The sequence below is a fragment of the Atractosteus spatula genome, chromosome 2 (assembly GCF_055471065.1).
Source record: "Atractosteus spatula isolate fAtrSpa1 chromosome 2, fAtrSpa1.hap1, whole genome shotgun sequence".
NCBI classification, from domain to species: domain Eukaryota; kingdom Metazoa; phylum Chordata; class Actinopteri; order Semionotiformes; family Lepisosteidae; genus Atractosteus; species Atractosteus spatula.
Window position 1 is genome coordinate 31,459,151 of NC_142707.1, and position 259,102 is coordinate 31,718,252.

Here is a 259,102-nt window from a genome sequence, read left to right on the forward strand (position 1 = left end):
ACTGCTAATAATAATCACAGATCATAGTAATTAATGTCAGAATAATAACAGGGGTAGACATGGGGAAATGATAACCATATTGGTGGTATTAAAAATACTAAAAAGTGGAAAACATTCACATAAATGTGCATTTGCAAGCAAGAATGTTGTGCCAAGAAAATATTCATCACTATCTGATGTAGAAGCCAGGTGTGAAATCTTTATTGAAAGAACAATTTTTTAAGAACTTAATAAAGGTTACAAATGAGAGCAAGCCATTTTGCCCATCTAGCCTGTTAGATAGTTATGAGTTAATTGATCCAATGATCTGATCCAGCTTTTCCTTGAAGGAAGCCAGGGTATCAGATTTAACAGCATGGCTGGGCTGCTTGTTTGTACTTCTACAACCATTTAGGTACCTGTTTTCGGCCTTTCCACTTCCTTTTGGCCACTGAATAATTCCACTGGGTTGCCTTTGATGATTTGAGATACTTGTATCTGATCCCCTTATAGTGTTCAATCAAGTGTAAGCAAAAGACATGAAGCTGCTTGACCTACAGAGAAGAAGTGGTTGTGCAGCCTAGTCCTCAAGTAAATGAAAAAAAATTCGAGCATAAGGACACAATTAAATAACCACATCCATTTCAGGTTGATAAACTGTTTGTATGGCTTTTTGTGTTTTCATTTTCATAAAAAATCACAATTATATACAGAGATTTTTTTTATAAATCACCTATATTGTGATTTTTGTATGTTGTTTCTAGCTTTCTTATGCTTGACTGAATGCGACTCGACAGAAACTGTCAGATGCTTCACATTGGCTCTCTTTTTTGATGACAACATTGAAAGGTTCTAGAAAGCTTCAGACTGGTACAAGAAGAACTACTAATGCATAGAAATTTACTAGTAGAAGAAAGTAGAGTGTGTTCGGTTTTCTTCTGTGGCCAGTTATGTGTCTGCATTCTTTCGACAAGGAAGGGAGCCTCAGGTCACTGTCATCACAGCTGTAACTAGTCTGGACAGCATAACTTCTAGTAATTAGCAAACAGCTCATGAACAAGAAGCTCTGTGTTGACATTATTTGTTGGCCACATGTGGAGATGATAAACTTGACCAGTGAGGACGATTAGGTTTAACCCTTGCCCTGCCATTCTAATTGCTTGTCATTAAGGTTCTGAGCTCATTGAGAAGGAAATGAAAAAGAAGCTTGTGGAGCACTTGTACCCCAAAATGCTACCATCCACAAACATGTACAATGACTTCTGTGTGGTGTGCAAGCTTAAATATAAACGTACAGTCCAGGAGTTGATTTGCTTATGTTTTAATGATGTTCAAAGTTCAAAGTTCTTTACTTATTAAAATAATGCAGAATTTGGTTTAACTTTTAAGTGTGAAAACACTTAACATCTGGGTACTTAGTGGATGTACAATGCATTGAATGGACGTACTGTAGATAAGCATGAATAATAAGTTGTTCACATTGAAGATAAAGGACCAGACATATATATAAATGATTTCATTGCCATGGTGGTTTTTTAAACTTTTTAAAATTTTGATTTTAGATACCACATAAAATACTCAGAAGTGAGTACCTGACAGTAGACAATTGTGAAAAATGTGGCAACATTTCAGTTAAATCAAAGCAGTTAGCTATGCTTGCAGCACTCTTCAGTTTTTTCTTATGTTCAGTAAGTAGCAATTGTAAAAAATGCTGTTTTTGCAGAAGTGCCCTGTGTCATATTCTTCATGTTCTGGAATACTTCAGTCATGGTGTCTACCATCAGAAGTTTCAGTTTCTATGTCCTCTGTTGGATGACGTGTAAATGCAGGAAGTGGGAAACACACAAAATCAATGTCAAATTGGAATAAGCATTTTCCATTTTGACCTCTTACCCAGCAACTGTCAGACCCTATTACAGCTCTCATATCTGACAGTCCAAAGGTTAAAAGACACTTTGATGTTTGTCTTTGTACTACTGTTACTTTTCAGGGTTTGGGAAAAACTGACAAAATTATGCTGACTTTGATGAGGAATACTATTTAATCTTAGAGGAGGGAAATAATAAAATTGAAAACATACCAAGTTCTGTTAAAATGACTTGGTATTTTTGTATCCTTTTGCAATGTCAAAAGACTGCCTTACTCTCTATTTCAATGTTGAGATGTCTGTGGTTGACCGGCTTTCAGGAAGTTAGCATTTTAGTCATATACACCAGTGAGAAGAGGAATGTCAGTCATTAAATTCTGATCAAAACAAGTCTTTTCAAAGGATTCTGGAGCAAAAACAATCAATTCTTATCACTCTTCATGTCATATAAAATTATTAAAGACACAACTGAGAACTGTTTTAAAATAAAAGTATGTTTGTGAATGCTTATGACTGAAGTTTACACATTTTTATTTCAAACAAGGTTCAGCAAGAAAACAAGTTTTAGTTTCTCCCATAGTAGTATTTTGGTCTAAACCATTCATTAAGTGTACACAGGCAGCACGACTAATGATTCAATCAATAATTAAGTCTTATGATTAGATTTAGCCTGTCCATTCAAACACATTGTTTAGCTGATTCTTGATTCTTGAATTCTGCAAGACTAAAAGACTTGTAGTACAATCATTATCAGTTCATGGTTACTAATTATAAAAAATAAAGGTACAGAGGAGGAAAAACTGCTTGAACAAATAAACTCCATAAGTTCCTCATTATTTTATACTTTATACTGTATGTACTTAATCAATTAAATGATATTAAGTTTTTTCCTACATAACTGGGTCAAGTGAGAATTTCTAACTTAGTGCTTCATCCACTCTCCTTGTTAAAATGACAGTAACACAATCCAAAGGTCTGAGTATGGACAAAAAGGTGACCTACAATGACGTGGATAAGTGAGATTTCCTTTTATACATTTCATGTAAGATTGATATACACATCATCTTCGCCTTTGGCATTTAGTATTCTCAGACATGAATTACATGAATAGTTTTTAATTCAACTTTTATTACCAAGCTAAATTGAAAACTGTTGTTATTGGGGGTTGTATACATACTGGCTTATTAAACAAATCCTAATGAGGGAACATTAGTATTTTTCAAACTGTTAAAATACCCAGAGGACCGACAAAGCGGTCAATGGAAATGGCTAATGGAAATTTCACATCTGCATCTTAGATCAGAGGCAACAGCCAGACCTTATAAGATGCTCTAGGAGCACTGGGGGACATTTGCTGGACCCAGGGGACCATTAGGAACAGGAGTTGTGTACATTATCTACAGAACTGTGATATACAGCAAGCAGTGTTTTCCTACTAGAGGGAAAATCACACTCCAGGCTTCTCAAACCCCTCACAAATCCTATTAGACACAAGAAAGTTGTTTCAGTGAAAGTCACAAACGCTTTGACCTTTACTCTTCAGAGCACTGTTATCAAAGCATAAATGTTATTTTTTATGTTTCCAGTGGTGTGCCACACAAGTAGGCTGCTTTAGACCATCAGCTGGGTATAAGAAAGAAAAGTGGAAATTAACCTACAGTTAGTAATGTCGTCTAAGGGGGTCCGCATTTCGTAACTATATTAATTTTTTATGTGCTTTTCAAAACTCTATATTTATTCATTAATCAACCATTCAGGTGACTGGAACATAAGTATACATCAACATATACAGTATAAATTAATAATAATAACGATAACAATAAAAATAATTCATATTCATAAATACAAAATTTAATAATATATTATATAAAATTAATCATGTATAATGTTTATAAATAAGGAACAAGTAAAGGTTTATTCCATGCTGAAAAGAGAAGAAAATAAACACGTTTCGGCTGTGGAGCCTTCTTCAGGTGTGAATAAACCTTTACTTGTTCCCGTGCAGCCCACGCATGCTGACGCAGCTACCTACTTGATGTTTAGAAATGTATAATAATTTATACATTTACAATAAAATACACATATTTAGAAATTAAGAATATAATGCAGCAAAAATGACTAAATGACAAATGACACACATTTTTATTATAATTACTCAGTCTTAGAAATGTGTTTATATGTTTGCATTCAATTACACAGACTGTCAGCTTTTTAATTTAAAAAGAATAATTGATCATTTATAGTAACACCATAGATACAATAAGCTAAATCTTTCAGTGTATGGAACCTTCTGCAGTTTTAGATTCAATAGATTATATATTCAGCACTGGATCTGTATGATGTACTAAACCTGTGCTCCATTATGGAGAAAAGTCACACTGCTATAGGAACTGCGTTGTTAAGCCAGGGTTTGTAAGAATAGGGGTGTTAACCCTAATATCCTTGCTCAATTGCAATATAGTATGTGCTCACATAATATGGTCTCTCTTAATTTCCCCCTTAACTCAAATGGTGAAATTGTTTCTCACTTCTCCACCTAATGTGTACTGTAGGACTGCTGGTACAGAATGGCATAAAACATCTGTGCTGCACTTCAGTGGTGGATAAACTGGGCCGCCTCCTGTTTTGTAAAACACCACACAAATGCAAGCAATTTTATCTTCATTATTTATTTGTATATATTGGCAAAAGCAGACAAAATAAAAATGATGTCTTATTGAGGCTGATTGTGCTGTCTCAGTTGAGAGACTGGTGGAAACCAGCATGATAACTGTTTCATACATGGAACTTTGACATTCTTAACTGAGCTTTGAAATTAACACAACCTTTCTCTTTCACCTTCAATTTACTGAAAATTAGAAATTCTTTAAACTAGTGGTTATTAAGTCATTATACAACATAAAACTGAAATGTTGTGTAGGTCACATACCCTAGAATATATCTCTAGAAATGTACTTTGATAAAATGTAATATATAACTGGAAAAAGGTTTTTTTATGTTGTACATAAGGTTTAAATATATAAAATAATTTGTTTTAGGACATTTGAGACAAAAGCGCTTCAGCTGTTATGTGTATGTACTGTATATATATACTGTATGAAACCATAAAACATTCAAATACAATACAGTAAAATTTTGAACTTCAGTAGTTTCATGTGAGCTCTGTTATAATAGACATCTTTAACTAGTATTACTTCTAGGAAAGCAAAAAAAAGAACAAATGCCTGGTAAACCAATTTATTGGCAGAAGTTTAAAAGCCCTGCCATACAACTGTTTTTTTTCAATTTCATGAAAAGCATCTGCCTACAACATAATTTTTAAAGACATTGAACAGCATATCTTACATCATTTTCTAAGGGGACAAAAGGTTCAGAAATTCCTCTCTGAGCAAAACATCGCTAAGGGCTGGTAAAGTCATATAAATTTAGGGCCAGACATACAGTAACATTAAGCTGTACTTTGAGTGCTCCAGACTTCAAACGCCGCCTGCTTGGTCAAAGCCAGACAAGACAGGGCGCACACTAAGAAATGGATGCCTGTCCTGTATAATCGTTCCCTTTTCAGTAGAAAAAAACATGTAAAATGGGGCTTTGATATACACTTACAACATATAGCATTTACTGTATATATACAGATGTTATCAATATAACATATATTCCATACTATATATATCTTTCATATGCCAGTATTATACAACACATATATCATGTACTGTATACAGTACTGTACATATAGACCTACTACTGTATTTGTATAAAACTATAATGCAACTGTCTTTTTAATAAACCTTCACCCTGGAACATTCCAGATGATGCAGAGCCTCCTTCAAAAGGCAGTAGGGTGAGCACATAGACAGGTGTCTGCTACTGCTAATTGCTGGCAAGACTTTAAAATGACCTCAACTCTCCCACTAAACAGAAGCCCCAGGGACAGGACACCCCTTAACTGTGAAGGGGAGTGATTTTTAGAGGGTGTTATGAGCAGGAGGAATGTTTTGTGTGCTGTTTTATGGTCATATGATGAGTTGTTTTTTTCTTTTTGTGCTGGTTCTAGCTTCTGTATTTTTTAGTTACCATTCTTTGTGCAGATCTGCTGGAAAGAGACACCTTTATTTTTTCCTTCTGATTTTATTAACTGTTCACTGTTTGTACATATGCTATAAGTAAACTGTATTAGAGATCAGCTTGCTGATATGATTTACTCTGGTTCACTTTTGATTGATTTTTTACTTTCTTTGAGATATTTCTAAAAGACCTCTTGCAGCAGTGTTTCACAGCACTTATTTCAAACCCTTTCCTTTTTTCTCTTAGAAATTTTAGTGTTCTATTTATTTTCTGGCTAATATAAAAGCCTTTTATAATTCCCAAATTTCTGTTAAAATATTAGATTTTGTTCCACACTTGTTTTGCCTTTTGTTCAGTTTAATACCTTGTCAAAATTCCCTTTTGCATTTTCTTCATCGGTTGAGATGACATGAAAGTTATAAAATTATCTGCTTTCTAAATTGTTTGTCTAAATTAACTATCTTCCTTTAGCAATAATTTAGAATTCTATATCCCTGGATTACTTTTGTAGATGTTACTTTAAAACAAAAATCTAAATTATTTGAAATAACATGCCATTAATTATTAGAAACTTATGATGACTACAGCTAGAACACACAATAGCCAGTATCCACTCATGCCAAATACAATGAAAATCCATGTCTAAATAAACTAGCAAAATTCCAAATATCCACAACCTCTTTGGATATTCAAAAACACATCTACAGTACCAGGGTACTTCTCATGTATCTTTTGTTGGATGTTCCATCTATCCATTTTCATTAACCGCTTTGTCCTCAGAGGACCACAGGGAGCTTAACCTTGGACACAATTTTCACATGTCCATTACACATGCATAATAAAAAAACACACACCCACATATACTGTGTAATGAGGATAACATAGACTTTAGTTAAACAAAATAGAACATCTTTAGACTGAAAATGGAGTACCCAGAAAAAAAACTGAAAATACACTACACAGAAAAAAACAAGAAGTGAACCCAAGACCCATGAACTGTGAGGCAGGAACATACAGTAAAAACATATAACACATAATGGTTAAAACCAAAAGGAAGCCTTTTGGCCCACCTAGCCTGTTTGGTAGTTAATATTTAATTGGTCCAAGAATCTCATCCAGTTGTTTCTTGAAAGAAGCCAGAAACATGGATAGTTTGTTCCATACTCCTGCAGCTCTTTGAGTAAAGAAATGTATCGTGTTCTTGGTTTTAAATGCACTAAACACTAAATGCCATGCCACTGTGCCACCCAGTTATTGTGGGCAAAACAGCAGCAAGTACAAAAACTGTCCTGTTGTATTCATCTTGAGGTCCAGAGAATTCTGCATTCTGGTTTTACTCAATGTAATCTATTCCCACACTCTCCAAAGTGTAAAGACTGCTGTAAAAAATACCACAAACAGTGTGGCATATTGAAACAGTTTTCCCCTTTGAATCTCAGCAAAGAAAGTAGCACTAGCTAATTGGTTATTGGCTTGTGTGACACGTTTCTTCTGTCACTCAACAACCTTAGGCCATGCTTCCAATAGTTCATCTACCCCCTTACTTGTGAGCAAGAAATCACTCAAAAATACCAGTTAGAAAAGTGTAATGTGAACTCGAGCCACTCTGCAGGACATTAGAAGAATTTACGATGTGCTAAATATTTCCTTTGTTCCTCCCTGTGGTAGCCTGCTGTAGCAATTAGAAAGCCACTGGCTGCATGTGTTCATTACAACTTTCTTTCACAGGGCATTTTTTTTTCTGTTTTCAAGGGAATGGTGTTTCCTTTGCAATGTGCTGTTTCAAACTGAGAAGCAGAACCATAGAACTGTTTCTCTGTATTGATCTCAGCTGCTTTTTTCCAAGACGATTTCTGAGTTGATTCTCCTTCTTTCACTGAAGACCATGTGGTACAAAAACAATTTAAGTGTGGTACACAATGTTAGATTAGTCTGATATAACAAATGCATATACAGTATAACAAGACACCAGGTAATTACAGATTTCACGTTATTTTAAACATTGTTTAGTATAAATAATAGTTGAATAAGACATACAGTACACCATAACCAATCAAAATTAATGCTAATCTGGACTCTTTATGCCGTGTATGACATAAACCACACTTTTTATACCCCTTTTAAATTGTTTGTTTTGAACTAAAGGCAGACTTCATCTGAATTTAAAGTTAGTCTCTTCAGATCTCAAGTTGTAAGTTTCTGTCTTTTAAGGTAAAGGCCCAAAAGTATCTGAATGCAAGGTCTGTAAAAATGGGGGAATTTCTGAGCTAGACAGAGCTAGACGAAGACCTTTTTTTGGGGGTAAGAAATTGAATTGCCAGATAGATAGTTTTAGTCAATGATATACCTACAGTATCTCAAAAGGGCATAAAATTAAAATTGCATGTTAGGAATTTAATGTTAGGGTCTGTGTGTATAATCAAGACAGTTTGACCAACACTAATGACTAGTTTGCAGGTCAAAGTGTCACAAGCAGAGCAAAAAAAAAAGTCAGTTGTAGACAGATAAGGAGATTACATTTAGATAACTATACGGAAAGTGCTGTTCCTCGTCTTAAGAAAAAAACAACAATTATATGCACCAACATAGGACCAAATACTATCTAATACTGTTATAAGAATCGAATTGTCTTTAAGCCTTTGATCTGCAGTTTATGCAACACATGGAGCATCCTAGATGAACTCCAACAACCAAACTATATCTGTGATACCAGCCACAAACTAATGTGCCTGTTTGAAAAAACTAAGCGGCTGAAAGAACTCAAAGGGATACATGACACTGAAAAACTTGCCGAACCATTTGAAACCTCACTTAACAGACTGAAGAACAGGACCAAATCAGGGGTCTTCTCAGGAATCCTAATAGCCCCATGCAAAGCTGGATAAAGTGTTTATCCACATGGCTGCAGACATGGTGTGCTGAAGAAGGCTTCAGCTTTCTCTGGCACTGGAAAGCTTTCAAATGGAATAGATTACATAGGAAGGAGATGGGCATCCCTGACACAAAGATCCAGAGATATCTTCAACAACAATTAACCTACCCACCCATTTTTTTAACCACCTTATCCAATACAGTGATCCAGTTGAGCTGGTGCCTAACCTGGCAAGCAAAGTCCACAAGGCAGGATAGACCCTAGATGGAAAACCAGTCCATCACGGGGCAGACACAGACACGGACACAGACATACAATCAATCACACCAGGGTCAATTTTACTAAAGCCTACTAACCTACCAGTATGTTTGGACTGTGGGAGGAAACCCACACCAATACAGGGAGAACATACAAACTCCACACAGATATAGTAGCACACAAGGAATCGAACCAGCAACGAAAGATAATGCTAACCACTGCATCACCATGCTGCACAGCACTTAAGAAAACCCATACAAATATATATATATACAGTATATACAGTATATGCTTTATGGACAGATGTAGTTTAGATTAGGGTTTGACCACATCCTAAATGTTTGTTTAAATCTACATTTAAGTAGTTCAGGTAAACTCTCTGATATACTGAGCTGGTCTCCTAGCTTTCACTACTACAGTATATTAATTCATCATTTACCCAATTCCCCAAGAACTTGTCCCTCCCACTCAGAGAAGGGCTCTCCTTCAGTGTGTATGACTAACTGTTCCACCACTTCACGGCTCTCCTTTGCCTGTATTGAACTGAATGGTGACTAGAATACTCAGGATCTATACAATAAACTAATTAAGTGTCCTTAATACGGGTGGCTTAATAGTGCTACATAACAATACAACTACCCAAAGTATAGCTTTAAACCTCATTAATAGTATGAGCTGTCAAGGCATCAATGACTGCTCAGAATGAACAGCACTTGGTGGTAAGAGCTCGAGACAGCTGACCCACTTCAACCTACCCACTCCTTTGTCACACTGTTGCACAAAACCCCATGGAAACTCCCAAACAAGTGGAGCCTTTTAGCAAAATGTGTATTAATGTTTCTTAATTTTTGAGGCATGAAACCTGCGCAAACACATGGATTCTTTCACAGTTTTATTATTAAATACTGTATACTTTTATGATCATTTAACAAGCAAATGTTGGATGCAGGATATGCAGTAAACTACAACAGTCTTTTTGCTTTGATCCCATTTCAACACATTCCCGGACGAATACGCTTAGGTATAATTTTGAATCCAGCTGACAGCTTTTTTAAAAATAAGAACATAATCAAAGTATTAATAGTAACATGCCGCACTTCAGGTATGCCCTGAAAAGAAAAGAAAATGCAGTTTTCTGCTTCAGTTTTCACACATCATTAAAAATGTTGCATCAATTTAAAGAATGTGATGTAAAGAAATTAAATAGGTAAATCAGGGTGGCGTGGTGGTTAACACTACTGCTTCATTGCTTTGAGATCCAGGTTTCAGCGAGCTTAAGTGCTTTTTCTTTTGGTGTTTGTACTGTATGCTCTCTCTATGTTTGGGTGGATTTACTTTGTTACAGTTCTCTGTACAGCTCTACAGTCCCTCAAATATATAGTTAACATATCTTCCACTACTCTTCCCGTTTCTAGACATAAACCTATCCATTAACCATCCTCGACTCTCTACTTTAGTCTATTACAAACCCACGGATTCACACCACTATTTCCTGTATAGCTCCTGTACAACTCATTTCACCCCAAACACACTAAAAACTCTCTTTTCACAGTTCCTTCGGCTACGATGACTCGGCAGTGATGACATGGATTTCCAGAACCAAGCACTCAAAATGCACTCTTTTTTCATCAACAGAGGATACCCCACCCATGTTATTGACAGGGCCCTCATCCGAGCCAAAAACAGCCCCCGGACCAACAACTCGATCAGGAAACCCCGGCCTAACAACCGCATTCCTTTGGTGCTTCCCTTCCACCCTAACACACTTTCTAACCCCAGGACCATTAACGACAATTTTTCCATCCTACAGGCTGGTCCCTCCACTGGGGCCCTCTTTTCTGACCACCCCATAATCTCATATCTTTGACCACCTAATCTGCATAACCTTCTTGTTCACAGCTCCCTTGACCGCCCTCAACAATCATCCACACCAGACACTTTCCACTGCAACAGAGCTCACTTCATCTACGTTGGGGAAACTGGAAGGAGACTAGGAGACTGCTTCAGAGAACATGTTAGGGCTGTGAAGATTAAAGATTTCTCCAAGCCCATAGTTTCTCATTTCACCTCTGACAGCCATAATCACACTGATCTCTCTGTCTGCGTTCTCAAAGAAGGGTTTCTTAACTCCCATAGCAGAAAGACATCAGAAAGAAAAATTATCCTGAATTAACCTTCTCCCTTCTCTCAATGACAGACTTGTTTTTGTGTAATCTCTATTCACATGCAGGTTTCACCCCTCTCTTCACCTCTCCCCACTTTGCACCACCTGAGTGGCCTCTCTGCCTCTCCCCTGCTTCCACCTCCTCCACTCTCCCAGCTTTTGTTCTCCTAGGGTATATAATCTTTGCTGTCTGCCCTGTCTTTCTCACACCCGAAGAAGGCTTCACAGCCTAAACGTTGTGTTTTCTTTCTTCTCTTTTCAGCATGGAAAAAACCTACAGTATTAATTGTTCCTTTGCAGCCTATGCATGATGACGCAGCTACCCACCTGAACTACATGTGTAAATAGTGTTCTGTTCTTCATGTGGAATTTACAAAACAAATGTCATATACTGTACTCTCACACTAATCATTATTAGGAATTATCAATGACCCCACTTCAATCTGATAAAAAATATGAATTTCCTAATGAAAAAAAGAGATCATCAGAAAACTCAAAAAGAAGAGGAAGGTATTTAATCTAGTTAATTGTTGGTTTCTGGTAAGTAATTGATCCACCCATTTCTTTAAAGAAGCCTGGGTATCAGCTACATGATTGGAGAGCTCGTTCTGATCACCCACAACTCTTTGTGTAAAATCAGAACCTCTTGTTCTCTATTTTAAAAGCATTTCCCCAATATACAGTACAGTCCACTTGTGCCCTCAGACTGCCCTCTGTGTTAATTCTAAAGATGTTAATTGGACTGTCTTTGTAAGTACCTTTGAGGATTTTAAATATTCTTGTCTTTTGAAGACAAAACAAAGTTCAGTCCTTCAAGCTTGTCAGCGTAGGACATTCCTTTATAAACAGGCCAAATAATTCCTTTTGTATGCCTTTTGTAACATAATGTTCAATATACTAAATGAGGTCTTACTTGTGCAATGTATCATTGTAATATAGCATCCCTTAATTTACCTTCAGTGTCTCAAAAACTAAATACACATAAAAAATAGAATCACAACTTTAATTGAATGAAAAGAAGAAAGAAACCTACTGTATATGTAAAAGGATGAATATATTTTGGCCCAAACCACTGTTCCATTTGAGTTAGTTAAAAATGATTAAGCCCATAGCAACAACCTTAAATAAAAGCTATTGCGTTTCCATTTGGAAAAGAAATTGAACGGGACTGGAAAAGGAAAGCAGTAGTGACTTAGAGAGAAATTGTAGTAATAATAATAAATCACATCTTAAATTCCTTAATGTCACATGCCTACTGTGGTACAAATGACTTGGCCCATCTTACCCTGATTATTTTTATACTTTGTTTGACAGACACTTCTGGAAACGTCTTCTTGTTTTACGTCGTCAGCACAGCTCCCAGGCAAAAGTTCCTTACATATCTATAAATACTGCTAAGCTAAATGGCATTTACTCACCCCTCTATAAGAATCATGGGGTCTGACTTGGCAATATACTGTATTTTTCAAGCAACAGCTGTCTTAAAAAGTAGATCCACCTGGCCCTGCCTTCCAAAAATTTTTGAGAAAAAAAAAACTTTCTGATGAGTTCTCACTAATTAGACGAAAGAGAAATGTCAACAATTGAAAGATCCTTTCGTTCCTACAGACTGACATTTCCACCCCGAGTTTAATTGCTTGTGTAGGCCTTAAGGGTGAGGTTCTTTTTTTAAGTTCTCTGCACTCACTGCCAAATACTAGCATGGGCATGCTGTGAGAGATTGTTGGATCAACAGCAGCCCTAGCTATTTTGAGCTCTGTCACAGCTTGAAGTTTTAATATATTTGGGAGACCTGTCAGTCATCTCACGACAGTTTTTGTATCAGGACGAAAGATTCAAGATTGTCTTTTGTACCCGACACAGAAGTTATAGGCCCAAGGAGCAGAACTGTGGCATGCATTTCATAACTGGTGTCACTCATACTGCACATCTTCCACATCAGCTAGTGAACATACACTTACAAAGGGTTAAACTTGGACAACAGGAACTATACTTATGTGTGAATATGCGTAAATGTATTCATTTAAAAATTACAAGAAAGTTTTTGTGTTTTGCTGAAACATCCCTACATTGTTGACTTTATTATCATTGTTGTTGTTTATTCACCTGGCTTATGCCTTTCTCCAAGACAACTTTCAGCAATGCTATTAGTAATTGGCAACTGCATTTCAAATTAATCTTCCTCATCACCTTTTCGTTAAATGCAAAAGAACTTCTGAGTATTGTATTGAACTGCTCTGTTTCTAATATGAGATTGAGATAATTGCATTTCTGCTAGAAATGTGGTTCCATTCCTACAATTGTCATCATTTACATGTGACATAACCCCTCTTCCTTCCAACAACACCCCCTCATGCCTGACAATGTCATTTTAGGTAAAACCTACACGGGGAAATATAACACATTTTTGAAATACTGTATAAAGGGAACATAGAAAAAAACAGAGCATATACAGGACATCCTCCAAGGACCAGATGTGGCCACACTATGAAGATATTAGCCTATACTGACTGCTTTCCTTAGAGGACACTAATCCAGTCATTAATGTCCATAGAATGAATGTAGATTTGGGTAAAATACAAAGGAATCACATGATTTGTTGAGGTAATTCACCAAGATCACCAGCTGGATTTTGAATTGCTAATAATCTCTACATGTACTGTACCTGTTTCTGGATCAGTAACATTACCTTTCTTGATACTGTATTGCAGTGGCTGCTGTTATAATGCAGCACCTGTACTATCATGAAAGCTGCTATTGTTCATGTTTTTAGCTTTTGCATCATTTCTGGTACATTCCTCAACACTGCTTCATTGTCTTCTGTCTACATAGTAAATTTAGTCTGCATCTCTTGTCAATTGTTGATTGAATTCATAGCATTTTGTGGCCTTGCCAATCATGTGTGTTTTATGAACATTCTCTTTAAATTATTTTTTAATCACGGGAAAAAAAGGGTATATAGAATTTGATTAATTCTATTTGAATAGTGGCATGGTTGCACAGTATTAAGCATTGCTTCCTCACTATACAGGTGCCCTGGGTTCAGTTCCCTAACTGCTACTGTACCTGTATGGAGTTTGTATTTTCTCCCCATGTTCATGTGGGTTTTCTCCAAGTGGCCTGTTTTCCTCTCACTGTCCAAAGTAGGTTAATTAGCTTCTGGTAAAATTGGCCCTGGTGTGTGAATGTTTGTGCCTTGTCATTGACTGGCATTTTACCCAGGGTTTATCCTGCCTTGTGCCCGTGAATAGTCTCTGGCTCCCCTGAAATCCTGTATTGGATAAAGTGGTTAGAAAATGGATGAATACAAATATTTGGGTTTCCTGTTTATTAAGAGGCAATTCAACATTGGACATTGTTTATAGTTTTAGTCTGAAAAGAACACTTTGCAACTAGTACAGGTATATTCAGTTACACAGCAGCAATGTACAGAGCTCATATGGGTTTTTCCAGTTGTGTTATACTGTACTAAATGTATAATGGCACTTCAAACAATATGGTCACAAAACAAATTACGTTTACTGTGTTTGTCTTAAATAATAAATAATTATGATCCCTGTGTAAAATAGTTTAGGTTAGAAATGTAAACTACAAGCGTCATGGGATCATGATATTTGGCAAAACATACTCATGCTGAGTTACTTGGCGTGAATATCAGCAAAACCATATATAATGAAAGCCAGAGCAAGCTGAAGAGATAAAAATGAAAGGCAGAATAAAAAACAATATTTGACCAGCAATTGATTGGAAAATCCAGAGAACATTCAAGAAGTAAACATTCATGGAAGTTAATATGAACTGATATTCTGGGATGACGTGATTGAGCCCAATTTCTTGTCTCCTCTAAACAGACTGAAAAAATGATTATTGATTATACTGCATATTGCATATGAAAATTGGAAGATTAATTAAAGATGAATGTAAAACTATTTACTGTGTAATAACTTACAATAAATGCTTTCTAACTGCTTATGCATCATTTCCTTTTGTTTGCATCTCTGTGTTGTATGATGTGAGTCTGAAATGACTTAGGCAACAGGGGGATGTCTCTTCTAATGCCACACTTAATTTCCTCTCAATTTAATCAGGATTCATTACCTTCTTTATGCATTATTCTTACTGCATACAATTTCCCCTCTGTGGTGCTTTATTCATTGCTAGCCTACAAGATTGAGTGTGAATTCCCAATCAAGATAATCTGCTATACCACTATTTGCCTGATTTATACAAAAGGCAGAGAAGTCAATCATTTTAACATCTTTAGCTTAAAAAAAAAAGGGCAGTTAAGTGTCTGGGTAATTATGTGGTTTCAAGTGATGTAGAAAAGATTTCAAAACCTTGTTCAATACAGTGAGTTTGACACTGTGAACAAATGTCCTGTGAATACAATTATAAAAATGTTCAAATGTTATTAATTTAGCCACATTCACTCATGAAATTAAAGCAAAACATGATTTGGGGTATCTATAAATCACATACTGTATATACAATGTACAGTATATGATCAAACGCAGTCTTAAACATAACTGTACTGTATTATGATGGGGGGATAACAAGCTTAAAACCCTCATCTGGTCCAAAGTCTACTAGGCGACATCCATACCGCAAAATGGAGACATTTCAGATACATTTGGGTTTCACTGTTTTGAAAAGGAAAAATTTGGCTTATATTTGAGAACATTCCAATGAGCACACAAAGTGCCCAGGAGAACTTTAAACAAAGCCCATAAAAGCCAAAAACATCATGTGATTTGTAAACCAAGGTGAACAACTAGTGTCACAGCTTTTAATCAGTTATAAGATACAACAAAAAACTTCCCACAAAACTGCACTTATACATAACAACATCGGTTTAATATTTCAGTAAAAATTACAATAACAAAATAACAGTTTACTCAGTAAAAATGTTTTTTCCTTCAAAACTGCAGTGTCTATATTTGTCTACATAACACAGAACATGCCTACAGAGTAAATAAACTCAACTCTTTGGTTAGATTGGGTCACAAGGTGCATATTGTATATTTGTATGCACTACTTTTTATTTTAAGCATCTATATTATAAACTGCTTGTCTATTGATTAAAGGGGGACGTAGTATGATTTCACATTTTCTGTTATTTTACAGTATTGACATATTTATTTTCAAACTGAATGTGATCTTATATATTATAAACTATTATATTTCTCTCCCAGAAAAGTGAGCTACAATGCAGCAGAAAATGTTACAAAACAATAGAATTTCTAACCTTTTTCTAACTTTCTCTGTGTTTTTCTTTTAAAATACATAAGTGGATATAATAATATCTTAAAAGCCTGTTTGAATAACCTCCACTATGCTTTGTTTTAGTTAAGTGAAATGTTACAGTATGTGCAAGCTCTAAGCTGTTTCTAAAAAGTATGTGTGAATCTGTACTGTACAAGTCTTTCTCAACTGTTGGTTTAAATTGTTTTAAAGTTGACAGATTCTGCAGAATGTCTTCCCCTTTTAAAGACAATTAAGACATCCAAATGAATTTCCAAAATATATCTATCAATCATAGTTGCTTTTAAGGGAAATACTTCAGCATTCAGGCACATTTTAAAAGCCAGTCAGTTGGTTGTCAGTGCTTCAGTTTTATGCTGCCTTGTGTCTATTAGAATGTCATTTTACATTTCCAGTTATACTAACAAAAAGCTCGTAAGAAAGGAATTTTTATTCAATCATGGAGTCTTCTAAATTGTTTTTCGCAACTTAAAGATTTTCTTAGTTGTTTATTCGTTGCAAACATTTCATTGTTTGAGTTGTTCTTGCAGACAAAAATATGTACTATAAATGGGCAAACATCATGAATGTCTTGTTCTATGTCAGTGAAACTAGACATTGGAACCATTCATTACTGCACATTCATTTTGTACTTGTTTATTACAGTTAGAGGATGTACTTATTGGAAACAGACTAACAGGAAGATATGGGAAAGTTAAGGAGTAACTCCACTTTTCCCTATAACCATCGATAAGAAAATGTAAAAATAATGATCTAGTTACACAGTAAGGCTATACACATACTGTAGATATAAAAACATGGCGCTATTGAAAATATCATCTGTTGTGCATTTCCTAACAAATTAACAATGAACTTTAAATTAGCCTTGTCAAATTCAGTTAGGTCAGTAAGTTAAGGATTAGTGCTAATCAAGCTTTGTGAAACCCGTCCTTGAGTCCTCAAGACTTTTAGGTGTTTTTTCTTTTTTGCTGGAATAAATAGTTATAGTAGGAAATAATAATTTACACTAGGTAGAAAGAAATATAGATGCTTATAATGAATAGATTTTGGTTGACTTCTTTTATCAACTTGAATTAATTATCTTCAGCAGAATTTAATTATCTTTCCTGAAAGTGTTGTCTGCTAAAATAGTGGTTCCATTTTATTGATTTTTGTTAACCATGGAGTGGCTGTAATCATATTTTTTGTATATTAATATTTGATTTTTAAATAAATTAAAATCGCCCATATGTACTTTCTGGTTGTCATAAAAGACTACACTTTAGTGTTGAGCTCAGCCTCAAACAATAAAATAAAAAACATTACATTGACTCATTCCATATGCCTATTTGAATTATTATTCCAATAGCAATACACTTTTAGTGTTTATCTGTAAATATAGATGCTAAACGTTAACATATGCTCGTGTTTAACACATTAGAATGAGCTTATTTACAAGATGCCTTAAATGATGTCGCTTTGAGAGAAGTTTGGAAGAGTCTCTGCTGGGAATGTATACAGATCACTAAAAGTGTAAATATTTTCTCAAAGAAAGTGTGGAATGCCAAGACATTGTGCTTTTGAATACACTCATTTGGAGAAAAATATGCTTACAGTAAAACTTTGATCAAAGAAAGTCTTGAGAACTTTCAGGGCATTACAAAACAACTTTCATTGTCTTAATCAGAACAACAGGTTTGCAAGTAGATATAGTTGTTCCAATTGAAAAAAAAATGTTCAAACTTACAATCATGCTTATAACTTGCTCTAAATCAAATATAATGCCAACAATAATAATAAACAAGTGATAGTATCATCCTAATAAGGTATGAACTACAGTATATATCTTAAGGCATACTTTTTAATGGCAACATCTGGCTGCAGATTTACATTCAAAATACAAGATTCAAAACAACATGAAAGTATGACTTGGCCAGTTCATGGATTTATTTTCCAGGTTCAGCTTTGTATATGATTCAATTGCATTCACCACACGATGTATGCAATTTGTCACTGGAGTTCATTGAATGAAAGCACTAGGAGGTGGGAAGGAAAAGGACGTTTTCTGGATACAGCACAGATAGACACAGCCTGCAAGGTTTTCTCATAGGGGATGATAATGAACTTTAAGAGGAAATTTCATTACAGCTCAGGATCAGCCTTATTGAACATGACATTTGTCTCCCTATACAAACAAGTGTATACATTCATCCATTTTCTATAGCTGGTTAGTCCAATATAGGTTCACAGTCAAGGCGTACATACAGTTTAAAATATATTGGTTTGACCAACCCTGGTACTGGAGTGACACAATCCAGCAGGTTTTGTACAGTAGATCCCCGTTAAATATGCAATTTCTAAACCCAACCTTCCTTTGATCACAACAAGCAAGTTATTAGTTCAATTCAGTAGTTAAACTAATTTGAAATAAAAGCAAGAATCAATAACTATTAAGGACAATTGCTGGCCTTTCCTGACTTTATTGAACTAATTAGTTACTAAATTAATCAAAACACACACGTGTTCCAGGTTTGTACAAATGGATGATACTGTATAAGGGTGACCTGACAAATCTGCTGGATTTCAGCTCTGCAGGACCAAGATTGGCCACACCTGTTACATATGTTCAGGTTCTTTTAAGGTTTTTATAGTGACATGAAACCCATAGGAACCTGGACAGCATCAAATTCTTCCCTGGTAGGAAACTTCAAGTCTTTTGGCATACAAGAATTCACCGCTGACAGGAGTTGTGCTGTGTGGCTCTTGATTAGATGGAATACCCTCCAATACCTTGAACGTGTACACACCACATGGAAAAAATTCACGACTCAAAATCTGAACAATCTTGTCAAGAACAACCCCTGATCACTACTCAAGACAGCACACAAATCAGGGCCAGAGGGCATACTGTACTTGCAGATACAGTTTATTAAGGACAAGTGTAGGAGGAGGCCTGTTTTGTCCAGATAGAGGTGGTTGCATGGAGCAAATTATTAGACAATGATATACTGATTTTCTGGCATCATTAAAAACATAATGTAAGGCCTTCCTTGAAAGAATAATTTTGTTACTAGTCTGTCTTATTCAGAAATGTTCATAGTAAGTGCTGTCATAAACTCTGCTTATATTATATTTTTGGCATAGGGCTGCAAAAGGTTTAATGACTTACAAATATTGGTTTCAAGATTATGCATACAAATTTAATTTTAGGCTTATTTGCTGGAAATGTTTCTTTTAAATAATCCTACGTGTAAATTACAGGGTGGCAACATTGATGCCTTGCAATGCTGAGGCCTATCTGTGTGGAGTTTGCATGTTTTTGTTGTGTTCACATACAGAAGGATACCTCTGAGTGTACTGGCTTGCTCCCACAGTTCAAAGACATAGTGGTAGGCTCATTGGCTTTTGGGAAAATTAATCCTGATATGAGTGTGTGTGTGTGTTTGTGCCGGTGTGTGACCTCTGATGGACCGCTGTCCCATTCAGGGTGTGTCCTGTTTTGCAACTGTGGCCTGCTGGAATAGACTCTGGCATCCCCTGTGTAAAACAGTTAGTAAGTGGATAGATATGTAAACTATAAATTACAGTGTAAACCATAGGTATAAAACAAAGGTTATTGTGATTAATAATATTTTTTTCTAAAGCACATTTCTCTACAATGTGTGCAGCAGCAGTGGTGAAAGATGCAATGCATTCTCACTTGTCATTGTGTCACTTGAGGACGAAGTCCCAAAGCTTTCTGCTTGCCTAGCTCAGCCACCTTGCCTAAGCATGAGTGAAAGTTTGGATTAAAGCATGAAACAAAATCATCAGAACAAGCTCTGCAGTTCCTTTCGACCTAACTATTAATAAGAAATTAATTTTGGAATCCCGCTCCTCTCCCCTGCCGTATCCCACTTAACGTTTTGAGCTCCTGCCAAGTGGGCTCCACATGGCAGCTGCCGCGCATGCGCCTAGGTCTGTGGCTGAAGTTGGTCGCTCGCGCCAGCGCTTTAATAATGAAGTGAGGGGTGTTAATACTGTATTTTGTAAAGCCTCTAACTTTTAAGAAGGGGACGAAGTAGTTCAAAAATACGTAATAGCAGTTGTTTTGCTCCCTTTTTCCCCCCTACGCCATTATTTTTGTTGTTGTTTTTGTTCGGTATCTGTTGAGGTTAAGTAGCGGAGAACATCTGTTGTGAACTGACAGCGTAAGGAAAAATACAGCTGCTATAATTTAAGATCGCAAACCAATATGCATGTGTGTACATTTTTGATGGAGTAAATATATGAAGATAAGCAGAAACTAAGACGTTTCTCTGAAGATCTAAAGCATCCTTAACAGGGTACGTATATCTCAACGTATTGCCGTTGCATTAAAATATTATTACACGCTTTTGTTTTTGGCTGAATTCTGAAAATGCCTAAAAAAGATACAGCGGATGAAATGGGTGCAGTTCAGTTGAAGTGTAGATATCGGCTGGTGATAAAGCAAAATGATGACTGTGTGCGAGTCACTGTGCGTAGTTCATAATCGATTTAAAGGGAGAGCAAAGCTGCTGTCTCAAACGCTGGAAACCTGCGTGTAGCCCGAGGGCTTACGAGCTCGCTTTATTCAGGTACTCTTGTTCTTCGGTCCGGAATCGGGTCATTTTTTGTGTTTTTTTAAGTAGACTTTTAGTTGTTGGGGGAGGGGGTGATGTAGGTCAGGGTATTATCAACAGTTCCTCTTCTCCCACCATTATTATTATTTATAGGTGTATATTATAAATATAAATAACAGTATTTATTCAAAGCTTTTAAGTGTCGCTCATTGCAAGTAAAGTTAAATAGCTACGGGTAGTTATCTAAATTATGGACTCATTTAACATTTGCTTCTTAACGGTTTGTCTAACGTAGTTTACCGGCAACGGTATTGGGCAGTAATAATGGTCGTGGCCTCCGTGTTGATGTCTCGTCTGTATTTGATTGAATTCGTTTAAATATAGTTTTTTTTTCAGCTTTCATAAGTAGTTTTGCAGCGCACCGATAGCATAATTAGCTCATTTAATTCGCGTCTCTGCACTGGAAGTGTGGGAAGGCACCTAGTTTAAATTTGCTACATACACGAGAGCAAAAGTCCATATTTGTTTGTTTTCAGCAGGTACTTTTATTTTTCTTTTAAAATACGGTATCTTGTTCTCAGACTAAATCAGATCCACGTGGAGTCTGTGTTTATATTTGAGATGTTGGAGGAAATAGGATTCTCTTCCTGACACTAGGATCCCTCCGTTGAAGCCCAATGGGCTCTTGGCTATTAGCCTGTCTTTCCTGGTGACTTTACAGACACTTAGAAAATCTGATACCTAAGAAAACATAACGGTTGGATTTCACATTAAGGACTCATGCTTAACGGTTAATTTCTTCACAACATAAGTTTTAAGGGAAGTCGGGCAGCATGATTGTGCGAAGATGCGAGACTCAGTGGATATGCTTTTGCTAGGGGAAAGTGGCAACTGTCGCAGAAGTTGTCTTTTAAATACACCTAGGTAAACATTGCGTAAAAATGTATAATTGCTGTGGTCGTTAACTTTAAAGTTCTAGATATGTAGCTGTCATTGAATTAAGCGCTTAGTCCAGAGCGGCTTTGTCATCGTATATTATTTCCTAGGAGTAGCATGCAAAAGATGCTTGAATGATATTTGAATATAGTATCCTTATCTTGAAAATGTTCCTTGCGTCTGAGGAATTTATGGCACATTATGTGTCCGATGCCTTATGTAGGTGAAACTCCTTCGTTATGTTTTTAAATAGGAAATTTGATTATATTTTCCTGCTTTCCGTTATATGTTGCAGAAGTGCTTTTACCTAACATTCTTGATTTTCAAAACTTAATTACTGATTTTCTTAATTTACAAAGCTTGGACACTTTTTTATTTTCGAAAACGGGACTGTGAAACCGTGTCATTTTAACTTTGCAACATTTGTGTAACCACAGTTACGCTGAAATTACTAGTTTAGAAAAATAATTTCCGTCTTGAGTTCTTTAATTTGTTTTGTCTTGAATTTTAAGTGTTAAATATATGTAAAGTTTTTTAAATTGTCTTTGTTTTAAAGTATTAAACACTACTCATAATACATTTTGTATTGTATATAATGTAAATTTTTATTAAATTTATATGAAATCCTATGTTATAAAGCTAAACGACAGAATGTTAATAAGTCTTGTCTTAACGGTAAGTGCTTCATAATGAATAAATACATTGTACATTTAGAAGTGTTTGGTATTTTTTTCATAATCTTTGCATGTATATACTGTCGAATGACTTGTTTATTGAATATGAAAATAGAAATCATTCCATGTCATTCTAGATATATAAATACAATGCGCAGTTGTTCAATAGAAAATTCTACAATTAAGATTTTACTGACAAGGAAATTTTGTTATTACATATCTGTTTCATCGGTGCAATCAATATACATGTATTAGCAAAGAATTCGCTAGGAAATTTTATGAAAAGAGAAATATTAAAACAATTTTTTTACGGCAAATGCACCAGCAGTATTTAATAAAGTGCTGTTCTTAGTGTTTCAGGAATAGAATGTGTTTATTTTACATAGTTCTGACAGCTGTTCTCCTTTCGTAGGACTGCTAGAGTACTTAAAACCTAAGTTTAGGATTTGCCATGATAGTAAATGCTTGAAATGTCTTCAAGGCAATAGTAATAAAATATTGGAGCGCGGTTACGACGAAGACTTATTTTGAAATCTAATTTAATATGGTTAACATAATCGAAAGTGGAAAAAACAATATCGTTTAATGTTTATTTTCTTTTTTTTACCGGCAACATTTATTCAGATGTATTCAAATACGTATACTTTCGACTGCAGTGGGGTGTCTGCTTAGTGTTAAAAAAGACATTCAGGTTTTAACCTGACTTATGACACTATATCTATTTTTATATATGGTTGCTACCGGAGTTAGTGCCAATAGGACATTTATCTTAGAGTAACCACTCTTTGCTTCCACTAGCGGTTACTGAAAGGAGGGCGATAAAATTATTATTATGGATTATTGTTGACCTCAGTCTAGGATGTGTTATATTATTAAAAAGCAAACAAAAAAGTTATGTGAGATAACCATGAGCAATTCAGGGTTTCCGTCATGGATCATAAATTGGAAATATGTACAATGTATTGTGAAGTCTGGACAGAAGTGAAGAGTAAATGTCAATATTCAGGTGTCACTCTAGGTTCTGAAAATCACAAACTCCTTTTATTATTATTACTACGAGATAATACAGTGAATGTTCTGTCCTTTGGATAGGTTACAGACAACTCAAGAGAAAATCAATTAATCATGTCTGACTTTGAGGGTGTAGCATTTCCTTGTCTTCAGTTTCAGATAAAAATGAGCTGAAAACCTTATGAAATAAAAATAGATCTTCCCAAGGATACAGTTTGAAGACAAGTAGTTTTGAAGGCATACTGATTAAAAGAAATAGAAAACTATATACACTGTGTCATTAGTGCCTTTCATTATGGAAACATATTTGACACAATCTTTTTTTTCAAAATACCATGAATGACATGACATTGGTATGTAACTTGGTCTTGTTCATCATATATATATGATATTACATAAGGTTCAAATCTTAATACTTAAATTAAAGATTTAATATTAGCCTTTCTAAGCAGAAAAATGTTAACCTGTCACTGTACTGTACATCAACACGAGCAGGATCACACCTGTTATGAAACTGTGGCTGAAAATGAGTCTGGCTCTTTCTGTGTTGCAACCTATGTACAAAGGAAAGGCGCTTTAGAAACTGGGGCTATTTTTTTTTGTTCAGATGGCCAAGATCTATTGGCACAGGGATTCATTTCATATCTCATCCAATGCCGGCACAGTTGAGAGTAATTTGTGAAGCAGTGTGGAGAAACCTGTATGGTTTCAGTCAATGCTGTAGTTAAAATGAGAGAAGCAGATAACGTCAGTTTAGTGAAGTCTCTTGACTTTAAATATATTTCTTATCTACAGGGGCCATAATAGGAATAACCAATAGTTCTTTTGTGAGCGATTGTGCATATTTTGCTTTTTAAAAGGGAATTGTGAATGTCCATTTACAATTTTACTTTTCACGTAATCTCTCTGTCTGTTCCCCACTCATCAGTGAGAAAAACTAGTTGTACACGAGTTTCCCTCTTTGCCATCATCTTTGATCGTCTGTCTTTCTAATGCAATGAAGAACTTCAGTTTGAACCTTCCTTTAAGCTTCTGTTTTTATGATACACCAAATTGTTGTTCGAAATAAAAGTCAAGGCTTTGTTTCTGCTTACTGACAAATGCCAAGGCCTCTCGGTGATGCTGTTACAGTACTTTTGCCGTTGGGTGAAAACTCACAGCTAAAACACACATTCATTTCTCATCCCATTTTCTAAGGTGTACCAGACCGGTAAGAGCCTAATATCATCTGTATTTTTTAATTCATGGATTTCTCTTCCCATGTGTTCAGTCATTTCTGCAGTTATCTAACTTTCCATCTGACAAATAATATATTGTATGTCTGTGTAAGTTGTTTTTTTTTGCATGATGTTTAAACAAAGTGGCTCCATTTGTTGCTTATCCAAATGCAAACACAAATTTGTGGAACTCTCAAATGGACACGGCTGAGTTTTAGCTATCTCTACATTACATGCAGAAAGTAAAGTAATATGTTTTATAGGAGCAGGCATGATCTGTTGAAAGACCATCATACAGTATGTGCCCTTGGACCCACCTGTCTCACAACATTTTTGCAAGACTGCAATAAGACATAACTGTAATAAACATTTCACAACTATAACAACAGTATTGCACTTCCTCAAAGAAAGCTGTTTTAATTCAATATTTCACATCATTCTGAAGGCATGTACTGTACCTGACCTTAGAAAAAGACTGTGCTCAGGTAGCTGAATGTGTTTTATTTACTTGTAAACTTTAAATGACATATTAGTCATAAGCCATACTGAAAGTACTGTAGTCAGTTTTCTCATAAAAGCTGGTAAGTTACTTTTTTAAACACCCCTATTAAACTGTTGTGAACTTCCTGTACATACAGTAATGTAACTTATATTGTGATCAGTTTCTTTAAAGAAAGAATGAGGTTATATTAATCAGAGCAGTTAACTTGCATGTAATTCCAAGAACAAATGTTAATGCAGAGGGGAAACACCAGCCTTGTGTTTCCCAGCTGTTAATAGGAATTTTGTTTGCATTGTTGTAGATATTCAAGTGCATCACACTGGAAGAGTACAGTAGCAGAAGCCCCATGGAAAGCTCACAAGATCTCAATGAACAATCGGTGAGTATAAATTGTCTCTGTTTATCTCCATATGTGTATGTGGTGGTACCTAATGTGATAAATATGATATGATATTTAAAATGATTAGATGGCAGTGTTATTTATCAGACTGAGATGGGAACTGCAAAATATAAACAGTCTGAATCTGTTTGTTTTTTTAATTGAGGCATAATTATGGCAACATTGACAGCTACTGTAAGTGCATTTTACAACCACTATAAAATAAAAATATGATAAAAATCACAATTATTCATTCTCCACTTCATGAAATAAAATGATTAAGCATTAAAAAGGAGCAAACTGCAGTCTTGTAGCTTATATACAGAGGCTATGTATGCAGAGGTTATACATACTGGACAATACATTTTCTGTGTTTAAGAATTTTTGGATTCCTAGATTCTTGGTGTCATATTTAACAAAACAGATATTTGTATTTAATCAAATAATTATTTGGATTTGTACATCTTGATATATTTTATATTTAGATTTAAGATACCGGGTTTATTCAAAGTGAATCACAAAATGAGACAAAAATTAAATCAAACTGGATGTTTCCCCATTTCCAGTATATACAATAGGAATGGAGACACATTGTGCTAACATTTTAGACCCCACCTTTTTCTTTATGATTAATACAAACCCATGCATTTGATGAGTTTGTGATGCTTTTAATCACTAGTGTAAAAAACAAAGCGTTGCATACTCACTGAGATCTAGAGGAAAACTGTAGACAAAAGTATTAAGATTGGACCCCTGAACTGCACTGTGCTCATTGTTTTGGTCTGAAGGCCACCCAAGCTTCAAAGTGTTTGGTGAGCAAAGTCAGTATAGCAGTGGCCATAATAAGAAGCAGATGTGGTTTGAAAAGCTTCTGCACAGTAGCCGCATGGCAATTTCAGGACTAACAAGCTCTCTCCTGGAAACGTTAGTGAACCTTGAATATTTCAGTCATTTTGTGATGATTTTGTATCACATTAAAGTTGCAAAGATTTTTTTTAATTGGAATGCATAAAATCCATACATTTATAGATTGATCCGCACTGTGAGATGTGACATTGTCGCTACTTGTGATACAGTTCCAGAGATAGAGAACAAGGGAAGACAAGGGAAGCCAAAGAGCTCTAATTGACTGCTCATTTCAAATACAGTAGATTTGTACTTTCCTGTTTATTGCTTTGCAGCAGTACAAGTTTCCATTTAAAAATATTGGGCTTTTAAATACATCAGGTATGACTACTGTATAATTATGAATTCTGCAGTATAAAGGGGGGCATCTTAAAAATAAAAAAGAGATTTAGGATATTTAAGAGCTTATAAATGCGAACCTTTCTGCCATTATAATGTGATTGTTAATAAAGCCTATGATGCTTATTTTGAAAAGAATAAATCAATGGCCTGAATATTTGTTAGTTTATAGACACCCCGCTATTATAGACCCATTTTTGTTTGTTTAAAGATCAGCCTCTATTGTTAAGAAAATAATTTGGCTGCTAGCTCACTAGTTTCGTATTTCAAAGACATTCGTAAAGAACAGGTGTAATTTCATCCTAGAGCCCTGTTTTATATAACAGCAAAGATTTTTCGTCCTAGCTATGCCAACCCAGAAAGTAACAATGGTTTTAAGTAGGGCAAGGACTATTAAATATGTTGTTTTTAAAGTTACTAAGGTGTAATGGGATAGGAGTGCAAGCCGATTCTGGCCGGGCTTAATATTTTAATTCTTAGACTTGAACGTAAACATAGTAAGTCCTGTGGATGTGTTTTTGCACAATGTTTATGTTTTCAGTTAGTTGTTAGATTTAAATTCCCACACATCTTTCATTAATGACATGATAAACAAAGCGTGGTTAATTCTGTATACTGTACCAATAGGATATGGTTTAATTAACAGCCTATTTCTGTTTGTTCTATTTTAGCGCATTCTCAAAAGATAAGCAAATTAAGGAGCATGTTTCAGAAGCATTTGCCTGCTGATTTATTTAATTTTTCTTACTTTGTAATGTTCTAAATGGGGGAATAAAATCCCTAATAATCGACACACAACCCATTAGTTACAGTAAGGCTTTGCTTATAGTACAAGCTGTTTCACATGTTCATTTTCATTGGAAGTGACTGCGTGTTTTTTTCCTGTTTTACAGTATGTCTTTCTATTTGTTTGCTTTTCTTGTTTTCTTATCTCTACATGGCTTGTCCCAGCACAGCATAATTTGTATTTTTTATGCTTTTTATAGTATTTGGAAGGGGTGTAGCAGGTGGAAATGGCACTCTATTCCCATGGACTATTTTTACTTTTCATAGCGCATTTGAATTTCTCTTTTGTAAGGGATGTGTCTTATTGCAGTGCTCTGGATGCTCGAAGAAGCACAAAAGGTATCTTGCTGCTAACAGTTCTGTATATTGAGCTCCAAAGAAAATAATTAGAAAAGTGAAAGTTAAAAAAAGGTAGAAAATAAGTCTGCCATTGGCAAATTCAACTTTGATTTCAAATTCTTTAAATCAAGAGACAGTGGTTTGAAGATGAAAGACCACAGTCATTTAGAAGAATAAACATGTTTTTTCCAGGGCTGCATAGTAAAACATTTTACAATCCAGAAACCCTTAGAACAACCTTGTTGATAGTAATTTTATTTGGTTTTTGGCACATTTGGCTTGCACATGTTCTACCTGTGCTTACCATTTTGGAAATTTAGACCCACTCAGTATTTTCAGTAAATTGCACTTTTTAGTGAAACGATAAGGCACAGGCTTCTGTAGGCTGGAATGGTGCTGTTGCGTTGAGAACTACATGGTATAATGACAGAGAACTATATGATGGGAACTGCAGAATTCTGGTGATTTTTTCAGTAGGGTGCTTTTATGTTCCTTAATTTCAACCACAATTTCCAGCTTTAATTTAACTCTAACATATCGATTTTATCAAACAATGGCAAACATATAATAAATCCATAAAAACTAGAGTTAGATAGGTTATATCAAAGAATAATAAGAATAAATAAACAAATGTTCAGTAACACAAATAAATGTTAATACAGTGCATAGAAATTTCCATGCATCAAAGTTAACATCAACGGTCCAAGCCCAGAACCTAAACCCAGTCTATTACAAGATGATTCTACTGAAATTATTCAGTTTATTACGTTTGATTGGCAGTGCAATTCATTGTCGACCTGAATTGTGACCGGAGTATACTTTATGTAAAATATTCCAATTTCATTCATATAAAATATTTAGAAAATATTGCATAAAACAAATCTTAAGATATTTCTGTGAAGTTCTGTTGGAAAAATACAGAGGATTTTGGAGAATAGCTGTTTGGACATTCAGTTTTAAACTGAATAAAGACTTAGTAGTAAAATCAGTTAAAGACTAAAGGCAAGTAATTGTGTCGCACAATACTTTGTTTATTCAGTTTGAGGAGAAGACTGAGTTATTGCATGCGCATTTCTTTCTCTGAAATAAGAATTCTAGTATAAGTACAGTAATATTTAATTTCCTCATTTATTTATCTTTTTCATTATAATGAAAAAAGCTGCTTAGTGTGAACACATTAATCCGGGCACTTGACTTTCTCACACTTACTTTTTTTCAAACTCTAACTGTTCGTAGTAATTGCTTGTTTTGCAATGCATACCAGCTGTAGTGCAGCTGTAAATGGAATACCAGTTACTGGCTAGTGTAATTTGATCAAGAATTAAATATCCTCTGATTTGACTCATATTTTTTTTCAGTTTCTCACCCATGAATTTCAACTGTACTCAAACCTCGACACTTACTATTCTAGGAATAAAAGCAAAAACACACCAGCTTTGCAGCCATTATTGTGAAATGAGTTCTGGCTTGTAATCTTTTTTTAATGTCTTCCCTTCTCGTTTTATGTTAAAAGAATGGATAGTAATGACAAATGGTGACAAAAAAATGGATTCTGAAGTAAAACTACCCATTGAGGCTGACGAAACACTTGCACCGAGAATGCAATTCATAGGTCATAATACCAAGGATGCAAAACTCCATTTATCGATGTTAGCCTTAATATTGCCTTAATATTCCCTGCTGGGACATAAATGTTAAAGATAATCAGGGTCTGTCTTGTGAGAATGTATTCAGAATAAGTACAAGGACAATATCTGAACAAAGGAGACATTTTTGAAAGTCTTGGGTTCCATCGTACTGTACCTGCCAGTCCCAGAGAGTCATCTGGGATGAATGTTAATTGGTGTCTCAGTGATCCAATCAGATGGGTTGGCATGACATGGAGCCCAGTCTGCCTGTAAGAAGAACCCTTCACTTCATTAGTCTATAATGAGATTGACAGCCACTATTGTAGGGCTTTTGTTTTTTTTATTCCAGTGACCTGTATTTACTTAAATATATTGATTTCCCTATAAATCTGAGCAGATTTTTAAGGCACTGGGTGAATCTTGCCTCAAGTATTAATAAAAGTAGTCCATTTGCTTTTTTAGATGCCTAGTCAAACGTCTTTTATATAAAGCTTCTTTCTTTCATATCTAATATACTGTAGGTGACACTATAACATTATTATTGTACAAATATATAGTATATATAATGTATAATATAATATTATATAATATACTGTAATAGTATACAGTATAATACTATTACATATAATATTACATAAATAGTATATGTAATATATAGTATTATAGTACAAATCAGCAATCAGATGAGTATTTTATCATTAAAGTATCAATAAACCTAGCAACTTCTAGCATAAACTCTTTGTTTCTGAACAGCATTTGTACCAGTTTTTCAAGCTTCAAATCTAGTCTTTCTAGATTTGCAAAATGTTTTTTTTGAAGTTACAAACACTACAAATATGTGATAATTCATATGTAGGCAGATACGCATGACACACACCTTATCAATAATACAGCACATAACAAAAAATAGGTATAACATACTTAGCTCTAGAGTGCTTAAGTAAAAGTCTTTGAGCTGGAAGTGCTAGAAGTTGGAACAATTAGTATTTTTTGTTTTAATGGCCATAGTCTTACATAGCATATAATGTAGAGTATTTGAACAGAAAGCATTTCAAACCATAGTCTCAGTGATAAACCTCCACTATGAATTTGATTCTGACTGTAAAGATTGTGAATGCCGGTACTGTAATTTGGACGTTAAGCTTTCAGTTCTAATCCACGCGCTCTTAACAGCCAGGTTTGCTTAACAGAACATGGCTCTTTCATTCTCTGCTCAGATTGCCTACTTTTTTTTTGTTAGTGTTGAAAAAAAGAAGAATACTGGCGAATACACCAGCCCCTCTTGGGCAATGCAAGCTGCAGTGGTAGTGGAGCCAAGCAGGGCTCGCGTTTGAAGTTTGCAGTGTTTTGACTAAGCCGGGGAAGGTATACAGAGTGAAAGGAGGGAGGTGGGGGAGGTGATCTGTGACCTGGGAGGGCTGCACAGTGTTTTAATGTAATGCAAAAAAAATCTTTTAGCTTTTCCGTTGGTGCTGGAATGTACCCAGAGCACCAAATTGAGTGTTGCAGGTCTCTTTGCCAGGACCACAGACCGAGAGAGTCATGAAGGGTTTAGTGTAACAAACCTAAGTTAATTTAAAACTGCTTAGGAACTGTATGTATAGTTTATATAATATATAAGGAGACTCCGCTTGAGTACTGATTCCATTAAAACTAATGTTAGAAAATTGTTTAATAAAAATTGTAAAATTATTAGTAAGGGTGGCTAATTTATTATGATTTACATTTATATTTGTATCTTCCTTGCTCAAACTTTTACTTAATTTTTCAAAGTGAACTGGCATGGTGACAAGCATTTTGCATTTTTCTGATCCATGTATTCACGATTTATGTATCTAACAATAGCAACAGTTTCATTTTCGACTTGCAATACTTTAAATATTGGTTTACTGCAATTTCCTTTGCATATGTTTATAGAATTATTTTTCTTTACTGAATAATGATATTGTAAAATAGAAAATAGAAAATAGAAAACACCTATGTCACTGCGTCATAAAAGTGACTGGAAAAAACTGTTTTTATTGCTGTGAAATTGCACATTCATTGTGGATTTTGGTTTTTGCAGTGTTTAAAACATACAGTCTTAGTAAAATGTTTTAGTAACTGTGGTGGAGATTTCTACCACATCAACAGTGAGAACAGTGGAAATATCCATAGTACCTATAAGTCAAATGAGATGAGTCAAATGAAATGCACTGCTTTTATCTTGTTATCAGTATGTAGTGGGTCTCCCTGTTGTATAAGTAACCTAACTTTCGCTAAGCCGCTGCATGTACATATCTACTGGACCACTAATAGACTGAGCTGAGAGACCCTCCCTATTGTTCTAGAGATAGAGCAAATATGCATGCTCATCATCATTTTGATGGTTGGTGGACTTGTTGTACACCCAGTGACAGCTCTGTACTCGGATTCTGAAAGGTATCTTCAGTATGGGAGGTACTGATACTGCTAATTTCTTCTAGAGATCATTTTTTGTATGTGGCTGACTGGCAGCCCTTTCATACACAGTACCTTCCACTTATCCATATTTTATTAGTCATAGGCGAAAGATGTATTTCTCTATCTACAAGGTAAGAAATATGTGAATCCTGACTGTGATGAATATAGCATGGCCGAAGATTGCGACCTGTTTTGCTTTTGCTTATTGTGCAATTTTAGATAAAACGAAATCGCACCACTTCAAAATTTAATACCATTACATACCATATTGTGCCACACGTACTAGTGATTGAACATAAAATGTAGGCTTAATAATTTCACTGCTTTAGAATTTGCAATGCATGGTGTAGATGACCTGATTTATTGTATTATTTATTGGAGATTGCATTAGCTTTAAAATAATTCATACAGAGAAGTGGGAAAGGTGATTAAAAACCGATGCAGCGATACAACAAAATTAACCCATGAAATGTTCCCTTTGGAAGGATCTGTAGTAAAACAACGTAAGATTCTGACATGTGCTGTTTTCTTCTTCCACTGACTTTTTACCATTCTTTCTGTTGTGAAACTGCAGTTGATTTATTTTTACTTTAAGAAACCTATTCTGAGAACTGTTTTCTTCTCTTTGGCAACATGTTCTGCGAGAGCAGAATAATAATTCATAATAATCCTGATAATAAATAAATTAAAATCACTGCTGACAGAGGCCACACACGGAGCAGAACCTCAAAGTTAAATCGAACTGAGGAATTAAATAATTCCTCTGTATTAAGATCAGCTAAACTGTAGCAGCAGAAGTGCTATTAACAAAAACACTGTTAAAAACCTGCTGAAATAATTGCTAAATCACTTCAGAAATTGTGGAGATGTACAGTAAGTACACAGAAAATGCACTGTCATGTTTTTGTTCTGTTTTCAATAGGATGAACCACTTAAGGACATTCATTTTATTCTTAAACCACTCCAGTGTACTTCGATCTTTATCCTGCTAAAAAGATCTGGAAATATTTCACTACTTTTCTATCAATTTGACAAGCTTACCTGGTGACGAGAAGATGAACAATAAGATAATGGTGCCGCCATCATGCTTGACAGTGGGGATGGTGTTGTCATTTGCATACAGGCTCATTTAAATATTTTCTCCTGTCTTAGCCACTGAACTCTGTAACTTCTTCAACATTACCATTGGCCTCACAGTGGCATTCCCAAGCAGTTTCCTCCTTGCAGTTCCTGGTGCCTGCCACCTCTTAATGATCAGCCTCACCATGCGCAGAGAGATGTTAACTGTCTTTGAAATGTTTTATACTCTGACATGAGCCTTTATATGACTTTATGTTTTGAAAACATTTTGGCCTTCACAGTTGAATCTCTACTTGAAATTCACCCCCTGACTGAGAGGCCTAGGAGAGATTGGTGTATCTATTCTGAAACAATGGGAACCAATTTCATCGCACACAGACACAAACAGTAGCCACTCAACTAATTCTGTGGCTTGTTAAGGTGATTTTGTTTACCTAAATTAATTTTAGGGTAAGATTTGAATTTTTATGCAACCATTACATTTTTCTTTTATATAAACTATTTTCTTCTTGTTTTTTGCTTTGAATTGTGGGGAGTACTATACTAACAAAACATATGAATATACTGTAACAATTAGAAGAAAGTAATTCATGTCTTCTTCATAATGTTCATAAGCTTTAAAGCAACAACATCTGGAAACTGTGCAAGGGTCTGAATACTTTTGCAAGGCACTGTATATACATGTAGTATTATGCATTTGGTTCAATTATTGTATGTTCTGAATGAGCATTCCTTATGACAAAATCCAAGAATGAATAATCCATGTTTAGTTGTTGAAATACAAAGCTAATGTTTTCCACTAAATTACAGACATATAATCAAAACAATACACAGAACAGGGCATTCGTGATTTTCATGTTTATGAAGACCTGATTAAGACATTAATCAGACTTTAACAAACCAAAGACAAAAATTGGGAAAACATTATGTAAAGTTATTGAATTCAGCAAAGTTTTCACTTCACAAGAGGGTAAGTGGGAATTATATTCAATAAAAGCTGCATTTGTATTTTGCCAGGCCTGATTTATATATACATTTAATGGAGAGTTTATTTAATAAAGCAATTACTTTTATTCTCTGAAGGAATAGGTTCTGAGTATGATTCAGTTAATGGCAGGTTTTTAAAGTAATTTGTTGAAATGTATTCAATTTGTTTGTGAACCTTCTCTAGGTGTAAATTGCTTTTTGTTGTATTATATTTGATTACAGGACAGTATACTTTCAGAGAATAAGGCTAAATGTTTACCGTAACTAAGTTATTATGCAGCGATTACATTTGATGGAGGGCAAGTTCGTTTTTTTATGGAGTTCTAATTTGAAAAACTTCACTTTATTTTAGGAAATGGCTCTCTGTATTTCTTTAACCACCTATTGCTTACTTGGCAACAGGAAGGAGCCCAGTACTAATATGATTTTTAGTAATGGTGGTGCATATGAGTTGGCTCTGATTGATAAGAAAGTTAAGCAAACTTGACAGGTTTCTATGACACATGCAGTACTTGTGCCCCAATATTGCAGAGGCTGGAATCTTATTAACATTATGGAGTTCATCAATGAGCACATTTAACTTAAGGGGTTGATCCCCTAGTGACATTATGATTGCTGTAATTTGGAAATTTTACTTGTGGGAAGACCTATGTTGAAAACAAATTTAGACATGTAAATTGCCTTAATACAATTCTTATTTGCATGTCAGGATTTAAAATGAAGTATACAGAATGGGAAAGGTAACTTAGAAATGGCAGTTACCTAATAAATTAGGTAATACTTTAGACTGGGAGTTTCAAATGTAATTTGTAGTTTCTTATGGAAAGAAGAGACTTGCTACTAACTTAATGACAAGTCTGGTAGTACCTAGCCTCAACAAATGACAAATTGGTTGTGCACTGTCAGGTTATTTTAATTTGTGAACACTTTATTAATGCATATTTAAGTGATAGTTGCTTGTTTGTCATGCACTTATAAACACGTATATGTGTTTGCAGAATAGGTGTCATACAGGTGGCAGGGGGGTATCTGAATCTGCATGGATATGCATGTTGTTGACTTACAGTAAGTGTCCTGAAGCATTGAAAACAGTCAGGAACTTTACTGACATGCATATATGTATTTTTCTACTTAATGGTCTTACAGTATTTTACAGTGCTTTGAGATGATGCATCATGAAAAGTGCTATATACAATAAGGATTATTATTATAATGTCATCTTGCTGGGGCTACAGTTATGTAGGTGGCAAGGGCAGCACAGCTCGTCAGTTTTAATATGTGTTGATTTTCTGTCTCATTTCAGTAATTTAATTTCAATTAGGCCTTGCGTTTAAATTGATAATAAGATTGAAAAATAAAACCTTGCTCTTTAAATTCCTGAGGGTAATTCATATTGCTGGATGATGAAACTACAGTATATCCTGCCTTTACTATATCTCATGCTACAAAGCCTTACAGCAACCTCAGTGCTTTATTGTGAACAACTATTTGTTTTTTCACATTTGCCTAACAGTTTTCTCCATTGTTCTCTTGAAGCCATTGTCTTCAGGGTTTAATTTTTCTGAGAGTTTATAACATTCATCTCAGCAGAGGGTAACTGTTGAAACTGTAGCTCTGAAAGACCTGACTTCCATTTTACCCGAACAGATTTCATTTTCACTGATATGTTTAAGTAATGTGTAGGCACTCACCCCAACATACTGTAGGTTATGCTGTATGAATGCGGGTTAGAGCTCAGGTCATGCCAGTCGCCAACTGTGCCAGCTGTTCACCCACGCTTTGGGAATCCCGGTCACAGTGGGCACAGTGTCCCAGCAACACCGTGACCTCTGCAGCCTCCTGGGTGCTTGCAGGCTAGTGGGGTGGGTGAGGAACATGCCCCTCCTAATGGGTGCTGAGCCTCTGGTAAGGAAGAAAAAGAAAGTATGGATACATGATCATCATCATATTTCAGCGCCTTCCTGGAAGCTTTTGTAAGCATTAGCCATTGTTATACAAAACAATCTGTTGGCATCATAATTAATAGCATTCTGTTGCCTGTGACTTCATCATGGTGGATTTCTCTAGTTATACCTCATAACAAACTGACAACTGAGCAACGTCCAATCATATTTTGAGAGGTAAGTCATGTGAAATTACAAACACGAAGAGCAAGAGGAATAGCAATGGCCCTTTTCTACATTTTCTCTTTATGTTAGAAAGTCATAATGATCTTAATAATTATGGGTACGTTATTTATATTCATAAAGAAATATACAGTAATTCTCCTGTCGATTATTACTGCTATAAATAAAATATGCAAAAATGCAAAATGGTCACTGTCATCAAACTCGGCAGCAATATCAGGTGGCTGTGGACTTCATGGTCTTCTTTTTTAACCATGACTCTGGTAGAGTCATGTGACACATCAGGACGCTGACTGGATATTGCATGGAACTTGTCGCTTGGAATAGGATTGCTGTCTGCTCTGATGGATTGTGCTGTCAGCTGTTTACTTGAGCAATGACAGTAGATTCCTGGGTGTGTCATTCAGGGCAGTCTGTGTGGGATATTGTCGTATTGGATAAAAGTTTGCCGAGTAACTGCCTCAAGTATAAAGGGTCTAGCACAAGAGTTTACTCTGGCTTCTAAAAGACTACTCTTTTTTTTCTCCAAAATGTCAGTATTTCAGTTTGAGCATCTGTTAAATGTACGCCCAGGTTAAATAAAAACTTTGTCCCGCATGCTTGTCAGAAATTTCAAACCAGTGCTTCTTCTTCCTACCCAATGGAAATGCGTCATCAGGTAGTAGGTTTGTAACTTTTAGCTACAAGGTACTTTTAACTAACAGGTGGGTTGAAGTCTGAGTTTAATTTGAGCCTTAGTCCACATCATTACGAGCTATAGATTAGTTTAGTAACTCAGTAACACTTTGCTATACTGTGTACATGTTTTAGTTATTTACAGTATATTTCACCACAGCTCATATAATTATGTTTATAGAGATATTTATGATCATCGATCTTTTCTTACAAGCAAAATCTGAATTTCTAATGTATGAATGCAAAGTTGATTATAATTATAAGTTATTATAAAATTATAAGTTATAAGTTTATTTTACAATCTGCCACAAAACACCAGAGCAGCTGGAATAGCTATTGAACTATACAACAACTAGATTACCTTCCTACTTTCCTGTGCTTTTGAACATGTATTCAAAAAAGAAGCACAGAAGAAGAACAGTATAGAGCTCTACCTTGCACAATATAAGTCTTCACTAACACATTGCTCTCTTGTTATGGATCAACTGAGCTTCAGAATAAAACAGGAATCACAAGAGATCAAGAAAACAGAATTCAGTGCATCTGCTTTATTTGAAAAAGAAGTATTGTGTATAATTAGTATAGAAGAGTGGTTCCGTAAAAATATCATATTTTATTTCAGTTTTCATTTTTTAGCAGCACTGTTCACCATTCTAACTGGTGTTGTAAGAAAAGCAGGTTGCTAAACAGGAATGCAGGAATTTTTAGCTTGTAAAATGATTTGTATATAATTATTATTTGTATATATACAAGGTAAAAGTTGTACAGATTTTTACATGTTCACATTATATATCTGAGGTACAACCTTCTTCATATTTTGGCTTAATACAGTATGTTTATGAACATACCCAGGATGAAAAGTCGACATTATTTTGACAACCATTTTAATTTTGCTCTGCCATGTTTTGTGTTGTAAAACACATCTACTCAGGCATTCTTGTGTTAATGATCTTCTTGGATCTATTATAAAGAGGTGTAAGAAATTATTTTCACTAAGGTACAAAAAAGGTTAGAATAGCATTTGAAAAAGTCATGTTTTTTCACATAATAATGCTTGAAGAATTAAAGAAGATCTGAAAAATTCTGAAGATTATAATGAAGATCACAATGTTTGAAGAATAAAATAATTACATTTGGCAGAATTAATTCAGTACTAGATTATCAAATCTGCTCTTCTCTACGACTGTATGCCATGCTCTAATGAGATGCTGTAGGTTTTACTGTGTAGAATGTAAACTGATACTACCTTGATGAAAATATTAGTCATTACGTGAAATGTTGGGTTCGACAAATCTTATTTTTTCATATCAGTATCACAGACTTGCATTTCATTTAATGAAAAGGAATGATGATTCATTCTCTTTGTTGTGCATGCTATCTGATACTGTGTGGAGGTGTCTTTCAGAACTGTGACTGCTGCCTTTTCAAGAGAAGGTGCACTTTGTGGAAGCATAGAGCAGATATGGCCATTGGCCTTTTCAAAAACAGGACTCTGTGCCTTTGAAGTGTCAAAGATAAAGTCACACAGGAAGCATAGCAACAACTTCATAATTTAAATACTCTCCGTTAAATGTGTTAGAAATTATGTTTTTCATTAGCTAGTCTTACAAGTACATTATTTAATGCATAATGTATTATTATGCTGCAGAATATTTGAATTTCAAAAGTACAAAAGTTCATTGTTACATAATTGATTTTTGTGACATTGGATGAAATTTTAAGATCATGTTAAAAGCCATCGTTCACATTTTATTCTCCACAGTATTTAAATATGAATGGTACATTGACAGACTCATATCTAACTGCTGCTATTGTTCAGGAATTACATAATGTTGCCTTTTTTTCCAGCTCAATAAACATCTAAAATCAATGAGACAAAACCAATATTGGATTTCATTTTATGTGCTTGCATGTATTATAAAGGAAAGAAAGAATTGTACATTTCACTGTGTGAATGACTGAACTAAGAATAACATTTTTTGTCTCTGACTATGTTAAACGTTCTTCAGCACAGTTTTTCTAAATTGATATCATAGGAATTATCACGATACATAAATCATATACAGTACAATAAACACAAGAGAAGGATACAATACATTGTCTTGATTATTGTTTAAAGTTCGTAAATCATTTTTAACGTTTTTCATTTTGTGAAATGGATCGTTAACACTGTTCATGTGAAGATTTGTTTTTCTTTTCTTCTTTTAACATGTCTAGTATTTGCCTGTTTTTCTTCTAACACAGAGTCTTTGTTTTTTGTACTGTGAGTAGATTTTGCTTCCCTTTTGAACTGAAAGGAGCAATGAAATACTTAAAAGCTTGTTTTCAGAACACTACAAGCACTCGATTCTGACATGGGCCTCTTTTCTTGGAATCTTTGTTATGTTTTATAACTCTCTGTGAGGGGCATACAGGGCTAAAACATCCAGTCATTGCTTATTGAGAAATAGGAACATTATTTCTCGTCTCCTTTTTTCCTGGTGGATTTAATTTATGTTGCAGGTTTTTCCACCTCTTATGGTTATTTCTGCCATAATGTATGTGGTTGCAACACTGGGGCAGCCCCAGTATATCCAAAATGTCAACTTGATGGGGAAGCATAGATTTCTTTCGAATTTAGAGGAGCACTCCTTGTGGCTTTGTTGAAGATATACAATACAGTACTGCAGGAGCATAATTCAACTGCACTACTACCTAATCCAAACTTCTGGACTACAAATTATTATTATTTACATTTATGTTATATTTAAAATTTTAATGACCACCAAAAGCATTTTCCACAAAGTATGAACACTTTTAACAAGCTGTCTCACTGTGCCTAATAAACAGAAATGAAGAAGCCTTACATATGCTCCGTGTATTTTGAATGTGTACCACAATTTACTGTATATACCAAAAAACAGCAAAGTAAGGTATTCCTCAGGGGAACAAAGAGATACTTTGTGTTTAGTGTGAGTCAAAGATGACCTTTTCCAAGCAGTCACCTTTCTTGTTAATATGAAGGGAGAAGGTGCTAAATAATGCACATCCCACAGTCTGGACTGAAACCCCAAAAAGTCCGATGTCATCATCAGCATTATTTAAAAGATGGCACGCACGTTGACATCTGGGAGCCAATTCATCATTTAATTAAATTATCCTGTAATGAATATCTCCAGTAATGAGATTAATTTTAATTATTAATCAGGCGCTGACACAGGCACAAGACACCATGAATTAATAATGAGGGTTTTGTCTGTTCCATTCTAAGGAAGGACCTCCTTTAATGCAAGAGTGCTTTTTTATATAAAGTTACTTTGGGTTATTGAAGCTATAATCTATGTATCTGAATTGATTTTACTTCAGAATTATTAGAAAAGAAAGAAAAATAAACTCTTAATGCTGTTAGTGCTGCTGTTCATTATTGTGTTCGGATGTAGAGTAAGGCCTGGGTCATATTTCCATCTGTCAGAGAGAGACTCTTTCTTGTTAGCAGAGAACCTCAATGGAATATATGTTACTTTGCCCACAGAAGCCAAGTTGTCATGGAAACAGAGAGCTGAAAAAAATGAAAAGCAGAGTCAAAAACTTAAACTGACAAAAAAGCTATTTTTGTGTCTCTGAATGATTTTTGTAAACGTTACATTTGAAAATAATTCAGACAAAATGTAGTATACTGTAAGTCTTTTCTCCTTCCTTCCTTTACAACACCAGTTCATACAGCTTGTACAATTACGGATGACTATTATTGCAGGAGTTTATAGGAATTCTCCTCAGATGAAGGCAAGCATAGGTTACACTCCAGACAGGGCTTTTATAGCTATGATCAGATTAGACTAACCAAGGGCAGAGGAGGCCAAATGGTTTACAATTAACAACATATGTCGAGGAATACGTTTCACAGCCAATCTAGAAGAAAAATCCTACATTCGTATCCATCAGTGAACTTTAACTTGTCAACTGAAATAAGTTATGTACCATAAATAGCAAACATGCAGTCATGCTCTCTATAAATACTGAAAAAAAGTTGGACTGGCAACAAATTTTTCAATATCCATTTTCTTTTAGCATAATCCAAACAAGTAAATATATAACTGTTTGTTAGTAAAGTTGTAATTTACTAATCTGTATAAAACTTTCCATTTAGAGCTTTTTATTATATACTGTACCTGGTACGCAGCTCTTCAGACATACTGTATGAATTTGATTATTCATTAACCAGTGAAAAATAATTTTTGAATGAGAGGTGCAGATAGTAGCGTGTAACAAAAATTGTGTGCAAGTCCATACGTATTCCTCCAAAGCGAAAGTTAAAATCGTTTGTCCATTTGATACAGTATATAAGGATATACTGTAGCAAATAAGCTGTGTTGCTGCTTTTCTGTATGACTGTTTTTATAAAGGTAAGCAGCTGTATGAAAAATTGGATCAGTGTTGAAAATGTTATTTGCGTCATAGAACCAAATACAAAAATCAGACTTTGAAAAGCAATGTTATTTAAGAAGAAAATAAAAAAATACAAAGTGTAAGATATTGGTTTCATGCATTTGTCTTATTCTGTGAATGTAAGTAATTGTTCAAGACACGGAACTCAAAGCGGAGGAGTATTTGGGTTAAGTGTCCTGTCTTTCGCATTCTTCGTCTAGATGTTGCTCAGGCACGCATTGGTTTGCGCGAACTTCCTACTACGAAAATAAAAGGGAAATTTTTTGTAAAGAATAATAGTGGGGATAGTTTTACACCACCATAGGCATGTTCAAATGCAGGGGGTGTAACAATGTATTTTACATGAAAGGAAGAAGATTAAATTACCTTGCTGACAACAATTAAAACAAATGATGCTGAAGGCACAGGATGAGGTGGTAAATAGGACTAAGCGATTGCACAAGAACATTCTTGGCAGAACGTTGGAGGGGTTATGATTGCAGTGAAGCTAAAAATGGGGAAATTACCTGCAAAGCAAAAGAAGGTTATGCCTATAATGATGACTGGATCTAATCACGTTTTGCTAGTGAAGGGCTGTCTTTCAAAATGTAATAATTTGAAACTTTTAATATGAATTAAGTTTGCTCTGCAGTTGTTTTTAATCATTAAAACTATTAAACATGTACTGATATTATTTAATTTAGTCTTTTCTTTTTAGCTTTCTAATGAAAATTGGCCAAAAAAGTATTTCAATAAAATATTTAATGCTGTGCTTTCCTTTCTTGGCAAATATATGCCCATGGTTTACCTTACGAATATTAAGGTTATAAGAAACAGGGATGTACTGTATTCAGGCATTTGGTCGCTTCATACTTGTCTGGTTGTTGGTAGTTTATTGATACAAGAACTTTATTATGTATGGTATTTGAGTTCACCAACAAATCACAGCCTTATGGAAGTGTATTTCACACTGTATATGTTTCCCAGATTATATTTCCTTTCGTTCCTTGTCAGTCTCTTGATGGAGTGTGTAGAGCACACTCTTAAACAAAACCAAATAGCCTACATTTGCTGCAACCAAAAAGAAAAATAACTGTGGAAATAAAACAAAGACAGAAAGCATTTTGCTTTCATTTGTTTCATCATGCTCATGGTCAGAGTCTGAAGAGGGTTCATATAAAGTGGAACGTTTCCAAACTAAACACCACACATCTAAAACTGGGAATATGATTTTGGCTTCATGGAAGTGAATTCCATTAATGTTTTTGCCTGTATTCCATTAGGCCTCTGGCCTCTGCTTTAAGTCTTGGCCAGTGATGCTGTTTACCTTTGAGAAATTCAATAAGAAAGACGGAGGTTCTGCTGTTAATACTTTTTCAGCCCTAATTGTTTGTTGATTTAGAGACAGTTGTGCCATTCTTCCTGTTTCTTCCTGTACAGTCCTTACAATTCTTGAACTTTTTAATACAACCATTTGACAGAAGGTGTACAAGTTTTTTTTATATCCCACAAATTAATCCACTTTATTTTGGTTCATTTATCTGATGCTTGCATCCAAAGTGACTTACAGTACAGTACATATGTATACATTTATATATGCATACATGAGTACACATTTTTCTGAAACAATTTAAGCAAAGCGCCATGCTCAGAAGCACAACAGCAGTGCCTCACTTGGGATTGGGTTTTAACCCACAACCTGTCAGTTATGAGGCCAGAATTCCATTACTCCACACTGCTGTATCTAATGAAGTAGGATACTTGGAATACCAATAGTATGTTTGATTTTTAAGTACCATTCTAACATATTATTGCTATAGCTTTCAACAGACTTCTTACAGAGTATAAATATTTTAATAAAGATTTTCGTAAGGCACTTAGGTTTTTGTACTACTTGGGAAGCTCGTACATCTGTCATCCTCATAGATTTACATGAAAATTTTAAATGAAATTTGATTCCATTAGGAATATTTTTTCTTGAAAAGCGGCTTTGCACTTAAAAGGGGGGAGAGACCATTTCAATGAATAGGCTTGCACAGCCTTTTTTTTTGTCCAGGAACTAAAAAAAAAAGGTTTCACTGACCTTCTGTACTGCATTTAATGTTTACGAATATCACATTTAAAAAAAAGTTCTCAAGTAACATGCAAATTATAACTTTGTTAAAACACCCAGATTCAAGAACATCAGAAGGTATTGTTTAAAAATATAATAGAATTGTTTCTCCTGATTTTTCTTACTTCAGAAAGGCATTTCTGTGCTGTCAATCCAGATCAGAAATCTAGCCGGTATGAAAAAGTGAAAGATTTTCTTCACCATATACATAACTCATTTTATTGAATCTTATTTGCGTGATATTAAGATTTGTTCAGTATGCGGGGAGGTCAAAGTATAACAAGAGTTTTTACAAAATAGCGAAAGCTGCAGGAATATAGTAATTACCACACAAAGACCCTGCTTTTCTGAGTCTGCGTAGCTAAACTAGGGTTCTTAAGCCTAGACAACTGTGCGAAGCACCTGTTTTACACGGAAATGAAGGATTTGAAAAAAAAACAAATTAAAATATAATAGGGGTGTTATCTTCTTTATAAAGGAAGTAATTTGGTTCTCAATGATCCTGTAAGAGAAAAATGTGTTTTGCCCATGTTGGTCAACCTTAAATTTAAAAGTTTTTTCCTCTGCTCTTTATTAAATGAATTAAATGAATATATACTTTGGTATAACCTTGCATTAGAGACATAATATATAAGGAACGCATTGCTAGCAGCGTAAAGCCACACTGAACATTTTGGTTATTTGACAGATATGTACAGTATGTTTAGGTTTTCAGTATTAACGTACAAACAGGAATGAAGCTCCTCTAATTGTTTATTCTGTTCTTTACCTTTTATATCAGTTGTTTATCGGTAGAGAAAGAAAATATAAACGTTTGAAATTACAGTATCTACAATATAATGGTCATTATTTGGGGCTGCTGGAATATTTTATTTCAGTACTTTTTTATTGGGTGTTCATTTTAAAGTTAATGTTTCTGGAACAGCACATTTTACTTAAATGTGGTTATAAATAATAAAGTTGTGTATTCCTAACTTTGGGGAAACCTTAAAAGTATCTTGTATACAAATCTTTAAAATCGTTTTTTTTTCTCTTAAAAGTTAATAGAACTAGGTTTTTACTTTGGAAAAATGCCATATATGGAGGTTTTCTTCCGGTTTTCCTGTTTTCAGATGGAAATTGCAGAAGTATGTACAACAAAACCTTGTCAGGGATATAGGTCTTTGGATGGTTTCCATTTCTCTTAAAAAAGCTGAAACAGAGCACTGTAATAATGTAAATTACAGGGTGTTTCAAAGTCACTTAGCCTGACCAGTTCGCATGTACCAGAGGGAAAGTTATTTGCTGTAGAGCTTTAAAACTTGGCAAGAGGAAACAGCAAGGGACAGGGAAGTGCTGGAATAGTTGGCATTATACATGAGGGGTTCTACCATTTCATGTCTGTCCACTCGGCTACCTTCTTCTCCTTTATAGCTGCTTCCTGCCAAGTTTCATTGCTCCGTGTCAGACACTTTTTTTTTCTCAGAATAGCTGAGGTAACTTCTGAAGTAAGTACTCAGTATATTTATATGTTACATGCTTTGTTCTAACATGTTTCACAAGAGCAGAGAGCTTTTGCGTATCTCCTCGTGTTTTTGCCAACAGATATCAAAAAATCGCTTTCGTACAGGGTTTGTTTCGTTCATTTTCTTTGCTGATTATTTTATTTTATTTATTTATCATGTTTTGGTATAAGTGTTCATCCTTTTGGTGTGCATAGCCTTTGTTTATGCCTGTAAAGGTAAAATACCAATTTTAATAATTTCACCACTCACATTCATATGTCTAGATGATGTGTGTTTGTTTTGGTAGGAATGGTACAATAAGATTGGCTGCCAACACAGCTATCATGTTAAGTACTGTACTAAGCTGGGTAACCACTCTTGCAGAGAAGCCCATTGTTTGTGGTGATAAAGAAAGGATAAGTAACACCGTGATACATTCTCAATTTGTTATTGAGGCTTCAAACTCCCTAGTATTTAATGTTTATAATTACATGCAAGTACTCACATAACTCTGTGGTGCAGGCCTTTATATAATATACTGGTCTATATACACAAAAGTCAAAGATCTTGTGACAGAAGCATAGCAGGGAGAAATCTGTAGTTCAGTTGTTGGGAAGGTTCTTCTTGTTAGGTTGAGCAATATGTTAAATTAGGTTTGGTTGGGATGATTAAATTGTATTCAAGACTATCTAGGCTGGAACAATTAGGCGATTTCTGAGTTGTTGATGATGATGGTCGTTAGTCCAGCTTTTCCGAAACAAATACTGTATTTGGTTATTGTGTTATTTTTTAAAATGTGTTTTACATTTTAAAAAATGAACCTAATACTCTCAGTTGGCATTCCTTGCAGTAAGTTATTTTGAGAGGTCAAAACTGTCTTGCAGTTTCAGATAACTCCCACGTAAAGATAATGATCATATTTAAACATTTGGTTGAGAGTAGTTAGGTCATTTCTTGCACTATCTTTGTTAAGTACTTTTATGAATTAGAGATATTAATGGGAATCTGTGTGTATCATTGTAGGATGCAGAGTTGTTTTGTACAGAGTGTTTACATACATTATTTCCTTAAATGTAGACCTTTAAAATTTTGTACAAATGTAGCCACTGAGTAGATACATTCAGTGTACAATCTTTTGCAGGTGACCCTAATTAATTTATGTTGAGTCTTAAATTAAACAGCATTGCCTTAAGAGGTCTTGCTTCTTTATATTGTGTTACACTGTGACTAAATTAAAGCTATAGTTTGTGAAGAAGGCCATCTCATAAATTTATTGAGTCTGCATCATTTTTATGCCCAGGGTGTTTTCTAATTCCTCCCTGGTGCCTTCTCTATTGCTGAGAAAATATTTTGGTGTGGATGTTTATTAATGACCCTTGCAGCCTTCAAGATCCCATCTAATAATAAAGTGCTTGAGTTGTCAAGTGATGCCGTAAATGTCCTAATCTACACTGACAAGGGTTTCTCACCCGAATCATCAATCACATTTTATTAGCATTAATACAGACAGGACACAATTTGTCATTTAAATGGCGCAGTGGTGACAAAAACTGGTGCCGGCTATTTGTTGCAGGTGTAACTTTCACTCAAAGATGGTCTGATTGACACTTAATTGCTCGTACAGAGAAAGAGTGCCATCTTCAGTTCCACTTCTGCCTAAAATTATAACCCACACGGTCTGTTCTTGTCTCAGTCTTGTACTGTTCAACTTAGAGTCCCTCAGAGACCTTGCTTTCAGTTACTTCAGTGCCGGTCAGCTCCCCAGCTGCGGCGTGATACACTTTCCTTCTGCTTTGCTACTATCTTGTGTTTTATAACTGATAAGCGATATAAATGCTTTTTGTCGAAAGAAAATGCCATTACATTTTTGGGAATGGCCAATGAGAAAATGTTTAGATAGTTAAGATCAATATAGGCTGTGTAACTGACTCAGCAGTTACGGCCAAAACGCATGAAGTGCCATGCGAGGAAGAACATTTCTGGCTGTAGTATCTGTTACCCACAAAACTATCCTAAACTTTTTTATCTTTGCGTTATATTGAAAGAATGGAATATACAGTATGTATGTATTTCTGAATGATATACGGCCTTAAACGTTTGTCTTATAATTGGTTACACTGGAAGGTATTTATAGTATAGCATAGGGTAAAGTTTTCCTTATAGTTAGAATAAGTACAGCTGTGGTTGAAATTGTGTTAGTCCACTTAATTTACACATATGAAAGCATAAGTAAGTTCCTTTAGTATGGCATACAGCAGTGATATCTTTTTTTAAAAAAACATGTTGTAAGATTATCAATTATACCACACTCATATCTATATCTAGTCCATCAGTTAAATGCATAATTCTGTTTTCATGCAGGGTCATACCAATTATTGCATTCTATTTTTTTCATTTAGTCTGTTGTGTTATAATAGACTAATTAAATTCTGAATTTGTTTCACTCTTTGAAGGACATCAAAGCACAAGTTGCTTTTATGAAAGTCAATTTCATGGTGAGTTCAAATGTGGTAACAAAGTTCATTCTAATTATGTAATCTCTCCTGCAAGCTTAGTTGCCTGCTGCAATGCTTGTGTCTTTGGGAATCTCTCTTTTTTTGAACACATAAAGGCTGTGATCTCTGTGTAATTTGCCAGCTGTGTGTTGTTTTATAATTAAACTTGTTATCTTACATCTTGATTACATTCATAAGTGCTGTTTTCACATTTGTCTGCCATATTGCAGTTACTAAACAAAAACAGCTTGTACAGTTCTGTTTAATTTCTGTCAGTTAATTTCTGTATGTATTGCTGCCACTTACTTTTAAGACCACAGATGATCACCACATGTTTCATATGTGTTTTTAATTAAAGTACTAGATTAACAACAGTCTCACGGGCTAATTGCATGAGGTTCGTACTGCACACTCAAAACAGAAAAGAAAATGATGCATTCATTACATTTTTAAAATATTTAAAATAATTTTGGTTGTAAATTTTCCTTCATACTTAAAGTGAGAAAGAATTGCTCATACTGTATACCTTGTATCCCTACAGTATAAATTGAGGGTTACTGTATGTTTGTGCAGTCTTCTAACCTGTAAGAGCAACTTGCTTAATGTCATTCTTCTGGAAATGGAACTACTTGATCATTTCGGGAAGCTGTCCTGCACACAGTGAATTCAAATGTATCATTTCCATAGCTTTACTCATGAAACTTTTCAAGCCACAGAGAAATTTCTTTAAGAATGTCCTCAGTCAATTGCCAAAATTATGAATATTTTCAACATCTTTTTTAGAGATTTTTAAAAGCTAAGGAAGAAACAACGACAGTTTGCTGTAAGGTTAAGGTTTCTGTAACTGATTAGGCCTGTAATCTATAGTCTAGAAGGCAGTTCTGCATCTTGGAAGATTAAGTCACTTTTGCAGTTGTGCAAATTTTCAATTTAACAGTTGAGACCAAGAAAAAAAGAGAATAGAATGGTAGACTTATTTATGTAACTTTATTATTTATTTCAGAACAATTATATGGTTTTTATGTTCACAATCCTTGGTCATACAAAGTGGATAAATGGTGTTATAAGTTAAAGGAAGATTTGTGTTTCTTTTCTTTTATTTGGTTTCATTGTTTTACTTAATTATTGTTTCACAACAGATGTAAACTGTCATTTTAATCCTAAAAAAGGGATAAAGATAATTGTTTTAGTTAGACAAAAACCGCTATTTCTACCAAACATAAAGAAAAGGAGAAACAACTTTCTTTCGTAAGATTTTTGTCATTTCTCATAATTTCAGAAAGCTTTTTTCGTTTTTGCTCCCAAACAGGATCTTTGTTTTCACATCTCTTCTTTTTTAGGGGTTTATTCCCAGCTGAGTGGAGTCTTGTTATAGGGAAAAAAAAGTGGGCTCAAGGGGTTTCAGTCCCTGGATCGTAATGGTTTGTTTAGTTTAGCCTTGATTGAACAAGCCTCGCCAGAATATTGTGTTTCGCATATACTAAAGTACTGTATATCAAAACACATCCTTTTTAAAACATGCTTAGCTTGTACAACCTGCATTTTATTTTCTATATTATATGTTATCTGGAGGATTTTTTTTGTTCCTTTTATTGAGTTCTGTATGTTTTGTCATTTAAGCTAAGTAAGCTATAATAAAATAAAGCTTTATTTGTTTTCTTGAACTAGACTGTTCACACCTGTTTTTTATGAAAAATGAGTTGTATTTTAAGTGCATTATAGCTGCACTCGTCCACAAGAAATGAAAGAAAGGTGACCAGAAAATCTCCCCAGGATGATCCTATTGCACGGAGCTTTGAGTAACTCTTGGATTTCAGAGCATTGTAGTGGATTCTCAGTTCTTAGTGGGCTCGCACATGCGTCAGCCAGTGACAGCAGGCTAGCTGGAGCTGGGGAGGAGGAGGAGAAGGAGGAGGCTCGAACTAAAAGAGCCCTGGGATAAATGCGACACATTAGATACCCACTGAAAGACAGGAGCTGTTGACGGGGTGACCTCTGAATGCAAGTCATCTTGCTATAAACAGAAAGGTGTGGAAAGCCATTGGTCCGAGTGGAACTTGTTTACTAACCTCCCCTCCTGGTTTACTTAAATAAACTTTCATGAGCTGGAAGTGCTTCTGCTGGGGCTGTTGTAGCGGGTGCTGCTGCCGCCGCCGCCGCCGCCACTGGACGCTGTGACAGTTGCGAACAGAGAGAAGGGTTTGAGCGCTACCTGACGCTGAGCAAAACACCAGCCGAGGAAAGAGGCTGGGCTTGTGGCACACTTCAAAAATCAACTTGGAGGACTTCTAGCACTTTTTGTATCTGCTGCATATCCCTTCAGAAAATACAAACTCTGTTTAAAGGATATTTGCTTTTCTGCCACTACATGCTGGAACAGTAAAGGTGAGGTGGTGTTTTTTTTATTACTGAATTTACTGATAAAGCCCTTCTTGTATAAAGCAGGGAACTTAGGTAAGTTTTTTTGTTTGGCTGGAAAGGAAGAACACAATATTGTTTTGTTTGCTGTGGTGGTGAAAAGTCTGGAGATCTATAATTTCCTATTTTTTGAGATAGCTGTTTTGTGGCTTTAACGGCATTTAAAAGCAGGATAATATTTCTACGTAGCATTGTTTTCAGTGATATAGCAAAGGTTTGTCCTAGTGGTTCACTGTGAATTTATAGTGAGTTTTATTATTATATAATTTGTTAATGTGTAATAGAATGTATATATTTGATGGCAATTGGTTGTTTGCTAGATTAATTTTATTTACTGTATTACAAACCGTGCCGTAATGCTAGTGTCAGTTAATGTTGATGTTCAGAGATGCATTCTGTAGAAGAAAAGGAAAATTAGTGAAAATGATATTAAAGGGGCAATAATTTTCAAGAACCACAAATGGCAAAAAATAAAAAGAAACTGACTTTAGACCCTAAAAACTCAACAGAGGCATCCTCCGTGTAAACTAAGTCTTATAGTAAGAAAAATATCAATTTAATTCATAATAGTCCTGTTGTTATACATTACTCTACTATTTTCATGTCTGCTTTTGAAATTTCTTAATTAAGAATTCTTCTTTGCAGTATCTTACCTTTGCACAAAAACACTTAGCAAACACAAATTAACACAAATGAATGCAAGAACATTGCTAATGAATAAATGCATGTGAAGAATACGTATAACTCAAAACCATTATTTATTCCATTGTCCACTATTTGTGACTTTGTCATCAAGGATTTAAAAATTCAGATGTGACTTTTTTTAATTATTATTGAAAATTCTATCCAATAGGCGCCAACTTTAATTGAATAACAGCTTAATAAGCATCTATTACCAGCTTGTTTTTCGATAAATAAATATTTCTCACCTTGTTATTAAACTTTATAGACATTACGCTCCAAAAGCTATTTTATTAAAAATAATAAAATAGAGTACATTCATTTATATAATTAACTTTGAAAATACAGTAAAGTTTCACATCCTTTTATTTCACATTAATAAAACTACATTTTTTAGTTCAATAATCTCTGATACATGTGGACATCTGGTACAGTCAGAGGTAAAAGGGGACTTTTAACAGACACTGAAATATATTTTGGTGAGTTTACCAGTGGCACAATGGCAGCTAAACATATTAAGCGTATTGCTGTAGTTCATGGCACTTGTATAAGTCGGCTTGGGTATGGACTTGCTTAATGTCTGTTTGACAGAAGCCAACAGAGATACTGTTGTAAAACCGTATGTCTTTAAACAGAATTCAGGGTATACAGCATTACATAATTCAAGGAGTAATTTCACTATCCTTGCCTCTCTAGATGTGAAGGTGGAAAACATGCTGACTATGGCAAGAATCTGCATTGTTTTAGGTGCTCGAGCTAGAGTGAAAAATGATTACCCTTAACGAGAGTCTGTTACGTTTCTGTGTCCTGTCTGTTGTCTAAAAGGTCAGCTTATACTGTAGGTTTTTCTTTCTCACAGCTAAATTCAGTACTTTTTCCTTTTACTCATCCATTCATACATTGGGTGTTTCCTCGTATTATTTCTAACCCTTATAAATAAAAGAAATATAAATAGCTGGTTATATAAGTATAAAAATAATAATCAATGTGAAGTTAAATGATACCTGGATAGGTAGATGAGCCAATATTTATAAATCATATTGCTTTATTTATTGTTTTTTTGGCTCTGACTGTTCTTTAATAAGAGACTGTTGTTTAATATTTTATTTTACAATAAAAAGAACTGTTGTTATTTTAGAATTAATTAAATAATTCAATTAATCCTAGTCACTTATTGCAGATGTACATTTTTACAGGGCTCTTCTTTAGTGTCCGGGTAAGTCGCTAAAAGTAGCAAAATATTAAGAGCTTTTTTATTTCAGTTTCTAAATTCACAATCTGCAGTACAAACTTCAAAGCTGTGCAGCTGGAATTTGACTGATACAATTTCTGACAAACTAAACAGCTTTTAAATTTTGTACTTAACCAGAACTGCATTACATCATTGCTGAAATTTAAGGAAGCAAAATGTTTTATGTTGTGCAATAAACTGTGACGCTGTGCCTTCAGTGCGTATATGCTGTACTGCCCGTGGCTGAGCAGCTAGCAGACTGTTCCACTTGAGCTGCTACGCAGCTATAGGATGCTGTAGTCTGTCGTCCAATGTGCAGTTTATTAAAGTGTAACTCTAGCCTTACACTTTGCTATAGGGAAATGATACTGGGATGTCTGTTGAGAAGGCACTGCAGCTGCCTGTGAAATAATGGGGAAGCCAGAATGACTTCATATCAGAGTGCTGAGTGGGATTTGATCAATTGTATGCACTTCAAGGAAGAATGGAGTCAGATAATAATGGAAGGAGGATTCTGTGTGGTATGTCATTTGTGTATGTCATTTACTTTCAGTTAAGCACCTTGTTTTTTTTGTTTCCTTGTGAGGTAACTGTTTAATTAAATTTGATTGTATGTTCTCCAGATTTGTATTCCCTTATTACCTAATTTTATACATTTGTTTTTCAAAGTTGATCATAAGTAGTGAGAATTTGTGCTTCAGACTATAACAATTATAAATGTGTTTTACACACTTAAGAATGTGTTATTATAGTTATGCAGAACCAAATTAAAAGTTATATAGTTAAACATTTGAATATTATGTTCACTTCAAATCCATATGAAGTTCTAATAATCACTCTATGAATTGTATATAGAATGCTTAATAATATTTTAATCATATAAAACATGTTGTATTAGCCAAATTCTGTTAATAAGTAATAACAGATGTGTAATGCATTATACACAAAAGTACTTTAAACAATTAAATAAATATAAAAGAACCTATATTCAAAACAATTAATTGCCTAGACAGGAATAAATGTCTTATGCCTTAGGCATTTATTCTTGATTTGAAACTAGGGTACTCAATGTACAATACAAATATTTCCAATAGTTTTACATTGTTTATTTAACTTTTCATTTGAAAAATAACACTACACTTAACAGCAGTAGTCAAACACCTAATTGCAACTAGTCTCCTGTGAATAAAAACTAAACTGAAGATGTAGAACAGCTTAATGAAAAGCCCAACTACTTTGATAGGCCTGTTTTTGTATTTTGAAATAACAGAAGTACAGAACTCCCAGATAATACCATTAAATACATTAGGATTGACCTATTATCAGCATTCATATGTGTTACATTTATCTTTTTAATTACATTTTGTTTGTAAAAAATCCTTCTTCAAATGTGTGCATAGATATTTTGGTTTCCTTTTTTTAGCTGTCAGTGCTACTGAATGCAAGCAGCTTTTATTCAAGCATTTAGAAAGCTGAGTGACAGCTTGTTTAACAGTAAATCAGATACTAATCTGTGCCTCTGGCAAAAAATATAAAGAACTGGATTAGAAGAATAGTGGAGCACTGGGTACAAGGATGACCGCTGGGTTTTGCAGGTCAAAGTTAATGGAGCCGCCTTCTTAACCTTGTGGCCAGAACATTCCAGGAGCTCTCCTGTGATGGGACGGGGGGGCTTGCACGCCCGGTATCAGAGGAAGGAAATCTGGAGCTCACTTAAACTTCAGGGCCTGAGGATGGTGTTACACCGAGATAGCGATAAAAATCTTCTGTCCTTATGAGAGGAGCCCTGGTGATGTGCAGAAGTGAAAAACAATGAAAAATAAAAAAAATAAAACTGAAGTGTTTTTTTTTTATTAAAGCCATTACGTTGACAACTACTTCAGTTGTATATTCATTTTAGAACTGTCGCCTTAAATAAAACGGTATCAACAAATTAAATTTAACCGAGTAATTTACCATCATTATTATAGTTCGTATCTTGATCTTATCTTGAGGTCTTTCATTTTCTTTATGTTATCTCACGTTGGACATACTTAGTGAAGTGAAACTGAAATGTGCTTCAAGCACCGCTTGGCTTTATGTGTTTCATATTTATGATAGCTGTTACAAACTGGTAACTTGTATATCTTTGTCTAGTTTTCTCCTAAAAATCCAAGCATACTTAACTGAAGAAGAAATGAAACAATATCCTTGGCTGCATGTTTTCATTTTTAGGCATCGTTTTTTATGGTTTACTTAAAGTTTAAGAGCTCTTTCTTATTACGACTTGTTGAATTTAGGCAACAGCAAAGATTTAGCGATGAAAATATTGCAAGTGGCAGGTCATAGACGTTCACTGGCAGTGCAGTTTAAATGGTTTTGAATTTGTGAGATTTAATCTTATCAAATTTATTTTGCTTTTAACATGTCCTGACAAAGATTTCAGAAGTATACCCTTGCTGTGACAGCCTTGTATGTTTTCTTTTCCTCCAGACTATAACAGAAGTCGTAGGGGTTTCGCTGATTTCGTTCAGAGACTGAGAGGGAACAGGGTCTGCGCACGAGGAAAAGAGTTAAACAAGATCAAAGAGATGTGTTTGACAATTCGTACGGCTGTATCTTGTTGAGACAGACTTGTGAGGGATTCTAAAGCCTGCACTGATAATGATATAAGTGACAAGCTTGTAAAATTTCAAAAAAGCATGAAACACCTACATAAAAGTCCTGTTTGTAATTTGAGCTTTAGCGGGGCATCATGTGACCCACGCCCTGACACTTTAACAGTTAAGTACTGCTTCTGATGTGGTCCCAGTAGGGCGATTGTAATCAAAAACACAACTGCACAAAGAGGCGAAAAATCACTTTCAAATCAGCCATCCCTCTTTAAACTCCATATTGCACTGCACATTTTTGTAGCTTTCTGTGTAGACGCCGGCTGGTTAAAGCCGTGCACACAAGGATTATTTTGATGAGCGTGTTTAAGATTTGTATTTACAGCAAAGACGCCGCTAGGAAACATTCTGGAATTCATAAACTGAGCTGTAAAGTTTCACTGAATTGTTCTAACGATGACTGCTGTTTCCCTCATGTGAATTTGAAACCTAAAGATACAAAAGACACCAACCGTGTACCATGATGCCTCTGCCAAAATTTCAGAGGTAATCCTGCTGGAAACAATTTGCAGATCACTGAATTTACACACTACTGTACCAAGAGCACACTACGTATTTAATTAGAAGACACTCTATGATTCAACTATTGTTATATTCAGACAGTTTTTTTCTGATGTTAAAAGTTCAGGTGGGTAGCTGCGTCATCATGCGTAGGCTGCAAAGGAACAATAGGTTTACTCCATGCTGAAAAAAAGAAGAAAGAAAACACAACGTTTCGGCAGTGGAGCCTTCTTCAGGTGTTTTAACTGATGTTAAAAGAGTATTTCACCGGGTATTTTTACTGCCTTTCAGAGCGGGCTGTGATTGTATTCTTTATTTCGGAGAAAACATAAGCTGCTTTTCTAATTTCTCAAGTAAATAAAGATCGCTGCACCGCATTGGAATGTGGTGGTTTAATCGTATGTTGATTGAAAATGCAGTACACGTGTTCAACGCGAAAAGGGTTTGTTTGCGTAGCTATTACACACCAGCTGCGTAAATTTTCAAACCTGTTGAAGATTTACTGTTATAATTAGGTGCTCAAAAATAGAGCAGGAATTTTAATAAGTACCTGCTGTCACCCCTCAGCATATGTTTAATCAAATGCTGTGCCTGAAAGCCGTTGCCTGGCGCAGAGCAAGAACACGGGACAGATGTACAGTTTGTGTGGGGGGTAAAGTTCTTTAAGGGCCATGTGCAGGAGCAGTTTTGATACTGGGATGGCCAAAAGGTTTAAATGATCTTTATGATTCACCATTTTAATATACTTTTCATGGGGGAAAAACAAACAAACAAACAAACAAACGTGAGACACCAGACACAATGTTTTTTTTGCAACCAGTGCAGAAGACACAACACAGCACAACAATTGAGTCAAACATAAGGTAAAACTGAGTGAATCATTTTGTTTTATTATTTGAGTTTGGTAGATTAACATAAGCCAATCTTGGTTTTTTGGGATGAGAAAAATAATATTTGATGTGCAGTAGTGTATAAGTCTGCTGCAGAGGGATACTGTATCCTTAAAAGGATTTTACAAGGCTTTCTGGGAGCTTCAGTTTTTCTTTCTTAATGCTTTTCTTCATTCTGTATAAGAGAATGCCAGGTATTTTTCTGGTACTGTAACCACATGAAAAAAGGCTGTGTATTGATGCAGCAACACAGAAAGAACCAGAATTAAATGTCGATGATATAGGTTCTCATTGTCTCAGCTCAGTGAGTGCACTTAACCCGGTGTGTAAGCTGATCTAGGCCCTCACAAGCTCAGTGGTTTTTGACCTGGCTGTGCAAGGCTACCAATCCTGTGTGGGAACCCACAAGGATCACCACAGTGCCCTCCATGGTTCCACTGGTAGATGTGGCAAAATTGGTTGGGTTTTGTCTAGCTGGGATACTGCATCCACTGCTGAGAAATTGCCAAGTGAGGCAATAGGCAGAGATTAACTACTGTATTTGTTGTTTTTTATTCTGCAGCTAGACAGCAGTTAATCGCTCTTATAGAATAAAAATACCTGCTGCTACACTGTGATTAATTAATTATTCTTAACCCTTCCATGTGAGCCTTTGAGGCAATGGTGGGAAATAAGAGGTTGGTTGTGTTAATGATTTTATAGTATTTAATGGATTTCATACAACAGTAACAGTGTTAATACAGGTCTCACAGGAAGATACATTTATTTTCAAATTTGAATTTGCTGGAGTTATCTTGTAATATGTACAGTAAACTTGAACTGCTGGAAAATGCATTTTTGTATCGCACACTTTCAGTTCAAAACTTATGAAAATGAAATCTTTTCTGCCTCTCTCTATAAATTTTCCTGTGGTTTTTCAGTCTTCTGTGGTTTTAAAATGGGTTATATATAATGTGAGTGCACATATTTCTACTGCTTTCTTCAAATTTGGCACAGAAAACAAGTGTTTCGATTGTTTTTGAAATAACCAACTCTGATTTTCAAGCTTTAGGCGATGGAAAGAATACAACTATGTGTGCACCAATCAGTATAGAAAATTAGACCTCCTGTAGCAGTGATCCCTCTGAACTGTTTCTGGCACTGAAAATGATGGCCTCACCATAAGAATAGGAAGTTATCACTAGGGGCGCTTTGTAGCCTTTCTCTGCGGAGGTTTGCTTGCAGAGCATACAGTACAGTACATGCATAACACTAAAAATGTGTTTTAAATTAAAGCAAAAAGTTAAACATCTGCCCCCCCCTCCCCAAATAGTCATATGAAGAATTTAATATTTATACACACAAATAAGGAAGGAACTTTGGATTGTGGATATCGGTCTTATTCCATCCAAAGACTGAAATCAGTAAAACTTGTAATCATCAAAATAAGGCACTTTGAAACAGCTGATGTGAATTTAAAACCCAGCTGTAACAAACTCCCTACAAAGCAGGAGTGAACCCCTGCCTGTCACTGCTGGTGTGATGGAAAGACTATGAGATGTGTTTTTTGTTTTGTTTTTATTAAGCAGTGATGTAATGTGGTTTCTGTAGGGTATTCCTTGATGGTTCTCAGGGCCCTCTGTAATAGCCCCAACAGATGAGGACCTTAAAACTGCCACAGTTAAACTACTGTACGTTAATCAAGATGATGACAGAGTAAGCTTAAAGAAAGTAGTATCACATCACATCAGCTTGGACTTGGACTTTTGGTCACATTATGCCCATCTGTGGAAGCATATCCAGTTAATAGTAAGAATAACGTCCTTATTCTGTTTGTGCTGTCCAATTAATTATGACATTTAGTCTGAAACTGCACAATCATACAGTACCTCTGCATATTGGTGGACAGAGAAGGCGTATTGATTTTTTTTAAAGAGGTCTGGTTGACTAAAATACAAGTAACTTTAACTGTATCCAAAATCACACTTAAACTCTGCAAAATGCCAGAATAATATTACTGTTTGTAGGTGTTGTTGAAGGCTATTTTACTTTACTTTTCTTAATTTTTACCTTGCATATGCAGTATGGGGCCTGATGATCCTATAGCTGTTCAAGCCAAGACTTGACTGAGGATCCCTTAAAACAAGAAGGGCTCAGTTGTGGTGCCAGAGGTCGGGAGAGATAATTTGGAAAAAAGTTTAAGATGGCATGTGATTTGCATCTTATTTCCTTGCTAGTTTTCAATCCCCCTAAATGTCAGGAAACAAGTATAGAGCAAAAAGAAAATGTTAGTTTGAGTAAGGTGAGCAATACTATGAAAAGAGATGAACCGGTTTCAGAACGCGGTATAGAATATTATTTCTTATCATTCCCACATTTATTATGGCCTTGTAACTTGACTCAAGCAAAATTAGATTAAAAATAGTTCAGACAGAATAAACAGTGTAGTGAATACTTCCAAATGCCACAGATCATAAGAACATGTACAGTATTTCTTAAACACAATAATTGTTGAGAGGACTTGGTAGTCTGCATTACTTTGAATTTCATCAGTGCTCAGTCTCTTTATAACCCTGTTTTTTGTTCTGCCTAAAGGGAAAAAGTAATCTTGGTTGAAGCGAAGATTAATTAAACCTAGGCTTGGTTTAATTTTGTTTTCAATCCTAACATTGCCTCAGTACAGATTCAAAACATGATCTTGTACTGTAGGTGGGTTGTGAAGCAGCAGTATTGATATTTGTTTATTAAAAGCAGTAAAAGTAGATACTTAACATTTAATCACGTTAATGAGTACAAAGAGACAAGGTTGTTAATTATGTGAAGTGATATCCCTTTTGTGTTTTTGGTCTCTGAGGTGCAGTAGCGTCGTGTGACAAATGATTTTCTAGGGAAATTGCTTTTTGTCACAAGACATATTTCAGGTCATTTACCAGCTTTCTTTAATGTTTTCAGCTTAGAAAGAGCTAGTACCACGTCCAAAAGCCTCCTTATTTCACAGACGTAAAGGAGGAAATGGAGGCAGTAGAAATTTGGGTTTATAAATGTACTTTTCTGAATGGAGAACAGCAGCTTCTAGGGCCCAGCTCTTTGGTGTCTTTGTTCTTTTTCCCATGCTGATAGAGCCAGAGTATTTTACATGCTAATGGGTCTGTGGAAGTGCATTTGGCTGCTGTTCATGGAGGCAATAATGGAAGGTACTGTTCAGTGAGTTCACACTGCTACTGCAAAGTATTGGGAAGTGTTTTATAAAGATCATGGCATGTCGAACTGGATACATATGAAGTACTGCACGAGTGGTGTATCTGGACTCAGCTAGAAGAAATCATTTTCAATATTTTTTGTTTTCTTTTGTTGTTTTTTTTCCCCATCACAGGTAAAGAAAACGCACAACGAATCACATGTTTCAGAGCCTTCCAATACCAGGTAACTAATATTGTCATACTACATTGGCATGCAAACAGAATAAATGAAGGGGCATTCTGTTGTGAAGCCCCTAGCAAAAAGAGGAAATTCATAATTTTAATTTATTATTTTAGTTGCTGCTTATTGGCCGCATTCCAGCAATAACAGCTATGAAAGTAATTATAGCCTCCCGAGATGTCTGTATGTGGCTTCCAACCTGTATTTAGACTCCAGTTTTTGTTATTTTTTTACTTTGTAATTTGGCTTAAGAACCATTATAAAAAAACAATTTATCCAATATATATCTGGCCCCTTCTGTTTATCAACTTAATCTCAAATATGCTAAAAAGGAGAACATTTCTATGGTGGTTTTGTAAACCATTGACATTTTAATAAGAAATCCCCCATTTCAATTAATAATGTCTATGACAATGTGCATCCATTGGGCATGTACCTTTATGCCCATTATAACCGTATTCTTATTTCTGAAAACGTTTAATTTCTAAATTGTAGTACTATGCAGAAAATGGGAGCCTAACAGTTTACTGAAACTGGGTGCTGAAGCATTTTTAAGCATTTTTGCAATTAAGTACAGTAAGTGTCTCCTCTGGCTTGAGTTTTTTTGTTTAATATCCTTTGTTTATTCAGTAGGTTCTCATGTGTTGCTTTTGGATTCCAGTGCATTATAATAAATGTGGATGGAATGAGTTTTGTACAGTGGGAACTTTGTCAGGAGAATTCTTGGAGTGCCATTTATGTATCGGCAAATTCTTTGTCTTGCTTGGCCCTCTTTCCCCTTTAGGGAAACATTCAGGTTGTAGATGTGACGGGTAAGTTTGTTGAGGCAGAGATAACTAACCTCTGTCATATGGAATATTAAATACTCCCTGCACACACACAATTTCCTAATAAAGAAAGAAGCAAGTAACACTAATTTTTAATATATACTAGCCATGTGACAGACTGCTGTAACAGATTGTTAATCTAAAAATAAAACATAACAGAATACAATCAAAGCCAAATTTAGTATTTTCAATCTGTTTTATTTTCATAAAACTGAACTAAAGAATTATTAAAATACAAAGCTGTTTTCCTGCCTTGCATATTTTTACAGATTTACATATTTAATGAGGGTGATGAGATATTGAATATAAATATATAGCATGCTACGGAATTGTATAAATAAATGTATCTGTTTTCCATCGATGCTAGCTGGAGTCTTATTTACTGTATGTCAATGCTAAATCTGGCAGTCGTGAACAAAAGTAGATTTTTATTTCTGATGACTTTCGTAAGTCATATGAAAACAGCCATATCACCCTGCAACTCACAACTAGCAACCCACTGAAGCTAAGCAGGTGTGAGCCTGGTCAGTACCTGGATGGGAGACCTCCTGGGAAAAACTAAGGTTGCTGCTGGAAGAGGTGTTATCGGTCCAACAGGGGGTGCTCGCCCTGTGGTCTGTGTGGGTCCTAATGCTCCAGTATAGTGACAGGGACACCATACTGTAAAAAGGTGCCGTCCTTTAGATGAAACATAAAATCGAGGTCCTGACTCTCCGTGGTCATTAAAATTCGCAGGGCGTTTCTTGAAAAGAGGAGGGGTGTAACCCCGGCGTTTTGGCCAAATTTCCCATTGGCCCTTACTACTCATGGCCTCCTAACAATCCCCATCTATGAATTGGCTTCATTACTCTGTTCTCCTCCACACTGATAGCTGATGTGTGGTGAGCGTTCTGGCACACTATGGCTGTCGTCGCATCATCCAGGTGGGGCTACACATTGGTAGTGGTGGAGGGGAGTCCCCATTACCTGTAAAGTGCTTTGAGTGAAGTGTCCAGAAAAGCTCTATATAAGTGTTAGCAATTATTATTATTTATAAGATTATGAAATGCTATTCCAGTATCACTGGGCTCCCTCTACTGTTTTGCTCTGTCAGATTCAGGTTTTCATCCTTTACAAGGAATATACTGTAGAATTAGTGCTGCAGTCGTGATCATGTTATTCAACAAGCATAACATCCAAAATTTCTGCATTATGATTTTCTTCCAAAGTCATAAAGGAAGATTCCGTTGCTGAAAATTTGTCGTTCTGTATTTAATATTTTCATATATATCTTATTTTTCAAGCAATTCAATTGAAAAACAAAAACTTACAAAAATCATGATTCCAGCTTTAAAAGATCCTAATATACACTAATCTAAAAATCAGTGGTTATGTTCAAATCCATATAATGTGAACTAAATGTAAGCCAAGGTGTGATTTTTTTAGTATGAACACTGGAATACCAAATTATGCATATACAAAAAATGTTCAAGTGCAAATTCTTACTGTTTTCTCAGCCAATACATTGTACATAAACGGCCAATAATTCATTCATTTTCACTTAAATGACATCCTGATATCATTATAATCCTGATAATTTGGTAGAAATAAAATTTAAGGGATAATTTTCCAGTTAGTAAACATGTTAAACTTGAACAAGTAGAGTTGTTTTTTTTAATATTTATCACCTGTAATTCTTTGGAAAAAATACAATTGAAATTGAAAAAAGGAACCTTGGAGATGAACCTGTTTCATTTCCTGGTGTGGAAGCTAGATATTGCTGAAATCCTTTCTGGGGAATACATAGCTTTCATTTGCCAAAATATTTCGCATACTACTGTAAAATTGTAATAAACCTCTTGGTCCAGCCACTGAATGTACTTCATTTTTTTAATTTGTGACAATATCAGATATTAGTAATACAATTAATTCAGACATGCTGAACTTTGTGAAATAGCTTATATAATCAATATTTTGTAATCAAATTAAACAATTATTAGTTTCTCGTAAACATGTTTTCTCAAAAATATTAATAGTCTGTGTTCTCCAAACCTTTGAAAGTAATTGTATCGGTTTACATCCCTCATTTAATATTCCTGCACATTCTTTAAAAATGGGAAGTACAATTTCTGAAGGAATTTAAATTTTGTTTAGATTCTACACCTTTTATATTATTTCTACTTTATTTTTGTCACTGCCATGCACTTATACCTTGGAACAGAATTTAGAAAGTTTTAAGGGACTCCTGTTACCTTTCAAACTGTTTGAACTTTTTACTCTCCAATACTTAAACTTGCCTTTTCTACCTGCATGTGAACTGAAGTCAGCGGTCAAGATGCTAACAGTTTGTTAATTCATAATCAACAGTCTTTATATCTACCTGGATTAAACTGACATCTGACACAGCTGGGATCTACAGGGCTTTGCTTTAAGTTTTGTTTGATCTGTCAACCCCTTCACCAGTAAGACTGCCATTCAAGCACGTCGCATCAGAAGAGCCAGCTAGAAGCTTCGAAGTGTGACCTCTACTTCTTTTTCTGTAACTGTAATAATCTTTGCAGCACAAAGAGCATTGTCTCATTGTCTAGACAGAACAGATTAAGTTACCTCACACTGATAAGAACTGTTACCATCTGACACTCTTGTACGGTGGTTATAGTTCATTTGCGTGTTTATAAATTATTTGTACTCCAACCTCCCTGCTACATTTTTCAAAAAATTAAAGTTGATAAGCAAGGTCTCTAGAAACATTCTCCACAAGTTGAGATCTTCATGAAGTTAAACTTTTTTCATTGTCAAAAAAGAATGGAAAGTGGCTGTATTATACCAACATGTTATACTGTATTGCTGCAGCATTAATATGCATAGTTCTCAAATGTATCGACATGTGATTATAGCTTGATTCATGTGTGCGTCTCACATTTTGTTATTGATAAACAGAAAATGTATCCACATTTTTATAATGTACAAAGTTTTCATCACACGGTTAAAAAATTAAATAAAACTGTTTTGATTTTTTTTAAATGAAAAACATATGTTCCATTAATCCTAAATGTCTACATTTCTACATGTTGAAATGTGATCAGTTGCTGTTCCTTCACATGTTGAACAAGAGGTTAATATGTTGTCATCTTGATTTTAATAGACATTCTGTAACCTAAATTATCCTGTTGATTTGAGAAGCTGGCTTCACTGTGACCTTGTCTATGTCTTTGTAAATTTCAATTTTTATTATTCTCCGATTTAAACATCTTCTTTAATTAAACAATTCTGGGAACAATTGTACTTAAATACACATTAAAGTGATATGTCTGAGAGTTACAAAAGTATCATTGGTTGGACTTTAGCTACAGACAAACAAAGGAAAGCAGCTCTTCCATCCATCCATTTTCTAACCCCTTCATCCAGTTCACGGTTAGGAGCTGGAGCCTATCCCAGCAAGCAACAGGTGCAAGGCAGGATACACCCTTGCAAGGAGGCCAGTCCATCACAGGGCACACAGAGATATAGACAGACACACACTCACACCAGGGCCAGTTTTCTTGGAGCCAATTAATGTACCAGTATATCTTTAGACTGTGAGAGGAAACAGCAGCAATCCCAACCACTGTGTCATTGTGCAGCCCAGAAAAGAAGCCTTAGTTTTTTAAAGAAATTATCACATATTGATAATGCATTTATAAAATGTGTTTTAAAATATTTGCAACAAATGAACAGTAGTGTATTAATTTACTTTATGCATAATATAAATGGGAAATTTACATTTTCTTTACACTATTGTAGTGTATACACAACAAAATGAAACTGTAATCTTTATTAATTTATATACAGTAGGTTTGCTGGAAATAGTGTTTTAGTGGATAGGGGATTTCATTTATAGAAAGCAGCCCAAAGCTCTTATTGAAGCAGAGTTTGGGAAGCCTGGAAAATGCAAGTAAGCAGATAGCTGCTCTTTTTTTATGGCAAGTCTACAGTAAGCATGCATGTGCTATGCCTTAAAACTTTATCTTAAAAGTATATGTGTATGGAATGCTGAAGGTTGACCTAGGTTTTGTCTTTCAGGTCTATGGAAATGCAGGACTTAGCCAGTCCTCATAATCGAGTAGGCAGCAGTGACACTCCTGGCTCCAAACTGGACAAGTCGAACCTCAGTAATTCTTCAGTTACATCCAATGGAACGGGAGGTAAGAAAGTCATTGTTGTTTTTTATTTTTGCGTAATTATCTTAGTCTTTGTGTAAACGATTTTTAATTACTTTGCATCTTTCAGTAATTCATCATTCTGTGTCCATTTACCATGTTTTTCATTAGATAAAAGCTTTTCTCCTTTCCAACTGCTTTCCATTTGCCTGGCAGTGATACACCATAGAAATATAAATCTTACAAGATCACAATGGGAATTGCTCTGGGTTGGGTCCTAATAGACCATCAGACTTGTGTATTGGACGTCTAGCACCCAAGTCTTTGAAGAAGCACTGGCACTATATTATGGCCTCATTTTCGTAGGAAAAAAACAACACTTGGAGTAAAATGTTTGAAAATTTATATAAACAGTGCATGCAGCCCTTAGATTTTCTTAAAACCACTCGGCAGCCTTTGTCAGATTTTGATTCTATGCCCAGATTTAACTGGAAACTATTTCTATCAAAAACTATATTAAAGCATCAAACGTCTGTAATATGTCAACACCAAAGTGCTCTTTCCTTTTATACTTTTTGTGCTGACACAAAAAATGAAATTATTATTCTTAAGTTAAACCATTTTAGTTTTTTTTTATTTTATAGAAATACTGTACAGTAAGATTTTCAGGATGACAAAAATATTTTAGTTCACTTTATACATTTATTTCATGTGCATGTGCATTGTTGGGCTATATATGATTAACTTAGGCAATTTGATTCATTATTTAAATAAAATAAATTAGTTATATTAATATCAATATTAGTACTATTGCCATGCAACAGTATAGTTTCATCTTATTATTACTGGCAGGTCACTATGCTTAGGATTGTTTTTATTTGTAAATATCTAAATTATGAAACTGTGTTTCTAATGCAAACAGCATTTATAATAGGAGACAATGCCTAACAACCACAATACACATTAAAGAACTGTACATTAGAGAAGAGAAAATTATTTTAACAGAGCTTTGTTTGAAGGCATACAGTGACAGTGCCAAGACAACTACGTATTCAGAATTCTTTTACTAAAAGATCATCAAATGTATTTCCAAGTCAACATTTTTGATTTTATAGCTTTGCCAATCAATTTAACATTTTGGTTTTTGGACTGTTACATTTTTCTGTGCTTTTTTAGCAGTACTTTTTATGCCATGAAATATTATATCTTGCTACATTTATTATTCTGTCTATCTGTTATTCTGTAGTTAAGGCTATAGTCTATAGAGAGAAAAGTGGAACAAAATTAGATATTGTCCAGTTTTATACATATTGTAAGTACATGCCAAACATAATATAATTTAAACACAAGATTGATCTACAAAACTGAGAAGGGATACTGAGCATTTAATCAAATTTTGATTTTTAATTTTTTAACTTAAAAACAATATCACTTTCAGAAGATTAATACATGGCAACAACTGTATTATTAATTCATAAACCTTTCACCATCTGCATGTCACTCAGCAGCGGTTTTGATTTCCCTAGGTAATGCATGAATCGGGTAACACAGGAACTTTAGTCCCTCAGAACCCTCAAACAATACAAGCAAATAAATCCAACTGGTGTGGCTTTTTTCATGTCTTTGTCAAATAAATACAACAGCTAAGCACAGCAGTAGCACTGATGTTTCAGTTCTAAATACAGTCCTGTGAAAGTTACTGCATTGCTTCAGAGTTGGTTTGCATATTTTTCAGTTAAGTGCTCCTTAATGTTTAAATTTGATGGGCAATGGAATTAGAATAGAATGTACAAATTGCAAGGTGAAATATTCTGACATTTTCTCTTAATTCTATGTCTGTTTTTTTTAGCACCAGCTGTAGTTTGTTGTAGTTGGTTGTTAATTATTCCCAATTCACTATAGTCTCAGACATCATGCTGTGTGTTTGTGATAAGGCTGAATGTTACATTTGCTTTTCTAAGCAAATCAAACACTCGTTTACTGATTGTGTAGTTGTTGCAAGCAGTCAGTTAGAAATAACATATAGCAACATATACACCAATAAAATCACAAAAACATTTTATCATTTAATATTTAGTTATAATTTATAATGCCAAGCACGCTTTGAGCATTTCTTTGCTTGATAAATGGGTCATGCTGTTTCAATACTCTTCTCTATAACTAAGGTATCATATTATTTCAAGAGGGGTTTTTGCAATTAGTAAAAGAGATACTCTTCAAATTACAAAGCTATTCATATTTGCTTAATGCTAGAATATTGAAGGAGTTTCAAGGAGGTTACTGTGTACTTGATCTTAAAGGGACCAGACTGTCTGTGTTTTGTGGTTTCACCATTACAATGGATACAAAAACATGTATTTGCTGACAGTTTACTGTAAGTTAACTGTTGCTTCATTTTCTTTGTTGAGAGAATTACATTTTCCTTCCTGTTTTAGATGGTAACAGTGCCTTGCAAAACTATTTACTTTGCTGCAAAATTTCCATATTTTGGTGCACTTTGAGCTTATGATTATTTCAAACAAAACTTTATACCGTATATACAATCTACACAGTCACTTGAAACTGATTACACTCCAAATGCTGATATTGTATAAACTCAGATTTAAATTGTTTTTCAAAAAAATTTAGACGATTCTCAGCTGAGTAAGTATTCAACACCTCTGATCTCTGAGGGTAATCAAAGTGGTCTCACTTGACTTCAATGACTTGCATCTGTGTCTGTAAGTTCTTACAGATCGACATTGAATTTCAAACCACTGCTCCCACAGCGATACTGTTAATCAAATCAACCGTGAAGACCATGACCATGAAGTTTTCTTACCAAATCTGAGATGAAATTGTGAAGACGCACAGATCACAAAAGGCTACATACTCCTCTGAGTTAAGTAGTGGAATGTACTTTGTACCACTCAGATCCTACCAAGATCCCAGTCCAGAGAGCTGGTTTTGAAATAGACACTTCAACAGGACAGTGACCTGAAGTACAAGAAGAGACTGGATGTCCTTGAGTGACCCAGTCCTATCATGAATCCAATAGATACCCTCTGGCAAGGTTTGAAGATTGAAATCCATCATTGACCCTCCAATGAATTGTAGCAGTTCTTCCAGGATGAATGGACAAATGTACAGCACCCAACTGTTCAGAGCTAGTTTGACCAAACCAAAAACACCAACAGCAGTCATTTCCACCACAGGTTCTTCCATAAACTATGTCCCCTTATAGCACAATAAAATGCATATTAAAGACGAAACTACATTGAGTTTTTAAATGGAAAAATACATAGTTTTATGTTATAAATAGTTTATTTTGAACTCTTCTGCGTCTTGTCATTGTGTGAAGCCTAGTGTTTGAATCTTTCTAAAGCATTTTTAGAAGGCAACCCCAATGGTCACATGGTGCATTCCAATCAGATACCTACTCATAAGTGATCAATACCTAGTGTGTCCATCATCAAAGACAAGTACTGTATACAAATGTCATGGCACGGACTCATTATGTTGTACATGGACTATAGGGCTGTTTTTACAACAATCTGTAATGAAACTACCAGTAGTGTTTTTAATTTTAAATAGTAAAATATAAGTTGTTTTTGAAACTCCAGGATAAATGTGAACCTTTTATGGATGGATCCATTATTTTATTTAGAACAGAAATTGTAAAACTAATCTTTTGCCTTTAATAAACCCCAGTTAACTTCATAAGCATACTTCCATTTATCTACTACTGTAATATTTCAAAGCTAAAAGTATTATAAGGCAAATGTACAGTATATGCATGTTCAGTACATTTTCTCTTAGGTTTGATTTAAAATTTGATTAAAGTGTTTCTATCCCCAGTGCAATCAATCACATGATCCACAACAATAGGGACCTACTGTATGATGGAACCATGTAATTATTGACAACACATAAGCATGTTTTGTTTTTTACTTCAGTGGCTGTAATCATCATCAGTAATTGAATGCAGGTGTCTAGCCTTTGTTCTGCCCTTGTAGTTTAAAATTACATTCCTAAATGAGACGTTTGGAATGTTAACCTTGCACCGACGTATATATGGCCGTTCAATCATACATTCCTCTGGCAATTACATTTGTCACGCAATTCTTAGATTAAAAATGATTTTAACAGGGTTAAAGTTCAGACCATGCAAAAAGCACCTTGAACATAAATTATTATTATTTTTCAATTTTTGAATCTGTATAAAGTATCTACATCAATGTTCAGTAATCAAGAGAGAATTTTAATTTGGTGTTGCTTCCCTTTTAAAAGTATGCTAGATTAGAGAAAAAAGGTTTACCAACATTTCAAAAGTATGCACATTCTGTACCTGCATAGTAGGTTGTATTTCCTTTTATAATTGTGTTATTGAAAAGAAGTTCAGGTGGAAGTCTAACTCTAATCTCGCACTTCCACTTCCCTGGTTTCTGGTCGAGCATCTGACCCACCACACCTACAGCCCTAGCCTATATGTGTTTTTTTTGTCTCACATCTGTGCAATCCTTCTGTTTGCTGTCCCCAGAGGAGCCCTCAGTCACTTAATCCCACTCCACCTCACGGGTGCAAGCATCAGACTGTACCATATCTGGGTATCCTTATCCATCCAAACATTATCCCTAGCGCCAGCAGCCTTGGCTGATAGAGCATTGGGTTCCCCCACACACACTACCCCAACCTTTGGTTGGCGTCCAAGTGGTCAGTGTTGGCCCTCAGCTCTTCCCCCTCCCTAAGCTTTCAGCCACATATTTGCTGATATTCTTCACCTTTTGGGGGTTCAGCTCACATTTTCATCCATTCCATCTAGCGAACTTCAGTTAGCAGCAACTTTCCTCTTGTTTTTGCAGTGTTTTCTGTTTCTCACTACAGAGTTCTAAACTCAAGCCAGTACAGCTAGGGCTGCTACCCACTAACACTACTGCCTGTTCGCTGACTGACATGCTGTCACCTGCATCATACTCGCTTGTCATGCATAACATATCAGAATCTAGTTGATCAATGAAGCATACATCTGCATCATACGCGCTTCTCATTTGTTCCATGCTACACTCGCCTACTTCTTGGTTCTAGCAAAAGTATGGCTAAACCAACTTGCTCTTAGCTTAGTGTTCGAAATCTGCATCTATGTTTTGGGATTCTTGTGGGGGCATTTGACGGCGGTGATCTCTGACCAGCACTGTCACTTCCTCAGCCAGGCGAGTTAAAGTATTAAGCATGCTATCCCTTTACATCTGTTAGGTTGTTTTCGTCATTATCTATTATCAGAATTTGACCGAACAATGGAAATCTGTTTATCCTCTTTGAAAAATATACTGTAGTACCTCATGTAAAGAGAAAACACTATTAACAAGAAAAGTAAAAAGTACGCAAGGCAAGTTGAGAAATACTGTATGAAAATGTAAAAATAAATAAAATAGGCATAAATATTTTCTCAAGTTTGTACATTCAGTAATTAAGTTTAAGTCCTAAATAAGTAGAGGCCTAAATGGATTAAATTTGCTTTATTGGCTTTGTTGGTTTAACTTGCCTGACTGAGGAATTGACAATCTGTCCATAAGGCTGTCAGAATGACCTCCTCTTTCAATGATTTGAGCAAGGGAGCTGCTTCAGCAGTGAAGATAAGGTGGAGGGAGGGATGTAAAATGAAGCGCGTGCAAGTGAGTAAGAGAGAAAAGTAGAACATTTTTAGAAAGTTGGCAGAAATGTGCAAGATTGCATTTTGACCCACACCCGTATTTTCATTTTAAAACTCACAACACAACTTAAAAGTTTAGGAGTAGTGTTTTGTAATTTTATAGATGAATAAGTTGGTACTGTAGATGTAATTTAGAGCTGTGATTGTGCGCAGTGGCATTATAATTTTAAAAATGATCTAGCAAGCACATTGACAGTATTTTTCTTGAAAGCAATACAATTCTGTCATTCTTACCATACACACAGTTTGATATGTGAAACTGTATCATTGGAAGAAGACAGGTTAGCAACCCCTCCCCCTGATTTCACTCCCCTTCAAAAAAAATGTGAATCTGCAAGTAGTAATCTGTACACTAAGTAATCAAATTCATTGTCGTTGGTAAAAAGACTGAAAATATTCAGAAAAATAGAATATCTCACCTTGCATTTAGAACAGTCTAAGCAATACCAAAATACTAAAGCAAAATTGATTGGAAAACATGCATTGAAACTCTTCAGCAACACTTCTTACACCTTTACAGTTCTGTATTTGGAACCAAAGACATTAGTATTACTGCTGTGCTTAACTGTTGCTGTTCTCCTTATTTATTTATTTTTATAGTATTTATTTGTCAAAGCAATGAGGCAAGTCACACCAGGTGGGTTTATTTGCTTGCATTGTTTTGAGGTTTTGAGGGACTACAGTTCCCATGTTACCTGACTTGTACACATGCCGTTCTTAACCAGTGAAATAAAATAACTTCAAGGGTGATGGCAGACTCCACTCACAGGCAAAACTGCTGCTGAGTGACATGCAGATGGTGAAAAGTTTATGGATTAATAATACAATGTTTGCCATTTCTTCATCTTCTAAAAGTGGTATGTGTTTTTAAATTTAGGAATCTAAAAATCAATTTTTGATCAAATATATTTAATATTCTTCTTTCAAAATGTTATGTTTACAATGTTTGTGTTTGGACAGTCATCTGTCTAGTTAACTATCTGTTTTTCTCTATAACTTGTATTGAAAAGCAGTTAATAAAAATATATGTATCTCCTTTTACTATATTCCATAACAGCGGGTTGCACATACCCCCTGCTGATTTATGTGGACTACCACCAGTTCTACTGATTTACTGCTGACTAATGTTAATGTCCTTCAGGACTAGCTCCAGGAAGATAAAACCTAAAGAGTATTTTACTGGCTTAAGCCATAACTATAAATATTACAGCGAAGTGCAGTCTTTAGAAACATATATCTAACAAGATGTTATGAAAGATTATGTGGATGGATGGCCGCCACAGTATATCCATGAACCGCAGTAGCTTGACTTGATATTTTCCATTAAATATTTGTAATAATACTTTATATATTATACCACATTATGTGGTATATATATTTAACCACATTTTATATAACAATTGGCATTATCCAATTATCTGAAATGAGTCACACACATTATATGACAAAAAACATTTTTTTAAACTAAGCAATATGATTTTGTGCAGTCCGATTTTTAATTTAAATTAAATGTTGCTTTTGAACAGACGTTCAGAAAGAGGTCAAATTTCTAAACTTCCACTTTTCCGCACTTCATAAATATCTCACCTGCTGAGCACCTCTTTGTGCTTTTTCTCGCACCCCTCTTTCCATCCCATCTTCACCCCTTCAGCAGCTCCCTGGCTCATTCCTCGTGAGGAGAGGGGGAGTCCTGTCAGCCTCGTCCCCAAGGGCAGGCTGCTGTTCCCTCAGCCAGGAGAGTTACGCCAAATAAACTTTAATACCTTTTAAACTTTGAGTACTTTTCACCTTTACTTCACATTAATTAAGGTTTGGCTAAACTTCTGAATAAGCTGTTCTGGCAGTGATTTTTTTTTAAGAAAGGCTTTTACAACAGTAATTTAAGTAGCATTCACCAAAGTATTTAAGTCGAGAACAAGCATCAGAATTGCTTGCAACCTTCTGCCACAAAAGACATATTTTTCTGCTATTACTGCATACTATTCTATTAGATACCTTTTTTCCTTTCAAAACAATATTTGTGCTGGCTCATCCCTGACATTTTACAATAGTGACAACAGATTCCCACTACTAGACTGATTGACCAGTTTGTAATGTTAATGCATAAATTAAATCACAATGTCCTTCCTCCTTCAGGCGAGAACATGACTATTCTTAACACAGCAGATTGGCTGCTGGGTTGCAGCACCCCTTCCTCAGCCTCAAGTATGAAAGACTATGGTATAGTCAGTGCATGAGTGTGACAGTGTGACTAAAGACTGCAGTGCTTTGTTATGACTTTGGGGGGAGGTGTGGAGGAAAGGTTATGGTGAATTGAAGTATGAATATTGCTTTGGAGTTTTTATCTGCTTCTCCATTTTCTCTTTCATCTGATTTCATATTTTTTAAGAAAAAAAAGTAACCAGCAGTGAAGATTTATGACCTAGGTGTATGATCTTGGTTTTTAAATATCCAGTCAATTTCTTTCCATTGTCTAAATAATCATGTTTTCAGCATTTAGCAGTAATTGACAATTATTTCTTTAAAAAAGAAGTTTTATAGGAATGTTTTCTTCCTATAAATTGTATCCTACTAGAATGTTTTATATACATCCTAGTATTTGAATTTAATAAATCGGACAGGACAGTCGGCAGTTTATTGTAATAAAATATATAATGTACACATTCACATTATAATTGCCTGACTTTCCTGTTATTTGATCAAGAACATATTTACAGTCAAATCTGCCTGCTGTGTGATAGTGTGATAGCAAATGCTTTTTTATGATTTTAAAGAAATGTTTTGTATTCATTTGATATACTGTATTGTACTGGCATATTGATTTTTCTTTCTAAAAAAATCAGTTTGAAATTATAATCTAATTAACTAAATTATACACAATAAATACAAAATGAATATATGACAAAGTTAAGGAAACAAAGAATCTAGCCATTTGAAAAGAAATGTGATTGCTGTAAATGAAGGACAAGCTACTCTTCAGGGATATAGTTGCAAATGTTTTCATTATTTATTGATTCCTTTGCAAACAACATTTAGAGAAAAAAACTACAATTCAGTGGCCTTGCTCTCTGGAAGCTTTTGGACTACTTTCTTGAGGTTTTAGGGCTAGGTTTTTGATTCATTTGTAGAGTACTGGCGCATCACCAAACTGTAGACCATATACAGTAGTTTTCTCCCACATGATGAAAAAACCAGAATGAAAATACTATTTAATTTTATTATTTAAGCAGAAGATCTATCAAATATTAGACAGTGATTTAATCCTGACTTTCCTAGGCAATTATACAAAACCCAAGAGAACTTAATGCTTATCATGAAAACCTTCTCATGGAATTCACTATGGAACAGTAGGATATTGTGCAGTATTGTATTTAATCAGGTTATTCTAATAAAGTAGTCAAAACCCTAATTTAGATTTTTTTTACTGATATTTCATACTGTTTTACTGATGTTTGGTATATGTTTTTCTTCTAAATTCCTCCCAGAATTTCATTTTTGCTACCACTCTATCAGTTGCCAGTTAGTCTCCGTGTGTCATGTAAGACCCTTTTCCAATGAGGTTTTCTTGTGAGAAGAGAAAAAGAAGTTTTATGTATGCCTGTTCTTCTATATAGTGTCTCTTCTTGCAGTCAAAACAGAGCCAATGAACAGCAGTGAAACTGCAACAACAACAGGAGATGGAGTACTTGACACATATGCTGGGTCAGGTAAGGCATTAACAGCGTGGCTGACATAGCTGCAGTGACCCACAGTTTTGCTGCTCTATCTGCGCCTTCACATAAACACGGTGCTGAACGCAAGTATGTGTGACATCCGCAGATAAAGTCAGTCTCCTCCAGTGCACCCGATGAAAGCTGTGAACTCCGCCTCATTACTTTTAAACCCCACATCCCTGCCCTTGACCAGGGGTGGGTTTGAACTTGAACTGTCAGTGACTAAATTAAACATTTTCAGTTTAGGCACAGCTCAGGAACTGAACACACATAAAAAATATTCAGTTAAGCACTAAGAGTTTGTGTTTTCACCGTTTCACTTTCTTAAAACCTGAAGCTCAAAATGGGGGAAAAACAGACAACATTCTTGTCGAAATGTATGACCTATTATTTTAAATAATCACGCCGACTCCAAGCAATCATTTTCAGAAACATGTGAAAAATATAAAATGGAGTGGACTTTAACCGTGTCATTATTGCTGTATCTGGCAGATTTGTGTAGGCTGTGGTTTGTGCACATGGGTAAATACATTATAAAACACTAGAGAACACCTCCTGGCCACAGTATCTACTCCAGATGAGAATTGTTTTGGAAGGTGTTTGTAGTAAGGAGGGCCAAATAGAGCAGTGCTTACTGTATATGTTTCTTACCGTTTAGACAGTAATTCTTTTTTAATGCACAGGACATGTTGTAGCACAGACAGCTCATCTCTGATACAGATACTGTATATAGTAGGTAGTGGAGTTCATTATTAAAAGTACACAAATTTTAACTGGGTAAATTTACAAAACATTTCTGGTTCACTGATACCATGCATAAAGTTTACTTTCCTATAGTTTCCAGGCACTTGTATTATGCTTTACAATACCTGTTTATGTTTTAGTAAAAGTTCACAGTAGTTTACTACATTTTACTCTAATGCGGCAAATCAATCTAAACTTTGAAGCAGGACTAGGTTTTGAAGTTGCCTTTAAATGAAAGTGAATTTGCAAGGTGTGCCCTGAACACTCGATAGTTACAATAAGTACTGCAAGGCTGCATTAATGAAGCAATGAAGTTCAGTCCACCATTTTTGTGCAGCATTAAATGGTTCACTGTGTGGCTTGGTGCTGTGAGGTGCTGCGTCCACTGCCATTGTTGGATTTTCTGATGACACGGCTGCAGCTTGCTGGTGCTCAGTGCTGGTTGCCGTCTGCTGGATTGTCTTGCCCCATTTGTTCACTGTGAAACTGAACACTGAATAATTTGATCACTTTCACAGTCTGAGAATTCTGCATATCTGTATCAGCACAGGGGCTCTGGTTGCTGTTCGGTCTATAATAGCTCTGAGGGCTAATCTTACACCCATTTTGACACGTTTTGTATGCCCATCTGTCATCCATGTGCCGTTCCTGTTATGTGCCCAACGTAGTCAATGCTGCAGTCTGCACTGGCAGTGTGCATCAGCAAAGCAGTTCAGCAAAGAGCAAGACTAAGGGGAGCTTAAAAACACAAAAATCAATACATAAGACCATGTTTTATTTTTATTTCATATCATTTTATTATGGTGTCCCAATGGCCCTCTACCCTCCGAAGAGCTATCGGATGCTTGCAGAGGTGCAGGACAGCACGATTGCCAGTAGTTTTTATTGTGCTGTCATTGGAAACCCTGCAGCTGAAGTGGATGATCAGTGATGAGGTCAAGGGCAAAGTAAACAAATAACAGCTCAGATCCCGTTTGTTCTCAGTGAAAGGTTTAGTTCAAGAACTGTTCCAAAGATGAATAGCTTAAAACTCATTGTTAAAGTGGAGAAGTACAAACAGCTCCACAACCCCAGAAGTTCTTCAAACAAGGAGATCACAAAACAGAAATGGTCTGGAATGCCATTTGTCATTTGGTGCCATTGGAGGTCAGTGATAGTATTGTACTTAATAAACTATGTGACAATAACATGTAGGGATTAAACTATAAATTCACAAAATAAACAATAATAATTCTTGAATATATTTAGTTATACAGTTTTGGCACTGCGCTATATTGTTGACAAAATAGAAAGAAATGATGAAAAAGGAGCTCATGTTATTTTTGCTTTTGGCTGGGAATTAGACTATGCTTCAGCGATGCAACTAGAGTAGATTACTAGGTGTACCCTAAATAACTAAATGCATACATGTCGGAAACAGTATAGATTCAGATTCACTCCAGTAATAATGCTGTATTGTCTGATTGGCGTCCCCATTCAGCTGATTGCTATGGCTGTGATTTTGAATGTCTAAACTGTCTCCCCAAAACATAGACGTTTGCTAAAATCTCTACTCTCTGTTACTGCCATTGGAAAAAGATATACTGAAAATTGTGATTTAGGTCATTGATTGCTTAAATGCTGGTCTGAATATAATTCCTGCCCAGAGTTAGTGTTTTACCACTAAAGGATCTCACCCATTGTTAACAGCTCTGGTTTATCATCCTCCTAAACTTTCTCTAACTAAGCTATCAGAGCAGCTAACTGTTTTTCCAAGCTATACAATTGTTTTGCTTCTTGGCGATTTCAATATTCACATGGATTCTCCTACCTGCTGGATTACTGCAGATTTTGTTGCATAAGATTGCTTTGGCTTTATTTAGCAGGTCAAAATTCCCACACGTAAACATGGACGTACAGTAGACTTAATCCTTTCTGATGATGTCGACACTTCCAGCCTACAAGCACTTGAACTGTGGTCTTACTGGACCTGCTAGTCCCTTCATTGCCCACTAAGTGTGACCATGGCCTTCTCTAGATTCAGTGTGATTAATTCAACTAGTGTGGTGGAGGAGATTACATAAACCCTAGTGTAGCCCAGTCTGTTTTGCTGTTTCTGCTCTTTTCAGTGACTCTAAACGTCTTGTTACTTTTGCTCATTCTTTGCCCCAGTACACAAGTGAAACAGACAGTATGTCTGCATTTCCTTTCTCTGCTGAGCAATACTGAGCAATAACTTGTAAATGCAGTTATTTTACAAAAAATATGTAATATTAATAGCCAGTTACTGACCACCTGTAGCACCCCTGACAACTATGCCCTGTCCTGCTTTCATAAATTAGTTTTTCTGTTGATGATGCCTATCTACACTGATAGCTAAAATGAGACTTTCTACACTGTCCCTATTCCTTCACCCCTTCCTCTAATGTAGCTCCTCAGTTTTTTGTCCATTTGTTTCTAACTTCATCAATGAGTCCCCAAAATCTTGTTTGTGCCAAAAGTATGCTAAAACTCTGCTTCTACCACATCTGTTATTAAAAAGACAGCAAATGCATCACTACAAATCTATTACTAATTTGCAGCTCTGTTGTAATCGTAACTTGTCACTAATAAGCTCTTCAAACTTTTTCAGTCAGAGTTTAGGCAGAGACACAGCACTAAAGCAGGTCTCTTTAAAATAGTGTAAAATCTGCCTATGACTTCTGACACAAGATTACTAAGTGTCCTTTTCCTTATGAATTAAGTGCAGCTTTTGACTTTGTCAATCATGACATCCCACTGGTTCGCATTATTCAGAGACCATAGCTCCAGTACTTCCTTTTGTTGATTTAACTCCTGTTTGACTGCCAGAAACCGATTCATAAATCCTGGCTGTTTTGAATCTAATATTGCTCCACCGAGTTCTGTGCTGGTACCCATCATTTTTTAGCATTTATGTTACCTCTTGGCTGAGGTACTAAATTGGCTTCAGTATGTCCAGAGGTCGGCAGCCTGTGCCCTGAATAAATGTACTCTGTATCAGAGCTTAACTCCCATCCTGTCCCTGATTTGCTAACTAATTGCACTGACTCTGTGAAATTTAGAGTCGAGTTTAAGGTTCTTCTGTCTGAGTTTGAGGAACATAATGGTCTAGCTCCAGGACCTAATATATGAGTCAATGAGTCTTAGATCTTCTGATTCTGGCCTTCTTATGTAGACAAAGATCAGGCCACAACACAGGGTGCAGCATCACATCTCATGGGACTTATTGGCCAAAGCTATTGGAGACTCTCAATAATTGGTGACTCTTGACTATCAACATAATCTGTAATAAATAATCTGTGCAGTTCTCCTTTCGTGCTCTTTTTGCTTCTGTTTTGTATTGTCTTTGTACAGAAATTTGGGGTTCGTAAAAAGCATTAATAAATACATTATTTTTATAGCATTTGGAATGCCACCTTGCAGTAATTTTAAATACAGTTTAGCAAGGATTTAATAGCTAATTCATGAAATAAATTCTCCCATTTTAGGGGTAACTTTAAAATCTGTCCTATTTCAAAGTGTCAAGGGAATTATAGACGTATGTTTGCCTTAATTAGATAAGGGGATTATAGACCATATGTTTGCCCCAATTACATGTGAAATTTAAGACGTGGCTGCTGGATGAACCAATCGAATCTGAATATTTTAAATGTTCTTGGATTCCTGAAGATCATCAATTATCAGGGAGCACAAAGGTATATTTAATCTTAGAAAAAAGCATTTTAATAATGCATTGAAGAAAATGAAGACAGCATTTTCTAATTTCTTCTATAGTGCAGTTGACCTTCAAATTAATATATAGTACTACCTTCCAAAATATTTACAGTATACCAAGGTTCAACGTACAGTAGGCATAAAGTTGATTTTGTTTTGTTTCACTCTGTCTTCACAAGTGAAGAAGCTGTCTTTGTAATGATTAAGACTTGGCACCTTACTGGAAAGCAACAAAGTTTTTAGTGTGTAATCTCCACTTTTACGTTGACAGCATGCTTACAAGATACATCAAAAGAAGTAGATGTATGACTTTATCATAGTGCCATGGAACATATTGAATAGTAATGAAAAATATGTTGTTTTTTTAGAGGAAGAGTGTCTTTTGACCACCTGGTGTTACCAAGGCTCATTTTCCAAAGACAGAACTGTTACAGATGTTGACAGATTTTCTGACTGAATTGCACAGTATCGAGACAGGCAGCATATTCCAGAGGCTATACTGTAGGATTGTATTAATAACAGATGAGTGTGTAACTGTACAGAATTTATTTTTCTAAGCCAGGGACCGGAGTTTTTTCTTAGTCATCTGAGTATAATTTTCTCTACATTCAAAATACCATTCATGTGGAAATTATGATTGATTTCTGTTTTCTTTTTTAATTGTTTTGTAGATTTCCTTGTCCAGGCATTACTTATGTTATTCAGTTGGTCTTTTCATACTGTCCCTTTGTACTTGAGCTTTGTCATGAAAGAAGAACATTTTCCTTTCTGCATTATAAAGTCTAGAAAGCCCTGTACATGTTGAAGACCGCTAAGAGCCATTTAATTTAAAGGGATACAGCCTCATACAGAGACCAAAGATTTAACCTGGTCTTTTCACACATACTGAGTTTTCTCCAGGGTGCTTCTCTTCTCTCTAATAGAATTCATTGAGAGTTACTGTCTCAAATGCCATTTGTGAATCTTTTCACAGATGAGAAATATTTAAAAATAGGTCAATTTTATGTAATTGAATATTTGAATGCATTTAATTTTTTATTTTATATTAAAATGTTTTGTTAAATGATGAGGGTAGGTTTGCCTTTGTAAGTAATTAAATATTGTATTTTAAAAGTAAAATGTATATAAGGCAAGTTCAAATGTGAACATACTGTATTTACACTTCAGTGGTAGATTTGAGCTAATGTAACAGTGGATGGTCTTGTACTGTGCACTTGTGTTAAAAAAAATCAGTTAAGATCTTCTTTTATGTTTTGAATAAAAAGGTGGTTGTTTTCCTAAGTAATGAGATTGTCAGACATGTCTGCCTAAAAGATAGCCATGCACTTTTAACGTTTACCCCGTGCTATAGTTTTATCATAAAACATTTCATGCTCTTTTTTCATTCGTTTTCAACTATTAAATTTGATAGTTTTTTAATGTTTGTGTCACTGTAATGCAGAAACAAATCATTTATTAATGGTACAAATGTAAAAATGTAGGATTAAAATATATTCATTTTCAAAAGAGCATTTTAAGCTGAGAAAGGAAAAAACTTTTTTCAAGGGCAGTGGAAGTCTGAAACAAGCAGCCCAGTTTTGTTAAAGATGATACCCTGGTGTCTTCCAGGTAAAGATTGGATAAGACCCTAGGATCAGTCAGTTACTAACAACCTTACAAGCTTGATGTTATTTTGTTGTTGTCTGGTAAGCATATTTGTCATATAGTTCTCGAATTTTAGTAGTCTTCTTGTTTAAATCCCTGCAATGGAAACGTAGTGATATTGGGTTAGAAAGCAGAGAGTTTACAGCTTTGATGTCTGGACTTTGTAGAGCTAGGAAATCCTTTAGAATTACAGTCTTTCCAGCTGACTCCTGGGGAAAGAGAGGCTCTGGGTAGCTGATGTGATCTCAGGACATCCCTTAATATTCACTTCTACGCAAATGAGCGAATTTCGACAGTGGACTAATCTGTAATTTAGCCTTCTATATTAAGAACACTAGGGGAAATACAATTTATTTCAAAGTAATTTAATTTGAACAGTAGCTGCAGTAAGGGTAAACATTATTTTATCAGTACCAGTTGTTTAGCATTTACTTTCAGAAAAACAACTTCATTTGTAAATCTCAAAAAAATATGTGTGTCTACAAGGCTGATCTGGGTTAAATACTGTGGAAATAGTGGTTTCCACACTATCAAGCAAAAACTAAAATAGTGTAAGCTGGTTGCATCAGCTTTCATTTAAAAATTTAAAAAAAACTCAACAATGACACACGATCTGTAGGATATCAGACCCTCGATTTCAAAAATGCAGATGGGCTTAATGGCCTATCATTTGTAACTGTTCAAATGCAGAAGGTCCAATACTCATCTTAAATGGCTGTTAGTAGGTTAAAAGAAGTGAAAATCACATGTAATGGTAAGCACATTTTTAATTCTGTTATTTGAACAGTTTTTTACAAAGTCTTCCCACTCCATGTAAAGAAAATAATGCATTTACTGTATTTTGTAATGGTTATTGACTTAAAACACTGTGTCTCACTCTTTACTTGTAATAATTTGAAATCTGTAAATTACAAATTGAGGAGATTGATTTGGTTACTAGGAGCTGGAGCACAGAGTTGACAGGTGACACAGATCAGTTGCCTGAGAACCTGTTCTAAGTTTGATATACATGGATCTAAAGTTCGATTGAGTTGTTTATTGTATCTACATTATTCCATCCTTTGCATTGATGTGTGATTTTACTATCTTGCATCGCTTTTAACGGCCCTCAGTGTTGATCAAACGCTAATGTTTCACAATCTCCTTAACTAGGTTTCATTTAAAAAATACATTATACATGCAAGGCTGAGCCCAGATGGGGCAAGTGTGTACCTGGATCTTTAATAAACAGCACACGTAACCTATCAGTCCTTCCTTACACTAATTTCTGGTGGTCTTTTGTGAAACTGCAAATTATAAGGTTTTTCAGACAAATCTGGTTTATATACCATTCTGCTACTCCACCTTTTAACCTTGCGTCCTCAGGTCCACTCCCTAACATTTGCTCACACATTTGCTCAGCTGTATAAATAGTTCTTTAAATCATATCAGAAATCTAAATTAATAGTCATACATTATTGTGACTATTAATTGCAACATCAAATTTTGTTTAGAAAATCTAGTATTAGTAGTATATATATATACAGTGTATCTTGAAAAAGATTGTGCCCCTCGTTGTGTGGTGTCCTGTGCACCAAGATTTGTTGCCTACTATCACCAGACTGTTGGATGTGTGTCGTCATGTAAAGACAGAGCCAAACACCCTTATTCTTAAAGATTGTCAGCAGATGCTACTTAAAACAATGGCTTTTTCTTACAATACACAGCAGAATACAGTTTTCTCTTTATCCATATGATATGGAGATCAATGTTATACAGGGAGCTGAAACTAACAATGCTGGAGATGAACCTGAAAACTATGAGTAATGGGGAAACCAGTACTGGCCTTGGGTCTGCCGTTTAGCTTTAAATGAAAAACAACACAAAAAAAGAACTGAAAAAATCACATTGCTCATAATTGCTTTATACATCTAGTTATATATCACTTGTAAAATTTGATAAAAAAAGAATTTGGCTTCCAATGGGATAATGAATAACGGAGGTATTGCGGGCTTTGAAGTAGCAGTGTGATTGATTAGGAGAGTGCAATTCCTGTGCTACATAATGTAGTTCTTTAATCTTTCAAACAGTGAATGAATAGCAGATGGGCTAATAAAGACACACTGTATCCTTGCCCAGTCTGGATCTGCTCTGATGGGACTGGTTCAACACTTTCAAGTTTGTAAAATTTGTATATGCAGTACATCCGTCTTAGTCAAGGCAAATGGCTGAAAGAGAAAGAAAGTATTCAAACTTTTGGATTTGTTCCAATTGGGCTAGGGCTTTATTGCAAAACCAAGTGTAAATATAATGTGCGTAGAATCTTTCTGTACTGATAGGTAGGTAGGAACTGTAAAAAAAAAAGAATTACTTTCCCAAGTCCTGTCTCCATACTGTTTTGCAGCTGAACAAAGCATGCAACAGACAAGCAGAAAGTTGTGATATAAAGGTTCTATATCTTTTATGGGTGGTTTTAAAATTACAGGCATGTTGTTGAACAGTGGCAATCCTGTCGTAAAATATTGTGCTCTCTTAGGATTCCAGAAAGGCTTCAAGACATTTGAAAAGTTTTATTTTTAACTGCACAGTACTGAGTCTGGTTGAAAGAAACAGAAGCATACCTTGGTAAATGCTGATTGTTGGAATGGTGCTTGTATTATTATATATTATTTATATTATTTGCTTATTTTTCAGTGTGACTTTTTACTGTGTTACTTTCTTTACAGTAATAACAAGCAGTGGTTACAGTCCCAGATCTGCACATCAATATTCTCCACCCATATACCCTTCCAAGTAAGTTAATCACTTACTGGTCTTCAGAATAAAGTAATATATTTGTTTTCTCAGGGGTAAGTTAATAAATAAAGTGAATTTTACTGTTTCTGTTACTGATACTGCACATGTGGAATATGCTTTTATTTTCTATGATACTGAAGTTGCTGTTAGGAGTTACTTTTTGAACACTCAGTACCCAGCTTCCATCTGTGTGGCACTAGAAACCATGTTGTAAAGATGGCTGCTCCATTGCAAGAGCTTACCATTATGGAGCAGTGAGGAGACATCGGGGTGTTGGTCGGTAGAGGGTATTTGTGTCCCACCCCTCTCTAGTGACTACACAGTATATTAAGAAATTATAAAAAATGCGTGAACACTTTGAAAAATGATGGATTAGTGTTTTCTCTGATCAAAGGCCTGAGCGGCTAATTTCTGGTGACACAGGAAACAGTGTTACCACTGCTGATGCACAAAAACGAATGTGTCAATAACAACATAGCTGCCATCGTTGGTGCCAGCATGGTACAGTGTGCACCAGAATTCACACATGTCTGCGTGTTCCTGGAGTATGTGCTAGGTGGATGCCAGAAATGCTTACCGAGCAACACAAACAGACGTGACTTCTCTAGTCATGTCATTTTTCTGTCACTGTCACAGCCACTGATACAAGCAGAAGCATTTGCTCATTATTACAAAACTAGGATTAAACACCTGAAATACATCATGTCAAAGTGCCCAGGAAATTAAGATGAATGTATTCTCATCACTGGCTCATTCTGTAACATGACACTGTAAGCTTGCAAAAGTTACAGTAAAGTACCTGGTTGGTTTTGAACTGTTCCTCACTCATCCGACTGCAGGGACCTCTCACGATTACATTTTAGATAGATACTTTATTGATCCCGTGAGGGAAATTGCAGTGCAAATATGTGCCGCCCAATGAAGAAAGCTCTCAGAGGGCAGGACTTACACATAGAAACACATTAGAAATCCATCCATCCATTTTCACTCCGCTATTCCTGGTGATGGTCGCGGCTGCAGCAAGCCGAGTAGATCAGCCCAGACTTCCCTGTCCCCAGCAACAGATTCCAGCTCCTCCTGGCAGCTCCCCTGGTGCTCCCAAGCCAGCCGGGAGATATAATCCCTCCAGCGTGTCCTGGGTCTGCTACGGGGTTTCCGCCCAGTGAGACGTGCCCAGAACAGCTCCAGCGGAAGCCATCCAGGGAGCATCCTTATAAGATGCCCAATCCTCTCCATGTGGAGGAGCAGCAACTCTGCTCTGAGGCTCTGATTGCCGAGCTCCTCACCCTGTCACCCTGTCACCCAGCCCAGCAGCCCTGCGGAGAAACCTCATTTCTGCCGCTTGTATCCGGGATCTCGTTCTTTCGGTCATTACCCACAGCTTATGACCATAGGTGAGGACAGGGACGTAGATCGACCCATAAACCAAGAGCTTTGTCTTTTAACACCTATTTTTACACCATAGGTTCTTTTTTAATTTAATACCTGCCTGTAAAACTTTTAACACATTTAGATAGTTCAAGTGGGTAGCTGCGTCAGCATGCGTAGGCTGCAAAGGAACAAGTAATAGGTTAATTCCGTGCTAAAAAGAGAAGAAAGGAAACACAACGTTTCGGCTGTGGAGCCTTTTTCTATACCAAATGCAAAGAAGGCTCCACAGCTGAAACGTTGTGATTTCTTTCTTCTCTTTTCAGCATGGAATAAACCTATTACACATTTAGATATATCACAAAGAGAAGATCATAAAACGCATGTTTTAAAACTTGATTGGGATCAAAACGCAATATAAAATACAAAACTGTCTTGTCGTTCTCATGTCCTTTCCTCCATGACAGATTCCTTCATTTTAATATGAAATCTTGCTTTATCTCAGCGTTATCATCAAGTCTGCAGAATCATCAGAAATGCCTGTAGGAAAGAGTATTTGCAAATTAAAATTGTGTGTGGTTTTTAAATGAAAAAAAAACCTTCCCAAAAATTCTGAAATCAAGCAAGCTTTTTAGTCTGTCCTGATGTTCAAACATGATCACTCAACACAGAGCGTTAACGATGTGTACCCGAATCTTGCCAGGAATGAATTTTAATGGAAAACAGATATATTTGCGTTAGAAGATAATCTGTTTTTCTGTCACTGCAGGCTTTTGATTTGGCTTTCAGATTGCTGGCAAGCCCTTCCCCACCCTGGTCTTTAGTCTGGCATGACCGCGTTGTTCTTGCTCCTGCAGGCCATACCCTCACATTCTGTCAACACCGGCAGCTCAGTCAATGACAGCCTATGCGGGGCAGACCCAGTACACTGGAATGCAGCAGCCAGCGGTGTACACTGCTTACTCTCAGCCAGGGCAGCCTTACGGACTCTCCACGTATGGTATGTTTTGGCACGTTGGTGTGGGGTATTTTTGAATGTGCTCATTTATATTGTGATTTCTTCTCCACTTGAGGTAACTATTTAAGAGTCAGTTAATTCATTAATTTCTTATGCAGATTTGGGTGTAATGTTGCCAGGCATCAAGACCGAAGGAGGGCTCTCTCAGACACAGTCACCTTTACAGACAGGATGTCTTAGCTACAGCCCAGGGTTCACTACTCCTCAGCCAGGCCAAACACCTTATTCCTATCAGATGCCAGGTCAGTAGCGGTCTTTGAATACTGTCGCAGTTTGTTCCGCCCTTGAAAAACACAAGTAGATCCAGGATGCTCGTGTTTGCTCCCGAAACAAAACAATTTAACGAAGTCTGTGATAACGTGAGTCTGTCCTGTGAGGACTCAAGGAAGCCAAACCACGTCCACTGATGGAGGTGAGTTGGTTCAAAAAGACATATTTAAGCTTTTACAGAAATGAATCAGTGTAAAATGGGACTAAAACTTGAAATGTGAGAGGACATAGTAAGTCTGCAAATGCACACAGAAGGCTGTATAATTTCTGAATATTTTAATTCCGTGTTCATGCATCTCAGAGTATTAACAGCTCTGTTCCTTTCTGTCCCAGGTTCCAGTTTCACACCTTCATCTGGCATTTATGCAAGCAACAATTCTGTGTCTAATTCAGCTAACTTCAGTAGTTCACAACAGGTACTTAGTATTAGTTTTTTTTTTTCTAATTTTGGCCAACCTTTCAAAAAGTTCATGTTTTTGAAAACACCCAGTCTTATTTGCATGAATTCATACTGGGACATGTCAAGCAAGTGTTCAGTTGCATTAGCAATTTAGCGTCACACTCGATAGGGAAGTACAGTACATTAAGTCAAATGGAAAGATTTTATCATAAAGTTGTTTCTGGTCACTTGCTTTTTTTATGTAAAGTTAATCCTTAAATAATCTAATGCTGAATTTCATCTTGCTTTTAACGATGCTGCTCAATTCAAGTAATTTAGCTTAAAACCACCCAACCTCCCAAAAAATAATTGCAAACATTAAAGAGACTTTTACTGTTCTAATTCCCTCTCCTGGAGATAGTTCAGTGACAGTTTTATGGAATGCTAATAAAATAGAGGCATCATGGCAAGTTCAATAAAAACCAGGTTAAGAACCTAAATTGTTATTTAAAAAAGCTTTTGTTTAAACTTCTCTTCAAAGACCAAGGACATTTGATGTTATCCAGGAGACCTTTTTTCTCACAAACAGATGACTAATTCACTGCTGTCTTTTTAAAGCATTTGTATAAAGTACGATTGTAAGGCTTGATTTACTGAAAAGAATGATTACTGCTGTTTCAGGATTATCCTTCCTACACAGCTTTTGGCCAAAACCAATACACCCAGTACTATTCAACCTCAAGCTATGGTGCTTACATGACCTCCAACAGTACAGCCGACGGGACATCTTCGGCCTCGTCCACGTATCAGCTGCAGGACCCTCCCCCAGCTCTCACAGGTCAGGCTGCTGAACTTCACACAAGTAAGCCCCCTCGTTCAGTGTGTCTCTGCTGTCCCAGTGTCCCAGACTGCTGTCACCGACCCAGAGAGACACCTCCGTCATCTGTGGTCTAAGGTTTAACATTGTCATTTCTTTACCTTGTTGTCCATCAGGCTTCCTGTCTTCAACCCATGGTGCAGCTACACTTTCCATCATCAACTTTGCTTTTCAAATTTAGCAACACTTTCATTTTTGGCTTCAGTAAAAGATAGTGAGGCACATATAACAGGATATAATGTATATTAAAGGGCCTGGACATTAGTGAGGATACAAAGAGCCCAAGGTGTTGTGGTATGTAAACAAAATAGAAGTTTACAATATAGTTCCTAATTGTGTTGAAATGTTATGTTATAAGACCATTTTCTCATTGCTTTATCCAATTTAGAATTAAGCTTGGAGTCCAAGACTGTACAGGCAGGCAACATGCAGAAGGCAGGTTACAAGTCCATCACAGGGCAGACACATGGAGAAACACACACATTCTCACCAGGGCCAGTTTTCCTATAAGCCAGTATGTCTTTGGACTGTGGGAGGAAACTGGAGAACCCAGCAAAAACCTATACAAACACAGGGGGAACATACAAACACCACACAGGTATTATCCTGGGTCAGAAATTGAACCCAGGGCTCTGACCACTGCACCACTGTGTCATCCATGTTATATAATATCACATAATATTTAGCAGAGGTGCACAGTCAGTTTGGTCAGTTTTTGTAAGTGTTTCACTGAGGTGCATTTGAAAACTGTGTTTTAAAAATCATTTCACTTACTTTTAAACTGTTTAAGAAAGTCAACTTGATTCTTAACAGGAGAGTTCATTTCTTTTCTCTTTCTTGACTGCACTTTTATCAGTATACTTTTGTAGACCGATTTCACCATAACCCCTTACAGGATGACCTCACAGAGCTTGGAGACAGAGATATATGTCTGAATAGTATCTGTCATTCATTTGAAGCAACCAGGTTTCATCTAAGCTGGTGGATTTTGCTGAAGTGGCATACAGGCCATCTGTGGGTTGGGGTCTTAATGTCTAGTGCCTTCCTTGGTATTCTGGGATCACGCAGGTCTGTGTGGTACTCACTGTCTACTGTTGACAGCCAGGCTTTTAGCACTATTGATGGTTTTCTGGATGATTTTGCATATGTCCACAAACAGATGTTTACATCTGTTTACATGTTTACATCTGTTTGTCTTATTCTGCCCATTTACACAAGAAGCAAAGGTAAACAGAATGTTTAAAAGATTTTGGCTGTTCTAAAGTTTTCTTGCTGTTCCTGTGCGTGTGCTGGATACACTGATTTGGTTAAGTTATTGTGAAAGGAGTTTTAAATAAACATGTTACAGTCATTTAAGTATACAGCAAGCCCCACTCTTGTAACAAGAAACAAAAACTCTTTTTCATGCTTTCACAGTGATGCAATATTATAATTGCATATTTCACTTTTCCAGAGCCAGTGGAGTGGAATGCATCATGTTAGGGATATGCCTGACTGGACATGACTTTGGGCTAAGAAAAATAAATGAATCGCTTTCAAAATATATGCTTTAATAATTGCTGTACCCTTCAGTCCATATCAAGTATAAGTATAAAACAGACTGATCTGGGAGAGCAATCAATAAATAGAGACAAGATGGTGCAAAGTGATGTGTGATTAGTAATACATGGAATATCAGAATATTGTGAAACTAAGTCAGTAGCCTTTTTAAAATGTAAGCATGCAAATATATGAGGTTTAGATACTAGTAAATATATATAAGATAAGATCACTTCATTGGCCTTATACAATTTCTTGTATTAGGAATTTGTCAGAATATAGAGCTTTTATGTTCAGAGTTCAGATGAGTTTATATTTTACAATTACTCAAGGACCTAAAATCTTTAATTACTGCTGTAACAAAAGAAGAAAAATATGCAGACATATGAAGAAGTCAGAATCATACAACTTCATATTACAGGACAGGCATGTCTGAGGTTGAGGACTGTGCTCTTATAATTTTTTGGGATATGTACAAAAACACTATACAGTATATGGATAATTTATCTTAAAAGATACATAGTCATTTGTTTTTGTCTTAGTTACAGTAAAATGTATTTTTGGGTTTATCCTAACTAATCCTAAGACATTTTAATGTGAAATGAATTAGAGTATGGTTCATTCTGATTGGAACATTTGGAACACACATCTACCCAGATTTTGGTAATTTACTTATTTAAAGAATGTCCAAAAAATACAGAACAATTTTTATGAATGAAAATCCTCCACAACTCCCGAAGCCCAGAGCCGCAGAACCCCACAGCTCCCACCTGCCCCCTCAATCCCCATCACCCCTTAAGTTGCCGCTTTTTTCAATATCCTTTATTTATGTTAAGTTGGAGACCTGTGATTGGAGGTATTTCAAGTCTAGTATCAAAGTCTTACACAGGAACTGGAACATTCCTGGATGTAATGGTTCTTTTTTTTCCAGTTTTCCTTGGCAGGCTTTCAGAATTCTGATTAAGGAAGCTTATCATTCTTTTCCAATCACAGACACTTTAGTTCTTTTTCCACTCTACGGCTCAGCCATTTTTCCTGATTGAGACATAACAACATGTGATCTAAAGAACTGCAGTCTGTTTCCAGTTACCCGGCTGCGCAAATTGCTGTTAAACATATCGAAGGGGTTCGGAAGTTGACCAAGAGAGCACAGGAAAATTAAAAAAAAAAATCAGTAGAAGAGTAACTTGTGTAAAAAGTGTAGAAATGTTATCTTGATGTAGTCAAGAATGGGTCAACAGTAAAGGCACAGTGAAGTTTAAAAGAGAGGGGTCACTGGGCCATGGGGATCCCTAATACATTTTCTAAAGTATATTACAATTTGCTTTCCTGTTTTCATCCTCCTCTACTTACAGTTTTCTGAGCTTCAGCATTAGTGTCTTTTTATTGAATGTGAAAGATTTTTTTTTCTTTGTAGTTGTACTGGCATACTGTACACAGCAAACATTTAGGTCATAATCCTTTGTAAAAAACATTTATGTATCTTGGTGATCCCACATTAAGCTTTTATAAGTATTAAAATGGTGCAGTGTGGTGATATGTCTTTAAAATTGGACAGGTTTAAGAAAAGCAATGTTCGTGGAGTACTGTACATGCAGACTTAACTCATTTTTTTATAAGGATGTCTTAATTTATCAAGCATGGGGGATCCTAGCTCATTCTCTATGTATTCCAGCAGAAGATTCTGATATGGTGCAAACATAATTAATTCGAGCATTTGTATTAATGTTTTTTCATGTTTTTGAGTGTGTCGATTAAGGTCGCTCTCCACAGTTTTTCAGGAAAATTTGCAACATTGTTTTTGTCTTCTGAACGACTTGTGTCACAGGGGATTTTGATACAGTACAGAGCCCCTCAACACCAATCAAAGACCTGGATGACAGAACGTGCAGGAGCTCGGGGTCAAAGGCACGAGGAAGGGGTAGGAAGAACAATCCATCACCCCCGCCTGACAGCGATTTGGAGGTGAATTTACTCTGAAAAAAACAAGATTCATTCAACATTAATCTTTCATCCGATCAACGCATAAAGGTTTTGATGATAGGATTTTGTAGATGTATTTTCAAAACAGAAGTCTTTGTTGGCAAAGAATGTGTATGCACACATACAGTAGACGCGTACATCCAGTACATGAAATTGAGGAAGTGCGCCTGGAGTCATTCTTGAGGTCTTGATTTCCCCATGTTCCCCTTTGACTGGTGTTGAAGTCATTTGCTTAGAAATGTATTCTTTCTTCACACCTTCCATATCCTGAGAGATTATGCTCAAATTGACCATTTCTCATGCTAATGTTATTTACAGTAAGGTTTCCCTATTATATGGTTTTCCAACCAGATCTTGCAATCAAAGTGGCTGCTGTTCTACTCGCTGTCAAGTCAAGTGGTGTGGTGGGGGAATTTGTCCTATTGTTCTTTCACACTGGAGGACTTAGGGTATTCTGGCTATTTGTCTTTTGTAGTCTGAGACTTTTAACAGACTCCACGTCTGATTATAGAAATCTGGCACACTGTCTCTGGGTGACTGAGTAACTTTTTAGGCAGCCCTGAGAGCAGAGGCAATCAGGTTCATGGATAACTCCTTGAAGTATGCCGACCCGCTGCCGGGGGCTTTTCAGAGTCCCTCTAAAAAAGAAACTTAAAAGGGCTTTTGTTAAAAGACTAAAACATCCATCAATGGCTTGAAACTATGTAAAAGCATCTATAAGTACTTCTGCCTTTTTCTCTTCGCGCTTTGGTTCACTTCATGAGTTTAGGACATTCCTCTAAGCTTGTAGAGTTTTCCTCCTGAAATAAAGATCATGTTTATAAGACAATTAATGATTACTTATGTCCTGGTTATATTTGTATGTAATGCTTCCGTTTGTGTTGGTAATATAGCACACACGTACTAATTATCTCTGAATTGATTTAATTAGCTTCCTCTAGCTAAATGAGCAAGATGGAGTGAAGTGTTTTTTATGTAACCTTCGTCATTTTCTTCTTTTATTGCTGAAGATTCCTTTTCTGAAGTTTAACATCTGTAGTGACAACAATTACTAATCTGTTTCTCCGTTCTTTTTTTTTTCAGCGAGTGTTTGTGTGGGATTTAGATGAAACTATCATCATATTTCATTCACTTCTTACTGGATCTTATGCACAGAAGTATGGTAAGGTAAGAATGATAGTCTTATATCACTTTATGTCTTTTTTTCTGTGACTCATGAATCGTTCTCGGACAAAAATGGCTAGTATCTTTTTTTATTTTTTCAAAAGCCTTACATTTTTCAATGTCGACGTGCTTTTACACAGTTGTGACGTATTTCTGGCAGCAAGCAAAGCATATAGCAGCCAAGTTTGTGACATTATATTCCTTTTTTCCAAGTTGAAAGAGACTACTTTGAGTTGACAGCCTTGAAAGATTAATGACAGGTCATGGCTGTGCTTCGATGTTATAAACTACCTCAAAACCAAGACACTAAATAAATCAAGCAGACAAAGTTATTTTCACTTATGACTACCAGAGTTCTTTTATTTATTTGGATTCTAAACCCTCCAGTTCGCTGCGTGGAAGGATTGTCCATGTGTGCTGGCAACACAGAGTGAAGTGCTTATTTCTCTGGAACAGTTTTTCTGAAATAACTTTAAACCCCGTAGGAATAATATATGTACACTTGGGGAATCTGCTGAATGAGCATGACCCTGACCTTCTATCTCAGTGTTTTTTTTTCCATGTTTGTTCTGGTAATAATTTCTTCAGCAAACAAAAACTGAATGGCTTCTTTCAAACTATAACAAGTCTTAATGATTAGTAAGGGTGTGCTAATTAGATGTGGATTAAATGTTACTCAGACCTGAACACACGGGAGCTTGCTTTTGTGCTGGCCTTTCTTGACCATCAGTGAAAAACAGAGTTTGTGTTTCTCTTTTGTCTAGTGTAAGAATTCTGCAACAGGATTATTTATTTACCTTTGGCACACACACATTTTGAGGAACGAGTAGTGTGCAATTTCTTTTATGCCGAGGCAATATGGAGTATGAGAAAGATCGAAGAGTTTAGGTTCTTATTTTTTTTTAACTACACAGAGATGCAGCGATTCGATAATAAGATCAGTCAGATGCTTGGATATGAAGTAAAGAATGTAGAATTTAAATTAAGTCAGTCGTGTTAAAATGATAATGTGCATTATTTATTATTATGTGAAGAGCCAACATCTTTATCTAGGAAAAGGTTTATTTTATTAGACCATATTTGGAATGTTGTGTTCGCTTTTGGTTTCCGTACTTTCAGAAAGGTATTGCTGCTCTTGAGGTACTGCAAAGGAGCTGTGAGGATGTACTGTAAGGTGTGAGATTCAAACCAGTGCCTTGGATAGAGATATAGTAGCTATTGCCAGCAGCTATATCACCCTGCAATTCACAACTGGTAACTCATTGAAACTCAGCAGGTATAAGCCTGGCCAGCACCTGGATCGACGACCTCCTGGGAAAAACTAAGGTTGCCGCTGGAAGAGGTGTGCGTGGGCCAGTAGGGGGTGCTCGCAATGCAGTCTGCGCGGTTAGTAATTCCCAGTATAGTGACAGGGACACTATATTGTAAAAAAGCACCGTCCTTTGGATGAGACATAAAACCGAGGTCTTGACTCTCTGTGGTCATTAAAAATGCAGTGCTGCAGCACCGAGGAAAGTGACTGTACTGATTCCTGGTCTGAAGGGATTGCCATAGACTAAGCAAACCACATTTTTTTAGCCTGGAAAAAGAAGAAGATTATAAGGCGGCTTGATTGAGCTATTCAAAATCCTGAAAGGCATCGACCAAGTCCACTCAGGGGACTTCAAGATCAGAGGCAATGCAAGGACCCAAGAGAAAACTAAGTTTACGAGCATTAAAGACAGAAAACAGGAGGCTTTTCTTTAGACAGAGGATTGTGGAAGTCTGAAATCAATTCCTTAGTCATGTGGTTGAAGGTGACTCCGTGGGAACCCTAAAGAAACGTATTGATGGAATTCTTGGATCATTAAACTACTAGCAACCAAACGAGCCAATGGACCAAACTGTTTATAACTTCTCTTATGTTCTTGTTTTGGAGAAAAGGTTTATTTAGGCTTTATTTCAAAGTTGTTGTTGTTGTATGCACTGTAGCACAAAAGCTGTTTCTGGACAGACTTCTTAGATCAAAAAAGAAATGGCTAAAAGGCGTAAGGATTTGTATCAGATTTATGGTCATAGTGCTTTACTCATGGGAGGCTTACTTTATTCATTTTAAAATGAATCACAATTTTAATTCATGTAATTAATAGGAAAACTCATTACATCCTTTTTAAATCTCATCTTTGCTACACAATGATTAAAATCATTTCAGCAGAAATGACATAGGATTTTAAAGAAGGTAGAATTTCTATGAAAAGGTGGTATAGACTGCGTCGATATATGGGATTGCTACCGTAAGTGCAGCTAACAGAAGCTTTATCCTCGCTAACAGCTTAACTCTACACATTCATTCTTTTTTTTTTAAATGTTTAATCACTTAGTAATTGTACATTTACATTCTAGAAATGTTTTGTAATCTCTCACCTATTCTGAAACATTTGGAAATGACCTTTTTTAAAAAACAATAGAATTACCAATTGGCACAGGGGAGACTGAGGAAGTGAAGGCACACTCCCCTGACCTGCACACCTTTGAGACACACCCAGAGACTGGGAAAAACTAAGGTTGCCTACCTACCGGAGGTTCAGTGCTGACTGGAGGAGAGTGACCCAGTCTCGAACCCCTGATCTTAGAGCTCAACCACGCCTTCGCCATTTGAGCTTTTCTCAAAAGAGTTTTGAATATTGATGTACTTTAAACATAAAATACTTTAAAAGGAATGTATCTAGCTTCTGGTGCTAAAATTGCTCATTGTAACATTTGTTACAATACACTACGGTTCACCCTCTTAGTAAACTATAGTATATTGTTATTTTGTTTGTTATTATACATAGCAACAGTATGGTTACCGTTGTAGTTAGGAAGTCTGAAAACATTCAGAGAAATGAAAGAGGGTGAAACTCAATATTTGATAATTGTCACCTGGGATCTTAATTCTTTACCATCTGGTTTTATTGTAAACAATAGGGAAGAAATAAATTCTACTCTGAAAATTGTTTCAAAACTAAAATCTGTATCTTTATAATTTTATTATTTTCATTCAGTAAAGCTGTGTTCTGTACAATGTGGTATCTAACTTTATGTGGGGAATATTCTTACATTATTTTAACTTTTGTTTTATTTATCTCTGTTGACCTTATCTGAATTTTATTCTACAAAAGACATTAGAAAGACAGAAAGGGGACATTTGGAAGCTTCAGACATTGATAAGATGTATATTTCTAACACTTCTGTAATTTCACTTCATTTAAGTTTGTGCCAAAATATCACCAAATGGGAACATGTGCAAATTATTGTTATTTCAGGAAAAAAAATCAAGTTGATATTGACTGTCCTGGGATTTTAATGCTGAAGTTCCCATTGGCATTTTACTTTGCACTGTTTTCTTTTAATGCCGTATTTTATTTCATGTTATAGTTTGGCCAAAATATGTATTTTGTAAAACTCAGTGGTCATATTTACAGGTGTTAAGTACTGCATTCGATTCACAGGCCATTCAGCTAAATGATTGTTTTTGTTATTGATGTTTGCCTTAAGCATATATACCTACAGTTAGGACCTGAACTTGAGCTTTGATTTTTTTAATTTGTTTTTTTATGAGTTTGGAAGTATTACACTTTGCCTGTCAACTTGCTGGTCTGTAATCATCCCAGGTGTACCGTACAGTAGGTGTTGTTCACTGCAGAAACAAGATAGCCCTTGCCTGGTTACTAGGAACACTTTACATATTTATTTGTTGATTTATATTTGTACTAATTTTCTACATAGTGGAACTATGCTTAGAAAACGTTCCTTACATATTAAGCTAAAAATGTTCATGCCTTTGCCAATTTATTTTTAGCTGACATGGTATTACGTCCTAAGCAAAATAATGAACATTATGAAATGGGAGAAGGAAATATCTCATTCTCGTAATTGCTCATAGCCTAAAAAATGTCATGATTAATTTCAACAGAAGATCATTTAAAATATTATAAAAGTACACTAGGTCATGGTAATTTGGCTTCTGATTCATAGGGCTACTAGAGACTGTGTCTTGGGAACTTCTTTCACAATATTTATTAAAACAGGAATCTGTTGTAATCTTCTTATCTAAATCTTGCACTTGACCCAAAGGTCATTATAAACATTTTCATTATTGTGTGACCACCAGTACTGGATACTTCATCTGTATAAACGTCCACAGACATATGAGCAGGCCTCTGGTCTTAGATTTGGTGAACATTGGACCTCAGTCAACTCCGTCTGGAATCAAGGACATTTGTGGTAGTTACATGGTTTTACTTTTACATCATTCACATTACCTGTTTTTGTCTGAGGTGAATAGTGCCACAGATAAAAGCTGCCTGTTTATTAATAAAGATTGTTACTGTGTTTCACATTTGAAATAGCCAACTGCCGGTTTCATATTTTTGCAGAGTGTCTTTTCGCGCTGTGGTCTATGAACAGACAAGCAGTACATATAAACAGTTTATGTACGTGTGCAGCTTTCAGGCCTTTTGACACATTAACCTAAACTGTGAAATCTATTTTAACATTAATGCTAAAAACATAAATAAAAACAAGATTTTGTGGAAGGAAAGGTGACTGAAAAAGGTCCATACTGGAAATCCATCTACAGTAGGTCTTGCAGCCTGTGCTTGTGGCATAAGCTCTATGTTGCTGTGACCTATTACCAGGAATAAACAGCTTGCTGATTACAGATGGAGTTTAGATTCAGGTCACACATGCATTTTAACGGCACGTTCCTGCTACGGTGATTATTGATGAACTCATCACCCCCTAGTACTGATAGTTAATTCATTTTTGGTATTTGACTGCAACTGGGGTAGCTTAGTGACTTCATTGCTACATGCTGGATTAAAAAAGTGCTTAAAATGGCAGATGAGCTCATCAGGGGTGTCAGCTTGTCACACTTGAAAACATGAACAACTCACATTTTCTGTTAAGCAAAGTACAGGATCAGCCGAGACAATGAACTTGCAAAGCAAAGTATGAAGAGTCCAAGAAAAGGATATCACCACCCTCTTCTTAGTTGTTAATGTACTGTAGGTCAAAAGGAGCAATATGACACAACACACACATTTTGTTTCTGTAGTTAGAATATTTTCTTGTTATTGTAGTGTTTTGTTCATCTGACAAAAACACATTTTCAGAAAAAGTGCCAACTGCTTTCATTTTTAATTCACAACGGGACCCATTTAGTCTCTTGTTTCAGCCAGTTTGAAAAATTCAGCATTGAAAATTAATTTTGCCTTATTTAGCATGATTTTTTTTTTAAACGTCCACATCTACTTTAATATATTCCCAAATCCAGCAAGTAATTTTCATTTTTTTAACAACCTACCCAAATTTACCCATGTGTTTATTGTTTATTCACTGTGTTAGAGTTGTAAGCCAAGAGAAAGTGAAGGTGTAGCACCTTCATACACTTATACTTGTGTATAATGTGCTGTGTGGAACTAAAACCTAACTTTTAAAAACTTAATCCCGGGTCCTGTTTTTTTTCACACCTTCACTTGTTTCCCTCTTTCTGCCCTTAAGAAATATAGTGACAGCTGTTTCTATTCACAGCATGGGTGAGCTCTTCTAGTCTATTTATGCCATCGCTATGGTGACCACCACCATCAAGTTCTAATAGGTTTCTTTGGTATGTACTCCCAAATTATTTTAATCTGGGCTGTTCACGTTTTGCACACTTACAAATTTCATGTGCTTCATTAGTCATAAGATGATATGAAAGCATGATGTGTGATAGAAGAACTCTTAAGAAGATAGAAGAAGCTTAATTACTCAATTAATTATAACAGCCATAAATAGAGCAAATGCTGTTATAAGACAAGTCATACAATATTAGTTTCACTTAAAATCCGTTAGTTTGAACTTTTCACAACTTTTTACTTGGCATAAGACAAAATGTGGACTTTGGGCTTTAAAGAGCACAGTTTTACATTGATCAAAGCCTTGCATACAAGGGCTAAGTTTTATTTTAAAATCATGTTTTTACATCTGAAGTTTGATCTGAAATATTAAAAAGATACTGTATATACTCTTATATTTTTCATAATATATATACAGTTTGTTTCTGTGCTTTATGTCTTTACGTGATTTTTTCAAATATATTACTCGTAACGACTTTCCATGCAAATAAATGCATTTTACAGGGATGTAAAGAAAACTATAGGATTTTATTTCTGACTATATCTTTTATACTCATCCTTATTTATACTCTTTACTCTCAATCAAATTAATAATCAGCAATAAACCATATCACTAAATGTATTTCACACACATATAAAACAGAGTCTTCTAGAATGACTTGACAAATACATACTAAGGGAAAAACACCATAAAAATATGTTGGAACTTATAACTTTTGTCGTGTTTTTAAATGCTGTTCCCGAAAAAGTAATTGAAAGTGACTAAAACATAAACCCATTTGTTTGAAAACGTGCTTGAAGCCTCATAACACCAGAAAGGCAATAGAGATTTTCTATTCTGGGTCTCTGACTATTGCAGCAAATCATGAGGAGAGGCATCTGACCTGTTGTGACCTATCGCAGATGATGGTTTTTGCAGCTGAGCACCAGTTGGCATGCAGAATTTTCTGAAATGCTGAACCCTTAAATAAGGGTTTGTTGATGTGACAGGACATGTGTGAGCTGTCTGTCATCATCTGCTTAGATTATTGGTACATACCAGTGCTACCATTGGCAATATTGTTTGAGTTAAATGTCTGCATTGGGTATAATGAATGGATTTCCATTTAGAAAGGGATTGGTGCAAAAACACCATACTTGTAATTTAATATTTTAACCAATTTAACTGGCCATCTGCAGCTGTCTCTGGAGTTTTACATTTTCTTTTCAAAATTATCTTGTGCAGGTTTGGATATTCAGTGCAAAGCTGTTTTATTTGAGCTTGTCTTAAACATGCTGTCAGAGCACACAATACTCATACGTATGCATGAGCCATAGCGGGATGCTTGATTTGTCGGAGGTGACAGTAGCTTTTTAACAACTTTAATGTGACAATTTAATTACAGTTTCTTAGTACAGCATTAAGTTTTTTATATGTGGCAGTTTAATTGCAATTTCTTACTACAGCATTAAAATGTGTGTATTTGACAGTTTAATCACAGTTTTTTAGTAAAGCATTTACTAAAGAAGGAATTCTGGTCTCTGGTCTTCATGTCCATGTCATATACTGCATAATATGACAAATATAAAACACTGCCATTGCCAAAATATTACCTGTATATGTTTTACATTGTCTATATTATAGACTGGTTCTACAGTGTGCTTTTTATTCAGGGGTCAATTATTTGCTTAAACGTAAAGTGTAGTACAGGAAATACTTCAAATTCATTACAATAATCTATAATGGCAGGTTTTATGACTAATTTGTAAAAAATGTAAAAATAACCTAACACATACAGTAATATAGTAGTCTATATAATTATATGTAAAATATTGTACTGTTGTTTAAGCATGGTTGAAAATAGCATTTCAAGAAAACAAATATTTAGATTAGTGTATATAATGCATATTTATTCTCACATCGAAAACAAGAAAAGGCAGACTTTCTTTCTGACAAACTCATTAACAGATTTCCTTTGTCTTTACAGATTTTGTCTATTTACATATGTGCAGAAATACTCCAGGCTTTTAGACATTGTACACTATTGCCCGAGCAAAGTTTAATTAGAATACAGTGGAAGTAAGGGTTTTAACAGCTTCAGTAAAACATTTATATAAGTGTTGAACAGAAGTGTAGCTGACATTGATTTTCCTGTTTTGAAATGTTATCTTGAGTTTTCAAAGTAGTGTCATACTGGTAAAGCTGTTGATGCTTACAATTATCATTGTATTATTTAAAACATGTAAGCTGTAGCTCATTAATTTGTGGAAACACAAAGTGTTCAAGTTGATTCACCTTCTAGAAATCCTACAACAAAATGCTTTCTCACAGATTTATGGAACAGCTATACAGTATATGATATGCATATACCATACATATCTGTCCTGCATAACAGACGTTTCAGGCAATTCTGTCTTAATAATGTCTTCAGTCTGCTTAGAGGTCTGTCTATTAAATTAATGTTTAAATGTGGGACACTGGTGAGTTTCTGAGTTGTTTTGTGGGATACAAATATTACATGTTTCAAAGGGAACTAAATTCCAGCTTGATCCTTTATGCGAAAATGTTTGTTATTATTTAGAAGGATGAAAATAAGTATTTTCAGTTTATTTATGATGCAATAGCATTTTGATTTTAATTCATGCAGCGCAGTGTATTGGACAAAATTATTTTGCAAGGATGTGACAATTCTAAAATATGTGTCAGGCAAGCACATTGTCTCTCACTCCTCTAGGTGTGCACATATATATCATTAATACTGTGGCACAAGAAAAATATTAAAATCCTTATGACTGAGGAAATAAAATGTTATTGTAAGAGTTACTGTATATATGATTATATACGATGGACTGGTGTCCTGTCCAGGGTGTATCCTGCCTTGTGCCCATTGGTTGCTGAGATACTGCAGGCTCCGGCTTCTCTGTAACCCTGAATTGGAAGAAGCAGCCAGAAAATTGATAGATGGATATAAGTCAATATATTCCTATTTTTTAGGATCCTCCTATGGCTGTGACCCTTGGCTTACGGATGGAAGAAATGATCTTCAACCTGGCTGACACACACTTATTTTTTAATGACTTAGAGGTAGGAACTCTGCTTCTGTTATTTGCTTTCCAGCCTATTAGAAATTTCTAATTGTTTTCCTGGTTAGTCAGGGGTTTTGAAATGCTTTCTCCTTCTGTGAAATGTAAACACATACTTTGTGACCCTGATAGATTACTACTACTAGTTCTATTAAAAATAACAAAAGGGGCATTGGGACAGTATATTACCGAAAGACCACATTTGTAATATCTCCTTCAGTCATAATAATTAAATATTTAATAATGAATTGTGGCAGCGAAATGATTTCATAATTAGTCACCACGAGACATTTCCCCCATTTTGGACACACGAAATAAAGCATCAAAGAGTGAGATTTTTCAACTGCACCATTTTTAAAGGGCATAAAAAAGTGCTAAAATAGATGTTAATAGACTGTATGCCTTAAAATTACACAGGAGATAGGGGAAATAGTTTTAATACAAGTTTATTCACCACAGTTTTAATTGTCAGCAGCAAAAAGACATTTTTGCTCATTCAGTTCTTTCTCTTATCATTTTTTCTGTTCCTGTGAATATTTCCAGACCAGTGCAAAACCATGAAACGGAATGTCAACAAAAAGTCATTTGTTGCTTAATTAACTTAGCTTAGATATCTTTCAGTGACGTGTTAAAAAATGATATATTTCGGTTTTACCGGATTCTACTGATTCATAATATACTACAATACAACCATATGCCCTTTTTTCACACATCTACTGAATAAGAAAATACAGTATAAAAGTGCTCTTTTTGAATCATTTACTTACCAAAACACCATTAATTTGCTCAACTGATGAAAATGTCTTGAGAAAGGAAAATATTTTTTTATTTCAACAATGCAATTCAATATTTTAAGTGCTCCTTTGAAGTGTATTTTCTGATTTCTTTGGGTGCTGAAAAGGAGCCCTGAATTCCACCACATCTATACTTCACTGGCACTTCCACTTAAAATATTTTATAAAAGTATCACAGCACACAGAACATATTCCTGCACACTAGTCCATTAAAGTAGTTTGGACTTTAAGGCCATTCAATTACTTACTGTAGCTCAAAAGTGCAAATTGGTTACATCACCTTTCTGCATCTGGAGCTGTTACTGTTTCACCTTGCAGAGTGATTTGTACACCTCTTTCCTTTCATTGTGCAATGTGTGGTAATTTGGGCTCTTAACTGATTGGGTACTATTCTAGAGATCCCGAAAGCAGGCGTGGTTGTTCACAGAAATGCATCTGGTGCTCTAAACATCAGTGAGTCTGGTAGCCTGATTTCTGTGAAATGTAATGTTGACATTGCAGGTAATGTTAATTATTTATTTTATTCAAATCTGTATTGTTTTAAATTACAGGCATAAAGTTCTATGATCCCTATATTAGCACCTGGGTGATATTAATAGATGGTCTGCTGTCAATTCTTAAGATTTTTTTTATTCTCTTATATTGTTTCTGTCTGAAGTAAAACACATTGTTAGACCTTGATCATTGTTCCTCTGCCAAGAAACTCTCCAAGTACAGTACCTCTCTGCTACTTACACTTCTGCAAGGCTTTCTGAACAATGGCCAGTGCCTGGCAGTCATTCTTTAAAAGACAATAGCTATGTAGCACATTTTTCATGAATACCTCATCACTGCAAGCCTGTGTAAATGAAACATGGCCAGTCAAGGATATTAAATATTGCCCTTATTTAAAGATTAGCTGAGTGTGATAAAGGAGCAAAAACAAAACCTTCATTAGCTATAAACCAGACTGTACTTCGTGTTCCAGTGTGTTGACTGAAACATTCAAAGAAGGTTTTATAAAATCTATATTGTTGTTGTTGCCACTCATTTCATTTGGTCATTGCTGTTCATTTTGTGATATGAAAGTAAATGAGTGAAATTCTTTTATATATAAAAACATTTTTTTTCAAAGATCTATCAAGTTAGTTTCTAACAAGTATCTATCAAGCTCTACTAGCAAGCTTAGCTGAAAAGTAGATTTCCGGTAAGATGTGTTCCTGCCTGTGCGTGGTCTGTTCATATTGCCAGCAGCAGTGCTGTGTCTTGGTGTGCTTCTACTGCCCCTGTCTGGTCCAGTACAAGCATGTGTAGAGTAGCACAAAGTGTTTGGGTAAGTCAGTTCAGTCACAGGTCATTTCAGTTATTCAGACAAGATATTAGTCAAATTTAAATTCCAAACTCATGACATAAGGGAATCACCAATTTGTACCTTTTGTAGGAATGCGATCAAGTTCACATAGATGATGTTTCATCTGACGACAATGGACAAGACTTAAGGTAAGACTATGTTACTGTAGCATGTCTGCTTATGTACTGTTGTTACTCTACTATGACATTAATAAAAGATGTAGCCTATTGATTACAATAGAAAAAAATAAAAAAGAAATGTGTTCATGTATACTGTGTGCTTTAAGAACATAGTTTTTACTGGAAATAGCCTAAATGAAACTAATGTCTTTGAAAATACCCATGTACTTTACATACCAGTGTATCAATTTAAAAGCTGCAAAAGAATGAAATTCCCTTGAATTACAATTTTTAGGTTATAGAAAAGAGAGCGATATAGATACATTAAACCTAACAACATTAAAATAAAATATATCATTATTATTGACAGTACTTACAGTTTTGCAACTGATGGCTTCCATGCAGCTGCAACAAGTGCAAACCTCTGTCTGGCCACAGGAGTGAGAGGAGGGGTGGACTGGATGAGGAAGTTGGCATTTCGCTACCGAAGAGTAAAAGAGTTGTATAGCACATACAAAAACAATGTTGGGGGTAAGCCTGTGTGTTTGTTGTAGCAACAATGGAGAAATGAAATCCTCGTAGCTGTGCCTTTTAAAGAATCAGTATTAATTGTGGTTGACTTTGTCCTAATATTGTGTTATTTGGGCCACTGGCTTAGTATTGTGGTTTTGGCTTTAAGTTGCAGTGCTAGCTTTGGTCAGGGCATAGTTCTGAGAGTCCAACTCTTCTTTTAGGGGAAAGCACAGGGGACCATTTATTGCCACTCCATATCTATATATAATGCTGTGTCTTGTATTTTAGCAATGATAAGCCACAGAGAGGTCATTCAGATATATGCATTTATATGCAGTATGAATTTTTAAGATGAACAAATTAGATGTGTGAATCATGACCCATTACAAAATCCAGATTTTAAAAACTTGTATTACAAATATACAGTTGGCACAATGTCAAAACATTAGATATTTTCTCTGTTCTGAGTTCTTCAGTAACTGTACCAGGTTCCTTATCCTTATCTTCTAAAGTAATGCAATTTCTTATGTACTCCAAGGATTGAAGCCGGACAGTTACCATTGTGCCTGCTAGCCTTGTAAATGACTCCCTTGTATCGTGCTGTATTTTTCACATTTGAAGGACTGCTTGGACCTGCCAAAAGAGATGCATGGCTGCAGTTAAGAGCTGAGGTGGAAGCTCTAACAGATTCCTGGCTGACTAACGCACTTAAATCATTGTCTATCATCAGCTCAAGGTAAAACCTCAAATTAACTGTGCCTACATTAATTACACAGACAGATTAAAACTGAAAAGATAAACATATCTAAACCAAAAGAACTCTTAAAATATTTCACGTTGGAAAATACTTCCTTGAAGGCGTATGATAAAGTAAAACCTGATAAAGTAAAAAACAAAAACACTTGAAATGATTACATAGTGTGCTTTTCTGTTTCCCTTTTTTAAACTGATAGATTGGGTTATGGCCAACACCTTGAATATATTAATAATAATGCCAGGTAAATTAAAATGTTAAATGCTGTTTTTAGGGAGACTCACCTCTGTAAAATAAGTAATTAATATCTCTTATTTGTTTCCAGAAGTAACTGTGTGAACGTTCTGGTAACAACGACGCAACTTATACCAGCACTTGCAAAAGTACTTTTATATAGTCTAGGTGCTGTGTTTCCCATTGAAAACATTTATAGTGCTACAAAAATAGGTAAGAAGTCTATTTTGTTTTATGGGTTTTTATGTTTAGGCTTCACAATGTTTTTCTCTGACGTTATTCAGCACAATGATTTCTAGTCGTATTCCTAAAAGAGAAATGTCTTTAAATGAAACCATTGGCTGGAGTTCAGTCATTATGTGGTTGGCCTATATAAATGTCTCTGAATTTAGTGCAAGACGTATTCTTCAGTTGATTCAGTAATGTAATCAAATAGATTATTAAAGAAGTAAATGGGGCATGTTTTAAGTAGAATATTTTTTTCTTTGCTCACAAATTTTCTTTGTGTCCTTTTATTCTTAGGACATGGTTCCAGGCCGATATTTTGTAAATACTGTGGCTTGCAAAAGCATTCAGACAGTTGCACAGTTTTCACAATTTGCTGCTTTAAAGCTTACAATCATGACACTTTAAAGTAGAAATTAATATTTGTTATATACACAACTTACTCCACGCATTCAAAGCAAAAAATAAAAATAAATAATATGAAAGAAAACTGGAATAGTTATGATTGCTTAAGTATTCAGATAGTTTTCTGTGGGAAATCTAAATTCATGCAAAAAATGAACATGCACTAAATTACCTTAATGAGCCACATGATTAGTTGCAAAGCCTGTGTTTCCTAATAGTAGTTAGCATGATTTCAGGATAAATACCCCTTTCTCTGTAAGATCCCTCAGGCAGGTAGGGAATTTCAAGCAAAAATTCACCCATTAAGATCAACATGCTCTCAGAACAACTCATGAATAACATTGTATAATGGCACAGATCAAGGAAAGGTTATAAAACATTTCACAGACCCTTTCTCTTTGAGAATGGTGAAGTTGATCACCCAGACACTATATAGAACAGGATATCTTTCCAAACTGAAAACTGTCCATACAGCACAAATAGGTTTGTATTGAAAATCCAGCATAGGGTTTGCATCAAAGCACCTACAGTAGGTGAGGCAATCACTTTTGTGGTCAGACAAGTTGCAGTTGTAGCTTTCTAGTATAAATACAAAGCGTTTAGGGGCAGTGCAATGGCTCTGTGGCTAAGGATCTGCGCTGGTGGCTGGAAGGTTGCCAGTTTGTATCCCGCAGCCGGCAGAGGAATCCTACTCTATTGGGCCCCTGAGCAAGGCCCTTGACCCCAACTGCTCCAGGGGTGCCTTATAAACGGCTGGCCCTGCGCTCTGACCCCAAGCTTCTCTCCTTGTCTTGTGTGTCTCATGGAGAGCAAGTTGAGGTATGCTAAAAGACAATTTCCTCATGCGAGAAATTGTATTTGACCATTAAAGTGATCTTCTTCTTATTATTATTGCAGCAAATCCAACATAGAGCATCCCTCAGTAAACGTTATTCCTACTGTTCCTATTATTGTTAAGCAGTATTGTTATAGTCCTGCTTCTCATCAGCAGAGACTTGGACATCTGTCAGGACTTACACAGAAATGACAAAAAGATAGAGGGAGCAATGTACTGGCAAATCTTAGAGGAAGACCTGCTTCAGACCTAAAATTGGAACAGAAATCCACATGTCAGTAGGACAGTGATCCAAAGGTCAAAAGGTCAAAAAAAAGGTCAAAGCTACACTGCTTAGACATTACAAAGTGAATGTCCTTGACTGGCCCAGTCAAAATTCTCACATGAAATCTATGGTGAATCTATGAAAAGCCTGAAAAACTGCTGTACATACTGTAGGCAATCCCCAAGCAACTGCCAAAAAAGACAGGCCTAAATTGCACCAAGCTGATGCGCAATTCTGGTAGAGGATTTCCTAAAAATCCTGAACATGAATATTAGTCTGTAGTTTTTGGTAACATTTATTGTAATTTGTCTTACCCTTACAAGTCTTTGAATTTGAGTATTCATGTTTTGAAGAAAATATTAAGTTTATAAGAGGTTTATGGACCATTTTGCAATGTCACAAAATGGGACACCACAGGAAATGCCTGAATACTTTTGCAAAGTATTTTACATCCTGTATGCAATAACACAATTGTTTTGTTAATAGCAGTTCAGAACAGCAGGCGTATGGGAAAGGTTGATTGCCAGGATATTCACACTTAATATTCACCTCTGTTTTGTAAATTTTCCAGCCCAACAACATCTGGCCCATATACCACCTAAAATAGAAAATTAATATCACAGACTAACAAGCCAGACATGTCTTTGTAGAGAATAGGTTTGAAGTCATCCATTGTACAGTATACAGAACGTTTTGTACAACAACCCCAAATAGTTTAAGCTCATACTAAGAACCAATATATATGATTTGAAACATGTAGTCTGAAAATAGAGGCACATACCCATATATGCATTTACCAACGCAACAGGCATTATAAATACAAATGATGCTATTGTTTTCAATTATTCATTTACTGCCTCTCATTATTAAAGTGTCTCTGAGGTGTTTAAGTATCACCATGCACAAGTTCCATTTCAAATCAATCTAAGTCAAGTAGAGCAACCATTTTCAAGTCATGGATGGATGGGATAATTCTTCAGAGAAAAGAGCTGGATTTTGTCACAGTTCATGTTAAATCATTAGATTTGATTAATACTGTAACAGTGATTTTTTTGAGAATCTAATCTTTGAACAGAAATGAAACGTAAATGTAACTATTTTCTTAGCTGCAGGGGGGCATACCATCTGAAGCAGGGTTTCTTTTCTATCTGTCTTTATATTGTGCCCATTTTGTCTTCAAACATGGTAACGCAAGGTAAGGTCCTAAGTGTTAAGCAAGACACACAGACCCACATATTGGCCCAACTCTTTTCTGGATCACATGTAAATGCATTTTTCTCATCACCCTAAGTGTTATGTGAATATTGCCCTTGTCTTCCTTCATGTCAGCCTGTGCAGATGAAAGGTTAAGCGGTGCATTGTTTTTCAGGAAAAGAAAGCTGTTTTGAGCGTATAGTGTCCAGGTTTGGCACTAACATTACATATGTTGTCATTGGAGATGGGCGAGATGAAGAGCATGCAGCCAGCCAGGTAAAGTCAATCTGAACTCTGCCTTGTTTATCTTCCAGGAAAAGAGAGTTGCTTTGAGCGCATAATGCAAAGGTTTGGCAGAAAAGTAGTGTATGTTGTTATTGGGGATGGTGTAGAAGAGGAACAGGCAGCAAAAAAGGTAACGTCTTCGGTGAACGTTGGTGTATCATTTAGACTGGCCAGCTTCTCTTTCTTTGCTGTAGTTTACAATTTGCTATTAAAATAAATCAATACAGAATGTGGGAATAGATTTACCAGGGTGCCTTATAATGTGCTAATAACCATGTATATTAAAAGAATAACATATTTCTCAGCTCATCAAATTACTTGCTTGCCACCCTAATATGTGGCTTCTGTAAATTTTATTTTACCCTTCTACATGCAGCACCAATCTATAATTTCCAGTCTTAATTATTTGCTTCACATTAAGCAAAATATTCTGAGCTTAAAAACCCAGGGAGTGCCATTGGGAGCCTACCATACATAGAAAGTATTTTCAGGGCTTCTGTAAGAGGAAATATTCCAGGGAAACATAGTTAGAAAATTGAGATGTTTCATTTAGTAGATCTAAAGTCTTTTAGTTTAAAATCACCCTTTCCTTTGTTAAGCATCTCCATTATATTTATGAAGAAAGATTGAAAACTGAAGTTCAGCTAGGAAAGTTTTCATCATTTTCCTCATGGAGAATTCTGACTTTATTTTTTTTGGTTTAATAGCCTTGGTAAATCTGACCCATAGTGCCTGTAGTGTGAGACTCATTGCTTACTGCTATGTTCTGGTGTGGCTTTTCCTATCCTGTTCTGTGTGTGCCAGCAGAAAATATTTGTGTAACGACTTCTGCTATCATGTAATGACACCCTCACATTATTATATTCAGATGACCTGGATCATAAATAAATACACTTTTCTACACTACATAATTGTGTTAAGAAGGCTGATATCGACAACCTGGGCAGACCATTTTGGAAAATCCACAACAGTCAACGTCACTGTACCATACAACCTCTCACAACCAGATTCGTTGATTTACATTTACAGTTTATACAGTATATGGTAGTACTGCTGTCCTCAGTGTTTGAGTAATTCTTTTCAATATACAGTGTTTTTCATGGCAGCCAAGGAGTTTCTTTCTGTATAAAATAGTTTATTACCTTTAATTGGACTTGCTAGTGAAACAGAAGTGCTTCAGATGTGTTTAAAAATATGATGCTGTGATTCATTCAGGGGTTCATGAATGAACAGAATAATCCAGTGACTAAGCCACCAGCATTGGACTGACAGCTCCTAGAAACAAAATGTCCTTATTCTACATCAACGCTCTGCATATAAACTTCATAATTAGCACTTAAATCAGTCAAACACAGGGGCGTGGCAACTCTGGGGCTCTGGGATAAACTCTGGACCCAGGGTGCTGTCTGTGTGGAGTTTGGATGTCCTCCCCATGTTGGTGTGAATGTCCTTCAGGTGCTCCGGTTTCCTCCACTGCTGGAAGGAGTTGGAACTGGTCGTCTAATTGGCTTCTGTAAAAAAGGAAAGAGTGTGTGAATGTCCGTGTGTGTCCTGTCCAGGGTTAGTATCCCACCTTGCACCAGTTGCTTGGATAAAGGGGTTGCAGGAAATGGATGGATGGTTTCATCACACAAATACACATTTCACCCAACTATCTTCAGAGCTAATCTACTACAAAATCCTAGGTCCTTTTATTATACTATTTCTTCTAATTACATTTCCTGTGAATGTTTAGAAATAGCAGCACACTCTAATTTGCAATTATCCTCGGTGTTAAACACCAATGCAAAAAAACAAAGTATTCAAAATTCTAAAATACTAGGGTTACAACACAATCAATTTAATCACAAATTAATTGATTACACGAGTAGTCCATGATAATAACTGAAATTCTTGTAAACATAATATCACTTGCCCTGCATTGGATTTGCTCATTATATTAAAGTACAGTACATAAATAACTTTATAACTTTATTCATACGTTCCTCATGAAGTCCCCCGATGTCTGACAATAAGCTTATCTCTGTAATAGTCAATTAGACTGCTTTCTCTGGGAGACGCATTTACTACCGCCCCTGCTACACCACGAAACACAATAAGTATGGAAATGTAGCACAAAATCACAATTTGATTTGATCACTAACTGGGGACACATGATAGTAAATGAGTGAATATGGGTAATGATTGTGAAAGCATAAAGAAATCATTGAACAAAGACAAATACCTATAGTATATGACTTTGCTTTTAAACAAGAAAATTAAGACCATTTTATCAAAGCTGGATTGTGAAACCCTCTTCACAAATGTATAATTTGTGTTATAAATTTAATTACGTATTGTCATTCTTAATTTTTAGATCGATAGACTGTGGATAACTGCATCGAATGAGAATTTTGACTAATTTTAAATATTCACTTTGCTAGTTATATAATTGGACCAATGAATGTGTGTCATACAATATCTCTGAGGAAGAGAACATTTATAGAAATGTGTAAGATTGCATGTGATTCTCTTCTTGTTATTTCATTTTAAAGATGAATTTTAATCCAATAATGGGATCTGGAATCCAGTGCTGATGGATTGGCTTGTGTTTACACTCTTTATTTCTTCTAGTTATCCTATAGTTAGTATTTTATGAAAATGCCTAGTAGGTATGTGCCTGAGTCAGGAGTCACTTTTACATTTTAAGGTAAACGGAGGAGGACACACTGGGAAGTACAGTAAAACGGGTTTGCGCATTTGTTGTTAACAACTCATAGACTTTTTAGAATATATCTTGTGTTGCATCGGCACACAAGGAATTTAGCATTAATGAAGGAGTGACTTGTTAAATAAAGCACTAAATGTCTGTGTGACCTACAGTAGAATTTATTAAGCCTAAATTAAAATAACCTATATCGAATGCTGGTCAGTTTTACTCAATTTTACATAAACATGGGAAGAGGGTTCCTAAAGACATGTACTGTAGTTTCTGGCATTTTGCCACAAAGGTGTAGCAAAAAAAAATAAAAAGCAAAAACCAGCCAGCCCTAGAATGTGCATTTTTGTTCCGTTTCAATTTCAGAATTTTTTTTTTCATTGTAGGCAATTTCACAAGCTAACCACACTGAAAAGAAAGATTAAAGAATTTTTCTTCAAACCTTTTTTAAAGAAGGTTTTAAAGTTCATTTGTCACAATATGAATAATATGAAGTAAGATGAAAGCACACCATGAATTTGCAGACTGTTTCCACTGGATATGCTGACCCTGCAGGTTGAAGTGCACATTTGGTTGTGATTCTGTTACTTTTTTCATGTGTGCAGGGTGGCAGTGCATTTAGTTTAGAATATTGCATGTATTTATTTTCAAAGCTGTTACGGACACACACGCAAAACCAGACTATCTTGCATGACACAACGGTGTGGGATTTAGATTTCTACTATTTGTCTGTTACAGAACGTATCCCGGGTTGGTATGGTCTCACAATTAAATGCGATTAAAATCTTAACCTTTGTTTCCAACACAGCACAACATGCCTTTCTGGAGGATATCAAGTCACTCAGACCTGCTGGCCTTGCACCAAGCACTGGAACTGGAGTACTTGTAATCGTATCGTAATGCTGGAAGTCCTTTTTTATATTTAAAACAAAGTACACTGCAATTTGTTTTGTCTGTGATTTTGAACCTCTGGCTTTAAACTATGAATTGTCTTAAGAAGACAAGGACTCTTCTAAAAAAAAAACAGGAGCATGGACTGCCAGATGAAATCCTGTTGTATATCAGATCTGTACGAGGTCTTACATTAATACATGATTTTTTTTTTCTAAAGCATAGATGTGAAGGACAGTGCTGGTACACCCCAGATAAAACAAAGCTTTCCGATTCCTCAATGGACAGTTTTGAAGTGACGGACTTCTTTGTTCTTTTACATTGACTGGACAGTGATTCACACTCCTCAAGATGGAATGTATCAACAATTTACATGAAACATATACCTACCTATCCCAGCAAAACTGGCAATAGAAATGCACTCCAAATAGGACGACAATCAAACCTAGAACTAAAATTTGTGTAAATTATTTTACAGTTACTAGTTTAATGGGAAGTGATGTTTGTGAAAGAAAAAAACTGAATATGATCATCTTTTTGTAAGTTTTGGCGAGCAGAATGTGCATAATGAGTTGTTGTGCCTTAAAAAGAAAGTGTTTGTGTGTTACATTGTAATTTTGTTTAAAGAAAAAAAAATGTAGATAAAACTGTTTGTGATAATTTTTGACAAGACCAAATTTCAAAAGCATCAGATTTACAATTCTGATTTCAAAGCAGCATAAGCATCAGTTGGAGCAAAATAGCAAATAAAGGACAGTTTTGTGTTTTATTTGAATGTCAACTAATACATCCTCCCTTTGAAATGTGGAAGTATTTACCAAGAGTATGTTCAGTATGCTACTTAAAGGGGATCTTGAATTGCGCCAAATTGGTGAGAGAATACTAAGGTGTGGATATAGATTTGTATCGAATCTTGTTTTAATCGGTTTCCATGCAAAATATACATCGGTTAAAACATCTATACTGAGCATCAAAAGACACGTCTATCTACAGTAAATTCACACAGTAATTGTAAGGAAAATGCCTTTTTTGAGTAGCAGGTGTACTCGTGTTTTATTGAACAGGCATGACATAGGTTAAGATATTTTTGCTTATTAACATTTGTCATCAACAGGGGGCTTCTACTGTAAATGTCACAGATTAGTAGCATGTGTGGCCACCATTGAAAGCAATTCCAGCTGTACACCTGTGACATGCTTTGAACCTGGCGGCAAATGCTGTCTTGTGGGATTCTGTCCCGTCCCTCTCTTACAGCCTGGACAAGCATGTGCCTGTTTCACTGGACTCCGAGCTCTGGATCCCACGCTTTTTCCATGCTCGTCCCACAGATCTTCATCTGGGATTGAAGTGTGGCGAGTAGGACTTCCACAGCATACTGTAACTCCCATTCTCATCTCATAAGAATGCTGTTTATTGCTCGAGCAGCGTGAGGCTGGATGCGGTCCTTTGAGAGTGCTGTCACATCTGGATGAGCCCAAAGGAAAGGCAGCGAGTAAGATTATAGAAGCTGATCAGTGTAGTCTCTAATGAGTACTTGGCTCCACTGCTGGGTTCTCGTGACGCATGGCTAACACCACCTTATTCGGCTGTGTCTGTGAACAGTTGAGAGAACTGTCCCCCTGTGTGTTCACCTGGCCTGCAAGCCTCCTCCTCACAGCTGAGTTGCTGATCTGCAGGTTTGTGCAGCCGGTCACTTGTGATGTAGTGGAACCTGTAGCGTTAAAAGGATCAGAGAGAGAGAGCCGTTTCAATCTGTGTGAATTGCTGTGACTCTTTCTGGTCTTGGACTATGTAAGACTGGAATGTCTTGCCAGATTAGAAATTGCTGTCTGTGAATGCCCCAGCTGGCAAGGAGCTATGCGCTGACCAAGCCCAAAATATCGAAAGCTTGAAGGCATTGTATTGTTGATAAGTAGGGCATATCAGTTCCTAAAGTGAAGCAAGTGTATCACTGTTGGTCATGATCAATTAATCACAATGACACCAAAAACATGATCGATATCCAAAATCTATGTACTTCATTTTGCTAAAACATGGGTTCATTTTTTCTGATGCTCAGTATGTTCCAATACAATAAGTGAAAGTCACCGAGTTCAGAATCCTTTATCTACCATTTTTGCTGATACCCCTAATTTGCCTTCAAGGTCTGCATTAGATTTTGGAGATCATAGATGTGTCTCAAATTCAACCAAATTGATGCCTGTGGGATTTTGTATATTTTAATTTATGCCTTTCGGTTGTTCTTCACTGGATTAACATAATTTGTGTGGTAATAATGCAATCAGAAAAAATGTGCAGGGTTTTAAATTCAATCCACACTGCAGCATTGTATCATTAGTATTTCCTCCTTGGATCTATTAATTTGACGTCTTTGTATCTAGAAATTGAAAATACAGTAAAACCTCGGTTTGCGAGTTCTATGTTTGCGATTTTGCCTATTTGCACAAAAAATTTAGTGACCCTCTTTTCTGCATTTGCGGACTAAATATGCTCATTCAAATCTACTGTGCAGTAGATTAAATGGGCACCCACCTATACAGTATGCATCATCTTCATCTCAAGGATCTACATGACCTGCATCAGTCTCAGAAAGAAAGGCATCAGAAAGACAGCTTGGTTAACAGTTGTCAGGGGTTAACAGAGCATCAGCAGTTATGCTTTATTCAGTTGCCTTCAGGAAAGCATTAGATGTGTGTTGTATATTGACAATGTTAATGTTATCAGTCACACCTGTATGTGACTCAGTGTTGTGTTGCAAAATTAAACATTAAATTAAAAAAAAAACCTTATCATCAGTCAGTTCTCATGTCTCATCGAAAAGGATAAACAAGTTTAGAAGAATCTCAGGAGCAGGAGAATGCTTTGGTTGAGTACACTTAATTTACTGTGCTGCAATAAACTTAAGGTACAGTAGTGCCACATTTATAATAGTAATAAAAACAAGAGATGAAAAGATAAGAAAATGTGCAATACTAAGAATGAAGAAGAAACTCTAATACAGTGAAAGCTATAATACCATAATAGTGATCTTTACTTATTTGCATACGCATTAACTTGCATTATGGGAAGAAAACAATGCAAGTTTCCAGGATTTGTTTTTATTAAAAATACAATGACACTATTTCTGAAACCTTTAAGTTATAACCATAAAATTACTACAGTAGAGCTTGTTGTAAGAGCTGTGGAATCACACCCCGTTTTCCCCATAAGGTATCAAGTGCCACATTCTTGAAGTGGCCAGTCACAGAGACTTCAAGGTAACTAATCCTTGCAAATACCGAGGTTTTACTGTACCAGTAAAGGGCATCCATATGGGATACAGATGCGTGTCCGTGGAGCATTAACAGAAGACATCCGACATCAGAGGCACAGGCATCTGAAGGCCACTTTTGCCGATCTTCATGGGATATAAACTTCAATGAAAAGTAATGATCTTTCACCACCTCTGGAAACAGAATAACCAGACCCTCGTGGGAGCATTACACCGAGAAATATATTGTGATCCACATCGGATTTGTCAGAATGAAATGTGATGTATCTTTTAATATGGAATGATTAAAAAATATCACAAATACTCTAGGTTGTTTATACAGAGAATCTGTACACCTACACAGAGCAATCCATAAGAGATAGACCTTTTCTTGGGTATTGGGTACTGTATCACATATACAGGTTTTAATGCCAGTTTAAGGCAAGTGTATGTTCTATATCTTACCTTCAGTGGTAGTGCTTTACAAACCCTAAATCCAATGTTAATCCTAACTCACCTTTTTCAATAATCGCCGAGTCCCCCATACAGGGTTGCAGCAAGACCGAGCGTAACGCAGCAGGCAATGGATGCACGGTAGGATAAGCCCCAGGTAGTACTCCAGTTCACCAGAGGACACAGACACCATGGGCAATCTAGATGCCATTTAACCTAGACAGGTTACTGATTTGTAGGCCTTGGAGAGCCTACATGTGTGGTCATGAAATAAGAGCCCCAGAAGAACCCAAGAAGTCACCATGCTCATCCTAATATTATAGTATTTGTCAAAATACTCAACTATTAAGACCACTTAACATCACAGCCAAGAGCAGTCACCAAAGGATTTGTACATGGCATTACACGGCTTTAACATAACTACAACCCCATACGATGCAATATACCATTTCTCTTTCAAGATGTTTTGTTATAAACTCTCTTGGGGTATTAGTCTTAACAGACCACCGTAAGAAACAACCAATTAAAGATAGAATTCAGCCTGTGCAGCAGATTGGTTGCCCAGATCATTTATACAAAAACCATATTATTCCACAAACAACCATAACCTATTTACATCAGTCTCATGTATTATTGGGGAATCGCAAACCAAATATTGATGAAAATGGGCAGCAAACCTTAGGCTTGGCAAAAAGTGGCAAACTAAGCTATACCCCATTTAATCTTTTCTGTTACAGGCCACACATGGAAGTATGGCACAGATATATTTTGATACACAAAATAGAAAAACACCAGCTGACATTAACTGTACCAAGTGTAGTGAAACATTTGGAATTCTGCACTGTGAACCTAAAATGGATGAACAGATAAATAAAATAGACAAAATCACAAAACTTCTGTAAACAGAAGGTTTTGTATGTATATATAGTTGCAAGTTTTTCAAACCTTTATCATTTAGGAAGATTTCATTGGTGTGGTAAATCACAGCTAATTTTACACACATTTACAGATTAAGGTAGAGCCCTAAGCTTTGACTCAAGTGCCGATTTAAATCATGTAAATCCTCTTGGACAACTAAAATAAAACCTGTGGTAAAATGTAGACTGCAGTAATAATGCAGCAGGAAACCAAATCATCTATGCAAGTGTCAAGATTAAAACACATAAATCAATATAGATCAAATAATCTCAAATGTGTCTTCTTTTGTGTTTACTAGACCTTTTCAAGTTAAAGAAATAAACAAGTCCGTTTCTGTTTCAGGCAACTTTATTCACACTTCATTTCTTGGCCTTAAAGTATTCTTCAATTACATCCTTGGCTTGAGACTCCTTGCCATAATCCTACAAGAGAAACAAACATTTTGAACTCTTAATTTGTGCAGTTTTTCATGCAAAAAAAAGAATACACTTTAATAGTCATAAATTTAGATTACAAAAATGACAGGAGCAAGGTCTGAGAAAAAGGATTGGTTCATTTGAAGCACAATTTCAATCTACTGATGTTTTAAAAAATTGAGGAAAGGTTTATCGAATCAAAAGCTTTAACACATACTCGGAACACTTTCAGCTGTAATTAAATTCTACCTAACCTGCAATAGATATCTAAAACAAGAACACTACACAACTTAATGCTCTACTTAGAGGGGGTTCAGGAAATAGTGGGCTACACTGCAATTCCCAGGATCTCTCCAAGTAACATGCAGAGGTGCAGCTCGCAGCACAGTTCCAATGCACAGGAATTTGGGGTAAAGTTTAATACTGAAAAGTGGGAAAAAAAGTTACATCTGCGCACATGACATCTGCCATGCTAACTGTATCTTAACACAGTAGATGTTAGTGCTCTAGGTGTTTCTAATAGAGTTCAAGAATGCCTTTTTAGAAGCTCACATTAAAAAAAAATCCAATATAGGTATGCATAGTTCCTATCTGAAAATTTTTAATAAGTAAAAAGCTCTAGGATATGAAAGTGTGCTTAATTGGACCATAATAATGGATGAACAATCTACTTTATCACTGTTCCTTCCACAATACAACTAGTCATCACCCCCCTTCAGAGATGAATAAAATTCTACCTAATGGAGTTGTAATGAATACAGGAACGTGACAAATGACTAACATTTATCTGTTGCCATTATTAGGGACCTCAAAATCAACAAACCGTTTCTGAGGCTCGTAATGTGGCAATTTCTTTTAGCCAGAAATATCACAGCTGCCTGGCATGATGGGCTCAGGCACCTGCATTCGCTTGGCTCTCTCCTATCCACTGACCAGACCACACTGTTCTATTAGACAGCTGGAAACAAAGGATCAAATTTAAGTGTCTAGCCCCAGAAGGCTGGTGAGCCTGCATGTTCGCTGCCTTAACTTGACCAATTGACCGATTTCTCCCAGAGGCCTTGAAAACCCACAGCCAGACCGCCTCCGACCTCAGCTGAAGACTCACCTTGATGACAACGCAACTGCAGCCAACAACCTTGCGAGGCTTGCCCTCTCTGTCGATTTTGCAGAGGCCTACCCATTCACCGAGCTTCTTGTTATCATCAACCTGAAAGGAGCAAGAACAGCAGTTCCAGTTATCATGATACTCCACCTTCCCAACAAGCACCCTGAGAAACGGCTAACACACGGAGTTCAACAAAGGGAGCCACATTATCATGGATACAGTGCAGTAATCATCACTACCAAACCCTGAACAGCCCAGCCAATATGTAACTAGAAGCTACATCAAAAATTAATTTATGATTCTACTAAAAGCACCAATTTTAAAATAGGCAATACAATTCCATGTATTTGAATTAAAAAAAAACAATGCAACAGTTGAAGAACTGAACTGCATGTTTTTAGTATATCAAACACAGGATATTATAGACCACAGTACTAATTAAATCAAGGAAACAAGGTTTTAACATCCTAAATCACATCCTAATGTACCATTAAAAGGTTTAAAACATTCTTTTCAAATCACAAAAAAAGCCAATGAGCTAGATGGGTCAAATCACCTTCTCTTTGCAATCACTTGTGTTCACGGATGTTAGCCGACACTTTTAGGGAGTGTTGCTTGGCAGCATTACTTGACAGACTTGTCATGCTGTAATAAACTGTACCTGTAACTTCACAGGTTTAACTTCCGGTCACACTTTATACTGAATACATAAGAGCAACGGTAACCTGATTGGACCTAAATTTACCATAAATTCTGATCTTTGTAGAACATTACTACAGCATCTATACAAAACAGTGATGAGATTTAGCAGTGCTGAGGCTAACTAACCTCTTCCCATCAGCGCTTTACCATTTTACCAGACCATTAGCTCATTAAACTATTAATAACGATCACATAGTTATACAATTTCCTCCCCTTGACCATCAACTCTACTTGAACCAGTGTATTCAGCAAATCGGTGCCACTTCTCACAAGATACCGCACTAGCACAAACTGCTCTGCCTCAGTACTCCTCCCCAGCAGGCAAGGCCGAACGGTACCTTGATCAGGTTGATCTGGTGCTCGGCGCACAGGGCCTCCACAAGCTTCACGTACATGGGCTCATCGCAGTTGCCGGCGAGAACGCAGAGGTGGGCCTGGCGCCTGCACGGGAGAGACGTGAGCGTTCACTTGTACAAGCTACCTTCATCACAGGAGAGGAGCAGCTAGCGCAAGCGGAGGGGAACATGTGGAGCGAAACACGAACACACCAATCCCATTCTCAAGCCAACAGGTTTTAGACCCAATTAAGTTATACTGCAGTGCAAATACAGGATCTGGAAAGCTGCCGCCCAAGGCCGCTATCGCTTAAACTGAAGACGAACTCCCCGAAAACACTAAGAGGCCTCCCCTACCGGGTGGTTAACTGCATCTCAGACAAAATTGGGTAACGATGGCTATCCTCCTCACAGAATTCAGTAGAGGGAGCCAAATCATCATCAAAGATGCAACAACCATCTGTCTAGCAACCTGAGCCCGGTCTACAGAAACGTCAGCGCTAAATCTGAATCGATCCACCTCAACGATTACGATTAGTCGAATTTGTTGATCTAATTTTTAATCCAAAAAAGAGAACCTACTAAAACAGCTATTGCATATTCTGTACATTAATATATCTCAGTCTAGGTCGGCCTCAAATGAAGAACTCTCTTTATACTGCGGACCGGGGAAGACTTACTTGTCCAGCGCCTTTGCGGCTTCGCGGATCCCGCGGGCTAAGCCATCATGGATGAGTGCGGTCTTGAGCACTTCCTGGAGAGCGGTGTTAACATCCATCACACCTCCAGCAGCAATGCTTTACCCCCGGGGATGAAGGAGAAGGAAACAGGTCACCATGACTTGAACTGCACAAGACGGTCACCGGGACCGCGCAGAACACGTGTGCACAGCAACTGGCGTGTCAGAAAGGGGATCTCACTCATGATTCCGAGTGAAGGGGTATCCGACTAAAGAAGATCAATCATCACACACGAGCCGTAGCTTCAGTAAAACCCCTGTTCCTGACTTCAGACGCTTTAACATCCCGACGTGCTGTTCCAGGCAAAGTTCATGAACCGCAGATCTATGGTACTTCTGAAGTCCTGGGGACTTTCGAGTTATGTTTCTACCCAATTAACACCACCCGAAGCTTTAAATTACACAGGTAAATATTTAAAATATAAATATTTATACCCGACTAAATCTAAACTGGGGACTTGCCCAGAAAGTGAAATTTATAGAGAACTTACCCTTCCTCGGCCATTGTAGATTAACGGTGGATGTTGGACCTAAATTACTGCAATATAAGAATACATCGGTGCATCTGTTATTGCCCATGTTCGATGGAAAGTCTTTCCGATGTTAAAAGAAAGGATGCTTTAGATTTTTATATGGATATCGAACAGACGCACAAAAACTCACCCTCACCTCCTCTCTGACAGCGGAAAAAGAGGGCGTCACATTTCGACGTCATTAGCTTAAACCCTCAGTCTGGAAGGACCTCAACAGGGCAAGTGCTTAAGGTGTCCACTTTATTGCCGGAAATTTAGAACTAAAAAATAAACAATTATAACTATATTAAATAGATTCTCCACTGCTGAGTGCTCACCTTTAGAAAGCACATAAAATATTTAGGATAAAAAATGACGATGTTATGAAGAGTAAGAATTTATCAGTTGAGTAAGATCAACTGACGGAAACCGTTTCAGTGATATTTTTATAAACACTAAAAGCAGTACTTTCTTTAAGTAAATTGTAGGTTTGCTGCATATACTGGTTTGTATCATGAATTGTAACTTTATTTCTAGGTCGTAATGTTATCTTCCACCAGCTACTACTGTGAAGGGTATAAATATGTATCCACTTATGCCAGTAGGTGGCGGGATAGTTCTGCACTAAAAAAGTTTTAGGAGTTGTAAAAACTTTTCACACCATGTTTTTAGTCATTCTGACATTTTTAAATGAATATTCCTAAACCATACAAAAAATATCACTGTCAAGCATATATTATCTTTAAACTATTATACCTAAGTAAATAACACTCGGAGATGTAAGGTTCTTCAAATATGTTATAAAATACCTAAATATCTTGAAAGGCAAAACATGAATTTGATAACTTCATGAAGTACGGGAAATGCAAATCTGTGTGGAGGAAGGTGTTGTCATTCAATACTGCCAGTCTCAGGAGCATCACTTATGGATTTAAAGACCATAATCTAAATTATGTGAAGTTTGTATGCTCCTGTTTACTCCCGCAGTCCAAAGAGATGCTAATGGGTTAATTAATTTCTGAGAAAATTTGCCCTGGTGTGAATGTGTCTGTGTGTACGTGTCTGTGTGTACCCTGTGATGGGCTGGTGTACCATCTAAGGTGTATTCTGTCCTGTGCCCTTTGCTTCCTGGGTTAAACCCAGCCACCCTACATCTATTTTCTATGCCGGTTTCACCAGTATAGGATCCCCCTGCAGCCCTTTACTGGAAAAGCAGAGTAGCAAATGGATGAAATGATGTAATAACTGTAATGAACTCTCTTTGCACTGGACCAGTTTTAATAAGTCTGAACTGAGGTAATCAGCCACTGAAACATTCTTTGATTTAATAGGAGAAAGAGTTATGTTTTAATGACAAAACCTAAATGGTACATATTACAGTTCCCAGATAAGCTTGGCTGCTACAGGCTGGTTTTTGGCTGATGAGACCATCAACAGAGATCAAGCCCCAGGTTTAATCAAGGACAAAACAATGACCTCCAAGGGTTACTTCTGTTGCCTTTTCTGTATGGCTTTCCATAGACAATGAACTTTCATAGTAAGTCATAACCCTATTGAAAAAAACAGCTCACATTGTCTAAATTGTTTTACTATGGCACAACTAGCAAAAGGGGCTTCATTTATATTGCAGAACATATGAGATCACCGCACACTTAGTAGTGATGTATTAAAATTAAGGCTTCAGTAAGAACAAAACTAATTATGTTGTATAAAGTCCCTCTAAATCTGGAAAGAATTCTTTAGATTTAGAATTCTTTACTGCCGCCCAGAAATTTGGTTTTAATACAGCAAAAGAAAAAAAGATGGAGCAAACATACAACACATGCAATATTTAATGAAAAGATTAAACACACACACATGCATAAACATTAACCTTGCATGTAATAAACAGAATTGTAGAAGAAATGCTCATGGGAAGCTAAATCACTGAAGGGGGAAAAGTTCAAAGTTTGTATTACAGTGGGAAAGAAGCAGGTGGCATTTTCCTGAAGGGAGGAGCTAAAAAAGATTATGAGCTGGAATCGAAGGGTCTGAAATAATCTTATAAGCACGACTGGAGGTTTGCCTTGTGTAAAGGATTGAAATGGAAGGAAATTCACAGCCTATTATTTTTGAGGCTTTGGACACAATCCTTTCCAGTTTTCCTTTTGTAAAACTGTCCGAATAGTAATCTTTGATTTAAGCTGTCGCAGTACTTTAAATTATGGCTGGGTAAAATAAGTTGTTGGTTCACTTTATGGTTTTTTTCAGTTGCTGTGCCTTCTCAACTAGATGATCTGTGTTGGTGCTCTATTTAAGATTGGTGCTTACAGTATGTGTGGAATTTGTAGTCACTATAGCATGTAAAGTTCTATGTTCTGGACGTGATTTCCCTATTTTTTGACGCATTGAGCTGAATGTCACCAGAACACTGCTTTGTTGCCCAGTCAATCACCTGTTGGTATCGAGCCTCATTATTATCAGAACTTAGGCCAACAACAGCAGTATCATCTGCATAGGTAAAAATATTACGGGGTCTACCCAAGATGTGAAGTTGTACAGTATATAAAAAGTTAAAAAAAAAACAGCCTTTGGGAGTACCTGTGCTAAAAGTCAGAGGGCAAGATGTCCTGTTATTCACATTGACTGTAATAAGGCAGGAGATCTTTGAAGATTTAATTAAACAGTAATTATAGTGGATACTTTGAAACCATGAGGCACTTTTAGCATAAGTGAAGTATTATAAATATCACACCTGAAGAAGCTCCACAGCCGAAACACACTGTGTTTTCTTTCTTCTCTTTTCAGCATGGAATAAACCTATTGTTCCTATTATAAATATCGCTGAACACAGGAGCTAGTTGGTTGGTACAGTAGCTGAGGCTGCAGCTGACAGACTGTCTGAACCTGTGGATTTTCTTTATTTTTTTGAAACTTGCTCTTATTTTTCCCCCAATGTGAGTGGAGAGGATGTCTCAGATGGTAAAGAAGGAGTCCTCCAATCAAGTTTCTCAGAGCAACCCACCTGATCAATTGCTAAGGAAAATGGTGTCTGAATTAATTTACAATCCTAAGTCAAAATGTTGCAAAAATGTAACCACCTGGAGAGAGTATCGGTGAAAGAATTGTGATTGAAAGTGCAATGTTTTTTTCTTCAGATGCACAGCTGATACCCATCTCCCTACAGTTGTTAGGAAACCAAGCTTTAAGTACTGATATACAGTATATATCTCTTCTGCGTATGCGTTTGTATGGTCTATTTGCAAACTAGTCTCAATTATTTAAATTCTGTGGGGAAAAAAAATATTGGTTAATGTTTTTATTAGGATTAGGAATCTTTCAACCATTATCTGTAACTTGTCTCAGTCTTTTAATTTCAGGTCATTTGAAATTGAAAGACTGAGTGGTATGTAAACATGTAAATCATAATAAACATACTACAAATCACCAGTTTCAACATGATTGTACAGAGAACTTCCATTAAACTGCCTGTTCAATAAGCAGCAGAAAACAATGGATGTGCTGGTACCCTCAATTAGAGAGCATTTAAAGGCTGGAGGAAAAGCACAACCAGATATAAAAACCCCAAAATCACCCAGAAAGTAATTATCTCCTCTTCTCTTGGTGAAATATTTTGAAGAAAAGTAAAACTACCAAAATAAGCAGATTTATTGCACGTGTGCTCTTCTTTCCTGTTTCAGCCTTGAAAGTTTCATTGCTGTCTAGAGAGAATTATTTCTTTAAAAATATGCAGCATTACTTTCTGGGAGATCCTCAGAAACTAGATTCACAGTACCTGTGGAAAGGACCTTGCGTTCACTTTTAAAGATTGAAATGATTAATGTCGTTATACACTATATTAATGCAATTTCATCTTCGATTGTTTTTAAGTTACACATTATTATTAACATTGTAGTTTTAATAAGAAATTATGAAAATTAAGGAACAAGTAATAGGTTTATTCCATGCTGAAAAGAGAAGAAAGAAAACACAACATTTCAGCTGTGGAGCCTTCTTCGGGTGTGATCTTCTTCCTCATGGAATAAACCTATTACTTGTTCCTTTGCAGCCTACGCACGCTGACGCGGCTACCCACCTGAACTACTTACAGTATGAAAATCAAGCCTACAAAGAAGTAGGAATGAAAAAAAATAAGCGGAGTTGACAGTGAGCAGCGGCAATAATTATGAACCAAGTACTGTATACTGTACATTGAAGGAAGTCAAAGACTTACTGTATTTTATCAATGTTTTAGTATAAACAAATGCTTACAAATACTGTAAGTAAACCATTAGGCCTGGACAAAGTACATGGGTGTTACTGGAACGATAAAGTGCAAACATGACAGAAGAATTATTTCATGGGCATGATGAATGACACACTCTGCAGTTAACTGTTTTTAAATCCACAGTATTGTAAAAAAAACTAGAACGGTGTTTATTTACTTCAGTTAACAATAAAACCTAAAACAGTATTAACAGTCTCTTTCTCGGTCATATTAAATAAGAGAAACATAAGCCGGTCACAGTGTTATACGGTAGCTCACAGTGCCTTTTCCTGAATCACTGTGGTAGTTTATTTGACTGGCACTGGTGTTTACCAAGACAACATGTGGGTACAGACTAGCATCTCAAGGTCAAGCCCGTCCTGTATGAAATACAATCCAAAGGGAGTTCTAGCTACCAGCAGGCTGATTCGCCTCTCTCACAAAGTGCAGTTTGAAGAGCAGTCCTCTCCTTAAAAGAGTTCACTGTCAACAAGCAAACCTCCTGCCCACAACACTGCACAGTACAACAGCACTGATCCAGCCTGTGCAGGAACTGCCTAGTCAGACAGTGACATAGCCTAGATTTCAACCTGAAACCCTCAAGGCTCAATGCTAGGAAAGATCCTGCCCCCTCATCAAAAAAACCTTTATTGTATAAAATACCCATACGCCTGACAGGATTTTAACTTGTCTGTGGGTACAGTGGCTATCAAAAGCATTCACCTGTCATTGGACTTTTTCACACGTTATGATGTTACAATATGGAATCGGTGACTGATTGGGTGCCTCTAACAAATATTGACTCAAACACTGTGACAGAAAATGAGACAAAGTCCAAGGGGGGTGAATAGTTTCAAGAGCTGTGTTTTTGTTCATTTGATTTGACAAAGGAGATAATTTGGGCCTTTGAGGGAAGACCCAGGAGAAAACAAAAGTGTAACAATCTGTACCAAACTATAGACCAGAAGACATTATGGACTGGTTAGAATATGGGAAAAGTAGTCTCATAAATCCACAGGCCGCAATTATTCCACCTTCATAAATTTAATCTCGAGTCCCCTTCCTCAATTATTTAATACTGTACCTTCAACTAGCTAGTAGGGGGTATACAGTATAAAGGCGTATTATATAATTAGTAAACAAGACAGGTTCCTCAATGAAATATTAGTAGTGTTACTTTGCCTCTTACTGTGTCACATTGGAGTATACTCTGGTCCCAGGATATGGAAAACTCTATATCCCTTCTTACCTTGTAATGAGAACATCTGCAGTTTCCTTGAGGGCTGGAAATTCAAGTACCAGGATCTATGGGGCTATCAAGGACCAACTTACAGTTTCACTAGGCTGATTTAGTGCAGCTGTTAGCCATCATTCCTGAGGGCCTGTGTATACAGTATATAAGGCTGCATCAAACCCAGCTCCAGGTCTCTCTCACTGGAGACTTATTAAGACCAATGCTGGGGGAGCACGACTTTAGGAAAATGGCAAAAAAAAGAGAGATGAAAGAACTGTAAAGGAAATGGTTGCACCCTAAAGGTTTGCACTGTATGAAAGTGAGACATGACCTTGAACAGACAGAAAAAGGAACGATTTTAGATGTACATGTGGTGCAAGTCAGCTAGGCACTGCGGGGGGGGGGGGGGGCTAGGGATTTTGTTTCCTTTTCACTTGCTACTTTTCAATGTAGCAACCAATTGTAAAGAAGCACAGTCATAACTACAGACATTTCTCACTCAAAAAATCCTCAAGCAAAATCGAGGTTCTTCTATTATGTTATACAAGTGGAAAGAACCAGCCTGCATTAAGGAGTCACAGTGGATAATTTAGACAACAGTGTACAGCATCCAGTAGGTGCTGCTGTGAGCTCAGAAATACCTAAAAATGTGATCGTTACATGTCAATCTTTTTTTTTATTTTAGAGCCTAACATAAAGAACATTGCTTTAGAGTGGTTAATTTACTGATGGCCAGTGAACAGTCTGATTACTGTACTTATTACAGAATAGCTAGAAATAAGGATGAGACAAGACATTATGATTAAACTCACATTAATAATGAAATCACACAAAGTCTTCTACATGCTGACTTATACCATTTTAGTTTAGGTTACACTTTCGTAATTGAAGGGTAACCCCCAACAGGTCTACCTATATTTTCTTCTGGGCCAGCTGAGCCCTTTTTGGAGTCTCTCAAAATGGCAAAGTAATTTCTCACATCTTCACCTGATCTCCACCTGATCTTCCACCATGAATTAGGGCAGCTGATGCATAATGGGTGCCATGTGTGACCCAGGTGGGTGCTACACTACAGTGCAGGATGAAATGTGTCCCTTCCTATATGTAAAGAGCTTTGGGATGAAATGCAAGCAACTACAGTGTTCCCAAGTACAGTAGTAGAGCATCTTAAGGGTTAAAAGGGTGGTGAAATCAGGATATAGCAGCAGTCTCTATACCAGCCTTCTGTGACAAGGTCACATAGTAGTGTCCTTCTGAGCCCCTAACAATCCTTACACAATGTGGTGGCTAGATGAGTGACTAATATTGTATTTATTCATTTAATACAATACATTTAATATTTATTTACCCATTGTACCCATTGCCTTTATACCTTACGCTCTGATTAAACACAGCGTTTCATAAACGAGGACAGAGGAAATTAAAAATTAATATTCTGAAACTAAATTCAAGCATGGACAATATTGCTGCATACTGATTTATGAGACTTCTTTTGCCACATTCTGTTTCCAGCCCAACGAGTATTGGATCTCACCTACGGTAGAGGTAGACACTTCCTGTTTGCTTAGGAAGTGACAATGAAACAGTATTATAACAATGGACATTGAGGTTGATTTTTTTTTAGGTAAAGGATAAAAAGGTATACTGTCTTGTAAACAGCAGTACTTTTCCCACATAGTGAAAAGGTCCTTGTGGGTTCAGTGCTGGGTCATGTGACCAGAATTCCCCAAGTGGCTGCGTTCAGCCCAGGCTAAAGGGTGGGATCAGAGGGCCGGGGCTATTTCACGGGCACCTGTGGCCTCCCAGGCACTTGCAAGCCTGTGGCGCGGCCACTGAAGAACCTCCAGGGAAGGGGTGTGTCTAAGCTTGCTCGTTTCCATTATGTACTTCCCAAACTAGCAGAACGATGCCCCTTTAAAATCCATTGTTGTGTTTAAGGTAATCATGGCATCCATAAACTGTTTTCTTGCTTAGGCTAGGAGTGCGATTGAAAATAGATTTCTATTAATTATCTTTTCCCCTACTGTACATCAATAGGTTTTAGCACTGTGGAAACGGAATGTGTTCAGATGTGATTCTGTTTACAGAGGCCATGTAATAGATACCCTGTCGATTAAAGTGACGTTTTTATTATGGTGTTTTGTGGCACAAAGAACAAGCCTAAACTATATCTTCACATCCTAAAAAAGTTTCATTAAATTATAAAAAGTGCATAAACATGTTAAGTTGAAGGCATTACATCAAGTTCTCAGTGTATTAAACAGAAATAATCAAAATAAATTAAAAAATCATTGCTGCATTTCTGTTATAACCCAGATTTTGTGCAGTAGGTTTTGATCATTCACCATGTTCTCTTTTCAAGCATCACTGTGTTTCAGCTGAGCTGCTGTTCAGGAGAGGAGTTCTTTCTCCAATAGCGTGAACTACTTGACGAGACCTAGGATCAAGAAAAGCTCACTTATTTTTTGACAGACAAACTTTTTACACCACGATTTTTTATTCTCCGAATGTCAGAAATTGACTTTAAAAGGTCGGAATGGCCTATCACTTTCAAGACACAGAGGCACCCCACCTGCTGGGCCTGACTCGGTGAAGTAACTGACTCAAGGGATCATCCCATGTTATTTTGTACCTCATGAAAGAAATAACAATGGTCAACCTCATCCCATGGTATGAAAAGAGTAAAATGTTTAATGTAAACAATTAAGTTCAATTTCAGACCTGGGGTGCTATCTGTGTGGAGCTTGTATGGACTCTGCATGTTTCTGTGGGTCTCATCTGGGTGCTCAGTTTCCTCCCACAGTCCAAAGACATACTGGTACAGTAGGTTAACTGGCTCTGGGGAAAATGAGCCGTGGTGTGAGTGTGTGTATATGTCTGTGACTATGTGTGCCCTGTGATCGACCGGTGACCTGTCCTGGGTGTACCCTTGCTTGCCTGTTTCTTACCGAGATGGCACTAGCTTCCCTGTGACCTGGAAACAGTCAGAGAACAGATGGGTACTTAATCACTCGTAATTCAACTGTTCCATTGCTTAACAATAATACCTGCTGGACTGGGGCTTTTCAGGGCTATAACTGAATAATCTACAGTATCAGTGTGCAGAAAACATTTCTGCAGTAGCTACAATAAACAGGACACATATTGTAAGATCTCCAAAACTTGTTAATGCGATGCAGATTTTTTAAAATTACAATGTCCAGTACCCATTCGTTAACCTTTTTTTGTAACAGACTGCTATTTTGCTTATCTGCCAGCAGGTGGAGTGAGTTTTATTAGTAACACGTAAGCTTTAGGAAGAAACAGGACCTAGATTCCATAGAGAGTAAAACATTGAAAAAGGTATTCATATAGAATACACTGCATGCTGGTTAAGTGATTATTTTATTTCAATTAGCATAAGGCTAATAAGTATAGTGCACTGTAAGTTGTGAAAACTGTTCAAATGCAGTAGTAAAACATCTTTATGTTTACACATTGGAAAGTAATACAAACGTTATTTTCCGTGGTACTGTATATCATAAGAAAGATGATATCTGTTGTATTCAAGAGTGTGAGCATCAGTTAAAAAAAGGCATAACAACAGTAGCCACCTTGTGGTCTAGTGTAGCAGCTTAAATAAAGTCAGTTGTATTTCTACAGAAATCTAAATGTGTTACCAAAGAATTACTCCCTTTCTCATCCAGCTCACTACATCTTTCCTAGTGAATGTTCCATTATGGGATTGATACTCCTGAATTAATCCACTGAAAATGCTAATACAAACCAGATAAAACAAATCTTACCTTTTCTTCTTTATTGCCTCCATGAAGAAATAAAGTCCCAATAAGAACGACTAAAAAAGCAAAATGTGAAAACATGTTTCAATATAAAGGGATCCAAAACTCCCCAGTATTCCTTTTGGCATGAAGTTTTTTAAATTGGAAATGAAACATGGACTTCAGGCATCTATAAAAAAGCTTGTGAACGTCTGCTATGAGTAGTGGTTTCTCGCGCTCTTAATTCTTTTCCCCCTTTCTATCTGTACTCATTTTCACGACGGACATTTCCCTTTTCCAGTTTTTAGTTTTGTATCTGGAAAAAGTATACATCTTTTTGACATCTGGGTAAAATGCAGTTAAACCAATAATCTCCCAATGTCTGGAGTCTCCATAATAATGAAAACTAGTTTATGCATCTGACAGTACACTTTGTCTGGAAATTCAAGTTTGCGTTTTCTTTTTCAAAATGCTTCCCACCAGCTCCTGTCATCTCTTTCCAAATGTGTTACTTTCCAAACATTAATGAACCAATCATGATCATCTGCACCGCTCAATTTCTATAACATTTTGTACTTACAGCAAGAAAGGGTATTCCTCCTTGAATGACCGCAGCCCATTGAAAACTCAGCCTTTGAGTTGTGAAACCACCAAGTGTGGGGCCAATGAACATACTACATGAAGAAAACATTAAACAATTGGTTTAGAACATTGCTGAATTTAAGCAAAGTTACACTGCATTTTTAATCATTTTTTAAGTTAAATTAATTATTAAAGTACACAGCCTGGACAAAAATAGTTATACATTTAAATTTTTTTCTATTATATATTGCGATGGCAAACTTCATTTATGGCTTTAAAAATCATGAATTGAAAACAGACGGTCCAACAGACTAGGCTCATGTTTAAAAATGTACTTTTTCAGTACACCAATGTCCACAAATACAACTATTAATGCACAGGGTAAAATGAAAATAACCAGAATCTGAATGCTTTTCATTTCTTTAGCAACTAACTACATTGTTTGTTGTTTAAATTTACAGAATAAAGCTGTTCTCATGTAAAAACCTGGGTACCTTGTCTCACATATGAGTAATACGACAATAAGAGCTTAATTGTTTGCATATCCTGATGAGCAAAGTAACATCCAGGTCTGTTAATGGAATAATTCCTAGAATACCAACATAAATTGATTTTACCTACCCAGCAGACCACACTGCTCCAAACATTCCTGACACCAGTCCTAAAGTACTGAGGCCTTCCTCAAATCCATTTTCACTGAGAGAGAAGCACAAACAATTTACATACTGCTAAGCTATTCTAATTCCTTAAACCGATCAATGTTTATTTCGTTTTATGTACAACAGTAAATCTGCCTTGCATAACATTTTATTCCTAATTATGAACAGGAAGTAGGTTTTATTGTCCCATAAAAAATGTCTAGCAGCAATCTTGTACACATTCTTTCAAATGTCATGAATTAAGCCAATTACAGTATACATAAAAGTTCTTTAGCTGAGGATTTCCGCCTGCTAAATATTCCATCATCTCTGCACAAACTACTGGATTTAGAAAAAAGAACTTTCATCTTCAATGAAGATGAATCATGCCAAGCCACCACTGGCATTTGTCTACAACAAGTAAAGACAAGGAATTCCAGTACTTACTAAGCACATGTAAGGACCTCCGGGAATGTTGGAATGCCAGTCATGCCCAGGGAAAATCCAATAATGCTCAGCATCAGAACAAATAACCACAGCTGACTAAAATAAAAAACAATCTATTAGAAATTACAACCAAAATAGACCTCAGCAAAACTACAGTACATTGTGGAGAAAAACAACCATAACCAACCTTTTGATGTGCAGAATAGGAGCAGGACCTAGTAAACAAAAGGCAATTGCTGTTCCTAGGCCACCCAAGACCATGAGCCATCTTCTAACCGACTGCAACAGAGACAATTAAATCTCAAGGTATTCAAGAAAATGATCTCAGCTGAAACAAAATCAGGGTTTGTTATATCCTGCATCTCAACCTTAAACCCATACATACATGAAACCTACCTAGGAAAGGAAGAATCAGTTTATATACATTTAATAAGGTGACAGAACCCAAACTTGCGTGCAGCCTAAGCATAGCCACACAACTACAGTTTTCAATGTTATTTTCCAAATGTAACTGTTCACTTAAAGAAAGCTAAAGTTATTTTTTAATCATAAATATATTATCGTAACACACCATTGACAAGGTATTGTTACAAATATAGGGGCAAAGAAAACACAAATTGACAGAGCAGGATATAGTTAAGTAATTACAACCCTCAATTCTCCGAGATATGCCAAAATATACCAGACAGGTTGGTAAAGCTAGAGGCACCCAAGTTCATTATCTAACACAGCTCTGGTGGGAGAGTACGAAATCAGAGGCAAACCAGGATAAACAAATATTAACCATAACAAATACTGAACAACACAGTAAACAGCATACAGCATACATGTTACCCTTTTTACAGATAGGGTGCTTCAGAGGCCTGACCACCCGGAAAACCCACACCTCTAACCCAGTATTTCTGAAACCCACTATACAGTAATGCCAAAACAAGCCAACAAGAAAGTTAAGCCTACATCCTTAACAAAACAGACTACAACCTAGAGCTACACCTCCCTTCCTATAATTCCAAATGCTGCAAAGTAAATTGGAATCCATCTCCCTGTTCTAGAACTGCATCACTGACAAGGAGAGAACATCTTTAGCCTGGGGATTTCTTATGAAAACAAATCAGTTTCCTAAAATAAGAGGACTGCAAGCTCTCATAAACAAGGTTCCAACACTTGGCTAGAATCTGTTTTTAAAGGTTGAGTTGCTTCTTCTCTCTGGCTTTTCCTTCTCCGTCTATCCCTGCTTCTGCCTACCTGTTTCTATCCCGGGTTTCTGACTGATGGAGACCCTTCGTGATTTAACTTGGAGCCGATGAGGGCTGACCAAAGGATTCCCTTTGTTTCATAGTCCCTCAGACCACCTACAGCTCAGAAAACACCTCGGTTCCTACCTGTTGCTTTGAAGTGCAATTATTGACACTTCAATAGTAGTAATAGTTTTCATACTTACAGGTAGTTTATCACTAACAACCCCCAGTAGTGGTGATGATAGTGCATATGACAGTGCCTCGGCAAGGAACACAAGTCCCACATAGCCAGCAGGTAGATTAAACTGCAAGAGAAGAGTGCATTTCAGAATTATACAGAACTGCAGCTGATGTACAGCAGTGACTAAATGTTTTGTGTACTGAAGGTCTGCTGCACACTTTTGTGTGCTCAACTTCACCCTTATCCTCTGTACTCTTCTAATGAAGTGAGGTATGATTTTTGAAGGTTTAATGGGTTTTTTTATTTTTGAAATACTTGAAGTTTCCAAAACATACATGATGTACAATTAATACTGACAGTTTGCTTCAACTGTAAGTAGAAGTCCCCAAGCAGGGTTGGATTGAGAGGGCCTTCATATGATAAAGCAGTCATGCCAGGTGTCAGCGTGCAAAGAGAGAGCTATGTCATTCCTGTGTAAAATGCTAAGTCTTCTGCAGTAGCCAACGGGCTTCTACTGCAGTCACCAAGGAGCTGCAGGACATTGTGCATTTCAAAGAAATGAACGGATATACCAGAAGACACAAAGTTTGAATTCAAAGTTCGTACTATGACAACTAAAAAAACTGAGTTGATTTAGTGATGTATTTTAGCAACAGATCTACAATTGCTTTTAATTACTATACTGTCTTTTAAATGAAAGGCATACAGTATAACAGCTTGTCTCCCGTTTGTGAGGAAATATGCTAAAAAACAGAATTACAATAAAGAATTCCACAATTCTTTCACAATTCACAATTGATTCCACAATTTAAAATGATTATATTAAATAAACTATATTGGTAATGATAAAAAATCTTTTGTTTAATCAAAATCATCTAGTTCTAAAGGACTCCAAGACCTATTTTATTATTAATGATTAAAAAACTGTCTTTCCTACTTAAATCCAAAAACATATAAAACAGAATCCGTATAAAAGTTCTTTGATGCTAAATGGATTTATGGAAAAAAAATAACTCGAAACATCAATTAAAACTTTATAGTGATATAACAGGATTATATCACTGTAAACAGAAATCATTTGTAATATTATAATTTTTTTGTTAAAAGTTAATATGAAGAAAAAAGACCTTGCATTTTACCCTGTTCTACATGACAATTTTTATACAAAAATGAATGCCAAAAATATGTATTCAGCTGGTACAATGCACGTACAATTAATGTTTTCTAGATCACAGCACTTCCCCCAATTTTTTTTTTCCAGGACAACAACAGCAACAACTCACCTTTTCCAAAACAAAGAGAGACATGGTTGGATCCAAAAAACCAAGACCTGAACTCACAGAAAAGATTATGAAGCAGATTAAAACAATTTTTGGATGAGTGAAGAGTCTCCAGAATGAGTCTTTGCTGGGATTTGCATCTGGAAACAAACAACAAAGCTAATTTCAGCACAATATCATTATCTCTAGGTAAAGTAGGATGGGTATCCTAAAAGTAGGATTTTATTAATAACATGCATGCAGTTGTAGTTGCTTTTTCCGTTTTAGTATACACAAGAGCATTCAAATAGCTTTGAAACTCATATAGACTAGCATATTACAATTAATTACTAATTTGATCTTCATATCTCTGTGCATGAATTAAGTATTTTGTTCTTTGAATCATGGGGTCATTAAATACAAATTAAAACCTCAGCAATGTGCTGTCATGAAATGTTTGTGCAAGGAAGAATGAGCTTCAGGCAAATGCATGGACACATCCAATTGTGGAGTTCGACAAAATAGGTGAAGGTGTTTGAATCCTGGTCTGGATGAACCTTGGATGCCACCAGATCAGAAACAACCTCTGCTGAGGAAAGTGTGATATTGTCAGATGGCTGAATCAAAGTTGCAGAACTTGCAAAACAGCATTAAGGACTTTTATCCATGAAAGTCCTGTCCAGTGAAAAGGTTCAGCCACAGGAAAAGCCCCAAATTAAACTAATAAAATCACCAGAGTGGAGTTAAGTCAAAAGTGGCTGAAGCCCTTCTGCACTGATCCAGCAGACCTTGGTTCTCGGTGCCATGAATTCACCACAGGGACGCTCAGATCATCATTGATTCAATGCATCTTCTGGAATTTAAAGGCTTACAGCTCATTGACCACAATCATTAATATAGTATGTTGACTTGATAGCCCAGATTTATGGAAGCCCATTTCCGCCAGGGAGTAAAAAAAAAAAAAGCCCACATTTCATTGTCTATCCTTTTGTTATTGTAACAGATTCGGGTTCTAGGGCTTGTGCCCTTGCCGCTCCCACCCTACTTCGTGCCTCACTGCATTGGCTCGAACCCAGGACTTGCCAGCTGAGCTAAAGCAGACCTTTTTTAAGTAAAAAGGGACATACAATGGAAATATGCAAAAAGTATAAGTTTCAGCTTTTATAATTGTGAATTCCTCTGGATGTGAAGTGTCTATTTCTGTATCTTATTTCATATTCTGTCTCCGTTTTTGTATTTCTGGTGTTTAAATAAAAACTTTTTTAAAAAGCCCACCGTCCACTATTCCATCCAGGTACTATGGAAGCACATATTTTACTGTCTGTCCTTTTGTTATTGTAACGGATTCGGGTTCTAGGGCTTGTGCCCTCTCCGCTCCTACCCTACTTCGTGCCTCACTGCATTGGTTCGAACCCAGGTCTTGCCAGCTGAGCTAAAGAACACTTTCTTTAGCCCCGGCGGCCTGCATCCCTGTTATGCGCAGGGGAGGGCGGTGCCGTCACCACACTGCAACCAGATCGTACAACCTGTATGTCGGCCGTTCCGTTACACTATATTCATAAATCGTACAGGATCATAGGATCTATAGGCCTGAAGACTTGTTTTGTCAAGTGTCCTGATAAAAATCAAATTAATTACACTAATTTTTATAGAATCCCATTGCACTGTGGGCTTTTAAAAAAAGTTTTTATTTAAACACCAGAAATACAAAAACGGAGACAGAATATGAAATACGATACAGAAATAGACACTTCACATCCAGAGGAATTCACAATTATAAAAGCTGAAACTTATGCTTTTTACATATTTCCATTGTATGTCATTTTTTACTTAAAAAAGAAGGTCTTCTTTAGCTCAGCTGGCAAGACCTGGGTTCGAGCCAATGCAGTGAGGCACGAAGTAGGGTGGGAGCGGCGAGGGCACAAGCCCTAGAACCCGAATCCGTTACAATAACAAAAGGACAGACGATGAAATGTGGGCTATTTCGAAGTCGCAAATGTGAGATACTAAGTCGGAATTCTGAGTTGCTAAGTCGGAATTCTGAGTTGCTAAGTCGGAATTCAGAGATAGTAAGTCGCAATTCAGAGATAGTAAGTCGCAATTCAGAGATAGTAAGTCACAATTCTTAGATACTAAGTCGGAATTCTGAGATACTAAGTCGGAATTCTGAGTTACTAAGTCGGAATTCTGAGTTACTAAGTCGGAATTCTGAGTTACTAAGTCGGAATTCTGAGATACCATAGCGCGTTTTTTTTTTTACTCCCTGGCGGAAACGGGCTTCCATACAGATTTAAAAAGCCATCTGCAAAAAAACAGAAAAGGGAACTGATCTGTGGTGTTGTGCAACAAGTCACTGGTACATAAGACCAGGGTATACAGTCTAGCATTTACCAGTGTTGGCTTAAACAGCTGAAACATCCATCCACCAGCCCAAACCCAGCCTCGATTATCTTACTGTTAAGTTTTTAGTGTGTGCTACACAGTACAATTCATCAATATGAAGATGCCCTCAATTCCACCAAGAAATAAAGTGGGTGAACTGCTTATTTATTTCTATATACCTGAGCTGCAAAGCTTTTTGTTTGCCTCTTGTATAATAATTAGAGCTCTTCTTTTTCTGTAGTTTTAATCACGACATCTCATTATACTTACCATAAGCCAACTTGTTTTCCTAGCTTAAAACACTAAAACTCTGCTAATCACCAACAAGGCCAGCTGCTTTTCATTTATCATCAGAACTGTTAAGCAATTCCCTCATGCACAATTTGCAGGAGAGGCAGATCTCTAATCCTAGCCTATTTAACTAACTTCAGATCTGCAGTATCGCACCATAGCCTACAGTGGATGATGTTATGGTTGTCGGTTTATTTTTGCCAGCAATTAAAACAAGAACATTTGATTAAATATCCTTGTTGATGTAACAGAGATAAAGTGAGCAGCTATCACAAGCACAATTTTCAGAATAATGAAAGTTAATAACAAGTACAAATTGCACCTAGAGGAAAATGAATACTTTTCACTACTTTGGAATCAAGTGATGACTTGGTTGGCAATTATAGCTTAAGCAGAGGAAAGCAGTTTAAAAATAAACACCACAAGAGCCTTATACATTTTGAATCAAATGCAACCAGAGTCTGGGGCAGGACATGCACCAGCAGACATCCTGGACCTGATTCAATATTTAAAATATTGCATATGGGATTTTAAAGCAAAATTGTCTGGTTGCATATTTCAGGAACTGACTTCTTTGTCTCTGACAGGACTCAATCAAGCAAAAGACCTACCATAGTTTGGTAAAACACACATGTTAAATGGCACCATCACTAGGAGAATACCCCCCACACCGATAAAAGGAATCTTGTAACCGAATGACTGATACAAAAATCCACCAATGGGAGGTCCCAGCACCAGGCCTAGCCCAGTAAAAATTTCCAAACTACCCTGAAAAGCAAAAAAAAAACACTGTATAATGTTTTTACTTTCACAGGTCATTACATCAAAACATGCTGTATGAAAACACACATTTTGTACAAATATGATTTCTCTTTGTAACAGTGAAGCGGCATACATGGATGGGTAATTCTGAATAACTCTTATGCATCAAAAATTCTTACTGTACATTAATAATGCTAATCCTCAATGCTAATCCTCAACTATCTCATATTAAAAGCTTTTCAGACATCATTTTTAAACCTTGGTGATAACGATAATTAAAACAAGGGCATGAGAGAGTACAGTGGCTTACAAAACAAAATTGAAACAACAATCAGAACCATTATTTTGTATTTTAGTAATGGTTTCGAGTACTGTGGACTTTGTCTTTGGCAAATTCAACTTTTTTTCGCCTTACAAATTGAGAAGTACATGACATGAGTTAGGGAACATTTTGCTGGCTATCATTATCTTATTAGGACATCTAACTGACAAGAGCAAGAAAAACTCCCCCCACAATGTCTTTATCAAGCTGGGATGGATTGCTCACTGATTAGAGCTTTCTAGGAAAATACAAATTGACGTAATTAGAGAGTAAAGTAACTTAACCAAAGCAATATGAATGAATAACTAAGGAAATATAAAATATAAAAGGTGGTATGCTGGCGCAGTGGTTAGCATTGCTGCTTTGTACCACTGAGGCACTTCTATTCCTGGAGTGCCCTGGGTGTGGAGCTTGCATGTTCTCCCTGCGCTTGTGTGGGTTACCTCTGGCTTCTTTGGTTTCCTCCCACAGTCCAAAAACATACTGGCAGGTTAAACTGGCTTCTGGAAACATTTGCCAATGTATGTCTGTAATTAAACCCAGAGCCCCAGCACTAGAAAGCAAAGATGCTAAGCACTCCTCCACCCAACTTTATTCATGGCCTTCATAAATACATTAGGTCAAAAACCAAACAAATAGATGTGTAAATTATTTCAGTAAAATATATATTATTTAGAGTATTTTAAGATTAAGTGCATGCACTTAATTTAGACTGAATTTAGTGACAAAATGTATTTACACTTCTGTAACACAGGAACAGTTTTATGTAAACACTGATATCTTAGTAGTATTTATTATTAAAATGATTTGCAAGTATACAGTTGCCGCCATATTTAGATATTTCCCAGAAAAGTTTATTTATCTTGAAAAGATATTCCTATATCATATGACATTTTTTAGTCATATAGACATTTCATAAGACCTGTCAATTTAAGGAAGGGTCTCAAAGTCAACTTTAATTGCCACTGGATATTAATGGAGGCCAAACACAGAAGGAAAACACTCAGGACCACATCAGCATGGAGAAAAGTACATTGTCCCCTGTCCCCAAAGAGAATTGTTCAAAGAATGAACTAAATGATTACTTTGATCTTTGTGTCTTGCACTGGCAAAATCACAGTCTAAGTAGGAGCTCTATGTTAAGAGCTAAAGAATGGAGATCACAAGTGCAAGACAGACAACCTGGTTCTTGTGGGTTCTGGTGGAGCAGTGGTCAAATATCCCTCATGCGTAGTTTAAAAGAGTACTGCTGGATTAAAGGAAGCACGTTCACAGGGTAATTATGTCAAAGGAGGAATTTACAAAATACCTGCTTCTGTGGTATGAATATGTTTTGAGCATCCTGCATTTAAAAATATGTAATCATTTTTAGCAAAACTATTTAGTCAGGCAGGTACTAACTACCTGTCAGGCAGGCTACCTCACAGCACTGGGGCCCTGGGTTCAATTCTGGACCTGGGCTGCTATCAGCATGTTCATAAGTAATAAAGAGTTTAAAAGTTTTTAGCAAGTTAAGTCTAAGTTTCTAGTTCAGTAAATCCTGTGGCCTTGAAGTCCTGGGCATTCTGCCTAGTTCCCAAGTGCGTGACACCTGCACTCTCGTCTTATTTCGGTTCTTGTACTCTCACGGATCGAGCTCTGCTGCTTAGTAACCCTAACGATAAGAACTTTGTAACCTGCTCATTATAATATATACTGTATACAGTATATATGTGCTGAGAAGATCAGCTGCAGTTTGAGCTCTACTTAGCTATCTCGCTAAGTGTCTGCTCCTTGTGTACGCAATAAAGACTCCTTTCTCTGATGGAACCAGAGTCAAGTTTCCGATTCAACAGTATGTCCTCCCTATGTTTGACTGGGCTTTTTGATTGGCACTCCAGTTTCCTTGCACAGTCCAAAAACACATGGGTAGGTTAACTGGCTTCTAGGAAAACTCGTCCTGATGTTAGTGTGTCTGTCCTGTGATGGACTGGCATCCTGTCCAGTCCTTGCCGGGTTAGGCTCTGGCTCTCCCACAACCCAAAATTGGATGCAGCAGTTAGAAAATGAATGGATGCATTTAAGCCATACAATATTCATTTTCCTTAAACAAATAAATTTAGTGTCAGATTTTACTAAAACAAGCACAAATTGGAAAACAATTTGTTCTTAGGCAACAAAGTGGACTCATAATTCTGGTGCACCTATGACACATTAATGTTCAAACATTATCACATCAAAGGAGGTTAAATATGACTGTGTTCCATTATTTTAGTGAACTAATTAAAAAGCTTGTTTTCTTCTTTTGCCGAGTGAGTACTGAGCTGGAGCCTCCTGAATGTACTAGAATAGTAGACAAGATATTGTCACGTGCTGCACAGATACGTGACTGTTGTCTGGCAACACTGGATGTTGACATGCCTGCTTCAGCAACTCAATGGCCCCTTTCCATCTACAGTGCCTTGTAGGAGTCATGGTAATTTGGTTCAAACAAGAATACTGCACATTTCCTTAGCTTTTTGTACCCAAGCTCACAGGCACAGTAATGTGAACATCACCTCAACCTTAACTACATTTGCAAGTCTGGAAAACTACATGGTGAGTGAGAAATATGCAAGCAGCCATGACTAATTTTTCACATTTGGCCAAGTAATTGCTCAGATGTAAAATGAATGAAACAATATTTACTGATAATTTGTGAAAAGGAATATATGCTTTTGAAGAAATACTGGAAATAACTGGTTGTGGTATTTATAATGCCTCTTAATATAGCTAGATAATAAGTACAATATTACCCTAATTATTTAACATACTGCTCCTGTATACTGTATTTACCAATACCGTAGGGTCTTGACTTCTGAGAATTCAGCATTAGCAAATTCACTTATTCGTGATTCAGTCTGGCCAACGGTGTCTTGTTTGGAAGAAGAGCAGAGCAGGATGAAACTGCACTGAAGGTCGTTATCCACAACTTTCAAATTAGTGGCACAACAGACTAGGATCATGAGACAAATCTAGCTAGTAAATCTCTCCCAGCCGCCTGCCCAAGTACCACCTACCCAGCATCCACATCTCAATGAAGTCTTGTTTTCATATTGTCTTAGACACTCCCGGTTCTATGTCCACTATGGGTTAGTAACAGGCTGGAGACATCTTTACACCGTTCTTTTCGTTGATCAGTGGTATTGAACTTGAAGCCAAAACATTAGTACTTTAATTGTTATATAAGGGAGGGTTACTTACTGTATGTTTTTTAACCATAGATACTATAAACTGTAGTACAGTACATTACGCATTATGTATAGGGGTGGACTGTTGATTAATTTGGCTGTTTGTGACGGTTCATTGCACCGAATCCTCATACATGTCGAGACCCTTCTGTATTTCATGCTTATTTCGAAGTGTGAACACTTCCCTTACATTCTTACTCTGTTCATCAATGACACTGCAGGCATCTGTGTCAGGTCACAAAAGTCTCAGCAAGTAAGCACCCGTTCTCTAATGTCCGTGAGATATATCGTGCCAACAAAAGTCTGTCAACCCAAAAATCATTAGTTAATGTCTCAGTACCAAACTGGAGCAATGGTCATCAGCAGTTTATTATTTTAAGTTGTGTTTAAGCTATATACAGTATATTTTAGTTGAAATAAGATATAAAGTTGTGCCAGTGAGTTCCCTTAAAACACATTAAAAAAATGTAAAGAATCAATGTAGTATATAACAGAATTCACAAGAGAAAAAACCCAGTAACAAGGCAACCACTAACAGACACTAATTCAGAGCACAGGGTCCTAAGAATCTATAAATAATTTTGGATTTCTCAATGTTATCAGTCCACTGTGGCTGCGATTCCCCAAGCAGCAATGTGCAAGTGCTCGTGATGGCCGTGGGTCATGGCACAACAGCCTTGACAGTGCTGAGCTGAGCACTTTACCCCTCAGGCATCCCATATGTATGTGCGTTGAGGGTGCTGGTGTATGAAAATAATACTGTACATCTGTAATTCTGATTTAAGTATATAAAGGTTGTGTAATACATACAGTACACATTTTACATGAAAGCATGGCACATTAAATAAGTTAAAACAATATCATCGCACCAACATCTCCATGACACTTAGCAAGTCTACTCACCAAAACAGTGGCTATATTGTTAGGAAAGGCTTTTGCGATAATTGCAAAGGAAGATGTCATAGCAGCAGCAAAGCCTATAGCATCTATAGACCGTATGAGAAAGCACAGCACTATGAAATCTGTTTTTCCCGCCACTTTGTCGAGCAAGCTGGAATTGTACAGAGCACAACAGTCAGTCACAAGACTTTGCTAATTTTGTTTAGAAATTACAGCCATTAAAAACAGGGGTTAAATGCATACCCTTTAATTCCCACAAAAACAGCAGTCTCCATTTTTCTGATAATGGTATATGTCTATAAACACTGAAGCACTTTATCATGCCAAGTTCCTTTAAATAATAATCAGATTCCACATTTCAGAGCCATTTACTAGTTTACAGTATAAGTCCTCAGAATCTGAAGCATCACGTATTAAATTATTTTTATTGACATTTAACTATTATCAATACTTCAATAAGAATTTTAAAAAGCAATTACACTAAACAACTTATTAATGAATATGATCAAAACTACACATACTGTATAACCTTGTGCAAATTAAAAAATTAAAGGCAACCAATGTCTCTATATACAGTATAGCAAAGCAAATATGACTGAGGTAAAAAGAACACAAAATCTTAAGAAAAGGGGTTCTGAATCCTGATCAACCAAAAGCAGTAAAATGACAAAAGGACAGACTTACCCAAAAAGAATTGTACACACACCTGACACAAAAAGGCCAGAAACGAGCATAAATTTTGCTCCAATCTGAACAATCTGAAAATAGATATATACAACCATTTTTAGACTTATTGCAGACATCACAAAATTGACAGAGCATAAGCATTAATAACTGCTAACAGTCTGCAGACAGAATGTAACTTACGTATCTCCCCAGTATTAAAGATCCCAACAAATTGAAAAAGGCATAACATCCAAATATCAGCCCAATTACAGTCTGACTTGCCCCTTTTTTCTCTGCCTGCAAGAAAAACACAAGCATCTTTCATAAAAATCATAAAATCATGTTTCATGATACAGCAAGACCAAATGGACACTTTCAGTGCAGCTTCTAATACCAAAAACAGACCACATCACTAGTGGGTATCCAGAAATGCTTTAGCATGTTAATTTGCTTTCCATCTTTAGCAAATGTATTTCTGTATGTTTTGTTTGAGCGCTATTTTGTGCTACTTCTGTGTTATTTCGTTGAAATAAAATCATTTCTGCAGAATTTAGAACAAATGCATCATGCGGTATTGCGATGTTGTGTTCATTGGAAGCTTTGGCAAAAATAAATTGCCTCGAGAGATGTATTCTCTTTTTGCAACACATGGTATAAAAACAATGTGTTTATTGATTTTTTTCTTGTACTGTATGTACAAAGTGGTTTTGTTCAGTAAACGTCTGCTGACAATCTTTTAACAGAGGTGACTATTCACTATTTTAGTCCAGCAAAACAAAGCTGTTCCCTGATACATCTGCAGAGCTCTCCTCTGAACCTACAGTAGGAAGATACAGAACCTACAGTACCTCATTTGGAAAAAATGGTCCTAATATTGAATAGCAAATCATTGAGCTAAAATTTACGGATGCCATTGACATTAGGGTAAAGATCTTCTTTTTTGACATCCTTTGAGGTTCCCTTGTAGATTCTTCTTCATCTGCAAAAAATATACAGGAATTAGAGTTATAAAATCTCGGAGCACAAAACTAGAAAGTAATTCCTATTACGCAGAAATAAAAAAACATCTAAATGGGTACGATGCATTGCTGCTTTGTTCAGGTGGCAGAATAATGTCAAATTAACGTACAGTACACCTGGTCAATATTACACGGTCTGAGTATGCTAAAAACTACTGGATATCTCGCGTATTCCGAGAACTAGATATTATGTATAAACTGAAATGCCAATATAAGAAGAGGAGGAAAGAAAGAAAAACAAAAAATGCAATAATATCTGTATATTTAGAAAACATGTGTCAGAATACAGGTATATTATTTATTCTCCTTCAGTACTCATCGGTTAGACCTAACATTCGTATTATCGTGCTAAGACATTTAATAATGTTTCTTATATAATGTATATCATTCTGCTTTAATTAACGTTGTATTTAGCAGCATACGCAGAAAATATCCAAAGTACTGTGAGCAACAAAGAAGACGCAATTATATTTATGTAACAACCTAAAACATAAAATAACTGTTTTCAAACAGTATATCCTACGCATCACATAATAGCATCATACAAGTTTTAATCTAAAAAAAAACCTGGAATTCTGTCCCCGTTAGAGTCCGGATTGTCGTGGTTCATGTCGGAACTTGTTCATGCAGAACTGTACGGTGGCCGTGGATGCGTCCTCTACTTGCACTAATCTGCCACCAAAGAAATTCACCAGGAGGTTTTCTTTCGCGGACTTTAAAGTTCATGTCTAGTTACAGTATTGCATAACTCCTTACAATAGTACTGTATTCCCTACGCAACTTGAATTGTGAAACAGAACGTCAGGTTCCTGAAAGGGGAGGGATTTATTGTCTATTCGAAGCGACTCGTACCTACTGTACACTATTTAAAACCTTTCCGGTTGTTTTACCCTTAATTAAATATTTTCTATAAGTAGTATTTTTTAATAAAACAACAATAATAATTAACAATACCATTCATTCAAAGCAGTGGCAGTAAAAAAAAAAACGATCTTAAACTACGAACAAATACATAGCAAAGCATAGCAGTTTAATTTGTTAAGGTTTTCCTTTAAGAAAGGTTGATGTAAAATTTAAAGTAAAAGCAGCACGGTCTCTCGTCTTCAAAACGCCTATGTATACACTTGGCAAACCTTAAACTTTAAACGTAAAACCTTAAACACTTTGTTTTTTATATAATCAGTTTTGTTTCTGTTAAAATTATATTACTGTACTAAATTATTATAAAATAATGCATGTTTTGCACTATAGACCCTTCTCTGATTTCCCATTATCGTGTGAAGACCTCCCTTAGAGCAAAACTTTGCTTACGTTTGTTTGACCACCTTTCTCTACTACAGACAGCCATTAGTGGGGTTTTTTGTTCTAATGAAGGGTACAGTACGTGTAACAGACACAATTAAAAGGATAACTTAAGGATATTAAAATCACTCATAATTAATATTTCTCTTGCCATTTCAGCTGTGGTGTGAAGAATTATATCACTAAGGCGTCCAATTAAAAAAATGGCTAGCTGGAAGCCTTAGAATTGCTGGCTCTTTTACATGATGCAAAATGGGAATCCTAAGTTCTACTTTTTAGTCTAATAACTAAAGAAGTTAAGTCCAGGTATTCTGGGGGTTTTGGTAAAGGAAGCGGGTGCAGATGAAGCAACACTCTGCCTCCTAGGGAGTGGCTAGCCTTCATGAAGGGTGTTTACCTGCTGATCCCTATTTGAACCTGTTCTACAGCTTATAAGCTGTTTTTCTTCCAAATTTGTTACTGTGCTGCAATGGCTCTGACTGTCTACTATTCCAGCGTCAGTGGCTCCAGAGAGGTAGAGCACCCATTCACCTTTTTGTATACTTCTACTTTTATATAGATACAGCTTTATAGACTCAAGAGACTATACATTTTCATTACAATCCATAACATGGATCTTGATTAGAAATGTTAGTAGGATACAAATTTGCTGTATTTTAAGAAACAAAGTGTGTGTCTGGTCCCGGTATTTGTACATTTTTGCCTGTTATTTTTTGTTTAGATACAGTGGGGTCATATTACCGGGCTGTTCTGCAAGACTGTCATGTCAAAATTAGTTTTGATGGTACTTACAGTAAGTCTCCCTTACACATTGTCTTTTTCCCTACTTAGGTAAAACAGCAACAAACTGAAATCTTTCAGTATCTGGACTCTATGAAAATGAAATACAAAGTTTTGGATATTGCTGTAAGTAATGACATAAAACAGGAAATGCGTCAGAAGACTGGCAATCCTACAGCAATGCCACCTCAGATCTTTAATGGAGAAGTCTATTGTGGGGTAGGTGACATTTTTTTCATTATATCTACCATTCTTCACAGATTATGCATGGAATCTATGTATCATGTAACCTGAGACATACCTTTATTTTTAGAAAGGTGCTGATCTGTCTTGTACATACAGTATCATTTCTTTTAGCTGCCACATTTAGTATATGTTAGATAAAATAGTGAAAACTGAATAAAGACCAGATTATAAAAAGGCAAAAGGACAAAAGACAAATATTTCTTGTTCAGGCAGGTTTCCCATTCTGAGGTAATGAATCATATACCATGTCAAATAGTCTAGCAATGTTCTAAACTCTTTTTTGTAAAACAGAAATAGTAATACAGTAGCTATAAAAAAAATATTTATAAAACAATCTAGTTCTTCCTCAAATTTCCATTTCTTTTTGACTGTGATTTACTTGGAAATGTACGTCTGCTTAGTATTTTTTCCCTCTGTCTTGTTTTTTCACTATTTTAGTTTTCTTTTATTCATCTGTTTATATAATTTATACTTACATATTGTAACGCTTACGGCCGACAGGTACTGTGTAAGAGCCGGCTTACCAGAGCAGGTGACGTCACCGCCCTTCCCTGTGATAGCAGGACTACAGCTACTGGGCTGTAGAGAGATCTCTCTTTAGCTCACCGGGCTGGGTCCCTGCTGAGTGATGCAGGAGTCCTGTGTTCAAGCCCCCGACGGTGCGGGGCCGACCTAATGCGGCAAGGGCGCCCACAAAAAATATAGGAATCAGCAGCTGCCAAAAAATCACTACTGTCAATCAATTTCAAGAGCTACAGTATGGCCAAATCTTCTCCACAAAGTCGGGATCTGGTTGTAATACAGAATCTTACTGATTCTATGGGGAGCAATGGATCAGTGTTCACATCACACCTCCCGTAACCAGGGAACCTAATGATCCGACTAGCAGACTATATTCTAAGAGAAGCTTCACGGGAGAGGAGTCTCAAAGAATGCTCGAAGTCCCAAAGCCAAGCCGAGAAACGAAAATCACATCACTGCCAGACCAGCTCTCTAAATGTTGAGGGGCCTGTCAGCAGACAAGCCGCCACATTAAAGTCCTTGCTGCCCACCACACCGCTGTTATCATCTGCCTGCAGGAAACCCATAGGGGAACAGATGAGGCAGGCTAACTCTCCCTCAAAGGTTATGACCTCTTATGCTAACACCCACAGGCAAAAATAGCCATGCCATCTGGAAATGACTAGCATCTAACGTTCTAGCATCACAGTGGCTGGTGGTTTCTGAATTGGTTTAAGACTGGTCTTTGTCCATGTGTTGCCAGTCTCTCTAGATGGGGATCAGTGCCGCCCTCTTTGTTCCTGTGGGATGAAGCAAGCTATGCAGCACATCCTAAAGGACTGTCCTGACCACACCACTGGACCGGAAGCTACAGTATCTCCTAAATAAATACTGATTCAATACCCTCAATACATACTGTATACTGATTCAATACATGTGCTAAATGGTGCCTAAGGATATAATTTCCTTCATCTTAACTGCAACAAAACTGAAGTCATGCTTATTGGCACCCCCCATTAACTTCGTAAAGCCAATCCTGTAACCCTATCTGTAGATGGTTCTGTACTTGAGCTTCAATCAAAATTGAAAAACCTTGGGGTTATATTCAATTATGGCTTAACATTTGACCCACATGTGCAGCATATTGTCAAAACATCTTTTTTTCACCTCAGAAATATCATTAGACTACGCCCTATGCTATCACTAACTGTGGCTGAAAAGCTGATCAACACATTTGTGTTCTCCCAAATTGACTACTGTAATGCTCTACTCGCTGGTGTATCTAAATCTTCATTGAACAAACTGCAGTATGTTCAAAATTCAGCAGCCAGAATCCTGACCAGGTCTAGTACAAATGATCACATTACTCCTATCCTGGAGCCCTTGCGCTGGCTTCCTGTCAAATTCCATGTAGACTTTAAAATCCTCATGCTCACCTACAAGGCTCTGCATGGCTTGGCACCTCAGTACCTGTCTGAACTATTATCGCCCTACTCCCCACCTCGCAACCTTCGCTCTTCTAATTCTGGTCTCCTTACTGTCCCCCAAGCCCGTCTACATTGTATGGGTGACAGGGCCTTCTCCTGTTATGCCCCAAGCTCTGCAACTCTCTGCCCAAGGATATCAGAGAGTCACCTTCTCTAAACTCCTACAAATACAGACAAAACCTTCTTCTTTAGAAAAGCCTTTATTTAACTGGTTCCATTCTTCACCCCTCTGCTTTTCTTAGTACCACCTTCCACGGTCTCCTCTGTATATTGTAATTGTGTTTTATCTTGTGTTTTCTTTTTATTTATTGTGCTTTACATTCTGTAAAGCACTTTGAGGACCCACTTTTAAATGCACTATATAAAATAAAGTTTATTATTATTATTATTCCCTGATATCTTAATCTATATAGCCCATTTTGTTTTATTTTAACACAACAACAATTGTTCATAATCAAAGGCTTTTGTTATACTGCAACTATAGCATCTTTCCCCTTTTAAAATGCCTACATCAAGCTCTCACAAAACATCTCTTGGAAGAGTTTCACAAACTGGTAGAATCTTCTCTTGACATAGAATTAGCTAAGTTCACACAAAACAATAAAACTGGTAATAAACCAAAAAAACAACACAAGTAAAATGGGATTTTTTATTTTATAGCAGTGAGAAGTGCTAAAACAAATTAGGAAACAAATTTCCCAAATGTGACATTAAAGCTTGAATTGATTGTGTTGTAAGGCCTAGAGCGTCAGTGATTGAAAACTGCATGCACAAAATATATGATGTTTGTTACCTATTGCAGTCATAACAAATGTCTCTTGATGTTCATGATTTTCTTTATGTTGACATAATGTTAATTTTAATGGTAAATGGGTGTGATTTCTTTTGTAGGACTATGCAATGTTCTTTCAAGCGCTGGAGGACAGGAAAGCAGATGAATTTTTCAAGTTGAGATCTTCATAAACTTGGCCCACATCAGGTGACCTGAAAATGTGTTTAATACGTGTCTAAATGTGAGAACAATGTTCTTTCAGTGCAATGTTGTTTGAAAACAACAATACAATCAAATAAAACATTTGTTCATTTTTACTAAGCTTCTTCTTCTAAATCAAGTACTGCATTTTGTGCAACTTTTGAGTGAAATTTACGATAGGATACAATAAAATATTTATGCATGTTATTTTTGAACATTGAACTACTATTCATATGGTTATGTGCATTACTGCATATATTTCTATAGTATGGTGGAAGATAAAAGTTCCTAGACTCCTAAGATAAATCACTGCAGCTTCCACCATAGACAACAGAGTTCAGGTATAAATGCCTTCAAATTTATGGGAGGGCTAGAAAGGATGAAGGCCTGATGGATTTTTTCAAACTTTGAAAAAAGGTTTAAGCAAAAAATTACCAAGAACCGAATTTCATAGAATAGATTGACAACATGGATTTTGATGCCATGAACTCTCTGATGGGCGGGATGGCTAATTCTGAATGGTTGCATCTTACTGTATGTTTTTATGCTCTTCTAATGTCTTTGTACAGGGGATATTTGTACAGTAGATGTGTGAAATAAAGAGAGACAGTGTCTGTCGGCAGTGCTGGAAAAAAATCCTTTCTAAAAGTAATCCATTGGTTACAGATTACTTGTGTAAGCGATTAAAATTAACAAGAAGCTGGGGTAAAATAAAATTTAAAAGTAATTTGTCACGATCGTAAGTCCCTCCTCTTACGGGCGCTCTGGATCTTTTTTGTTTGTCTTGATTTTTTGCACCTGCCTCCTGTTCCAGCTCCTCCCTATAAAAGCCTGACACTCCTATCATTCTGGGCTCAGCTTTGGAAGACGGACGCCCAGAAGCCCGCCTACCAGCGGGTCCAGGAGTGGCCCGACGGCACAGGCTTCACAACGGCGTCCTGACCATCTGAGTCCGAGGCTTGGAGCGCCTGGCCCTGTTACCCTTTTTTTATTCCTCATCCCTGCATCCGATCCCGCTCCAGCTTTTAACTTTTGTTATGTCTGTCATGGATGGATCACCCGGCTCTGGACTTTTGCTCACCCTGGATTTCCCTACGGACTCCCTTTGGACTTCCGCCTGGAGCACGCCCCCCCGAGCACCAGTGCACCATCGACACGCCCCCCAGTTCGTCTACCAGCCCCATTTCTGGTCTTATCTCCACCGTGTCTGTTTCACTCCCTTCTGGATTCTGCCATCTGCATAGGGTCCTGATAAACGCTTCGTGACATAATTAGTTACAGTGATATGTGTAGTGAGTATATACAGTATTTACTATGTAAAGTAAAATTACATCTTAAAGCAATTTCCCTCATTGTTTTCTTAAAGTAATCCCTAACATAGGTAATTTATAAATTTGTAATGGATTGTTATGGATTACTTTTTAATATTCAATTCCCCATAGTCTGTATGTATTCACTATACTGACACTTTTTCAAAGTACTTAAATATTTGAGCAGTTCCTATTATATATCGGCACAGTGGTGCATTTGCAGCCTTGCAGCGCTGGGGCCCTGGGTTCGATTTCAAACTTCAGATGCTATCTGTGTGGAGTCTGTATGTTCTCCACATGTTCATGTGGGTTTCCTCTGGGTGCTCCGGTTTCCTCCCACAGTCCCAAAACATACTGGTAGGTGAATTGATGTCTGGGACAATTGGCCCTGGTGCGAGTGGGTGTGTGTCTGTGTCTGTGTGTGCCCTGCGATGCACTGACATCCCATCCAGGTTGTATCCTGCCTTGTGCTTGTTGCTTGCTTGAAATAAGCTCTGGCTCCCCCATGACGCTAAATTGTTTGAAGAGGTTAAAAATTGATGGATGGGTCTTCCAACAATTAGTATGCCTTCCTAATTTTTAAACTCTCCACATCTCCTCATAATTAAAATCTCACTTTGGTGTGACAGGGAAAGGGAGCTTCTAATTAATTGCTTATTAATACTTTATTGATCAGGGAGAGTCTATGCATAATAGATATATACAGTACATTAATTCATATAGGATAGTTTCAATGCTTAAATATGGGTACAATGTGAATCAACAAAATAGGAATAATGAAATTACAATTAAGTAATAGACTTTTATTCATCTTTTTTTTTGGTGTTGTTGTATCTTTAGGGAGGATTTTGATATAGAGGCATTTCACAATTCCAACAATCACAGTTCCACAGATGGGAGCTTCACAACATTAAGCTCCAGTAATTAATTTAATGTCTTTATTTTAAAGGCAACATACAACAAAAATGTTGTCTCTCAAAGTCACACGTTGATATACAGTATACTAAAGAGAATACCCAGATCTTAAAGAGAAGGTTAAAGCTGACAACCCAGGACTGTAGAAGAAAATGAGTTCCACACCTCTTTAGCTACTGAAGATTAAAAAGAAAACTAAGCCTGTGCTATTTTTTAAATTAAAAGTCTATTGCACAGAATAAGAATATACTATATCTATGTTGACATAAGAGCTATAAGTCTTATATGAAAACAGAACACATGCATACATACAGTACAAAAGTGCACTCAGCAAAAAGAGCAGCTGAAAGAAGTACATCAAGATCGTTCCTTGTGTTATTGGAGAAATCCGGAGGAGTTATCTCCCGTAAATTACGGATATTATCAGCCTTGCAGGATGACCGTGTCCATGGTCCTTAGTCACAGCAGAACAGATCTGCTTACTAAACATATCACAACTCTGTCATGGAATCCTGGCATAAAGTTTCCTTTTTAATGTCTATAGTGTCATCACCACAAATCACCTGATACATGCTTTCATGGACATGACCTTGTGCATCAAGATGGCATAGATGTAATACTTTAAATGACCCATTTGTGTTGAAAGAAGCAAACCATATTACCAGCTGGTGAAAAATAGCATAGTCGATGAAATAGCATAGCAGGGGTCCTGTGATAATACTAGTAAAATATTATAAAGGAACTTTAAGTACATAATTAAAAATTTATATTTCATTTAAGGTAAAGCTAACATATTTGTGCTCCATTTCAGAGTCATTTCAGAGCTTCAACAAATTGAAAAGAGATTTTAAACCTGATTTATTATTACATATTACGTGTAAGAGTGTGGCGGCAGGAAACAAGTACTGGCCAAGTGTTACAACACTAGAGAAGTGTCCCTTACAGCACAGAAACAAAAGGTGGCAGCACTGAGTCATTCTTTCAATTCAATTCTCATGCTAGAAACGTTTTAAAAAACAGACTTTTATACGGTTGGTATTATTAATTTATTTGATTTAAATTTTTATGAAAAACATCTTTTAATGTTAAAACTACTACTATAATCGATTTCTACAGCTTGGTTTTGTTGGTAAAAAAATCAGGGTGAGTGCATGCCTGGGTCAAGGATGCAGCAATGTCTTCACCTCGCGTTTAAGCCTACGGGATATTTTCTACGGGTTTAGGCATCTTTTCTGCTTTGCCTTAGAACATCGTGTAAAATCATAGCCTACCCTTGTATGTCACTCCCTTCTTTTAGACTTCTTCATAGTTGCTGCTGGAGTGTTGTAACACTCCTTCAAAAAAGGCTAAAAGATCTAAGTTAAACATACTACAGTAATTCAGCCCTTATTTTTACCATCATGCTGTGTAGCTTATGATGTGGGATAAGACCCTTACATACATAATTCATATACACCTTAAATAAAGTATATTATTTACTGTGCTTTATACATAATTTAATAATGACATTTACAGTATGAAGTAACAGTTACAGCAAGAAGGCCTTTTAAAATATAGATTTTCCGTGAAGAGGGGTGAATTCAATCTGTCATGCAGGGGAATTTGTCCATATCTCAAAAAGTTCAAAATTCGATAGTTTACACGCAGTCTCACCTTGACAACAGTTTGCATACTAAGTGCTATCCCATAATGTTTCCATAGGAGTATTGACGCTACAGTATGTACAGTAGTTGGGAGTGGTGATACAGTGACATTACTGTTGTCAGTGCTTCCTCTGTAGGTCAGCATCACCTTTCATCACCAGACCTATCAGTCAAGGAGTTCCTGGCTGCACTGATAATGGAGCAAAAAGTCATGCAGGAAAAAATTAAATAAGAAAACGTTAATGTGAGATGACTGGCTTACAGATGATTGATTGAAATCCAAACTAGACTGGAGGCTCCAGAAAGTGGCTGCAATGCAAACTTCTCCTTTTGATTTTGAAATACAGTACACACATATTATGTGTCATGGATATGCTTATGTATTAATCACATTTACCATGGTTTCCAACATGATGCAGGGAGATTCCTTTTGTATAATAAGATGACCTTCGAAGTCTAACCTGATCAGATGTCTTGATTGCCATATTTAAAGAATTTCAGTTTTCTTGGTTTGCATGTTTAAATATGCTTCTCAATCACACAACACATGAATGCTGGTGTAGTCTGGGTCTTTTTCAATCACTAGAAAATTAATAGATAGGATCACAATTTGATTTTTTACTGGAAAAAAAACTAGGGATGCATTTGACAAAACAGAAGAGTGTCACAAATTAGTCTAATAATCATTGTCATAAATCTGTCACAAGTTGAGGTTAACTCCATGCTGAAAACTGAAAAAACAACAAGCAACACCTAAGCCATGTGAAATAAATATTTAATGAGTGCATGAAGTCGGAACACTCAGTACAAGCTCACCTGAACAGATAAATACATCCATTGATTTCCCTTATACGATGCCTGGAGCCTTGATCACCTTTTCTGGATTTCCCACTGCGTAGGCATAGTGCCTAGGGCCTACAAAATTTTGGGGGCCTAAGAAGGAGGGAAACACTAGTGACTAACGAAAAACGAGCTGAAACAACATACTTGCGATCAACTCTAGGTGGTCCAAATCAATAATCATATGCTATCTAGCGGCTGTTCTAGAAACTAGATGGTCGCTCGACTCGCTCCATCAATCACGTGGTTTAGCATTAGAATAGTTTAAAGTGCATCATGTCTATTGATGTAGCTTAATTGGCGTTCACCCCTCTTTTTGCACGTTTCGGAGTGGAAGTGCCTAGGGCCTACGAAACACCAAAATCCGGCCCGGTCGATCACAGTCTTGGGTATTGTGGACAGAAGCAATACTATCCTGAAGGCTGCCACTGTATCATCATACAGGTGCAATTTTCCTCCCAGCTGTGTGCCTTTGGCTGGATCATATTCCATTGAATCAATATTACAGTACAGACATTTCAGATGGCAAATCAGCATGCTATGAAGTACTACGGCTTTGAAAACCATCCTCAGCACTCATCACAAGCCCTGGTTACTCCTTGGAATGCTTTGATTGTGCTGTGTAGAATATTGAGAACTGTGTATTTTAGGCTTTTTAAGAGCAGCAGCATCAAAAACCATTAAACGTTGTTTTCATCCCTCAGAGAACATAATGCAACCCTTTTGGACTATAAATATCCATTCATTCTCAACAGTTACTTTGCATTAATAATTCAGCACGGGAAATAACAATTGCTGTCTTCCTCAAAACAAATGAACAATTCTGAAGTGGGAGTTTTATTGTAGAGGCAGACATTGTATTACTGTATATATACAGTATAATATATAATTTATATATACAGTACATATTGTAAATGAGCAGGAGCAGATTCTGGTTTGTCAGGACAGGGTGTTCACTAAGCTCTGAACATATACAGTAAACATGCCATCTGAAGGCTACAATACATGACCAGCCCACATTAGCATCAGTTCAGTCTGTTTTGTCTGGAAAGTTCACAATTTCTTTGATTGAAAGTATAAACTTTTTTTAAAATGAGATCACTCTTTCAAAGCTAATGAAGAATTACGATTAAAAAAACATATTATCTCAAGAACATTTATGAATGAGAGTAGGCCATTCAACTTATTTGGTATTTAACAGCTAATTATTCAAGGAGTTCATGTAACTCTTGAAAGCAGCAGGGCTTTCCTTTTATATATCTTTTGTACCTAACAATTCTCACTGCCAGAAAAAAAGCTAATATGAATGAAGCATGTGGACTGTGGCATCTAGCAAATACTGTTTTGTTGAAGTAAAGACATTATTTTTATAATTTTCAGTATGCAAATTCAGACAGACACTAGAGAAAAATAGGATTATGTAGGTCAATTAAAACTGATACCTAATATCTGTCATTTTACATGTAGATTTTGGCTCTCAGAATACGGTAGTTTACAGCGTCATTTGTTTACCAAAGGATTGTAAAAAATATTTCACCACAGGCAATGTTTACTACACAAAAACCACCCTTTTTTAGAGTAAAGCATGAGCTTAACAAACTGCCACATTTACAGACATCAAATATGACTGTGTTCTGAAATAAACAGCAGAAACTGCCTCCAGAGAGAAGCAGATGAATAGGAGTGGAAAACGGAGGCTGTTTTACCAGGGGGAAGCATCTCTCTTCTCTTCCTGTGCAGATTAAAAGAGGCAGATGATTCAAACTAGATATTAAAGTGACAATGCAGTTCACGATCACTTTATCAAGATATGTACTTATACACAATGCCCTGAAATATTAATTTAAAAACCACTAAATTCTCAAAATGGCAAACTTCAAGTTCTGAAAGACTTTAACAAAAGTGCCTTGGTCCCCATTAAGGGCTGTCCTTCTCGTGATGAAAAGAAAATGAGGTCATTCTAAATCTTCTTCATACATACTTGTCTCTACACAGCTGCTGGCAGTGAAAGTTCTCTTTCCCATGTGTTTGATGGAGCTGCACTATTACAATGAACCTGAGTAAACCAGAAGAGTTGAGGATGACTTCTAATACTTGCGTGTGCCACCATTACTCATGCAGATTTGTCAATTAACATGTCAAAGTTAAACACAGCCAACACACTGGAGAAACTGGACAGGAAATGTGTCTGAAAGTTGAGGTTTCAAGTGCATGGATTCTAGCAATCCAGTCAGGTCTTCATACCAATGTTGTCGTCAAGCACAGTATACAAGGAACAGATCAAGATGATGAGAAACAGAACATTTAAAACAGAAGTGCAATGTTATTTATGTGTGTGTATTATATAATATATTCTGATTTATTTTTTACTCAATTCATTGAACATACAGAACAAGTGAACAGTCATGTTAAAAAACATTATGCACATAGGGCTACTATGCTTACTGTGCTAAACACTACAGTACCCAAGATATTGCACTATTTAATACAATTTATCTAGTTTCTATGATACAAGTCCTCCACATTGGCAGTCAGACCATTTACAAAGACATTAGTGGCACAGTACCCAAAGCTAATTAAATTATTACACCGCTGCTGTAATTCAGATAATGACACCATGTTTAAGGCACACAAAATGTTCCCAATATTAACAATGACAATTATGTACCCATATACTGTATGTTTACATGCATACATGGTATGGACAACCTGAACTATTAAATTAACAGCCATACAGAATGCTGTTTACATGCAACACTGTACAAACAAGCCAAAGAACATTAAAGATATGGAAAATTGTATATTGCAGCTATTGTATATTAGGATTGCCACATACAGGTTTTATAAAATCAATGAAATACAAATAACGTGTAAATAGTGCATCACATTTCACAGCAACAACATATAATGCATTGCATATTGTAGTCTGTAATAAATATACACCACTGTATATATCATTACATACTTTAGCTACTTTTATCAATAAACATTGAATACGGTTTATTTTTTATTTCTATATTTGTTAAAATTTGCACAGTGTGGTTAAACCATGTCTGGTCTTTGGTATGGTCTACAGGGTTATAAAAAATGTTACTGCTCTGCTATAGTTTTGAAGTACAGTTCAGGGTGTTCTACTGCACAAGACAGAGGATTTTGTCTCACAAGAAAGAAATGATTGCAGATTCAAAATGCATCAACAAAGAGAAACAGGTAACTGAACAGCTACAGGGGAGATGAGGAGAACGCACAGAAGAACATAATTAAGGCTGCAAATAAAAGGAGGTCATTTGGCCCAGAATGCTAACCAATTGCTATTGCTATTGCTATTAATGGCAATGCTAATACAAGGCTTTGCCCTGTGTGCCTGGACATTTCTCTTGATTACACGGATAATAATATTTATCTTTGAGAGCTAAAGCTGCCATGACTGGGGCTCTCGTCTTAAGTGTCTCATAGGTGGGTCTATCAGTTTAAATCTAAACTATACTGTAAGATTTGTCAATGATTCATGAGGCAGTTAAGAGTTATGATCATACAAGTGGGCTGGCACAGCTTTTGGATGGTCCATTAGTTCTGCGCAGCTTTAAAGTTTAGGGGCAACATCTTGTAAATTTAAACTTTTAACGACTTTAGACTCTTAACGACTATATCCCTACAGCACAGCGGATAAAATGAGGAAACCTTAAGCACCTTGGAAAACTAAGAAAAACATGCATTGTCACTAACTAACCTGTGATGTGTTTCTATAAGAGAGCAAAATAATACTTCAACTTTCGTGCCTTATTGCTCCACATCACCACTTCCCAAGCACGTGTGAGGAAGTTCACAACTCACTGGGACTGATATGTAGCTTTTATCACCCAAAGTACCTCCACATACTTTCTAGTTTATGGGGATTTTCCCATACTTTATAAGTGGATGCCGCGATAAAAAAAAAAACTGCAGGAAGTCATGAAGTGCTGCAACTGAGCGATTAGGTAAACTCCAATTTGGTCTGAAGAAAACTGGTGAGGGCCTCTTCTGTTTGTGGTAAATCAGCAGTTCCACTTAGCAACCAGTCTGTACACAGTGTGCGAACAATGGTGCTATTAGCGTTAGGATCTTATTATTGTATATGTTACATGGGAAAAGCTCAGCGGCCCTGAAATGTGTAAACTGAGTCATTCAACCATGACAATTTAATAGGAGAATGAAAGAAGATTGATGGAAGCACGACAAGTATTTTCACTTTAATTTATGGCCTCTGTGTTAATATACTGCAGTGTACATTTTATACTGCCTACATTTTTTCAAACTGTTTTCAGTTTATTCACAGTTACACAACTGTGACTTCCTTGTTCAGTTATCCCAGATGGAAAATGCATGGCTACAATTTTGACATGCAAACACAGTTAACAGAAAACCAGAAACAGAGGACTTTATCCATATTCAGAGTAAATTGTAGAATTTGAACATCTGAAAAAATCTTTTAGCAACGTCTTTTTAATACATACTGTAGATGAAGTAATGGGGAGCTGCATCAGCAGCCAGGCTACAAAGGAACACGTAGACGTTAATTCCTTACTGGAAAGTAAAAATAAAGAAAAACCAAGTATGAAAGTAAATTTCATACAGTAAATGTAAAGTAAATTTAAATGAAGTAAATTTCATTCAGTAAATGTTCTTTTACAGTTCTCCCTTTGTGTTTAGATTTTAATCTTTTCATGTTCCAGCTTGTGCTTCTTGGAAACTTTTTTAAAAGGAGCATTAAAAAGATTTGAATGCACTCAGCTTTCAGAAGCAAAACTGACTCTCTTCTTGCCTATTTTAGTTGAGGCCCTGCTAACGTACCCTATAATTAGAGATTACACCACTGATTTAAGTTACAAAAGATCAAAATATACTTTCTTGAGCCAAATCAGGTCCCTTATATAAGGCGTGGTTTGAAAGCACTGGTGTTCAAGTCATCAGCAAAAAGCAAAGGCCAGATTCAAATAAAATAAGTATGAAGATCTGTAAAAAAAAGTCCCATCGTCCATGGCAGAGCTCTGTCTCCCTCGGGCTTTTGGCAGGCAGAACATTGCAATGACATTTGGCAAAGCAGTAGTGGCTTGGTGATTGATCAGGTAGGAAAAGAGAAGAAATGCCGAAATCCCAAGGTCTTCAACAATAACAATTTCAGCATCTAAGATTAAGAATCCTGTGGAGATAAAAATAGCATTAGATCAGCATTCATTCAAGCAACACAAAATATTTTCAAATACACAGAGTGGGGGAGGGTCTTGGTTTGGAAATTTGTCCCAAGTAAAATATATAGAATAACACACATAATACAGTACCTAACAATAGACTATTATTGTGCTTCTCCCAGCTGACATGTTTAACATTTCACGTCAAGTACTCTGCCTGAAAGCCTGATTAAATCAGTGTTGAAACCAAATAAAAATAGCCTTTAAAAAACAGGAATACCCATGTTTTTTTTTCCCCAAAAACAATTATGAAAGATTGCAGTCTTAAAAAGACAAACCAAAAATAGCTTTCGAAAATGCAGCAAATGCAGGGGAGTACTGGGTTTCATGTAGTGAAAAATGTCTTTCTCCTCTACAAGGAAGTGTCAAATGTCAAATGGCTGGAAGTGCATTTAAATCAAATTTGCAGGACACATCATTTTTGTATGGAGTTTTATAGACCTACAGTCAGCATATATAACTTTGGTTAATTCAGTAGAACATCTTATGTACCTAGCGTTGCTAGGATGAATCAGCATTCAACAAACTTTATTTAACGAAGTTTATTGAGAAGGTTACATTCAAAAGTAGGCATAATTTTTTTTAAAAAGTTTAATATACTGATCAATCACTTCTTTTCAGATAACAGAGTGCCATTACGTGTCTGCAGCTATTTAGAAAAAAGGGCATAGCAATATTACCTAATGTTTCAAAAGTGCAATTTAATATCCAATGCATTTCACATTTTAGTGTTCAGAGTAAAACATTCAAAGCAATATACAGTAGATCTTTTCCAGAGCAAATGCATTTAGGGTATTGTATACAGTAATTAAGATAATCCAGAATTTCTGGAAGATGCCCTTTGTTCTCAAATTACTAAAGACCAAGCCCCTAACCTCTAACCTCTACTCCCACCCCTCTGTCCATTCATTAATTTTCTCAACTACAAATAATAGTGTTAAATGTGACATATACATCTCATTCTGAAGGATCCCAAACAGCCAGCAGCTCATTATACAGCAGGCAGAGGAGTGAGAAATTACACATTAAGGTACACTACAAGGGCAAACTGGAAATTCACCTTCACCGATGGCTGGGAATTCAGTCCTAAGAATGAAAACACAGTGTTGTTCTCTTTTGATTGAAAGAAATCTTCATAGTCCTGAAATGACAGAAAAAAATCTAAATCAAATGGCTATTTTTTAATTTTGTAGAATAAGCTAGGATTTTTTCCACTAGCTAAGAATTACACAAAATATAAAAAGATAAAAGGCATGATCATGACTTAAAAATCCTACACTCTTCCTACTACAGAAAATGAGCCATGTTAAGGGACTCTTAACTCTTGTAGATCATGCCACTTTTAAACTCATAAATGGAGACATATTGTCCAGCTAAATTTAATTATATTCTCGTCTCTTTAGTTCAGCAGCTAACTAGTCTAACTTGCCTTTTCCAGACAGGCCTGTTGAAACTGAATCTGGCACCAAAGAAATTCCAAAAAAAGAAGAGTTTAACAAGTTAAACCTCTGCAGATAGAGTCGTGGAATAAAATAACCATGTCCTGTCCTGATGTATTATTTTACAATTCCAACCATTAGGATTACAGCATTGATTTCTGTAAACTGGAATAGTCTTTGGCACTCAACCACAGGTTGCAACTGTCTGTGCTGTGTAAAAGACGCTTTTGGTCTTGTCAGACTGCTACAGATCAGTTTTATAGTTGTCAGAATTAATGTACAGCTCCTGTGTTATCAGGGCACGTTTGCCTGTCTCTGCATATGGTTTGAATTATAAGTATTCAGGTGAAATGTTACCAATGGATGTTAAGTCTACATGGTTTTAAAGAGACTTCAGAACACCTACTGTATAATCAGAAGGAGCAATAAAGCAAGCCAAGCATGTACTGTACAGCGCCATCAAAAAGCACTGGAACAGTGAAGGCTAAATTTTCACTATGAATTAATTTCAGATGAAAAACATGACTGATAAGTACAACATCTAAGTATTTTATTTTTAATTAAGTCAATGACATTTTGCCCGTCAACTTGTTTGACGTTAAAATAACAGGTTTGACTGTTCAGACACTATCTGGTCTTCAAACGGATCAGAACCAAGCCCTTCTTGATGTCAAAGGCAAATAAAGGTTTTATGACCCACAACTGGACACCTGGACTGTCGCGTACTGTATGTATGAATAATTTCAGAATTATTTTAATATATTCATACGCTTAGAATCTTTATTGTATGTGTCATACCTGGTGGCATCGACTGCCTTTTCCACTTCATTTCTTTTTATTTTGCAACTAAACAGGCTTTAGTACTTGGCACAGAGGGGGTTAATGTTTTGGTGGCGTGCTCTGGGAATGACACATTGGACAGGACAGCCAGCCCTGCTTGTGCAGCAGCACAGACAACATACTGTTACAACTGTCAGATTAGGCTTACAATACAATACTCTTACTCAGCATTGATTCAGTGACTAATGCGATTCCAGTTCCTACATGGAACTTTTTAGAACAGCTGAAGGTTCATGATGAAAGACCATGCTAACACCAAATTAATTAGTGCTTTGAAAAAAGAAACAGAAAATATAACCACCACTTGTAGAATGTGGATTGTTGTCGGCTTTTATCAGTAGTTTACCCTCTCTGATTATTAATATGTGTTTTAACGTGGACAAAACTTTTTTATTGTTAGTCCTGGCTCCAGAAGGTATTTTTTGTAGGAGATGTCTGGCAATAAATTGGAAAGAGGAACAGATTTAGCTTTACATAATGTCTAGCAGTGTGTGTGACACTTTGGTATTGTTCTCAAGTGTTGATTTGAAAGAAGCCTCTTTAACATTCTGCAACAGTGCAGTGCCATTCCACTGGAGGAAATGTGCTTAAAGTCAGTTTTACTGCTGGAAACCCTGCCACTAAAAGAGCTGACTAGACAGGGAATTAAAGATAAGTGTAGTACTAGGAGCGAGTCTCATCAAGACATCCATTAACAAAAATATAGCTAAAAGATGTGGAGAAATTAATTAAAGTGATTAATGCAGAACTATGTTTTAGAAAGCAGAAAAGCATGCCAATTTACCGACAGTTTGGACCCAAGGAATTCATCAGATTTCCTCTATATACTGTAGGTAATGACATTTCGTTAAAATAATAGGGAAATAATTTAAATAACATTAACGTTAAAGTCAGAACGGAAAGTGTCATTCAATATTATTTTTCTTCACTCTTGGTTAGGAAAAATTAGCCTACGCATAGAAAACCCCTGCTTGTCCTCCATCTATAAGATAATTGATCTGGGTTTTGAGACAAGGCCACTGCATTTTTCAGTTCACCCGCTGTCAAACAGAAGGGCTCAGCTTGAAACCTAATCCTATTTCATTCTGGCGCACGTCACCGCCTTGATCTCAATACGCTTAACTTCACTGCGGTGCTGGAACTATCCAAAGCAGGGCTCTGGGATTAAAATGTCACAAGAACAAGTCTCGGTTCCATTCGCTTTTCAGCCACTGATGTCAAGCCATGCAACAAGCCATTTATTTTCCACTTACCCCGCAGTACTTTTCGTCATGAAATATCTGAGGTGGGAGTGGGTTCCCTTTCTCTGGGAGCTTCTCTTTTGGAATGTTCTTGTACATCCACAGTCTCTGCTCCTCCACCATGGTTATATCCACTTCTTCAAACACAATCTTGTTGGCCTCCAAGAACCCCACCACATCCTGCTGTCTCTTCTTGATCTGTGCAAACAACACATACAGTTCGGTCTGTAAGAATTAGCGAGTGAGTTTCTTCCCCGCTTACACATATGAACTCCAGCATACTCTGGCCTTAGACTGACTTGTCAACAAAGATCTTCACCACAATTTTCATGCCGCATTTACACAGAAGGGTGCTTATACAGTCTTATGTCTGATCTGTGTTAGGAATTAGAAAATGCAACCTGTGATATTATACCAATTGCCTCTACGTCAGTGGTTCTCATTCCTATTCCTAGACAACCCTTGTGTCTATCAGTTTTGTTCCAACTTTTGCCATTTTTTGGTTCGTGTAAACTAATCCACTTGCTTGTTAGACCTTTTTTTCTGTCCTCAGACCATAATTTGAAAAATAATGTGGCTACATACATTATTGCTAACACCTTTACATACAAACCTCATGTGGTCTCTCCTCAGCTTATTAGTCAGAAATACGATGCTCACTTATTTCTAACTAATAAGGTCTTAAAAGGCCATCAGTTATTGATGACTAGACTGTGTTTTTGCTTTTGCTTAAATCCAGTCGGTCACATTTCAGCTAACACATTTCTCAAAGTCACTCATTCATATAGGCCTGATATCGATTACAAATCCCTTTCAACCTTTTAAGAGATGTTTTTAGACCTGAAATAGACAACGGAAATCAATTAGCTAATACAAAAACTTAAACAGTAAAATTTTAACTATTTAACATGCCATTAAAAAACAAAATAACAAAAAATACTTTAAAGGATAGTTTAGTGTTTCATTAAAGTCCTGGCCACTTCTGGATGTAGTCAACTTTCAGCACAACAAGGGCTATGTGGTTGTCATTACAGTGTCTCAAACTGGCCTTAAAGCAGTGAGTACAAACTGGGGTTGAAAAGAGGACTTCTCCAGATAGAAGAGCCAGTTGCTATTTTCAACTTCTCCAGACGAAACATGCATTTGCTTGTTTAGTTATAAAATCAACAGTGGACTCAGGATTTCCAGCTTGAAGGCAATTTCCATTTTTCTTTTTTGGCAAACATTTTAATCAAGAAAAAGGTCTCCTTTTGTGTAAATTCAAACGGAAATATACTGTATATATACATTTATCTTTGTACAAAGAACAGCATTTTCTCTAATTCTTAGTTTTAGACTTAATGTTTGCCAGTCCATTCATACTTTATTTTTACAAGAGATGATCCTTCGAGATAAGTTCAGATGTCTTTGAAACAGATAGCATGAGATCCAAATAATTTAACATTTAGTCCTAAAACAAAACAGACACGTCTAGACATGAAACCAGGAACACACCGCGTCCTTAGCCTGTAGAGTATTATTTTATTGCTGCTGACTCAAAACAGAGAATTCAAAGATTTTTTTATGTGAAGAACAGCTTGTGTTCATAAGTCAAATGCAATAAAAACTTTCAAACATATACTTGCACTGCAGCAATATTGCAGTACAGTATTTCTTTCTCACAGGTGGTGCTTGTGACAAATACGAAAGCCTTTGCCATTTGCTTTATGTACTGTACATCATACTACAGATCTATAGAAGAAATCCCATCTTTTCCTTCACTGAAGCAGTTTCACAGCTCATATTAAGCTCCAAAACCATAAAAAACAATTTGCCATCCTTCCTCAGCTGTAACAGAGGAAACATCAATAATTATTTGGCTCTATTACCATGACCAATTGAGCCATATTTTCACCCTCAAATAAACCAACCATTTTACTCTGTGGTTAGTATTTATCCTCATAAGGCATTGACAAAGTTTTAATGCTGTAGGATTCAGTACTGTAGTGTATCACTACAACTACACTGAAAAGTTTTGTACATTATGCAGAAAGTTCCATGGTGTCTATTCACAGTTTTAGGGTACTTGTATTTGTGAAGGAATTTAATGTTTCTCCATTCAAATTGAGAAATACATCAACAGGCATTGCATGTCCCATAAGGCAAATATAATCAGGTCAGTACTTACAGGAACAAAAACTCACACACGCTTCAATTAATCTAGCAATGATTAACTGATCAATTAAATGATCATTTAAATGAGCACCACTTAACATGTTTTCTCCCCCAAAACAAAATAAATGTAAAACAAAAATTATATTAATAGTTCTTAATGGTGTCTTCGAAGCTGGCACATTCATATGAAAACCATTATTCTGATGCTGAGCGACACATTCATTCAATGTTTAAACTCCTGAACTGGGTGTGTTTCCTACAATGACAAGCAGTGTCAGCAACAAAGTTAAGGATCAAATACAATTGCTTATTTCTCCATGGCTGCTCCTGATTCATCAAACTGCAGAGCTCATATTGTGTTATTGAAGCAATCTACAGTGGATATAAAAAGTCTACACACCCTTATTGAAATTGCAGGTTTTGTGATGTAAAGCCAGATATCAAGATAAATAATGTCAGACATTTTTCCATCTTTTCCAGGGTGTGCACACTTACTGTATGCAACCTGGATGTTGTAGGTTTTTTTTTAATTTCAATTATTTTTCTTAATAATTATCTATTTGTTCTTCTCTTGAATGTCGTTGTTTGCAAGGTCAAATTAAAGGTGGAAAAAATGTCTGACATGATTTTATCTTGATTTCTGGCTTTACATCACAAAAACCTGCAAGTTCAATAAGGGTGTGTAGACTTTTAATATCCACTGTAACAGTACTGAGGATACCCCATGCACTGATGATATGATTAGTGCTAGAAAACACAAATTTTAATCATCAGTATTGTGCCATACAATGAGCAAAACTGCATACAATGTGACTGACCTACTCATGTTATATGATGGATAAAATTGGACAACTGTAACCGATGAAACCAAAATATTTCTTTATTGCATCAATAATGCAAATTCTGACTTACATACAGTGGATATAAAAAGTCTACACACCCTTATTGAAATTGCAGGTTTTTGTGATGTAAAGCCAGAAATCAAGATAAATCATGTCAGACATTTTTCCATCTTTGATGTGACCTTGCAAACAACAAAATTCAAGAGCAAAACAAACAGATAATTATTAGGAAAAATAATTGAAATTAAAAGACCTACAACACCCTGGTTGCATAAGTGTGCACCCCCCCCCCCCCCACAACTAATACTTTGTGGAATTGTGGAAGCACTTTTTACATTTATTACAGCAGTTTACTTCACAAAAACCTGCAATTTCAATAAGGGTGTGTAGACTTTTTATATCCACAGTAAGAAAAGCTATTGACACAGATGTGTCTGTAACTGCACCTTCTAGTAGTTCTGTACTGGATCCAAGCAGCTGTGCTCTACCTTGTTAATGTGGATCTAGCGGATGGTATTTCTTCACTGATTGGCTGAACCTCCACAAAGTGACTGAGCAATAGAGAGGTAAGGGGTGAGTAGGTGAAAAATTCACTATTCATTAATAATGGTACACAGTCATACACTCCTAAACAAAGTAAGAAAAGGCACTGATGATCTTTAAATGACACTATTATTTAATCTAAATTTGTAATTTTATTATTTACACATATTGCACATCCTCATAAACTGCGATACATTCTTCATAGTTCTGCTTAGATATTTAATGGCCTTTTAATGTTATAATTCATGCAGAATTCACGGATTGTCAAAGCGGGTAAACAAGACTACCCTAGGAAAGGAGCCCCCCCAGTGTTCAATCCCACTGTGAAAATATCACACCCCACGTAACGACTGTACACCACTCTCCATGTCGAAATCTCTATTCCAGCTCAAATGATAGTTAACGACCTCTAGGTAGAATGGAAAAAACCCCACACACAGCAGGATATGAAACAGATAAAGAGTTCTGTGAAGCACTGTGAATGAATGACACTAAGGAGCCATAATATATGTTCAAAAACAGTGAACCATTTTACAAATACTGTACAATACAACATCCTTTACTACGTACTGTATTGCATGGCAGGTGTGAAAATGCTATTTTTTTAATGTTATATTTTTACCAGTATGATTCACAATTATTGTGTATTTAATGAGAGTGATTAATATTAGGATTGTTTTAAAATTAAACAATTTTGGGATTGCACTAGATGATAATAATAATAATAATTGCTTACACTTATATAGCGCTTTTCTGGACGCTCCATTCAAAGCATTATACAGGTAATGGAGACTCCCCTCCAACACCCCAATGTGCAGCCCCATCTGGATGATGCGACGGCAGCCATAGTGCGCCAGAACGCTCAACACACATCAGCTATCAGTGGGGAGGAGAGCAGAGTAATGAAGCCAATTCATAGGGGATAGATGAAAGTGTCTCCCTGGTAATCATAATGGCTGCTGTGACTGAATGAGCAGGTAGATTTGATTTCTCATACAGCTGGTTGCTTCTCCTCTACACCTATCCTCTACCTCAGGGGTCCCCAATCCTGCGGACTGACATGTCCGCACTTTTCTACATCTCTTTAAAGTAGAATAATCTGAAAAACTGGCAGAGGCTGTTAAATAGGTCCAGATAATCCTGGTTAAAAGCACACCACTACAGAAACCAGAACCACAACAACAATAATATATTAGTTTGCATATAAACTAATTTAGGAGAGCACTTTTTTCAGCTCAAACCATGTTAACTCTTACTTAATCATCAGTCATTCACCTGCTTAATTTGCAGGGAGGTCACAGGGTAAACTGAGAATTTTGTAAAATGGTACTGTAAATGTAAAACAGAAACTGCATTAGTCTACCAACTTTGCACACTGGGATGGTAAATATTGTCAGCCATTCGTCTTGTGCTTTGGGTGTCAGCTTTGTGGAATGACCAGGATATTGTTGCCTCATGGACATTTTTGCCAATCTTGGCCAGCGAACCCTGTAGCTCATTAAGAGTTGCCATTGGCCTCATGATAACTTCCACTGTCTTCCTTCACTGTCTTCCTTCCTGGGCTGTACAGCAAGGAGAACCAACCTGATTCGGAAGTGTCTGGGTGCCTTCCACTTAATAATGACTTCACCATGCTCAAGGGGATATTTAGGGTCTTTCATTTCCTTCTCCTTTTCTTCTGTACCTTTCTACATCTTTATACCCGGGTTGTTTTAATAGCACATGGTCGACTCTTTGCTTGAAATTCACTGGCTGATTGAGGAACCTGACAGAGATAGGCATATTTATTCAGAAATCACTTGACCCACTATTACTGCACTCAGAGACCACTCAACTAAATGTGTGACTTGGCAAAGAAATGTTGTGGCTATGAACTAATTTAGATTTGCTGTAGCGAAGGGCATGAATACTTATGCAATCAAAATTGCAGTTTTTGATTCTTCTTTGCCCAAATTGAACACATTTATGGGTGACAGAAGTTAAATGTCAACTTTACTTCATTTAGATTTAACATACTCAGTTTAGAAAAACATTTATACGGCTTTTGCAATTTAGCAAAAATGGGCATTATCGAAAGGGAGTGAATACACTTGCTAGTGAAAAGACAAATTGGATTACTAAATCTCAAAGGTAATCTATGGTTTAGCTGCATAGACAGCAGGAATCCAGATTTCTCTGTGCTTTTAGCAGGCACAGAATCTATTCCATTATTGACAACTGCCCATTACAGCTCATTAAGCTGTAAAGCAACAGCACATTACAGCCCCCATTTAAAAATAACTTAAGTCACCCACTAGACTCACCCCTGGTCAGTTGTGAGTGCAAATTGAGAGCAAACAGATTGATTACTCTCTGAAAGATTTTTTTCCTATTGGTGTCTCATTCCCCTTTGGGATCACAGACCACTGGGGAATACCATCACATTAAGATGGAAAAGCACAACGATTTTATGCAACCAGTAACATTTCCACTGTACAATAAGAGAAAGTAGAGGAAAGCAGACTTTAAAAGGTGATTATTGGTTAATGAGGGACATGCACTTTCAGTGGTTAAAGTTGATGTTTTTCATGTGGACACACTGCAGGCTCCACTGCACCTTACAGAAAGGTGAAGCAACACATCCCTGCTAGCCTGCAGTCACCTGGGAAGTTCCAGGACTTGCTGTTTCACGGAGAGCTGAGAGAGAGAGTGCTGGCTAGCTCATCCCAACTCAACCTTGGAGGTGCCTGAAGGAATCCTTTACTGAAAAACGTTGTCTTCTGTAAATTCTCATGATAAATGCACATTAATTACACAAACAAGTATTAAACGTGACAAAACTGTCATCTTCAATATGTCAAATAACAAGTCTTTAACAGACAATCTGCCAGCAGCGATATCACCCTGCAGCTCACAACTGGCCAACCCACTGCAGCTAAGCAGGCGTGAGCATGGTCAGTACCTTAATGGGAGACATCTTGGGAAAAACTAAGGTTGCCAGTGGAAGAAGTGTTAGTGGGGCCAATAGAGGGTGCTCAACCTGCGGTCTGTGTGTATAGTGATGGGACACTATACTGTTGCAACGCTCTGTGGAAAGCGAAGGGCATGACAAGGCACAGAAAGGCGTCATGGCCATCCACTGCAACCAACGACCAACCAATCTTCCAAACAGATGGGTTGCACAACCATCATCGTCGGACATGACAGACAACCATCAATCAATAGACAATCTGTCAATATTCAAGCAAGAAACTGGAATGTTTTTTTACAGAATATTTACAGCCAGATAAAAACATGGAGAACTAGTAATATTAATTGTATCTGATAAGGTGAATGGATTACATACTGTCAGTAAAATCAGTACTCCTGCACCTGGTTTACCAAATCCTATTGTTCTACTGTAACTGAAAACCCTTCTTCACCTTCATTCACTCACATCACCTGTTCATGAACACTGTTCCTCTCATTTATCTATGTAGCTACACATTTTAAATGCGTATTCTATGTAGAAATACATATCAACTTAGTCAACCATAGCTGACACCTTTGACACCAACTAACAGTGCAGATCTCTAGATCTGAAAAAACGAGGTCAAACTTAATAGCTGACTCTGGAGGAAGGTTTCCCATACTGATTATGAATCAATGTACAGTACACTGTACATATCGACAAAGTAATTTGTCACAGCTCTTCCTAGAGGGCACGGACAGCATTGTTCAGCATCTTAATTAAAGCTAATTAGGTGAACCCATATTTACACGTTTACAAATGACACTGGCCTCTCATAGGAAATTACGGATTCCATAATGTTAAATGGCCAAAGATGATATGATGTATGCTTATATCTTTATAATGTATAACACAAAAAACAACTTTCCTGAAAAGTAAATGTGGGGAATGTTTGTGTCCCAGGATTTGCATGTTTTAAACTGTATTCAACCACATATCAGAGAACTTTGCATTTTATTAAAGTCACGCTCCAACAATCCTTTGAGTAATTCCAAGAGAATTAAAGAAGCTGAGACATAGATTTGACACACACAGCATCTGTTTTTACAGAATGCCGGTGAGCACTGAGCTTTCAATGTGCATTGCCATTTGCCATTAATAGTGTGCTTAAATACAGGGTTTCAGGTCAATCAAAGACTTAAACTTAATTAAAAATAAAATTGATTACACGGGTTATTATTTTAATGTTGTGTGTTTAAGGGGATGGGCCTTGTCAAGAAATTCCATCTCAAAAAGAGAATTCAATATTAGAAATCTTGTGGGATTTCTGCCCAGTTTTCTAATCAAAACATTTCCTCCATAGCCTATTTTCTTCCCTTTGTACAGAAGAAGAGAAGAAATCAAAAACAGTATCTGAATATAAGGGAATTCATAAAAGTTGAACACATCCCAGTGCTACATAGAGTAATCTAAAACCCACAACTGTAAAAACAATATTTATTTAAATTGTTAGGACATTGAATTTACAAATATTTACCTTTAAGAAAATGTTTAATGGTTGAATTAAAACATTTTCAGACAAATGAGTTGCTTATAATACTCAAACATCCAGATTATTTATTTGTAAATTGCATGTTGTTTTTTTCTAGAACTGTGTTTAAATAGAAGAGCCTATCTTAAAATGTGAAATATTAAGCTTTAATGAGGCTTATTTATTTTGTTTAGACTAATTCAAACTAAATGTGTAAACAACAAAGAAAAAGCCTGAATGCACTGTACATATTTGCTTTAAAAATGCTTTCAATTAATGTACAATAATTACCTTTCAGGTACTTGCATTAATTATTTGTAGACATGCTCAGGAACTGCTAACATTAATGAAAAACGTCATTTTCTGTGGAGGAGCCGTTGTATTTAATTCAGGTTGAGAAGTACCAATTTATAATTCAACATTAACATGAGCATGTCTGTGAAACTGGTTTCTTCATAAAACTGGTTTCTTCAAACACAACCTGGTCCATATTCAAGGCAAAGGTGGAAGTAGTGAATATTTTCATATACTTCTTTTGTAACATATTTTTATAAATAAAATGAGGCAATCACTCAATCGTGAAAAACAACTCTCTTAATATGGAGAATTGCTTTCTGTTCCAGATATTACATACAACATTGTCCAGTGGATATTAAAGATAACAAACAAGAACAAAGACCAAACAAATTTGTCCTTAACAAATGACGATGCCATTTACTGTATCTAGTGTTTGTATAATGCATGTTATAACGTAACGTCTCTCTTGGAACATCAACAAGCTGGTGGCCTTGTGAGGATTTAGAAAGGGTAACGAGGAAGCAATCAATTCTTGCTTTGCACATCCCTGATTCTGGTAAGACACTCTTGCAGACCTGGAAGAGGAAAAGTTTATGATAGCAAGATCCTCACTGTGGTCACTATCCTTATTCCTCAGCTTTCAGAAATCCATCCATCTTCTAACCCCTTTATCCAATGTAGGGCTGTGGGAGAGCCAGAGCCTACAGTATTTCAGCAAAGCAACAGGCACAAGGCAGGTTACACCCTGGACAGTCCACTGGACACCACGCACACATGCTCACACCAGGGTCAGTTGTCCCAGAAGCCAATTAAGATACCACATTTCTTTGGACTGTGGGAGGAAACTGGAGCACCCGGAGGAAACCCATGTGAACTCAGGGAGAACATTCAAACCCCACGCAGGTTGCTCCACAGGAATTCAGCCCAGAGCCCCAGTGCTGCAAAGGCAGCAGTGCTAAACCCTGCAAGACCAAGCCTCCCTAACTTTCTTGAATCTTAAATGAAAAGGAAATGTATTGCTACCAGAAAAAAAAAAAATTCCGGCCAGAGATTAAAACCAACCATTTCCACCAGGCATAACACTCCAGGGAAGGCAGCCACTACAGCTCATGGACTCGATGACATAACCTCCAAAAACCCTGACACAAACAAAAAAGAGGAATAAGATGATATGTCCTAGCTGAGTCACAGAGTACAGGAAGTTTGCTCATATAAGAGTGTCACTTTAGAGACGAGCAATTAGAAGACCAACAACTTGTCGAGCCATCACATTCACTTCACTTCTGTGAAAGACGTGACAGGATTCTCTGTACATCAACTCCCAGCAGATTACTAATGAAAGTTAATTAAACGAGCTTTTTCCACCCAGGCAGGCTGGAATTATCTCTATCCTGCAGCTAGGAATGGCAGCAAAGGCTTTTTCTCTCTAGAGTTTTTCATAGACACAGGAAGATAAAAGATACCAGTCTTTTCCAAACTGGAGTTTAAGAGTCCTATTTGAAACATTAGCTGCATATTTTTTGTCCTTAAGTAAAATTTCACTAAGGTAACAAAAAGGTTCATTGCCATAAAGACTGTGTAAGATTAAAACTGCAGAATTCACACCGTGGCATACATCAAATGAACTCAAGTACACAGCACACCCACCCATCAGAATAAACTAAAACAGCAGAAAACACATGCAAGAGAAGCATCTGCATCAGATTTTTCATTTTTGTAAAGCATTTAAGGTTTTAAGATAATGGTAAAGACTGTTTTGGAATTTAGAAATGGATTTGGAATAGGTTTCTCATTTTGAACTTGGCACCTTTCACCCTGCATCTTTGCTAAAGAGGCAGAAAATGTTCTGGACATACAGTGATGTGAAAAAGAGAGTACACTCTCTTATGATTCTATGGTTTTAGATATTAAGACATATCTGACCTTCACCTAATCCTCACCAAGTCCTAAATGTGGATAAAATCTAACCACCTGTGACAGCACACAGAATTTTTACTTTGTCATTATTTATTAAACAAACAAATCAGCCATTATTCAGTATCTTTGTGAGGAAAAAATGTACCCTCTCATTCAGTAATGTGTGAAACCCATTACTTTATGGTATGGAATCTGGAAAAAATACCCAAGTCACCACCCCATTCTCTTGCTCTCAGTTTCTGATACCAAATCAACTGTTCTATAGAACTGTTTTTCTTGAATTTCACTGTACAACCAAATTCACAGAAGTGTGACCAACTTTTTGTCTGTATAATCCCAGATTACACAACACTACACTGTCTTGTAAATGTAAAGTGTGTTCATATTTTGCTACTTTAAAGATGGCACTCATGATACACTCAATGTTGGTGGAGTAGGTCATGTACGTAACAACAAAAAGAAGTAAATAATCTGAAAGAAAATTGGAAAAGTCAGAATTGTATGTATATTCACGCCGATTGCCGTGGCAAACCTAAATTAATTTAAGTGCACAAAAGTACCTTCAGGGAGGGAGGGTCTGTGTGTTGACAGTGTGAATTACATTGTCTTTTTCCTTCATTGGTGTTCTGTGAGAAAATCATTAATAAACCAGTTAAAAAATTACCCTGAAAAAAAAATAGGTTCAGTTCATAGCTCAGTGGCTGAGACAGGGGAAAATGACCGTTGGTCAACAACATCCTAATCACAAACGAAAGGGGCTTGAATGGAACTGAAAAAATGCATAGGTTAGAAATAAAGCACCTAAGTGATACTGCAAAATGTTTTATGATGAGACAAGACAAAATTGGAACTTTCTAGTCTAGATTCAAAGCATTGCATCTGACCCAAACCCAGCATAATGCATCACTCTATCAACACCATTCCCACTGTCAAGTCCCTGCTTCTCATCAGGGCAGGGACTGGGAAGCGCGTCACTAATTGGAAACTAATTAGAACACAGATGAAACAAAGTACTGACAAATCCTAGAGAATAACCTAATTCAGACCTAAAACTGGGACAAAAAATTCACCTTTCAAACTACACTGGAGAGGCTTAAGAATAAGAAAGTTAATGTCCTTGAGTGGCCCAGTCAAAGTCCTGACTTGAATCATACCAAGAATCTGTGAAAAGACTTGAAAACTGCTCTCCATGAGTGATCCCCAAGCAACCTGGGAGAGTTTGAGCAAATCTGTCAAAAAGAATCGGCAAAATTGCACCAAGGCAGCATGCAAAGTTGGCAGAGACTTACCCAAAAAGAAACACGCCAGTAATTGTTACCAAAGGTCCTTCAACCACCTTTTGAGTTCACAGGTTTGAAGTGAATATTTACAGCATGCAATCAAAATTTCAGTTTTTTTCCTATTTAGGTCTCGCTGACATTTACTGTAACTTATCTTACCCTTTGAAGTCTTCAGCTTGAGCATTCAGGTTATGAATAAAATATTAAGTTTGAAAAAAATGTGCATTACTTTTGGCATTTCAAAAATGAGGCCATAAAAATGAGAACCAAACAATTAAACAGCAGGAAGGTTCTAAATACTTTTTCAAGGGTGCTCCAGCTTAATTATTACCTTATACAGTTGTTGCCTAGGGTGTGCATTTGCACAGTAATTGCCTTAAGGCTGACCCTACTGTGGCTGTATCATAATAAGAGGGAGGATTTCAAAGAGGAGTTTTCTGTACACCAAAGAATCAGAAAGGATAGCTAGATTAGGGCAAAGTATTTCCCACAGGAGTACAGTACCCTTGGAGAGATGTGACCACGAGAAAGAAAAAAAAAAGTTGCGCATGTCCCCTGCACAATAAAACGGAAGACACTGAGCAATGCATCTCAGGGTACAGTTTTTCCTTCCTTTTTCTTTCTCATATCATATGTCAAATATAGAATGGAAAATCTAAACAGGGAAATAGATCATTAAACTAGCGGGTGCTTATTATCGTCAAAGTGTTTCATGTCTTTCGGGTGACACACTTCAGTGATGTTCTGCTGCTGTTTCCCCCACTTTACTGCAATTTACCTTACAATTTCATTGGCAAGCAGCAGCGAGCGTAATATTGAAAGAAGAAGAGGAAGAAATACCGGATGAATGACTGGCCATGAGAGATAAACTCCTCTTAACAGACTAAGAGAGCAGAATCTGTCCAGGTAATCTGAGCAGTGGAAAAGTACAGTACTCTTAAGTAAAGGGATTTGTTGTATTATATACAGGTGGCACGTTGGTGTAGTGGCTTAGGCATGTGCCTTGCATGCTGGAGGTCGGGGGTTCGACCCAGCTGTTGCCATGAGCTTTTAGGTAGGAGCGGTGGCAAAGGCTCCACACCAGTGGTTGGAAGGTTGCTGGTTTGAATCCCGCGGCCGACAGAGGAATGCTACTCCCTTAACCCCAACTGCTCCAGGTGTGCCGTATAAATGGCTGACCCTGGGCTCTGACCCCAAGCTTCTCTCCGTCTGTGTGTCTCATGGAGAGCAAGTTGGGGTATGCAAATAGACAAATTCCTAATGCAATAAATTGTATATGGCTAATAAAGTGATCTTGTATATCTGGGGAAATAGAGATTTCCTAATTGTGAAATTATAATAATTGCTTACACTTATATAGCGCTTTTCTGAACACTCCACTCAAAGCGCTTTACAGGTAATGGGGATCCCCTCCACCACCACCAATGTGCAGCATCCACCTAGATGATGTGACAGCAGCCGTAGTGCGCCAGAACGCTCACCACCACCACCACCACATCAGCTATCAGTGGGGAGGAGAGCAGAGTAATGAAGCCAATTCATAGATGGGGATTATTAGGAGGCCATGATTGGTAAGGGGCCAATGGGAAATTTGGCCAGGACGCCGGGGTTACACCCCTACTCTTTTCGAGAAACGCCCTGGGATTTTTAATGACCACAGACAGTCAGGACCTCGGTTTTACGAAATGCACAGTGTAAGACACCTCTCATTGGATGCATCCCTTGGAAATGGGAAATCGGTTCCCATTCAGCTTGCGTTCTTATTCAGAAAGTAATTCATTCCTGGGCAGAAGTCTTGATCTACAGTATGACACAGGATTTCTCTTTGCCCTCTTAAGGAGTTTTGTGTTTCAGTTTTGAGACATTTCTGTCTTCCATGTCTTGAAGGCAGGACTCTGATGCTCACAGTGTTGTAAACAGTAGTGAAATGTTGAAATGTTCTGTTTTAGTGCAGTTTTGCCTTATTGTATTATATCTTTTGTCTTCTTAAGCTTGCTGCCAGGCATTACCCAGCTGTACCGGGGAGACTAAGAACAGTATTCCCTGACTATGGAAGTGCACTTATTATTTTTTTGAATTTGTATGGCAATCTGGTGTCCTAAGGTACTAAAAATAGTACCTGTTTTTTATATGGATTTAATGTTTAAGTATTCACACACAGCTTATTTGCATGAGCATCATCCAGTGAAGCAATTACTGAAGCAAAATGTATTCAAATATTCAATTTGCATTAATGCTACATTGCAAGAAAATTAAAACCACTCCCTCTTCCCTGCTCATATGCCATTTCTAACCCCGAAATTGCAGTGATACTGAACTATACTACTACCATGTTTGTGTTACATCCATAGTGAAGTGATAAATCATGTTTTTACAAAATAATGCCAAAATAAACTTATGATAGTGTTATTTTGTGGTCAGGCTTATTTATTTTTAACTGATGAAACAGAGAAATAATTCGGGAAAAAAAGGCAATGGCCTTCCTCTCTACCCCATCATCATCACTCATTAAGAAACGACATCTTGTTTTGGGAATACTTGTATGAAGCACACTTCTTCTGCCCAGTCAAAATAAAAAAAAACATACAAATAATAACAAATAGCATGTATGAAAATGAGTGTGTTATACAAAAAGGCACAACACAGGAGTTATGTAAAACAAGCTCTGTGCTCTCTGCACTGCTAACCTATTTATCCTCACAAAGGATTAAAAGATCCTTGTCCTACCTGCCACTTTCTTCATCCCTGTAATATCCCCTCCTATGTTCCTATATTGGCTCATCTTTTCTTTTCAACTTTTGCTAGTTCTTTAGTAGTGCTTCCTCTTTCACTCTCCTGCCTCATTTCCTCTTCATACTCTCCCCTTGCACCCCTCTGATGGAATCAGAAAACTCTGAAAACTCTGGCTAGAGTCGCCACCGTGCTAGAAACCAAACCTTTACATTGTATTTCATGCTTTCAGGCCCTGCAGACTGTATTTTTGGAGTGTTAATTTAATGTCTGTACATAGTTTTGGCCATTGTATTTAATTAAATTACTCTACATTCCTTATGTTACAGTCCACATTATCCATTCTGCTCCATATTTCCTTTCGTTGGTGAAAATATCTGTTAAATACTAAAATGTGGTCAAATGTCTTTACTTTTCTGAATTAAGGTAAGACAACAGTTTTGGGGAAATAATGATCGTATATATTATCTGACATAAAATGATAAGCATTCACTTCAAATGTTTCTGTTTTTTTCACGAAACAAAGTACCATGCTAATGTTTTCCATTGGTATCCAAAGAACATAAATCACTAGTACTACATTAAATGACTACTTCGAAAACTATGCAAACAAGCAGACTGTAGTTTACACAACCTTGGACCTTGCTTTGCAAAAAAGGGCGTATTCTGCCACTGCAATTAAAAGACGGTCCTGTTTTGCACATATTTTGTTTCCCGTGCAAAAGGCACCGATGATTTGCACCTTACATGAACAATAACATGAGAGTCTCCAGTAAATTTAGGACTATTTCTCAAAAGGGAGCAAAATGATATTTTTTTTGTTGCGGAATATTAACATCTATCAAAACAATGACGTCATTTTTACCGTGGTCAAATTGAAAGAAATTATTATTGTAGAAATACGACCCCGCGAATAAACAAAACAAATCGAAGAAATTTCAAACAATTTCAGATGTGAATTGTATCGACACTAGTTTCAGCGGAACAGCACTTGCTGTACTACCACATACCGACTCCTTGCTAGAATAATGCAATGCTAATTGAAATGTGAAAAGACAACATCTTTGATGGGATTAAGCAGTGGCTAACTGTAGGGAAAGATACAACAGACCAGAGCTTTAAAATCATTTTAGGATAAACACAAAACGTTTTTTTTTAAGTGCTTATCATTAAAAATCAAGTCTTCGTATCCCTTCATGCGGAACTCGGATCACTGATCGGTAACCACCGCGTTGTCGTACCCTTATATTCTGCAACTTAATTGGCGAGTTAAACTTTATCGTTTCTATAACGCTAAAATAAGTTCCTTTACCATTATAGAGGTTTGTCTAGATCAGTGTGCAAATACATCACATCAGGATAAGGTTTTGAGTTTTGGAGAGAACAACGGACATATTTCTTTACAAATTCACCTTTAACCAATTCGAATTCTACTTTAAAGCGCAGCTTTCAGAAAAATAACAATCTGACATCTACTGTATTTAACATTTAAATACTGTAGGTAGAGGTTATTAACGTGGACGTGGATCTTCCCTAAAACACTGAAGCGTTTCAATTCCGTGAAGTTTTCATTTCAAGATGGAATATTAATTTATTAAGTGTAATTTCTGGTTACTTATTCATTTTCTTTACTATTTCAAAAAAGCCTTCTATTGGTAGTACAGTAGTGTCATCAATAAGAACAGACCGCCAGCAATTACTTTATTTTTCCCAGGACTTTTGCTCTGCAGTATTTAGATTTCATAAGCGCAATGTTAACTACAGAATGGGGGTGTTTATTATACTTAATTTTCATACCTGTCTCTCTCATACGCAAAGCACAAAAATGCGATATCCTATATGCATACATAAAGAAATATTTTGAAGGGTACCACACGACATACAGTAGTTAAACAAATGCTGTAGTTCAGCAGACTCCACCATTATGCCTGTATATGCAGGGACATCCATGTAACTCGCAGCTTTAAAATGATATAACTCCCAAAGTTGAACTAAAGCAAAATAAAAATCAATTTTCTTGATGTTGCACTCACCGCTACAGAGCCAGACGAAGAAGCGATGTAAACTCTAATTACCATCCTATTGTAATCCTGACAGCAGCGAACCGTTTGAAACCGTTTATTTGATGATCTCTTTTTCCTGCCAGTGTGTTGCTTCCCCTTATGGAAAGACCTTGTTAAAATAAACTATACGTGCGAGCCCACTATTTAAATATCATTATAATACTGTAATGAGATCATTTCTCGTGGTTTCACTCCCCCATCAGGCACTAAGGAGTCTAACAGCTTTCAAGTGCATCTGAGACTTTGCAGATACAGTGACAGCCTTCAGAAGTGCTTTATGGGAGTCGTAGTCTTTTTTAGTTAATAACTTTTTGCTATATAGGACGGTGTCAAATTTTAGAACTACAATACCCACAAACAAAACAATTGCATTGGTAATCTCGAGTAATCCACCAAAAACAGGTGGATTTTGTTACGGAAGTACTATATTAAGATTTTATAAGAAATCATTGCTGTTCATGAAAAACGTTAACGTGTTTAAAAAACAATACCACACTATATGATAATTAATATTTACAGTACCGACCAACCATTAGAATAAATAAACCCTAACTAAAGAAATGATCGTTCATCTTTCTTAATATATTTGAAAAAAATGAAAACTGAATTTAGTTCTACCACTACATCATCTGTCTATCCATTTTCTAAACGCTTCATTAAGTTCAGGGTTGCGGGGAACCGGAGTCTTCACTGAATCACTTACAATTCTATATTAAAAATAACCACGGACAGAAAACCTAAATTAATACCAGCCATATACTGTATAAATAACGTCTAGCAATAACATAGAAGACCGATGACATTCTCTTCGTAATTACATGAATATGATCTATTTTCAGGATCTATTAAAATGTAATGATCAGATAAGCCAGGGGCAACAGGTGTTCTCTAAATTAGAACTAACGTTACATTTTGAATTGAGTGATTGGCTTCATAACCACTGACATTAATCCAAATTCATGCAAATGCAAACATGTTGGTTTTAATTTCCTTGTAAAATTTAAATTGGCCTTACTTGCACCAGTAGCCATATCACCCTCCTACTCACAACTGGCAGCCCACTGAAGTTAAGCAGCTGTGAGCCTGGCCAGTACCTGGATGGGAGACCTCCTGGGGAAAAACTAAGGTTGCTGCTGGAGGAGGTGTTAATGGGGCCAATAGAGGGTGCTCACTCTGTGATCTGTGTTGGTCCTAATGCCCCAGTATAGTGACGGGGACATTGGATGAGATATACAATAAAACCGAGGCCCTGACTCTCTGTGGTTATTAAAAATCCCAGGGTGTTTCTTGAAAAGAGTAGGGGTGTTACCCTGTTGTCCTGGCCAAATTTCCCATTGGCCTTTACCAACCATGGCTTTCTAATAATCGCCATCTATGAACTGGCTTTATTGCTTTAATAGTTGATGTGTGGTGAGTGTACTGGTGCACTATGGCTACTGTGTCATAGTCCAGGTGGTGCTGCATATAGGTGGTGGTAGAGCGTAGCCCTCATTACTTGTAAAGTGCTTTGAGTGGAGTGTCCAGAAAATAAATATAAGCTTTAAGGAATTATTATTATTATAATAATAATAATTATTATTATATTGGGTGGGTTAATTGGCTACTGTGAATATTGGCCCTGGTGTGAGGGTGTGCATGTTTGTGTCTGTGTGTGCCCTGTGATGGACTGGTATCCCTTCCAGGGTGTGTCCTGCTTTGACCTATATTGTTTCTCTCCCACAACCTTGTATTGGATGAAGCATTTAGAAAATGAATGAATGAGAATATCAAGAACAGAAATGAGATTTTCAGATAGTAAGGATTCAGTGTTACTGCTTCGTCGAAGTACCGTTTGTATCCCATCTAGTGGAAGATGGCAGAATTACAGAATAGCTGATAGCTGTCCATGGCAATCTTGACAAAACCGAAACAATAGAAAGATCGTGAACCTGTCATCTTGATGTACCTCAAACTGAAACAGCAATGAGATCATATATGAACCCAATTTATATGAATAGCTATCACATTCGCTACATTCACGTAACACTAAAATAACATTAAACTGTAACCTAACGTCAGTGTTTTTAACAGATACTACATTCAAAATATAAAAAATGGGCATTTTCGCAATAGTTCTTGAATAGCCCATGAATCTCATTGCCATCAGCAGATATTTCTCCTAATTCGACTCGCTAGTTTTTGCTTGTTCTTACTCACCATAACTGTAAATGATCTTTTGATATTGATGTTATTCCCATATCAAGGCAAACCTATACAAAACAGATTGAGGTCTGATAAGTAAACCAGCTGACCCTGGTCGTTTGCCAGAAGCAAAAATCATGCGTGAGATAGAATTAAATGATTTATAGACGTTCATTTTTTGCGATCGCGTATTGATTATAGTGATTTCATTTGCTTCTTCTTATCATTATTATTGCTTTTTATTATTTTTTGTAGACAGAAATTAAAAATGTTTTTTTACAGGAAGAGATACGTTAATATTGAACAAACTAACTTTTGGAATGTTGGTTAAGGGTGCATTTTCATATCCCGGATTACAGAATAAAGATAAAATAGTGTAAACAGGCTGAATTTGTTAGCACACAGTTCCTCACAAGAGTACTGCTTGTGGCAGCAAGTGGGTGATTACGTTAGCTGCGGTTGCCATGGCAGGGCGTCGTTATGACAGGTTAGAGGTTGCGCACCGGACAGCAGGCAGAAGGCGGGGCCTGGGGTCGGGAGCGCGCACAAGCCGTGGGAGACACCGTTACCGTGGAGCTCGAGCACACACACACGTCTGGCCCCGGACTCGGAGACCCTGGAGTCCTCAGCGCGGCTTAGGGCGATCCGCGGCCACGACAAATATCAATGAAATATATAGTGCACTGCAGGAGCCATTTTCCTCGCGTAAGCGGATTCCCAACTCCAAAGAAATGAATGCGTACAATAACACAAAGGTAGGTCGAGATCGCAGTGCTTATTTAAAGTGAAGGTGTAACAAAATCTAATGCTGAATGACTAAGTTATTATTTTTTTCTAATGCGCCAAGGCAGTCTAATTTGACTCTAATAAGATTTACACGTATGTTTATGACATTCTGTCCGCAAAACGTCGCAATCGCCTGTCTCGTTTTTAAAAAAAACCTGCGGTTTCTTTCCAGATCCTTGCCGCGGGTTGTGTCAGGTGGTGTTTTCTTGGTTATTGTGTCGAGTTCGCTGATTATGCTCAAGTGGTTGTTGTGTACATGACACTTACGGCTCCCCCCATCTCCATCCCCATCAACCGCGGCTGTTTCGAGAAAGATTGGCGTGTCTCCTTCCTCCCCCGCACTGCCCTCTAATAACGTAGCGGGTACTTCCTGGTACGGTATTCCCAAAATAAAGATGTTTTCTTGTAATTATGACGGAGTCTCTAGTTAGGTCCTCTCCATGATGCCTTTAAAGTCGTGTCAGGCCTTGAGCTCCTTGATGCTGAGTACTGGCCGTGTCTGTGTTTACAGGAACATTCAGATGTGCCAAAGTCTGATCATCGTATTCAATAGATCGTCTCCTTAAACGCACTTTGTTAAAAGGTTAAAAGTTTGTTTTGCATCGTGTAATAACTTATAAGGGTACATTTCGCAGTTACCCAGAAATCTAGGATTCTCTCATAATCGTAATATTTTACAACTGGATCGACACTGCTTTTCTTATTAATGAAAACATCCCGTGCAGGTGACAAGAATCCCAAACGCAGTTCAGTCCCATTAATCGTAGCTTAATTTCTGAGTATCGGGCTCTTTAACACGACTCTGAGACTGTTGTTGCTAGGGTGTACTTGCCAGCTGACATACAGTTTCACTGGGCGTTTGCTTTTAAAGCTTTTGGCAATACAACCGATGACATTTCACTGTTATTACAGATTGGGGCTCTTTTTGAAGAAAAAAGTGGTGTGATGATCTGAACTATCAGTAAAGGTCAGACTTCACGTGGAAAGAGGGAGGAACACTGAAATAATGTCAGAGAGCTGGCTAATCCATCTTGTGAAGATATTTTATTCTGAATAATATACATGAAGTATTTTCTCCAGAAATTGTGCAGCTAGTATTTTTACTATTGTTACAGGTCACACATGTTTTTGGCATATTATCTGTTCCTTTAAATTGTCATGTTACCCAGAAAATAGGCCATGTTGAGTGACAGTCCACATTCCTTTAAAAAATCTTGTGGACATATAGTATTGATTTTGGATCTTAGTGCTTAAGCTTAAGTGTCAGCCTTAAGGATAGAAAGCTTCAGTCTTGTGCGTCGGCCCTTTATAGCTTTATGTTACTAAAACATTGTATGCCAAAATATCTTTTACGATTAGTTGGTACAGAGCAGTCTGCTTCCTTGAGTGCTATTGTAATACCTGAACTGCAGTTCTGCTTAATGAAGCAGTCAGGAACAGTGCACTTCTCATTCCAGGGACATAGTGGTGGCACTGTGGCTAAGGATCTGCACCTGTGTTTGGAAGGTTGCCGGTTCAAATCCCACGGCTGGCAGAGGAATCCTACTCTGTTGGGCCCCTGAGCAAGGCCCTTAACCCCAGCAGCTCCAGGGGTGCCGTATAAATGGCTGACCCTGCGCTCTGACCCCTTCTCTCTCCCTCTCTTTGTGTCTCATGGAGAGCAAGCTGGGGTATGCGAAAACAAATTCCTAAAGCAAGAAACTGTATATGGCTAATTTATATTACCCTTTCATGCATCCTGCCTGCAACAGGAGACAACATAGCTCATCCCATAACCAGCCTGGCTTGGTTTATGTCAGTCAGCCAACACCTGAAGATTGTGTGCATGAAGGAATGCCTGTGTCAACCTGTCTGTGTGTGGGAGTGATTATCACTTGTGTCCTCAAGGTTGCATTAACAGTGGAAGGAAGATGCTTACAAGGTGAATGTACAAGGGGTCCCTGATATATATATCGGGTATAGGATCTGAAAGTCACGGTTTATAGCAAAACAACATACCTAGTGGAATTTTCCCTCATAAAACCATGTAAATATGAAATGGTTATGGACTGTAAGAGCATAATCTTTGCCCATGCGACTTAAAGTGCAAAGCTTTTCCCATACAGTTCAACAGAATAGGATCGGGTTTGGGAGCGTGCATTAGGCTTAGTATGTGTGTTATTTGTAGCCGCTCAAATACAGTACGGTACCGTCCATGTACACTAGATTTTTGAACATTTTTATTCTACCTTATCACTCACTTTTATCCTGACTTACCAGTCATTTTAACTGAACATCTTAACCAAACCCTTGTTTCTACAATCTTACCTTGAGAAGTGGGTGACTTCTGCTTGATGGTTAATGCTCCTGATCTCCTTCTTGAGTCCAGCACCTGCCCTGCGCTTGGGACTGATCGTTGCACAGGTTCAAAACTAACATATAGTAAAAGTCGTCGTTGCTTAGGTACGCCACCAGCTATGCAGAATGTGAGATACAAGACGTTTTCTAATTGAAAGTTAAGAAATACGTACTCAAGATGTTGACGGGGTTAGTGTAGGAAAACGTGTTGGGGTGACTTCTAACCAGGATGCCTGTACCAGTGTTGGGAAGTGAGTTTTGAATATTTAAATCAAACAATCAAGTCCTTGCTCAGTCCTCACTGTTAAGGACTAACAAGTCACCATTACGTGTACCTCAATACCATTACACTCCCCTTCCACCAAACCAATCTCATTGTAAAGCACAGTTCGGTACAAAATTGCCGTCTGTGCCATTGATAAATATGCCATCAGCAAAGCTCAGAATAAGCCATGATTCATCCAAGGAAATGACATTGTTCCATGGATTCTTTCAAAGGTGTAGGGTCTGTATGAAAAAAGCAAGTTTCGAAGCCATCCAGTGGATCAGGACTTTAGGCCATGTTCTGTTGCTTTTTTTGTACACACACTTCAGAATTGTTTAGACCAATGATATGCTGCTTCATCACCTTTAAACCTCAGTGTTTTAAAAATGTTGTGGGAATAGTGAATATCAGTGAGTGCGTTCTGTGTCCTTCCATCAACAGAAACCCAACATAGGTTACTATGATTTATTTAGTTCAGGTGGGTAGCTGCGTCAGCATGCGTAGGCTGCAAAGGAACAAGTAATAAGTTTATTCCATGCTGAAAAAAAGAAGAAAGAAAACACAACGTTTCGGCCGTGGGGCCTTCTTCAGGTGTGAAGCATGGAATAAACCTATTACTTGTTCCTATGATTTATGTACTTAAGTATTGCAGCCAGACAAAAAACATTATTGCATGAAAAAGAGACTCTTAGAACTGTGTGTCAGGCAAGAGTACCGGGAGCAATAGTAAATGTGAGGACCACACATAAAGTCTCCCAAACTGTAGCGGAGCTAGTTTAGGCACGGTGATGTCATTGCCCTCCCTGCGTGTAGCAGAGACCTCAGCCGCCTGGACTGAGGGAGGTCTCCTTTAGCTCACTTGGCTGGTTCCCTGTTGCGTTATGCAGGAGACCTGGGTTCGCGCCCCAGGTGTTGCGGAACGAACCGACAGGGTGGAGCGGCAAGGGTACAAGGTCACATCTGCATGTGCAGGTTTTAACAGCAACCATGTACTGGAACAGAAAAGGGAAACTTTCTTTGACCCAAGATTTTAGTGTTCTAACAGCCAAAATGGAAATTCAAACACCTGTCATTCAGAGTCTGGAGGTGGCCTATAGATGAAATTGGTGTTGTCTCAGAGTTGGAAATCTTTCAGAGTTTGGGGTGCATCGTGTAAACGGGCCTTTTATTGCATTTAACAGATACAGGAGCGAGCACCTGACAGGACCTCCTGTGCTGTTGGCAAGCCTCATTCAGCACTATTGCCCCTGCACCTGCCAAAATAAACCTGAACAACCATGTAATCAAGTCCTCCCAAGTGTTTTAGTGAAAGTTTATAAATATACTTATTTTTCATTCATGCTGTACGGGGGAAAACATAGATGAACTTCGTTTACACTTCATCGCATAATGAACGGTTTTAAAAAAGAACCAGAGTGTATGTCTGAATAATGTAGATAAGAACTTGAACAGGATGCTTTCTTTATGTATACTGAGTGACTGACTCATAGGTCATAAGCAGAGTCAGTTCCTTAATGGGCATATGCTTTCAACCCAGAGTTTTATAAAGTACATTATTTCTTGAAAGCAGAATTAGTACTATTCGTAGAATTTACAATGCCTTCTCTAATCCTGTACAAGACAAGCCTTTATATTAAAGTGTCACTCTGTTTAGAACCGAATACTGAAATACTGGAGAACTGTGTAATGAGTGATGTAGATTCACTGCATGTTACATACATTAAGCAATTGGTATTATAAATACAAAATGAACAAAAGGCGATTTAATCGGGCTGTTGTCCTTTTATTTTAGTTATTTGTTTGTTTGCATTTCTCCTTCCATCCAGAGTCCCTAGGCAGAGCCAGAGGCAGAATGGAGTCCCAAAACACACACGTGTCCCATGGGGATAACAGGGACAGAGAAAGGAGACAGCACTCCCGTAGGAGCCTTGACAAGAATTCAGAACCCCCTTTTAAATCCCCGCACCGCAAGAACAAGGAGAAACCAGACGGTGACAGTCCCATGGGCGAAAGGGCGAGGACCAGAACGCGGGACCCGGACAAAGATCACAACTCCGACGACGAGAGGAACAGCGACTCCTACTACTCGGATGACTATGAGAACGGCTCCTACGTGTCTGACCGGTCTCGCACTCTCAGCTCTCACTCGCCGTCCCCCAGCCCCAGGAGAGAGGGGCGCACCAGGCGCATCTCGAGCAGCCCTCCGTGTAAACAAGGTAAAACCTTGCATTCCACTGCAGAGATCTGTGATACAGCCTGTAGACTTCCTGTTTCCAAAGCACTGTGACACCAAAAATCAGGACCCACTTGAAACACGGGTAACAGGAGAGTATCAGTTCGCTGCACCAGAAGAAACAAAAAAAAGTTTGGTTCTAATACAGATCTATACAAATCCATAATAAATTGAGCGCATAGTCCGGGAGACTGAATATGTAGATTATGTGGCGTTCAAGAAAAGGACAAATACGCGACCTTGTGGCAGCCTATAATAAGTAGTATAATAATACTTATTATACTTATAGTATAATAAGTATTAACTTGAGTATTGAAGAAAGTAGTATTGAAGAAACTTAGTATTAAGTTGAGTATTGAAGAAAATGTATTACCTTATTCCTTGAAACTTATTACCTGCAACAAAAATTATCTTCAGGCTTTTTTTGTAGCGGTTGGCTAAGTTTTTATTGACCTAACAGGATGTAGCTGAAATGTATTATGCCAATTAACATTTGCTAAAACATGGGTTGATCCGCGGGGGTCTTCTGTGAATGTCACAGGCTAGTTTCTTGCACGGCCACTGTCGGAAGCAATACAAGTAATACTGTATGTCGGCACCACGTGCCTTGCGCCAGACTGCTGATGCTGTGATACCGTGAAGGAATTCTGCTCCATTCCCCTCACAGAACCTGGATAACTATGAGCCTGTCAAAGTCCTACATTAGTTATCTCATGTCATCCCAGCTCATCCCACAGACATTTAATTGGGCTCAAGTCTAGAGAATAGGGCATCAACAGCATATTCTTACATATTCATCTTGGCTGTAGCCTAGATAGTTATAGTTATAGCCTGGCTAAGAGGTTTACACCTATGTCACTCATTGTTAATATTCACAAGGGTCCATAAGAGCTGCCAGGGTGGGCACTTTAGTGAGATTCGATCCCTGATATTAAGAAGCACTGGAAGACCAGTGCATGTAAAGGACAGGACAGTAAGGACATGATAGTCACAGTCCAGTTATGGTTATGGCTGTAGTTTTATTGTTGGCTTTGGATGACCTGTGACAGTGCTTATTTCACATTTGGAAGTATTGCAAATAAGACAGATCCATTTTGTGAAATGCTTGGGTAATACATACTGTTTGTGGTAAGAGGAGAATACAGGGGTTTCCTGTAGGCGCTGCTTATAAATGCTAGAAAGGCTCTAGAAAGATTACCAAAAGGATAGAACAGAAATCCTTGAGTGTCTAGGTTACAAAACAAAACAGTGTACAGTTTAGGAATTATTTTCTGTGACCTACTGTACCTGTGGAATAAATGAATGTTATATTAGCTATATTCATATTCTTTGCACCCAGTTTTCCACAGATAGAAGATTGATTAATAAGATGAGTTTTCACTTCACTACTTACAGTTTGAACAAATTAATATGTTGCATAAAATGTTTGATTTTTCCGGAGTACACATATTGTCTTTTTAGGGATCTTACTGAATACTTGTAATGATTTTTTAGGTTAATCTTCATGTGAGGTTAATATGCTCAGCATGGAGGCTTAAAATGTATCAGTAAACCTTTGCCAGCTTTGGAAAACTAGGCTTTAGGAGTTGAAATAGGTAATGGAGCAAGTATGTTATTTGTTTGTCTCCAGGTGTTTCTGGGAGGAGTTTAGTTGAAGGCTTACTGTAAGATTTCTGTTGCTGATTATATCTGATATGTCCCTGTAGATGGCAGCATTGGTGAGCTTTCTTATGCCGTTCTGTGCTCTAGAGAGCATAAGAAAGGTTACTTAGGAGAGGAGGCCATTTGGCCCAACCAGTGTGTTTTGTTACTGTCCACTAATTGAATGAGCATCTCATCCAGCAGTTTCTGGACAGAAGCCAGGCTATCGGGTGTGACCACGTTCATCCACAGCTCAGTGTGTGAAAAAACGTCTCCGGTTCTCAGTTTTAAATGTGCTTTTCTGTGGTTTTCACTTGCATCCTATGATCAGGGTTTTCCCATTGACACTAAAAAGGACCTTTGAGTTGAGTTTGTTGATGCCTGTGAGGATTTTTGAATCCTTGAATCAGATCCTTTCATAGTATTCTATTTTCAGTACTAAAAGCCACTAGTGGTTGATCTGATCTTATTTTGCAGTATGGGTTTGTATGTAGCAAAAATATATTATGAATTGGAAGGGCTGCACATTTGCTTCAGCTGTTATAAAAAGATGTTTTAAGTAGAAAAGATAAATTCACAAGGGAGGCTTTTAAGACAAATCTTAAAATTCATCATTGTATGAAATTGTACAGGCCTTGAACAGTTTACAGAAAGGTCTTAGCTTCTAAAGGAGTTAAATGAATGGATAAATTAATTTTGCAGAACTGTGAGACAATCTGAGAATATTATTTTATTTTATAGACCGTACTTTATTTGCTTTACAGCTGACTAGGAGGACAAACTAAGCACAAAGTGCTTAGCAGTAATCTTTGAGTCATTAACATGAAATATGTTCTTGTAAACATTCTAAAATAATGACCACACAGTGTGAACTGCACTGAAAACAAATATCCCTAAAATATCTGTAGAAGTGTTGTAGCAATAAACAAGTACGCAGTGATTTTCTAAAGTAATATCAGTGTTCTAACATAACCTGCCTTCTGAATAAATTTTTTATCTTAATACAGCTAAAACCTGATGAAATCTAGATTAATATTTTGCTGCAAACTGTGCACAAACAATAGAAATGGCTTTGGCTTGCTTAGCTGGTTGCTAATTGATGTGAGAATCTCATTGAGACATTTTTTAAAAGACATGGATGGTTCAGTCCATGGACCAGGGTTTGAGAAAAGTGACCATAGCCTTCCACTAGACCAGAAATTAATCTGGTCTTCTCGTTACTCTTTCCAGGGTAGTAACATCCTCATCAGAATGGGAGAACCAACCTTGTATATTATTTTAAATGAGATGTGTTGTTATTCTGTACTGTAATTGTAGCATAAATTGATTATGTTTACATGAGTGTTTCCCAGTATTGTTGTATTGTTTGTACTGGGATTAAAAAAAAATTAACATACAGTAAACACCTAAATCAATTTCACAGGCTGCTTGTTTGAGATCAGTATCCTACATTTTATATTTATAATGCCTGATCTTACTGCCTGGTCATGCACTTGTCTACCCCGTCCTTAATATGTTCATCTTTCTGAATTTATTTTGCCACTACTACTGTTTTGAAGTTTGTCTTATTTTCTCATGTCTCTGTGGTACCCCACTGATGTCGCCTTGAATGGACCTTTCTCTCCTTATCATTACTTTGTTTTATGCATTACCAACTTTTTTAGTCTGTTACTTTAAATACCTATAGTATTCAGTTTTACAATGTCCATTATTTGAAAATTACCTACTATTAAAAATGTAACTACCTATTATTGAAAATCTTTTGACAATCTGATATTAATATATGCTCTGATAGTACTGTATCCCCTACTGATGTAGTTTGTTCAAGTTAGTTACTGTAAGTCCTATATCCTGTTATGGCCCAAAATATAGTTCAGTCCTGTTCATGTAACTACATTTCTGTGTAATAGATTTGCACTCTGTCAAAGGAAATTACCTGAATGATACTGAACTCTGAATGAAGCACTGCAAAATTTAGAGGAATTGCTTAAGAGTTTTGGGTATTATTGTATTATTATACTATCAGAATTCATAAGCCATTTAAACATTTTATTTTAAAGAGTCAACAGATTTTAAGATTTCTTTCATACGATCACATCCATTCCCTGACTTATGTAACTGTTCCATTTCCTAAGGCATTCCATTTAAATAACTCATAAGCGACCCTTTCTTAGCCTTTGAGTGAAGACACTTAGAGAGTTATCATTCACAATACAGTATATTGGAGCACTGCTCCCTCATTTGCCTTTGCTGTGTCTGTGGGTGAGTCAGGAGAGCAGAACTAAACCAGGAGTTTATTGTCCTTAAATGGTGTGTGTGCTAATCATGCAGTGGGTGCAAAGAGAAATTAATATTAATTATTCCTTACACTTATAAAGCTCTTTTCTGGACACTCCACGCAAAGCACATTGGACCACCAATGTGCAGCAACTACAGTGCCTGGATGATGTGACAGCAGCCATAATGCACCAGTACACTCACCACACACCAGCCATCAGTAGGGAGGAGAGCTGAGAGATGAAGCCAGTTCATAGATGGGGATTATTAGGAGGCCATGATTGGTAAAGGCCAATGGGAAATTTGGCCAGGACACTAGGATACCACCCCTACTCCTTTCAATAAATACCCTGGGATTTTTACTAACCACATAGAGTCAGGACCTCGGTTTCACACCTCATCCGAAGGACGGCCCCTTTTTACAGTGTAGTGTCCCTGTCACTATACTGGGGCATTAGGACCCACACAGACCACAGGGTGTGTGCCCCCTACTGGCTCCTCTAACACCTCTTCCAGCAGCAACCAGGAAGTCTCCGATCCAGGTACTGACCAGGCTCACACCTGCTGAGCTTCAGTGGGCTGCTATTAGTGAGTTGCAGGGTGTTATAGCCACTGGCATAAAAAGAAAGAGAGAGACGTAGCAGCAACCAGCAGTCCATTCTAGAGGGACAGAAAAATTAAACAATGAAGAACACAAAAACATCTTAAACCCCTTAATTACAATAATCAAACACCAATACCAAGCGTCTAGTGAGAAAAAACCTCCACCTGCCAGTTTTCATAAGACATTTCCTACACAGGGAAACAAAAGGAGCAAAGCTGTTGAACACAGAATGGAAGATTTATTTGTTTTCTGGTCTTTGTCATCTGACAAGCTACAAGGCCAAATCATTCAAAATATTTACACTCTCAAATTTCTAATGGAAGTTTAATTTGGAATTCGGAGAACATGTTTGATTTCGATCTACAAAGCTGAAATGGAGTTTACAATTGCATGTTTTAAACTAATCAAGTATAAACGTCCCGCCGATATGTGCGTGGATATTTAAACATTTAAGATACCAAGTGTGTGAGATTATTTTCCATTTTACACTTCTAAGTCAGTTTTATAGAACAAGTGTGTGTGAAAATAGTTTAATAAAACTTGTTATCAGTTCAGTCTAGAATATATTAATTATTGTAGAAGAACATTGGCAGACATTTTTATTTACTTAACGGAACAACCGGGCTTCACAAATCACTTGTCTCTGTAGTGTAATGCCCAACTTTCTCTGTAGGCTTGAAGAAGATGGGATCGAGGCATCTAAGCAACCGGGCTATGGGACAGAGGAACTGGGGGGTCCGATCCCAAAGCCTGAACAAAGAGTCTCCTCCTAAGGACCTGGACCTGGTGACCAAGCGCGTGCTGTCCGCGCGGCTGCTGAAGATCAATGAGCTGAAGAATGAGCTGGCGGAGCTGCAGCTGAGGCTGGACGGGCTGCAGAAGGAGAACAAGGTCCTGCGGCAGCTTCAGCACCGGCAGGAGAAAGCCCTCCACAAGTTTGAGGACACGGAAAACGAGATATCTCAGCTCATCTCCCGACACAACAACGAGGCGAGGACCCTGCGGGAGCGCCTGCGCAGGGCCCAGGAGAGGGAGCGCGCCTCAGACCGGCAGCTGAAGGAGACGGAGGACGAGCTACACCGCTGCAGGAGCACGCTGCAGAAGCTGCGGCGGCTGGCGCAGGACCGGCACCTGGCGGAGCGCGAAGAACTGGCCCGCAAGCTGGCGCAGGCCGAGGGTCGTCTAGAAGACGACGACCGGAGGATCAAGGTACGTCGGTTTTCTCAATGTCGATGGGCGTGTAAGCGATGCCCACGCTGCGGTTTGGGGTGTGTGAAAAATAAAAACAAAAGAATTTCCCTCAGTCAAAAGTATTTCCTTTGTTTGAGACCCTGCGATGGTGTGCCATTGCAGCAACCTTTTAATAGGCAGGCCCTACAGTAGGTAAAACACACACATCTAGCAGTAAGGTAAAAGCCAGTGTTCTTTACTCACCGTGTATGAGAACTAAACTAAATTCAACAAAAGAGAAAACAAAAGCCTAGGCTTCTCTTCAAGCTCTGACTAGACCGTCTCCATTTCCCCCTCTAGTCAACCAGGAAGCTAAGATGCTTATCGGCAACAAAGCATTAGTCTCTCCCCAAGACCGTCCATCCGTTTTCTAAACTGATCTGTCCTATACAGGGTCACAGAAGAGCCAGAGCCTGTCCTGGCAACCAACAGGCACTCAGTAGGATACACCCTGGATGGGAAGCCAGTCCATTGTATGGCACATACAGACATAAACACACACACTCTCACGCTAATGCTAGTACTAGTTTCTCAGAAGCCATTTTACCTACCAGCATGTCTTTAGATTATGGGAGGAAACCCATGTGAACCCATGTTGTCACAGGGAGAATATACAAACTTCACAAAGACAGAACCCCTGGGATTGAACTCAAGGCACCTGCACTGCAAGGCAGCAGTATTGACCACTGTGCCACAGTGCCGCCCTCTCCAAGGTCCAAATGTTCCAAAACTCAGTCCCTTCCTGAGACTGTTCAGTTAAAAAAAACGACACTTCTCAAAACCCACAAGCTCCATGGTCAGGTGGTTCCTTCTCCCTCTGCTACAGCACATTTTCACAGGATCTGCACTCCTTGGCTGCAGATAATTACTGATGGGGAAGCCTCAGCTTCCTGGTTTATTCCATTGTCACCTGATCAATTGTTTTCTCCCAGGTGGTCAGTTGACTGGGGGCAGCAGCTCATTTCCCCTCAGCTTTCTAGAGAATGTGGTTCAGGCAAGGGCTGTACAGTCACAGCTGTTTTAACAAATACCTTTTTGGAAACCATGTAGTAGTACTGTATTTATAGCTCTACCTGCAAATTCTGGTCTTTGTTTTTTGTTTTGGAAAAAAATAATTTTCTTGGTTTTGAAGTTGCATGGCAAACCAAATTATTCAGCATCTAAAATGAATGCATGAATAAAGGCAAAAACTTATCAGATGGCAACGTGTAAATGAAAGTCTGTTCTTTTCTGAAATTCTGCCATGGACATCACAGAATTCACATCTCTGTTACATTATAATTGTCATTTTTGCTGTTTTTTTTTAAAAACTTGGTTTTTTCATTCTACCCACCTGACCTTGGAATTGCCAGTTATGATTTTCATGTCTTAGCTCACGGCTGTGAACCCCACAGCCACACACAAGAGATAATGAGTAAGTGCAGGTAGACTCGTCTGATGTAACCCCAGACTCGATCCTGTGGGGTACCTTGATTGTGGTCCCCATGGACCATGTCCTGCCTTTTAATGTTCATTGGAGTGAAAACCCCCCTTAAATTTTAACAATACACTGCATCAGTGTAGTATTATATTTTATATCCCAAAATGCTATAGTCCTTATCTATCTTTCAGTAGAATTGAAAACATTTTCATAATTAATGGTGTCTTAGCATACAGTAATTAAATTAAAAATACATTTATGACCCTTTTTGTAATGCAAGTATGTTGGAGTATGCAATATAACTATAGTATAGCAAACCAAACCAAGGTGAGCAAACATCGCTTTCAAAAAGGTAGCATCAATTTACATAATATGGCCACAAAAAAATATTCACCCCCCCCCCCCCCCTTGGTCCTTGTCACATTTTATTGTCTTAAAAAAGGGAATCATAATGTATTTAATTTGGATCAAGATTATGTCAAAGTGAAAACAAAATTCAAAAGATTTTCCCAAATTAATTATAAATACAAAACAGCTGAAAGCTAATAACAGAGATTTAGGCCATATTTGTCAGGACCCCAACATGGAAAAAGTAATGAATTACTATAACTTTGAATGCTTTCAAATCATAACATGTAGGATAAAGAGAGGCTCCATTTATAGTAAGGAGTCCAGTCTTGACCCTTGCATATTGTCATGGGAGCCGGTCCTGGCTCCCGAGTACTGCATATTTTGGACCCTATGCAGATGATATAATCCGGAAGTGATTATATCGTCATAAGACTTCAAGGGAAACACAGCAGGAGCAGGATGGGATGACAGACAGGGGGGCGTGATGGCTGTGATCTGGTGCTCAGGGGGGCGTGGCGCAGGCGAACAAGTCCTAAGGTAGTCCAAAGGGGAAACCAGGGCACAGTCCAGGAGCCGGGAGATCCAATCCGAGACAGACAAGATTGAAACCGAAATGGGATCCGGAACAGGAACAGGGACAGGGAGCCAGGAGGATAAAAACAGCTCCGAGCCCCGGACTCAGCAGGTCAGGACGCCGTGATGAAGCCTGTGCCGTCGGGTCTCTCCAGGGCCCGCTGGTAGGCAGGCTTCCAGGCGTTCGTCTTCCGATGCAGAGCGGGGAATAGCGGGAGTGCCAGGCTTTAAATAATAATAAGGAAAACAAGGGACAGGTGCACATAATGAACTAAAATAGGAAAGGGTCAGAGCACCCTTAAGAGGAGGGATGACGATTGTGACACATATACACTGTCTCTCCAGGATTAGACAGGCCTGTCTGATTAAAAAAAATCCTTAGAGCTCATTCCTTTATACTAGATCTTAATAAACTATATTATGATATAGCTGAAATCAGTAAAAATATTTTTTTATTAAAATGTGACAAGCTTTTAGGTATGTAATTAGATCATAGTTGCATGTCAATTTTAGAATAGAAATGAAGCTAAATATTTTTTTCTGTTTTCCTTGAAGAAGTAAGTTTAGAAGTAAACAGAAAGCATACACTTTTGTGTTTGTTAGGGAAATATAAAAATGCATCAAATCTAAAAAATATTTAAAAAGTCACCAAACATAAAACGGAACAGAAATAATTCTGTGAAAAACAGATTTTTAGATTCAACTGGCATCCCGTCCAGGGTGTAATGTGTGCCTTGTGCCCATTGCTTGCCCGAATAGGCTCTGGGTTCCCTGTAATCGTGAATTGGATAAACAGGTTACAAAATGGCTGGATGGTTTCGGTGCACTGATCCCCCTAGAAGGTAAGGTCCTTGCGGCCATTGTTTGCCAAGACGGGCTCCAGCTCACTCACAAAGCTGACGTGGATGAAGTGGTTAGAAAATGAGTGGATGGATGGGTGTAAATGTTTCTCATTTATATCCACACCCAATTTGAAATTTGAAATGTTGTCACCGCAGCTGCCCCTCTGCCTAGATGAGAAAGCGTATTCAGGCTTCTCTGTCCGCCCCCCCCCCCGTTGAGCAGATCGTTTTCAGATGTTTTCCGAAGTACGGTAGGTTCGTCTCCACTTGGAAAGAGATGCATCCATCGCAGATGCCACCTGGGCGACTTTCAAGGGTGCAGACAGTTCTGGCCCACATACCCCAGCCTTGCCCCCTGGTGCATGCAGCAGCATCTCGGTCACAGACAGCTGGCGACTTGACTCTTGCTCACAGGTCATAAAACTTGGCCAGCACTCGGAGTGAGCCACTTGATCGATTGAACAAACTATCGTTCTTTCTTAAGCTTTAGGATAGATCTCAAAAGATCTTAATTTCATTTATCAGCTGGTTTGACGATGATATTGGAATTTCACAGTACAGTACCTTATAGCTGTTACAGTTTTATAGGTAGAAATGTAAATTTGCATGTCAGAGAAATCAGATGAAGTATAGTAGGCTCTGTATTCTTCTGTTTGGCATATTCTTGGCATATACTTACATATCCAAGGGAACAGGTATAACAGGGAATTTATATTAAAAGCAGCTAAAACAGATATGTTGTTTTGGCTGCTTGCATTCATTTTGAGCCTCTCTGTCTCTGAAAAAACATATGATATCATATTCTTGTAATTCCATGGAGACGGTTCAGTGTTTCTTTGAGTGCAATTAAATTTCAGTTTTACAATTAAATTACCTAATTTCTGGTAGATAAAAGTTATGTTGTTCCTTCTGTTGGTTTTTTACTGTACACAGGACATTGTGTAATTGGCTATATTACTGCTGTTTGATGTTTGTGAAATTTAGGTGACGTGTTATACATCTCATTATTTCACGTGTACTTAATTTCCACTTACATTATTGATTTGTGGGCTGCTGGCCCTCCAATGTGAATTCTAGTTAGCTGACATGTAAGACATCCTATACATAATTAAAATGTGAATGTTTATATAAACTTTTTTTAACTCTCTTATCTTCTGTAAGACTATTGTACCATCTTCTCTGTTGGTAATGTTTGTCTTCCCTGTTTTATTGTTGTATTGGACTGTGCCAAAAAACAAATTTGATCACAGGGTCATAAATCTTGAATTGAATTATCTAAAGATATATAGTGATTATCAAAAGAAACATGCTACAAATTCACACTATAATGAAAATGTTAAGACTTTACCTTGTGGCAGGCGCACTGGCTTTTTATTGAGCAGATACAGCTGAGCATTTATCAACAGGGGATCTAGTCTGTGGCTATCACAGAAGTATCATGTCTGGCCACTATGGAAGCAGCAGTAATTTTTTACACCAGATTGCAGAGACTGGTCTTGTGGGACTTTATCCCATTACCATCACAGCGCCTGGACAAGCATGTCTGTTCATTGGTTTCTGACCCCTAGATGCCACGTGTCATCTTGGCTCTTTCCACCAATGTTCAGTGGAGCTGAAGTCTGGCGAGAAAGGTACCCCCATCATACCTGCCCCAGTCTCATCTCACAAGAAGGGTGTTACATGTGCAGCATGTGAATATGAGAAAAAGCCCTTGATCACTGTGGCTGTGAAGCACTGTGCACTCAGGCTACCCTCACTCACTGTGGGATCAGTCATTCTGTAGCAACCAGACACTGTTGCCCCGCATGGAATGAACCTCTATTTGTTTGTTTAGATCTTACACACGGTGACGCAGCATGCTCATTAAACCATTGAATGATAACTGGCGAGACACTCCCCCTGGAAGGAAAGAAGTGCTGCCATGTGGGGTGAAGGTGATCACTCAGTAGCAATTAGCAATGACTGTATCTTAAATAAATAGCAAAATAGCAATAAGTGCACCGAAACCATCCATTTTGTAATGGATGTCACCAGAGCAGGGAAGCCAGAGCCCAGTCTGGCAAGCAACGGGAACAAGGCGTGATACACCCTGGACAGGACGCCAGTCCATTGCAGGGCACACACAGACTGCACCCAAACCATGTCAGGAAAATGTGCCCCACATTTAGATTGACGTCCCATATACACTCATCTCTTTATCGAGAACATAGTGAAGGATGACTCATATGATGATATCACTTTTCTTCACTGCTAATAGTCCATTGCCTGTGCTCTTTGCTCAGCTGGACTCACAAACACACACTGCGAGGTGTGATGATGCACCTGACTATTGTATGCCACTCAGTAGAGGTCCCATGATCTGTTTGTGATTAAGACTGGCTGCCGGCACCTCAGGTTTAGATTTACAGTTGCTTGCCTGCTTTGTCTTGCACTTTAAATTACTGTATATTGATCACAATCCTGGAACATGTGCTTCCACGCACTGTTGCCCTTTGCTGATAGTTTTTTCCTCCAATCTCATGCTGACATCACCCGAGACGCTGTTGCCCGTGAATCATCAGAAGGCGGTGATGCCTTGATCACTGAAGCTCCTGCGAAACGTGTGTGGACACCTTTGCTTTCAGTGTACTTGTTGTCCCTCACTTATCCAGGTGTCTCAATTTTTTGTCCACTACTTGATTCATCGGTAAAGAGTCACAGAGGCATTGCTGTCTTGATAGGGGGAGTATATCCTCACCATGTTTTTTTGGTCGTGCTTTTTACCAGGCTTGACATTCAAGAGGTAAAATCACCTCATCACCTTACCCAATCCGCTCTCTCATTACTAAGGTGATTTGGTGCTTTTTGAACAGTAAAACCCACTCAAGCGTACCACGGTCAGTCAGCCATGAATGACTGATTAATCAAAATGATCTGTGTACTTTTATTTTTTCCTGAAAACATTCATGCATACTTAGAGGATTAAGCTTTTCTGATGCTCAGTATATTTTAGTGCTAAGAGAAAAATCATACATTGGATATCTTTATTCATACAGTATATTCAAACACAGCAACAAAATTTATTGATACAACAAGAAACATTTGATTCAAACTTAATTTCTCTCATTTTAGTATGAACTTTATAGAAGAACTGTACTGTGTACTATACTTTTATTTTTTTAAGGCAGTTGACAGTATTGCTGATGATTTTGCCATTGCCTTGACATGGAAAGATAATATTCTGATAAAACCATTTCATCAGTGGTGAAATTGGTACTGTTGATCTAATCTAGCATCTACTAATGAATGTAATACATGATTCTAAAACCATGAACATGTTTTCTGTGACATGGTGCTCTGTGTCTGTGAGCACATAGAGAATCTGTTATTGGGTTTTAGTTGGTTTGTCTTGCTAGAGATGCTCAAAGGAACTGGGATATGAGCTGGAGACCAGGGGCTCCAGCAGCGTGTTTCCTAGCAGCCTTGGCACCAGACGGCATTGTTTAATCAGCTGCTTTCGTGTGCTCCGGATGGCAGGATCTGGAGAGAAACCTGGAGCTGAGTAGCAGCAGCTTTCACAGGCAGCTTGTGGCTGAGAGGAAGAAAGCTCACGAAGCCCAGGAAGAAGTCAGAAACCTCCAGGGAGAGCTTGAGCGACTTGGACAGAAACTTAAGGTACAGTGCAGAGACACCCCTTCCCTTGAGCTTGTCTTTATTTACTGGCTACGCCTCAGAAATGCTGTGAAAGTTCATAAGCGGCTTGTATGCAGCCCATACACACTGTTGTGCTTTCTTCTTAGTTTAATATCGGTGTGTCAACCAAATCTTTAGTATGGTCACTTAGTGGATGGAACATGGAAGCCATTATTTGTCGCCGTACCAAACGGCAGTCTCCCAACTGCAAGAAGTAAGGAGAGCCATTAAAAGAATATATGTCAAGTTTGATTTTTAGGTTCCTTCAAAATCTACCACAATACACGCCAGGATAAAAGATTTATTTTTTCAAAAAATCACTGCTGCGGCTGTTGGGAATATTCTAAGGGGTGTTAAAGGAACATGTTGTACTGCTTTTGTCCCGTAGGAAAAGGAGAGGGAACTTGAAACAAAGAATATCTATGCCAACCGTATACTAAAGCCATCACCAAAGAAAGATGCAGACAGTGCCTCAAGGAAAAAAGGTATGACTGTTTCGTAGTTCTCCACCTCATTAAACAGCTGAATCACTGGCTATCTAAGAATGTAATGCACAATGCACAACAGCTAAGTGGTGCAGATCACACATGCAGATCACATAAATAAGAGCTTCAAAACCCCAGTTAAATGGTGCCATGAATGAAAGACTGAATTCCTTTTTGTGAAGAAAAGAGTTGTTTTGAGGCATGACTAGGTATTAAATTTATGGAAAACAAATGTTTGTTTTTACCATTTTCATATTTGACTAGTTCTAGCTGTTGCTTCACTATAGTATCTCGCAGTATCCACAGGGAAACGTGGTGTAGCTGTTGGTTGTAAATTATGTCTTGTGCCACTAAATGTAAAAAAAGAGATCTTTTCCAAAGATTCATAGATACTACACTGTACCACAATCTCTCCATCTCTGAAGTATTAATTGTGATTGGTTGGTATTCTTTATAAAAATATTGGTATTTAACAAAATGATGCAAGTAGAAACAAGTTTATATTTGCTTAATTTCCTGTTTGTCTACCTTTATAGTTTTTTAGTAACTTGGCATACTTAAAATATGATTGTCATCATAAAGACATTCTCACTTGACAAAATCTTGTTTACATTGGCCTCTTTTTGTCTTAATTATCCCATCATACAGTACTTTGTAGAGAGAATAGATTTGATTGGTAGTGTTGCTAAAGTACAACAAAATAAATTGTGCAGTTGCTTAAAAATGGAATTCAAACAACTTTAAATGGACATTTCTTTGATATGTAGTTTTTCAATTGTTTTCAAGCACTTTGAAAGATTGTTTTGTACAACTCCCACGTTGTTTCTCCTCATTGTTAATGCAAATCAGGAAGATAGGAATGTTCAATTTGTCCAGGGGGCAAAAGGCAGCTTTGTGAAGCGGGCTCCCCTACCAACAGTGCAATGACTCAAAGCGCGTTCGGTTTGCTACTTTTGTTTCTTTGATATAAGGGATTCTTTTTTGGGGGAGAGTGATGTCACTCAGCCCCTCATTCAATTGCTCTGGAGAACCAAACTGGTCTCATTTGTTTGGACCAAGTTTGTTACCCTAGGTTGGGCTATTCTGTGGGAAGTGCCTCCCCCAGAATAAGATACTTCTCTTCCACTCCAGTTTAACAGCTACGTTGCATGGCAGGGAATGACATCACTCCCTTACAACAAATCTTATGTAAGATCGTGTGTCAAAAACCCAAGAGGCACAGATTCTGGTTTCAACGGCACAAACAAAATGATTTCCGAATCCCCAAAGTCTATATTTCCCCCCGCCTACAGAAAAACAGTGAAGAATTTCTCCACATGAAGATCTGCCAATTCCCGGACCAGAGAAATGTTGCTCTTTGCCGATCTCAACACACAAGCAGCCACACTGGCAGACTTCACCTGCGCACAGGGGAACCCTCATATATTTGGAGATTCCTCTCTGTTACACATACAAGTGTGACAAGTTACAACGTGTCATGCAGCCGCAATGCCCAGGCTGAACCAGAACAGGTGCGTTCTACTACTGGTGTGTCAAGAGCTGCACTGTATATCGCCAATGGCAGGATCAGAGGGGACTCTGAGCAACTCGGCTCTAGGCAATAGCATGGTGGACTGTGCTTTCATTAACCTGGACCACTCCTCTTTTAATACATTCGCTGTCAGGTTCCAAACTACAGCTAAAACACTAGACTGTATCCAATCAAAAGAGCAAAACAGACCAATGGCACATTGACATAGACCAGCAAGCTGTATGGTCTTTACAGCTGATACACGTGGGATACAAAAAATCCCTTACATCTCAGAATTAAAAGTAGCACAAACGCTACCTTTAACGGCACAAATGATTGCAGTCCAAGTCAACGTTTGGTTCATAAGGGGTGTAACTTCACAAAGCTGCAAACAAAAGACTTGCTGGGTAATTAAAATGTTTCAGAGAACTATTTTGAGGTTGTTAGAATGACAAGGGATTTAATAATTATTAATTACACCTATATAGCGCTTTTCTAGACACTCCACTCAAAGTGCTTTACAGGTAATGGAGACTCCCCTCCACCACCACCACCAGGATGATGCAATGGCAGCTGAAGTGCACTAGTACACACACCAGCTATTAGTGGGGAGGAGAGCTGAGCAATGAAGCCAGTTGATAGATGGGGATTATTAGGAGGCCATTGGTAAAGGCCAGGACACTGGGCTTTACACCCCTACTCTTTTCGAGAAATGCCCTGGGATTTTTAATGACCACAGAGAGTCAGGACCTCGGTTTTACTTCTCATCTGAGAGATCGCTCCTTTTTACAGTATAGTGTCCCCGTCACTATACAGGAGCATTAGGACCCACACAGACCACAGGGTGAGCACCCCCTCTTGGTCCACTAACACCACTTCTTGCAGCAACCAGGTACTGACCAGGCTCACACCTGCTGAGCTTCAGTGGGTTGTCAGTTGTAAGTTGCAGAGTGATGGCTGCTGGCTATTTAACAGAAGTTTACGTGCTTTTAAAAGTAATGCTTCTTCCACGGCAATTTAAACAATTGTTTACCTGATATTTTTTTAAACGTCTAGCTCCTAATAGGATCGCAACAAAGAGTGTGCAGACTGATGAAAACCTGTTGTCCATCGAGTTTCCTACACCACCCCCTGCGATCACTGATGGTTCACGGAATTCAAAAGAAGATGATTATCTTTCATCAAAGGCAAGTGTCATGCAGTTCAGTAAGATTAGATTCAGAGCTATGGGTTTTGTTTTCTTTTGTTTGTCATGTGTCACAATGCAATCGGGGCTTTTTTTATAACAGTATCAACAGAAACAATTGTCAGCAGTATAGACCACACATGCATCTTTTTTCTTACAGTATTTAATTGTTTTTAACATAAAGTTTGACTATGCAATAAAATGTGGGAGAATTCAACGGCACTCCATCCATCAATTTGCTTGATCCAATTCAGGGTTGCTGGGAAGCCACAGCCTATCCTGGCCAAGCAGTAGGCTCAAGGCAGGATACACCAGTCCATTACAGGCCAGACACATACAGTAGACACCTAGTCGCACATTCACAGCAGGACTAATTTTCCCAGAAGCCAATTAACTTACACTACCAGTATAGTACCAGTATATCTGTGGACTGTGAGAAGAAACAGGAGCGCATGGCGAAAAACCACATAAACACGGGGAGAAACTCCACGCAGATAGCACCCCAGGTCTCGAATTGACCCCAGCGACCTAGCACTGTGTGGCAGCAATGCTGACTAATGCCTCACCTTTCCACCCCGTCACGTCATTTTCCAATTCCTGATTGATTGAAAAAAACAGTTTTTGGTTTTTTTTGTGCATTTTTCATGCCATGCCTGTAGCTTTATTTGCAGTACTGACTCTTTCAGGCAGTTTTGACTACAGAGTAGCCAGGACACTGTGCAGCCAGATTTTAAGTTCTTGATTATTAGACTTCTGGGTAATAAGGGCAAGGCAAGGGTTGTTATTATATATTCCCATGTTTTGTGATATTTGTAGAGGTATTTGGGCCTATGAGAGCAATGAATTATCTTGCATTTTCTCTCTTTTTGTTAAAACGTCTGACATAAAAATGTTCATGATGTTTTTACTACTGATGTTAAACAGGAACCATTAAATGCACTTACTGTATGTACTAAAGCATATATGACAGGATGGTAGTGTTCAAACCACTTTTTCAGTACTCCCCATACATTTAACACAAAAAATCTGATCAGGTTATATTGAAATGCACTGTACACATTAGTCTAATATGTGCAATTATGAGCTTCTTTTTCCTTTTGTCAAAAATGTCCTGTGTTTTGTTTCATAATATCCTTGTGGGTTCAGGAGAATACATAACTTTCTAGATTTTAGTAGTGTTCTGATTTAATTAGTTTAATTTGAATTGTTCACATGTCAGGTTCTGGGGTTGTTCGACATCCAGCACTTTATTTGTCTTTACCAGACACACTGAATCTAAACCTGCGACCATCCAGACATTTTACAGGAGTGAACCCCTGTAAACATGTGACATAAACTATCATGTACAGTAGCAAGTGCTTTATAATGATTCTTCACTACTGTTACAGGATGCGAGACTACAGGGAACACAGAATAATGCATTTCTTTTATTGCATAATTATTCCATAAATGCATCAAGGCTAAGGCTCATATAATATTATTGTTTAAATTTACAGTAAATATGTTTGCTTGGCATACACTAAATCCTATTCTTGACAATTAGCAAAATACAATGCCTTAAGAAAATTCAACCATCTTAGATTTTTTTTTCCATAATGCATGGGATTTTTTTGTTGCTGATCTGCACAGGTTTTTTTAGATAATTAGTGAAAAAGAATAGTGATACACAGTCTACAGTACTGTGATACTGGAGGTGTCTGAGTGTTTGTAAATAGTCAAATGATAATCTCCGGCGTTTTTAAGGAAGTGGAGGACAAGGAGCATGAGCAGAGGCTAGCAGAGGAGCAGCAGAGAGTGGAGGAACGGGAGAAGGAGAGGGAGGAGAAGCTGAAGAAAGATCAGGAGCTGCAAGCCCTGGAGGAGAAAGCAAGGAGACTGCGAGAAGGTGAGGGCACAGTTTCTATCGCTCTTATATTCAGATGGTGACCCCATTTCCGAACAAGTTTGAGCTCTTGCAGACTATAAACGTTGATGGGTGCATAAATACAGTATGAACAATGATGAGAAATGCTATAATTAATTTGCACAGCAATCCCTGCTGAGATGTTATTTTGCTTTTAGACCTGATAATCTTTTTGTTTTTTGAAGTTCTCAGCTTTAACCATTCAGCTGTACAAGCATTTTAAAAGAGGACTATAATACTAGGTGAATGCCAAGTGCACCTTAATCCTCACTTGAACCCTTTCTTTAGCCCTTCACATTTGGAGTAATAGAATGTTTACATATACTATCATTATTCAATATGTTTGATGCTTCTAAAAGCAACTTAACTTGTTTGGCTGGGCATTTTACTGAAGCTAGATAACAACAGCAGCACCGCGCCCGTGGTTTCAACCCACAAACGTCAGTCAAACCCCTGACCACAAATCCACACTTTTTTTTTAGAATGTTTAAACCCGCTGCCAAGTATTTGAAATGTAAATGAAAGCTCCTTCTTTGTAAATACCCATGTGAAAATTCAACATTTCTTGGGTTTCCGTGCCTCTCAGTATATTTGTAGGCATCTTTCAGCAATGAGAAGGTACTGGGAATAGTACTAGGAACGGGCTCAAGATGGTTAAAATAAAACCATGGATTCCTGTTCCATGGTGAACAGTTGCTGCTCTCTGCAATCACTGCGATTGTGTGTCTTGCTCAGACTGGGAGAGGGAGGAGGAGGAGAGGAGGTGGCGTGAAGACCCCCTGCAGCAGGAGCGGCAGCAGGCTGAGGAGAGGGAGAGGAGACAGTGGGAACGGGACCCGCACAGTCTGGAGCGAATGGCAGAGGAGCGACGCAAGAAGGAGCAGCTTCTGGCCAGGATGCGGGAGATTGACCAGGAAACTCAAAGCGGCGATTTGTTTTCCAATTTCTCGGACTCCAAGCCAGCCAAGCACTCCGCGGAGCCACAGAGTCCAACCCCATCGATTTTCAAGTTCACCGAGCCAGTGGAGAACCTTCCCAATGGCTTGCCTTCCCAGGGGACCAAAGACGCTCTCAAAAAGCCCGACTCCTCAGGACGCAGAGGAATTAAGGTTCAGGAGTCCAGTGAAGATCTGACCTTCGGTAGCTACGTGCCATCTTTTGGGAAGGCAACGAGCAGGAGTGGACTTACTAACCAAACAAGTGAAAGTGCTGAACAAAAACACAGAGACACTCTAAATCTTAGTTTTGGCAAAGATAAGAAGACTAACCTTATGCAGCAGTTATTTGGTTCTACTGCCAATACAGACATGTCCTCCAAGATGGAGATACTGAGTCCTCCAGCAGCCAGCAAGATGTCTCAGGGAAACAGTGCTCCCTTTCCCTGGGAGAAAAGCACCCCAGGCAAGAAAAAAGAGAGACCTTTTTTGTTTGATGACATGAAAATCACCACCTCCAACAGCAACGGGCTGCAGGTTGCCGAGAGCAAGCCAACTGTGAAGGCCATAAACTCATTTGAGGATGAAATTGAGGAAGTCTCTCTTTAGATAGCAGTGTTCTGTATACATAATACCACTGTTATTATTCTAGTTAAAGGCTCCCATTGTATCTTTCCTATTACTGATAACTGTCACTGCATTTGCTTCATAAAGGAATAAGCTAGGCTCATTCTATGTGAACTCAGTCAGAAATTAGATGTTTCTTACGTCATTTGGACAGACTTTAGATCAGATATGAAATCGGTTCAAATATTTGAGCTCGTAGATAGATTGGTGCAGTTCTTTTATTAATGAAAGGTCGCAAAATCTGCATAATTGTGATTGATTGATTGTGATAATGAGTGATTGCAAGGACCTAAAAGTGCCATTTTTATTGTTATCCCTAGGAAATAATCAGTTCAACCAAGTTAATAGAATTAAACCAAGGTTTGTAGAAATCAGGGCTTTGTCATTATAAAAATATAGATTTATAAAGTGTGATTTCAAGTCCTTGTTCATTCTAAAGTAGTAAATGTATCAACGCCCAATTGCTTATACAATTTAATTATGTAATTGACTCTCTTTATGCAGATCTCCATCTCCACTGTACGCATTCAATCTGATTAAAAATCTCTACAAATTGTGGCTAGGAAGAAATGTAACAAACTGGAACATCTGGTACAGAGTATGAATTGCCTTATGGTGTAGGAGTTAACAAACTGAACTTGGGTCACTCCACAATGATATTGAAATGGGCATTTCATGCTACTACCAGATCCTGAGTGTGGTAGTTCAACAAAATCAAACTATTGAGGTGGGAATATTGGATTTCAAGATGATGTTTTTTTTATTTGAATAAAGGCACATGAATGTTATATAGTCTATCAATAACATAATAAATGTTAAAATATAATTTACTTCAACAGTGCTGAGAAAAAATTTGAATCCCCTAGGTTGGTCTGTATTCTCCTGTATTTTAGACCTAAAACATAATTAGATCATCCTGAAAGTCTAATAAAAAATGAAGATTAAATATAAAATTAAGATTAGACTTTACCGATTAAATATATAACACAAAGACATATCTGGAATATTTAATTACCAGAATGAATTAATGATAATTATCCTAATGTTAATAGCCCTAAGACTCAGCAACTGGGAGCACCTTAAGCACCAATGACTTCAACTAGACAGTCTAACAGTCTGCAAAGGAACAAGTAATAGGTTTATTCCATGCTGAAAAGTCTAACAGTCTATTGCTTTCGCTCTTAGGAATTTAGGAACTGTTTTCAAGTTTGCTACATTGAGGGTTTCCTTGCATGAAGAGCTCTCCTTAGGTGCTACCATGACATTTCAGTGGGTTTCTTTCTGGACTTTGACTTCACCAGTCCAATATGTGAATTTGGTTTCTTTGTCTGCTATTCTGACACACATGCATGTATGTTTAGGATTCATTTCTTGCTGCGTAACACACTTTTGGCTCAGCTCCAGCTGATTAACACACAGCCTGACATTCTTCTCCAGTGTTTGCAGATACAATGCGAAATTTGTGGTTCCGGCAAGCCATTCTGGTCTTGGGGCAACAAATCAGTCCCATGTCATGATATTCATACCACAATGCTCGATAGCTGGGGTGGGGTTCATCTGTTGGAAGGCAGCTGGTTGGTTTTTGCAACAGAAAAAGTTTCTTATTGTGGCAAGAAAGTCATCTGTTCAGTAGTCTTGTGGATCTTCAAGTTGCTGTTTGTGAACTTAAACCGTGTAGCGATGTTATTTTTAGAGATTAGTGGTTCTTTCTTGGCTGTTCTTCCATTCCCATGAAAACTATTCCCACTTAGTCTTCTTGATGGTTGAGGCATGAACACTGACAGTGGTCATAGCAGGAGAGGCTTGCAGGTCCTTAAATGTTACTCTGGGGTTCACTTTGACCCCAGGTGATTTTCTGTTTTGCTTTAGGGGAGAGCTTGGCAGGATGACCGGTCCAAGGTAGAGGTATTTTCCATTTGTTGACTGTCTAACAGTGGAACGATGGAGAAACAAATGGTTTTAGAAATGGTTTTGCAACAGTCTCTGGTGTTGAATGTCAGTTACTCTTTTTCTGAGGTTCTCTGAAATCTGTAGCCCATCTACATACAGGCGCTACAGGTGACCAGCACATTCGCCCGCGGACTCAGTCTTCCACTAGCCACGTTTGTACCAGGACGGGATGCCTAGCAATTAAGACAGATGTCTTTTTATTCAAGTAGGTAGCTGTGTCAGCATGCGTAGGCTGCAAAGGAAGGGAAACAGGTTTATTCCCTGCTGAAAGGAAAAGAAAAGAGCCGCAGCATTTCAGCTGTGGAGCCTTCTTCAAGTGTGGCAGGATGACCGAAGACGGCTCAACAGCCTCCAAGACTCCAAGGCTGTGAAGGTTCCTCAGCTGAAACATGCCTCTTTTCTTTTCCTTTCAGCATGGAATAGACTATTATCTTTTTATTCAGGAAGCCAATCCACTGGGCAATTATCCTATTAAGCCAGATAGTTGAGGCAGGATTCTCTGACAGACCGGTGCTCTGACATTAGAGCTTAGCGTCCAAGCTACTGCTGACCTTTTGCTATGAGATATTTCCTATTTCTTCTACTAGATTTACTACTGACTAGTAAATCATTCCCCTTCACAGACAGTTCCCTATCTTCTTATTGAAGCCTTAATCTTTTAAAGCCTGCTTCGCTACATCTCCTTACATTCCTCTCTCTCCGTTCTGCCCTGGGGTCTATTGGAAGCCCTGTGCTTGGGTTTCTACCTCTCACTGGCTGCAGCTGAGCTTTATATCCGGTATAACATCTGTATGATGAAAATGTATTATTAAGAACAGGGCTGCCCAAACACAGTCTTTGTGTACTTGTTCCCTTATTATTTAACTACCTGATTCTGTTTACCACCTTAAGCAGGCTAAGTAGCTGTTCGTTTATGAATTCACATACACTGATTCTTAACTTTTATTTTTTTTCGAATTGCATAAATCATTGCGTCTCAAAAACACTGAATTGATCAATATAAATTATTTTGGTTATTTAAAAAAGGTCTGGTGTTGATTAAAACAAGGGTATCGTGATAAGACATTGATATTCGTATAATTACATTGGGGGTTCACAAACCTTTTCTTGGCACTGTATAAATGATTTGAAAAAATATCAAGAAACTGAAATCCAGTTTGGAGTATCTTATCTATTTGTATGCACTTCAAGTGAAGTAGTGCTTTAAGAAGATAAGTTCTTCACAGACAATACAGTCTTCACTTAGCTCCAGTTTTTTATACTGTTTTCTCTGTTTTTTTATGCTATTCACCTGAGTTTCTAAAAAAAAAGAAGGAGAAGAGGAAGATGAGTAGTCTGGTACATGAGCCCATAATAAGTGCTTATGGCAATTTTGCTTTTTAAGGTATGACTAATAAAATTAGTAAAACTAACACAGTTTCAATCTCAACTGTAAAATAGAGCAAATGCAATTCAGGGTAAAACAAATAGAAGGTATTCACTGTGGCATAAAAGCCAACAACATAGAGCATCACAGATGCCCAGTATTTTCCCTCTGGTATATTTTGTGCATATTATTAAAATTAATTTTGGGCAGTGACGACAGAAAATATACTAAATTTAGAATGAAATGAGTGTATATTAAAGACTCTTCAAAGGGAAATGACAAGCACTTGCCTAGTCCAACTGGGCCTTTATAGTTGGCTTAGCTTTCTTAAGAGGTTTTCTTAGCTTTCTTAAGAAAATGCAGCAGAATTTATTACCTCCCTCTTGAAATTGCATGAATTGGATCTAAGTACTTCAGAAGTCAGGTTAGCTTTATTTAGACTGGTCAGCTAACTTATAAATGATGGCTCACCCATATGTGTAAAGTCGTAAATGAACCTCTCAGGAAATAGAATAATGACCTTCAAGTTTCTAGCTAGGAGGGTGTAGTGTTTTGTTTGCTATTATGTACAGTAATTGAAATTGTAGAATAATGGATCCAAATTAGATCATTTTATGGTAAAGTAGAAATGTATCTCTTTAAATAGAGTAGTTATATTTATATAATGTACATCAAAAGAAAAATGAAGAATAATGTTTTATTATAAATTTAGCACTTGGCACTTATTTCTTCTGAAGCTTGTAAATTAATGGTTATTATTATACATTATCAAGGGTTTGGCTGATTTAAAACAAGTTTTGAAAGAAAATCATTGATTTAATTATCTATTTTATTTTATTCTCTAGCACAGTACCTATTTTAAGTAAGGTGTCTCCAGAAATACACATGAAGATGACATAAAAATCTTCTTGTAGATTGGAGTTATGAACAGCAGATGATTTCTCAAATGTATTTAAATATTTTAGAACTTATTTTTTAGTGCCTCTGGTTACTGGAGATATTTATCCATATTAAGAGCAGATTAAGAACATTTTTTTATTATTTTTATTCCTGTTATGTCTGAACTGTAGTTACATATCCTGAGAGAAATTTCAGAAGAGTCATATAAGGTCTATATTAGGCTTAGTATGTATCGTGTCTTGTAAAATAAGTTTGATCTAATGAAATAATGTGTACATATAATTTTGCTTAATTCAAGTTTACAATTAATATTTTCTCTGTTCAGAAACCAGTTTTCCAAAATCTACAATTGGTGTTAAAAAAATCTCTTTTTTGAAAAATGAATACAATAAAAATCTGATTTAAATACAAACATTTGTGTTTTTTTGTTAAAATCACCGTGCTTGATTATCAGGTTTTCATTTAAACATGAAGCCAATAGACCCCAACTCCTGGCTCTTGGAGAGAACCAGAACCAGTGAAGTTAGTGAGGTGGTTTCAGTGGTATTGTAATCATGGGCAAACTACTGGGTAGTATTTCCACATTCAGACATTTGGTAATATTTTAGAGATTTTAAGCATGACAACCATTTTTATCCATCTATTTTCTAACCACTTTATCCAACAGAGGGTTGCAGGGGAATCCGAGCCTATCCTGGTTAGCATCGGGTACAAGGCAGGATACACTTGGATGGGACACCAGTCCATCACAGGGCAGACAGACACCCTCGCACCAGGGCCATTTTTCCCAGAAGCCAATTAGCCTACCTTCATGTCTTTAGACTATGAGAGGAAAATGGAGCACCTTGAGGAAACTCAGCAAACATGGGGATAATATACAGTACAAATTCCACACAGACACCACCCCAGGTCCAGAATTAAACCCAGGGTCTTAGTGCTGCAAGCCAACATTGCTAACCACTGTGCCACCGTACCACCCTACTATTTTTAATATAATTTAAAACATATATTTTAAATTAAAACATCTTGTGAGCTTTCTCTCCAAATGCTTATTCATTTATTGCTTAAATATTGTCTTTCATTCTTATTCCAAGAAGTTAGGCTTCTAATTGGAAGGGAAATCCCTCTAGTGTTCTCATAAATCATAGTATTCTTCAAGTTATCTTTTGATAAATTCATTACTTCTTAACATTTTACGACCATTTGTATACTTGAGTTAATTTTCAGTGGTAGCTAGGCAGTAAATCATTATTAGATTAAATTATACAGTTAATGTTAATAAATTATTAGTATCCTGTTTTCCTGTTAACTCGCTGCCTTTTGAATACAAGGGCCCTGACTAAATAACGTAACTGTAAAAGTATATCTCAAGCACTATTCTGTTCTATTCTTCTTTACTAATTCACACCACAGCTGGAAAAGTGGGCAATGTGATTGCTTTCAAGGTACCATTAAAGAGTTTATTAATGTATGAAATGATACTTTCAGTTTTGCACACTTTTTGTGACAGAAAATTTCCAGTAAAGGTGTAATTTCATCAAATTCTAGAAGAAATAAACGAATGATTTAGATTTTCTAGGTCAATGTATGTAATGTCTGATTAATTCAAATTTGCAGCAAGTCGTTTCAAATGATTGGTTAATGTTTTCCATCTGTTGTCTTTTGATTGAACACTGACCGAAGTCATTATTATTTGACTCTGAAGAAGTCAAAGTATTGTGTAGTTTGTTATTGCACCTCGATTTTCTGCTTCCTTTGCCTGCACATGTGGAAAACATACTTGGATGTGCCTGTGCCTCATTTTCATATGGTAAAGCAATGCACATATACAGTATGTTTAAAGTTTGCATTCATACATCATTGAAATATAGTACAGGTCGACTAACAATGCTCCAGTCTCTTTACATTATGGTAAATTGTGGGTCATATTTTGGAAATTTGGGTTTTGTGTAGTATAATAAAATGGTTTCTGAAGCAGTACTCTAATGTTGGCGTTTGATGCTTGCGCACTCTACTTCTAAAGGCCATTGTAAGCAATTGAGAGTGGAATAGGAAAAGTAGGATTTGAAAAAAACTTTCACTCCTAAGAAGCTTATCTTGTCATAAAGGTGTCTAAAAACACTTCACATAATCCTGGTGCATCCTGGTGCAAGTATTTAAAAAGTTCAATCAGTGTACTGTATAGTAATCACCTCCCTTTCCAGAGAATAGACAGGAATGCAACTTCAAATCCACAAACAGCATGTTGTATTATATAGGAGGTAAGACTGCACATTAAGATTACATTAATCTTCTAAAACCTACATTCTAAAAGAGCGATGCATACCTTTGAGTACATTAGAAATCTTGAAACCCAGCAACAGACAGCTGTTGTTATGAGGAGCAGAAAGTCTTCAACCATAGCAAATTATCGGACTGTTTTACCAATATACTGTAGGCTTCTGTCTCGTATCTGGTCCTCAAAACAGACACACGCCGCCTCCTATTTCACACTCCACAAGGCCTTAAACAATTCCTAACATCCAAAAACCTGGTTACAAAACGAATCGCCAAAAACACATAAATGTAGAACAAATATTTAGAACCGATATTACCCATTGCATTTGCAAGTGCTGTTTCAATATTACAGCTCTTATTAATTGTTGTACTTTGACCAAGGATTTTAAGTTCTTGGGAGTCAAGTTCACCAACAGATGGCCATAAGCAATTAATACCAGTCTCGGTGCTTTTACTTTCTATCGTTCAATATTTAACAGATTTTGAAATCAAATAGGTCAGTATACATTATTAATATCACATAAATCTGCACATTTTACAATATATAGCCAAAGTGATTAAGCAGTCTATGAATCAATATAGAAAGCAAGTACTGTATATTCACACTATCCATTCATCCATTTTCAAAAAAGACACTTACCTTCCTGGTATGGGCTATAGCACCCTGGAGCTTTTCACAAAAACCTCGCTCAAGGCAGGACTACACCCTGCACAGGATACCAGTCCATCACAGGGTGCACACCACTGATGGTGTTATAAAGTGCCTTTAATGTTACCTTTATCATTTAAGTCCCGCATAGTGTTTGCTAGTATCACTTACACTTAAACTACAAATTAGGATGACTTCTGCTGTTGATACAAGGATTTTAGTTGGGCTGGAATGAGGATTAAGCTTTTAGATTTAGGCTTTATGATTAGGAAGGTTTGGGCGTTTATACAAAATCAAGATCTCATTTGGTGGATTTGCGCTATGAACTCACAGGCCGAATTTACATCTGTGTGCTCCACCTGCAAAGAAAATGATTTGCAACTCATCTTTTTTTCCCTCCTGTGTGTCACAGCATGGTTCAGGAAGCATTTCCAGGAAACCCAGCTTAATTGTTTCTTAGGAATATTCCTGTGATAGATGTGTGACCAACAGTTTATACATGTGTGGTTTCTGAAAAAAAGAAAGCTCGGCTCTACTTACAGAATAAGGTTTCAGAACAAAAAGGTTCTCTGGAAATGGACTGATGTATTGTGCACCTGGGCTTTCTAGCACTTAAATGAATGCACTTTTTTTTTGCTTTCATAGTGGACCTGTCTGACTGTCAGGATGCTGCTATAGATATAGGCCATGTTACATGTTTGTTCCTGAATCATCATATTGACCTTTTTCACAGTGGTAATTGTGTAGCAAAAACTTAAACATGTGGTTTTTGTATTGTATTATTTGGAAAACAGCTCCCATTCTTTTCCATTGTCCTCCTGTTCAGAATTATCTGTAGTAATTCTTCTGTTGGGATACAGCATCTGTTACAAAAACAGGGCACCTTACCATCGGAAAATATATGTAGGTCACTTTTCAACTGCTGGTTGTTTCTGGGTACAAGGGTTCAACATTTGTTTGCCAGGAGAGGTAATTTTGGTTTCCTGACATTTTGCAAAAACACAAAAAGTGGCAAAATGTGTAAAAACAAAAGAGCCAGAAAACCCCCATTACAGAAAACAAACCAAAAGAAAGCTGAACCAGAGAAAATAATCTGAATAAACTGAATCTGAATCTTATTCTTTGTACAATATATCAGACAATTTTAACAAGCTACCATTTGACAATACAATCCGTTTAGTAAACAATAATAATGTACTGTATATAACAGGAATAATTTCAATGCAAGAATGTAATAATTGTGTTTAATATATTGAATAATAACAGTATTTACTGCATTACTACATTCTTCTAACAGTATATCATGCACAGTAGAAAAAATAACTACTTTTTAATCAGCTAAAATAATTAAACTTTTTTAGTATTGAAGAGAGAACAGCATGAGGGAACTTAATTTAAATTTTCAAAATCTTCAAGGGCACTGACAGAGTGAACCCAACAGCATTATCATAATTAACTGCAACCGGAGGCCACTAGTGGAAATAGTGCATTTAAAACTGAGAACAGGAGGTATTATTTGTACAAAAGAATATGGGAGTAGGTGAAAAGCAGTCCTGCCATATTGTTGAAGCTGATAACTGTCTTCTTTCAAGAAATTGCTGATGAGATCCTCAGATTAATTAGCTTCTAATTACCATACTGGTTAAAGGGTAGCTACCCCACTCCTTATTTCTCTTTTGTAGCCTTACTTGCATTCTCATACATTATAATACAAATAATTTTCTTTTAAAGTAATATAATTATAATTTACTGTCCCATATCATTATTTTTATTAATATTGTCAATATTAATCCTGTACCTTTACCATACATTTATGCAGCACTTTATTTCTGAAAGTATCTAAATATTAATCAGTGGTTGACTCCAACACACTCAAATAGTTTTTGGAGTAACTATTTTAAAAATTGTGATAGAAATAGTTGGGTTTGTACAGTAGTTCTTCCCACATAGTACTACCATTACACCTTTCTAGGCATATAAGGACATAAACAGTACTGTAATGGAATAAAGCCCCTCTGTGCCCTGTTTACCTGACAACCCCTTCCTCCTAGCATTTGATAAGCCATAAGCAGTGACTGAGGGAGTCCCTGAAGACTTCACCACAAGTACTGACATATTACAGCTGGATTATTAGAACTCTGATTCTCACAGGATTTCAGCTCAGATTCAGATTTTTGATATCTCTGATGATTCCGATTTTCAGTTCATGGACTTGTTGTAATCCCCAGTGTCATTAAGCATTTGTGTTCAGACAGACCACATCATCATTTCAACATGTTATTATGTTATTGGGTTTTGAAAAAGAAAAACACCACAATTGCATACTGGACAAGAAATGTGCAAAAAGAATTTCAGCAATTTAAGACTTAAGGCTTCATGTTTTCTTCTCCTGCAGTACGATTTGAGCTAAACCTCTAAATCCTAATGCAACTCCATTGTGTTGTGTTTTAGTCATTTAGACAGTTCTTTTACAGGAACAGAACTGGGGTGTGCCCATTGATTGCACTTTTAGTGATGAGTAAAATAAGTTTTTGATTTCTTTCATATCGGTTTGGCTTCATCCATGAAACAAAAAAAATCTGACAGCGCCTTGTTGCTCTTTTACAAACACATGTCTGATTTTCAGGTCCTATTTTACCTTTTCTCTGCGCATAAAAAATGGTGTAGTTATTCATTTTCAAATACCCAAAGTAATAGATGAACTGCTGTGAAAACCAGTTGCGTTCTTGTTTTTTGTATGATACTTCACCTTGTGCCCCTCTTGAAAACCCTCCTTATTTGAGCCAGTGCTTTCTGTACTGTATATTAGTGTACAGTGAATAGGCAACACAGTTGTTTAAATATAGTTAGATTGCATTACGAGCAATAAACCAGCACACTCTCAACCAGATGTGAGTTCCCCTCTTTTTGCAGATAGTCAGGATCACCCGATTTCTGCATAATTCTGAAATGTGAATGTGCCCACAAAATCATGCCATTCATGTAGTTATAGACCTTTAGAAATGTAAAACAAAAAGTGCATAAATGAAGAAAAATCCCTTCTGCCAGAATCTTTATTTAACTGTTAGTTCATCTTAAAGCTGTGCAGAGTTGGTAAAGCAATATACTGTAACTAGACTGCAGATCCAAATGCTGTACAGCCTCTAGATATATGTCAGCTTTATTTTTTATTTCTTTCACATCCTTTTCAGGTATGTGTCAGCTTTTATCTGCGTGTGGATTTTGAATTAGGAATAGAACTTGCATGGCTGAAAAACATGAATAGCTGTCTATGGATTTGGAATTCTAAAAAGAAAAGTGAGGGCTCATGTTCCAAGGATTTTCAAGTTCATTTCAGCTTTGGGCACACTAACTGAAAGGCAGATAAGATTTTCTTTGGTATCATGGTGTCTTCCCACCTACTAAAGACAGATCCTGTATATTTAATTGTGCTAGTTAATTTAATTTTTCACCAAAAGAGTTGTGAAAGTATAGAAAAAGCTACTCATGCCACTTATTGTTGAAACTGATACCCTTGGTACTTTCAAGAAGTGGCTGCATGAGATACTTGCATCAATTTCTGGCAACCCACTGAAGCTAAGCAGGTGTGAGCCTGGTCAGTACAAACTAAGGTTGCTTCTGGAAGAGGTGTTAGTGGGGCCAGCAGGAGGCTCTCACCCTGCGGTCTGTGTGGGTCCTAATGCCCCAGTATAGTGACAGGGACACCATACTGTAAACAGGCGCCGTCCTTCAGATGAGACGTAAATCCGAGATCCTGACTCTCTGTGGTCATTAAAAATCCCAGGGCATTTCTCGAAAAGAGTAGGGGTGTTACCCCGGTGTCCTGGCCAAATTTCCCATTGGCCTTTACCAATCATAGCCTCCTAATAATCCCCATCTGTGAATTGGTTTCATCACTCCGTTCTCCTCCCCACTGATAGCTGGGGTATGGTCAGTGTTCTGGTGCACTATGACTGCCGTCGCATCATGCAGGTGGGGCTGCACATTGGTGGTGGAGGGGGGGAGTCCTCATTACCTGTAAAGCGCTTTAAGTGGAGTGTCCAAGTGCTATATAAGTGTAAGCAATTATTATTATTAATTATTAATTGCTAATTACTAAACAGGCTAGATGGGTTGTTGGGCCTGCAATTTATAACTCTTCTTTCTTTTTCACTCATTCCTTCATTACTTGGGTCCCTGCCTTTAGCCTTTTCTCATTTCTCTATACTTATGGATCAATGTGTGGGCCTTCTGAGTGGCTCAGTAGGCAGAGCGCTCACCTGTGTGCAGGGTGAGCTCTGTGATCAAGCCTGGGTTGTCACGAAGCGTTCTTTCAGGACCCTATGCAGACAGCACAATCCGGGGAGGAGTGAGGAAAAAAGCATGCAAAGGGGCTGGTAGGAAAACAGGGGGCGTGTTCTAGGTGTGCTGGTGTTCAAGGGAGGTGTGTCCGAGACAAACAGTCCAAGGGAGTCCGAGGCAAATCCATGAATGTTCCAATGTCCAAAACCAGGAAATCCATCCAGACACAGACAAACAGAGTTAAAAGCCAGAGCGGGATCCGGTGGAGGGTCGGGGCAATAAAAAGGGGGGCCACGTGACCAGATGCTCCCTAATCCCGGACTCAGAAGGTCAGGACGCCATGATGAAGCCTGTGCTGTCAAGTCGCTCCTGGACTCGTGGATAGGCGGGCTTCCGGGCTTCCATCTTCCAAAGCTGAGCCCAGATTGGCAGGAACCTCTGGCTTTTATAGGACAGGGGGCAGGAACCAGAGGCAGGTGCAGGAGATCAGTACAAAACAAGGAAGGGCTGGGGCGTCCTTAAGAGGAGGGGTATACGAGCGTAACATGGGTTATGTCACTAGCTGGCTGAGAAAGGGATTCGCCATGCAGAAGCAAACAATGGGCTGATCTGAAGGCGGGGTGGGGTGGTCAGAAAGGCTCTTTTGGCTGTTAGAGACACAGCAACTCCTGCAGCCTCCCAAGACCTTGCAGGCATTCCTCCAAAGACACTGAAACTCAAGTAAGGGGTTGTGAAACCATTGACATGTCAAATATGCAAAATGCTTGAAGGTAGTTGGGTGGGAGGAGTTGGCAACACTTTCACATTCTCTCCCATGTGAGGTCATGGGTTCATAGCTACAAGCTGAGGCATGGAATACAATTGGCTGGTCCAAATCCAGTGGTGAAAATATCAATAACTGTCAAATTCAAAAGGACACTCATCACTCATCCTAACAATACTAACAAGCATCCCTTTTAAAATGCATAAAAAAGTATTGCGACACATGCAGACACATTGCAGGTCTCAGGGAAGACATGCACCATATGGCACAAAACCAGTACTCTTTATTTAAGGTGCATGAAAAAAATAAATCAAAACTAAAACCCTAGCTCTTCCCAGCTTTCATAGCTTCTTCGGTTTCCGCTCTATAAACAACCAGGCAGATAAGCTGTTTACTGGCTCCAAAAGCAAGTCTCTTCTCAAAAATATTGTCTCTCCTAATAAACCCACTTGTGCTTTGAAATTTTTTCAGAGTCTGTCTCTGAGACTCTTCTCACCAAAAAGCAAATACTTCATGTCCCAGGCTTATGGGATGGTCACTAACTTGCACCCTGCCTCCCCTGGTGTTGCACGTAACTCTGTCAGCTTCCTAACTGGGGTCCAGAGCTCATGAAAGCTTTTACTCTCTGGCCTTAAATGTCCCCTGACCAGTTGTCTTCCACCAGCTGTTCAGATGACTGAAGACAGCAGGTTATTCCCCACAGCTTTCTCTGGAATGTGGTTTGACAAGTTCCTAATTCATAGAGAGACATGTGCTTTCTGTTCTTTTGTTATACATGTACACGTTTATACTAAAATATAGATTTGTGGAAAATAAATAGAAACACCACTTATTTTTAAAGGATACACCTTCCCAATTTAGACTTATCAAGTGTTTTTTAAGACTACCACCATTACCTTTTCATCAGAACCTTCAATCAGGGTGAATATTTTTACTAGATCAGCCCTGTGGAAGCACCCAGAAAATTGAAAGTTAATGTTAATGACAGCATCAGGGAAAAAATGAGGACACTGTACACAAAAAGACTACGAAATGTTACTTACATTTGGTTTGAATTTTGCTTAAACTAATAAAAAGGAAAGTGATTATTTAAAGATTAAAGAATTTTAGTGGTGCACGATTTACAAATACATTCCTTTTGTTCTGAAAAACAAACACTACAAGGTCAGATACTGTACCTTTTGCAAAGAATCTCAAAGTATCAACATTTTTAGTTGCTTCCATCTTCTAAAAGTCACTTCAGCCATCTCACTGCTCAGCAGTCTCTAGAGTTGAAGGCAAGAAGACAAGTACATCTGCTGCATACCAGAGAGCTGAAAAAAGTCAGTTTTGGCAGAATCCAAATTGCAATCTAATTCAGGACCAGAAGAAAACAGAAATTCGGCTTCACAACCAATCTGTAATTAAAAACAGTTTTTGCAAAACGGATCCAAAAGTATGCTGTAACTCTCTCCGCTTTAATTGAGGCTCACCATCTGAACCCTGTGGTAGCTGTTACAGATATCTGACACTTTCCTCAATTGTTGGCTCTAAGAAGAAATGAAAAAAAACACTGTTTGATGGTTGGGGTGTTATGCTTTCCTTGTTTTAGTCTTTTACTTTACTCTCTGAAAGCACTTCAGTTATAATCTTTCTCAGAAGAGTGTTGTGCTGGGAATGCAGATTTAACAGCTCATTGTCGCGTCCACTTCCAGTCAATCTTGTTGCGGGTTTTCTGGATTAAATCAAGCAATAAGTTTTTTTTTAATGTAGAAAGCTTGCATGCTTCCCTGATGCGAAATAAATTCTTTGGAACGAGTTCTAATTTCCCTGTCTCTTAAGGAAATTTACTTTTCACAACTTTTAACTTTTATCTCTTCTTGCATTACCTTACTGTAAAAAAGTATAGGCCATAGTTCTCTCTTAGGCTGCCCAGTCCAGAATGCCACCTTTAAGGGGTTATTATTTTGATTTAAGGGCATTCAGTCATAATCCCACACCAAAAATCTAAGCCTGCAGTTCCTCTTCTAATGAGTAGGATTACTACTGCAACAATACATCATCAGAAAGGGAAAACGAACCTGTGTCATAACGTTCTAAACCCAGTTTATACATCTCTGTATTTTTTAAAAGAAGAATTAGTGAAACACTGGTGCTTCACAATGTATTTTTGCAAATTGAGGAAGGTGTTTCTATACTTACAGTAATTTATGGATCCTGAGGTATCCCAGAAGTCTAATTCAAGAGCCATAGACATGCCTTTGACACTGCAAATATTTCCGTAAGAGTGAATTGTCTTCTGACCAGTGTTCCTTTTCCTTTCAATCTTTTACTCTTCCCAGCTTAGACAGCATTGGACAAGCTTCATGATCCCAAATACTTTGTCTGTGGAAGCCCTGTACATGTCCTGATTTTGTTTCTGACACTTTTTGTCAGATCTGTTAAACAATGGTGATCATGTTGGCTCTCTCTTGAGATGGTTTTGACGTCTCAGTGAAATTGTGGCAGCACCTTTTCAGCAAGAGGAAGGGGATGACTCTGAAAGACAGGGGAGACGATTTTTCCTGCAATGGAGAGGGAGGCAATACCCTGGTAATTAGTGCATCCCAGCTTGTCTCTTTCCTTGAAGATGGTGATTATGCTGGTGTTCCTGGGGTCCTCTAGAACTGCCATTATATCAAAGAAGCTCTAGAAGCTTCTGTACCACTGCTTTATCCTTGACCTTAACGACTTCGGACAGAATATTATATTGTGGTTGCAGTTGCTTTGAGGCTACAACATATCTTGCTTTTTTGATGATGAGAGGGGGTCAGCAAGTCAGAATCCCTCAGTATCATTGTTGAATTCCACTTGTTCTGATGTTGGTTGTCTACAATGCAATGAAGGGCACTAGTCTATCACTACAGGTCTTGAAGGTTTGACGACACTAAGATATTGTTTCCCATCATAGAACCCAGTGCATTACTTCTTTCAGTGAGGAGAATCTGGTACAACACCTGCGAGAACCACAGGATCTTGACAAAAGAGAGGTCTGGAGCCCAGTGACAAGCAGAATCTGAAGTGACTGGAGATCCACAATTTCTCTGCAGCCCTTCAGCCAACTTCACAGTTATTAAGATTCTTCTTCTGCCTTCTCCCCTGTAGAGGTTTGTAAGTTTAGAACTTCACCTTATACAGTACTTATTTGCCTTGTTTGGCCCTGCCAAGAACAGCAGTTCTAGACCCTAGATGACATAGCCCTGGAGCACATTGTGATAAGCAGGCCTCTCGTGCAAACCACCACAATAAGGTCTTAGTTGAGAGGGAAGCATTCTTCTGACATTGAAAGCTCACAAAAGACAGCAACTACAAAAGAATTAGAACACATGGATTAAAAAATCACATTTTTTGCTCCCTTTAGGTCTGTGTACGTCTAAGGCATTCTTAAAGATATTAATCACCAGAATCACCATAATTTACAGTATATGGGACACAAAGCAGATAAGGACTTTGATAAACGAATGATCAATTCTTTGCCAGCCTTAATATGTAAATACCAAAAGTTGTGTTTCTTGATACCATGTAACATATAGGATTTATGACAATGAAAGAACTAGGTTTTAGATTTAAGCCCCTACACATCAGCATGTTGTACAGTACGTAGTGGAACTACCTGAATCACAACCCATTGTCCCGCAGGTCAGTAAAGCGTTTAGTAAGAAAGAATTCAGTACAATGTCCATTTGTATTCATAATCTTGTTACGGTGGCAAAATTAAGAGCAGTCTTTATTTCAAAATAATAGAAAAATCATTTAGTATATAGGAAAAATAATGTAGAAAATAAGTGCTGTATTTTGTAAAAACACCTCTTCCACTCTGGGGTATAAATGATGCAAGTATTTAAATAAATTAAATGGTTTGTAACACTTAGATCATTTTGCCATTTGCCATGCTATTGAATTATTATTTCACAGCTCCAATAGCCTAATGACTTTCTCATTGGCGGTGATAGATTGGCTATGAGTGAATAAGACGAAAGCTATGATTTCATTTCACTGCACTGGAAGCTGCTAAAACATTATGTTGGAATGTAGCTGTAGGGTTTATAGTGTAGTGATCTGATTTAAAAAAAAAAGACTTTAGAAAGACAAAGCACATCAGCAAATTCATTCACCTCAAGTCTAATTGTGGTCCAGTACTCAAATGCTGAATCTGATTGCAGAGTGTCAAGGCTACTCTGTAGTCAAAACTGCCTGAAATAGTCAGTATTCTAAAAACAATAGACTTTTGGCATAAAAAGCTGAAAGAAAAATGCATTTAACAAAAAAATCAGGAATTGGAAGATGACATGTTTAGGCACATGCACTGAGGGGCATCATGCCTGAGTTTGTTTCTGTTTTGAATCAGCATGAGTTCCATAGTGCTTAACATAATGGAGCTCATATTATTTCAGTGAAACAATTACTGTCCAGAAGAATACACGCGAAAATGTGTGAAAGAGAAAAGGACAAAGAATGGCAGAAAAAGATGCTTTTGTATGAACATTACATTTAGAGTAATGTACATAAATGAACTCCTATTTGAATAAACTATGCCAATGCAGCAAGTGACATGGTGGTTAGTGTTTCTGCCTCATAGAGCTTCTGTCCTGGGCTCAGGTCTGACCTGGAGTGGTTTTTGTATGGAGTTCTCTTTATGGCCACGTAGGATTTCCCCTTGTGCTCTGGTTTACTCCCAGTGGCATTCTGACCAGGCTGACTGGCGTCTCTGTTTTGTCCTGCATACTGTACGTCCTCCTTGAGTTTTGATCAACTTTTAAAAAATGAAAGAGTTAAAGAATTTTCTTCAATACTTTAAGAATGTTTTTTGTAAAGAAAGCCTCATTTCTCAAAACCATGTTTTAGACACATGGCTGTCATTCCAGGAACAGAAAACTGGTAGACAGGAAATTCCCGGGCTGCTGAATGTGATGTGGATATTAATAAAGACATTCGAAACATTGGCAAAAAGTGACACAATACATAAGGCTGGGAAAAAAAGTACTAATTTCCCTTAAATTCTCCAACAAAGATTGCTAGTAAAATCACAATTAACGTAGATTAGAATGAAGGTGAAGTGTTATAGTATTAAGCAAATAATATGATATGATTGTATAATCACTGGAAGATGAGAAAAATCTAATTGTAGGACAACGTCAGACATTCAGGTTCAATTTTATTATTTTCAATTTGTGTAGAAAGAGTTTAAAATCTCAGAAGATGCTTGTGACTTTCCAGGCACAATAGGGACTTTCAGCCTACAAGTTTATAGCTTGGATGAAGACAGCCTACTTTCCCAACAGTCTATGTTCTCCTCCTAGACAAGCTACAGTGTAGGTTCCATTCCAGGATTTAATGGGTGTTGAAAATGAGAAATAATAGTATATTAGGGATTTACTACAGAAATAGAACTTAATTCACTGGATGGGGTTGTGCTTTTAAATGATCAAATACAATACTGTTTCCTTTTATTGGAAGATTGGAGTAAATATTTTAACCTTTTAACATACAGCTATTTAAGAAATCTTTAGATTTAGAAATTAAATGGAAGAAATTGAACAGGAAGACCTGTAATTCATTTTCTATTCTTTGAAATGATGCACGTACGTAAACATGATGGGTCTCCAAGTTAAATGGCAGGAGAATTCCAACTCGTCAAGCTAATTTGCTTGCTAATGTCACACTCCGGTTAGTACTAAGTCAGAAAATCTAACGATGAAATGAAAGGGATTATTGATTGTTTATTGTGCGAAATCTACTTCTTTAACACGATGCAAAATTATATCAGGCATTTTTGTCCCGCATTCACGAATCTGTGAACTAGGCCTACATTTCCCAGTGAAAGTTTCTCTTTGGAATTAACAAAGACCTAATCGCAGTCTTGTGTCAATGCTGTCGTCAGCGGATTGGATATTTTGTCTTCATGCTTATGGCTTACCAGAACTGTGGAGCACACAGAATGCCCTTTAATTTGCGTACGAAAGAGCTAGCCAATCACAGCAAAACGTCCATGCCAGTTAATGACTCTTTAACCAATTCTAGAGGCCTCTGGATTTACATAGTGCAATCGGAACCAATCGGTCTACACAGCATGGAGCAGTGCTTTGCGGACCTAGCCAATAGGCTGGAGGGAGGCAGAGTTTAAGGTCTGCATATTATTAGCATGTTATTATTGGAGGTGTTTAGATATTGATTCCGTATTCCGTGTTGGTTCCAAAGTCGCGTCTTGCAGATCCTCTTTCATCTTGTACTGTATTAAAAAAAAACACTGAAAACATGCCGAAAAGAAAGGTAAGCGCTGGCCATTTTGGTTTACTTTCAATGCCACTTCAGGTTAGGTTGAGGGGAAAAAATAGCGGTACTATTTTGCAGTAATATTCGTAATGTCTAACAGGTGAATGGATAATAACTTTTTTAAAAATGCGCATATGCTTGCTTGAAGCTCATCGAAAGATTGGCTAAATTCATCGGGGGGTTTAGCTGCTTGACGTGTCGTGGATTTAGCATGCTGTTTGTCGTGGACACTTCTTTCAGTCTGTGACCTGGTGGTAAAAGGCATGTTTTATTACCGCTGCCTTTTTTGATATTGAGATTTTCTCTGCCCCGACGAGCACTCTTTGCGCGGGGTGAATGTCATTTGGCAGCCCTGGCGATCGGTACACGCTGGCTGCTGGTCATTGACTACATAAAGGCACATTACGTCAGCGTGAAACCGACGCCGACGCGGATCCGCTCGTTTTTAATTTGATCGCTCCAATTGCGCCTTTTCGTCGATCGATGGAGGACCTCACTCTTTAAAAAAAAAAGCCATATTTAAAACGACACCCTCTTCCTCCTCCTTCGCTCAGGTTTCAGACCCGTATGTGACCAACTAGCGTGTCAATCAGTGTGGAAAGCCCGGGGCTGGAGCGTAGAGGAGGAGGGGGTTGGGTAACAAGTCAATCATACTGCTCGGCACTACAGCGACAGACACGATTATCTTCCCAGCTCACTTTCTGGGTTAACCAAGCGCTTGACCCTTTGTGGGGTTGACTGTAAATTCAGATGACGCACCTGCCAGCTAGTTTACAAAAAAAGCTCAGGTTTAATCACTAGAAAATGCTTTTTCTTTTTAATTCGTTAAACACAATCCTGTTGTAGCCGATATATTTCACTTTCCACATTGCTGTGCAGAAGGAAATGACGAGAAGGCAGCGGTGATAAATAAAGGAACGGCATGAAAAACAAAATATTTAGCTCCCCCTACTACAGCTCAACTGACAAACGCAACCATTTGCATGACATTGTAGCCAGATTGCACACGGATTACACTCGGAAATGTATACTGTAGCACTATTCCGCCATATAAACAGAAGCGTAGCACGGATGCTTGCTTTTTGGCTTAGGCGTGTTAGTATTAGTGAGACACATTTTCAAATAAAACGTTACTAACTTGTTTTCGGCGAGTTCTTTATACACCGCTCTGCTGAAGAACATCCTACGTTACCTTGTATGTTCTTTAGTTAACGATACATTTTCGGATTTTGTGAGGTTTTACATTTATGTACATGAGATAAATGTACGTTTCACGCATCTAGCATCTCGAAGAACTAAGGTGATTTGTGTTGATGTCCTTTTAGATTATAATAAAATTCAGGCATTTGACCGGATGAAATTGAATAATCTGTCAACAGCCAATATACATTAGAACATACAGCCTGTGATGTATTTATGTAAGAAGTTAATTAATGCAGTGTAGTTTTATTATCTGCATTTTTATTTAAATATGTTAAAATAGGCAATATATTTAAATGTAATGAGTAAAATGCAGAAACAAGTGGTAATAACTTGTGATACAAAAGGAGAAAAGGAATTTTCTCCTTTAATTTTTCAATATTGTTCTTGTTGCTCATGTTAAACTTTCTAGGGCTAAAACTTTTTTTTTCTACTGTGGTGACTAAAACTGAACATAAGTATTCTGAATTTTGTAGTTATACAATGTTAAATTTCTGCATCTTCCCTTGAGTTAAAATCCACACGTTTTGCTATGTACCCAAGCACTCTGTTTGCTGTTTTGTATTGCTTGATGATGACCTACAGTACAAGGATCTGTAACAGACGCGCAGATCCTTTTAGATGTAGCCAAGAAAGCTACACGTGAAGTCCCCTGTTGGAGCAGATTATTACGTGAGAGGTTTGCACTAAGGTTTTGATTTTCAAAGCTTACCAGTTTACAGAAAAGAATTATGTAAGTAATGATGGAAATACAACGTGGCTGTGTTTATTACAATAAATAAATGAGCACAATAATACAAGTAATTTAAGGCGCGCCAAATGTTTGCACATGTTAATTTTTCAGCGCAGTGTGTGGTCGGAAATAACAGGTTGAAAGTCTGGGATGAGATTCTCTTCTGTTGTGTGAGGGATAGTGCTGGATTCGCAAGATAGACAGGAAAGAGAAAGAAACAAACGTTTATACCTCCACTCTGTTACTATGACTTCTCGTTAACAATGCTGTGCGTTGCCTCTGTTGCAAAGACTGAAGTGAAACTATTCTTTCCGAGTTTAAAAGTGTTGTACGTCTGAAGGTGGAATATGTATACAAGTCCAGTCAGAATTTTGAAGAAATACATCCAGTACCATGGTTAATAGCGCTTGGAGGCATCTGTCTCTAAGATCATTACAATTTGGAAATAACCATGCTAACAGTGGCAAAATTTAAATATGAATATATATTTTGTAAACCCAGATAGAATCAAATCTGCAACTCTCAGACTACCCACCCAGCACTCGATAAACTTGAAAACCTTGTTATTAATCACTTTTAACATTTTTATTTGGAGAATAGCTCAAAGTTTTCATTCAGGCCCTAGTCCTATTTAGTTTACCTGTAATATCCATTTTCCCAGATACGTACTGTGGCTGCAGTAGAAGCTCTGCAGCAAACCGTGTGCTTAACTTGGCGCACATGAATTTTCTTCTAGAAGTGACGAGGAATGAAAAGATGGTCATCTTGGTGTAAACTTAAAGCAAGCCGGTAGCAGCAAATTCTGAAAGTCGGTAGGCCGTGATAGTTTGAAAAGACGGAATTCTTAATGCGCGTGTTTCTGCTCTGTGTGCTGCCTGCAGTGTTTAAAGATTGGGAATTGTAGTTTTAAAAACTTAATGAGGTGGAATTATGATATTGATATCCAGAGGTCTGTGCATTTTATGGGCATTTTACAACCTTTGCAGCCCTGTGAATGTTACAAAGAAGGGAAGATGCTCTGTGTTGGAAAAATTGATAGTAAACTTTGCAAGCTCAGACTCGGGCTGTTAATTTTATTGGCCATCCTGTATTTTTCAGTGTAGCGCCGCCGTATCAAGGTGTTTTCAGGTTTTCGTGGTTTTACTTTGCCTCAGTTGCGTCTCTGTTGTTGATCACCCAAACACAGTACCCATTCTGCCAGGATGCAGCATTTGAAGCCCTTGGCTTCCTTCCTGAGCTTGATTTGAAAGGTGATCACGAATCGGTGCAGGTGTTTGATGCTAACTGCTGCGGAAAAGGCTCAGTCTTTTTTATCTTATGTGTGTTAGTAACAGGCGTGATTGTGGGAAAAGTTCTTAAGGCCTTGTTTTCTATTTTTTCTCCGCATACTCTAAAACAACCGCAAACAAGGGCTTAAGAACTTGTGCGCCTCTTTGTAGGGCATTTTCACCTAATCTAACGTTGGCGTGAGTTTGTTGGCTTTCCGTGAGATTAATTTTCAGGAATTGGAAGTAACATGTTGTCAGCCTTCATTAGAAATCTTAGAGTTAAAACTCTTTTCCTAAGTGATCTGTCTGTATATATACAGTATATATAGTACATACCCAGGTATGTGTCAGGGGCTATAAACCTCTTTTGTATTACAAAAAGGGACGTTTTAAAAGCTCGTGATCTTTCTTCAAGGCAGTGTCATAGTGCAACAGGAGAACGATTAACTTACTTTCCATTAAAACAGTTTTCTTCCTCGTTACCATTATGTATCCTGCCCCACAACTTTTCTTTCATCTTTCATTAGTCCTCTCCCTTTATTTACCCCCTTTAAACAATCACAGCGATTATTTATCCTGGAAATCAACAGCTTTCAGCCCTTCTTCTACACTTTTTTTAACGTTTTTTTTTTACACATAATACACACCCAGCCAGTAACCTTCACTGAGTAACACACAGCAGATGCACCACCAGATGTTCCTAACAGTGTGCGGTGAGGAGTATTTGGAAATTTAGTTAACAATAAGGATAGCAGGGAGCCACTCCATAAGCTCAATATTTCCACATCCATAATAAGACGAGGAGTAAGTCGCTGTATTACTTTTTTGTTTTGTTTTCGGTAATGCATCCTTTATCGTTTGCTCATCAGAACTAGAGTTGATGCAAAATATATGCTTTCAATGGATTGTTCTTAATTGTATTTTCAGAATGTTATTAAAGTCTCTTTCTAGATCACAAATGTTTTGTGTTGCAGAAGATAGGCAAAACAGCCAGAGTTTCAGTATTGATTTAGTTAATGCATTGTATGTGGAAGTAAGAATAATAACTACCCCAGTAAGCCTTATTTATTGCCTCTTAATAATTTAGAAGTGGGTTATTCACAAGTAAGTGGATACAAATTCCCTAATAGGTGATGTAAAACATTATGTGTCACTTATTGTATTTGGTACTAAGCAGAACTAACTTAACTAATGAGTAAGTCCGCCTGTTTTTAGTTCCCCAGGTGCCATTGGACTGGTGGTACAGTATATCTGTTCTATACACAGTGCTGCATTTTCAGTGCTCAAAGTGAAGTTAACAGTGTGAGAAACTATTATTGCACATTTCAGTAACCACACCAGCTTGGTATTTTTTTCTGTCTTTACACTTATACATTAATTACATCTATGGTAAAAGCTATCATTGAATACTTTAAAACTTTAATTCATGCTATAAACTTTTGCATATATAATATGCAAAAGCATATTTAGTTTAGGTTGTAAATTATTCAAACATGGATATAAGATGTTCATCCAAGCAATAATATTAATCTTTCATTTCTTTCTTATTACAGTAGAAGGTGGAAAATGTTCCAATTTCCAATTTGCCACAGAACTTAACCAAGCTGCAACACTTAACAAAGATGCAGTTTTATTTTGTTATCAAGAGGTGTGCAGAATGTAGCTCTGTTTGATACTGAGGAAGCTCTCTATAAATCAGAATGTAGAAAACACTTTTTGGTGTTACTATAGTAGTGTAGCAGTAGGTGATGTTTTCTGTTGAAAACCCATTTATTTTATCCTTACCAGATTTTTTACTTCTAAAACTGCTCTATTTTTAAAAATCCCTTGGTTTATGAACCGTGATTTGTGATTTATTTTTTATGTACTGTAAGTTCAGATCTATTACTCAGTTCAGTCCAACTCTTAAGAAACCTTCAACAGGACCCTGAGATGTTTTTACAGTAACAAGATTTTTTACAGTGTCTAGCCTACCTGTCTTTATTCTTCTTGTCCTTTTTTTAATCTTTGCAGCTAGGCAAAAAATCGTTTTTAAGGGCAATAGTGTCACTGTTGTAAGGTTAGCTTTAATGGCACCCTAATTAAAATTGAACTGATTTATTTCCATGATACTCCTAGTAAATTCTAAAATCATACAATCAAGTTGACAGTTGAGACAAAATGCAAGAGAAACAAAAGTCTTTTGGATTTTCTCTTCTGCTTTGTGGTAGAACTGACAGTATGAATAGAATGGAAACATTACTTTTGTAATGTTTTCAACTGAAAATCCTGCGATTTGAGAGATGCGGTTCTTAAAACTGTAGACAATGTTTTATTATTGGTAACATAATTCAGCATAATTTGTTCATTGTTTGATAAGGGATTTAAATAAAAGATAAATCATGTAATGTAGCAGGCACTGTTTTAATTTATGCAAATAAACTCCTTTTTTCCATCAGCATACATTTTGGTTGGTATTTTGGAAATAGTGTCTTTTGTTCCAGCAAGAAGCCTGTTGCTGCTTACCTGCTATATAGCAGAAACATTTATTGGTTTTGGGGATATAAAGAAAGTTCATTGTCCCGGGCTATAGTTAATAAAAGCCTCCAAAAAATGATGTACATTGTTTACAAATATACAAAGTTTACATTGCTTTCCGCACTTAAAAAGTGGAATGAGCTTTGTAATTATGTGCCCTGTGGTAATCGGTGAATTTCAGGACTGGCTACATTCAGGTGTGCTGTCTGAAAGCTACCCAAACGAACTGAAGCAGGAGGAAAAACACAGACTCATGTAGGAGTGTCTATACAGTGCCACTCCAACTTTTGTCCATTCATCATCAATTGAGCAGAAATTTGGGAGCAAATTCTTAATAAGCACGTTGAGGAGAGACTGAATGAATACTGTATATGCTGAAGCTGTTGGAAATAATGTGTATTAGCTGAAAGGATTTTTTCAAACCAAAGACTGGGGACAGAAAAAAAAAGTCTGAACCAGCAAGCAGATCAGTTATAGGCACCGGTTAGAACTGGTGATTAAGCACCAGTTGGAACTAAAACCCAGCAGACGTAGGGGTACTTCAGAGCTGACCTCAAAAGTGCTGACCTAAATGCAATTTCTGACATTTTACAGCTTGGTAATCAAATCTGGGTATTGGTAACAGGATTGTGTTCCTGCTTGTAACCAGAGTTATTTCAGAGCTTATTGAAGGATGTTTATGCATGGCATAGACTGTGCAGTACACTTAGGTTTGCTTCTTAGAATAATGATTTTGCGTTAAGACAAAGTGCAAAGTGCCACCACATTAAAATGCCTCTGCTATTCTTTCCAGTCTCCAGAGGGTGCTGAAGGCAAGGATTCGACGAAAGTCACCAAGCAGGAGGTGAGTGTTGAGGTGCATTCTGAAATCTGACTAAGGGCACAAGTGGAGTGTCAGATGCAATACATCTTATATGTCTTGCTGCATGGTGAGTTATAGACATTTTTAAATGCATGGGGGTGTCCAGCTCCTGAAGAATGAAGGACTGTTTTTTGGATCTGTCACGGAGAGATTATTTCTGTGAAGTGGAGGCTTTCTAAAAAAATGTCCACCTGTTCTGACACGGATGCTTAAAAATGCTGCATGATTGATAATTAATGCTCTTACAGACTAAAGTATGTGCATTTTCATACTTTTGCAATTCAGCAATTGGTTTTTAATCGAACACGCCCTGGATTAAAGTCAGCTAAATGAATTTTAAAACTTTATCTTGGCAGAGCACAAAACGCTTGATCATGTCCACACTTGCCTTTGGATGACTTGCTACCTGCAATTGTTTTGACACCTTGTCAGAAGTTACCGTCTTTATGCCCATCAGGAATAGTGTCTGTAGAGATGTGCAAAGGATAATCGCCTGATGTAACAAATGCATCAGTTTCTCATGTGTGTGTGTATATATATATATAACTGAAATTATTTAAATATGAGCACGACATAAAGATTTAATTAGAATTTGCCATGAACACTTTTCCAAGGAGACCTGCACAATCAAGTAAAGCTTTTCTACTAGTGTGCACAGTGGCAAAGAGGTCACTCCCCGTTAACAGCTGAATAAAAACCAACTAGTCTGTACTGACGAAGGCTGAAAATAATGTAGTAGATGAAAGCATGTTACCGTTGAAGTGAAATGCACTGAAGCTTTATAAATGTGCTGGACTGGAAAATACGTGCCCATTTTTGTGGTGTTTTATCTTTTCTCTTAAGCAATTGTTTCCCAAGGCACGTTACAATAGCTGTATCTGTTCTAAAACCTGACAGGCTCTTTTCCCAGCCATTGTTGATCCGCACGGCCCGGGAGTTCCCACTCTCGATCTCTCTCGCTGCTGCCATCTCTTGATCCTAGTGCTGGGTGTATTTTTTTTTTTTGGTTTGTAACCACACCAGTCTTGGAACCAGGAAGCAGATGGGCAACAAAATAAAATACTAAAAAGGTGGCGTGCAAGACTGGCGGAAAAAAAAAGGCAAAAGGAGGGAAATTAGACATGTTGAAGACAGAAGTAAAGCATCTGAACTCTCTGCCTGTGTTTCTGCCTGAGAAGATTGTCATTCAACTTCCATTCAAGCTTTTACATTTTTTTTGGCCTACAGTTAGTCCCAAAAAGGCTTAATGCTTGAAGACTGATGGATTCTTTTCCGCTGCAGTGGTGTCTGAGCAGCTGCTAAGTCCATCGACAGTGTTTTATCATAATGTGTAGCCCTTGGAAAAAGTCTTGAAGCAACATTAACGCTTCCGCTTGCAACAAGGCTGTTCTCTGCCGGATCATTACCTGTCCCAGAGAGTTTATGATGAGGAACTGGACGTGAGTTTTGTATAAGTTACATTTTGTCTCTCAGTCTCTTCTGTTGTGAGCAGTGTTGGTGTTGTGGTCCACTCTCGGAGTCCTGCACAGACTACTGGGTGAAATGTGAAGCTGGGTCACTGTCAGTCAATAGGAGTAACGTTTAACTGCTATGCTCCTATGTGTTATTCTGTTCCCAGGAGCAATAGTGTTTACTGTAGAGTTTAAACAGTATGATGTTATCATTGTGAATACTTGTATAGGATTTTATGCAGTGTAGAACTTTATGATGACAACCAATAATACTGTTATGTACAGTGTATGTATATACAGTATACACTATAGTAGCAATATAATTAATAGGTAACATTTAATTTTGTACACAACTGCTAACAGTTTGTAAAGTAGTAATTTCCGTTCTGTACCCACTTGTTCCTCTGTTTCCATGATGGCTTTTCAGTATGCACAACGGGACAAAATTTAGGAGGCAAACCCGTAAATATGAATACAATATTAAAAGCAAGTAATCATGTTCATTCATGATTTTATTAGCAGTTTGTTTCTTAAAACCTAAATACAAAAAAGCACACCCATCATAAATCTGCTTTCAATGTTTTAATTTAAACAAACATTTTTTTGTTTGTTTTTTTGATTACAACCTTATGGGTTTAGGCATTTTCTCAAAACGCTTGTCTAAATATTCAGCAGTTAAGACTTTAATTTGAATTTTAGAGAAGGTTTGGTGGAATTTTTCCATGAGTTTTCTTCATCTTTTTTGTCATGCTTGTCTTACACTAGATCACTGGTTGGTAGATACGATGACTGTGGTGGACAGACCATATGACAGAGGATATCATGCTGTTTACTTATTACCTGCCTAATTGTGATGAGTATTTAGGATCGATTTTTTTTTTTTGTTGTTGTTATTATAAAACAAAACCCATGCTAATAAGGAAGTTGTAGACCAGGTAAAAAAAATGATGGAAAAAGAAAAAAAAATGAAAAAAGATTTTATTTCATTTTTTCGATAGATAGATACTTTATTGATCCCGTGAGGGAAATTGCAGAAGTCTTCCAAGAGTAGTACCTCCAAATCTGGGATAAATTTTTCTGAGAAACATTCACCATTTCTCAGGTTTTTTTCAACATTCCGTTTCATTTGAGTGTCATTTTGTCCATTCAAACATTTTTTTTGCATTATCTTTACAATACTATTTTTTTCATAGCCATATCTCCAGATCTGTTGGTTTACCTGGACAATCTTTGTTGTTTAAAAAGAACACTGAATTATCTTGTGTTCTGTTCACCTGTGCAGTAATGATTGGCTTCCTTTACATTTCTTAAGCAGGGGTTGCATACTTGCCTAATGACTGATCATCTTCTGGCTGACCAATGCTCGTCAGTATTTCTCAAGGACTTTCTGATTCTTAGGGAGGCCATCACCCAGCATTAATATAGTAATATGATTGCTATTATTAATAACTAGTAGATACCCTCCCTGATCGATCTGTTACCAGGAAAATAATCATCTTTTTTGTAGTTGGTGTACTGCTATTGTATTGAAGAGAAGTATATTTTGTTAGAGAAAACGGATGGGGTAGGATTCCTCTGCCGGCCACAAGATATGAACTGGCAACCTTCCAGCCACAGGCGCAGATCCTTAGCCACAGGAGTGTGTTCTGGGTCTACTCATAAATAAATAAAAAAAAAAATATTTTAACACATTTATTCATGTCAGCTATTTATGTAGTATTACAAAAGGTCCTTTTTTAAAAATAAATGTTTGTTAGTGTTGATCAGTTTCACGTAAAATATGAAGGGAGATAGTGCTTAGTGGTGGCTGCTAAATGTTGTGGAAAATACATGAGTCATGTGCCCATAGCCACATCTTATCTTTTATTATATTTTGTCATTTGTTTTAAAGTCATTCTTATTTATGGCTTTAGCAGATCATCGTGTACCTTTGTTTACAGCAAGTTATTAATTGCTGACCATTTATAATCTTTTATTTATAGAATGTTGAGCACACAAGCCAGCGTCTCAAAATTATTGGGTGTGCTCATATTTAAATGTACATTTTAAAATTTAATGATCACAAAGAATTTCTCTCCATACACCTTTACAAGAAAAAAAAAAGCATTTCTTACTATTAATGAAGACTTCATTAACAGCACCCATGTGTTAAGGAAAACCTGTTCCTTCACTTTTTAGTGCTGCTAATGAAGTTATTTTTGAAGTCTCCAGTGTCTGGTGAAACAATAACATAATTTTGGCTAATTTTTGTTCTCATTAGATGTTGTCGCATGTTTTGCGTGTCATTGCTTACGTTATTTTGCTTTGTGGAAATGGTCTGATAGAATGGCCATGCTTTAGAAACGGATCGCATGATGAAACCTGTCAAACGTTCATTTTAAAAAATAACTTTAAAATAAGGATTTTATTTTAAAATGATTTGCATTGTATTTGGTTTTTAAGGATTTTTTTCCCCCACAGAAGCTTACTATGTTTTAGAGTTTCATTAATTTTTATTTGAGATGTATTGACACTGGCACAGTGAGTGGTCGGCATTGCTGCCTTGCAGAGCTGGGGCCATTGGTTCAATTCCTGAGGTGGTATCTGTGTGTTCTCCCCGTGTTTGTATTCTTCTGGGTGCTCCAGTTTCCTCCCACAGTCCAGAGACATGCTGGTAGGTTAATTGGCTTCTGGGAGCTCTGGCCCTGGTGTGATTGTGTGTCTGTTCTGTGATGGACTGGCATCCTGTCCAGGGTGCACCTGTTGCGTGCTGGGATATGCTCCGGCACCCCTGCAGCCCTGAATTGGATAAAACGGCTAAAAAATGGATGGAAGTCTAAACACAAGGTACAGACAAGAACAATAAAAACATTTCCTACATTTCTTTAGTGTGGGATGATAATGACTGGAAGTACACAGAGACAAAGACTGTCCAGTTGCCTTTGTCACTAAAGCACTTATCCCAGTCTGAAACTGGGTAGGCACAGTGTATGTTGTCTCAAGCACTCTGCCGAATTGCCTGTTGTTGGTTACGTTAAAGTCTAGTGTGTTAAAGGAGAACTAATTTGTCCTAAATGAAGAAATGGTATTTACTTTTGTGGTTAATCCAATAAATAAAAAACAAATAATAAAAAAATGCAAATTGAGAGTGTGTATCTTGAGAACTGTGAACCTTTTACTTTTTGTTGTTGTTGTTGTTGTGAACACAGTACTATCACTTTGTAATCTAAAGATGATATAACCTGTGCTGATGGTTTGGTGTACAACATCAGTGACAGTAGTAAGTAAATATCTCTTTTATCTGCCTCAGTTGTTCATGAACAACAATCTGAAAATTGCTTAAGTAATGATTAATAGCTATAGGAGATGGGGGGGGGGGGAGACATATAATGGCAGAACTTTTGAAGATCATTTTACAGTCACTACTGCATCACCATATAGAGCTTTTAAGCTATGTAAAATGTACGGCACTATGCATATTGTTTTTGCAGTCATACACAGTAAGCTTTTAGCTGTGGGCCAGTTCAATTATGCAATAAAACTTTGTAAGGGATCCCTAAGGAATATTTCCAAAGCAAAAAAAAATATGGGCAGTGATTAAATAAGTTTAACACTGTTGAATGCTTATCTGTCAGTGCTTGGACAGCATTATAACAAACCTTGTTTAATTTCACCGCCTCTAATACTTGTTCTCTCTTTCAGCCAACAAGAAGATCTCTGAGATTGTCAGCTGTAAGTACATGAGCTCTTTTCTTTTTAATATCCCCAGTGGATGTTAGATTGAATTTATTATGTCATTCGGATGTTCATGGTTTGCTGCCGTTATGTCAGTGTTAATTGAGTGCAATACAAATGGCAGAATCATTTTTAATACCCTGCAAATTTAAGGAATTTTACAGAACCTAAGTTCAAGAGCTGCAGAAACCAAACTTTGAACTTTGTCATTTCTGAATAACCCAAACCAAGTTCTAATCTTTCTTACCCCACCTAAGTAATGCAGTTGAACAGTATCAAGTAACTCACATGGAAAGACCTCAGCTGAGGAAACTTTTTTTTTTTAAAACAGGGAAGGAGGATTTTTGTTTTTATAGTTGCAAAAACCAGAGTAAGTTGCCTTTTATATTAGGAAACAATCAGAATTCATTATTCTCTGAATATATATATACCGGTGACTCAATTTATGTGAGAGGCGGGGATTTTGAGTTGCACGCGAAGCCAAATTCACATATAGTCGATTTTCACCCTAATAACCCTTATAACCTCCCGACTAACTGCTTACAGTAGTACAAGATATTAAATAGAAGTATAAAAACAGTAATAAAAGTAAATAAGATGACTGTATAGGCTCACTAACAAGCTCTTGTGGGAGTGCTTGACGAATTTTTCAGGGAATTGAAAAAAATGTTTTGTTTTTCCGGAGCCGACACTTAAGTTTGGGAGCACATACGTTGGGAGTCTGCTGTATGCAGCTATACAGCCAATTAAAATAATGTATTTTTATTTAAAAAAAGAATTTTCAGGATTGTCTCTGAAAATGTTCTTTATAACATGGACGCTTTACTTGTAACCTTAATAAACAAGGAAGTTTTTCCTCCACTATCTGTAATTTGCCAGTTCTTCCAAGATCCTAACAATACACTTTGCACAGAAATCCAGTTTGGCACTCTGCTTGATGTTAATTGAAAACGATTATTATTAAAAACAAGAGTTAACTTGAATTACATTGTTTTTCTTGTACCTTAGAATATTGATTATGGCACTAAAGCTTTAGTTTAAAGACTTCATTTTTGATTTGGTCAACAATGACTTATCCAGCAATTATAATTCAAATTCAACACTGATTGCTACTGAAAGTATGTTGATGGTTGTCTAAAGGCAAACAGCTCTCCTAGAAATAATACATTTTCAAAAGATTCCTTTCTGTGGACCTATTTTAAACAGACTTTTAACGTAAATTTTAACTTTTCACAGTCCACAAAATTGTCATTTTAGCCATTTACATTTATCTTTAATTAGTAATAAAGGCAATCTTAGGTCCTGCCGTTCTTAAGTGTATTTCTCTTTAGATGATATTATTTACATGGTCAACTCCTAATGTCTCCTAATGTAGCGTAATGTATCAATATCAACTGTCTGTTCTTGCTGCTCTTAGGTTAAGGAAACATGCTCACAGTGCTTAATTCAGAACAGATTAATTAAATATGATGCAAAGAGAATATTTTATTTATGCTCTTGAAGTACAGCATAAGGCTAGTCTTAAAACTGTACTGATGGCAGTGTTTTGAAACAGCTTATCATGACAGGAACAAACAACCTGAACACCAAGTTAATTTACCATGTTTGAATTTCAACACAGTTGCTACGTAGGCTTTAAGGCAACTCCTTGATGACTGTGCATCCCACCTGGTGCCATTACCCTTTCAGTTAATGTACTGTAACGTGTACCCACAAATCCGTGCCGTTTTGTTACAGAAACCCACTCCACCCAAGCCTGAGCCCAAGCCGCGGAAGCCTGTTGTGAAGGTAAGATGACTGAGCGGGCCTGGGCCAGCACCCGTATACCTGTCGAATGTCAATAATGCCTTCACCTGTGCGCCACAGAAAACGCCATCATTTCACGAGGCGTGTAAGAGCAAAACCCATTGTCCTTTCCTTACCCATGAAATTAACTGTAGGAAATTAACGGTTTTAAGCCTGCTTCACCGATATGTACTGTAGTCTTCTGGAAGGTGTTATCTACTAATAATGAATGCTTACAAGAGAATGTTTTTAAACTGGGAATTCATTTGGATACTTTCTTATGTTTAACAGTTGCACCATTCATTGAACCTTAATCATTTCTCATTTCATCATCAATCATTTCTCTGTATGTTATTGTCGATGTGCCCTTAAGTGCTTTGAATTGATTAAGTAGTCACATGTTGACCACTTAAAATGAATTTGCGGCTCTATTTTCTAGGTTAAAATACATTTTGCTTGTCTGATCTGTTGAACCTCTGCTGTTAATCCCAATCAAGTTAAATTTCTCTCATAAAAATCTAATTTTCCCCATTAACAGTCCTTACATTATAGGCAATAGGCATCTAAGGCAGGACTGCACAACTCCATTCCTAGAGGGCCAGAAGGTTTCATGTTTTTTTTTTAATTACTCAGTTGGACTCATTATTTGCCTAATTGGACAAGATAAAGCTTTTCCTTGTTCTTGAGAAGCTGTAAATGCTAGCCTAGTGAAGTTCAAAGTTGAGCACCCCTATTTTAAGGAGATGCATGTATTTGCGTTAACAACTGAATAACAGATTGAGTACAGATAAGGGGTGAATGTTATTCTTGAAGCTATTTTTTTTAGAGTTGTAATTAACATGGGTCTGAAGTTTGACCACAGTTGTTCTTAATTGAAGGGATAATCTAGACCAGGGCTCTCGTCAGGACATTGTCTTTAAGGGCCTGGTGTCTTCTGGATTTTGTCCTAATCTAAATATTCAGTTAACCTTATTATTTTCTAAATTAGACATAGAAGTTTTTCTAACTAAGTACGTGGTTGGAACAAAAACCAAAAGACATCCAGGCACCACAGTAATTGAAATTGAGACCCCCCCAATTAGATTGTGGCATCAATTTTAAATTTGCAGATTATGCCAAATTATGAGGATTAGCAAACACGGTAGGAGCTGTAATAGAAGTTTGAAAAGATTTAAATGCAATTGAAGATAAGGCAAACACCTGGCAGGTTATATTTAATGTTGACAGGTGCAGTGTTACATGCACACAGCCAAAACAATAACTATACAGTGAATACAAAATGGTAAACTGAGTTTCTTGCCTATGAAAAAGATGAAGGTGTTTATGTTAAAACACATGATTTTAATCTTCTAGATAATGTGGAGAAGTAATTAAAAGACAATTTAGGCATAAATAATAACAAGCATATAATTTTAGTCAAGTAATGACTTCTTAAAATGATACCATCCCCAATTGACTTAATTCTCATACACTCAGAATTTATTTAGGGTAATGTCTAATTTTGGGTATTGCTATACTAATGTGATATTGCTGCTCTGGAATCGGTAAAGAGAAGAGTGACCAGGTAACTTCCCAGACTCAAAGGAATGTCCCATATTGACAGACTAAAAACAACTGAATCTTTTTAGTCTTGAATGAAAAGACTGATTCAAATATGCTAAATCTTCAAATGCATTGATGAAGCTAACCATATAAGCTTCTTCTGAATCAACAGTAAAATGTAAACCAGAGGACGCAAGTTGAAACTACGGGGCAGCACATTTAAAAACAAGAAAAGTACACAGTTCTTTACACAAAGGGTTGTGGGAGTGTGGAACAAGCCATTCAGCAATGTTGTCAAAAATGATACCCTGGTTCTTTCTGGAAATGACTGGATGATTTATCAGTAAAAAACCAAATAAGCTGAAATGAAATTAATATTCATTTATATATCTGTGAAGTTACATTTGAATTTTGCCTTTTTTCCTAAAAATTTTAGTTTTTCACTAAAATATTGTTGGTCACAAGATCTTATTAAAGGTGAAAAAAGGTGTGACATGATCCATCTTGATTTCAGCCTTTACGATAACAAAAACTGAAATTTCACTAAGGGAGTGTAGACTTTTGAGACCTACTGTACTTGTTTTACTATATTTACTTTTAACTGAAGCCTGTTTTGCAAGCAGGGTGTGTGTTGGGGTATTTTCTCCATTTAAAAAAACTTGGAGTCCGTGTGTCCCAGGTACAGCTCCTGCTCTGCCTGGGTGATGTCGTGTGTCCGCATCAACTTAATCCTGGTGGACTGCAAAATGTACCTGAGGACTAGTTGGCGAGGGAGACACGAGCTGCCTTTGCTTCTTGCTGTGCTGTCTTCGCAGAAGCAGGCCGGAGACAAGGCCGCTGTGAAAGGCAAGAAAGGAGGGAAAGGGAAAAAAGACGAAAAGCTGGAGGAGGGCACCGCGCCTGCCGAGAACGGGGAGACCAAGATCGATGAGGTATGGTCTGCCTCTCCGGCCCGGACTTTCTCTCATCCCTGTTGCGCCTTTTTTTTTTACGGTTTTGGTGCATGTGTTTTTAATGTTGTTGTTTTTTTTACTCCCTCCCACTACTACAGATCCGTATTTCTCGCTCGTCTGTTAGTGTGTCTGCCAATAGAAGTACTTCTCCCAGCTTGCTGTCCGTAAAAGGGCAAACTGGAACAGTCAAAGTAAAGGGTACGCGAGTGTATTCTGTGTGCGGTGATTTGTTTTCCAGGCGGGAAAGTTGGGTAGTGTGCTGAGTAGTGAAGAGGAGCAGGTAAGGTCTGGTTAAAACAGTGGCTGAGGGTTTTTGGTTTTCCTGAATTGTGTGCTGTGGTTGAGCTTAAGGTCTCACTTTGTGGTTGCGTCTGTATTAGGTCTGGGAGTTTGACATTATTCCTTTTTCTGTATGTGTTTTTTGTAAAGGTGGGGGAAAAAACTCTCATATAACACATTTTGGTTAATCTGTTTGATTTATTTTCAAAACAAAATGTTAAGATTCAAAATGTAAAGACTGTTGGGCTCTTATCCAACTGCATCATGTTAAAATGTGTGCAGTCTCCAATGCACAGCTTATTAATATTTTGATTTTAAAAAACAATTGATTAAAAAAAAAAGTAAATGAATGCCTAGAACATCTAGCATGATGCCAATGATGACAGATTTAATGAAAATGACATTTTCGGGTAGCTGCTACATTTCTAGTGAAATGTCACAAGGGGTGCTTTTGTTTGAGCCATTGGTTAAGGAAAATAGAATGACCTGTTGAGAGAAATAAGGATCTACTATCAAGGGTTAGGGAGATATTTGTGCTTAAGCTTAGACAACCCAAAGTAAACCTCCTGAGTATGTATTGGAAAAACAACTTGCTGTATACAGAAGTATATAATAACAAAAATGATAAATAGGAGCCATTAATCATACCACAGCTTGACACTAAGGGACACTATGTTGATTATCATAGCTATTATTGTATTTATTTGGCACCTTTATCCAAAGCTGTTAAAACTCTGTTCTACTAATAAACTATAAAAACAAATGGCTGCAAAATGCAATGTATAGTATGGTGTTAATGAAAAGAAATCAGTATAATAATGTAAAACATATATTAAGCTGCCACGTGTGATTTCCGACATCGGCTCTTCTCAAAGCTTGTGTTGCTGTTAGTACTAAAACTGCCAGGTCTAATTGTGAAACTTACTGTAAACCAGAAGACCAGAGTTGTAGATACAGCAACTGTTCAACGTGATGTTGCTTTATTCACCATTGGCAGCAATTCCCAAATGTGAAAACTCATCATTTTTATGGGGATGGTTTTGCTGGTTACTTATATTTAAAGTCATTTCCATGTGAGAGGATGGCTAACGGAGTTGCTAGGTGCAGCACCAAAGCGTTTTCTGGGAGAATTTCAAAATGATCCAAGTGACCAAAAATGGACAATTCTGCTCATCAACACATGTGGCAGGAAAAGTGACCCTTTCCTCTTGTATGTTTCGATGATATTTATTGCAATTCAAATACAATCAATTGCAAAGGCGGTTGATGAATTTCCTTTAAGGGCACTGCTAAAAAAAAAAGCTACAGCTAAAAAAGCTTCTAATTAGTAATGTGTTTTAATTACGAAAAGCTTAACACTGCACATTGAAAGGGTATAATTGGAAAAAGGCCTTTTTTTTTGCTAACTGAATTGCTCTTCTTCTCTTAGCTGCTGTTCAGTTAACATCGTGTGGAAGTTGCTGTGGTGCAGTAGTTTAGTTCCATTCTGGCTTGGGCTACGCAGTAACCTGCCTGTTCTCTTTTCTTTTCCTTTAGGAACAGAAAACTGACCCAGCAGCTGACAAGAAAGAATGAGTGAAGCATCTCACATGAACTTTTAGTTAATTTTATGCACCTCTTGTACTATTGGAAAGAAGAATATTTTTTATCAAGTATTTTGTAAATGCTAATTTTTTTAGACCTGTGGTAGTGGAATTAACCAAGATACACTGTTCATACTTCTTTTACCAAGAGCCCCACCCCCCACCACACAATTCAATAGAATCCCTTTTTAACTTCATTTCACTGGCCACACCGTCGTTTTTTATCACCTGAATTGCAATTATGAGACAAGTGTGATTGGGTTAGCATTCAAATTGGATTAGCAGTCTATCGCTGTGTTTTTAGAACACTGTAGGGCTTGTAGTGACTCGTGTATGTTTCTGACAGGTTTTTTTATTCTTATTTTATTTCTGCCAGTTTTGCATAGCAATAATCAGTGGTGCTTTGTACTAAGCGTTAATGTGGTTGGAAAAAAAAAACACGCTGATCTCTGTGATCAGCCCCCACCTGTTTGGGATGAATTCCATGGAACTATTTTAAAATAAAAAAGAGCCGTGTCCTGTGTGGCGTGTGAATTTGTAGCGTCATGACTTTTTCATTTGAAAACCTCGATGAAGAATTTTCGCCATTTTATTTTATAATGGGTGATTATTGATATTATAAAATTCCCCAGGCTTGTGGGAGTATGGAGCAAGCTGTCCAGCTGTGTAGTTCAAGGCGATACTGTGGCTTCTTTCCAACCAAGACTGGACAAGATCCTTGTATCAATAAGCTCCTGACTACCAACATGGGCTAGATGGACTGGTTTGACTCCTCTTTTGTATGACATGTCATCTTAAAATGAGTATGAAATATTTTGACCTCTTTAGACATCAGGAACTATATAGTATTCTAAAATAATCCCTAATATTTGGGGGTAGTTACAACATCCATTTACACTTGTGGTTTTCATGTTGCACACAACAAAATTAAATGGACACTGGAGCTGAGGAGGATATGGGAAGCACAGTACTAATGTATAGTTGGGATATACTATAGGATATATCCTGTGTTATATAGCATTCTTTCCTTTGATCCAGTTGTTCAGAAAGGAGTGTAATCCAAGGGTTTAACAGGTAGGAGTCGTTTGGGTTATTGTACATGTACCTGTAATAATACTGCATTTATCAGTGTTGTTAATTTCTATATTCTTTGCATGTTCATTGTTTTTAAATTGTGTGTGTTGTACGTACTTTTGCATGTGTAAACCATATATTTGTTTTGTAGCATAGGAGATTTTATACTATTATCTACATAATACAAAGTTACAGTGTTCTTTAAGAAGGGTGATGTGCTCTATTCTCTTACCTATTTCAATTTCATATGGAAGTGGAAAACAAATTGCATTCCTGAGAATTTTTATGACTTAGAGCTACAAATGTCCATAAGTATTAACTGAATTCAACGAATATCCGGTATTTTCTCAATCGGTATAAGCACAACTGTTTTTCGCAAATGATATAGAAACCGCTTCTTTTCAAGATGCAATTTTCTAACTAATAGTCACTGCATTGACTACTTATTCACATGTTGTTCATTGCACTTGCCAGTCAAACAGTGGTTAACAAGGTGTCTCCTTAGTTTTAGTGTCTTGAGTCTTGTGTATTTTTTCTTGCTTTCAGGAACAAGTCTGCAGAATATTGTCAGATTTATGACTTTTTTTTTCTTTCACTGTCTTTGAAAGCTGTTATTCCTCCAGCTTGCATGATTAGTGAGAGTGTTTGATCTCTAAAGACATTGCAAAATACAGGAATAGGTGGAAGTCGGATTATGATCCTAATGAAAGCGGAAGTGGGTTAAGGGAGTATATATTTCAAGTGAGCACAACTGTCTATTTTGCAGAGATAAGTTTTAGAATGTTTTTTTTTCAACACATGTTTTTAATAACTATTATCTGAGATTATCCAAACCTATGTACATTACTTCATAATTTTATTGGCAGACAAAAAGCACAAAATGACAAAGGCCAATGTTCAAAATCACATGTACAGTACGCAGTGTTGGAATGCAATATCACCTGTCTCTAAAGAAGAATACTTTTGCTTCTTGTAGTTAGAAGCTGATAGCTTCAGTCCACAGGACCATCATGGGAAATGTTTTCAAGAAACTGAAGTCATGGGTGCATTAGACTTGCTAAAAAAAACTAGTCTTTTTCAACTTGAATTGTCAAACCAAGTGGGAAAACTTCATGAGTTGCTCTGGCTCTTTTGTTTTGGAAAGAGACCCTTCAGATTTAAACAAAGTTGCTTTGATTCAGTGGTAAGAAAATAAAATATTGAAAATAATACAGTTTTTAATACCCAGATCACATAATATAATCTGATTTCCCTTCTTTCAAGGAAAAATTAAAACGCATGTAGAAGTCAGTGCATTAATTTGAAATACATGGAATGCAAGTCCTCTGTATTCGCTTGGCCTTGGATTTCAAAGATAAGCAGATTAGCAGATGCTGCTTGACTGTAGCATAGATGAGCCTCACATTGACTGGAAAATTAATGCAGCAGTGTCAGAAGGAACATAATAGCTGAAGAAGCCATTTTATTTCTGCTCACACGCTTACATGAGCTCAGTAGAATATTAATAATGCATTATTAAAAGAATAATTCCATTAATGATATGTGTATGGGTGAAATGTGAAAAGAGAAACTTATCATTTTTGCCTGTGTTTTATGTTCCATAAAGAACAAACCTTGAATCATCTTGTATAGAATATACTGCAACACCAAAATATTAAAATTGAATTTCAGAGGCGTGTTTGTTTAGTGATTTTGTTTAGTGTCATTGGTGATCTCCAAAAGAACCGTGATGTGTATCCACCGCGATTATTAACATCAACCAAATGAGCCAGGGTGGTCAAATTAGCTGTGGTGCTCCTCGAGAAGATGTGTGACTTCCAGTGTGTTGAATTTGAAATATTTTTGTGCGATCAGTGTGCAGCAACAGAACATGCCAAATGCATAAGAAGTGCTGTCTTGGCCCAGTAGCATAAAGTTGAGGACATTTTAAATTCATACATGCTGACTTGATCTGCTCCCAGTGAAATATACTACTTGGTGTCTTCTTGGAGTTTCCTATATAATTCTCTCATTGCTGTAGAACTGCAGAAATTGCAATAAGGATGGAAGTGGGTTTTCCAGCTCGGGCTGTTCTGTCTTTTCTTCTTGCCTCTCGTATCACACCATCTTATTGGCTTTAAGCATTGATTACCAATCTGTGGCAAAATCGCAATTGGTCTTCGGGATGAACCGGAAATTTTAACAATGCTTTTTCCATCTGCCCCCCCACGGACATCTGTCTCTCGATGCACTGGCATGAAATATTAATGTGGGGAAATATTAACATCCCTGAGGGCAACTCCCATCACCTTGAGAGACTGCTGTATTGTGTCAAGGCGCTGGTGACTTATCTCTGTTGCACTGTACTGAGTCCCAGCTTTAATAAACCTTAGCAGTGTAGTGCAATAGCTTGTGCTTATATGATGAGAGTAAGCAGGTGTAAAGTGGTCATGAGTGGGAAACATGTTGACTTAAATTAGTCTTAGGGTTTAATAAGGAAGCAGAGGTGGTTAATTCTGCAATTAATGGAATACATTCTATGAATAACTTGCTTATAGGGAGATTGGTTAGTTTCAAAAATCTAAAACTATTGCAGAATTTAATTTTTTGGGATGAAAGCAATGTAAAAAATCAAACAGTGCTGCACATATTTGTATATACTGAGCATATAGCAAACCTTATCACCCTATTTACATATGCATTTAGAAATTAAGCATACAGATTTTGGATATTGCTTAAATGTTTTTGGATTCATTTTAACTTATCTTGAGCAATTGTGCTGCATTGACAGACAACAGCTGCACACACCCTAAATCGGCTCATTAGTGAGGTTTAATGGGAATCAGATGATGTAACCTGTTAAATGTCAAGCCTGCTGAAATTCAGAGAAGGAAAACCCAGGAACCAATTTGCCCCTCTTATCAACAGAACATTCCCGTAATGCTATCCATATGCCAGGGGCCTGAAGCACAAAGCCAAAGCCACACTAGAGTAACTTAACAAGAAAACAATGAATGTCCTTGAGTGGCCCAGCCCACGTCCTGACTTCACATTGTGTCATCAAATTTGTATCCGACTGAAGAGCGCAGTCCATCAACAATCTGCAACATCATACAACATTTTGCCAAAAACGACAGGTTAAATTACACCAACCCATCGTGCAAAGCTGGTGGGGATCTAGCCAAAAAATGTACAGTGTTTATATAACATACCAGTGTGATCATCATAGCTTTGAATAAAAAGGTTAATATGAAAGAAATCGTTCAAAACTTTTGCAAAGTGCTGTTATTCATAAGTTTCTTTTCGTGCTCAGTGTATAAAATATTTGGGTCCTGTACGCAATCCAAGTTTTTTCTTTATAGTACCACATACAAGACCCTGTCCACACTGATCAAAATAATGGCAAAAATAATCTAAAACAAATGTTGCATGTAATGTGCCTTTACCCACTGCTAGTTATGTGCTGCTTGCTTATCCAAAATTAGGGCTACAGGAAGACTATGTAAGTTTACAGAGGCATAATTAGGACAGCACATTTGCAATTGTATTGAGCTGTCTCTCTGAACTTGGGTGGTCACTGTACACTTTTATGTAGTGTACACTTGAACAAAGTATTACTTCCTGCTAGTACGCCGGTTACTTGGGAACGTAGACAAAGCAAAATAGTTCCTCAGCATTGTAATGTGCTTTGTATTGCATTGTGCTTTGTAAGTATAATACGTATGTTGCAACCAAATGATCTGCTCTGCCCTGCCATGGACCTGCTGCTGGTATATCCTTGGCTTTTGCCTTTTATCCGTGCATAGTTTATATACTGATACAGAGACAAAGAGCAACCATTCCTAATTGGTCATCCACATGTGTCTTTAGCAGCTAGACTACCAGTGACTTCAAGAATCAAGACAGGTTGATAAACTGATTTTTTTCCTCCGTTACATAATGTGGATAAGCAATGAAAAGGCACAAAATACTATATGATATATTGTGTAAGTGTAAATTCTAAGTGTTGAATTTCAGTCAAGGGCTGTATTGTTCATATTACACAATGCTTTTGTAATATTTAGATTACTTTGTAAAACATTGGGCACTATGTTAAAAAATACATATTTTTATTGGAATATCAATATTAGAATCTGTTCTAATAAGAGTGACCAGTCTGTTCAAGACAGTGCCCACCTCAAATATTGGAATAGAAAAGTGAAAACCATTTTTTGCTTTATAGTCTTGACAACTTGTATTTGTGATCATGACCCATGAATGGCTATTATATCCAGTAATGTACATGTTATTTTGGGGTAATTGGAAGCATACATTGAATATATGAGACCCAAAACAATTTGTGTTTAACTCGGTTATTTCAAGTGACCGTAAATTTTACTTTACGTAAATTTCAGACTGCAAAAGTCAGTATTTTGGTTGCACATTGCTTTGAAGCTATGATTGCATGAAGTCTGTGATAATTTGACTTTAACAAACCCTTTCTCTGTGAGATTCCTTTCTGCAGCCAATTTTTGAGTTCTTGTCTAATCTTGAATTGTTTTTGCTTTAAATCTTTTTTCCTCATGTAAAATGCATACTCAGTTGGATTCAATCTGGAGATTGACTTGGCCAGTTTAAAAGTTTACACTTTTTGTTTTTCTGCTGAACTTATTAGTTGCATATTTTGGGTCATTGTCATGATACATGGTGAAGCACTGCTCAGTAGGCATCTTCTCCTACATAAGTAAACAAAACGTTTTGGTAAACATACTCTGCTGTGAATTACAGTATATCATCAATAAACACAAGTGAGCCATTACCAGACACAGTTATGACACAAACTCCGCCATGCTTTAGAATTGGCTTAATAGCACAAAGGTGAACTGGGAGAGTTTTGGAACAATGGACACATAGAATTTAAGTGATGGGATGGTTACAGTGTGCAGAAAAGAACTGCAGGCACTCCAAACAATCTTATCTTCTGTGAAGCATTGCTTGGCCTGGGCACACATGGCCGTCTCTGGACTTACATGAAGTTCTGTACCCTATAGTCATGTCTTTATTTGCCAGTTAGTGCTATTCTAACATTAAAATGCCCGGATACACACTTAGTGATACACAGCACTGTTCCTGGCACAAACAGCCACTGGTCAAGATCTACATTCTCTTGAACATGTGTGGAAAGTAACTGTGAGTGAACCACACTGTCACAATATCGTTGTATGGCTACAATGGTAAGAACTGACCTGAGGAACAACTTTCTTTCCTCAGGTCAACACTGTGGAGCCATCACATTAAGTAATGGTTGACAAAGTCCTGACTGAATTCTTTGTTGTAGGTTTCTTGTTGCTGTTGCTTTTTTCCATTCTTTACACTTCGATGACTAAACATAAACCATAACTATTCATTATTGTAAAAATGGATATTGGTCTTAAAAAAGCCCAAATCACAGATGCTTCTTAGAATAGGCATGTTTTCTTATATACGTTTTTCAAATTCAAGACATTTGTAATGTTCATATTTAGTGTTTGATGGCTACGATTTCCAAACATAAGGCCATGAAGAACCAAAGGGGGTAAGGAGATATCTTCATTTTTATTAAAGAAGCATTAAAATGACCAATTAAAAAGACTGTCAATAAGACAAAGTAAACTTGCACTTTTTAATGCAATAGGTTAAAATTAAGCCGGTGCCTGTTTTTCCATGGAGCACCAACTCTTGTGTTCCTGATGCCTAATCTCCCATCCCCTTTTGTCAGTCTTGTCATATGGAAAGCTCAGGATGGCAAGAGGCTTTGCATTAACCTACAAAGACCATTCACAGGGATTGTATGCGGCTATACAGAGAGCACATGCTTTGACAAAATACAAGTGCTGATGTCAGAAAGTGAGAGTTCAGCACTAGGACAGTGGTGTCACGAGGGCAGTGAAAGGCTGAATGAGTGACACAGCATGTCTAAGCCTTTATTCAGTCTCGCTGGTACTGCTCAGGCTACAGTAGCTTGTCACTGCACAATTCACCCTTTTTAAAGCAACAACTGTGTACCACTTCCAGTATAGGCAAAACCACACCTACAACATCTGGTCTCTCACTTTGCATTGCCATGAACTAATTAATCATATACTATCTGCTGCCATTTACTGGTGTAGGACGTCCTGTGTTGATTACCTGATCAATGTTTTATCGTCGGTGAGACACTACTTCTGAGACATCCAAACAGTCATGGGTTTTCTCGTCTTCAACAGTAAAATAATGATACAGTGCTGTACTGTATGTTTGAAACCAAATTAAAACTCCATTTCCATTTTCAGATAGCTCAAGCAATCCACAACAATTTTCTGGTAGGACCTCTTCCACTGTTTGTGCTACATTACCATAGATCTGGCTCTTGTTTGACAAAGTCATGGAAAAAAAAATCTAATTGAATGTTCAAATTCAATAAATACACGTTCAGATAATATGCTGGGCTATTGTTTTCGGAGAATTACAGAGGCAAAAAGGCTGGTGAATCTTAAATGTCCATTGTGCTGTGCCAGACTTTTTCACATTCAATCTAATAGTGCCCTTTCTAAGGAATAAGGCTGTCTTTAGCTACAGCAACACCTTTAAATAAGATGTTTCATACTGTTTCCACCTTTGCTAAATTCAGTTTCTTACAGAGTATATTAAGCATTTTAATGACTCTCACTGTTAGAATTTTACAGGGACAACATAACCAACACTTGCTATAATGAAGACGTTTTTAATAAACGTAAGTAAAGCATCTTTTAAAATTAGATTTGTTTTGTTCAATTATTGAATGGTTCATTGTTTTTTGTCCCCCAGTTACAAACGCCTGCCCCCCAGTTTACCACTATAACCCTTTTGTGGAGGGTCAAAGGACAAACATACATGTATCTTCATCATGCAGCTCTCCATGCTGTCACAGTTCTGCAACTAGACAAGGCTAATCTAGCCAAGATGAGGATGATCTGGCCCACAGACTCCCTGAACCCAGTGGGGATGGAGCCATTTCCAGTTACAGCTGGAGAATATCAAGCTATGTCTATACTATACAGTGGTGGTTCCCCACCCTGGTCCTGGAGGAACACTGTGTTTGCTAGTTTTCATTAGAACCGAGCTCTAAATTGCCAGTTAATGACTTCATCAAGCTGCTTTCTTGTTTTGACTTTTATTCCACTTGTTTATTCAGTCACCCTGAGTATCAAAAATACCCCGTGTCAAGGTTAGTGTTTTCATCATCTTCAACATCCAAAAGTTAATGCAGCCTCTCCTCAATGTTATCGAGCCTCCTGACGTTATTTCTGACTAAACAGCTCTTACTCGTTGATCAATTTATGATGGACAGACACAGATAGGAATGAAAATTTATCAGACACTCTCACGATGAGTGAATTGTCCTTCCACTATTGTCCAATTGATTATATGTCAGGCAACACACTGGGATGAGGGCAGTTAAGAAACTTAAAAATAGGTAAGAGGGGTGGAATCATTTATGAATTCATTTTTATCTTTTAAAGCTGAAAGCAAATTTTCATGTATTTTCCAAATGGACAACTGAAATCAGTTGGCCTCTGATTAAGAACTCAGTCCAAAACTGTAATCCACACTCTAAATCATCACCTTCACTCTAACTTCCTCTTACAGGTTAACAACATGCATTGGCATAAAATAATAAATAACATTGTTGGCTCTTAGAACTGCAACTCTATCCAAACACACCTTTTAATTGCTGCGAAGGAGCTGGAAACATTCTCAAAACGAGCAGCACGAATCATCGACAAGTGATTCTGCAAAACGGCGACTAACAAATGGCAGGATTGTTTTCTGCAGCGTGCAACAGTCGGGTTTAGATACAGTAAGTTATTATTCCAGTGAGCAAATTACCTCATGTAACAATTTCTTCACTGAGGCTGCTGGAAACCGAGATGTGTCATTGCAAAGCAAAAAAAAAATCAAGTGTGTTCAAAAATGAGGTCAGGCGCATAGTGCAGATATTTTTGGTAGTTGGAAAGTGTTAGGTTGCAAAGTTACTGGACTGTTTTAAAAATAGACGAAGTCTCCGATGATCACAAACATAGTAAAAAACAAAAGGGGCATTAGAAGTGACTAAATTAGAGTTGTGCAAGATTTGTGGTGAAGCAGCACGTGGTGTGTGAATGTATTGGTATTTCTTCTGAAAATTAAATAAAAAACCATTAACACAAATATCCAACATCTTTAGAAAACAGTTGTAGTATTGACAGTTCAATACTAAAATCTCAGTAGGAAGATTTTAAATGACCTTACATTTAGTAGCTATTTTATATGTATTTCATCTTATACCTGTACAAATCTCCAAAATAGCCCTTGGTTATTGAATTTTATACACTATATAGCACTCACTTGAATTGCCTATGGATACTGAATCTTATACTGTATATATCTGTAAATCGATAGCTTATGGATATTACATCTTAAATGTACCTGTATATTTAATATTCTACAAAACTGCAAAGCTCAAATTATCACGTCCAGGCCAAAGGGAAATAAGTAACAGCATACCATGAGAAGATGCAAGACATTTTTTGACTGAAATCAACACCAGAAATGCAAAATATCCATTCAGTAGAGACTCACCAAGAGTACATACAACTATTATCCAAACTTCACCCCAATGGATATTTATAGTTTCTAGAAGTGCTTAAAGATTGGCAGTATTTTGGGGGAATTGGTGAAAAAAAGACACAACTTTCTAATCGATATATTTATATTTTGATTTAAACAAAATTCACTATCACTAGCGCATTGGCAAATATCTTGTTTAAAAGAAATTGCCTCCACCAACTTTTTATTTAATTTTCCTTGTCCAAGTATGAATATAATGTATATCATTTATATGCTCTTGTGGGCTACATGACACTTTATATTAACCCCTGCAGGGTCACTTCCAGGCCAGCGACAGTGAGGGACCTTGTTTCTACCCAGTCCCCACTCCTGCTAGCCCACAGCTGGCTGAACCTCATTGGAGCTCCCTGGTCTGTCTTCCAGAACCTCTGCAGAGTCCTCCGCCTGCCCATAACTGCTGGGCTTTTCTTGATGGATGGGTGGATATGACCTTCCTCTGCTTCACAGGATTATCTAGAACAGATTACACATGGTCTGGGGCTCCATCTTGCCTGTTTGGAAATTTCAGCAAGAGTCCACAGGAGCTCAAACTCAGGCTACAGTCTCTTCGCTGCTGCTAGAAATTTCTTACGTTTTGCCTCATCCACAAAGAACAATTTTCCTATTATTATTTGTTTTCTGGACATTTCTAGAAGCTAGTTATATTGGCATATGTAAGCATTAGGAGACTATACAACTGTATAGGTAGTACAAGTAGATAGCTACATCAGCATGCGAAAGGCTGCAAAGGAACAAGTAATAGGTTTATTCCATGCTGAAAAGAAAAGGAAGGAAACACAACGTTTTGTCTGTGGAACCTTCTTCGGGTGTCAGGCAAAGGCAAAGGCTAGATATAAATTGACACCCAAAAAAGGCTCCACAGTCGAAACATTGTGTTTCCTTTCTTCTCTTTTCAGCATGGAATAAACCTATTACTTGTTCCTATACAGTACAACTGTATGTAGAGTATGAAATTTCATTTTTGTTGAAATGCAGCTACTGAAGCAACATTAGTACCAATCCACAAAAATTCTTAATCAAATTCCTTTTTCTTTTCGGAAAATATGGTAGGTCTCCTGGATGAAATTAAACACCTTTCCTTTGAGAACACTCTTTGTTTCGAGAAGAGCCTGTAGGATTTTGAGATTATAAGAGAGCTGGATCAAGGCTAAAGTTTTTATTGTTGCCAATGATCAACTATGGTTGTTAACATTAAAAACTAACACTGCCCTGCCATTTACACAAGGCCGGCACACCTGTTCCAGCCTTTTAGCATTGAGGATGATTCAGGTCAGCCTGTGTGGCTATTATCCAAATATACCAAAGCCAGCCCAGAAGAAGAAGTCATTAGCCTGAAGTCTGAAACGGCCACACACCTTGATGTAGGGTTGTCTAGTCCTGGTCCTGGAGGTGTGTCTAAAGTATATCAAGGTCTCTTTCATGCAGCAGCACCTGAAGAGGCGATTTAGCTCATTCAGGCGGACTTGGAATGAAAACCTCCAGAAAAAGGGAGAACTAAGGTCCTTGCTTAGTGTAGCGATTGCATGGCCTAAAGGTAAGAAGATTATGACATGGTGTTCGCTGTAATTACTTTCCTGTTAAATACAAATCCTTACAATTATATAATATTTTTTATCCAAAGAGTTTTATGTTTTAATGGAAGAAGCAAAAACAAAAAAACTTTGCATTAATTGATTACTAATACTATAATTCCTCAAACCCAAATTTTCATCATACTGTTTCTTGACGGATTCCAGAACAGACTGTTGAGGCCAGTGGGGCCCAAGACAAAGAGGAGCATCAGTGGATGAAAGATTTGGCTCAATGTTTTTCTTCCGCCTTTTTGAGGTATCCTATCTGAGGCCTGACATCTCTTTTTAACCTTTTAACATTCTCATTACATTTATTGTGAAAATAATGTAACACTACAATGTACACTCCTTATTCCTGAAAGTTACAAAACTGTAACTGTGAGCAGCAGACAATAAAGTTCTCTTTTTTACTGCTCAGTGGTCAAAATTGAAATAAATGAGAAACAACATGGTCAGTCTGCATTCAGTCTCCCTCACAGTGTAGCCATTTGTCTGTGATCTTGCATTAGAGAGAAATGAGTCCATCACATTATGTTGAGTAAATCTCGCACCAGCTCATCCTTGCTCCTGATATGGGGCAGCCCTTATTCTGCAAGTACAGCTCTTATCAGGCACTCCTTGTTTTTTCCTCATGTACAGTAGGAGTTACAATTCAAGTTAATTTATATTAGTGAAAATAATTGTTTTCTGATAAAATGAATGAACTATAGTGTAAACTGAGCAGGCGGATATTGTATCCAATTAACAATTGCCTGATGGAGAGGTTCAGACACATCTAGAGGGATGTATCAGAAACAAGAATACCTAAAGGACACTGTTCAATACAGTTTTCATGAAAAAAAAACACTTTTTTGTAGGTTGCTTCTGTCGCTGATTTTCCCTTGATTATTTGAGAGGCTTTAAGTATACTGAGCGTGAAGAGAACTTAGCACTCTATTTCTGCGTGTGACATTGGAGAAACAATTTCATTCTATAAAGTTTGGAATTATTATGTTTAGTTGACAGATTGCGATACACTCCAGTGACTTTGAATTTGCATATCGTCAGCTTGTATCAGAAAGTTCCTTCAGTGCTGGCACACTGATGATGATTTAACCTGCTGAATGTCAGACCTGGTGAAAATCAAGACAAAATTTAGAAAGGAACCAATATGCTCGCTATCCAGAAAGCAACTGCTTCAAGACCTCTATTTGTTAGAGGTTAGATTAAGTCAGCATACTTTTGCTTACTAACTGGGGTAACAACACTTCAATTCTGGTGAAGCTTCATAGCGGAATGTTTGTCAATGTTAGGCCACGATCGGGGAGACAGCTTGTCAACATTGAGCTCCAAGTGTGATGGACTGGACAGGATTGCTGAGCCCTTTCCTTTGGCCAGCATTCAGTGTAGAAAGGGAAAGAAGTGCAGCATCTAATATCAGCAATATATTTGGGAAATTTGCATGTTTCATTTTTGGTGAACTACACTCACACTGAAGATGTAAACAAACTATTGCAGAATGTAAAAAATGTGTAACTCTCTTAAAGATGCAGGGATTTTTTTTGTAGAAAACTGAGTATACAGATTAACGTATACAGTATTTTGATTGTACTGAGATTAAATGTTTTGGCGTCATTTCGATTAAATTATCATTTGAATTTTACACTCAAGTGTCTGAGTGTTGCTTAAGCTCTAAATCACCTCATTAGTGAGAATGCTGACTAGGCATAGCTGATGATGTGTGTTAAAATTATGAACATCAAAGCTGGAGACAATCGAGAAGGAAAAACACACAAAGGAACAAATATGCCCTCACATTAAGAACCCAATGTCTTTTGTTGCCAGAACCTTTAATATGTTGGAGGCTGAGCTACATTGGTGGACAATTGTATGACATCTGGGATGATAACAGCTAGAAACTGTTGATTTGGCAGCATCTTATAGCTTAACAATGTCTCTCAATGAAAGACCATGATCTGGGAGACTATGAATCCCTACACTTTGCCACGATAGAACATTTATCGTATGAGTTGATACAGTATGTGGCGTCTGTTGCTCAGACACCAGTGAACATGCACATGTCTGTCCATATTCTGAGAGAGAAATCAGACAGAATGCCACTAGACAGCATCTGCAAACAGGTACAAGGTTTAGTATGTCCTGCAGCAGGACTACTTGTATTGCTTCCAACAGTGGCTAGCAGCCTCTGACTAATACTGTATACTCCTTGTTGATAAACTGTTGATGATAAATGCTAATCAGCATAATGATTGTACCTACAGTAAGTCATGTTTGTTCAATTCAATTTCAGTACACCCGTTTAAAAGAATCTTCAAAAAGATTCATTTCTGACATTTGTGACTTTCTGAATTTGTTGCCTTCATGTGAAATTGTTGCAGTTTCAAGTGCTAAGTTTTTTTTTAAATGTTGATGTTGTCCACATTGACTTTGTGTTTGCCACATGTAGAATCCAGGTAAGAGAAAAATAGAACAGTTGAAGACATGCAATTTTCAAAAAATGGTAATAGTAATGAAATACATAAACATGGATTTTACTTTTTGAGGTTCATAAAGTACCGTTGTACTGTATAGTCACTGTGCCTCCTGTTTGCATATACTGTAGTACTAGTATTATCCATTTATCCATCCATTTTCTTACTGCTTTCTCCAGTACAGGTTTGCAGGGGACCTCTAGCCTGGAGCGAGGCAGGAACTAGTAACATTAACATTACAAAATATTTTTATGGTGAACTTATACGTTAATTGATTTCAGGTCAGGGGAGCAGTGGTAAGTGTTCTGGACTTATAAGTAGAAAGTTGGGGGTTTCATATCTCATCCAACTTCATTAATGCTGTTGTACCCTTGAGCAAGTAAATCACCCAAACTGTTCCAGTAAAATACCCAGCTGTATAAATAGGCGCTATTGTGAGTCCGCTTGGATAAAAACGTGTCAGTCATATCTAAAAATGTAATGCAGTTTTCCCCAGCATAGATCTCAAATCAGCATCTAATGGATTCCATTCCAACTGACCTCTCAGTTGCTGGACAAAAGATTTTATTCAGACCTTTTTCATTTTTGCTGCTTTAAAAAATTGCGTTGAGTTCAATTTGGCCATTATGGAGCTTAACAGTAATAGTTAACTAACAAATTATCAGCTCAAATTTAGTCATTGAGAACATAGTGAGAACAGAAACTTGAAGACATGATTGAAGAACCCTGGTTTAGGTGCAATTTTAAGAGCCTGTGCTGTCTAATGATCTGCACCTGTATGTCCGTGTGGTAACCCTATCCAACAAGAAAACTTACATTTATTAGCTTGCACCTGATATTTGGTATTCATTCAATCATCTTGCATTTTTAACAAATAAACCAACAGCTTGTCCGTTTTAGCCTGTATCCTTCATTAGTAGTAGCCTTGTGTAAGAGTAGTAAATTAAAAGGAAACAAGTTATTTGTAGAGGTAATGCTCTGACATTTTAGTTTGTACTACAGAAGGAAGGTTTGTGAATTTTAGCAAATCTGTTGTAATAGATTAATGCTCCTCCTTTTAATATTATGAGGATTATGCAGTATAAGCTTCACACGTTGTACATCATACAGTTATGAGTGCAAAAGAGAGAAAAAAATAGTAGCTTGCAAAAGTTCGCAGTTTGGGCTCTACTGAACAAATTTATAAAAAGAGACAGACTTCTTTAACGTCAAGAAGAGTTTTTAACAATGTTGTCTCCATGTTAACATGTTGCAAGACCTTAAGCCCGGGGACTGATTGTACTGTGATTAATGCTACTCAGCCTGCAATCGCTCCGGTCTGCTTCAATATAAGATTTTGCTTCAACCAGCTCCTTATTTATTTCATTGGACTGTAATTGGTAATTAGCAGGACCAGTATATCAATTAAAGAACTGGTTGCATGAAAGTGCTGCAGTTCAGCAGATCGTATGGGCTGCAAGTTGAGTAGCTCTGGCACAGGTGATTCCACTACCCAGGCTGTGATAGAAAATGGTAGAAACAGCTCTTCTTTAACCAGTTTACCTGGAGTAAGGCTCTGTGCAGTGGAGTCAAGGAGGCAAGGAGCAATCCTGCCCCCTAGTGAATGTAACATTGTAGTACAGGGGGCTTTTCCAAATATTACAGCATCAACTACCAACAATTTCAAAATGCCATTGTGATGGCATGTTACATTTTTTGGCTATTGCTGTGCAGGTTTAAAAAATAAATGGCCGAAAAGAGAATTTGCATATTTTAATAGATCAGATGAATTCAGTAAGAAATAGTCAGTCGTGCAAACTAGTAATGTTTCAGCTTATATTGCATTGTCAATGTACAGAATACATGATAATATATCAAAACAGCAGCAGGAAGAGTATGCTAAATGTCTGTCCTTTCAAAAGTGATACATTTGCAAAAATGTTTAACTGTCCTTTTTCTCACAAGTGAGATTTCCTTGTCGATGTCTGTTTTAAATTATTTTCAAAAAGATGGTTATGTGAGCAGAAATACAAAGATGATAGAAATCCAGAAAGTGAGAAAAGTAATGAATTACATTTCACATTTGAAATAAAGCAACTTAGGCTTGATTCAAAATAATACATTATTTCCCTGTAAACAAATTCAGCGCAGTATGGGTGAGTTGCTTTCACTGCAGAGGGTGCAAACGATGATGTTTTTCATTTTCTGACAAAATATAACAACAAATGATGTTTCCGGGGGAAGCACTGCATAAAATATCAAAGAAATTGCATTACAATAAGGCAATTCTCAAGAAATTAATAAACAAAACCACTGTTGAATAAACTAGAATTTGCAAAAGAAAAGAGCTGTACAACCTGGACCAGATGCGCTTACCTCTTATTATAGAGGCCTGCAACCAGGCGTGTTTTCAAATTTTCAATAAATCAATTCTTTAGAAGCAAGAGAAGTTTACTATGGTTCAGTCATGTAATTAAGAGCTAAGGCAGAAGGAAAAAGCAAAAGAAACTGTCACATTCCAAGCTTGGAGTTGTTCACCCCATTCAATAATATAAATTATTATTATGTAAATGCTCTTTTTCTAAATATTTTTATCCAAAGCAACGTACATTTGTAGTGCTCAGCATTGTATTGGTTCACCTCTAGTGAAGCACCTTGCTCAATGGTATAATAATAATGTACCTACGCAATATTTAAGCCCCGTCCTTCCAGCTACAAGGCCAAAACATAACTACAGCTCCTCCATTACTGTCTACTGTAATACAGGAAGCCAGGACCATGTATACAAGAAAGTGACTTTTTCTACATTACCTATACTGTTATTCATTTACTGTTACCCTCACCCTTTTAAGGCAAAAGGTTATCTGAACAAAACTCTTCTCATGCACACATACAGCGAAACTGGAAATAATGATACAATATCACTCGAAAAGGCAGTTAATAAGAACAGGTCACTCTTTAAAAGAAGTAACAATGCTTAGAAAAAAACAAGGCACAGACTGCATTAACTTTGCCAGTTCCTTATTAATGGCTTTAAGCTGCCATGTAATGTCAAATCTTTTTTTTCTGATTTGGCCTTTTAATGTTAAAGTAACACATTTATTCTAATCATTCTGGATTCCAACTTCAGTTTTTGTACATAATGAATGAGGTTTGACTGAGGTTTACCATCACCAAAAACAATTTGTCAAATTAAAAATTGCATAGGCAAAATTTTTTGTACACGTATTAAAAAATGTTTTAGATTGGCTGTTTTTTCACTTACTTTCCAGGCTGTATATTTGTAAAAATAGAGCACATGTACAAAAATATACACAACCAATGTGTTTAAAATCTGTTGAATTATACAGTATTTGATTTTATCGGCTTCTGACTTCGCATTATTGTGTATTATTCTCCTTGCGCCTGTTCATTGCCAGTATAGACTCCGGCTCCCCTGCGGCCCTGAATTGGAAGAAGCCGTTAGAAAATGGATGGTGGTTGTATCATTCTGGTGTACGTGCAATGTGAATAGTCCTTTGAAACTGTTTCAAGCTTAGATTCAAAATCAAACGGTTGTGAATAACAATCAAAATAGAACAATAATGCCTGGGTTCTCAATCCTAGTCTTAGAGTCCCACACACCTGAGGGTTTCTGTTCCAGCCAAACTCTCAGATACACAACCTCCAGTTGTTCCTATTAAGCACCTTGCTAGTTCAATTAAGGCTTCTATTAAGTACTGTAGGTTAATTAAGATCAGTTGGAATGAAACCCAGCAGTTGTGTAGGCCTACAGTACCTGGATTAGGAAACCCTGAAGAAATCCACTCATTCCATGAGTTAATATAAGTATACTGCTTTAGTTCTGAGCACCTTTCATAGGTGCATATTATTATTATTATTATTATTATTAGGTGGCACAGTAATTATTATATGTGCTAATGAACTGATGTTTGAAATTCCCTGCACAAACACCTGCAGATTGAGGCTCAGAAACATACATTTCTGACATCAACCAAAGTAAGAAAGAAAGGTCTGGGTCCGTAACAACTTGAAGTGAGAGTTAATTCCACAGCTGTTGTGGAATATTATTTTATTGTCCATTGCAATTGTTTTGGTTTGCTGTCCAATCCTCACCCATTAGGGACAGTCTATCTGCAGGTTTTAATTCCAATCCACTCCTGCAATACCTTAATTAGCTAGTAATTTTTTTAACTTGACCAATTTAACTGTACTCCCAGTTTTTCAGGCGCTGCTGCATCAGCTGAACTACTGTATAAACAAATATTCCTATAAGATGCCTTAAAACTCCAAATTTAACCTTAAAATGTCATGTACCATTATAAATGAAGAGAAGCATTCACATTAATTTTGTTAATTCACCTCAAAGCTTACCACTGTACACTATGTACTTTCTTGAAAAATATTTTTTGAAAAATGAGATGAGTTTGAGTAGACATTTCAATTTGTGTCAAGCTTTGCAATTCAGTTTGATATTCACATTACAAATACAAATAAATATCTCAGATTTAATAAACACGCTGTTTATTGTCATTTTAAATCACACTTTTTGCTGTTTAAACACATTACATTTATGAATAACAGAAACAAATAAAACAATGAAAGGTTGTTCTTGTAAACGTGGCAGTGGAATTTTCAAACAAACAAAATAACTGCAGATGTTTTTTCTATACATATCTGAAAAGTAAATTTAGCCACAAGTGATGTGTTCATGGTTTACAGATCCTCTTTTGACACAAATTCCAAATTTTCTAAAATTATTTTGCTTTGGGTTACACATACAAAATAGTAAATGGCTGGGAAACAAACTCACTTTGTTTGAAGGGTCTAGTCTGGCATTACAGAAGTTATGCCCATGTTTTGATAAGATTATTTAAATTTTAATAAAATTTTAAAATTACACACTATGCAAGGGAAAATGATAATTATCTAGAAAATAGTTATAATACCTTCACTGATTGCACCTAATAAAT

At 37.1% G+C, this 259,102-nt stretch overlaps 7 protein-coding genes and 1 non-coding gene across 25 annotated transcripts; 4 read left to right on the forward strand and 4 right to left on the reverse strand.

The window, feature by feature from the left end:
- The first annotated feature begins 20,418 nt into the window (after positions 1-20,418).
- Positions 20,419-111,158, forward strand: eya4 (EYA transcriptional coactivator and phosphatase 4). 15 transcript variants are annotated; one of them, XM_088931534.1, is made up of 20 exons: positions 20,419-20,771; positions 25,671-25,748; positions 59,277-59,326; positions 64,192-64,313; positions 72,094-72,177; positions 73,572-73,664; positions 82,478-82,544; positions 84,773-84,915; positions 85,032-85,175; positions 85,537-85,619; positions 86,264-86,444; positions 89,827-89,963; positions 91,065-91,148; positions 99,759-99,848; positions 102,062-102,120; positions 102,461-102,621; positions 103,225-103,339; positions 103,683-103,804; positions 106,830-106,930; positions 110,307-111,158. In XM_088931534.1, the coding sequence occupies exons 2-20, from the start codon at positions 25,716-25,718 to the stop codon at positions 110,385-110,387; spliced, it is 1,950 nt and encodes a 649-aa protein (XP_088787660.1). In that variant the 5' UTR covers positions 20,419-20,771; positions 25,671-25,715; the 3' UTR covers positions 110,388-111,158. The 15 variants fall into 15 exon arrangements, with proteins under 15 accessions (XP_088787660.1, XP_088787676.1, XP_088787668.1 ...); XM_088931550.1 differs by lacking the exon at positions 20,419-20,771 and adding an exon at positions 21,015-21,044; XM_088931542.1 differs by lacking the exon at positions 20,419-20,771 and adding an exon at positions 21,840-21,953.
- Positions 111,159-115,340: 4,182 nt separating this feature from the next.
- On the reverse strand, positions 115,341-119,029 carry rps12 (ribosomal protein S12). Its single transcript, XM_088931611.1, has 6 exons — positions 118,974-119,029; positions 118,802-118,848; positions 118,252-118,368; positions 117,575-117,677; positions 116,535-116,636; positions 115,341-115,432 (listed from the first exon to the last, which is right to left on the reverse strand). Exons 2-6 carry the CDS (start codon positions 118,813-118,815, stop codon positions 115,370-115,372), a joined length of 399 nt encoding a protein of 132 aa, XP_088787737.1. The 5' UTR covers positions 118,816-118,848; positions 118,974-119,029; the 3' UTR covers positions 115,341-115,369.
- LOC148839550 (small nucleolar RNA SNORD100) lies at positions 117,941-118,023 on the reverse strand. The gene has a single exon (XR_016090323.1). It is a non-coding gene; the product is annotated as a small nucleolar RNA SNORD100 (small nucleolar RNA).
- Positions 119,030-126,411: 7,382 nt separating the features above from the next.
- slc18b1 (solute carrier family 18 member B1) lies at positions 126,412-142,782 on the reverse strand. Its single transcript, XM_088931598.1, has 14 exons — positions 142,524-142,782; positions 141,786-141,916; positions 141,139-141,234; positions 140,956-141,029; positions 140,275-140,422; positions 135,690-135,846; positions 132,430-132,566; positions 131,169-131,270; positions 129,915-130,006; positions 129,728-129,823; positions 129,264-129,338; positions 128,641-128,734; positions 128,088-128,137; positions 126,412-126,739 (listed from the first exon to the last, which is right to left on the reverse strand). Exons 1-14 carry the CDS (start codon positions 142,564-142,566, stop codon positions 126,667-126,669), a joined length of 1,368 nt encoding a protein of 455 aa, XP_088787724.1. The 5' UTR covers positions 142,567-142,782; the 3' UTR covers positions 126,412-126,666.
- Positions 142,783-143,702: 920 nt separating this feature from the next.
- LOC148839552 (SH3 domain-binding glutamic acid-rich-like protein 3) lies at positions 143,703-148,161 on the forward strand. Of its 3 annotated transcripts, none has more exons than XM_088931642.1 (4): positions 143,705-143,772; positions 144,090-144,257; positions 147,164-147,251; positions 148,104-148,161. In XM_088931642.1, the coding sequence occupies exons 1-3, from the start codon at positions 143,728-143,730 to the stop codon at positions 147,233-147,235; spliced, it is 285 nt and encodes a 94-aa protein (XP_088787768.1). In that variant the 5' UTR covers positions 143,705-143,727; the 3' UTR covers positions 147,236-147,251; positions 148,104-148,161. The 3 variants fall into 3 exon arrangements, with proteins under 3 accessions (XP_088787750.1, XP_088787768.1, XP_088787759.1); XM_088931633.1 differs by having other exon boundaries at positions 148,060-148,134; XM_088931624.1 differs by lacking the exon at positions 148,104-148,161 and having other exon boundaries at positions 143,703-143,772; positions 147,164-147,361.
- A 6,118-nt stretch (positions 148,162-154,279) lies between these two features.
- Positions 154,280-180,473, reverse strand: sh3bgrl2 (SH3 domain binding glutamate-rich protein like 2). 2 transcript variants are annotated; one of them, XM_088931664.1, is made up of 4 exons: positions 180,222-180,473; positions 160,714-160,899; positions 158,242-158,322; positions 154,280-157,132 (listed from the first exon to the last, which is right to left on the reverse strand). In XM_088931664.1, the coding sequence occupies exons 1-4, from the start codon at positions 180,243-180,245 to the stop codon at positions 157,124-157,126; spliced, it is 300 nt and encodes a 99-aa protein (XP_088787790.1). In that variant the 5' UTR covers positions 180,246-180,473; the 3' UTR covers positions 154,280-157,123. The 2 variants fall into 2 exon arrangements, with proteins under 2 accessions (XP_088787790.1, XP_088787780.1); XM_088931654.1 differs by lacking the exon at positions 180,222-180,473 and adding an exon at positions 176,958-177,102.
- On the forward strand, positions 179,688-204,077 carry lca5 (lebercilin LCA5). The gene is made up of 8 exons (XM_088931680.1): positions 179,688-179,923; positions 184,383-184,772; positions 189,985-190,520; positions 197,244-197,381; positions 197,788-197,884; positions 200,451-200,581; positions 202,324-202,465; positions 203,219-204,077. The coding sequence occupies exons 2-8, from the start codon at positions 184,409-184,411 to the stop codon at positions 204,025-204,027; spliced, it is 2,217 nt and encodes a 738-aa protein (XP_088787806.1). The 5' UTR covers positions 179,688-179,923; positions 184,383-184,408; the 3' UTR covers positions 204,028-204,077.
- Positions 204,078-222,364: 18,287 nt separating this feature from the next.
- hmgn3 (high mobility group nucleosomal binding domain 3) lies at positions 222,365-243,155 on the forward strand. Its single transcript, XM_088931693.1, has 6 exons — positions 222,365-222,519; positions 229,034-229,084; positions 234,235-234,264; positions 236,005-236,055; positions 238,410-238,526; positions 240,363-243,155. The coding sequence occupies exons 1-6, from the start codon at positions 222,505-222,507 to the stop codon at positions 240,399-240,401; spliced, it is 303 nt and encodes a 100-aa protein (XP_088787819.1). The 5' UTR covers positions 222,365-222,504; the 3' UTR covers positions 240,402-243,155.
- Positions 243,156-259,102: the final 15,947 nt, after the last annotated feature.

Bases quoted from the DNA above. Each gene is read 5' to 3' on its own strand.
- eya4 (XM_088931483.1), top strand. From the start codon at position 52,350: ATGCACTTCAAGGAAGAATGGAGTCAGATAATAATGGAAGGAGGATTC. The intron at 85,176-85,536 runs GTCAGTAGCGGT...TTTCTGTCCCAG, and splicing joins TTATTCCTATCAGATGCCAG to GTTCCAGTTTCACACCTTCA. The intron at 91,149-99,758 runs GTAAGAATGATA...CCTATTTTTTAG, and splicing joins ATGCACAGAAGTATGGTAAG to GATCCTCCTATGGCTGTGAC.
- rps12 (XM_088931611.1), bottom strand. The intron at 117,678-118,251 runs GTAAGTCTTCCC...TCTCCCGTGCAG, and splicing joins GCCGCAAAGGCGCTGGACAA to GCGCCAGGCCCACCTCTGCG. The intron at 115,433-116,534 runs GTGAGTCTTCAG...TTTCTCTTGTAG, and splicing joins GCAGTTGCGTTGTCATCAAG to GATTATGGCAAGGAGTCTCA.
- slc18b1 (XM_088931598.1), bottom strand. From the start codon at position 142,566: ATGAACCACGACAATCCGGACTCTAACGGGGACAGAATTCCAG. The intron at 128,138-128,640 runs GTAAGTACAAAA...TTGCTTTTTTAG, and splicing joins GAGGAATACCCTTTCTTGCT to TCGTTCTTATTGGGACTTTA. The intron at 126,740-128,087 runs GTAAGATTTGTT...TCTTGATCCTAG, and splicing joins GAGGCAATAAAGAAGAAAAG to GTCTCGTCAAGTAGTTCACG.
- LOC148839552 (XM_088931624.1), top strand. From the start codon at position 143,728: ATGGCTCTGACTGTCTACTATTCCAGCGTCAGTGGCTCCAGAGAG. The intron at 143,773-144,089 runs GTAGAGCACCCA...TTCCCTACTTAG, and splicing joins GCGTCAGTGGCTCCAGAGAG to GTAAAACAGCAACAAACTGA. The intron at 144,258-147,163 runs GTAGGTGACATT...TTTCTTTTGTAG, and splicing joins ATGGAGAAGTCTATTGTGGG to GACTATGCAATGTTCTTTCA.
- sh3bgrl2 (XM_088931654.1), bottom strand. From the start codon at position 177,002: ATGGTAATTAGAGTTTACATCGCTTCTTCGTCTGGCTCTGTAGCG. The intron at 160,900-176,957 runs GTGAGTGCAACA...TTGTTTGCACAG, and splicing joins CTTCGTCTGGCTCTGTAGCG to ATCAAGAAGAGACAGCAGGA. The intron at 158,323-160,713 runs GTAAGTGGAAAA...CTGTCATTTCAG, and splicing joins ATGACGAAAAGTACTGCGGG to GACTATGAAGATTTCTTTCA.
- lca5 (XM_088931680.1), top strand. From the start codon at position 184,409: ATGGAGTCCCAAAACACACACGTGTCCCATGGGGATAACAGGGACAGA. The intron at 184,773-189,984 runs GTAAAACCTTGC...CTTTCTCTGTAG, and splicing joins CAGCCCTCCGTGTAAACAAG to GCTTGAAGAAGATGGGATCG. The intron at 202,466-203,218 runs GTGAGGGCACAG...TGTCTTGCTCAG, and splicing joins AGCAAGGAGACTGCGAGAAG to ACTGGGAGAGGGAGGAGGAG.
- hmgn3 (XM_088931693.1), top strand. The intron at 229,085-234,234 runs GTGAGTGTTGAG...TCTCTCTTTCAG, and splicing joins CGAAAGTCACCAAGCAGGAG to CCAACAAGAAGATCTCTGAG. The intron at 234,265-236,004 runs GTAAGTACATGA...GTTTTGTTACAG, and splicing joins GATCTCTGAGATTGTCAGCT to AAACCCACTCCACCCAAGCC.